Raw genomic sequence first — 205,000 nt, 5'->3', positions numbered from 1 at the left:
AGTTTTCTTGGAAGTACCTCAGAAATCACTACGTGTTGTGTTTTTTTTTTTTGTTTTTTTTTTTTTGTTTTGTTTTGTTTCCTCATGTTTACAGGATTGTTTGTCAGTTGGAGCACTGTCAATGGTCACTATTCTACATTCAATCATAAAATCATAGAATCATACGTTCTATCCCTAAATAAGAACAACCTATTCCTTTACCCCACCTCCTCCTTAAAAGAAAAGAGCACAGAGCAGATATTTGAAGTCGTGATCGGGGTTGATCTATTGTCCCATGATGAGATGCATTGTCTTTGTATATGGAAAGACTTCAGAACTAGCATATCGGGTTCAATTATTCCAATAACTAAGGCTTTGAAAGCATGTTCTCGGTTCATCAGTGGAACACTTTCTCCCAAGTATGTTGCTTTGCTGCTGTTTTTCAATGTTTTATTTTAAATTTGACAAAAGGTTCTACCCATATGCCTTACCACCACTAGAGTTGCAGTGATACAAAATATCATGACATAAATTTATATAGCGATAATTTGGAAAGAATTTGCATCAGTGGACTTTGATACTACATATATTTTTTGGAAATAAGGACATTGGATATATAGTGTTGCTTTCAATGTTATAAATAAAACTACCATTTGTGGTCTACTTTATATAAACGTGTCGGTTAGCGTGGCTGTAAAACACTAATGTTAAAGAGAAACCACGAGTGAATGTGTTTCGCTGGCATTTTAAACTTTTTAAAAAGGAGCTTCAGAAGAGGCCCATGTGAAACTAGCTTGGAAGCCTGCATGGCAACAATATATCAGAAAGACCATTATTCTGATAGTGTTGACCATGGACAATTCATATTATTGTATCACTGTACTATCGTACTTGCAGTATACAGCTGCAGCCCAAACCACCACAACACTGTAGAAGCATCCTTCCTTCCTGTAGAGTGGTGGCAGGGTGCATGGGGTCAACTCAGTACGAAGAAGTCTGGAAAACAAAAAGATCAATAACAAAACAAAACAGACGCTTGTGGGAATGTAGTTTTACTTGGAGGTGAGGAAATGTTTTTAAAGTCAGGGTTTTGCTCTTTTAAAAGGAATTGTAAAGCATTCAAGCTGCTACAATGCACCACAAGCTAACTGGCTCGCAAATATGCAAATAAAAAGGGGGCTACATTGCAATGTAAAGAGATCCCACCCATCCAGTGTGTGCTGCTGTAATTGTGCTTTGGTGTCTGAGCACTAAGAATGTATTCTGATGTTAGTCTCAAAGATAAAAACTCATCATCTTACTAGCCAGTCTCAGGGGTGCACAAGTCTGCTGTGAGTTTGGTGGGCATAAGGAAGGCATGATTCTACCTTGCAGATGGTGATAGTCCCCCCACCTTATGAATGTTTGTATAAGCGAAAGCTAACAGTGACCAGAACCTTCATTGAAAAGGAATTTGATCAGTTTCTGTGATGTGGAAATGTTCAGATTGTTTTATTACTCTGTGCTATTGGAGCAAAGATCAAACTTTAAAGAGAAGGTGGTTATCACTAGACCAATGGTTGTTCATCCCTGCTCCCCATGACCTCTTATTAATAGCATCTCATTTGTATCACCTACTTCAGCTCTGACTAAAGTGCTGTTCCCCATTATCATATTCCAGTCCAGGTCCAGCCATGCCGCTGAGATGCCTTGGTTTTTATTTTAATGGACTAAACTTTGTTGACCCCCTTTACATTTCTAAATACAATATATCGGCACTGGAGCTGGTTTAAAGTCAGTGGGATTTGAATACACCACTGTTTAGAGCTAATAACATTTAATAAAAAATGTTACCTTCACATCGGACATAAAAGCACATAATGTACTTGAAGACGCCTGAATAACCATGCCATTAGACACTTCCCTTCATAATGGAGTGCATGGGCAATTATTCTTTACCCAGTGTAGCAGTTTAAAGTCGTTTGTGTTGAGATCATTAGCATAGACCTCATGAACTTGTAGCACAGTGACATCCAGGTGTCATTGAGCTCTAATCAGTACCATTCTCAGGGGTAATCAGTAAGTGTGGTTTTTTTCCTTTTTGTAGTAATACCCAATCAGTTGTTATCGAGTAGCCAAAGTCTATATCCACACTGGAATTTAGTAGCTAGAGTTGCCCCATGATGTGCTCCACATTGTCACAGCTCCCACTGTGATCCATAGGGGGTGCTGTTTCATCTTATACTGTGGAATGTTTCCATTTGCTTTGATCCATTCTTGGCTGCTGATCGGAGCATCACCACTGCAAGGCCTGGTGGAATTCTTGATTCCTGTTGATAAGCTCTTAAAGCTGCAGCAGCATTGCTCTTGTTGGTATAATAAAGGGTGCGAGGCTTATTCACTGTTCCAAGGTCAAAGTATTTTCTGTGTTGGATACTAACCTACAGCACATGTGCTAGTTAATGCAACTAAATTGGGGACATAGAGACAGCACCCCTAAGGGACACAGTGGAAACTGACAGTGTGACCAGATTTTAGTGCTATACCAGTTGACTTTATCACAACCTGGTATTTAATCTGCAATGCCCCCATAGATGCACATACTTTTGATTTGTTTCCAGAATAATAAAGGCCATCTATCTACTCCAAGGCACATTTCTTCAGTCCTAGAATTACTTTAATGTATTGTGCACTACTGTGTTTGAGACCATTTTAAGAATCTATAAATACTTTATTTTAAAATGCCCCCAGGGGTAAAATCAACAACATACCATAATCCAACCCTTCTTACCTATTCAAATAATTATAATCATTGGTTTAACGTGACTGAAATGCCAGCCAAAATATTTAGTTTAATATTTACTGTTGCACACGATACACACTTTTGAAACCCTTTGCACTAATTAGCATGTTTTCTATAGATTGTAATCCACCCCGTTTAGAAAAATCAGTATCTGCTTGCATGCACGCAAAGCCATCTGTCAAAGCTGTAGTTTGGGGTTGCTACCTGGTGATGTTAAATATAAAAAGCCAGGGATATCATCAATCACTCCTGGAATTCAACCAGTTTGGCAGGAAAATGATCTCTGGTTGTAGGATTAATACATTCAGGAGTTCGGTGAGCTTGAACCCCCTCACAGGTGAACAGTAGTCTAGCTGGAGTGCATTCTCACTACCCAGTCAAAGTCCAGTGTGAAAACGCAATTGGACTACCGCTCTGACATTTAAAACAAGGAATTCCTTAACTCAGGAAGCCAGTTAATGTAGTCTCTTTGTGCTTTTTCTTAGTTATCTGGAGCCCGCTGCTTCAGCATCTCAATCTATTGACAACATTGTGTTGAATCTATCGAGAACAGTTCAGTATGGCCACATTTCTGTTTGCTAGGTCAAGCTTACCTGTGTATCATTTCAAAGTTCTAGAGGTACATTGAACCAATAATGTTACAATTGGAGTGATCAGTGGAACAGAGTGCCAGCACTTCTATCACAGGAGTCCAATCAACAGGATTCAAACCCAGTGAGCTACTCCCTGAATTAGACTCATTATCATGGAGAATTGTCTCGGAATCGGAAAACTAAAGCAGCACTTTTTGTTCTACAGATTCATATCAATTGTGCACACATTTCATGAGCTCTGGAATGTTATGTTTATTTTTTATTTTTAATATGAAAATCACATTATCATGTGTGACCATTGTTTTTATTTTATTTGTTTTCTTGTATGTTGTTTTTAGTCATTACTGGAGAAACACTAAGTCAACATTTTTATACCAAAGGCCACTTTTTTTTCTTCAGTTCTACTTGTGCAATGAAACTAAACACTTCTTAATTGTAAATATGTGAATTTTAACAGGGGTTTAAATGATGCCAGATGCTAACAAAATGAAATCCATTATTAACACTCAGTATTTTCTTTTTTTTTTGTATTGTAAATCTATTTTTTTCGTGTTTCTAATTTAAATCTCACATTGACTATAGTGTGACTGTGAAGTTCTCTATCAGTGTTAAACTTGATGTAAATAGAAAATGACCAGGGTCCTGTCTGGTTCTGGACAGATTTGCCAATTTCTTTTTTTTTTCTTTGTTTTTTTTTTTTTTTTTTAAATAAAAAAAAACAAAAGAGATGATTCATTTTATTTGTAAAAATACATACATTTGCACACACTTTTTTTTAAAAAAAATTTTAAATTTAAAAAAAAATGGAGGTTTACAAATCTGTACAGCAAGTTGTTTTTTATTGCTGATTTTTACCCAAAACTTGTCCCACTCAAGCATATGAAAAATCCTGATTTTCTTCCAAGAACATCCTTGACACTATCCAGTCCAATTCACTAGCCTCTTAGCTGTTCCCCTGTGAGGGCCTGGGTTTCAATCCCAAGTGAAATCAGTTTGCTGCTCTTAGAGCTTAGCTGTCACACACTAGATTGAAGAAATGTTCTTGCTGATTGCTTGAACCGAAGCATGTGTGATAATTGGGAATATTCTAACAGCAAGTGCTTCTTGGTATATAAAGGCACGCTGTCCTCAAGTGTGTGGTGACTGACAACATTGGTTTGGTTTACAAAGAAATTAGAGGTAGCACACTAATAGCACTGCTATTAAAAAAGAAAAAAGAGGCTTGACTGTCTTCTCTTTCACAACAACATGGGTTTACAACAAACTTAGACAATAAAGAATGCTAATATTTAGTGTCTGACACCATAACGATTGTCCAATAAATTAAATGTGCAGTGCTTTAAAAAGAGATTCCAATGTACCTGCCTATGAGTGGCCACTGATTTAACTGAAGTGTCACCCTTGCATTTTCACTCTTTTTTTAACTCATTGTATAAACTTGGGTGGTAACAGAATAAATGATGTAGCGAAGGTTAAGGTGAAAACGAGTTTTAATGCTTGAGTGATCTCCCAATAAAAGTCACTGTCCCTTTGTTGAGATTTGGTGTAAAGTCCAGTATTGTGCCCATGGAATAGAATCCCAGTCCCCTGATCTCTTGCAAAATCCAAATAAGCATCTATGGTGTTCAGTGCAGACGCCTACAGATAAACCCTGACCTGCAGAACTCTGTTCCCCTGACTGTCCTTGATCTGCTCAGACACATGCCCCAAGTGACAGAAAGCCATGCTGTTGGACTGTAGTACTATGTTTGGCATGCGACTAGACTGGGAGGAGGCTGGCATCCTTCCTAAACAAGCAGCAACGTACTTGACATCACCTGAGGCTTTGAAACCATGAAACAGTCCAGCACAAGAATTTTTTGACCTTTCCTCCAGTTGCCCAAGTGTTTTCTGAGGCGCCTTTTTTGTTTTTTATGTATTTTGAAATATATTTATTAAACGAGCATGCACAATGTGAGTGGATGAACTCTGACATATGCACCTGCACTGGTCTAGTGCTGTTCAGTTCCACCCCTCCCCCATTTGCTCATCTGTCCCAGTACTTGTTGGATGATGTGATATATAATGGCAAATTTAGGATCAATGATCAAATACAGCAACTAAAAGTCAAAGAGCAGGCTGCTAGTTTCATTGTGTTAGACAAAAGCACATTTTACCATCTCTCTCAATGTGCAACTGATGAGATTTCAAAAAGGATCGGTGCAATGTGTAACATAAGAAAGTGGTTACTGTTTAGTCAAGCGCAGCATGGCAGCTTGTCCCATGTATATAAAACATGTTTAAAATGTAGCTGTGGCTAACTGAAATACAATAATTTCTTTAAGAGCCCTTTAGTCAAATTTGTTTGTGCTCAAATTTGAAAGGTCGTTGCACCTCGGATGTGTTTCTTTATCCAAATCTAAAATTGTCTAACAATCATGTACTTATTGTGCCTTGAAACAGATGTACATCTCATCTTATGCTGAGCCCTTTGAACCAGCAGCCATGTCTACATGCTGCCCTTTCCCCCACTTTCCAGTAAACAGTGGCTAATGTAAGTCAAGGTCATAAAAAAAACACATTTTATGTACATTAAGCTGTATAGAGTTGAAAGTACCAGTTTGGACTTGGACTGCCCTCCAGTTAAGATTGCAGCTTGCTGGCAGAGCCCAGTCTCTGACTCTAATGAGGTGTTAACCTTCAAGCAGACTGGAAGAAGGAATGTCCATGAATATAGACAAGATTGGATTGGTGACAGCAGCTGGTGCTGGACGAGGCCGCTGCTGTTTGATACTGGATTGATGATCAGTCTACGTTAATGTTCCAGGAGCATCAGGCTCCAGTGTGGTCCTGCTTCAGCAGACTCTTCCAGTCCACGTTAATGTTCCAGGAGCATCAGGCTCCAGTGTGGTCCTGCTTCAGCAGACTCTTCCAGTCCACGTTAATGTTCCAGGAGCATCAGGCTCCAGTGTGGTCCTGCTTCAGCAGACTCTTCCAGTCCACGTTAATGTTCCAGGAGCATCAGGCTCCAGTGTGGTCCTGCTTCAGCAGACTCTTCCAGTCCACGTTAATGTTCCAGGAGCATCAGGCTCCAGTGTGGTCCTGCTTCAGCTCACTCTTCCAGTCCACGTTAATGTTCCAGGAGGATTGACACACGCTTCTGTGCAGAAAATGAGCACTCGCTCCTCAGAATGTTTCAGAAATAAATTCTCTTAAATATTTCCTGAAACCTCACCTTATGAACTAAAACTATCTATCAACTTCTAAACCTAATACAATATAATAATTCAATTTATTCAGCCCTGACCTAACCAATGTAACCCTAGCCAAACTAAAAACTCTGTTTTGCTTGGAATTCAAATTAAATTGATTTTATTTGATTTTCATTCCATGAGAGTAGTTGAAATTCACTTCATGCTAATATTGGAATATAAAATGAGATGGTAATGGTGGGAACCAACCAAGAAATTGCTTTGCTGTAATATATTATCCTTCAGCGCTCTTTCTCCCAGTTCTCACTGCGGGTGCTACCTCCTGACAGATTCCACGCAATTCCATCAGTGTAATTTCCAGCTGAACCAGCGCACTTGAATTTCTCAGTTAGAGCTGAGTCTGGCAGCTGCAGTTTCCCTTTAGCGTAGTACTACCCTGCTGAGGCATCGTGGAACTCCCAGCCATTTCCTAATGCATGAACTAATCAAGGCTTCCAGTCTCTACTGATGACAGGGAAACTTCATACACAGTAAGCGGCCACAGCAGCCTTGGAAGAAGACCAAACTGAAAGCATCAGACTTTAAGCTTGCCCGGCAGTGCACTACTGCCGATCCTGCCCTTGCACTGCCTGCTGTCTCACCTGTCCCACTCACACTGTCCTGTAAATCCCCATTGTACCACCTCCCAAGACTCTTTACAGGCTTTTCTGACACTGTTGGAATGCCCTCACCATCAATATAGAGCACCTTATCCACGACTCTGCCTTTTGATGATAGAGATTCTTACGACTTGGCGGGCTTGAATTGCATATGTGCCCATCTGATGTTATCTGCTAGTTTGCCAAGTAACCGATAAAGTAAGAAATAACCAAAGCATACTCCCAACCATTGTTCAACCATGCTACTGTCAGGGGTGAGAATAAGTTTACCATAGTATTTTTGCAGGTCATTACCCATGGTTTATCCTAGGATTACTATGCTTTACCATACCTCTGAGCTTTATAATGTTTCCCTTATTACACTTTGCTATGACTTTACTACGGTAAACTTTTATAAGGGCAGTGCCCTTAAACTCCACATTGAAAAAGACTTTGTCAAAATGTTTGTCATTTAATTTAGGTTTCTTTTAGTATGTCTAACTCAAACCTATTACCTTTTATGGTGCTAAAATTAACTCTGGCTATGCAAATATTTCAAATGTTTTCAAATACTGTGCTGGAGGTCATATAGTCAGATTGCAGCTAGACCATTGCAGTGAGTTTGAACTACAACACAACAGGCAGTGATCAGGTAACAGGAAGTGGTGAGATACCTGCAGAATCCAAACTGAAGCAGAACATACAAGCAAAGAACCAAAAGATTGCCAGCAGAAGGAAGGACAGCAGTTTGAACATTGCTACTGCCACACATTTAAAACCTTGGCTAGCATTCCTTTTAATGGTGAAGGTTTTTTTTACCTTATTTGTTGGTTTTAAGGGGGTTATTAAGGGAGGAAACTCAGGGATTTGGTTCCATCCTATTATGTGAGGTAAGACTGTTATCAGTGATAATATAAAGACTTGCTTAGGACTGCTTTAACCAGACTGCTGGGTGTGAACTCCATGCCCCAGCCTGCCGTGTGCGAGACACTGCCTACGCTCTCCCTACACTCTCACCTTTACTCTATTGCAGTGAAACGGGAGGCCGTTGAGATTTGCTGTCGACGGGTCATGTGACCGTCCTTTTGTATTTGCTAAAATGTTAAGAAATAATTTGTAAATGATTGTCCCTCAAATGAGTGATACGCAGGTTATGTAGAACCTTGAATGTGTTCTTTAATATAAAAAAGCTGCATCTCCCTGTTGAAAAGCAGATTCAGTCACAATGGGTAATACAGCACATCTCATTCTGATAGGACTTTGAGTCGGTGCTTGGTTGGCCGGTGCTTCTGTTTCCCCCACAAAATGTTTCACGAGGAAGCCCCTAAAAAAAGAAATGTCAAAGGAGCGAGCCTAGTTATAATATAGTGCTTCACACAGAGCTGAGGACGCAAACAGTCTTTGAAGGGCATCTTGTAACAATTTTCAGTAGAGAACACATTGCTATTTCTATTGTATTACCTGAACCTTGCACATCAGGGAAATTGCTTCAAAATGTCTCTTATGAATAGTTGATTTAAAAGTTGCTTCAAAGTTGGCTGGCGTTTCACTGGCTTTGTAGTGTTCACTCTGCCAGCTGTAAACTGAACACTGGCAATGCCTGCTGTGTGCTGGGCAGACTCACTGTAAGGTACACAGGGCTATAAAACCTGATAGAACTACTGCAACCCAATGTAACCCTTTTTTTTAAGGCTTGTTCCTTTTCAATGTTTGGAGTACGTATTTGCCTGGGATTCTTCTTTGGAACACCATGAAACCTGTTAATTACACTTCCAGTCTGAGTGTTATTGAGTGGGATGGAGCTACTGACACACATTTCATTTCATTTCCCTTCGCTTGCGTATCTTCTCCCTCATTTACTCAGCAGCTAGTCAAAAGCAAACCATAAACAGAAATGCTCACATTAAAACATTTTACGATGTTTCAATTAAGATCCAAAATCAGCACAAAAATAAATGCATTACTCTAAAAGCTGAGGGAGTTAAAGTATTTTGTGAGCCCCTGAAAAAATGTCAAAAAGAAGCCACCCTAGTTTTAACATACTGTGGTGTTTTACACAAACATTGCCTGACGTGTACTCAGCACTATAAAACCTGCTGTAATATACTGTGGTGTTTTACACAAACATTGCCTGATGTGTGCTCAGCACTATAAAACCTGCTAGGTCTGCAGTAACCTTTGAAATGAAATCATATTTAGAAAGAGGTCAATAGAAGCAGGGTTGTTTGGGCCAGCAGGGTGCAGTGGAGTGGGTCCTGAGGGATGCCAGGGGGGTGGCAGTGGATATTGTGAAAGCTGCGTGCTGGCAGAGCGCTCACACTAATCAGTCCAGGTTACTGATGGCACTGTGTACTCTAATACAAACTCACAGCTAAAGAACACCCAAACCGAGTTTCAACACAATGGATACGTAGAGCACTCAATAAATGTAAAGCTCTTCAGCAGACATGAAGGAAAGCCTCCATTAAAGTGTCCTGTTTATTTTATTATAGCTACAGGTAGTGGACAAATAAATGGAAACACCTGGGTAAATGAGGGACACCAAGTATATTGAAAGCAAGGGCTTCCACACAGGTGTGGCTCATGTGTTAATTAAGCAAATCACATCCCAGCATGCTTAGGGTCATGTATAAAAAGCTGGACAGGCCTGGTTGCCTATAATTATGGCTAGCATGGCTGCAAGAGGAGACCTCAGTGACTTTGAAAGAGGTGATTGTTAGGGTGCGTTTGGCAGGAGCTTCAGTGACCAAGACAGCTCAACTTGCTGATGTTTCACGAGCAACGGTGTCTAAGGTGATGTCGGCATGGAACTCCGAGGGAAAGACATCATCAGCAAAGGGCAACAGTGGGCGGACACGCATACTCTAGGATCGTGATATCCGTGCATTAATTCAAAGTGCAAGGCAAAACAGGCGAGCAACTGCAGCTCAATTGACTGCAAATTTCAACCTGGGACACGAGCAGCCAGTTTCATCAAAAACGGTCCACCGAGAACTCCACAGAGCAGGATACCATAGTAGCCCAACGGCCTATTAAGTGACTTTACATTGGTGTTTCCATTTTTTTGTCCACTACCTGTACGTTACTAAAGGGATCTGTCAAGTTAACAGCTTCATTATTTGCAGCACGGTCAAGTGAAACTGGATTTAACAATTTTTCCATTCAAAAGCAGGATCATATTTCCTTCATGTCAAAGAAGGACATAAGACAATGCAATAAAAAGGGATCTGTCAAGTTAACAGCTTCATTATTTGCAGTACAGTCAAGTGAAACTGGATTTAACAATTTTTCCATTCAAAAGCAGGATCATATTTCCTTCATGTCAAAGAAAGACATAAGACAATGCAATACTTGAAACCAGTCAGATCTGTTTATTTAACATTGAAAACACAAATGTAAAAATAATGTCATAATATAAAAACAATGTGTACTGAAATAAATACAGTTCCGGGTTAGTCAGCTTACAAAGTAAAATCACTTGATTTGTAGAGGGTAAAATCCTTGGGCTTCATAGCAATGCTAAAGAAAAGCCTGTGGGTCTTTAAGAAATGCTAAACCAGTCCAGCCTTTTCAATGGTGCAGATGGTCTGCACATGGACATCCCTCCAGCATGTCTGGGGTACAAAGAACAAGCATCTCCTCCCTTCAATCTGCATAGATAGTACATGGGTATTAATTCAGGTGCAACTACATTGTATTGGAACGGCTTGCACACAAAAAACGTTCGTATTTATTTGAAGAAAAGGTGATTACTTTTCAGTCATACAAATATTTTAGTGAGCTTGTGTAACAGGGCTAGTGTAACCCCCTCTGCATCTGCACTTGTTCTCAATGTGTTTTGAAGAAAGAAAAAGCACATTCTTTTCTACCCTGCAAGCCTATATCCTTGGCATCTTCACATGCTTACACTGAGTATGAGGGTAATTTCACTGTGTTGTTTCAGACAGATATCAGGATCAGAAACAGTGGTGGAATGATCCCTCGGGGATTAAAATAAAGATATACAGAAGGTCTGAGGATTTGGGTATGTTACTTCCTTTCTAGGGCCAGATCTGCACTACAGTGTGGCAGCCAGGAAATAATAGTTGAAACAATATTTGATTAAATCAAACTGACAACTATAGGTTTGTTATGAGGAACAAGGTGAAACATTTGTGGATGCCTTTATATGCATTTCACTTCCACCTTCATAGGAAGTTCAAAGACCCTTCTATAAACATTCAATACCTTCCTCAGAGAACTGCATTGTGCATTTCAAGGATCTAACCAAGGCGTTGGTAACATTATCACTGGGTGTGCTTCAAAATTGCACATTTTGTTTTAAGAACAGGAGGTGATAACCACATGGTTAAACTTTCCTACATATAGTGCTGTGCTTTGAAATGCTGCAAAGCCCAATTAAAGAAGAAAACAAGACAATCTTCAGCACAACAATATGAGGAGCAGAGATAATAATAGGTAAGAAATAGATTCTTCCGCCTTCTGTCTGTCACTCATTTGTTTACTGTATTGCATTGATTCAACAGCAGAGTCGTACCCTTATTGTAACAGCAAGAGTATCAAAGCATTCTTCGCTGGATTATGCCAAGCAGTCACCACATACTGGCAATGCGTCCTATTTGAAATGTATTCAAAGCAGATCATTGTACTTTTAATAAATATTTGCAAAATAGTGGTTGTCCCTAGATCTTTTTAGCTTCAATTGTTTTAAAAATAAAAACAAGCGAGGGGCACCCTTCTGTACTGAAGCTCAGTAATCCTGTTTAACCACACCATTGTACTGTACCCAAGCTCAGTAATGCTGTTGTTGAAGCACACCACGACACTCTGCAAAGACTTCTTCAAATATCATGGTCTGTTTTAAATGCGATTTACAAATACGGGAATCATCATCAGGCTCTTTGAACACACACACACCAGTCTGACCTCGTCATGTTTAGCTGCACAGTATTACTCAACTAAAAAATCAACCATCAAACAAATGACCATCTAAAAAACATTTGCCAAAGTAAACATAAGCTTGAAGTCAGCAGCAGTAACACAGGTAACAAGTAAGAACCTTTGAACTGCTTCCCATTTTTGATCAGATTTCGTTTTCTGTAATAACTAGACTAATTTAAAAAAGACATGCGATTAAAAAGTACAGAAACTGCAACAGAAGAGATCAAACTGGAGCAGGCTAACAATTCTGTATGTCAATGCTAATATTGGAGATTCATTTTTCCAATAATGGGACTGTATAACACAGCGATGAATTAAGACTGCTCTGTTAATAAGTCGTGACAAATACAATGCTGCTTCTGCACTGAAGCTAATTTTATTAAAAACAAAAAGAAAAACATCCAGGCCCCTTCCTCAGGTTAGGTATTATCATAGTAATATTTCTATTACTGCTGCATTTAAGCAAAATATCAAGCTGCTTGTTTTATACATGCATACAATGCACCACTTCTCGAACAACTGAACGGAAGAACATTTTAAAATATGAATAATCTATGATCTATAAATAAATAAAACATTTTTAAAACAGGCCATTTTCCAGGACTTACATTTAGGCCCGCACACACACACACACACACACACTTCTCAAGCACTTTTGTCCCTCATTACTTTACTTACAAGGCCCAATACGCTCCCACACAGGCCTTGGTGCATTTAGCCAATACTTTAAACCCTTTAAAATCCTTGACGGACAAACAGTAAAAATGTTGCATTGTGTATACAGTGCATTATGCAATCAGCAGCCACGAGTTAAAATGTCATGTGAATAATTTTAAAAAAAAAAAAAGAGGGTTTAAAATATGTAGAGCAGTTCTGTGTAACGCAGTTCTAAGAGAATGAGGCTGGGGAATTGAAGTCTCCTTATGAGTTTTCAGCTCTGAGGAGCCAGAGTGCTGACTGGCCAGGGCCTGCACCACTGTGGCTGCTGAGAGGGGAACGCCCAGCCAGCCCCTCTCTCTTGGAGCCCCTACAGAGAGAGGAACGCCCAGCCAGCCCCTCTCTCTTGGAGCCCCTACAGAGAGAGGAACGCCCAGCCAGCCCCTCTCTCTTGGAGCCCCTACAGAGAGAGGAACGCAGCCAGCCCCTCTCTCTTGGAGCCCTACACAGAGAGAGGAATGCCCCAGCGAGCCCAGCTCTCTCCAGGCCGCGGCGTGCTGCTGCATCTGTCCCGCTCCAACTCTCAGGGCAGGAAGAAGTTGATTCTCTGGGGGACAGACTTGCAGCCCTGTGCTGAGAACAGCTTCTCCTCCTTGGGGACATACAGCATGCCACGGGCCACCTCGTCCAGGATCTCCTCAGAGTAAGAGACACCCCTGGAGCGGAAGGCATCGCGAGCGCACAGTTTCACATGGCGGTACTCCAGGGGCAGGAAGGGCACAAAGAAATCAATCAGGTTCCCTGTCAAGAGCTGGCTTTGAGAGAATCCTCCTGGGGAGAAGAAAAACAGACCATTCACACACCATACACCTGCACTGCTGAAGTGCAACTATACACAGAGATCATGATGTACAAATTACAGCAATACTTTTATATAGCACTCTTCATGCCAAGGCGCTTCACAAATTTAAAAGATCACCAATGAGATTCAGCTGTCCTGGCTTTACAATCAGCAGGTCTGAAAAACATAATGTACGAACGGAAGGAGGCCATCTGGCTCATCTAAACTCATCCAGTTCCATGCAGCTGATTGATCTAAAAACTTTGTGATTCAGCATCAACATGACTGGGTAACCCATTCCGTTACTCTGTGTAAGGAAGTGACTCCTATACTCTGTCCTAAGTCCACTTAATTTCCAACTGTGTTCTGTGTTTTGGGCAGCAGTGTGGAGTAGTGGTTAGGGCTCTGGACTCTTGACCGGAGGGTTGTGGGTTCAATCCCAGGTGGGGGACACTGCTGCTGTACCCTTGAGCAAGGTACTTTACCTAGATTGCTCCAGTAAAAACACAACTGTATACATGGATAATTGTATGTAAAAATAATGTAAAAAATAATGTAATTGTATGTAAAAATAATGTGATATCTTGTAACAATTGTAAGTCGCCTTGGATAAGGGCGTCTTAAGAAATAAAATAATAATAATAATACTGTACTTAAAGTATTAGTTAGTATTAACTTGGTCATTAAGATACTTCATTCAAGTCCCCCCAAATGCTTCTTTGTTCTCAGCTAAATAAATTCAGTTCTCTGCCCTGGGATTTGGTTGCTCTTTCTCCAGGATCAAAATGTTCTTTTAGTAATGTAGTAACAGCACTGTATCTATAATTCTTGAAGAAGGTCCATAAAGGTATGCATCAAAATACATGTGACAGGTCTGATTGGCTACTTTGTAGGAGGTATTAGAAGATAAACCTTTTTAATGCTAGACTGCTTTGTTAAAAGGCAAAGCTTATAGGACAATGCATTCATACTAGACAGAGCCCATCGTTCCAGTGCTATGATCCAGGTAGTGGAGTGCAGTAGCTAGTGTATGCAGTGTACCTTGTGATTGAAGAGCTTCAGTGCGCAGCCTCGGTTCCAGATCCTCCATGTCCACGTCCTCTCGGTTCTGCCCGGAGTGCCAGAAGTCCAGGGTCACCTCATTGATGGCAGCCCCTCCAATATTACTGCAAGAAACAAAAACACCATGTCAGTGACATCCATGCCCCGCCATGCAACAAATACAAAACTAACAGCAACATGCCCTACATCTGACACAGAAACACAGCTTCTTCCAAACAGTACATTCCCACATTCTGATACTCGCAATACCTTCTGGTAAAGAATATCCTAATTATGTTGTATCACAATTAGATAAGCGATTCTCTAGGTAGAAGTAACAATGCAAGTGTGTCATACATACGTACATAGGGGAAGACAGATTCTGAAACACTCAGTAGCCTTTACTAAAGAATGTCCTTATCAATTTTCATCACAATTGGATAAGCAGTTCCCTGGAATGAAGCCGTGAATCTGATTTTCACATGGCAACACTATAAAACCTGACAGAACTACAGCAACCAGATGTCTGCACATATCTCACAACTTCTTAAGGCTTGTATCCCCACCTTGGTGTAACAGCTATTGATGTATCTGGGTTTCATCTCCTTACCTTAGGAATATGAAGATGGCTCTCCTGTAGCTGACACCATCCAGGTCTTGGTAGTGGTCCATGTAGGGTTTGATGGTGTCGATGAGTCCTGGGTGCAGCTTCTCAGCCTCGTCGAAGATGAACAGGGCCTGGGGGCAGTGCTGCACCGTCCCACTGATCCAGTCCTTGAGCTGGCCCTGTGCAGAGGAGACCAGCCCCAACATCAGTCCCACAGAGCGCCAACCACAGCTTCCATAGCCATTGCCTTACCTCCTGTAACATTACCACTTGCCACCCTTTAAACAAACGCTAGCTAGGCTTAAATATCTCTTTTCTTACAAGCACTAGCAGCATTATCACTACTCACTCCTTTAAAAGGAGGGATAGTCTTGGTTGTTGCCCCTTTAAATGGTTTCTACAGTAGGTAATGAAATATTTCCATATAAACCTTAACATGTTGAGCTGTGTCAACCTCATCTGAGCAGTTTTGAAAGACAAAAAAGTATTTCCGTTTGAAAAATATCTGTTGTCTTACTAAGTTAAAGACATTTGTTAGTCCTGTTCTTTCACTTCCTAGGTCAGTGGTTATTTAAAGATGTGCCTATGGGCAAATTTGTGCCCACCAGCACAGAGATGGGCAACTGACATAATCTGCTCTTGTGCTATGTGATAAACCTGTATTTGATTTTACATTTTGGAATACGAAGTTTGTTATAATGCCAAGAGACAAACGTGAGCATGTAGAGATACCCGCAGGCACACAAAAAGCGTCCCAGGTCCTTTCACCCAAGCTGTGTATTTAAGGTAAAGCATGGCAACCATTAAGGGAAGCAGCAGATTGCTTAAAGCCTGTGAGGAATGCGTTGCAGGTCCAGTGGTGCTGAGTGTGTGCGAGTGTGAGGAGCAGCAGCTCACCTGGTACACGTCCACCAGCTTGGCGTGAGGGAAGTGGAAGGGGGAGATGAAGAGACGCACACAATGGCTCTTCATGCCGTCTCGGTACAGATTGTCCGAGATCATCCGAGACACAAAGTTCTTCCCAGTTCCGGACCAGCCATGGAAGGAGAGTGTCAGGGCCTTCTCAGGGGAGGGGTTTTTGAGAAAACCTCGGATTGCCCTCACTACCACAGCCTGGGCTAGGTGCTGACCGTGAAGCTTCTGCTCCAAGTCCTTCTCCAGCCCTATACAACCAAATACACACACATTTCCACCCGATCTTTGAGTTTACATAGAATCCACAATGAGTAAATAGCTTCAAATGAGATCAGTCTAAACCCTGTGGAGTCAACGTAAAGACAGCAGCACTACAGATGGGAGGATTCATTTCTTGGTATGAACAGCAGAAAGATGCCCATTCTGTAAAATTAGTTCTCCTGAGGCAGTTACTTTGTGAAGCCCAACAAACATATTTGCCTCACTGAAATAAAAGACTATGATGGACTTTCTCAAGATTCAAAAGAACGACTTGCAGCAGTGAATTTATGTTCTGTTGGTATGTATTCAGTTCAAATGTAAGAAAAGTTAAAATTACGCAGCAGGCTTGTTTATTTAGTAAAACAATAAATAAATAAATAAATAAATAAATAAATAAATAAATAGAATTGTTTGAAATTCCAAAAAAACTAGCTAACATAAATATTTAATATTAATGCGTGGAATATATTAGCAATGACACCTTGTGATATTTCTAGCTGCTAGACACACGACTTAGTTTATAGGAAAATTGTGAGCTCTGATGAGCTTATTCCCATCATAAAATGTCTTATGAACTTGTAGCTTTGTAGTATTTTTATTTTTATACATTTTTATTATTATTATTATTATTATTATTATTATTATTATTATTTTTTTGATAACAGAAAAAGCTAGGGAAACAGGGTTGGAGATGTATCGCATTGAGATTTTGCTAGAGTTAACACTGTCAAAGTAAACTTTTAAAACATTCTTCTGTCTTTGTAATATATTGTATTGCATACATCTCCAGTAAACGCTAATTTGTACTTAATTGTGTTAAGGTGTCTATGAGTTCCCAGCACCATAGTGCACAGCAGTGTCTTGCCAGAAAAACAAAAGGATCCATGATCCAAAGTGGCAGATCACCAGATAGCCAGCTCTTACTTCTATAAAGACACCCTGGCTGATCAAGCCTGTGTAACATATTTCTCTGGCAAATAACCAGAACCGAAGATCCGCTCCTGCACTAGAGTGACAGCACCTTTACACAGACAAAACACACACATTGGACAATACCAATAATCAAAGTGTTCAAGAGAACCATAGAAAACAGCTGTACCAAATGTGAAGACACTATATAAAAGCATGTGATCACCACCATGCAGAAATCAGACAGGCTCCCCCGGATTGTGGAAAACAATATTGTGACCAAGTATAATTGCAATTGGACTAATTCATTAAGACTATTTTTTATTATTATTTACAAGGCATTCAAAATAGCATTTGCAAAATAAAAAATATACCAAAATAAGCATATGTTTATATGCTTAGTAGTACCGGTACCTCATTGTTGTACAATTAACACACCTCACAAAATGCCTGCATATGAGCAATATAAAGATAAAGAGAGCAAATTCTGACAGTATAAAATCACCCATCACAACCAAATACATGGCTATATGTTGGACAAGGAGGCTAAATCTGAAGAATTAGCCAATTGTGATGGTTCCCCAGCTAAGTGGATTGATTATAAGGGGTGAGCTCAGCTGCAGTACCTGTAATGTTATTGATTATCCTGCAGTCCCCGGTCTCGCAGCATTGGCCCAGGCTACAGTACCAGTCTGAAAGAAGCTGCATGTAGTCCTCTGAAAACATGGACCAGGCATCTTCTGTGGGAACTGGGACAGAGAAGTCACGGCGTTACCAGCGCACTTGCTTCAGAATAGGTCCCAGTCTTATTGACAGAATATACCAGATGTATGCATTATCTAATACTTGTAGTTTGCTGCGATTGTTATTTTTCAATTGAAAGAAGAAAAATTATGATAAAAGTATAGCTCATTATAGTCTATTTTGTATATTATTATTATTATTACACTACAACTACTGATAATAATAATACTCGCAATGATCAAGTAGTGTTTGTGGATTTTTACGACACTAACACAATTCACACACCATGACAATGTATACTACTGTACATACAAATAAGACAGAGACAGTACAAAAAACACCCAACTTGAAACGCTGCGTTCCAGGATGTAAAATTGTTTAACCCCTTACCCTGCACGCTGGAGTCATCCTGGTGCGGTTGGCACTCTCCTTCCCAGATATTACAGTAGACATAATTCCAGTAATATCTGGACACATTTGAAATGCTGCCCAACTGGAAAAATGCTCCAAATTCCCCGTTTACAGAGAGCGCCCAGGCGAGGGGCAGGAATAACGGTAAGATCATCTAGGCTTCCGTTTCAGCCCCAGTACAGGTACCCACACAGTGCAGTACACTGCGGCGATACGCTCAAACACACCTTTATATCGGACTGGAAATACGACCGGCCTTTTCAACACCTTCTATATGTCTAGGCTTCCTTCCTGGTTCAAACGTCATATCCTAGTGACGCTGTATGTTTGGCGTGTGCTGGCGATTTAATCATTGAGATGAATTAAATGGACAGTAAAACTGTGCATTTAGTCCTGATTTAAGAATTTTAAAAAAAAATAATAATAAATCCGCCTTTAATAATCTGCCAGGTTGTTAGTCCTACACTTGCTCAGTATGCATGGAGCAAGAGTTTCTCCAATACGACCTGTAATTTATGTACGTGCTTTGTCAAAAAGTCATCGTTTATTTGAAGAGTTCATACTGTTATACAAACATTAGCTTTCAAGACCTCAATTGCAGAGACCATGAGAATGTACTCTACCACTGTGATAAACTGAGTACTGCATCAGTAGTCTTGTACTTACTGGACCAACTTATTTACCTGATCTATTAATATTACTAAGTCTAATCACAATTTCCTTTAACATCAATGACTGCATTTCTTTTTTGCAATGTTGACTTCCCTGTGTTTTTGGGAGTACTATTCTACCTATATATATGCAGCAGCGGCATCTACTTAAACTAAATTTTGCCTTAAAACTGACTAGCGAGTATGCCATTTTTAAATGCGATACAACAGATACATCTCACCACTACCCTGTGATTTTAGAAACATATCTAAAACAACATTAAAATCGCTGCTGCTCTCTGCTGACACAACCATTAGGCTTTTAAACAAGGTCGGGTTCGGCATAGAATTCTATTGTGCTCGCCGCGGACTGACACGGAAGTCGTTTAGTCCACATATCATCTAATGCTGGTTTACAATCTAGGGAAATTATACCGGTTACCGGCATCGGTGTGAAAACAGCCTCAGAAATTATTGGTTTGCTTCAATTGAAGGCCGCAAAGCCTGAGTAGGATCATTTCCTACAAAAAAAATAAAAATAAAAAATACTCGGAAGCCCCTCCCTCGAGTGCCAGTGCTGCGCTCCCAGTCACAGGTGGGAAATCAGTCTGCTTTGAATTCACAAATGTCATTTCATATCGAAAATTTTACTATAAATGGCAATGTAATGTTTATGGCAAATAATATATATATATATATATATATATATATATATATATATATATATATATATATATATATATATATATATATAAGCTTGTTTGTGTGATTATTATAAATAAATAAATAAATATACCCATTTTATAAGCGAAATAACCCACTCCAGGGTGTGCGATAAGAATTGTCTTACCGCACACCCTGTCGTGGGTTATTTCTTACACACACACACACACACATAGGGCAGCTGGCTCTTCGAGCTAATATATATATATATATATATATATATATATATATATATATATATATATATATATATATATATATATATATATATATAGTTTGAGAAAAAGGAAAACTGCTGTGTACCAAAATGATCAATAAGAAAAAAGAAAAAAGAAAAGGATATTTCAGGTACTTAAAAAGGTAGAATAATTGATTACAAATCAATTATCAGGACGTTTCGGACTACAAGTCCTTCATCGGCTGAATACAAAAACACAGTGCTTTAAGTTGATAAAAAACAAACAAGTAGTCTTTTAAACAGAATTCCAGAATGTTGATGATGATGATGATGATGATGATGATGATGATGACCTCAGAATAGAATGTTCATTCCAAATGGCTCCAAAGTGTCTAGTTTTAAAATAAGTTCACATTCCTTTTGTTTCCTGACAGCATTAGTTCCATAGCTTTGAACCTTCCCACAAATGGTGATGTCTTCTATAGTGTGGTCATTTCTGTTAAAATGTCTGGCGACAGGAAAGGTAGAGGTGTTAATTCGTATACTTCTCAGATGTTCCACGAAGCGATCAGCCAAGCCAAGACTGTCCAGATTGGGTCGATTGTTACTGTGGACCAGATGCTCTCTTAGATTTTTGTCTCTTCTGTATGACATTAGAGGAGGGTTATTGAAAATAGGAGCTGTAGAAGGATCATCTTGAAGAATGCTAAAACTTCTTTGTATGATGTGTTGTACTTTTTTGGTCATAGGATGATATGTAAGAACAAGGGGAATATGATTGTTGGTATTCTGTGTTTTGGTTTTGTACCAGGCATCCTTTCTGTTTATTGTCGATACTCCTAACTGAGCTTCTCTAAGTATAGTGTCTGGAAAACCACAGTTTCTGAAAAATGCACGCATGTCATTTGTTTCATTCAAAAAATCACTATCATCACTGCAAATGCGTCTCAGTCTTAGTAATTGGGAGTATGGAATGGAGTTGCGACAAGCTTTGGGATGTGAGGAGTCGTATCTTAGATATGAATGAGAGTCTGTTTCTTTGTAGAAGATTGTAGTATTGATGGTACAATTAGAAACCATGATGGTAATGTCTAAGAAAGAAATTTGTTTAGAAATGTTCCATGTATACTTTAGAGCTGGATGAGACTGGTCAATAAAATGTATGAAATCCATTAAATCTTCATTAGTGTTATCTGAGATGCCAAATATGTCGTCAATGTATCTAAGATATAACATTGGTGTATGTCCCTTGTACTGTTGAAAAACTTTATTTTCGATCCATCCCATAGGGCCCTATTTTTGTTCCCATACTACCACCTCTAACTTGTTTATAAAAGTCTCCATTAAAGGAGAAACAATTCAAAGAAAGGACGAGTTGGGCTAGTTGCAAAAGAATATCGGTTGCAGGTTCCTTTACTGTCTGTTTATCAAGGAAGTATTTTAGTGCTTGTAAACCGTCACTGTTGGGGATAACTGTGTAGAGGCTTTTGACATCCATTGAGAAGAAAGTTATATTTTCACTGTTACCATTTAAAGAAAAATGATCTATTATTTGCAAAAAATGGTTAGAGTCTTTAACATATCAAGGTAGAGATTCCACAATGGGTCTGAAGAAATCATCAAGGAACTTGGAAATTATTTCAGTGGGGCAGGAACATGCTGATACAATAGGACGGCCTGGATTGGTAGGCTTATGAATTTTAGGAAGTAAATAAAAACGGCTACAGCGAGGGTTTTCAACAATAAGATTAGACGCAGATTTTGGTAATAAGTTATTCTGGATGGCAGAATGGATAGTAGATGTGACTGTAGTTTGTAACAGTTGGGTAAGATCATTTGGGGCTTTCGTGTAGAAGTTAGTGTCAGAAAGTTGTTTAGATGCTTCTTCTATATAAAGATCCTTTTTGCAAACTACTACAGCTCCTCCTTTGTCAGCAGGTTTTATTATGGTGTCATTACGTTTCTGTATATTCTGTAAGACGTGATATTCATCTGTTGTCAAGTTTAAACGATTAGTGTGTTGTTGAAAATTAATTTGGCTTATTTCTCGTTCACATTTATCAATAAAAAAATCTAAGACTTGAAAAGCTCCGGAGGCTGGTGTCCAAGTAAAGTGCTTTTGTTTGTACTGATGGAAAATATCTAAGGAATCTGAAGCTGTGTTGGAGGATTGTAAAGCACCTAATTCATTTGTATCTGTGTCTGCATGAAAATGGGCATGTATACGCATGCGGCGAAAGAAATGCTGTGTGTCATTGATGACTGCAAATGTGTCAGTGGATTTCTTTATAGGTTCAAATGTGAAACCTTTGGATAAAACAGAGTGTTCAGCAGTAGTAAGTGCCACATTTTCTGGGATTGTAAGAACAGTTTTATGTGGTCTTTGCTGTATTCTATTTTGATAATTAATGGTAGCCTTTAATGTCTTTTAGTCTTCCTTGAACTTAATCCATTTTATTGCTTTATTTATTGTCATGAAATCATAGATATCTGCATTTAAAGTATATATACACACACAGAGTATTTAAAAAACGGGTTGGGAGATATCTGCATCCTGATTGATTGATAGGCATTCCAAGCCATTGAATTATTACAGTACAACCAACGGGTAAAAAGAAGTCCCAGCAACTAAGACTTTTTACAAACAAATATTATTGCGCCTGCGTTTAAGAACGTTTAAAAAAAATAATTTTGAATTGGCCGCCATTTTTCCCTCAATAAAAACTAAATAATAATAATATATTGTCAGACATCCTCCATGTAAATTTTAACCAGCACAAACCAAAAATAATATGGACTGGAAAACTACACCTATGACAAATAAACACAGTTTTAAGAATTTTCTTTACTGAAGTGGCAACATTACAGGCACACCGTATTCAGTTAGCAGCTACACAAGCTTGCGAGTTGGCCTGAATGCTTTTTTTTTTTTTTTTTTTTTAATTGTCCCACAGTGGGACGATCTATAAACATAATTTCATATACCCATTTTAAAACAGCAAACAGCGTCTTCATTTCTGTCCTGAAAACTTACACGCGACAAGAAAAAGACAAGTCACAACATCACCCTGCTGTATCCCAAACCAACTTAAATGACTGGTACTCAGGACTCAGATATCTCCCAAACCATTTTATAAGGTAGTTTAACAAGCTATTGGGCACCACCAGCTGAGAAAGACAGGAAATCCTGGAGTTACATCCTTTCTGCAGTACCGTCGTCAACTTGTAAACAAAAAGGCAGAAACAAACTCCCCAACTCACCAAACAGTGCCACCTACTGCACAATCTGTGTAACCTGCCATTTCATTCAGAAAATAACATTCTCTGGTAGTTAACTTCATGACACAAATTCTGAAAATATTATGATCATTTATAAAATTTATTAAATGTACTTTAAAAAGAATTTGTTTATCTATTAAATTTATTGGAACTATTACATTTATTTGAACTATTTTTCCTATCGTAGTAATATATTTAGGAAAAAATTAACCTATATTCATTTTTAAATAAAAATGTGTCTATATCTTTATTTCTAAAAACTATGGGTTGCCATGTGTAAAAACAAAAAGTGTTAATATTTTGACATGTCTTTTTTTTTTTTTTTTTTTTTTTTTTTTTACAGATTTAACATAAATCTTGTATTTTTTCCCAGATTTAACTTACATCTTGTATTTTTCCCCCAGATTTATAAATGTGAAAATAAATAATAATTTTTTTTAAAAGTGTATATTCAGATATAATATATAAATCTAGTTACAAGATTTAACATTTAGCTAAATATTTAACTAAATATTACATTTCTTAACAAGATTTAACATTTAGCTAAATATTTAAATAAATCTTAAATCTCTTGACAACATTTAACATTTAGCAAAATATTTAAATAAATCTTAAATCTCTTGACAACATTTAACATTTAGTTAAATATGTAGCTGACCAGCTAAATCTGGAGTTTGTATGCAAATAAGCTCCGCCCGCTTTGTGCTTTCACGCGATTTGATTGGCTCTTGTAACGCTGAAATTTGCATATAGTTCCACTTACTCGTCTTTTATACAGACAGAGAGCAGGGGTCTGACAGATCACATTGTGGTTGATTTGAATGAGATAAGGAAGTGCTTTCAGTGCTGGCACTTCAGATAAGCTCAAAACCAGGTAAAGGGAGATATAGAGAGAAATGATCACTAAATTGGAGCAACAGAATCCAGGTGCACTCAGAATGATTGAAGCAACAAACCAGCAAATGGCAAGTCATTAAAATGACATTTAAAGCTACTCTTTAGATTCATTTGCAGGTTTATAAGTAAAATGGAGATACTAATACTGTAATTGCTGAAAGCAGCAATATAGCATGCTATTTTCCCGATTAGCATTACAAGAGCCAATTAAATCGCGTGAAAGCACAAAGTGGGCGGAGCTCATTTCCAAACAAACTCCAGATTTAACTGACCAGTTAAATATTTAGCTAAATATTAACGCTTTTTTTTTTTACACATGGCACCCCATAAAAAACTAGTAACCCATTTTATAAGACACGACAGGGTTTTGATTGTGCTAGAATAACCGCACTTCCAGGGGCTAAACTTACTACACCCCAGGGCGTGCGGTTATATATATTTATATATGTTATGGACCGATGCCGAAATCGGGCAGTTCGCAAAGTGCCCAGCTGCGGTGGGCAGATGCCGAATTAGCATCACATTTTATGTTATTTTGGCATCTGCCCCGGTAGTTCATCAACTGCCCACAGCCAGCCAGGCTGAGAGAGAAGAAATATTTTTAACAGATACAGTATACAACTAATAGAGAGTGGATTACCTCTGGCAAAAGTGCACCGCTTAAATACTTTCTGACAACGCTGTTTAGGGCAAAGGAACTCAACAAAATGCCAATCCAGGTTATATCTAATTCGCCATCTGCCGACCGCAGCTGGGCACTTCATATCATATATATAATGTAGCGATCTCGGTTAATGCAGGCAGGTGCATCACACAGGGTGAGGCAATCCACACACAGGCTGAGGGGCGGGCGCGAACCTGGGATCTTTCGCACTAATGCACAGCACGGATACCGCTGTACAAAAGAGCCGACTCTTTTGCAAGGAGCGTATATCGGGCTTATGTCTTCATGTGTGATTACGTCACCTACCAGCCCTGCTGCTGCCTTCCCCTGTGCACGCTTCACTAGATATCTATATCTATATCTATATCTATATCTATATCGATAGATAGATAGATAGAGATAGATAGATAGACGGCTGAATGAAAATAATATTAATAATGCATCCCCACTTAAATATTTTTATTTCCATGTTCCACATATATATACAGTATATACAGTGCCGTGAAAAAGTATTTGTTCCCTGTCTGATTTTCTGCATTTTTGCATATTTGACACTGAATGTTATCAGATCTTCAACCAAAACCTAATATTAGATAAAAGGGACCCTGAGTGAACAAATAACACAAAAATTTGATACATATTTCATTTATTTATTAAAGAAAGTTATGCAACACCCAGTGCCCCCGTGTGAAAAAGTAATCGCCCCCTTAGACTCAATAACTGGTTACGCCACCTTTAGCAGCAATAACTGCAACCAAACGCTTCCTGTAGTTATTGATTAGTCTCTCACAGCTCTGTGGAGAACTGCTTCAACTCAGTGACATTTGTGGGTTTTCGAGCATGAACTGCTCGTTTTAGGTCCTGCCACAACATCTCAATGGGGTTTAGGTCTGGACTTTGACTAGGCCATTCCAAAACTTTCAATTTATTGTTCTTCATCCATTCTGATGTAGACTTGCTTGTGTGTTTCGGATCATTGTCTTGCTGCATGACCCAGCTGCGCTTCAGCTTCAGCTCACGGATGGATGGCCTGACATTCTCCTGTAGAATTCTCTGATACAGAGCAGAATTCATGGTTCCTTCAATGATGGCAAGGCGTGCAGGTCCTGATGCAGGAAAGCATCCCCAAACCATGACACTACCACCACCATGCTTGACCGTTGGTATGAGGTTCTTACTGTGGAATGCAGTGTTTGGTTTTCGCCAGACATAACAGGGCCCATGTCGGCCAAAAAGTTCCACGTTTGACTCATCTGTCCATAGAACATTGTTCCAGAACTCTTGAGGATCATCTAGGTGCTTTTTTGGCAAACCTGAGACAAGCATTCATGTTCTTCTTAGTGAGCAATGGTTTCCGCCTTGCTACTCTGCCAAGAATCCCATTTTTGCCCAGTGTCTTTCTGATGGTGGAGTCATGAACACTGACCGTAGCCGAGGCGAGAGAGGCCTGCAGGTCCCTGGATGTTGTTCTAGGGTTCTTTGTGACTTCCTGGACGATTTTACGCCTTGCTCTTGGAGAGATTTTGGCAGGACGGCCACTCCTGGGAAGATTCACTACTGTCCCAAACTTTCTCCATTTGGACAATATGGCACTGACTGTGGTTCGGTGGAGCCCCAGAGCCTTAGAAATGGCTTTGTAACCCTTTCCAGACAGATAGGCATCAACAACTTTTTTCCAGAGGTCTTCAGGAATTCCTTTTGTTTGTGGCATGATGTGCCTCTAGAACCTGTGTGCTGCCAACTTCACTCTGATGGTAAGGGCCAAAGTTACTCAGATTTATATTGGGCAGGGCTGGCCCAAATCAGGCCTGGTTGTTAACCAAAGTACTCAAACAGCTGACCCTAATTATCCTTTTAATTGGGTTGAGTTAACTAGGGGGGGCAATAACTTTTTCACACCTGAAGACTGCATGTTTGATTACTTTGCACACCAAACAAATGAAAGAAGCACCAAACTTTGGTGTAATTTTTTCTCTCAGACTCCCTCTATATATTACTACAACCCACAAAAAAATCTGACCAAATACAATGTGAAAAATGTGCAAAAATGCAGAAAATCAGTCAGGGGTGAAATACTTTTTCACAGCACTGTATATATTATTAATAGAGAGGACAAAGCGAGCACAAGGAAGTTTACAGTACACTACAGTTCTCCAGTGCCAGTCATTAAAAGATAAGAAAGTGATATACAGTATATAACATTCTATTTTTTTTTTAAATAGCTCACCCACGTTATTCTGCTTATTTATTTGTTTGTTTTGTTTTGCCATGAAAACGATCTGTTGACTGACAGGTTTGAAAGTTGTACTCACATGATCCCTTTGGCTGTGTGAAAGGGTTATAATAGTATTATACCGGCATGTATTGATCAATTTCGTGCTGTGTGAATGGGCATTTTAAAGTGTTTATGAAACATCTCTGAGACGGCTCAGTAGCTGCATTTGTGTGTCAAAGTGGATTCTCTGAATAGATCACCGTCTTCTCTTTAAATTCACGCAGATTTTATTTAGCAAGTCTTCCCATCTGAAACCTACGCAAAACACTAGTGGACATTTGCTTTTAGCACAAGAGTACATAAATGCTGACCGTCAAGACTGGAGCCAGGCTGAACGTCTCTCAGTCCCTAAATGTCAGAGGGTTTAAACCTGTCACGTGAAAATCCCTGAACTTGCAAACTCGCATGACAGACCTCTGATGCCAGCATAGTGTGCAACATCTGTTTGCTGGAGTTACAAATCCATTGACTCAGTAACGATGACTAATCTAACAGGCAAGACAGTGACAACAAGCCAGATGAGCACCATGCCCTGTATCAGCTGTACACACATGGAATAATGTTCAGTATACAGACATGAGCACCATGCCCTGTATCAGCTGAACACACATGGAATAATGTTCAGTATACAGACATGAGCACCATGCCCTGTATCAGCTGAACACACATGGAATAATGTTCAGTATACAGACATGAGCACCATGCCCTGTATCAGCTGTACACACATGGAATAATGTTCAGTATACAGACATGAGCACCATGCCCTGTATCAGCTGAACACACATGGAATAATGTTCAGTATACAGACATGAGCACCATGCCCTGTATCAGCTGAACACACATGGAATAATGTTCAGTATACAGACATGAGCACCATGCCCTGTATCAGCTGAACACACATGGAATAATGTTCAGTATACAGACATGGAGATGGTCTTCTTCTTCTTCATCATGCTGACGCTTTGATTTTGAATTTCCACCCATCTGACATGGTTGTTTGAATTAACTTCAGTATTTTCTTTAAGCAGATATAACAGATTCTTATTCCCATTCGTGCCCTGGGGAAGAGTGGGGGAACATGGAAATTGTTTGAGAGTTAGCTGTTGAATTTAGTTTGTCTAGACTGAATCGTGTTGCCCTGTATTGGGATGTAGCTATACCACTGCTTTTAACATTGTGGTCTTCTTCCAAAGAAGAGAATAGAGTTCGTAACGTCCACAGTGCAGACAGGACCTCAATCTCACAGCAACCCCTGTACAAGACTAGACTATTGGTGTGGCTGATAGTGAGGCAGCTCTCTGCCTAGCCTCCCATTTTGAAGCTCTCTAATAAGGGCTTCCTTTCATTATTATTATTATTATTATTATTATTATTATTATTATTATTATTATTATTATTATTATTATTAATTGTAGTAGTAGTAGTTTATTTAGAAGACGCCTTTATCCAAGGCAACTTCCAGAGACTAGGGTGTGTGAACTATGCATCAGCTGCAGAGTCACTTATAACTACGTCTCACCCGAAAGACGGAGCACAAGGAGGTTAAGTGACTTGCTCAGGGTCACACAATGAGTCAGTGGCTGAGGTGGGATTTGAACCGGGGAACTCTTGGTTATAAGCCCTTTTCTTTAACCACTGCACCACACAGCCTCCTTGTGTGGGGTTGTTAATATACACACTGTCACATACTGTACTCACACCACGCTACACTATGGCAATGTTGACAGACACGTGTAAAGTAAATATAGAGTCCAGATAACAGTTTAATTATGAGCCAATACATAGCAGCAATTTACCTGGGAATATGTCAACGCACTGCTGTTGATTTACATAAGGCTAATAAATTCCATTGAAATTGTTTTCCAACGCAGCCTTCTTTTGATACCAGAAACAATGGAAAAAAGTCCAGTTGAAAGGTAAGCCATAAATAAAAATCCACCATTGCAGCTTTAAAAGATCTCTTGTCAAATGTGGACATACAGACGTGCTCAAATTTGTTGGTACCCTTACAGCTAATTGAAATAATGCTTCTTTCCTCCTGAAAAGTGATGAAATTAAAAGCTATTTTATCATATATACTTGCATGCCTTTGGTATGTCATAGAATAAAGCAAATAAGCTGTGAAAAGAGATGAATTATTGCTTATTCTACAAAGATATTCTAAAATGGCCTGGACACATTTGTTGGTACCCCTTAGAAAAGATAATAAATAATTGGATTATAGTGATATTTCAAACTAATTAGTTTCTTTAATTAGTATCACACATGTCTCCAATCTTGTAATCAGTCATTCAGCCTATTTAAATGGAGAAAAGTAGTCACTGTGCTGTTTGGTATCATTGTGTGCACCACACTGAACATGGACCAGAGAAAGCAAAGGAGAGAGTTGTCTGAGGAGATCGGAAAGAAAATAACAGACAAGCATGGTAAAGGTAAAGGCTACAAGACCACCTCCAAGCAGCTTGATGTTCCTGTGACAACAGTTGCAAATATTATTAAGAAGTTTAAGGTCCATGGAACTGTAGCCAACCTCCCTGGGCGCGGCCGCAAGAGGAAAATCGACCCCAGAGTGAACAGAAGGATACTGCGAATGGTAGAAAAACTGCCAAAGATAACTGCCAAAGAGATACAAGTTGATCTCCAAGGTGAAGGTACGTCAGTTTCTGATCGCACCGTCCGTTGCTTTTTGAGCGAAAGTGGGCTCCATGGAAGAAGACCCAGGAGGACTCCAGTTTTGAAAGAAAAACATAAAAAAGCCAGACTGGAATTTGCTAAAATGCATATTGACAAGCCACAATCATTCTGGGAGAATGTCCTTTGGACAGATGAGTCAAAACTGGAGCTTTTTGGCAAGTCACATCAGCTCTATGTTCACAGACGAAAAAATGAAGCTTTCAAAGAAAAGAACACCATACGTACAGTGAAACATGGAGGAGGCTCGGTTATGTTTTGGGGCTGCTTTGCTGCGCCTGGCACAGGGTGCCTTGAATCTGTGCAGGGCACAATGAAATCTCAAGACTATCAAGGCATTCTGGAGCGAAACGTACTGCCCAGTGTCAGAAAGCTCTGTCTCAGTCGCAGGTCATGGGTCCTCCAACAGGATAATGACCCAAAACACACAGCTAAAAGCATCCAAGAATGGATAAGAACAAAACATTGGACTATTCTGAAGTGGCCTTCTATGAGTCCTGATCTGAATCCTATCGAACATCTATGGAAAGAGCTGAAACTTGCAGTCTGGAGAAGGCACCCATCAAACCTGAGACAGCTGGAGCAGTTTGCTCAGGAAGAGTGGGCCAAACTACCTGATTCTATTAAATATGGAATAAACAATGGTGGATGCCAATTACTTTTGTCAGTTTCAAGTTATTTCAGAGAAAATTGTGCATTCTTGCGGCGGGGGTACCAACAAATTTGAGCACGTCTGTATATGAAGAGAACCGCTTGACCACTTCTAACGAAAATTGAAACTCCAGGGGCATGTGAAGGCACACTTTCACATATTGTTTTTACATATCTTACTTAGAAGGATGTGTTTAACCGCAATGACATTCTTTAGCAACTTATCAGAATTTTGTGCTATATGGAGACTTTCCTTCAGTCTGTATGTCAGCCTTACATGTTTAATGTGGCTGTAGGTAACTGTACTCTTTCCTGCTACTGATACTTCCAATATTGCATTTACGGCTGGGGTGGGAGATTTATGTCCCTGACATACTCAATGTTCTGATGTGCATATTTGCAGCCAATACAGTATTCAAGCACTTGATATTGTAAACTCTAATAATGCCGTTGAAACAAATGTCTCACTCCACTTTCCAGTGAAACAGCACCCCCTAGAGGCATTACTATTATTATTATTATTATTATTATTATTATTATTATTATTATTTATTTCTTAGCAGACGCCCTTATCCAGGGCGACTTACAATCGCAAGCAAATACAAATACATTCAAGTGTTACAATATAAGTCATACAATAAGAACAAGAAATACAATAATTCTCAAGTGTGACAAACCACAATTCAATAATACAGCAGATAATAGTGAAAGTTACATCAGGATATGATTAAATAGTGATAGTTACATCAGGATATGATTAAGTACAAAATACTACAGATTAAACACTTGGCAGATTACAATATTCTGAGGTACAGGATTAAATGCAGTAAAATAGGGGGCAGATAAGAGCAAAATAAAGCATATTTAAATGAAGGGTGATAGTGTCCCAGGATACAACAGAGGAGTTCTACAGGTGCTGTTTGAAGAGGTGAGTCTTAAGGAGGCGCCGGAATGTGGTCAGGGACTGGGCAGTCCTGACATCTGTAGGAAGGTCGTTCCACCACTGCGGAGCAAGGGTGGAGAAGGAGCGGGCTCGGGAGACAGGGGAGCGTAGCGGAGGTAGAGCCAGTCTTCTAGTGCAGGCGGAGCGGAGAGGTCGAGTGGGGGTGTAGGGAGAGATGAGGGTCTGGAGGTAGCTGGGTGCAGTCTGATCAAGGCATCTGTAGGCTAGTACAAGAGTCTTGAACTGGATGCGAGCGGTGATCGGGAGCCAGTGGAGCGAGCGGAGTAGTGGAGTAGCGTGGGCGAAGCGAGGTAGAGAGAACACCAGGCGAGCAGCAGAGTTCTGGATGAGCTGGAGCGGACGGGTGGCGGACGCAGGGAGGCCAGCCAGGAGGGAGTTGCAGTAGTCTAGGCGGGAGAGTACCAGGGCCTGGACCAGGAGCTGGGTAGCATAGTTGGTGAGGAAGGGTCGGATTCTTCGGATGTTGCTCAGGAAGAATCTGCAAGTGCGTGCCAGAGTGGAGATGTGCTGGGAATAAGAGAGGCAGGGGTCCAGGGTGACTCCAAGGTTCTTATTCGTTAACAAATGAACAGTTGTGTTAAAACAAAAACACTTGCTTCAAATGACATTATAATGAACCCCCTTACTATTATATGGCGTTTGCAATCATTCTGAGTGGCTCTGGGGTCTGTTGCTCCAATACTGAGTTCCTAGCCCCACTTACTCCTCTTTTATATAGAGAGAGAGCAGAAGTCTGACAGATCACATTGTGATTGATTTGAATGAGATGAGGAAGTCCTTTCAGTGCTGGCACTTCAGACAAGCTCAAAGCCAAGTAAAGGGAGATATATAGAGAAATGATCACAGTATTGGAGCAACAGAATCCAGGTGCACTCAGAATGATTGAAGCAACAAACCAGCAAATGGCAAGTCATTAAAATGACATTTGAAGCTACTCTTTAGATTAATTTGCAAGTTTATGAGTAAAAGGGAGATACTCATACTGTAATTGCTGAAAGCAGCAATATAGCATGCTTTTCACTTTATTAAATTAAGCCAGTCATGCTTTATTTTTATAGCACAGTGGATTATAGGGTCTTAATTATCTTGGTACCCCTGAATAATTGTATGTATTCAAATTTATGATTTATAAGCAATCTGTCCGCATGGTGCAGTGGTAACCCAAGTACTGTCACGCAAAGCAGAGAAACTATTTTGCTCCAGAAAATGGATTTCTGCAATGATGACTGACAAGACCATTAACACATTTAGTGCTGTACCTATCTGCCAAGATTGTTCAACCATATAGGGTGTAGGCTGAACACCACTCCTCTAGGGGGTGCCCTTTTCTCTGGATAATGGCTGGATTGTATTGTACAGTGACGTTCTCTACCAAATTTAGACTTCAACACAGCTCACAATTGTTCTAGTAAGTTTATTATCCCAGCTGGAGATGCATTACACAGCTTAGTAAGGACATTCTTTAGAAGTTATTGTGAATGTTCTAGATATTCTAAAACATTCCATCCAAATGCTTATAGTTCACTTTATTGATTTACTACAAAGGTTAAAGCTGAACAAAGAGGGCTGAACTTTGTTAGTCAGTTTATTTGTAAATATAATTGGACTTTCCTGACTTCTAAAGCTTTCTGTTTATTAATCCTTATAAAAGCTTACCACAGTAAATTATAAATATAGTTTTGCAGTTTCCTCATGCTTGAACCAAATGGACAGCCAACAGTGTCCATAGAATGCGTTGGATAGTCACCCTGGAATCACATCTTAGCATAAAATTACAGTGGAGGAAACACAAAAAACATGTTTTCTGGTTTCATTTCATTTTAATAAACATTTGTGCCCCAAGGCAGGGTAGGACTTGTTTGGACTTGTTTTCACTGTTTCTGAATTAGAAACATGCTCTACATCCAAGTACATTCCAGCCTGCAGGCCTTCATATGACAAAGTGATGTGGAGTCTAAACTGAGAGAGAGAGAGAGAGAGAGAGAGAGAGAGAGAGAGAGAGAGAGAGAGAGAGAGAGAGATTGAGATTACTCAAAGTGGGATAAAACCCGATGGAAATCACACACCTTCTGTTCTGTAACGAGGTCCTGCACACACACAGAATCCCCTAACAACAGAATGGGGGAGTCCCTCTGCAAATGTCCAGGAGAGCCCTGGTACTTAGCCCACCAGCCATAGGCACTGAAAAAAACCAATAGGCTATGCCCTGGTAGAAAACTACATTAAATATCAAAACAAACTCCACCTCTACAGTTCTCGCAACAGAGAATACACCCCAGTAGAGTATCTAATTATCACCAAGAACCCCAAAAACAAACACCTATTAACTAAATACAGAGTTAGTGACCACACATTGGCTATTGAAACGGGCAGGCAGAGCACAGTGGAGACCCAGAGAGGAGCGACTCTGTACCCAGTGCCACAGTGGAGAGATTGAGTGAGACCCACTTCATCTTCCACTGTGAGAGGTACAGATAGCTGAGAGATATGTACTCCCTCAGGCTGGCAGACAGAATAGAGGGCTTTCTGCTCCAGAGCCAAGAGGAGATACTGCAGGTCTTCTGGGGGAGAGAAGAGAGGAATCAGGAATAGCAGCAGAGTTTGTAGTGTCCTGCCACAGGGCCAGAGACACACAGCAGACGAGCCCGACACAAATATAATTGTTTATTTCATGTCTGTTCTTTTGTGTTAATGCATTGTATCTTCCTACCTGCCAACAGTCCCTATATGGTCGCGACAGTCCCGATTTTCTAGCAAATGTCCCGCGTCCCGATATTTACACATAACAAAAAAAAAAAAAAAAAGATTTTTTCTGCACAGTAGAGTTAGTGGAAACCACACATTGTGCTCTTTGTGCAGCTGACATATGTGCTGCTACAAAGGGAAGAACGCTTCATTGTGTCTATTTTTAACTTGTCGTGATGGTCGTGTTGTATTGAGCTGGTTGGGATACGTTTATTATGACCGCATTAGGGCAGCAGTGTGGAGTAGTGGTTAGGGCTCTGGACTCTTGACCGGAGGATCGTGGGTTCAATCCCAGGTGGGGGACACTGCTGCTGTACTCTTGAGCAACGTACTTTACCTAGATTGCTCCAGTAAAAACCCAGCTGTATAAATGGGTAATCGTATGTAAAAATAATATAACTGTATGTAAAAATAATGTGAGATCTTGTAACAATTGTAAGCTGCCCTGGATAAGGGCGTCTGTTAAGAAATAAACAATTATAATAATGAGTGCTTTTTGCGTATGACTCCTCCACCCAGAGGACGAGCGTCCAGCTGAACAGTTTCCAAATGTTTGCAAATATGTACCTTTGACAATACTTGTTCAACTTGTTAGGCTAGTAAAGTATTTTCACTTGAACTTCAGAAAGTTAGAGAGAGATGATGTCACTATTCTCACTGTTTCTCTAATTTGCATAATGTTGCATTAAATTACTGTTTTTCAAATAAAAAAATGCTAAATTCTAACTCTCCAGCTCGTTTTACTTTTCATGTAACACATTTAAACAACATATTTGTCAGACGTCACAAAAAAGACAGTGGTCTAATATTAGATGGGAAGTTTGTGTCAGTACATAACGCCCACTGTCACTTAAAGAGATTACTGAAATTTAGTCCCCGTGAAAAATGGCGCTGATCCCTGTGCGACAGTCGTTGATATTTTCTGGGGGCGGAGACCACGTCTGACGCAGCCGGGGCTTATAAAGGAGCATCTCTGATGTAAGTGCTCAGGTAGTTCTGGCTGGAGCTGTATCCCTTTCGGTAATGGTTACATTCCCCAATTAAAAGGGAGCGTTAGGTTGTTGTTATTATTATAACCATGGTTCCCTGAAATAGGAATTTGGTGCTTTGCACGTATCATGGAACTGATCAAACTGGTGCTGTTGCGTCATATAAGCTTTAAAATGATTCCATGCTTGAGGTGGCACAAGTAGGCTTTCAATTTGGTTTAACATTATAATATTCAATAAGTAACAACTTCAGCCTCACATCGGGAATAAGTAACTAACTTCAGCCTCGAATCGGGAATAAGTAACTAACTTCAGCCCCGTAAAATCCACCGTGTCTGCTTCTTTACAATACATGAATAAAATCAAATAAAATAAAAACTTGTCAGTTTAAGCAGTATGTTGCATAAACTCTTTACACTAAAAAGTCACTGATTCGGTATGGTTGGTACATTTCTCAGGGGAGCGCGTTTGAAATTATAAATACCATAACCCACTGAGACATCCAGCATCCTAAATGGTTATAAAGTACAACAAATAATGTATAAACTAACTATAAAGGTTAAAAACAAATAAGACAATATGCCTATCAATAAAATCCAACAAAAGATTATATTACATCAAATTGTAACTCCTTCTTGAAAATGCATTTTTGATAAACCAAACAAACCAAAACAAAAAACAAGTTATTTAAAGTTTTGAAAAATAAATGAATACACACAACATGGTTGAGCCCTGACCAGCCGCCATGTTGATAAGGTCGACAAATGAATTATCGTGTGATTTCCGATCTGTTTAATGGACAGCAATCAAATCCCGCGGTGTTTCTGACTCCCGCGATCCCTCGCGCCCCTTTGCTTGACTGGTTTCCTGCTTCCACAGTTGTTTGTTTAATGGCGGAATAGCCGAAGTAACGGCCGGCTCTGTATTTGCTGTATACCGGGAAAAGCAAAACCGAGAGGCGGGTAGAGACTAACTGCCACATGCAACTTCTCGCCCTGGTTGGGGTGAGGCAGAAAGAGACGGTCATTGGAGCTGCGGGGACCGAGCGAGGTGTGGCAAGAAGAAGGAACCCACAGCCTGGAAGGAACGGCCTGTGAACTCCGCGGGTAGAAGAGAGTACGGTCGAGAAGCAGCGCATAGACACGGGGGAAATATACGTGTAACCCCCCTTGGAGCGACACATATAAACACCTGGGATTGACCCGTAGCGTTACAGCTGATATAACACAGAGTGCAAACGAGCCGGAGCGATTCTAAATACAAACAGACCGGGGCAGACCGTGAAAACGAAAGACTGGATCCGGCTCTTTGCTCTGCTCTACTCAACTCTCTGTAGACTGTGTCTCAAGTCGTCCGTCAGTACCTTGTTTGTCTTTTTCTTGTTTAACACGGTTCCTGGGCTGTTTCTTCTTAGTATTTTGTGAACGGGCAGATTGCTTTGGTTGATCTCTTGCTTTTAGTCCAGTGAACGAAGTAGACGTCACGGTTAGTACTACTGTACTGTACTGTTTCACGGAGGATAACCATTCTTGGGATTTTTTGTTTCGGTAATTACCGGAGACGAGTATAGCACTGCAGGCATATTGATCTTGGGACAAAACTGTAGTGAAGCTCCTGATCTACAAACTACTACAACAGTATCAAGTGGTTCAACTTGTCCGTCCCCCACACGGGAGACAGACTGAACAGAAAAGCGGTTTTTATTGTGGAATACAAACATACATCTAGAAGGAAGCCCATTTTGGCTGCCTGGTGGTGCCGTATCTGCTGCCCTAGAAAGCCGGACTGCGAGTGATGAGTCGGTGACTGTCTGAGGGGGGAAACAGGTATAGTTATTTTGACAGTACTACTACTGTTGCCTGGGTTAGTGGTTACACAGGCTAGGTAACTGAATTGCTGAAAAGAACGTTACCGGTTTTTTAAATTACTAATTTATTTCATTTGTTTGAAAGGTTTTGAACTGACTGAACTTTTTATTATTTTGTAATTGTTGAAATCCTGATGTACCGGTAGCTACCATGATAAAGTTTAGACAGTGGCGCTCGATTTTCCTTACAGTCCCGACTGAACATCGCTCTCGATACACACATATCGTTACGTCATAAGTGATCACGATAATTACTTTACACATTTTGTGTTCTGTGGTTTTCAAAATGAAGTTTACATTAGATTAACATCACAATCATTAAGTATTCCGTGTAAATGTCACCCTAGGATACAAAAATAAAGGAAATATCATTCTAAATGTAGTTCTCGTTAGTGTGATCACAAAACTTTAAGGGGGAAAGACCAGGCAGCAAAATCTACATTTGATAATGGGGGGGAAACTAGCCATAACAACAATGCAGTTTTGAGTCACTCACTACGCTTACATGGCATGAAGTTATCGTATTTCTCTGTAGTCGGATTCCACGGAATAGGATTTTGCAATCGGAATACAGTGTTTACCTGGCAGTTGGATAAGCCAGTGCGATAGTTATCTCAGTATACATGGCGTTGATGTAATCGGATTTCCCTGCTTATAAATTGCCGAATTTACAGATACGTCATCTTGTTGTTCTATTTGTCTATAATCATAAAATAAGTTCTCTCTCTCTCTCTCTCTCTCTCTCTCTCTCTCTCTCTCTCTCTCTCTCTCTCTCTCTCTCTCTCTCTAATATATATATATATATATATATATATATAATCATTTTTTTTCTTGATTCATTTTCTTACCTAATACGGGTTAAATGCTGCCGAGGCTACAGCTATTCTCCTCTCAGTTTTATTTGAGAACTTCATTCAAGTCATGATGCGGATCGATAACACATTTTTCCTAATGTACATTTCAGCATTTATGATGATGCAATTAAAAATGAATGCGAACCTTGGAATGTTCATGCTTTTCCGTTGTCAGCGTTTAGCTGTAGAGCAAGACAGACGGCCATACTGACGATTACACCCCAATTGTGCTACGTACAGCTGTTGCTTTCAGTAAGCCCAGTCGCACTGTATGGGTCAAATAGAGGTAGGGATTGGTGGTACATAACTGTACTTAAGAAATTTACAGATGCAGATTGGCGAGAGAATTTCAGTATGACATGAGTGTCATTTGTAAAGCTCTGCGAAATGGTAAAGCCATTTATGAGCCCAAATGATATACACCTGTGTGTCAGAGACCCATTTAATTCGTCGAGACATTTTATTAAAAAAAAAAAAAAAAAAAAATCTGATTGCAGTGTTTACGTGGCAGGATTTCCGAATTTGAAATTTCTGATTTGAAGTGCCCTGTAAACGAAGTGACCACTCTCACATTAACTGGATGTAAACATTATGTAGGTCCTTTGAGTGGTTCTATTTAGGAGCGACTGCATTTTATAAACCCTACATTCCAGATCTCGCCATATAAATGAGTGAAATTCTCAGCACTTAGTGTTTTTGTACCTCCAGCTTACCCTATTACCTGCTTTAGTAGTACACTTTTAGACAGCACTTCTGAAAGTAAATCTGTTAACTCACAGTAAAGGTTTTGTAACCTAGCATGTTTATTCTTTTTTTTTTCCTTAGTCCAATTTAGATGGTATGGCCCTTGTTTCCCATTAACAGATTTTTACCCCCCAAATTATGCAAAGTTCCATAAATTCATGGGATGGCAGGTGCCACAGAAACAATGGATTATAAATATATTTCAGTGTTCTGTCTGAATTAAAAACAATACCCAATACATATTTGTGCTCCCAACTTACTTCATAGTGACATGCTATCTGCTTTCTTCATAGTCATGATGGCTAGCAGGTTTTAAGGTTGTTTCAAGACATATTTAAATGACACTTGTCAACTGGTTCACTTATTAAGAGTTTGCCCATTTATCTGATCTCAGAGCTCAGTTGACAGTCATTAATTGTATCAATGTTGAACTTGTGCGGAGGTCTCTGTTGCACTGAAGAAAGACACAGGTGATTTCAAGAACAAGGCGGCCAATAACAAACCAGTGCTTTGAGGTGCTACGATTTACCAATAAAATAAAGGTGAATGGTGATTGGCTAGATTTTTTTTTTTTTTTAAATCGTAGTTCTTTAAAGGGGTGCCAGAAGCAATGTAAAGATTGTGAATTGTCTGGTTTTCTGCAGCACAGGCTAAACAAGATAAACATATTTAGATATACAGTATGATGAATCGGCATAAAAAAGAAGATAGTGGTAAAACAATAAGGGAATGTTTTATATGAAACGCTTGTGTGGTTTAATCATCTAGGATTTTGTTTTTGTATTTTCTGTTTAGCAGAGGCCCCTCTCACATTGTGTTGGTCCCAGACTGAAATGAATAACACAGTTTCACACTCTGTAGATAGTTTTATTTCATTGTTCTAGTTTGGGTCCTGGTCAGGTACAATTCTTTATTTGAAAAATGTCATTAAGGTGCCAGTCTCGCTGCACATTAACCAGAATCTTTGTGTTTCAGTTCTTTCCATTTTGCCATGAAGATTTACTTTAACCATTTGGAAATGTAAAACTGAAAGTAATACAATCTGAGAGTAAAAGCCCGGCAACCAAATGCAGTGCTTGATGTGCCAAAAAACAAACATTTGCCATACTCACATCAAACACACTCTTTTCCTGTGGGTTGTAGCATAACCTCCCTTTTAGAAATTAGACGTTCAAATAAAACTTGGCTTGCTTGGACAAGTAAGACAGCAGAAGTACTCTGACAATTCAGAAATTATGTAAAACGGTACCTAGATAAAACAATGCTATATGTTTAGTAAGCTCTCCAGCATGTACAAACTGCTCAGTTAATAAGAACGCTGCTACGGTACAAAGCTTTTCAATTCAATTAGTGGCGGTTATATCTGTGTGAAGTTGTATTAAATGTGTACACATGTAAGTTTAGTTTAAATGTGATGGCGTTTACAGTGCAGTGGTGCAGTGCTGTATACAGCTGCTGTGGTTAAGATGTGTGTCTGTGTGTCTCACAGCAGGTAAACGGGAGAGATGTGGAGCAGCAAGGCCAGCGAGGCACCCCTAACCACTCTCAGCAGAGACTCCAGGAGAGGTGAAACGCACAAACACTCACACCAGTCACTCGTTGCAACAGTTTCCTGTCTATTAAAAATAATCAGTCTGTTCAGCTGCTTTTTATTGTATTTAGAACATTGTTTTATACATGCAACTACACTTAAAATTTCCACTGTTATTTTGTTAAACACTTTGACAATGAAAGGAGACACGGTACTCCGGTTTCCTCCCACAGTCCAAAGACATTCTGTCAAGGTTGATTGGTCACTCTAAATTACCCTCTGTGTGAGTGTGTGTGTGTGTGTGTGTGGTGCCCTGCGATGGACTGGCGTCCTGTCCAGGGTGTAGTCTCACCTTGCGCCCTGTGTATGCCGGGTTAGGCTCCGGCTCACCGCGACCCTGTAAAGGAGTAAGTGGTTAATGATAATGGGTGGATGGATGGACTTTGACAATGCAAATCCATGATGAAGTGCCCTTGATTTTCAACAATCAACCCATGGGGTTTCAATGTCCTGAACTGAATGGTTCTTTTAAAGCGATCTATATGCAAGGTTTCCAAACCGAGACCATCTCAAGGTTAGAACTCCATTTTAGAACTTGTTTTCTTCTTCAAGCTTTTTCCAGTTTTTTTAAATAGTTAAAACATATAGGCTAAGGGGGCTCCCGAGTGGCGCATCCAGTAAAAGCACTTGCGTAGAGTGCAGGATGCGTCCTATAGTCTGGACGTCGCAAGTTCGAGTCCAGGCTATTCCTTTGCCGACCGAGGACAGGAGCTCCCGGGGGCGGCGCTCAATTGGCTGAGCGTCGCCCGGGGGGAGAGAGGGTTAGGTCGGCCGGGGTTTCCTCGACTCACCGCGCACCAGCGACCCCTGTAGTCTGGCCGGGCGCCTGCGGGCTTGCCTGTAAGCTGCCCGAGAGCTGTGTTGTCCTCCGACACTGTAGCTCTTGGGTGGCTGCATGGTGAGTCCGCAGTGAAAAAAAGCGGTCGGCTGACGGCACACACTTCGGAGGACAGTGTGTGTTCGTCTTCGCCCTCCCGAGTCAGCGCAGGGGTGGTAGTGGTGAGCTGAGCATAATAAAATAATTGGCAATTCCAAACTGGGAGAAAATAATAAAAATAATTGGCAATGACTAAATGTATAAAAAACAAACAAAAAAAAAAACAAAAAAAACATATAGGCTAACCACCAGTATCTTCAAAGAGTTTGTTTGTTATGCAAACATATGCCGCCTCCTGTGATCTAAATAAATGATATTGAAGAGAAAACAGCCAAATGTTATACATCATCGTGCCAAACAGTTTACCTGTTACACGTCATGGCTGGTATTTTCCACTATGGGCAACTCTCAGGCAAATTGCCCACTCCTTAGCAAAATGTATGAAGTGGGCAATTTGACCACAGTTCAATTCAGTCTTACTACTGTCACCTTTTAGATACCCACATTTGTTTGCCTGTAGCACGGCACTTTAACCAGCCTACAAATCTGATACCTTTGTGAAGTAAGTGCCTGCTGATGGAGCTATATGAGGCAAGATTCAAGGAAAAAAAAGTGTGAGCCTCTACTTAACATTCAAATAGTGTCTTCATAAAATGAAATCCAAGAAGTCTTTGTCGATGACTTTGTTCTATCAAAGACTAATGACCTTGTATATCAGAAAACAAAATGTGTTGCTGCACCGTGATCCTAATCCTATAGGGAGACCTTGCTTAACAGACTCTTTTTGCTAGCTAGTTCCTTGTGATGCACGCTGTTTCCATGGTTCAGCAGCTGTGCATTGCTAAGCAATCTGCAATAAACATGTACGGCTGGCACACCTGTCACTGTGTCAGACTTCCATAAGAGATGGATCAGATAACTGGGCCTTGTAGAAATTATTTATCCCCATGCAGGGACACATATTATAACTTCTTGTAAGTTCAAACATATCTGTTACTTACAAAAACAAGCTTTAAAAAAAAAAAAAAAATACTGAATAATCATTCCGGTTTGCATTCATTCACTGGTATATGGTTTGTATTCAATGCAGGAGGATGTTCCAGTAAATCACAAGCCCTGATAGGGGGGGAGTGGTTTATTTAAAGACTTCCTCCTAAGGGACCACGAACGATCCTTCAGTATACTGTTTATACCAAGTATATATTTAAAATAAACAGCAATACCATTTTTATATTCAATCAAATAAATGAGGGATTATTATCATGATTTACTGGGACATGCTCTTCTTTTAAATCGAATGCATTATTGAGGTCTCATTGTATTGGTGCTTGCACTATTGAGATCTCGGTAGTCTTAGGGTTCAGAAGGAAAGAGTAAACCATTTACTGGCCTCTAAAGCTGCAACTTTCAAATATTAAAATAATCTAATAATCTATCAATTTATTAATACTTGGATTATTTGATGTAAATGGAGGTGATGAGGAAGAAAGATTGCATGAAAGATTGCACAAAAGCACACACCGGCAGTGCATTCCAGGCTTCCCCTAAACACTTAAATGATTTGGTAGGTACTGTACATGACTCCTATAGTAAAGCTATGATTCCTATTAGTAATAATAATAGAACATTCCAAATGCAACACTTAATACAGTGCTGTGTAATTAATGCAGCCACTGTATATTAAAGTTGCGATTTCAGTGCAGTAATAAATATAAACAGTTTGCACATGTATATACTTGCTTTCAAGATGGATTTTTGTTCATCTGTTCAAAAACAAGAAGAAAAAAACTTAAATAGATAACCAGAACATAAGTTCTTAAGACTCCCTCTTTATCACCATTTGAAATAAAACGTTTTATGCTGTGTTTCATTACAAGAGTTGCAGCTAACAATAATGACGCATAACATACAGTAATTACATAACAGTAAAAGCTCACTCACAAAATTGAACAGCCAGTACAGTGTTTGCAAAACGGCAATAAACCTCATCACAAAATTTAACAGTAAATAAGTTAGTAAGTACAGTACTTGCATCATGGCCCAGTCTTTCTTTCCCATTGCTAACCAGAGCAACAGGAAAGAAGATCACTGATTGGCTAGAGAGGATGACAAGGCATACCAATCCTCCACTAGCAAAAGACAATGTGAGAGTGACGTTTCCTTTTCTGTTTCAGTTTATTTTTCAGCATTATTGTGCAACGAAATTACATATAAATAGTAAACATTGTAGTCGCATTAAAAGTTGCTGCAGCTATAAAACGTTGTGGTCTGTGTTAAAAGTTGCGGTTTCCGCAACAAATTCACGGCCCGCGATTTTCTTACAGCCTTAATAAATAATAATCATTGCTTTGAGCCTGGAAGGTTTCTGCTGTTATTTTTGATATGTGACACCCTTTTAAGAAACAGAATCGGCTCAAAATAAGTGTATTTAAACTCAGAAAATGTGTTCATTACAAAACAAGATAACTTGTTTTTACCTTCATATCCTGATTGGGCCTCTCATTCTGTTTCGCCTTATTGTTATTTCAAACACAGCTGACAAATTACTTTAATTGTTCATCCCCGATCCTACTTTCCAGTTCACATTTCTTTCATTGCTATTTGGGTTTTTATTTGTTTTTTGTTTTTATTAATTTTTTTTTTTTTTACTACAAATCAATATTTTAAGTGATGGATTTACTTTACACTCTGTACTGACTATTTAATGCTGAAAATAACATTTCTCCGGGCATCTGTTAAACTGGCGAGGAAAATAACAAAAGCACCACGAGAAGATTAATGTTTAGAGTGAGGTAGAGATGGAAAATAGAAACGGAAAAGTATGAAGCCATAAATATTACCAACTTTACTAGGAGTCATTTTGGGTTTTCAGAGATGGTGATAATTTGAGTTTCGCCAGATACAAACATTTATAAAAAACATTCTCGTTCAATCACTCACTATTCAAACTGAATTCCCAGTCCAGATGTATACCCTTCCGTATCCAATATAAAAGTTGCTGTGGTACACTTTGCAGTTTTACCATGCTTTCCCTTATCTTACACTATAGTTTATTACAATTATTTGCCATACTACTCTGTTCTTTTCCATGCTTGCCTGTGCATACCGTGTTTTCACTTTGCTTTACTGCACTTCACTAAACTTTTCCGTTTTAAACTAATAAGAGATGAAGCCTACCTTTTTAAATTGTTTTCAGCTCTTAAACAGTTGCAGAGTTCAAGTTATTTATAAAATGATATAGTTAACAAAATCTGCAACTGTTAAGAGCTGAAAACAATTAAAGGTATAATTAAGCAAATTATCAGTTTAGTTAAGGGTCTAGTTAAGTAATTGAGAGCTCAGCTGGAATGAAAACCAGCAGGACACGGGGTCCCCAGGAAAGTCAGCACAGCAAATATAATGACACAAAGTACATTTTAAAAAATATATTTTAAGATAATTAGTAGTCAGGCAAAAGAAAGGTTTCAAGCTTGTAGGATGCATTCTGTAAGGGTGCCAACAACAAACTTGTGCTGCTATGATAAAGTTCTTTCTTGCATAAGCGGGGAAAAAAACAACAAAAAACAAACCATGAACACAACCCTTCCAACAACAGCTAGCACCATCCAAACACTCACTGACACACACACACACACACACACACACACAGAGCAATCACTTCCCAACCACAACAAACGGGCATCACACAACAAGTTATTCATTACAAACAATAAATGAACACATCTTTATAAACTAGGACCAAAGGGTAACACTTTTAACGTAACACAAAACTGTACAACAATTAATTAACAAGACAACACTTTTCCACAAAACGCTTCCCAATCCCAGCATCCTCTACCTTATTTACATGCCAGCCCCCCCTTCCAGGAGAGGCTGACTCTGGCCATGGAACCCGAGCTGCCAACAGATGGTAACAGCGAGTCAGTCCGGCCATTCCCGCTACTATATCTGTCTATCTGTCTGTCTAGCTGTCTATCTGTCTATCTATATCATGAAAGCATTCATGCACATCAACGCTTTTTTTATATTGGTGCTGGCCAATATAAGGCATTTTGTACACTAAAGACTGTCTCCACAAAGTCATGAACCAGTTCTTAGTAATGGTGAATTAACCATCCCGGCATACCTTGTTTAATTGTTTCTATTTGTGCAGTCGGGACTGGTCGCACACTCAAAAAAAACTTCCATATTCTTGACATGACCACTGATGTTGTGCAGCAAAATCTTACTACATTTTATTTGCTTAAACATTTTATCAACCAGAACAAAGTAAAAACACAACGTGTTTCGTGAAGACACTTTTTAAATAAGTTACATGCTTATGCATTGTCATTTTACTACATTATCTTGCTTTCTTTTTTTTTTATAGGCAGAGGTGTAGAAAAAGGTAGCGTAGAGTTTAACCTGTTGTAGAAAGACAGGTCCCATTTGCTGACCTCAATATACAGAAAGAAATTAGTCATTTTTATTGAACGGATGGCCTATCTATCATTCGGAAGCCTTGTGAAGAAAAATATGTTGCTTTCTGTTTTATAGGGCACGGTATTCTGACATTTTATCTGATAAAATATAACAATATAACTCAGGGGGGTTCCAGTTCACACAAGATGTATCCTCCTCTCCAGCAAAGTATTTTATACCGTGCCTTATAAAAATTACAGTAATGCGACTGGTTCGTATTCCCATGTGTCTTTATAAGGTTGCATGGTTTATTTAGAGTGGTACGTCAACATAACTTGCCGTTATTCCTGAAACTAAGGCAGCTGCATGATTTTTTTCTGCGCAATGTAAATGTGCTGTAAAATAACAGATCACATATTAAATAAATAGTTGGGAAATAACCAATTTAGTTTTTTGTTTTCTCCCCAATTTAGTAGTGTCCAATTTTTTACATTTTTTTTTTCAAGCTCAGCTCACCGCTACCACCCCTGTCCTGACTTGGGAGGGGTGAAGACGAACACACGCTGTCCCGCTTTTTTACACACTGCAGACTCGCCATGCAGCCACCCAGAGCCACAGCGTCGAAGGACAACGCAGCCCTGGGCAGCTTACAGGCCCGCAGGCGCCCGGCCAGACCTCGCTCGGCCAATTGTGCGCCGCCCCCTGGGAGCTCCCATCCTTGGTCGGCAAAGGAATAGCCTGGACTCGAACCGGTGTTCTAGCATTTTGGCCCTTGGAAAAAGTTTATTTTAAAAATTCCACACCCCTGATTGCCAGTAACTGCACATTCATAAAAACAGTGTCTCATATCAGACCATTTTTTGGGTGCTTATTTTATTGTAATGCACTTAACCAATTGTGTCTGTCACACTTATATTACATTTTTACAAGGGATGTATGTTAGCGAGTGATGTGCCAGAAACACAGTACTGTCCTCCTTCACTTTGAATACATTGCTGGTTTGTCTTTAACAAAGTAAACTGCAGGAAGGGATCAACATCTCTTTTAATAAAGTGTGTTCCTCATCACGTGAACGTGTTCCTCTTTTCTCTCATCCTGTAGAGCTGTCAACAGCATGGGATAGCCTGAATCAGACCAAAGCTACTGTAAGTATTTCAATCTGCAGTCCAAACGTTATTGTATTGCATTACAAGATAATATTTAGATTCATACACTGTGGATGTAAGTTGTGGTGATATATTTTATCATAGTTATCCTTTTTAAGTATGTGACTACTCTCTAGGTCATCTAAACTCCATGCTAATTGTGCCCCGATTTTGATCGCATTTTATTTTATATAAGCACTTCATTATATGGGGATGCCGTTTTTTAGCACAAGGGTCTGGTGATGTATAGGCCTGTATATTTTGATTTAGTGCTCTTGTATGTGCAGCAGTGATGGGGGATAATGTATTAGGGGCGTCAAGTTTAAGCTTATATATGCTTAAGTTTATTGCAACTAAACTCAGATATTGGCCACCTTTATTCATTTGACACAATCAGAAAGTGATTTAATCAACCGACAAACGCCAGGATAAGCCACAACAGGATTATTATTTCAGAACAATATTTCAGGAATGCATCGGATTGTATGAAACAACTTATTTTTAGGGATAATCTTGGGATAACAACTATGGTTTGTGATTTACCAAGGACTGTAAAATGCTTAAATAAAAATCCAACTGTGTTTTATGCCAGCGGGCTCAAGATTGATCAACTCAACACCAAAGTGTAACAGTCCAGTACAGTTCCCTGCAGTTGGTGCAGTACAGGTTTGCACTGACATAGCCATGTGTTACTTTCAGTTGCGTCACATTGAGAATCGCCTGGAAGCCGCCCCCAGCACCACGGCTGTGTTGGATTCGGTGATGGACACCAAGAAGAGCAGTGGAGGGGCCACCAGGAAGATCAGCAGGAAAGGTGAGCTGAGAAATACCCAGGAGAGGAGCTGGAACCCACAGACACTGACCAAAGCCTGCCTCGGGACCAGAGATACTGCAGCTGTCAACGTAGCCTCTACATGCACCTGCAGTACTCGTATTGGTAGCAAGTAGTTCCACCGTCCTTATCAGTGCACTGGCTGCCTTTGACAGAAAAGGTCTTAATACTGAATCTTTAGCTGTTCTTATCGGTCGTGTCATAGTAAAAATGCTCAGTTTAGCATCAACATTGCTTGTTGTGATAAAGTACTGTATGCGTTCATAAAAAATCTGTTTTCTTTCTTCTTTTTAGCTTTTAGTTTTGTTTCTGCACCACAGTTTTGACCACCCAGGTTGACTGTTTTTGTGTGCTCATGTCAAACAGAAAGGGTTCTTTGTGTTGGCTGCTGTATTTCATATGGGGGATTAATGCTGCTTTTTTTTTCCTTCACTTTTGTTTGGGGACAGCCGATTGAAGATGAAAAATTAGACTCCAGGTTTTACTATGAGCTTAAAGCAGGCTATAGACATGCATTAAGATCACAGTCTGCTAGTTCCACAGTACTAATCTTGCCATGCCTTGTGTTGATTAAGGTACTCCATTATTAGGGCTAATCGGAGTCTGTGAAAGCAGCTTGGTAAAATGTGGCTCTACAATGGGAGTCTCATTTCCTTGCCTGACTTGTGCTGCAGTGAGTGAGTCTCTCTATTGTTCACCTGCTGCTTGCTTTCCTCTGGCAGATGGACGGTACCTGGAAGAGTCCTGCACCTCTGCCTCAGCCCCCAAGCCTTCGGGCCGCAGCCGAGCGCGCAGAGAGAAGCCGTCACGCAGCCCCCTGAGAGCCACCACGCTGGAGAGCAATGTGAAGAGGAGCAGTCGAGTGGAGTTTAGGGAGCCCCTGGCATCGTACAGGTCAGCAGCCAATTTCATACTGTTTTACACCTCTTCACAGAGCTTTCTTTAGGGAAGCTACATTTCTGGATATTTTCCTAGAAGTTGGAACTTTTAAAGTTTAAAGTTTTTACAACAATTCCCCAATATGTTTTCAATCAAAAAAGCCATCCTGTGAAGCCCTACATAATGGTGCTGTCACGTGTTTACTTTATGATAACATTAATGTGGATGATCCTACTGTACACAACATATATGTGAATATGGAAAAGACAAGTACAGTAGTCCATCATGTATCTGACTGTATCTGTGGGACCAGAGTAAGGGTGGATAAATGAATTCTGTTTTAAATATTATACACAGCTGTAACAATTACTATATTCTCACAATTATTGTTTTGAGATTCAGCTTTTATTAGGGAGCTCCTCGAAATCCCTTGTTAAGAAAGAGCTAGGGTATTAATGCTTGTGACAGGATAGCCATGTGCCGTACTGGTGCATGCATTCGCTGCTGAGTGAGAGGCAGGAGATCGAGATGGAGGTTGAAGTTGATAGCAACACACTGAACAGCTCACATGACACTACGAGCAACAGTAGCGCACGGATTACATACAACACAGTGTACGAAAACTTTGGTGGGATCTACAATCTCTGAACTATTCTTCTCTGTTCAATGAACTCCGGGTACTCGTCCGGCCTGTCGGCGGTTTCGACTTGCTTACTCAGTCTTCGGTATCTCTCTGTCTCTTCTTTAGCTCAGTTGACTTTGTTTTTGCAGCAGCCCTGAGGTGAATAAATGGAAACTTATTATACCTGACGCCCTGCTGGAACACACCTACTTGCTGATTAGATTCCATACCTGGTAATCACACACAACAGACAGGCTCTCCCAGAAGTGTCGGTTACTTCATTAATTAATTACAATATATACACACTATTTACAACATACATTTACACAAAAAAACGTCTTCATGTGCAGGGCTGCTGTCCTGCCAGAATGCTGTATACGCTTCTATTAGTGTTGGGTAATTTACACAGTAGCAAAATGCACAGGGTTTACAAGAAAAAAAACAAAACACGTGGGTGATGTTGCTGAAGAGCTTGATCATGGCGGATAAACGGTTAGATTTGGATATGTGATGGGCGGATACACAACAGATTACTGTAGTTGTATTTACATTGTTGCTAGTGCTAAGTGGAAGCAGATTGCAAAGACAGCTCTTCACTGCAATTCTTTAAGGAGAAGTACGGGCTTGTCTTCTCCAGAGGGTTCAGTGAAGTAAAGAGTAAACCAGCCGTGTGTTTTTGACTTGAAGTACTCAACCGAAGTAGTGTTGTGTAGTGCTGGGGGATACTGAATTTGAATCACGATACTGATACCAAAGTCTCCTAGAAAGGAAAGCCATGCACGTAGTAAGCAAAGGGAACAGCAAGAACTGCTCCTGTTTATTGTCCTGTAACACAAAGGTTGTAACGAAACAATTTTAATTAAAGAGAAAATATTCAGTGCAGTCTCCATCAGATTTTTATCGTTTAAGTTAAGTTGTGAACAAATCTCTGTTCATAAATGTACAGTATTTGGCACAAGGCACTTGATAATTGGCACATAAGGTTAACTGAGAAAGTAAACTGCACATTTTGCAGCTAGGTGAACTGCGTCTGACAATTTGTTTTGCTTACTTCCTCAGTACACTGTTGAATTTTATTTTATTTTGTATAACATTTTGAGAATGCCCGTGTTTCATAAAATAAACACAAAAAATGTCCAAAATCAGGTGGAACCCAATTTAATAATGTTTAGGGTTTCCAAGCCACTTATCACTATGCAGTACATACAAAAGTTCAAATGAATTAATTTACAGAAATAAATAACATTCTGATGAAATCAAAATAGTTCAAATGCATCTTATTAAACCCTTTACAGACCAGTGTTACACAAAATACACACTATGGTCTACTTCAGAGGTTTTGAACCTGGGGTACTTCTGAGGGTCATAGGTACGCAGGATGACTCAGAAATGCACAAAAGAAAATATTGATCTTGAATTATTTTTTTTAACATTATTGTATATTATCGTAAACCACTCAGCATAAATATTTCATTTTTGTTTAGAAGCTCAAGGGTTACGGTCTGACTACAGTTTCAAATGATCAACCACCTGTACGCATGTGTGATTTTGATTGAGAGGATTTCCACTCTGATATGAGGGTGTGTGAAGCAGGCATCTGGCGATTCTGCCTATGGAGTGCTCTGTGCTGCTCCTGAACTTATCGTATAATTGAATACTAATCAGTGAAACGCAATCTTTTTAGAAGTATAAATGCTCCAGTAAACACATCATAATAATCACACTACTCATGCTTTGACGGTTTTTGTTTTATTTGGGCGCTGCTGCATTTTAGTAACAGTAATAGCGACTGTACATCCAGATTATCCTGTGTGTCGTTTGGACAGATTCTTGCAAAAGAAAAACAAAAGAAAACACAAAACAGTCTACAGAAAGTGCCAAGTCACGGAAAGTTAGTCCCTTTGGATAATTGTTGGCTTTAAATAAAAAGTTTATCATTGTTAGTTATTATAGTTTTTTCTAGTGGTTAATGTTTTTGATGTTGTAAGCATTTTAAATGGTACACAATTATGCCAAGATGGGAAATAATTAGTATTATAATATATTATAATATATAATTATAATAACTTTGCCGAATAAGTTATTATAATTACAAGTAGACCACTGGTCTACTTGATTTAAATGTACATTACTACAGTACTAACGTAATACTGTAGTATTTCAACTGAAATAATTACAAGGGAGATAAACATACCTGTAAATTATACAGAAACCAATAATAAAGGTCAGCCTCCAAATATAATAAAGAACACATCTCTCTACATCCAGAAGTTTATTTTACAAAGATTTAACAACTGTTGGGCAAATGACTAATTTAACATATTTATTCATTTTAATACTGTTTCTCCAAGTAATGTAGCAGGCTACCACAATTTTTGCAAAATTTTGCTTGGGACAAGGCTTTCGTTGGAATGCATTTAAAGAGATGATATTCTCTACATGCGCATGAGCACAGATGCGCTCCCAATGTGTTTAAATGCCTGCGCTCCATTTATAAATCTTTAACACCCGGTGAATTTGGTAGGCAAGTAAAATAATTTGATAGGCAATGCCTACCGTTGCCTACTGCTATGAAGCTGCTTTGTGTTGTGCAACATCATATTGTAAAACAGGCATTACATTGTTTGGTTATTTACTAGATTTTGTACATGTTGAGTTTATGTACAAAATAATATTTATTTGTGTAATTTATATTTCTAACTTATACTTTTTAAAGCCCCTTACTGTTGATGGCATGGTTTTGGTAAAAAATAAATACAAATAAAAAAATGCTTAGCACTTCAAACCAACGTTTTCAATAAGTAATTGTTTAAATAGCCTAATATAAACCATTGTTGTCATTTTGTTGCTTTAAATAAGTCGTCACTGTGTTCATGGATGTGGAATGCATTTGTACCCCTTGAAGGGTTCATTTACCACAAAGCTGTCTTGCATTTCAAATACTGAGTTTCATATTGTGTTTGATCTGAAGTCCTCAATTTATGTAGTGTTTGCCTATAGATTGTTGATACGAGTCAGGGCACATTTTTGAATGAGCTCAAACTTATATACTACTATACTTCCAAAAAAGTATGTTTTCACAAGCAATACTTGGCTTGACTGTAAGCACCGACATTTTTAAAGCACATGTCAAATCCTGGTAGTACAGTCTCCATGATATTACCGGTATATTGCGGAACACTAGTGTGTGATGATGACAGTCAAGATGAATATGACAATCTTGTCCTGCTTTATAAAAAAACTAAACAAAAAAAAGAAACTAGGGAGGTCCTATTTTAATGATTTAGATCACGGTATTATTTGGATCCTCTCATATTCGGCCTCTTTGCAGGCTATGCAAATATAGTATATAATCTTGACAGTTGTCTTTTAGTTCCTGCGAGATCCAATGTGTTCCCCACCCCTTTGATGTCTGTAGGGACCCAACGCCTCCTTACTTGACCTGCTCCCAGCTGGACGCTGCATCGCTGACCTCTGACCTGCCCTCCAGCGAGCCGTTGAGGAGAGCCGATCGGCTGAGCCGCATGATCTACGAGCGAGACACGCGGGACTCTCAGAGCAGAGACATGGCCAGCACGCACTCCTCTGGCATAGAGGACACTGTGGTGCGGTACCTCAATGACAGACCAGCACTCGATGCTTTGCACACCTCGCAGGTATGTCACACGTGTCATTAAGATGACGATTCTGGTAATAAGAATGCTGCTGAAATATTTTTTTTCCTGTAATTAATAAAATGGCATGTTTTTTGTTTGACCACTTTGCATATGATTGAAACTCACCTTTAACTGGACAAAGGATCTAACCTGAGATGCTGTTTTGATCAGTTTTCTATATATCTTGACATCTCAGAAACAAAGCACTTATTGTTGTGTATTGCAGGACAATCTTCAGGGATCTCTCACTCTTATGTTGCTGCTGTTCTGTCAAGTTGTGCACTAGCTGAACATTACTGCAACTACTACTGAACTACTGCAACTCCAACTAAAAGCTTATAGAATAAGTGAGATGTGTCTCTCTCCTGCAGGTACCACGCTGTAATGGGTACGGAGAGCTGCAGGATCCCAGTCAACCACCAATGGAAACCCAGTCGCAGTCCTCCAGCCCGGGCTCCACGTCCCATAGGCTGGAGATCCTGCGGAGGAGGCAGCATGACGACAAGCTGGAAAAACTGAAGGAGCGCATCCGCAAGCAGAGGGAGCAGTCCGAGGAGTCCGCAGAGAGGGAGCGGCTTGCGGGATACCTGGAGCAGCCTGTGGGCATCGGCACTGAGACTGCGCCTCCCACTGCCAAAGTGCGCAAGGTGGCAGCAGCCCCTCCTGCACCCACATATAAAGGTATGTGCTGCACTGCTGGGGATCCAACTCCATTATAAATGACTTATTTTCAAATAATTTGTGTTTCATCTTTCCCTTTTTTAATCTCGCTTTTTCTCTCCAAGGTTTCAATCCCACAGAAACCAAGATGCGCACCCCCGATGGGAAGGTCTGGCGTGAGCAGGAGTTCCACAATCTCAGCAGGGAGATCTACAGGGATCTCTCTCTCCAGCTAGCAGGTGAGAATCAGATCCATTGCTCGCTCTGAAGAGTGGCTTTCACATGTTCCTTTATCATATCGGGGATACTTTTTTAAATAGAGAGAATATCTGAGGGCCACTTTCCAAGTTAAATGATATGGACTTGTGACAGAAGTGTTAAACACAAGAGAAATGATCTGCTGTGGGGTTGGAATTAGATTATCACTGGCCTTGGATTTTTAGTGCTATGCTGTTTTATCATTCTTAAAACTGTACAATACTATCTATACTTGATCTAGGCTGTACATTGTTATCTCTATTACATTTAAGAATAGTGTTTCTATATAAATATGAATATATTTTCGTACATAATAAAAGATCATCTTAAAACCCGCTTGTGAACATAGAAACGCAACATGACTTTAAGACCCAAGTTGTTACCCACTGGAAATTTAGTTTTTAAAAAAATCTAAAATTGATTAGCTTGGCTGCCTCTCTTGCATCCTGTGTCACTGTGTGTTTACAGGACTGGCTGGAATCCAGTACATAGTGTATGGCTCGAGGTATTTCACTTTAACTACAGCATCACTGGATTTAGTAGCTTGCAGAGGGCTGGGTGGAGGCTTATTGCACTGGACTGCAGGGAAAGGGAGGAATGATTGCAATTCCCACAACACTTTTGGGAATGTGACACCCACTTCTCCCTCTTGCAGTACTGTGATGCCAAGACTTTCCATAGCTAGCATTCCCATTCAGTTAGACTGACTGTTCTTAAACAGAAGCCTTGTTAATGCTCCTCTTTCAAGGTTGGTTTGTTTGTCATTTGTTTGTGTTTTGGATATCTTCTGTTCTGTTAAATGTTTTATCACTCCTTGACGATATACAATTATTATTCTTTTAAAGTAAGGTCAGTGTCATTAATTTTTTGACAGAGCAAGTGGTAAATGCAGTTGCTTCTGGTACCTTTCCTTCAGTGTTCAGTTAAAAAAAGAAACAAATGTGTTAAACTTGTACAACTTATGAAAAAACTACAGATCTCCCTGCATAAAACACACCACATGAAGACTTTCTTAAAGTAGCATATTTCAAAATGCAAAACAGAAATCGCCCAAAGTGTGAGTTTATGTACATTCCTTCTTAAGACCTCTTGAATTGCACTCAGTGTGAAGGTATAGCTGTTAGGCCTAGTACTTCATTTTATTTCTTCATTTAAGAGATCTCATAAGGTAGTAAGCTTTTTATTCACCCAAATAAATAATGTTTTAAACTATCCTCACCTTGACTGTCAGACTGTAGTTCATTGCTAATCGACATTGGAAGCATTTCCAGGAATTCAGTATACTGGATGTCAGAGCGTTATAGCCGGAAGGACTTTTAACGGAAAAATAAAATTGCCTTACCTTAAATATATAAGACGACAAATAATTTGAATAATAAGAAGAAATTGAATAATGAATAATAATCCACCCTGATCCTTTTCAATCTTTTTTGTGTTTCTGGCTGAGCTTGCTGGATCCAGTGCGCACTCCGTATTTCTTTTATTTTTCTCTCTCTCTAACTGCTTCCCTGGTAGTTTTAGCAGTATTTGTAGTTGACCATGTAATTTGCTCACAGTTTAAACCTGGTTTTCACATGAAAATTGAAATGCACATGCTAACACTGTTGATGGTTTGCTAAATTGCTACATTTGTATGTAAATGAGGACACTCCCCTAAAGTTCAGTCTATGTCCAGCACTAACGCTGACTTGCCGGTTGAGCACTAAAACACAGTTGCTAAATCACACTTGCGCCTGATTCTGGTGCATGAACTGTCCACAAAAGTGTTTTGCGATTGCCTTAGGGGTTTGTGAACATTGCTAAATAGGACCCGTTATGTATGCATGGGATTTAATATGGGGGTTACTGAGAGTGCCCTCCATAGACATTGTGCCACCTCGCTGCAGTATACTGTTTTATTCTTGGCCATTACTACTATAACCTTAAAGCCTTATAAATTGCTTGTCCAACTTATTCAATTTACATGTCTATTTGTCACAATTTATAGTTTCATAATCTGCATATATACGGAGGCTTTTGAGCTCTGTCTGCAAGTCACACATTTTTAAATGACATTGTCTGCTCTGATTTTGTATTTAGGGATGTATGCCACTGACTGACTTGGTTTTTTTAGCGCCATACGTCCTTTGTCACCAGTTAACTTTTAGTTCAAGCCATGTGTAAATTGTATTTAATGATTTGTTGATGTTTCTTTCTCAGAAAGCACGAAAGCCAAGGATAAACCAGCTGAAAAAGGCAAAGGCATGAAGGCTGCTAAACCTGTGAGGAAAGTGCACAAAGCAGCCCGCTCACCAAGTCCTGACACCAAACCAGGTTAGTTACTAAACTCATTCAGTACATAGCCATTCTGTTCACGGTCAGTGCGAGTACAGCCTTTTAAAACAAATTTGGAAATCTAACTGGAGTTTGGGATCCTGGTTGAGCCAGTTGCCTGATTCCAAGAAATCTGGTCTGAGGACCTGGTATCTCTTTCAGGTCCTTTTCGAATTTGATTTCTCATTAACATTATAAATGCCACAAGCAGAAAGGAATATTCAACCTCTCACTGCAACATCTGAACAGAAAAACACAGGGATCCCACACAGAAATACAAGCCTTTCTATAACCAGACGCAAGTTCTATATACACAATTTGACAGTGCTGTTTCCAACCCAGCCCAGTTTCTCATTGGAAATTTAGAATTCAACCTTGTAGTAGCACCATAGTGATGTTTTGTTTTTCACATCACAGATATGTCTGGGTTTTTCTATAGACGAGTATCTGAAATATTTAGTCTCCAGCACACAATCTCAAAGACTTTTAGAAGCTAAAGGCGTGCTGTGTACAGCTGTCCCACTGTGTGTCACATGGAGGCTGCCCTGTATTTATCTGCATGCCAGTCCTAGCAGTCATGAGCAGGACCATTCTTCCTTCTTGCTGACTGTCTTATACCCCTTCTCCACTGGCACACCCGACCCGTGAGGGTACGGTACGGGTACTGGTGCTGCTCCACTGGCTATTAGTCAAGCAAGAACCAAACCGTGAAACTCTGGTCTCACAAGACATCTGAATCTGGCTCCGAGCCAAGCCGGGCCAGTGCTAGGTTAAGGATTTTCGTTATTATGTTGCATCAATCAGTACATTCCAGAAAGAAACAACAAACCAGGCAGCGAGTGTGATGAGAGAAAAGTACAGCCTTGGGACGCTGAGGAAGTGAAGGCTGTAGTTTCTCTGTGGGCAGATAGAAGTGTTCAGGAAGATCTGGAGTAGTGCGTCAGAAATGAGAACGTTTATGGCCAAATTTCTGACGATTTGAAGCAAATAGACATAAATCACGGGTACGGTACACTAACTCACACACTCAAACAAAAAATTCTACCAAATTTCTCATTATTGACCTTTATTATATTAATATATATAAAAAAATGCAAAAAAATAAAACAATTCTAAACTTATTTACAAAAATATAGTAAATCAAAATACAGCTGTACCATACATACAACTACAGCTCTCGTTGCACTCACGCAGCTTTTTTTGTTAAGCACCTAAACAAAAAACAACTCTCCTTAAATGGGATATCTTTGGCAAATCATTTTCAAAAACTTTTTTCCCTGCAACAGAACTAATTTAACTTTATTGAGCCATTTTATAATCAATACAATTTCCTAAATATAGTGATACAAGATACAGCTGTACCGTTGGTCTATTCATTTTTGAACACAATTTGTTTGCGCATCTTTCGGCAAACTGAGTTAATAACAACTGTCTTTGCGTGTGACAACCCAGGCTCTCCTTAACCGCACCGTGAGGGCTCGGTACGGCCCCGGCGCGGCTCGGGTGTACACTGGAAAAGAGGTATTACTGGCTACCGCAAGGGCTGCATATCCACAGACTTTGGAGTTCATCCCCTCCCCCTCTCCCTCTCTTTGCAGTCACTGTAGTAAGGGATTGCTCAGCACTGCCTGCTAAAAATAACCCTACACATTAAAAGAGGTCTAGTATCTGGTTCTGCTTAGTTGGCTCTTTCAGACTTATGCTGCTGACTTTCTATAGAATTAGGTTTACAGTGAGAACAGTTGGAGTGTATTTGAAGGTGTACCAGTGAAGGCTTTCAAATACTAACATGTACAGCCACGTGAAGCAAGGTTAAGTACATTGTAATGAGGCTCACTGTCTCTTACGAACGATGTAGGTCGTGGGGGTCATTCTCACACAGGTAAAATGGAGTGTGTACAAGGATTGTTGGAAACCTTTGGTCAAGGTCTCAGATTATTCGACCCATTTTCTGTTTTAAGTTTATTGCAGTATGCTCGATCATTTAATAATTGTGTTTACCATCTGCTGAACAAAGCACTTTTGTTAGAATGCTTCAAACTGCAACACCACATTGTTTTGAGCAAAGGATATATCTTAATAGAATAATATATACTGTGACAGTATAACATACATATTGTACAACTTTTGTAATTCTTTTAAAGGTTCTCTTGCTGTGCAAATTTTATACCGGCCCATCCCTATCCCTATTAACATTTTGTTAAGAAACACTGAGGGGAGCTTGTATGAATTTCCAAATCCACGGCCATCCCAACACATCTGATAAACCATGTCAGCTTGCAGCTTGCAGCTTCCTTTGGCAAAATCTACCTTTACTTTGACCTGTGACTTTGAAGAGACCTAACACTTTGAGATATTGGATTCCTACTCTGTACACTGCTATAGTCTGTGATTGTTTCGGTCAGGTTTGATCATGGGGTTTGTACAAGGAAATATAATATATTAAGATAATATATTAAGCTGCCTCCACCACACTGTGAAAGCCTCATATCTCAGAAACCTTTGGTACTTGTGACTTCATATTTACAGGGTTATACAGTATAAACTAGGGATGGGCTGGTATAAAATGTCCACAGTATGATAACCTATCAAAAAAATACCATGGTAACCTTAATATCACGGCATATAGTACATCATGCAAGCTGTAAAATGAAGGCTTTAGGGAAAATATGGAGATAAGTAAATGACTTCCACAAAAATAACACAATCACACTTCCTTTCACAGACTGCTTTACACTTTGGCGGTTTTATATTTTATTACAACACAAAGCTGAAAAAAGGCACAGCAATTTCAATGTTTTCTTTTAAAGACAATCGGAATTTTAAGACTTTAAAAGAACACCCTTGTTGTACAATGTGCACTTTGTTAAGGCTGCAAGTTTCATCGCTTGGTTTTAGAAACAAGTTTGCAGTAGAAAGATGCAAAGGGCAAAGGCAAAATGACGGTGATGATGGTGATTGACAGTAAGATTGAGGTGGAGGGAAAGTTGAAGTGTGAGGTGAGAAAGCTGAGTAGCACCGAGACAAGAAAAAACACGTCTCAGGTGGTCATATGAAAATGACCTTTACTTCACTTTGTTCATAGGAACACAAAAACAGCCTTATCCATTGTATACCGTAATGTAGCTGTTTGCGATGTAGCATAACAAGAAGGGTATCATAACCATAGTGAGCCTAAACCACGTTAAACTGCAAAACTGGCTTCCAGACTCCCCTCCAGTATAAACCCTGCATGCTAAATGTGTTTCTGACCTTGAAATTGACTGACAAAATATGAGTGCCATGTTGAGGTCATGTGACTTTAGAAGTTTCTGCAGTGAACAGAGTTATTGTGATTCAATCTGAGTTCTGCCCTTTGGATGCTTTTGTTTTTGTTCAGTTTTCTATGCCTCTCTTTCTTCAGGAGCCCATGTTATAAATGCAGCCTCTTGGCGTGAGGGACAGAAGCTGGTGAAGATGGTTTTAGGACCAGCTCCCAAGACTGTGCGAGAGAGGAGAGCAGCATCTACAGACAGAGCTGGGAGAGAAGGGGCCAGCAGAGCAGGTGTGTGTCTTGTGTCAAACCTGTCGGCACAGCCATATACAATTGGATCAAAACCAGTTTTATGTAGTGTGTTTCCTTTTTTATGTGAAGCCAAGCTGAGCAGGAATTTGTTTAGCTATTTATTTCTATCTGGCGGTTAAAAGTTAGGAGATACTTACACATCCGATACTGTATACTGCAATTAAGATTACATGATGTTTGTAAGTACATGGGGGAAAGAAAAAACAAAACAAAAAAAAAATACATGGCATCATTTCTAAAATCTCATCTCTGGCTATGGAGACAAACAGTGCTCCAGTTGTATAACAAGCAAAGGTCCATGTGCATTATGTTATCCTATTTAAATACAACTCTAAACTCATTTTCAATTATTTGCTGTGACCGTCTTACATCTCCATGGCAGAATGGAGGATGGTAAACATAAGGAAACTTTCTTTTTTTCTGTAGAGTAATGAGGAACAGTGTTTTGATTTTAAATGTGGTGTACATTCCCCTTCTAATACATAACTTGCCAATACCTTGTTGATTTACTACAATTCCAAAATGTAATTGCCTAGCACCCTTCACTTGCAAATACAAGGTGTGGGTTCAATCAAGACAGTAAATTGCAGGCAACTCCTTTGTTAATGAAAAATGCACATTTTTAGAATGTTTTGAAGACGGGACGGGACAGGGGTGGGAAACAGGGGCAGCTGATGCAGACATGAGAATGTTCCTAACGGCTCCAAAAAGATTATAGCTAGAAGAAAATCTTTGGGTCCTGTCCAAATCCTTCAGCGTGTGTGTGCGCAGCAATTCTGCAGTCCTGTAGATGTGCATGGAGTTATGGGTCATCATTGACATCACAAAGGAATTATTAGAATGCTAAACTACCTTTTCACTGCCACAGTAAATTAACAATCTATCCCCTGGTGTGCTACAATGTAAATGGCACTTGTAAATTGTAATATTCTTAAAAAATCATTCAGCTTCACTACTTTAAGCATAAAGTGTGGCTAGACACACAAGAAAGTGTAGCATGACATTTGAAAATCCAAGGCAATAGTTTAAGAGGGATGTAAACCAAAACAAATACAGCCAGTTCAAGTCTATCATGAGCCTTGAGTTCTTACTGCAGTATCACCCATCGGTTGTGCCAAGAAGCATAACTGCAATCAAAAGATCAAACAAATAGGGGTCCCTGAGTGGCTCACCTAGTAAAAGCACGGCCGCGTGGTGTGCAGGGTGAGCCATGCAATTGGAGAGCGTGGCTTTGCGTCCTGGCTGTGGAAGTCGCCTGTCTTCCCTGGGGATTCTGGAGGGAGCATCTGATTGGCTCTGGCGCTTCCACGGGTTAGGGAGGCAAACTCGGAAGGGACTGTTTCTCATTGCGCTGCAGCGGACCCTACCGACCAGGTGCCTGGTGAGCTCAGGCGAACACCTGCAGGGCTGGCCTTTGTCTTCCAGAGGCCGGTAACTCGCTGGCATCTGCTCTCGATTTCCTGGGTGTGAAAGAGGAAATTGGCTTGGTCATATTGGGTGGATGCCCACTGAACCTTCAGTTCTCCTGAGGTGTGTGGGAAATTGCTCCTGTGAGGGAACATAATTGGACATTGAAACCTGAGGGCACTCTCAATTTTAAAAAAATCAACAAAAAATACTCAAATGTCAGTTTGTAAGCTGGAATGAACTGTTTACTTTTTGCTATTTCAGGGCCCATGGTAAGATCAGGCTCGGACACGCGTCTCGAAGCAACACAGAAATTCAGAAAGCATAGCGCGGAACAGCCTAAGAGCAACAGAGCTCCCCAGCCTGAGGGAGAGAACTCTGTGAATAAAGACTTCCTGCCCGCTGACATCCGCGGGATCCTGGACGACCTGCAGCTGGACAGCCGAGCAGCAGCGTCCGAGAGCAGGCCAGCGGGCAGGAAGGTGGGGGCCTCCTCTCGTCTCTCCCGGAGCGCCAGCCCTGCCAAGCGCAAACAGGAGACGGGAGACGTGGGGCCAAAAAAACGGCACTACGACTCGGACAGCGTGCGGCAGTTTATCATGCGGCAGCAGGAGGAACGCAAGAAGAAGCAGACAGAGGAGAAGAGAGCGCAGAGGGAGGAGGCAGAGTGCAGGACCAAGCGGCTGCAGGAGCTCTACAAGAAGCAGAAGGAAGCTTTTGCCAAGTCCAAGCTCTCCGGTGGCCATGTGGAAGTGCCAGCTCAGAAACGCTTGCAGGAGACGTATTCGAAACTCCTGCTGGAGCAAGCGCAGCTAGAAGAGCTGCCTCAGGTACCGCCGGTGGTGGAGAGTCAGCAGGTAAAGGGATTCTTGTATGTTATGTACTATACTATAACAAAACTGGCAAACCTTGTGCTTGAAGACATGGATTCAAATTCTCCATGAAAGATTTGTCACAATATATTACCAAGTTGCTTGTTAGTAATACTACATATCTTATGATTTGTTTATTGCAATATTTTGATATTGATTCTAAATGTAATAAGTGGTTTGTTGTGTCGACCCGGTTTAGCCAAGGCCTGTGTATCAGCCGTCGGGGGAGTCTGATAAAGAAAACAAAGGACACAATCGTCCCCTGAGCGCTTCCTCCAGCAGTGACCTATCTCTGTCAGAGCCACAGCAGCAGCCTCCTCTCACCAGGTAACAACCCTGCTGATCTCTTTACTTTCACCTCATTACATTCAACAGCCCATGTTCTGTCAAGCAGTTGCACCCTCAGATCTCTTGATTTTAAATATTCCGTTTGAGTGATCCAAACACTGTTAAGTCACATTTTCTTTAGTTTTTAGTAACATAATTAATTTCTGCCTGCTTGTGGATAGATATGGTTACTCCCTGCAAAGTCAAGTGCGCAAATGTTCAGCTAGTGTCCTCAAGTAAGCTTACTTTCTTAAATTGCATTGCAAGAGCTGTTCATCAAAAGAATGTACTTGCGTTACGCACTAATAAAGGCACCAGGCAAAATGCCTCCTGCATTTTTTGGTTTAATTTCTGATTGAGTATTTTGAAGTTAAGGATTAATGATGTCCTGCATTGCATGATAGCAGTGTATCTACTAGTCTGTGTGTGTGTTGGCACATGGCTAATTTAAATACAATGCAAGCATTTATCAGTAAAGAAAAATCTATGTTGAGAGCACTCTACAGTGGGATCCTCATGTTCCTACCCCTGTGCCATGGATCAACCAATCTTTATTTATATAGCACACTTCAAATCATCAAGGTATCTGAGTGCTTTACATAAGCTTGCCGTCTGTTCTGACGGTGTTGGATGGCTGCAATTAAATTTTATGAAAAAACTTTAATTCAGCAGCACTTCACTATTTCTGCCACCAGGAGGCAGAAGAAAATGGAAAAAACTTTAAATAACAGAAGGGTCTGCTGTGGCCTTCCATTGCTTCCATGCTTTTAGGAAACAAAACCCAAAACAAGGGTGCAGCTACAAAACATAGACAAAGTCAGGATTGAAAGTTTCATTGAAAGTTGTTTATTGTTGGCTTATGTATGGTCACAACATAACCTGTCCATCACCATGTAGTAATCAATGCGAAGCAATTTGATTCATAAGATTTATATTTATGAACATGTATAATTTGTTTGCTGTCAGATTATACATTTATAAAGGCAGTTTATCCTTTTATTGTAATGTTAGCAAGGGTATCTGACTCTGAATACATTAATAATATTATACAATTCTATTAATTAAATAAATGGTCACAGATTGACTTTCAGTAATATGAGCAGGAACTGCAATCAGCTGGATCTATAGACTTGGCTGTCGCCGCCCGGCTGAAAAAACCTGATCCGTCAGTCTTGCAGATGCTACTGTGCCTTTGACAATAGGGATTGATTGCGCTTCTAGCAGACTAGATCACTTGCGCGTTGTGGGTAAAAGCACTCGTGTGGAGTGCAGGATGCGCCCTATAGTCTGGACGTCGTCGGTTCGAGTCCAGGCTATTCCTTTGCCGACCGAGGACGGGAGCCCCCAGGGGACGGCACACAATTGGCCGAGCGCCGCCCGGGGGGAGGGAGGGTTAGGTCGGCCAGGGTTTTCTCGGCTCACCACGCATCAGCGACCCCTGTAGTCTGGCCCGGCCCCGGGGGCTTTGTTACCACTACGGGGGCTCTGTTACCACTATGGGGCCCCATGGACTGTATTACCACTACAGGGCCCCAGGGACTCTATTACCACTACAGGGGCTCTATGGGAGCTGTATTAATGTACTATATGTTGAACCCCTCAACTTTCCTGATAAAAATGGGTTCAGATTTCCCTGCGTAACCCCAAGTGGCTTCTTCTAATAAAATAAATACATAAATAAGCAGTGCATGCATGTGACTGGTTTTTATTTTGCAGATAATAAACAGGTTCATACTGTAAATTGGCTCAATTAAAAAAATATATAATTTACTTTGAAAACTGCATTAAATGTTCGTTATACTAAAGTATTTTCTGTGCATAAGAATATTTTCGTGTCTTTTTGTGAGCATTTCAAATATTAAGTTGTTAACCATGTATTTTAGACTGGAGAAAGTTTTGAATGTAAAAGGCAAAAACATTTTGGAATTAAACAGCATTTTTTACTGCTGCAGTTCTGAATAACTATATTGCAAACCTTTGGCAGCGAAAGATCCCAATTACTGAGAAGAAATATTCTAATTAAGGGGGAGGGGTCAGAGAGAAGGGGTGGAACTGGTGTGTGGCGAAAAACAGCACTGCGCTCCAGGGATGATCTCAAGAGTATTTTGAGAGGCTAAAAACGTTAAATGACTCCTAAATTTTTTTTAAAAAATAACCAATTATTTTCAAAACAAAAATAGTGACAGTGAATGCAGGGTTTTCAAAATAAGCTGGCGATCAGCGCAATCCACCGCCTAATACTATATTTGCGCCGACTACTTTATTTTAAATAAGATTATTTTCGGGTATTATCATTCAGACATAAGAACATAAGAAAATTTACAAACGAGAGGAGGCCATTCAGCCCATCTTGCTCGTTTGGTTATTAGTAGCTTATTGATCGCAGAATCTCATCAAGCAGCTTCTTGAAGGATCCCACGGTGTCAGCTTCAACAACATTTCTGGGGAGTTGGTTCCAGACCCTCACAATTCTCTGTGTAAAAAAGTGCCTCCTATTTTCTGTTCTGAATGCCCCTTTTCTAATCTCCATTTGTGACCCCTGGTCCTTGTTTCTTTTTTCAACATTGTCTATACCTTTTAGGATTTTGAATGCTTGAATCAGATCACCTCGTAGTCTTCTTTGTTCAAGACTGAATAGATTCAAATCTTTTAGCCTGTCTGCATACGACATGCCTTTTAAACCCGGGATAATTCTGGTTGCTCTTCTTTGCACTCTTTCTAGAGCAGCAATATCCTTTTTGTAACGAGGTGACCAGAACTGAACACAATATTCTAATGCATTGTAAAGTTTTAACATTACTTCCCTTGATTTAAATTCAACACTTCTCACAATATATCCGAGCATCTTGTTGGCCTTTTTTATAGCTTCCCCACATTGTCTAGATGAAGACATTTCTGAGTCAACATAAACTCCTAGGTCTTTTTCATAGATTCCTTCTTCAATTTCAGTATCTCCCATGTGATATTTATAATGCACATTTTTATTGCCTACGTGCAGTACCTTACACTTTTCTCTATTAAATGTCATTTGCCACGTGTCTGCCCAGTCCATTTTTTGCGGTATTATTGTACTGTAAGGTGATATATAGTACATATGCAAACAAAAAAAGCGTATTCCTTTTGTTGTGATATCGTAAAAAATATGTACCCAGGTGCTTGTGAGAGCTATTGGGGGTTCATTAATAGAGGATGCAGATGGGGTATCATCTGGACACTCGTTAGCTGATATACAAATGCTTAAGTACAGAGGTGCTGGATTATTACATTCCGGTTTCATGCAACAGTTATGATGGTGACCAAATGTGTGTGAGTACTGCTGTGTAAAAAAAATAAAAAAAATAAAAAAGGGACATGCGTTAACAAAATGCCCTGAAAACTTAAAGAAAACAATTTAAATGAAGCAATAAGCTCAATATTTATGCTAAAAAGGAAGTGAAAAGGTTAGTTAGTTTTTAAAAATTTTTTACTATTTATTTCATTTACCATAATAAAAAACAGCAATGAAAAAGAAAATGTAGAACATAAAAAGAGCAACCAGATAAAGTCAACGAAAGACAACACATTATTCAAATTCTTTGCCGTATTATATATTTAAGGTAAGGCAAGTTTATTTTTCTGTTAAAAGTGCTCCCAGCTATAATGTTCTGCCGCCCGGCTGTACAGAATTCCTGGGGAGAACTCTGCTAATCAAGACAAGGACCTGGCAGGAGAAGGCGGCAAGAAATAACATTATAAAATCAATGACAAAAGTAAAACATGTAAAACAATCAAAGTAGTAATACAAAATAAAAGCATAACAAAAATGGAGCAATTCCAATGTACTTGATCGTGGCTCAGTCAGTATTTACAGGATTTGCAACCCTGATTTCAAATACATATTTGAGTGATTTTAAAAATGTATTGTGAAGAGGCTATTTTTACCTCGAAGTTTATCGTGAAGCAAAAACATAAAATAAAAAGGAGAATGTAATTTCTTCATATATGTTTTATATACAGATAAATTAGCATGGGAAATGCAGTTTATTTAAAAGCTGTGATAGCCACATTATGCCACCTCGACCAACTCGGCGATTGACACCCGTATTTCAGGTAATTCTTGAAATTGTAGGGTTTTTAGCCAACGGCGCCCTCTAGTGTGCAAAACTCATAATGTACAGTCAAGCCATTTTAAAAATAAGTTGTTTTTAACTAAAGATAAGGCTTGTAAATAGCACAGCCTTGTGGAATGTGTTTGTGTATGTAAACGAACATTAAGTTCTGTTTCCCCATGGATACTGTAAACAGTGAGTGAGTGGCAACCAGATTCCCTGATGGCTTTCTTTATACCATTCTCTCCAAAGAACTGTGTCAGGAGTGGCAAGCAAAATCTAAAAACAAGAAGCTCTAAACGGATCTGCTTTACCCTGTGGCGGGTCGCTGGAAGACACTCTTTAGGTGAAATGAGATTTTTATAGTCATGGTCAGTGCTTGCCAGCGAGAATCAGAAGGCTGCACTTCATGCTTGGTAGAAGTGTCAATGAAAATTCAATTGAAGATTTATGAAACTTTACATTAAGCTGCTTTTATTAATAGTTGACTGTCACAAGGCTGGCTGAGTGACACGTCAGACCCGGAAGAAACACACAGACAGACGGTGGTGATGAGTAATGCTGAGTGCAAATGGTAGCACTCAGCGTTTATTAACAAAATAAAAGGTTTAAACATAACACAAAACAGGACACGGCACTTACGCCAAAATAAATAGACGAACAAAACGCACTAACACACACAACAAGTGGACAAACGTTAAACAAGTACCGTGCTGGCACTTCCAGCACGCTGTAGCAAATGTTATTTTCCTTAACTGTATTTCTCCTTTCTCTCTCTCCCGTTCTCCACTCTCGAACACCCAACCCCGAGTGAGTGAAAACATGCTGCTTTTATGCAGTTGTACCGAGAGTCGATTGCTAGTTAATCATTCAATTGGAATCCCGGTACAACTGCACGTGAATTAATTAAGTGTACTCCCGTGACCACACATTACATTTTAACCAGCACGTGAAGTGATCTGTGCCATCCTCGTGCCTAAATACAAATCTACATTTTTAAATACACGTGAAACACAGACCCGTTTATATCCCGTGTACCAATCTCTATACACCAACATTAACACACGCAACATACAACACAGAAATGCACACAGGGGTGGATCACATTGCCACATTGACACATGTCAAGAATCATACATCTACAGTAGACAAAGCAGTTGTTTTTTATATAGATGTGAGCAGAAGGTTAGTTGATATGTGTTTTGCTTCTGAAGGGATTGCTTTGCATGCAGTTATAAAATCAAGGGCTTTCTTATACAGCAAACGTGAGTTAATATGATTGTCAGCAGTAAACGTGAGACACCGAAATGACTGAAAATTAGAAACTGCGCCGCGTCAAAGTAAAGCTCTGAAAAATGAATGATGCATTCCTACCAATTTATACAATGCATTTTTCTGTCATAAACACTGACCTAGTTATACTAATGCACTGCAGTCATAAAGCACGCATAATTGTAAAAACAGAAACTTCCCCTGTATGAATACATTATATTTAGGGCTTCTGTTTTTATTTTTTGCTATTTGAGTTTTATGTAAATCCGTTTTTTTTGGAGCTTTCGCTTTTTTACATGCTTTATGAAATTGTTGTTTTCGGTTAATGTCCAAAATGTGAGCGTTTTTTTGTCACAATATGTATTAACTCGACAGTAGTTGCACACTTCATGTACCTTCTTTCCTTTCCTGTCTTCCACAACAAAATCCTTATGGTCACAGGCATATTCTTCTGGGGGGGTGCATTTTTTTACATTTTGCAATTCTGTTTGAAGTTCCACAAGGGTGTAAATAGGTGTAATAGTAAGTAAATCTTACAATCCTCCAATAAAACTGTACGAATTTGCTGTCACCCAGTAGTTGGGGTGGGTTTACAGTATTCAGAACGAACCATTGCAAGATACAAGTCAGGTAGGGACTGCCATTGTTTTTTTGTTTTTTTTTGTTCTTCCAGTGTTTATTGGCTATGCATTGATTTCATTTTTTTTGTATTGGGTGTTTTTATCGGTTTTTATCATTTAAAAACCGAAAATCTGAAGCCCTAATTATATTTATACATAACATGGCCAGTGTGTCCATGCTAAAGAACAACATTAAAGGTGAAAAAAATCTTAATTTCAGACCTTGTCTGGGGCACTACTGACTATTGTCTTGCATTGACACTTGAAAGTCTCTACATGCCTCTTCTCTGGCACAGTGCAGGTACTCTGATAGTGTGTACTCTGTGTAAGAGTGCATGACTCAAGTTTCCCCCTGTTTGTGTGTCCTTCAGGACCGAGTTGACTGACCCGCCCCGGGTGCAGCCCGACCGCCTCTCCCCAGCACCTCCTGCAGGAAGCCTCTTCACACAGTTACTGAGCCTGGAGCAGCGCTCCCTTCTACAGAAAGAGTTTGAGTCTGTGCTGTCCAGTCACAGGAGAGAGGGGGCTGCCAACAGGAGCCAGTCTTCCTCGGAGGTGCAGCCGTATCCCTCCTCCTCCTCAAACCTTCTATCCAAGACGACTGCACAGTACAGGACCAAAATCAACCGCATTGAGGCGCTCAAAGCCACCGCCGCCTCCCTCTCCACCAGGATCGAGAGCGAGGCCAGGAAGCTGGCCGGTGCTGGTATCAACCACGGCTGTATCCGCGATTCAGAGAGAGACATCCTGCAAGACGACGGCCGCTGGGCTAGTCCTGTGAGCCCGCCGGTGCGTGAGAGCAGCGATCCAAGTGATCTTTCTACCAGAATCCAGCGCATGCTCGGTGCAGGCCACACCTCCTACGAAGGCGTACTCCCAGGCGTTGGAAACCTGTACGAGTTTAAAAGACCGCCCAGGCCTCAGGCTCCAAGAGCAGCTTCGCTGACTGACCAGGAGGGAGTGCAAGAGAGGCTGCTGAGGGATTCTCTGGATGTCTTGGAGCCCGCGGGGCTGTCCAGTGGGGGGTCGATCAGCGAGGGACCTCTCCTCAGTGAGGGCAGTCTGTCTGGGGGAGAGGGGGAGGAGGAGGAAGGAAGGTCAGCCCACCTGAAAGATCCTCTCAAACTGGCCAACCGACTGAAAGAGACGGAGTTCTGCGTGGCCGAGAGAAACTCATTCCGCCCCATCGCTGACTTTCAGAAGGAGGCGGCGAAGTACCCCCCCTTCACTGGCCAATCTGGGGACGGCAGAGGGCCATGGGAGGAGCTGGCCAAGGGCAGTCCACACAGCGTCATTAATATCTTCACCAAGAACTTCCAGAGCTATGGGAAAGGTGGGTTTTATTCATGGGAATCTGCTGGTGGTTAATGTGGAGTGTATGTCAGAGCTGCCAATGGGGAGCAATGCATTAAAGTAAAAAAATATATTAACCCCAACATCTCTTTATAGCTGTAAAAGAATAAGGTAAAGCTAATAGTTTGAAGCAATTTTATTCTACATTTTGATTGCAATGCATTTTAAAAAGAAAAACGAAACTGAATTAATTAAATGGTAACAGGTGGATTTGGTTAGTGTTTTAACATTATATAATGCAATAATAAAATACTTAATAAATCAAATATTATAAATGATCTGTTCAGTCTCAAACTAAAATGCCCTTGCTTCTCAAATGAGAAGTTCAGTTCATGCAAAGAAATAAATAGAGGAACACTATTCTTGCTTTGTATTGTTTTTCACATTTGCATCATGATTTTCTGTATGTTTTGAAACGAGAACACCAAGTGAAAGAAAAATAATTAAGCCAGTGGAATTAGATACTTATAGAACTTTCTAACTCCCAAAATTTGTATTTTAAGAGCGTGTGTTTATGGAGTTTACAATAAACATGGCTTAGCTTTGCAACCACTTCATTGCTAATTACAGTGCTGCTTGAATAGTATTACATGGCAGGATAGGAGCAGCACAATAAGACATCTCTGTGTGTTGGCTAGTATTCTGATTGTTTGTTGTTGCAGTGCTGGAGGAGAAGTCCGAGAGGGGCTCCCCTGCCCTGCGCCAGCTCCTGCCGGAGACTAGTCCTGTGGAGGCTGTGTCGTATGAGGACGACTTCATCTCCTCTCGCAGCAGTGGCAGCTTGACAGGCAGGATGGGGCCTCTGGGGCTCAGGTAACTGACATGGCTTCTCTCTCTCAGCGTGCAGGTCATTGTATGCCTTTCAGCCTATTTATATATCTCTATTGGGCATTGGCGTGGACTGTGCTATAATGTTGTTGTTGTTGTTGTGTGTTTTTTTTGCTTTATAAATGACAAATGTTTTAAGCCAATTATTTCCTTTTGACTGATTCATAGCCATAGCAACACACATTACTATACCGTTTTGTTTGTAAAATGTGTGGTGCAGTTTAAACGCTACAGGTTCCTGTCTGGAATTGCATTGATCTGTTTGCTGCCCACCCGACTGCCCCACATTCAAAACCCCTGAATCATCAGCCAGTTTATCAGAAAGTCTGCATGCATCACCCTTCTGAACAATACAATATGGAGCAACATGTTGAAGGGTTAGACCATTTCTTAACACAGCAATTGTATGCATGCATCTGATCATTGAATACAATTCAAATCAGATTCTTCAGGAATCTCCCTGCATTAAATTGACTTGCTGCTGCTGTGCCTTTGAGCACTTATAGCACTGTTCTGGATGATGTTAACCCTGAATAAGTAACTTGCAATGTATAAATGCAATTAACACTACTTAACTATCAATGTTTAATAAGGTTTTTGTGTGTGCTTGTTTTCATAGCAACGACAGCAGTGGCTCCAGTCCACAGGAGGAGCTGCCCAGCCTCAGGTCTCCCTATGAGGTTCAACTCACAGAACTGACACCCCACCACTCTTCAGGGTCCTCTCCCAGGTCCTCTGCCTCCTCTCGCAAAAGAGGTCAGTCAAAGGGGCTTGAATGCTACATTTCCTTCTGCACCAAGAAACCAATCTCAAACTCCATATCATCTCGTTCCAATATCAAACTGGGACTGCAGCTTGTTCACCTGCAGTCTTCCGTCTATCAGCTATCGGACATTACACAAGTCAAAGATCACCTGTATATCACTTTTTTGTACAAATGCTATTTACAAATAATGTCTCCACCCTCCAATGTTCTATAATATTCACAGCCTTCATGCACAACTGACATGTTGGTTTTTTGCAGTCCAGAGACTTATAACTTGCCTGTTACGTCCTTTGCATTGGACTCTCATTAAATAACTTCCCCCATCAGTGCAAGTGGGAGAGTTCTGCTGGCCTGCTATCCTAACTGTGGCTGTCTGACTAGAGTTCCATTTAAAATCAATTTGATCTCAGTCTGTTGCTGTATGATTTTCGAGTCAACCCTTGTGGCAGATGGAAACATATCTTAAACAGTAATTCATCCAAATACTGCTGTCAACTATTATTCCTGCCAGTGGTTTCACCCAGCCAGGCTGATTTGCTGACCCTTTAAGGGCCCTCTTACCAACAGTGGAAAGAGGTCTTTGTGATGGAGTAAGCTCTATTTTTTTTTTTTTTTTGTCTTTTAAAGGCAGTGAGGTTTCTGAAGAAAACAGAGCTGCATCCTCATTGGGCAAGAGGGGCTCACAAGGAAAGCCGTCCCCAAGAGGGGCTGACCCAGGTCAGGAAACTGACAGCACTTTGGAGGACATCTCAGCGCACTCCCTCGACAGGTAATGGTCGCAAATACTCTCCTCAGCAAAGCTTGTACTTCACTTGGCAGTAACAATACATAGTGATGCGGTCAGTTGTCAATAGCACAATTCTCAGATTTTTCGTGGCGTATGCTAGTAATAAACATATTTTAATATATATGCAGCTGGGAAATATGATACGTTTCACGTCTGTAATCATTTAAAATCTTTAACAACCATGTGCAAACTAATATTAGATTGTGAACTTGGTAAAGACATCCAAGTCCTCCATATATCCACTCCATGAAACATTAACATGGAACGGGCTGCTTTTAATAAAACTAGAAGTCCATTAAAAATGCTATAGCGTTTGTATAATGTAAATCACATGTTTTTCGTGGAATGGCCCTCTGAAATAAAATGCTGATTATTTTGTCCTGTTTGGTGTTTTTAGTGTCGTGTTGGAGTCTGTGAAGTCGGGGAGAAGTCTGCCATCCTCTGTTTCTCCAGCCAGCTCTGCTTCCCAGAAGGGTTTGCAGGGAGACGGCCCTGCGCCCGGAGCTGAGCAGTGCAGGACTGCGATGGGTCCGAACCCAGCGCTGCCCGCAGCCATGAGATTCAGACCCCCCATGTCCAGTGCCTTTACTGAGCTGAGGGAGGCCAGTGCAGCAGGTAGAGGCAACAGATCACCAGTCCTGTTCATCTAATCATGCCTGCAGGGCCCATCCCATACTAGAACGCTGAAATGTATTATACATGATTGTATGATGAGTTTGCTGGCTCAACAGAGCCTCACTGTACTGCACATAGAGCAATGCCTGTGTGACAATAGTATAACCCTTTAAATAACTGCCTTAAACTGACGTCATAATTTGCAACAGAAAGTATTAAATTTAGAACAGACAAGTCCCAAGTGGATACAATGAAAGGGTCAATTCAAGTTTTAAAAAAAAACAATATAAAAGAGAAATACATTTGGGTCGCTCCTGTGTAATATTTTAATTGCAATCCATATCCCTAAAATAAGAGGAGACTGCATTTCATACATCTCTAAATTAGCATAACTAATTTTTTCCAAATGTACTAATATTGGGGGTTCAGTGTCCTGCCAGGAAGTATTTTTTTTCACTATAAGACATAATGTGAGTAATAATTTGGACTGAGTTTTAGTAACTTTGAGTGCAGAAAGATATGCTATAGGTAAGGGCTAACAGGAATATGTATTTGTAAAATATTACACATGACTAAATATTGTGGTCCTGTAATCGTTGTAGCTTCTTACAAGTCCCACAACGTGTGAAAGATCCTCTTTATCAGAGTCACATCTCCAGCACCTGTCATCTGCTTTCAATCTACATTTCAGTAATCTGTCAGGGGTAGAATGAACTCCATTTACTATTTAACTAGGTAAGGACATTTTCATGTTTTTATTCCTCTGATTCCACTATGTTGCAGATATTGGACATTTTAAATTAATTGGCCCATTTGGACTTCAAACTAATATTACTTTGACAAGTTGTCTTTAAATAGTTTGAATAACTTGGATACAGAATATTGGGAATTCAAGGTATTAAGTTAGTTTTGGACAGTGAAGTTGAGGAATAAGGTTGGGTGAAGCGTTTTTGATATGTACGTAAATGTGTGTTTCTTCAGCTGGGATGTTGTATCTATCCTTTCTCAAAGAAGGGAATACTAAGTCACACACTTTATTGATTTGTACATTGACCCAAGCCAGGTGAAATAGTGTTTGAGTTATTCCAGAGTCCTGAGCTAAAGTAAACACTCCTAATATCCTACTACACATGGTCGGTTAAACAAATCCATAAAATTGTTTAATTTATTCCTGAATGGTGCTAACACAATGTAATAAATTACTCTGCTGTTACCTTGCTGAGCACACTGCTGCAGTTTTGTACTTCAAATTCTTTTTTTAATACAGCAGCAAAACTGGGGCAATTTAACAATTTTACTGTTTCTGACCGGGACAAAAAATGAAAGCTGAAAACTGGGACAATCCCAGTTTTTTTTGGGATGTCTGATACCTGTGCAGGTCACCTGAAAGGATCATTTGGAACAGTTGCCTATTTGAAAATTATTTTGATTGGCTGAATGTAATGACATCACAATAAGCGAACAGTCGGAACACCCCATCATGCACTGGTTCCATTAAAGTTAGCATTATGACATCACTAGGTGCTGTTTATTTGTGGATCGTGTTTACTTATATACCATTTATGTTCAGAGCAGAAGGGACTTCTTCATGAAATGTGTAAGATATAATATTGTAGCTTTAGATTAAAGAGGCTACATTTTTCTGTTAAACTGACAGGGTACTATGCGCCACTTGGTCGTAAAGCATTGTAGTAAATGTATACAACAGTTAAAAGGCCAGCATGAAGGATCCATATTTGTTTTCCCCAAATAACACATTTAAAGGAACCGCAAGAAATTTGAGAATTAAGTTCTAAGTGGAGGAATGTGTTCTTTAGCAGTGAAATGTGAATAGCAGGTATAAGTCTGTGTGTGTTTTCAGGTTCTCTGCAGTTCTCTCCAGGGGTACTGCAGCAACGCCTGACTGCTGAGCTGAGTTACCTGGATGCTATGGAGGAGTCGGTGAGGCAGCTGACTGATGTAGAGCGCACGCGGGGGGTCTCCCTGGCACAGCAGGAGAGCGTCTCCCTGGCACAGATACTCAAGGTATTCGCAGCAGAGCTTGGGAGGGGCAAATGTGGAGAAACGTTTCCGCAATATTGCTCTCAGGCAAATCATGAAACAAATATGCTACCAAGAACTTAATGAAAACTATAACTTGAAAGAATGTATACAAAATGTCAGGCTGCTGGTGCAGTCCAGAAAAAATAACTCCTTTCAACACAGCAGGTCAGTTGACTGGTCATGGTTTTGGTTAGGCCCCCCAGATGGGTTTTATGGGACTTTTTTCCATACAAGATTATTAGTAATAGTTGCTTATTTCATGTCTTCTAAAGTTCTGTAGAATGTTAGCAAGGTATTCTACAGAATTTTAGCAAGGTATTTTATAGAATTTTAGCAAAGTATTGTTAGGAAAATGATGATCAGTCAAATGTACTTTGGTAAGTGATGCCCAGAAACTATTGTAAACCCCTTTTGTTAAAGTGTAAAAAACCTGCCTCCACTCCCCTCTCCTCCCTTCCCAGGCCCAGCAGCAGCGTCACGAGCGGGACCTCTCTATGCTGAAGCTGAAAGCAGAGCAGGAGGCCCTGGAGACCCAGAGACAGCTGGATGAGAGCAGACAGAAGGCCGCTCAGGTGAGAGGAGGATTGGCATTCTTATTGATGCCATCTGTGGAAGTTTGGGCTATGAGTGTGATAGAGATTTATTTTTCAGTAAGAATTGTTAGACTTTGGAGGGTGTAGTAACCATATATGTCTTTGTAGCAGCTTGTTTTTTTTTTTTATTTCTGTTGACGTGTTTTCAGTTTAAGTCAGTTTGTATTATTCATGTGTTATCACAAGTAATGACTTTCCTGCCTGTGCAGGTCTGTTGTGTGACAATCACATATCCTGATTTTCTGACTATAGGAATAACAGTCCTGGGACAGACATGGTATTTTCATGTTTGGATATCCAGTTCAAAGTTCAGACAAGTATTTGAATATTTGTTCATATGTGCAACACTGTATTAAATGGAAAACTATCCCAGAAGTAAAAAGCAGTTGTGAAGGACATACTTTACCCTGGTGAATTAACTAAAAAAAAAAAAGAATGCCGTACAGTAGTTACGGTTAAAATAAATACACTAAAAAAATTAAAATATGAATACAGGGCAGCAGTGTGGAGTAGTGGTTAGGGCTCTGGACTCTTTACCGGAGAGTCGTGAGTTCAATCCCTGGTAGGGGACACTGCTGCTGTACCCTTGAGCAAGGTACTTTACCTAAATTGCTCCAGTAAAAACCCAACTGTATAAATGGGTAATTGTATGTAAAAAATAATGTGATATCTGTATAATGTGAAATAATGTATAATGTGATATCTTGTAACAATTGTAAGTCACCCTGGATAAGGGCGTCTGCTAAGAAATAAATTACATACATACATACATACATACATACATACATACATACATACAATTATATAATTGTGTATTTTAGGTAAAAACTACATAGTAGACAACACATTTATTATCCCTTAAGGTAATCTTGCATTTTACTCACCCAAAATACACTTTACTCACATAGTGTCTAAATTGGAGAGTAAATTACTCAATCTATGTGTGTGTGTCTTTTATTTATGAATCAGTCCTTAGAAATTCTGGCATATGATTGGTTAAAATCTCATCACATAACCAAAAATAGTTCAAACTATTGCCCCGTGATGCTGTTTTCGCTCTTTTTTTTTTTTTTTTTTTTTCTATCTCCCTCAAATTACGTCATCCTCCTCTCCATGCACAACAAAGCAAAATGCCGGATAAACCCACATCTGGACGTTGATTTTGTGACATAACAGAAAATGAATGAGAATACAATGCAAAACAAATATGCTGCAAACACTAAAAACATTTTAAACTTAGCTTTCAGTGTTTTCTGACTTGCTGAAATCAAATCCAACTCGACAATGTAAAGAAATACTACAGTAACTCTAGTTCTTCCCGAGGGTCCTTTAGTTTCCTACTATGTGACGAGGTCTGCAGTCCATATTTGTTTTATGAATCAGTCAAGGATGTAATGTTTTCTCACTGCGGCATGGAATTCTTGGAGGAGTATGTTGAGTTTGTGAACTTTACATTGTCAAGTTGGATGTGTTTGAATTTTAGGAAGTCGGAAATCACTGAAAGCGAAGTGTTTGACTATTTTAGTGTTTGCAGAATCTTTGTTTTGTAGTATATTTTGTAATTCATTTTCTGTTGTCTGACATTGCTTTGTGTGTAGAGAGGAAGGACGTTCAGCGTGATGTAATTTGAGGGAGTTTGTAATATTGACTGTTAGCAGTGTCACAAGGGCTATAATTATATCTATTTTTGGTCATGTGATGAGGTTTTAATCAATCACATGCCAGAATTTCTAAGGACGGATTCATATAATGTATATAAAGCCCTTAAGCTGTGTAGAAAGAAAAGTAAACAGTGCAACAAAGTTGTTATTTTGATAAATAGGGCTTTTGTTTGAAACACCCTTAAATAAATTATTTTTTAATCATTTAAACCTATTGTGTACATTAAAAATACTTTCATGTTTGTACACTGCAAAAATATTCAAATATACATACATACATACATACATACATACATGCATGCATGCATACATACATACATACACACTCAGTCGCAGACAAAAGTATTGGCACCCTACGCTTATTGTACCATAATAGGTAACAGGTTAAGGACAAACATTTAATAAACTTTATCCAATTTAATATAACGAGATAAAATACACAATGTCTGGTAATTTAACAAATAATCTATCAAAAGACAAACTAATTTAATTTCTAGTATTCGCTCATGACAAAAGTATTGGCCCCCCTGCTTTAGTATTTAGTGGGTACTCCTTTTGCTTTTCATTATGGCTTTCAGACATTTATTATAATTCTTAACCAGAATGTATCATCTTGTTGGTGAAATCTGGGCCCATTATGTCTTGCATATTTCCTTCAGCTCAGACAGGTTGGATAGATAATGCTTGGCTACATATTTAAGAGAGATACTTGTGGAATAAACATAATTGTATTGCATAGAAGTTATTGTACCACATTAGGTGATGTGAAATCCATGGTGTAACTTTTCTGCAATGGTTTTGTCGTCATAATAAAACCAAGTTGTTGGATCTCTAAATACCCCATTTCTGGACTTTATGTGCTTTTGCAGGCGCATGCAGAGTCCCAGCAGAACATGGCGCAGTCCCGTCAAGAAGCAGCAGAGGCACTGCAGCACTGCACCAACAAGATGATCTCCCAGCAAGCGGAGGCTGTGCGCTACACTGCTGACGCAGCACGACACATCAAAGAGGTACACCTCTCCTAGCCTAGAACTCGGCACCACTCTTGCACTGGTGCTGTGAAACAGAGTGCCCAGTACAGATTCAACTGAAGATTTTGAACTCCTAGAGGAGGATGTACGCTGTTGAAAGTTCAAAATGAAAATCAAGCAGTGTGACTGTTCCTTTTTGAAGTGATCCATACCAGACAGCCAACAATGACAGTTTCTTGTATTTACCTGTTCACATTGATTTCTTAAGATTACGAATACGAGAAACCCCCTCTGAAGTGATGCATTTCTCTGTACGCAGATGACAGAGATGGCCCGGTCTCAGATTGCAGGAGCGGTCAATGTCCCTGCTGCTCCAATCACAGCGCTATATGACCAGCAACGCCAGCAGCACTCCAGCTTCATGAAGCAGGTGCGAGCCAGGACTGAAGAGGACAGGTAAGAGAGAGCGAGATCAAGACAGGCAAGGAGAACAATGAATGGTGTTAGTTGCAGAGTGAGAGGACATGTCACAGGTTCTTCTGTGGCCCATGGATCTAGTCCTATATGTAGAACATGTCTAGTTGCCAAACATGTTTTCAATTGATATATACTATATGCTGAGAAAATTAGATTGGTGGTTGCAGTTTAACCCCCGCTGGAGGCTAGCTCACGCCATACTACTGAACCTGAGGGGCCCAGGACTGAGGGGAGGGGGAAGACACTGCCTGACTAGCCAGTGGTATTGGTTTTTATCTGTATTTCACAGGAAATCCCAGCAGAGAGAACTTTAATGGTGGCACTTTGAGTTTGGTGGATCTGTAAAGAGAGGGCATATTCCACCTTTATAATTGTTCTCTGAAATGCAGTGTTAAGTTGGATGATGTCTATATTTATGGCCTTGAGTGTGTTGTATCAAAATGGTGTGAGCTTTGTATAAATGAGTAATGTGTATTTAGCTGTGCAGTGTGTGAAAGCACTTTGTGTCAAAGGGGATGCTTTCTTTTTGTTCACAAAATACATTTCTAGTCTCTACACAACAAATGCAGAAACTGAAATCTAAGCCAGCACTACCAGTTCTCTGACAAATACAAAATGTATATTGCACTGCAGTGATGGAGCTATGGAATTGTGAAGTATGTTGATTTCATTAAAAAAAAAAAAAAATACACCCAAAAAAATCAGTTGAGTATTTTTTGCTACATTTCAAGGGTGCTGGGTGTAGTACAGATATCCTTGTGCGGCTGGAAACAAGTACATTTATGCCTGTGTTCAGTCCTGGAGTTTTGTCCCTTGTTTTTCAGCAGGAAGAGTGAGTTGTCTCCTCCCCCAGTGTCCGAGTCAAAGAGGCAGTACTCTGCATCGTTCGACAGCTTCTCTGAGTCCTCCAGATCAAAGAATCACAATGTCAGGTATGAAGTGTGATCAGGCTTCTTTACAGGGCGCTCTTATAGTGGAGGTGTCCACACGTCTGCTTGCAATATTTACTCTCTTAAATGTATGGCATGTATTTATAAAAAACACTTGTCAGGCAAGTTCTCTAGGGTGTCCGATTTAACCTGATTTTCTCACCCCCCCCCCCCCCCACGAATGCATTCGGGTTAAACCTGAAAACTCCCCGAATAGGCACATACTGTATATGAATAAACGCATGCGCAGTTCTCTGTGATTCAAATTCAACAGAGCAGAACTGGCGCCGATGATGGTAAGCTGATTTACCTATTAGAAAAATGTGGCGGCTTAGTGTAATATACATACATACATTTTTTTCAAAATTATAGTAATATAGCTTTAAGGTTTTTGGTTTTTTTTGCATACTTTTCTTCCCAGTTATTTGTTTTATGAGTGTGTGTTTAAGCCAAGAGCATTTAGATGTAACAGTGGATTGTTTCTCTTTGTAAAACAGCATGTAGTAAAGTTGTTCAGTTTTCCCATATGTTCTGTGTGCAATTATACTTACAACTCCACTACAAAATAAAACTTGATTGGAACGGAGAAATGCCTCCATATACAGTGTGTGTGTGTGAGAGAGGGGAGAGATAGATGTCATCAAAAGTTTGCATACCCCAATGTGTGGAAATATACATACGTTGGGGACAACTTTGTTGTCAACACTTTGTGCTTAAGAATTTGTTTATTTATCTAATTAAAATCTGATTTCTACCCAAATATTTTGTTTCTTGATTTATATATATTAAAAAAATCCACCCAATTTTTTTCATTAAATAATTCTACCCGATTTTTTTTAAAAAAGCATTCACCCAAATTTGGAAAAAAAATTCACTCGAAAATCAGACGCCGTAGTTATCTCTGATATCCATATTTATACAACAGATGTTGAGAGATCTATCATTATAAAACTTTGAGTAATATATCATTTTTATTTATTGTGGAGTTTGATCAAAGGAAACAAATTATAATAATAATAATACTAAAATTATATTTTATATAACACAATATTTGGCTCGTGAGGATAGCATTAAACAATCCACTTTGGAGGCTCGTTGGTTATACCGCTATTCTCATTCGTGTAATAAGTTTATTTATTTGTTTATTTAGCAGACGCCTTTATCCAAGGCGACTTACAGAGACTAGGGTGTGTGAACTATACATCAGCTGCAGAGTCACTTACAACTACGTCTCACCCGAAAGACGGAGCACAAGGAGGTTAAGTGACTTGCTCAGGGTCACGCAATGAGTCAGTGGCTGAGGTGGGATTTGAACCGGGGACCTCCTGGTTACAAGCGCCTTTTCTTTAACCACTGGACCACACAGCCTAAGTGTACTACAAGTGTATCTTCTATATATACCCCATGTGTAAGGATGTATTTTTTCACCATTTAACATGGATTTCAGTGAAATATTACACAGAAATGGGTACATGTAGTTTCCAGTGACAATCCTTATTCTGAAAAAATAGTGTAAATGTACATAATTTATCACTTAAGAATAAATACAGCAAATGTTTACCTTATTGGCACACTACCTGTTAACCTGCGTTTAGAACGGGGCAGACGGTTTAGTTTGCTTCAACCTGGCATATGATTGAACACGATGCATAGAGCTGCACGATTTCTTTAAAATCTCTTCAGTGAAAAAGACACCAGCTGCATCAAAGATGGGAAATATTTCTGCTAAAGATCACACTGTCCAGGACAAGGGACATTTAATGTTTCATTTTTATTTTGTTTGATAATTCACCAATGGTGAAAATAAAAGGTGAACATAAACAAAATATTCTACAATTTTACTGTTTTTCAGGTAAGCATTTCAATGTTTTTAAAATGCTAGAGAATTATCAGTTTTGAATGTGACAACGCAATTTTTTCTGTTTCAATAAATGTTATCTTTAATTGTGAAATATCTATTTTTAGACCGTGAAATGCTGCGAAATAAGCAATTTTTACCAAAAAAAAAAAAATACAGCCCTACCTATATCTAGTATGAGGTATGATCACCATGCACATCTCTGAATATCCTTTTAATTATTTAGAGCAGTGTGGATAGTAGGATGAGATGGCTTGTTCATAACAATCATTGGCATATATTTGAAGAGCAAATGGTGTACCTATTCAGCGATACCAAGACATAGCTAGCAGTCCCACACCCATGTCAAACCAGCACAGGCATATGTCGCACTAGGGGATGATGGTCTACTGATTGCAGTGTGTGTCTGGAAGGAGGTGCTGAGAGTGTTTTTGCTAATGTCTCCTCACAGCAGCAGCAGCAGCAGCAGCAGGCAGGATAGCCCATCCCTGTTCTCCTCAGAGAGGAAGGAGAAGAAGCCCCCACTGAAAGAGACGAGGGAGAGCTCCGTGGAGGAGGACGTGTGCACTGCAGCTGATGACTCCCTGCACAGTGACAGCATGCCCTCACTTCAGGATGAGAAGGGTAGGTGACTGTACTCCATGCACAGAGACTGGAGACATTGATAGTGAAGGATTAGCCCTCATATGAATCACCTGACTCAGAATGTTTCCAAAGCCAGGTGGCAGTACACTGTTTTCTCAAAGTTCCCAGTGCCCCTGTGTTTAAGTCAGCCATGCGATGGATGTGAATTTTACTTCTAAAGGACTGTGTCTTTACACTTGTTTTATTGCGGTCAAACAGTAAAAATATAACAATAACAGAGGTTAAAGTGACATTAAAAGTAGTCATCAAAGCTTACACATAAATTATTTATACTGATGCTGATGACTTCATCAGTTTTGTTAGTTCAGCCTGATCTCTGTCAGTATTTTAATTGTAAACCTTGGCAGATTGATTTTTTTTTTTTTAACCCTTTGCATACCAGCTATTAACGTGCCCCAATAAGAATTCTAATAGCCAATCACAAAGCCACCTGGGGGGTGTGGGTTTAGCACTTGGTTTTGAGAAAGCAGTTTGTGGTTACAGGACTTTTGTATGCATGGCTCTGAGCCTGTGTCATTGCCCCTGCAGATAGCACCTCCATTGCCACGGAGTACTCCCTGAAGTTCGACGAGTCGATGACAGAGGATGAGATCGAGGAAAAATCGTTCCGCTCGCTGCTGCCCTCGGAGTCTCACCGCCGCTTCACTCTGGAGAAGAAGAGAGGCCCCCACGAGGACTCGGACGAGGAGCCAGCGCCGGACAAGCCCGTCCTCTACTCTGTCAAGGTGAGTCGGGGAAATCATTAAAGCACAATAAAATGTATACACTTCTGTTATAAAAAAATAAAAATAAATTGGCAATATGCTACACATTCAAAAGAGGAAAGCTTTCTTTGAATTCGGGTCACTGGACTCAATGTAACAGCAGATAAAACAGACAGACCATACAAAGTCTATTAAGACACAACAATTTCCACAGTTAAGTTAAATAAAAGAAATGTACTTGTGAATGTAACGTACCGCCGAATTCAGGTCTCATCAATCAAGAGCTTTTGGGTCTCATTTCATCTGGTAACTGGTGAAAAAGGACACACCAGATCCAGATTGGAGTAATTCTAAAACAATACAAAATAAACTTCATGTCATTACAACACAGTGATTTAACACTCATAAGAGGCAGGTGATGTTTTGAAGCATTTATCCCATTATCTTAAATTGCAGCTTGAGCTCTCATTCTGTTCAAGTGCTTTATTTATGCGCCTTTGTTTCAATTAAGCTCCCCTTTAACTCTGGCTTTGAGGAGGTATAATGAATTAATATGGATAAAAAATAAATAAATAAAAAAACTCAAAACTCTAAGAAAAAAACTTGTTAACCAGGCCTGATCTTGCATATATATGACTTCTGACTTTTGTATATACAAATCACTGAAAGTTTTTTTTTTTTTTTTTTGTGCAAATATAAATAAATCTGAAAGCTATAGCCTAAACACAGCACTCTTCTTCTCTCCTTTCTGTGTACTTCACCCCCTGTGGTTGCAGAGTTCAGATGTCTGGTAAACTTATTTGCGTGAACAATAAAAACGTCTGTGTTCAAGGCAGAAAGGGTTTTAACATTTTACAATATTTTTTAAATTCAGCCATACTTACCAAAACATACAAAATAAAGATTTTACATGACAAATTACAAATATTCACAATGAGTAAGACCACTTTGTACGTACAGAATTACATAAGGTTTTTAATCTTTCATCAAAGGCTTCTATATTTAGTTATTTTCTTCCCTGTCAGATCTTAGGAGGCATTCCACATTCAATGGACATGGAATACCCTTCTGGTACTTTAAAATAAGCTGCTTGAGCAACGCAAAGCATACAAAGAACCCTAGATTGTTTTTTAATGACAAAAAAGAAACATAAAAGAGTCAAGGTATAAAATGAGTGTCAGAGTTGAAAGAGCTTCCCAGACTATGTGACTGACTCCTGGGGTGAGCTGCACGTTTCTAGACTCTCAAGACACGGAGTAATGTCTGAGCGGCCCTATGAAATGTCTCCAATTCAAGTGTTGGCTGTAGGGGAGCCAAGTTCTGGTAATCCAATTCCAAGGTCCTACCAGAACAATGGCACCGCTTTAATGCTCAAAGGCAGAGGTTACAGTCGTTCTAACGGGTAGCTTACAAGAACAAAGTCAGCAGGGAATTGTAGTTTACCACTGCGGGTACTGGAAAATGTTACACAGTTTATCCTTTCCCGCAAGACACATTTATCTCCTACAGGGTATGTAAAACATATTGGTGCTGGGACAAAAATCAGAGCCACCAGAGCCACCGGAGCAGCCCAGGCCGACTGCGATGGTCTGATAAGGTTATTAGGTAGCATTTCTTCTATTTGATCCTTTATGAACTTTTGCTTCTGGGGTGAGGCCCTGTACACTCTCAAATGGATTGTACACCATTCTTTCCTTATCTTGCATACCGTATATCAGATTTTCACATCAATAACAATACCAGTCCTCGCTAAAAAGTCAATTCTTAACACTAATGGAAAAGCAAGCTGTGCCTTAGTCATTACAAAGGTCTTCAATGTCCACATCTTGTCCGCAAGAGTAAACACAAGCTGCACCCAACCCATGGCATGTTTTATCCGGCCATCAGCAAGAACAAATGTGTGATCTGCACAGGGTTTAAGAGTCTCATTTGGTTTACAAATGCATCTCCACAGATGATCCTGCATTAAATTAAAGGAACATCCTGTGTCTAACAACGTCTGACACTTAACTGACCGTACTACCGGCACAACAAGCTGCATCATCAGGAATGCCTCATTCTGCACCACACTAAGATGAGCTTTCCTGTTGGAACTAACTGGATTATTTTCTGCTGCGATACTAGAATGCTTCAACCCATTAGTCTCTTTATTACTGAACTTGGCCCAATAGTGTTTTTGTGCTACCCAGTCATGTTCAATCTGAGCTCCAATTCAACTGGCTCATCTATAGTGCTTACAGAGCCTCTTGAATTATTGGCCAGTCTGGGATTACAGTTCCACAAAATTAATTGAACTGCTTCAGCTTGAGTTAAATTGGGATTCCAATGTAAACAAAGTGCTCTATAATGGTATACAAAATCTCTAATAGGTTCTGCTGGCCCTTGTATTCTATCCTTAATGCGTTTTTCCCCTTCAATCTCAATCTTCCGACAAAAATGATTTTACAAATACAGCTTTAAATTGAACCCATGACGTAATAGATGTCCGCACAGCCTTCCACAAATCTTTAGCAGTCCCTTTTAAGAGCAGTATTTAATGTAGCCGGTAACTCGGCATATATTTTATATATAAAATAAATAAATAAATAAATAATAGTATGTGTGTTGATGTGGTTATATAAATAAATAGCATTACATTCACCATTTCAATGAAAGTCCATATGCTGTGGAGCTTTTTAACAAAAACATCTTTCTGCAGTTGCAATTGTAACAGGTAGCATGGCCACCAATAGGTCGAATACATCACGATACAGAAGTTCCAGGTCGTGTTCTTTACAGACCTTCATGAGTTCTGGCAAAGACATTGCATTGTCTGATTCCTGAGCGTTAAAATAGGCTCAGTGTGGTGTACAAATAAATCATACTGCATTTCAGGAACTCTGCATTGAAATTCTTGATTCAGCTTCACAAGTTCTTTCCCTTTAGTGTATTAACAGTTTTCAGGTTTTCAGTTTAGCATAAAATAGCATCATTTTTTTAATATGTGCGTTTTTCCACTAATTGTGCTGCTGCAGCTGGACTCAAACATTAAACACACGCGCCAGTCCTTAACTGCACGTTATGAGGAAATACGTTCAGTTTGTGAGTGTCAGTGACAGAAAGGGCAAACGCAATACGCTGATAAGCAGAAATCAATATTCTGGAGATGATTATTGGAGGGGCCATTGTCCCTGCTTTCCCCCCATCTTGTGCACACCCTTGGGTGTATGATTTGTTAATTACCAAAGTCTCGGTCAACAACTGAAGACATAAGAAATTTTCATACCACTTAATTTGCACCGATGAAACTTAACCTGGTTAACTGTACTGATGGCATATCAAATGCTTAGATGACAGATATGGTTGCATTCTTGTAGAACTTAAGGATAAAACTAAATACATTTAGACAAGGAATTGCATTAGTTCCATTACTTAGTTGAGCACAAGGTGGTTTCAATAAGTACTTTCTGATTTAAATAAAGGCCTACTATGTGATAGTTTGGGATATTCAGTCTATTTAAAACAGTAGGTAGGTGTTTATTTTTTTTAAAATTATTTTTATATAGCGATTTTCTGTTACATGGAGTTTAGTAAACAAGAACCAAAACGTTGTTGTTTTCCCCCTTCACAAGTTTGTTTTAAGTATTAAAGTTAAATTTCAGTTTTTGTTTGCTTGTTCAGCTACAAAAAGGCACAACTAAATCTCATGTTATTACTTTACAAAAACGTGTTGATGGCCACTGTTTACTGTGAAGAAACAGCAATGTCAAGGAATAAAATAAAAAATAAAATGCCCCGTGACGCCCCCTGACCCTGCTGCTATGCTGTCTTTGCCTGCGTTCAGAGCATTACAATCAGCACTCGGATATCCGTTACCCAGATGCCGGCCTTATATTAGAATAAAGTCAATCCCCATTATTTATATATATATATATATATATATATATACATACACACTACCGGTCAAAAGTTTTAGAACACCCCCATTTTTCCAGTTTTTATTGAAATTTAAGCAGTTCAAGTCCAGTGAATGACCTGAAATGGTACAAAGGTAAGCAGTAAACTGCCAGAGGTTAAAAAAAAAAGTTTAGGTTACCAAAAACTGAAAAATAATGTACATTTCAGAGTTATACAAAAAGGCCTTTTTCAGGGAACAAGTAATGGGTTAACAACTTACAGCTGTTCTGCAGCAATGGAAGTAAATTAAGCCTTGAAAGTTGATGCTAACAATTCCTACAGGTGTCCCAACTTTTGTTGATTACTTACAAACCCTCTGTCTGTATAAAAGCAGTGTTGGAACAGACTGTGTTACTACACCCTCTTAAGCAGTATTTGGACAGTATTGTACTGCAGGAAGTAGTATATTGCTCTCATAATGGCGAGAAAAAGGCAATTAACAAAGGAAGACAGACAGACCATTATAACCCTTAAAAGTGTAGGTCTTTCCTTTAGAGAAATTGCAAAGAAAGCCAAGGTGTCAGTGAGTACAGTTTCCTACACCATCAAAAGGCACTTGGAAACTGGAGGAAACTCTGACAGGAAGAGGTCTGGCAGACCCAAAGCCACAACAGAATCCGAAGACAAGTTGCTGAGAGTCAACAGCTTGCGTGATAGGCGGCTCACAGGACAACAGCTTAACACTGGTCGAAGTAAGCAAGTCTCAGTTTCAACTGTGAAGAGAAGACTTCAAGCTGCAGGTTTGACAGGTCGAGTGGCAGTAAGAAAGCCATTGCTAAGATGGCAAAAAAGAAAAAGAGGCTTGCCTGGGCCATGAAGCACCGCCAGTGGACTACTGAAGACTGGAAGAAGGTCTTATGGACCGATGAATCCAAATTTGAAATCTTCGGTTCATCACGCAGGGTTTTTGTACGCCGTTGAGTAGACGAAAGGATGGTTCCTCGGTGTGTGACACCAACTGTCAAACATGGAGGAGGAAGCGTGATGGTCTGGGGCTCTTTTGCTGGATCCAGAGTCGGCGACTTGCACAGAGTGAGTGGCACCCTGAACCAAAACTGCTACCACAGCATTTTGCAGCGCCATGCAATACCCTCTGGTATACGCCTAGTTGGTCAGGGGTTCATCCTACAGCAAGATAATGACCCAAAAAATCCCTCCAGGCTATGTCAGAACTACCTTAGAAGAAAAGAACAAGACGGTAGGCTTCAAATCATGGAATGGCCAGCACAGTCTCCAGACTTAAACCCAATCGAGCTGGTTTGGGATGAACTGGACAGAAGGGTGAAAGCAAAGCAACCTACAAGTGCAACACATTTGTGGGAACTTCTGCAACAGTGTTGGGAAGAACTTTCCGAACAATATTTGATTTCCATTGTAGAAAGAATGCCACGAGTGTGTTCGGCTGTTATATCTGCAAAAGGTGGCTACTTTGAGTCTAAAATTTAGATTAAATTTTGTTAAACAAAACGATTCCATGATTTCTTTTTTATCTCCAATTGTTTATTTGTTCTATGCTTTAATTTCAGAGTACATTGAGACATTAAACTGCGTAAATTTCAATAAAAAATGGAAAAATTGAGGTGTTCTAAAACTTTTGACCGGTAGTGTGTGTGTGTGTGTGTGTGTATGTGTGTGTATGTATGTATATATATATATATATATATATATATATAATTTATGTATTTATTTTACAAAGCCTATCTCTTCAGTGTTACAATTTACCTGCATATCCGTCACAGCCCGCATTTTTTTATGTTTTTTATTTATTTATTTTTATTTATTTATTATTCTCATGCTAAATCAGTCTGTATTATATTGTGCAGTTACACAGTGCTTCCTCCAGTTTCACCTGACAAATGCAGCCAAAACAAAGCGAACGAGACAAGCTAGGGTAATGTAACAGTTAATCATTAAACAGTTTTAGATACTGTGATTGGAATTTTCTTTATCTGTGGTCTTTTGTTACTTTTGTGCATTTTCATTTGCAAGTGAACTGTGACATTAGGCCCTTATCAAGCACTATATTCTGCAATTTTGAATACTGTTAATTCTGGAAACCTTTTTTTTTCTCTCTTGTTTTTAATCTTTTGGCTTTGCTAAGTCAGTGCTGAGGGAGTGCTGACTGTATAATGGTTTTTATTACTTTTTGAAAAACAAACCAATATTTAAATTGAGCGAATATCTGAACATTAAAACCCTGTGTTCGTCCCAGCACTAAAATATATATGTACCTACATACAGAGATTAACAGTCATCTCCTGATCCTGCATTGATCTACATAGACAAATTAACAGACATCCCATGATACCTCTGCTTTGATCTACATACAAACAGATTAGCAGACCTCTCCTGATCCCTCTGCATTGATACTCACTATCTCGTGGTAAATAATTCCCTTATAAAGTTTAATCAACACTGAATAAGTGGTTCCCAAGGCATATAAAAGCTCAGTTTATACAGTATGATGTACATAAAGTATGGCCGTCACTAGTAATAATTAAACAGTGATGTGAGGAATGGCCGTTTACACAAGTGTCTCAAATAACACCAGGCAACTTATGAAGCAACTTCCTGTAGGTGACATTTTTGAAAAGTTCTAGCCAGAATTTCTTCATTATCTTGATTTGAACTTTTTTTTTTTTTTTTTTTTTAAATTGACCAAGTTTAACTTGACTGCTCAGGTGCTGTGTTGTGGCAGCTGTGGTCTTATCCCTGCTTTATCCTGACTGGTGTCCTCCCTCTGTGTTGTCCCCAGCAGGATGGCAGCATGCCTTTCTCCAGTGGGCAAGACAGCTTTTCCAAGTTCACAATGGAGATGGTGAGGCAGTACATGAAGGAAGAGGAGGTGCGCGCTCACCACCAGTCCTCACTGCTCAGGCTCCGGGAGAAGGCTCTCAAGGAGAAAACCAAGGCTGAGCTGGCCTGGCTGGAGCACCAGAAGCAGTAAGAGGCCACTTCAGTCATGTTGAAGATACAGTAAAACATCCTTACCCAGAACGATTGAACACCCCATATTAGTTTCAGCACAATTCTGGTATTGTGCAGTAAATGCAGCACCAAGGTTCTTGGTCCATAACCCAGACTGTATCTCCAATTCTGAGTAGAAGTTATCAATCCGATTGAGTAGAGAGGCTCTGAAATCGATCTGTTGAAAAGAGTGGTGAACGATATTCCCCAGACTTGTGCAAAAATACCAAATTTTAATGAAGATCAAACTAAATGGGTGTCTGTACTTACGATCAGTGCCCTGATTGTAAAATCTGTATTCTCATTGAAAGTAAGTGGTGTTTAAATAACCAGTAACAGTTAGTACAGACCGCTAAATTATTTTCTGAAATCACAGGGCGTCTCTACATGTGCATCACTGTATATAGTTTGCAGATTTATGCATCTCTTCAGCATGTGATGGATATTAGCAGAGAGGGAGCCAGCTAGGGCCCCTTAAGAAGAGAGAGAATTTCCTTGTTTAGTTTACTTTATTGTCCAGTAGCAGTTTTTCGCTGCCTGTCACTGCAACGCCTGTTTAACAGTTTACACATTGTGTTCACCTCCCAGGCGATTGAGACACAAAGGAGAGGATGACAAGATGCCCCCGATTCGCAAGAGGCAGCGCGGCCTGTTGCTCCGGCTACAGCAAGAGCAGGTAATTGGGCTCCTAGTTCTAGCAACCTTACCCCTCCCGCTTTCCCTCCTCCCTCTGGTGCTCTGAAATGAGACTGTAGAAAATAAGAGGCCCAAGTAAATATCAGCACCTGGTCTGAAGGTTAATATGCCTGGTTCCTCAGAATTATAAGTGGCATCATGAGAGCATTGCCAGCTGTATACTTTATAACAAAGCTCTGCCACTATAAAACCTGATGGAACGAGCTACACACTTTTAATAAAGATGTAGAAATAAAACTATTGTTCCATTGCAGAAATGTAGCATGTAAGTCAGCTGTTGCCTGTTCATGAATTTGCTGTAGGTGCCCATTTCTTAGTTATGTTGACTGCATTATGACATTGAATTTAAACTGATGACTTTGTATGATGTATATTTAGTCCTTTTGAATAAAATGTAGAGCGGCCATTGAAGCCATAATTGCAGTACAGTAGTTCACGTTGCGTTTCAATGTCACATTTTTAGTTTTTTCGTTATGTGGAAAACTACAAAGCTGTATGTAATTCAATATGTTAACGTAACATTTATTAGCAGGTTTCATTCCACTTTATGAAGCAAAATTAGTTCATTCTATAGGATGATGCAAAACATTTGGCCATAGCTGTACAGTGGCTGTTTTAGCACTTTGTCTCCCTTGAACTTGAGTAGATTTCGGGAGATTGTCACATTGAAATATGTATATGTGGTGCAGCTCCTGGTGTCCTTGTCTCAGTAAAGGCCCCTTCACTGATCACTCCCTCTCCTGTGTGCAGGCGGAGATCAAGCGGCTCCAGGAGGCTAACAAGGCTGCTAGGAAGGAGCGGCAGCTGATCATGAAACAGCAGCAGGAGATCCAGAGGATGCGCCAGACCACGCTCAAACTGCACGAGAGGCTCAAGTTAGCGGGGGGCGCTGAGTTGGTCAGTTGTGTTTCCATCACCGCATTTACTGGGGTGCAAGCAGATATTCACAGTTTCCCAAAGCTTTAAAGTTAAACTCCCTTTCCTGATTTCTTGACTTTTTGTTCCAGTTGCTTAATTTTTCTTGTGTTCATTCAAATGCATTGTAAGCAGAAAGCAAAGGGGTGATGGCAGTATTTAATTATTCGTTTGCTCAGAGCCCATGCATTGTACTAGAATTGGTTTTTCTTTATATCCCTGCCAAACAAGCTTTCTAAGGTAGATGCTTATAAATTCTGTGAAACACAATGCAACAAATTTCTAACTGTAGAAGCAATTCTCTGATTTTCTTTTTCTGGAATCATCACCAAGTTGACTGATCAAGACCTTTTTACATGGAGAAAATTGCTAGGGAATGGTCCCTAAAATTAGTCTCCAGTAAAAGTGTTGGTTCTATTTGTGGCACTTTCTAATCCTGTGCCTGTGTCTGTGTTTCAGGAGCTGCCCAGCTCAGACACCGTGGAAGAGGATGTGAAGCCCAGCCCAGTGCAGACTGAGCTGGAGAATCGCAGTCCCTCGCCCCTGTCTGTGTCCGGCAGCGAGACCAGCAGCATCATGCAGAAACTTAAGAAGATGCGCTCGCACATGGACGAGAAGTAACTACATGCTTTCCTTCTCTTAAGCTGTGAAAGCACTGAAACCCATTAGGAGCTAATAAGAATCTACTAACCTTGGTTTGAAGTGTCAGTCTGTTTGATCATTGCAATATATATTCAGTGTGATTCACAGTTTTCAGATCTTGTTCTGTTTCAATAAGGCCTAGAAAATATTGTGTCTATAATACTTGATGAACGGTAGTGTGTGTGTGCAATACGATCATTTTTTTAAAAATCAACACTGAATGATCGTTTACATCAAAGTAATATATTATCATATCAACCCTACCTGACAGCCACTGCCAATTAAAATTAAATCTCTTCTTTTCATATTTGAAACCACTTGAGCCCCTCCCTCAGTCCTGTAGTTATTAAATGAAGTGCTGTGTAATGGATGAGCGGTTTAGGATTCCCAGTAGATGGGATTCAGATTACAATAAGCCTTGGACATTAACCTTTCTGAAAATATTTAAAGTTAATTTAGATCAAAGATACCTTCAAAAGGTTTAGTTTTAAAAGCTGGATTTTCCACTGTGTTCTACCTATATATCGGGGCTTAAACAGCACCTGTTACTAATGGCTGCTTAAAGGGCTTCCTGCGCTGCTCTGCTTATCCTGTCGTAACATCTTCCCGCATATCATAAGCACTGCTCAATGAAATCCACGGGATCTCCTGTATAAGATGCTGGATTTATTTTTTCTCCTTCTGGATATCCTCCATGCTTCCTTACAATTGCTAAATCATATAAGCAGTTTCTTGTATATTTTATGTTTGGGTATTGATGGGGTGAAATGTACTTTTTTCAAATTTAAAGTAAAATACACAATAAGTCACATATTTCCTTTTTATTTCTCTCACCACAATATATGATCATTTTGATATATGACCAATATCAAAATGATTCCCTGCTAAATCCAGGACACTGACCAGATTTTAATCTAAACTATTAAAGTAAAAATAATTGTATTAAAGAAAAAATATATAGCCATTTTCAGCCAGTGGAGTCGCTGTGCAGCTGCTCAGAAATTGCTTCAGGGTGGTGAATTAAAAAAAGATCCGATTTAATACAAATCTAAATAAATAATAATTTTGGAGGCTTTCTGTTTAATTGTTCCCAGTGCATTCTTTCTGTTTAATTGTTCCCAGTGCATTAAAGGGTCAAGCACACAGATCAAGCTCAGTTGCCAGGTTGGCTTTGTCTAGCTGCCAGGAGTGGGCCGGTGTTTAAATATTATCAGGACTTGGCATTCTTATGTTTCCAACATGGCAGGGATACATAACATAGTTTCATAGTTTAGGGAGGACTTAAACTAACTATCCACAGCAGAAACTCCCTTCCAACAATTATCATGAAGTACAGAATTACTGGGGCATTTATTGCCTGCTTGTATTCCTCTCTATTGAAAGGTGTACCCGTCTTGGCAGTTGTTTACCATTACAGTTTTGGGTGTAAAATGAACAAATGACCCATCCCCAGTTGTTCATCATTCCTAGAAAATGAGGATGCATTTTGGGTTATCACTTGAGCTTGCATGTTAAAATATTACATGTATTTGAAGATGGGGGGTGGGGGGGGGGGGGGGTGGGGGGTGTCAGACCAGGTGCTGATATTTACTTGGGCCTCTTATTTTCTACAGTCTCATCTCAGAGCACTAGAGGGAAATTGTCAAACAAAGCTGTGTGCCTTCCCTAAAGCAAGCCATTTAATGCGTGGATTTCCCTTTGTGTGTGGTGTGCATGTGAATATGAGCATGCTCTATGCTAGACAATGGTACAGTGTGCTGTTTTGTTGATGTTTAGAAAGATTTGGGACAGGATGCAGCCCTGAAAACCCCTTTTTGTTCCTGTTTTCTTGCTTTTACTGACACTGGCTATCCCCTAGGATAACAGAGAATGTAGTGTGTCCCCTGATTCTTTTTATTTGCCTCTCTTCCTTCGTCAAGGTGATGGAGAAATGCCTGCTTTTGCTGCAGCATTGGCAGTTCCAATATAGGTCATAGTTAATCGGTTTTAAGTGATCAGTCAATACATTAACACAATTATTACCAAATGACTATTTGCTATTGAATTTTAATTCCATAATCCCCCCCCCGACAATTTTAATTTAGTGAAAACAAAGTCCTGCTTACCTTTGCGGATTACTGCTTGTTGCACACAACTAAAAATGTACTTAAAAAAAAAAAAAAAAAAAAAAAACACATCTGGAAGAGTAGATCAGCCCCTTCTATCATACAGATATCTAATCCAAAAAGCCTCACCCTTTAACTCTTCATAGTTACGTTATGGGCTATTTAGCATGCTTGTGACAGTGCTCCATTCAATTTTAAACATTTAAAATAAGACACAAGAATCGCTAAGTGGGCCATTTTCATCTTAGTGCTACGATGGTTGTGTATGGGGAAATTTCTTCAAAATCCATGTTTTAAAAAAATAAAAGGGCAGTTAAACTGTTGCTTTTTCACTTTCTCTCTTTTTTTTCTCTTTCTCTCGTGGAATTGATTCTCATCTGTAAAATCTCCCTCCTTATTTTGTAGACACTGCTCTCCTGTCCACTACTTCTTCTCTGTCTTTACATCTGATCACTGGGCCTCTCTCAGTGTCTGTTTCCCCAACCTTCATCCCAAATTCCAGCTGTTTATCTACAACCAGTTGGTCAGGTACAGTACAGAGCTCAGCCTTTCTCTCTGCTTCCATTGCTACCATAGAGCATGCTCGGTTCAATAACACCCTCTGAGTGGGCAGACAGGGAATGTATATTGAAAGGGGTTTACAGCGTTTAGGCCGTTCCCCTGCTGGTGCTAGATTTATACAGTTTTATTTTTGATATAGGTTAAGTTATATTCGATAGTATACTACAGCTAGAAATCTAGAGGTAGTAACAGCTAAGCGAAGAAGGGATTCAGCTTGTGAGAGGAAGCTTTTGACTGTCTCAGTACATTTTAATACCACTGTATACAAAAAGTCCTAACAGTCTGAATATATTCTGGTTAGAATTAATAAAACACAGTGGAAAAGGAAAAATCTGCATTTGGGTCTGTCCTCTAGAAACTGTACAATCAGCATCACTGAATAGCTTTGGGTTATAACAGTTATTTTATAGTGCACTTATCTTGTGTACTGCCCTGTCAAAAAACACTATAGTTTACCGTAGACAATACTGTATATAAATGGTGTATACTGTGCACCTTGTATTTGCAAAAGGGTGTGTTCAGTTCTGATTAATGTGTGGAATCAAGCTTCAGCATGAATGTCTGTGTGTTTCTATAGGTTAACATGGATATTTCTTCACCAGGAAATATGTAGGATATTGGGTTTTTTAAATGAAAAATAGAAATACATCACATTTTCTTGTAATATATTTAATGGAGAAAAAAGGAAGTGAAGAGGATTGTTAGTATATCATGAACTTCCTGTGGAAGCCTTGGTTTGATGCATGTTGTCAGCCTCTGATACTTGGAATCAACTGCTACCTGGACTGGAGTGTGGGGTATTTTGTGTGACATACACACGGATTGACACCCAGTCCATGGTACAAGTTGCAGAATAAGATCTACTAGTACAGATACAGGGCTCTGCTTGTAATTGTTCCAGGACCCCCTGCCAATGAGATGTGATCTCTTGGGGTTGATTGAAAGTGTGTTGGTGTGCTGCCCTCTCCCTGCTTCTCACCCTCCCTGTGTGTGTGTGTGTGTGTGTCCCGCTCAGGTTCCTGACGAAGCGAGAGCAGAAGCTGATGCAGCGACGGCGCCATGCCGAGGAGCTGCTGCAGTGGAAGAGGCGGCTGGACGCGGAGGAGGCTGAGATCCGGCGCATGGAGAAGCTGGCCCTGGCAGCCTGGGACCAAGAGCTGCAGAGACAGGGCAGCCCCCGAGGGGACTCCGAGGGACACAGCAGCCCTCAGCACAAAGGTGAGCTTGCTGTTCCCCCAAATTTAGGTCAATTCATATGCAAGTTAAATGCAGCCAATACAATTTTTGTTTGTGAAAAGTAATCCGTTCAACACCAATAGATTGTGAGTTTACGGGCTGGAGGGGGGAATAAGTGAGGCAACAAACAGTGTAGTGATTTTTAGATTTAATTTAATTATCTGCAGCTGAGAATATATAGACTCCCATACTTGCACACATCCATATGTCATGCTTTTAGACTGCAATTATGTGATGAAACTTGGGAACAAGCTTCTGTAGCACAAGTGAGCTGGACAGAACTGTTTCTCTTCCCTCAGAGCTGGCAAGTGAAGAGGAGTCTGCCCCTGAGCAGGTGCCGTCTCACTCCAGCACTCACAGTGACAGCTCAGTCCCTGAGGAAGTGGGCAGCCCCCCTGCACAGACCCCCTCCTCTGAACTACCATCCAGTGCCAAGGACTCTAGCCCCCACGAGGACTCCACCTACTCCCAGGACTTTGACTCCCCTGCCTCTGCCAGCAAACAGGTAAACCTCCAGCATCTCTGCAGGGTGTGCACATCAGGGGACTCTAGCACCACACACGTAACTTGTATAAAGGAAACAGTCACTTCACCTTGGTATACCCTGCACTACTGCCATAGCTTCAAGTGTGAACCCCTTAACCCAGCCATATGATCTTGTCATTGTGTGCTGCTCAGTGATTAGGGTTTATTCAGCTATAGGAACAGATTACTAGAGCTCTATACTGCCCAGTAAGAGCTCAACTATATTTAATATAACTGGGGATATGATTAATCGATTCCTGAAGAGCATAACCTATATACAAACCACCATCAGAAACTTTAGATCTGCTTTTTTCAGTGTTTCGAAATCAAAGGATTGACAAAAATACATATAAAGATGACAATTTGTTCAATTAGATTGTCTTAATCTTGGAACTGATTTAATACCCTGTCTGGTTACCCGGTGCTGTTTCTTTGTTCCCCAGTCTCCCCCATCGAAAGCCAGCCTTAGCATATCTGAGCAAGAGGGCAGTGGCAGCAACATGCAGCTCAAACCCACACTGAAGTCCCGCAAAGTGTCTGGTACCTGGTCTGACAAATCCCCTTCCATCACCCACTCTGGTGAGGTTCTGCATGTTTTTAAATATTTCAATGGATTTTTCTCTCTGCACAGAATACTGTCATTTTCACTAAAAAAGGAAATTTGTGAAATTGCCAAAAGAGGGTTGGCTAACAAATGTAATTTGTTACCGGTCTCTCTTTTGCTTACTAGATATCTTGGTGTCCCGGAAAAGATAACTGTCACACTTTTAAAAATGACACAGAGGAACCGATTGGGATATTTGCCACCAAAATAATGTGTTTTTAGTTGATATGGCCAAGTCTGTTGCAACATTCAGTGGGACATCACTGCACTTGTGGTATTTATTTAATAAAATATTTTGACTGAAAGACAGTAGGGCTGTATTCTCAAAGCTGTCATTAGCTTGATATTTTGGGGCAGAAGTGTGGAGTAGTGGTTAGGGCTCAGGACTCTTGACCAGAGTGTCGTGGGTTCAATCCCAGGTGGGGGACACTGCTGCTGAACCCTTGAGCAAGGTGCTTTACCTAGATTGCGCCAGTAAAAACCCAACTGTATAAATGGGTAATTGTATGTAAAAAAAATAATGTGATATTTTGTAACAATTGTAAGTCGCCCTGGATAAGGGCGTCTGCTAAGAAATAAAAAAAAAAAATAATAATAATAATAATAATAATAATAATAATAATAAATCATTTTCAGGTAGTACAAATACAACCAATAAAGTTTCCAAATCAGAAATACAACTCTGACATTTATTTTAGGGGCTTGCGAGGTAGTCCAAAGTTGTTTTCTTATTTGTTTTAGAACTGTAAATGGATTTTTTTTTTCTGTCTACGGTAAATAGCCTTGAATTTAGCCCCCTAATATTTTAATGTATCTTCTGCAGTGTCCATATTTTTTGTAACAAGGGCATTAGTATTACAATTTGCAGGCAAAAAAAGTAGAACATGAACAAACATCTCAACCATGTGGGAACACATGATTATGTATTAAACTAATAAGGTGAACATCCCATTTTTTTTGCAGTTTTTTTTAAGTGAAAGTTGCACGTCACTTATATCGAGGACTGTGTAAACCAGTACTTGATAAAATAGGTTTGTTATAATTTCGGATAATTTAAAAACTGAAGGTAATTAAGGTAAAACAGAGAAGGAAAAGCATGCATGGCAAGCAAAAATGGCTGTCCGAACATAGAACCTTGGATCACTACAATAAGGGAATTATTGCCTAATATCATTAGCTTCTATTACCAAAGGGCATATTGTTTCCATTTACTGTTTCATTGAACTCATGAAGATAGGAAAAAGATATCCGTTTGTCATCACCTGTAGCTTATTCCCCGCTACTGTATTTTAACATATCTTCTAATGTCAATTTTGCAGTTTTACATATGGAAATTTCATTAATCTTGATAAGCCGGCCTTCATTTTTTTTATGTGTTTACATGTGAATTGAAGGTGCAGTTTGTCATGTGCACAGAAAATGTTTACTTAACAGTTTATTCTAACCAGTAGAAGTTCTTGTTAAATCACATGGCATCAATGTACAGAAAACTGATCTAGAAATCAACGTTCAACTTTACAGGACAATGGCCATATTCACAAACTATCCTTTGGGTGTTAGTGCTCACTTAAGTGTGCAAGTTTAATGTTTTTTCATATTGAGAAAGCATTCAAGTGAGCACCAACACTCAAGCTTTTCTGAATATGGCTTTTATTTCTTAAATGGAGCAATCGAATCTCATCTATTAAATGTATGCTGCATTATGTAAACAGAAAAGCAACGTTTTGGGAATGTTTGCATGGCGACAAAACTGTTTTGTATAAACTTGTGGCATTTCCTTGTGACCTGCATATTGTGATGTGTTCTATACGATCCGATTACAGAGGTCACGTTTTTTTTAAATCTTCACCATTTCCTGCAGATGCGATGTCGGAGCAGAGCGACATCGAGAGCCGTATCCGCGCGCTCAAGGGGGAGCTGCGGCAGCGCAAGAACATCGTGCAGCAGCTGAAGAGGGAGCAGAAGAACAGGCAGAAGGAGAGGCTGAAGGCTCAGGAGGCCAGCCTCCTCAAGCAGCTTGAGGTCAGTCCTGAGAACAGCCAGCAGGGGGGGGATTAAACACAGGGAGGTTATAATCTGGGGCAAAAACCTCATTGGGGAAAGAACATCCAGTAATCATACAGGTAGAGAGTGTACAAAGACATTTTTTGGCCCATAGCACTTTAGTGTAACATTGTATTTGAAACTACTATCAGGTATTAAAATTGGTTCTTTGGGAAAATCAGCTTATTCTTTTGATGTTTGTTAGTGTCTGTTAGAATAGAAGGCTGCCACATGATGTGCTCCAATTTGTTGCAACTCCCACTGTGGCCATAGGGGGTGCTGTTTTCCATCATTCAGAGGTTTCACTCCCCATGCTGTTCAGTGGTGTTTCCATTTGCTTCAATGATCCGTTCCTGGCAGGATGTTGTAAACAGCTGATCAGAGCATCATCACTGCACGGACCTGGTGGAATTCTTGATTCCCGTTGATAAGCTCTTAAAGCTGCAGCAGCATTGCACTTGTTGGTATAATAAAGGGTACTAGGTCAGCATGTTGTATGTATGGACACAAATAGAGCAGTAAGACCTGCCTTTACATACTTCTGATTGGGACAGTAATATAGCACTTGTTGAATTTCTCCCCATCTTCCCCAGTCGTATGATGATTTCATTGAGAAGACTAAAGCAGAGCTCAATAAGGAACTGAGCACCTCACAAACAACCAAACCCCAGATCAAAACACCTTCCTCTGTCCCCGAGAAACCCAGGGTCAAACCACCACCACTTCACAGGTATGTGAAAGAAATCTGGGTTCTAAAAATTAGGTAGCCAACAAAGCAAAAATATTAAGCATCTTGTTTTTCATTAAACTGTATTTCTAACCTGGTTGGAAATAAGTACTGTAACTTGACTGAAAGAATGCTGTCCCACTACTGCACATATACATAACACAATTTGTATCATAATATAAATATTGCCACACATTGTGGTACACTGAACATCGTGCAATATTGTGTTGTTGTTTCTTCTGAAAAACTAATTTCATTTACTTTGTGTAAGGTTCAGAAAGATGAATAGTAAACAGTTGTAACAAAAGAACAGGTTTGCCTTTGTTGTAAGTTTTTGGTTCAAGAGTTGATCTAAACTCGAGTAATGGACAGCGTTGCAGTAAAAAGATACAGGTACATGCAACTTACGTCATGTGTTTTGTGCAGTACTGTAAATGTATTTGCAAATCGCACACACACTTTCATTTGAACATATTCACAGTAGTATCCCTCCTCAAAGGTGTCACATTTCTATTTTAAATTGCAAATTACAGGGGTGCCAAAATTGAATATCTATTTATCTAGTATCCAAACATCTGACCATTTTGAAGATAAATATTAATAAATAAATACAATTTACATATGGCTTTGCAAAATCAAAAATTATTTAATCTAATTATTCTGATAGTTTTCGACAGTTGAAGGATACGGCCAATTCTCATTAATAAGAATTTTAGTGGACCAGCAAAAAAGTGCATACTGTCAGTTTTTATTGAAGTTACAATAACACTTTAACAAATTACACCGTGTAACAATTTATTTATTTTTTGGTTCCTGGGTAGTAAGTGTTATTTCCTAATTGCTTATGCCTCAAAATTATAGAAAATGGCTATTCCCCACAAACTTTGCTTTTGTGACCAGGACAGTGATATTTTGAAATTTACCTATTTCCAATGAGAAAACGGGCGAATTTGTGTCTTTTCGTTCAAATAGTCAGAAAAAAACAACATATGAATCCAAATTAACATGTATTTATACTAAAGAAATACAAAAATGACTACAAAAGATTTAGAAGTGAGTAGTTTTTCGAGATTTACGATTATACTGTAAATCACTTTCACGAATCAGCCCCCAAATGTAGTCTCCCATCATGTTCTCGTTATACTGTCCTTGGTAGCGGCGTTCAAAGTCCAGTATATCCTGGTGGAAGCGCTCGCCTTGCTCCTTCGAGTACGCTCCCATGTTCTCCTTGAATTTATCAAGATGAGCATCCTACAGCCCATTGTGCCGTAGTTCTTCACTAGAGTCTCAACCAGCTCCACATAGTTTTCGGCCTTGTGATTGCCCAGGAAGCCCCGAACCACTGCGACAAAGCTGTTCCAAGCCGCTTTCTCCTTACTAGTGAGCTTCTTGGGGAATTCATTGCACTCCAGGATCTTCTTTATCTGTGGTCCGACGAAGACTCAGACAGCTTAGGGAAGAAGTCTTGAAGGTACTTGAAGGCTGCCGACTCCTTATCTAGAGCTCTGACAAATTGTTTCATAAGGCCCAATTTGATGTGTAGTGGTGGCATCAGCACCTTCTGCGGGGTCCCAGCCGTACTCATCATACTTCAAGGCGTCCAGCAAGGTCTTGATGCTGTTGTAATCCTCTTTGAGGTGCACAGAGTGAGCCAGGGGAGGAGACGGGTACTTGTTACCATTATGGAGCAGCACGGCTTTGAGGCTCCTGGATGAGCTGTCAATGAAGGACAGTATAACATGAACATGATGGGAGACTACATTTGGGGGCTGATTTGTGAAAGTGATTTACAGTATAATCGTAAATCTCGAAAAACTACTCACTTCTAAATCTTTTGTAGTCATTTTTGTATTACTTTAGTATAAATACATGTTAATTTGGATTCATATGTTGTTTTTTTCTGACTTTATGTGAACGAAAAGACACACATTCGCCCGTTTTCTCATTGGAAATAGGTAAATTTCAAAATATCACTGTCCTGGTCACAAAAGCAAAGTTTGTGGGGAATAATAGCCATTTTCCATACTTTTGAGGCTTAAGCAATTAGGAAATAACACTTACTACCCAGGAACAAAAATTGTGTTACATAGTCTTATAAATCTAAAAGTACTGTGCATTTTATTGAAAATAGTTGTAAGTTCACTTTTAAAAAGTATACATTGCAAATGAACTGCACTTGAAACCTGCATGTCCCATTCGGATCACAGACATTTTTAAACCACAAAAGCAGCTCGTCTTCAACATCAGGTATTGAGCAAATTGGAAACACTGACAACTTGCATCCACAGTTTGCTGTTCATAGCCTGTATTATTGTACAGCAGATTTTCAGAATGGTTGACAAACTGTTCGCTGGAATGCTAAAATCTGCAGCAACATTTTAATTTTCTTGTACTTTGGTGCATTATCTACTGCTTTCAACACCTCCACTTTTGCCTGCAAAGATAGTGCAAGTTTTTGCGTCGATTCATGGAAATGGCATTGATGTGTAAGTACAATGACAACTTGAAATTAATCATAGAATCTATAGTTCTAAACAGCACTAAAATACAGAACAGGGGAGCTAACCTGAATGCAAGTTAATACATTTTGTAATATCCTTTGCACTCAGCTGTTCGAACTAGGGTGATTCATTTTATTCAAAATGTTCTTCCCTGGGGGAGCTCAAACTAATTCACACCAACAGAACATTTGTGTTAAGTGAATTTCTATTATTTACAATAAGCGACTGCTAAAATTGGCCGGGACCATGTAGATAATTTGTTGTATCAGGAAATTAGTCATACCAGAGTTCATTTTAATGGGAATTGACTATTTACAATGGGTGTACTTGGAAGGAGCTACATATTGAACCTAAATAGTATACTTTGTAATACTTAGGATATCAGAACTTAGGGTAGCAGTGTGAATAATTCGTTTCTGTCCTATCACCGTTGAATCATTCTCTTCTGGTCTTACTGTAGGTTCAGGGTCTCGGGATGTGAATTCAGTTATGCATGTAGAAATAGCTGCTGTTATCATTCTGTTTCCTATTTCAGCCCTGAAACAAGAAAGAACTGGAAGGTTGTGACTGAGTCGGTGAAGCCGAGATCATCTCTAGAGTCCAGTGCAGAGCAAGGTACGTATCAATAAACCAAACATTTAAAAAAAAAAAAAAAATGGCATCCTTAAATGTTTACATATAATGTTAACTGCTATATAATTGTGATGAAACCTGGTTAACTACAATTACATTTTTACATTAAATTTGAATAATTATAAGTATCTGACTATTTCACATTTAATGTGGATGTAGGTACTGGTGATCTACTCATGTCTCTGGTGATATACTCACAGACTTGTTTTACATTTCTTTTAGAAAATGTTGCATTGTCAAGCACCACAAGCGACAGGAAGTGTGCTGAAGGGGATATTCGATCCAAAGAGCCATCTGCTTGCCCTTCTCCAGCCCTCAAATTCCCAGACAACTGCAAACAAGAGTCTGCTGATACCCTGGAAAGTCTGTCTCCGGTTCACAGGGATGTGCCTGATAGCAACAGGATTCCTGAGCTATCAGCTAGCAGGCAGGAGGAGGTCTCCGAAGATGACAGTGTGGTCTCCAGTCAAAGATCTGATATCCTGGAGGAACTAGAGCACCTCAAAGCTGAGGAATCGGAGACTGAGGATGGCCAGCAGCCTTTCCAACTCAACCTTGGGAGGCTAACCCCTCATGAAGACAAATCTTCCCTGAAGCAGGTTGCATCTTCTAGCACCTATGGACAGACGGACCTGGCTAAGGAGGCAGTGGGTCTGCAAGATGTGAGGAAAGACTCGAAAGAAGAGGTAGATGAAGAGATGGAGGAAGTTGGAAGCGAGCACTCCATTGATTCAGTTAAAAGTGTAAAATTGGATATTGTTGGCCATCATGAGCAATCCCCGAAGAGAGAGCAGTCTTACTCTACTGACTTTGATGTGTCTTCACAAGAAAAGGAACCGTCAGTCCCTGAGCAGAATGAAACACCCCGTGTCATGAGCTACAGGGATGATTTTGAGTCCTCCTCTGGCTATTCTCCCAGGAAAGCATCCTACAGTGAGAACTATAAAAACTCCCACACCAGCTCCACTGCCAAACCAGAGTCCAAGCAGGAAGAACCCTCACTGAAGTTGGAGAGGAGCCAGGTCAGGTCCTCTGCAGAAGGCAGTGAAGAAGAGATCAGCGAACAACTGAGTGAGAAGTCATTTTCCTCTTGTGGCAGCTTCCACTCCTCCGAGAGACTGTTGGACGTTGAATCCCCGACAGAAGATTACAAAGATAAGGGGCGGAGTGATGGAGAGCAAGAAGCAGCTACTCCAGTGCCATCCCCCAACGCTTCCCCATCTCACACTCCACCTTCTGGGTCCCGCGATTCAGACTTGCTTCCTGACTTCACCGTGGGGGATAGGGTTCTGGTGAGCAATGTGCAGCCAGGCACTCTCCGCTTCAAAGGGAAAACCAAATTTGCCAATGGGTATTGGGCTGGAGTCGAATTGGACAAGTCTGAAGGGAGCAACAATGGGACTTATGATGGCGTGGTTTACTTTGAGTGCCAGGAACAGCACGGCATCTTCGCTCCTCCTCACAAGATCTCCCGGCTGCCTGAGAAATTTGAGATCTACATGGACACGACCGAAGATGAAGACTCTTTCTTCGACGACCGGTCCGAGGGGCATCGCAAAAGCGAGGCAGAAGAGAAGGAGGAAGAGGAACCCAAGTCGGTTGAAGAAGAACCAAAGGAACACCAAGCAGAGAAGCAACCTCAGGATCAAGCACCACAAGAGAAAATCAGAAGTGAAGATACCGTTCACCAGACTGAGATTGAAATTACAAACTTGCAAGAAATCATCAGCAAATCTCCAGAATGTGTGAAATCCTTTGCTAACGAGTTAGATTCAAACAAGAAGTCAAGTGTTAAGGACAGCAATCTGATTCTGAATGAAGCCAACAAACAGATGTCTAACTTTGTCCCAGAGGACACTATGACACCAGAGGTCAAGAGTAAGCCAGAGAGTGCAGAGGAGGCAGAGAAGCCTTGGTCTACCCCACTGCTGGATCTTCTGACAAGAGAGAAGGACCACCTGGTGCCCCAGTTCAAACCTCCAGTGGCCCGCGAGGAAGAGCCTGCAAACGAAACGAAACAGACCCAGGAGAAAGCCAGTGCTTTTGCTGACAGACTCCTTGGGAGCTTTGTGAACGATGCTGTCAGGCAGTTGCAGCAAATCAAAGCGCTTCGCAATGAGAAAATTGCGGCAGCGAATGTAGCGGAGAGCGGTGAGCTGGCAGACGAATCGACTCCTAGGGTTCCCCTGCGACCACGCTTGGCACACGATGGATTGACAGGCAGCGCGCTGGATCTGCTGGGGGGAGAGGAGGAGGAGGAGAAGGAAGAGCCTTCGTCTCCAGAACTCTGCCCCAGACCAGTGAGTTGACTAATACACAAAGGGGTTTAAATGAAGTTTAATTTTCAAACTGTATAGTAAGATTGTATGCAAGTTGAGTTTCTTACATCATGTCTGTAATTTCTTTTAGATTACATCAATATTTTAATGTTCTCTGAAGAGGGTTGTTTGAACAACACGAGTTTGGATACTTTAAACAAATAAAAGTGAAGTCACCTCATTCTGTTTGTTATTAAATGGGTAGCTCTGTTTCAGAAATAAACACTTTAATCACACAATGTTTATTTAACTTTCATTGCTGGAACCTATATCATGACTTTGTCGCCGTCAGTACTTCTTTAAAAAATGTTCCAGCAGATTGTCAGTATATATCCATATGGTCCCTTGTGCTTCTGTACCCCAGGAGAGCCCTGTGTTTGGTGCCAGCGGTCAGGAGGAGCTGGCCAAGCGGCTAGCGGAGCTGGAGCTGAGCCGGGAGCTGTTAGATGTGTTGGGGGACGAGCAGGACTGGTTCGACGAGGACTTTGGCCTCAGCTCCCGCAAGGAGCAGCAGAAACAGAAACAGCAGGAGGGACCAGGGCAGGTTGTGGGGGACCAGCCCAAGCCCTCGGGACGGCCCGCGCTCCCGCCGCTGAAACCCAGGGAGGAGCCCCTGCTGGTCGTCCCGCACAGCGTTCCCGAGGTGGAGAGGCTGGTCCACGAGGCTGCGGAGGAGCTCTGGAAGTGGCAGGACCTCGGACACAGTGTGCAGGATGCCAGTGCCCCGGCACACTACCTGGGCAATGATAGCAAGGGCCAGGACATAGACAGCATCAGCAAGCACAGCTACAAAAGGGTAAGTGTTAAACAAGGACTTTCTTACTCATCCCCAGTAAGAGATCGTGGAAGCTTATATAATTTTTGATAATACTTTTATGTTGGATGTTGGTCTACTTTTTTTATGATATTGATGATCTCATTTTTAATGTACAGATTGGGGAGGGGAGGTATGCATGTATGAACGTGTGGGTTGCAGTGCGTAGTGAAAGGGTGATGCAGGTGCTCCAGACAAGGACAAACACAAAGTTCACGGTTCAAGTTCCTTTTATTTCTTGACCAACGTTTTAAATAATAAAGCTGGCTCTACCCAGCAATGGGTATTGCCAGCACAAAACCGGGCTCAAATAATACAACTGGCTCTACCCAGAAATGGGTATTGCCAGCGCCAAAACAAGGGGTTGCAGTCCCGAAATAATAATTACAAAAACCAAAGACACAACACAAACACAGACATGTCTCCGGACAGTGCTTGCTGTTAGTGCAGGTTCAGTGCTGGAAACAGTGATGCTGGTTAAGTGCAGGTGCGGTGAAGTCCGGGTGAATCGCTGGCCCCAGGCTGCAGCTCCCAGATCCGTGCTTAATTATTCTGGCAATAACAAAACACACACTGTTGCAAAACAAACAAAAACACTTAACTCTCGCTCCAAACAGTCCTCGTTTCCTCCCATCAACCACAACAAAGGAACTGATTACGGCGTCACGTCCCCCTAAAGTACCCTCAGCCCCGCCCCCTCCGATAGCTAGTTCAGTCACATCTCCTCCAATTCATGAATGAAACTTCGCTTACCGTACTAGGGCGGTGACTCCTGGTACCGTGACGCCGTCCCTTTCCTGAATGGCCGGCTTCCGACTGCCCCCGGAATGAATTGCCGAAACATTCAGTACGGGGCACGCAATTTCTGCTGTACAGTGCTCTCACAGGTCGAGTGGGAAATTGTTGATTCAGATTCATTCGCTCTTTGTCACAGCATGTTACTGACTTACTTGCACTTAAGCTATAACAACAAAGCTTGAATATATTGTTACTTCCTACTTTTACAAGTAGTGACCAGGACATGCCTGTTGGTCTGTGACGGGCTGGCAGGGGTGGGTTGAGTTGTTTGTGTCTACAGTCAGTAATGTTAATGAACTGTACAGCTTTCTGAGTGCACAGATGACTGAACTACTGAAGAATATTGTTAACACACAAAGAGCATGATTGTGGCACATAAAGTAACCTGTCTTCTGAACCCTTGTCTCTTCTGAAGGCTGTGTTTGACCTGACCCGCCAGATCTTCCAGGAGATCTTTGCTGAGGATCCCAACACTAACCAGCCACAGTGGATGAAACCCAGCCGCATGAACTCCTCCTATTACAGGAGAGTGAAGAACCCAAACGACATCAAAGAAATCAAGGTAAAGCAGACAGGCTCCAGCCTCCTGAACCGGCAGTACGATCCAATCCATACTGCAATAGGCAGGGCACAATACAGTACAATACATGTGATGGAGCTGATGTAAATAGATGCTGAGGACAAGGATCAATTTTAACACCATCATACAGGTAGTATGGATTATAAGTTTAAATGATGTGATGGTCCTGATTGGCTACTTTTGTACAACGTATAATCAGATAAAATGATAATTAATGATGGGCTATTTTTTAACTGATATAGGGGATTGTGTTCATATGTACTAATAATCACATTTATACAGCAACGTTTAGATATGTAGCATCGAATCACTTTCTCAGTCTGTGGTGAATATTGTTCTTAGTGGACCTTATACTTTCTTTCTAGACGTACTTGTTATATAAAGAATACTCCATGAATGTTCATAGTCTGTGATTATGTCACTCGGAGGCTCATCCAGGTTATTCAGCTACCTTCATTCATGGAATAAATATGGTACTCTGAATGTTCATGGTGTGTTCTCTGTTTATTCTCCCCTGCTTGATGCATATCCCACAGAAGGGACATAGTGGAGGTGGTTGCATGTATGTTACACATTCACAATTTACTTCAATAAAGAACCACTTCCCAATTGAAAAGATCGATAACAAAGACAGTCTTTAGCACAAGTTATTGAGAGGGGTCTGTTCATCTGTCTGTATATCTAGAAGGGAGAATTCAATTGTGATTTCATGCTTTAGTATATGGAGGCATTTTTTTTTATTGTATACAGGGTTAGAAACTAACAATATTGTGCTATTAGTTCAAAGGACTAGTACCTTTTGAAACTTGCTAGTCCTGATGTGAAGTGTCTAAGTTGGAATCAACAACAACAGTTGGGGTCCCTAAAGATAGGCTTAGATTATATTTTGCTAAAAAAAACAAAGCACCTTGGTAAACTCTCCTACAGATCGATCAATCACCTGTTTGCACCACGTTACTGAGCGACTAACTGTACTGTGTGCTGAGAAACTGGCACTGACAGCACCAGACAGGATGACAGAGGAAAGAATTCTCTCAGCTTTGTCACCTTGCCGACCATGAAGCTCCGCCTGAAATTGAAAATGTACATTTCATGTGTTGCTATTTACAAAAATGCTGTCTGGCTATGAATTACTATCTACAATAATTAATGTACTCACGTACACATGTGGTCTTTACTAAAGTCCCAATTTAAAAAGCCCTCAGGATGAAATTGTTAGCTAGGTGGGTTTTTTTTTTTTAATTAGCAGTGGAAGAAAACTGCTTCAATAAGTACAGTAGAATCTGCCAGAACTGATGGATGCTGTATCTACTGTGGATACTAATGAGAGCATAACAAATACAAAAGATAAATGAGGGAAACAGATCTTTTCAAGAAAGCTGGGAGACATTGATTTTATTTTTTTTTTAAACACTGCAATAACAGTTCTGCTTATGAAGCATTCACACTTTAATTTGACAGAACAGGTGATTTATTTGCACTGTGCAGGACTATTTTCCCCCATTGGTGCTTGAGCCCCAGAGCGCTCACAGAATCAGTCAGGGTCGTAATCCGATATAAATCTCCACATTTTTGTAAAATGACTTTACACTTACTTCAAAAGATGCAACGTGTTTCAGTAAATTGAAACGATAAACTTTGCATCCCGCGCAGAGGGAGAACACAAATGTAAAACGTCATTAAGTGGGGTTGGCATTGTAGGGGAGATGAAGGGAGGTTTCAGTTCAGAGTGACTGTTTTCTAAGCATTATTTGTGAATGCTTATTCACCACTGCTACATCCCGTTAGAAAATTGACTTCCCTGACTGAACGTGAGAGTATGTGTACATTTGTTTTAAGTACTCGTCCAGAAGACTTCTGAGACACAGACATCAACTAGTCCTCATCAGATTTAATTCGCCTCGGGTGAGCGTGAGTTTCTAACCCTGGTATATATTTATCTGTATGTAAGGCAGGACAGTAGCTGGCTGACACTGATACAGTGTGTGCTTGAGTAGAAACAAAACCGCCAACAAATGACTAAATACTTCTTAATGCCAATGTGTTCTGGTCACAGAATTCACACGTATTTACAGAAATACAAGGTTAAAATGACCCGCAAATGTATAAACGTGGGAGAAAAAAACAATAGTAAACCTCGTTTAACTGCATGTCGCTAAAGCTGAACAACGTATTTACCTGAAATCCTGTTATATGCAATACGATTTTATTTGGATTGTTTAGCTGAAGGTCGTCCCACAATTATGCAGCTATTCAAGGCATATTATAAAAGTCCTGTTTTTTTAGAGAGTGGAACTTTCCACTACAAGCAAAAGCTGCATTTAATTGTGAACTGATATTATGACATTTAGTGCAGAAGACTGCACATACAGCTCTGTAATGATATGCTTTTGCTTTAAGAGAAATGGTTTAACAGCATGTTTTTCAGTTGGTGGTTTCCATTCAAAATAGATTTTGAAAAGGCATACCATAACAAAGTTTAATAAACGTGCGTTCTTTAAAAACAGCAACAAAAAAAACCATTGATTTAACCATGAGACATGCACTTTGTCAGCGGAATAAAACATTCTGGCAAAAACATTGTACTGTAAAAGCTGTAAGACAGCCAATTAACATGCCAGTTCAAAAGTGAACTCTACATATACATTAGCTGCAAGATCTTTGCTTTTTTTTTTAGCTTTGACAACAAACTAAATTGAAAGGCAGCTGCATATTAACCCTACCCAGCTATACCAGAGGTTTCCAACCGAAACACTCTTGTACTGAAGCCCTGTATTGCACTAGAACACTTATTTTTAAAGGCATTGAAAACTGAACCAACGCCTAGATGGCAGGGGTAGCTCACTTACTAAGTCAGAATTTGTTTTCTTAATTTAAATGTATTACTTCTATTAGTGCAGCACTGTCACTTTATAATATATATACAACACTCATTACACTAATAAGAAAGATGTATTAAAAACCTATGTAATAAAGTAAGTGTAAAAAAGTAATGCAAGTGCAGAAATGTACAGTACAGGTAGGCTACATGACTGCAAACTGTTTCCAGCGAAGAACTCTGTGATACACATCTGGACGGTCTTTTTTTTGCAAGTATGGACGGCAAACCTTGTCAGCGTTTTCTAAAGTATCCCAATTGGCTCTGTATCCGGATGCTGCTCCATATTACAAGTGTTACAAGCGCAGCACGCACGCTTACATCATCTGTGTCGCATTTCAGAGCGTCCTGGTCGCTAAGGTGACAAAGCTGAGAATTCTTCCTCTGACATCCCTCTTGTGTTGTCAAGAGTTTTGGTTGTATTTTCGTCAGCACTCTTCTCCTCAACTAGAAAACCCAGCTTTTTTGAAGCAACGTTGCATTCTTTGCTGACTGACAGAGTTCCAAGCAGCGCATAGCATCTAACAGACATTTTATTTACACTGAATTCTCGTGCTGATGCTCATTGCTTTTCTCTTTTCAAGCCATGCTGTTGCAGTCTATGCTGTAAACCCGACACTGCGTACAGGGATTAAATAGCCAAGATACAGATTTTATTATAACGGCACGATAGTAAGTGACAGACAGTTTCTTGTTTAAACCCGATTTTGAGGGGTATGTTTTCTCAGCCGTTTCAAAACCGATCGGGACGCCATTTGGCACGCTTGGTGTCTGTGTCAAATGTGAAAATCCGTTTGGTAGTTTTAAAGTTACAGAATAGCGTAAAAATGAGTTTACAAATTATTCAGACAATTTTTGCACTCAACTAAAAAACGTCTGCGAGTTTAAACACCTCCTTTGGTAGGCTGGTAGAACTCGTTAACGAGGAGTGCCTTTTTGTGGAACCAACAAAATCGACCAAGTAATTACCGAGATATTTGGGCTTTTCTTCGCTCATGCATGGTTAGTTTTTTCATAACTATGAAAATAGGCCTGCGCACTTCCGTCAGATGTTAGAACATTCGGTCTCCCTTTGATTCTCTTGTTAACGTATGTCTGAGCTGAGCTGAGGAGTGATCCAGAGTGTAGAACTGCAGGCCGGAGACCAGCTACGCAGTACCTGTCTCTTTACAAAGCAAGGGCTGCATTAAAAAAAACTAAATAATAACAAACTACAAACCTGTAATAAAAAATAATATACTTAACAATTGTTTATCCTAGTGTAAGCAGAAATATAAAGCTGAACAACATATAGCAGCAAAGCGTGTTTATGGTAATACATGAACCGCATTTATTATGTTTTATTGTATAATTTAAGAGAATCAGTAACTTATTTTTGTAATATTGGATAAGCCTTGTTGCTTTTGCTAGGGGGACAGTCTAAAAAGTAAAGTTGTTTACTTACTGTATTATTTGACAGGACGTTACTTCCTGCTTTGCTGTTGTGATCTACACTGGAGACAGACACACAAGATGGCAATGTAAACAAGGTTGAACTGTTGTTGCAGGGGACAGTATGCAAACACACTGAAATATACTATACAGACCCTCGACCAAACCTGTATTCAAACAGCATGTTCCAATAAGTCTGAGCTGTAGTGTATATTGCCAAACAAATATATTCTGGAGATACTGTTTATATTGGTGCAAATTAAACTGAAACGAAACTTAAATAAACATTACAACAGGTTAGCCCACTATGTGATAGGTGTTGATTTTGAGACACATTACTGGGTTATCATGCACGGTTTAAACTGGCCTATTGTGCACATAGGGTGTCATGTAGGTTTCCTGAAGATGATGTTAAACTGGTAATATGTCTTACTGTACTGCTCCTTACTTGATATATGCCCAGGTGAATGCAAACCTAGGCCACAGACGCAGGGGTTCTCTAACTCTTCACTAGAATTTGCTTACATAGATTCATATGCTTGGAAGAACTTCAGAACTAGATCTCTTTTTAAAGGTTTAGTTTCTAAGTCCGAACTTCTTTGGTCATGCATATTTGATTGTTGTTGGGATGAGGTGCTAATCCTGATAAATAACTTGAATAACAAGACCTTGTGAATCCTAACGGTGACCTGATCTGAACTTTATCCAGGCCACCTGACAGTTTCAGACCCTGCGCTGTCTTCATTTCAATAACCTCCAGCAAAGCCTGTTCAATCAAATGGATGAGCTCTGAATGAAGCAGAGGTCATTCTGTTCATTCAGTCTGTCCTGTCACACCTCATTGGTTTTCCTTAGGTAGGCTACTTGGCATTGTGCACACACCCCGCTCACAGTTCACTTCTTGTGTTCTCTAGTTGTAAAGCTTTCAAGGTTTGACATGTTGAAAATGGATGTTGGTTTATAGCTGTGCTGTCAGTGCCTTTATTGTGATGTTGGGTGTAATGAAGCATACTGATTCTGTACTGAGTAGGTTTATCAGAGAGTACTCCTATGGGCAATGAGATACACTGTTATACTAAAGCGATAACTGCAGGGTGGCATAGAGTTTATGAGGAGACAAGTATTTCAATTAATAAAATCCAAGACGGAGGATTTTATACAAGCATGGGCGCCTGTTGTCTCTTAAGTACACGTGATGTGTCCTTCAGTTATAGTTAAGTGCTTTGGTTTCTCCTTGTCCTGTTTTAATATGTAGAACTGAATGTGTCTTTTGGTTCAGGCTGCTTTTGCTGTGCTGTCATTGGGACCATTTGTGCCGGTTGTTTGTGAGACTGGATTGTGTTTTAAAATACTCTCTACTGCACTGTGCCTAGTATTTATCACCTGCTCTCCAAAAATGCATGGTTGACTTTTCTGCTTTTCTGATGACACAGCCTCGGTTGTTTTCTCATAGTTCTGGTGCTGTGCAGATAAGTGCCTTCCTGCATAGTTTGCATTTTACTATAAATCATTATTTTCCACCTGTCCTAATTGTATGATGTGCTGTTGAATAGTCCAGTTAAAGGAGTAATATGATAATAAATGGAATTAATACAGAAATATTATTAGGAATATGTAAAACTGGTGTAATAACAAAGTGTGATAACTGCGTCATTGACCTTGCACAGTATTATAGATTCCGGGGAGGTTTAAAGTCTATTGAAGCAGTAATAAAGCCTTTGTTTACTTAAGTACATTAGCATCTTAATATTAAAATATTTAAGACATCTGTATTTTCACTTCGATACAATTGCTTCCTATGCAGCAGGCATTAGGACCCCACACAGTCCTTTGGTACTAATACCAGCTTCCAGAAAGAATGAGAACTTGGTGTGGGGGCTTTGAATTTGATAGGTATCTGTGAGCAGCTACAGGGTCTGAAGAAATCCAGAGGAGTTCTAGTTAACACCTGCTTGGGATTTCTCAGCTCTTACTAGACATTGCCTTGTGTTGACTTCTCAGACCTTCATCAGCGCAGAGGTACTTAAACTGTATGGCTTGAGGAAGGACCAGCACCAAAAAACAGACTGGCAGAAGATGCTGAAGTTTGGGAGGAAGAAGCGGGACCGCGTGGATCACATCCTGGTAGGTGAAGAGGGCACTGCTGCAGTGCTGTCTTTTTAATATAGAATTTTTAATAGTAGTTTTAACCAGAAAGACCACTCCTGATGACTTATTAGTTGAGTTCCAATGCAGGGGATATAGTGGAGTAGAAGCACCTCTATCCAAAATGCTCCTGCAGGGACACAAAGCAAGTTTATAATAATGAGTGTTCTGATACAGTACGGGGGAGCTAGCTGTATGCCACACTGTTCATTTAGAGAACTGCTTATCTAATTGGATTGAAACTTGGTAACTAGCAGCAGAATCAATCTAGGTTTGGTGACAATCCCTTCTCACTCTTTCTTTGAACTATCCCCCAGAATAACTGTTTTAGTAAATCTGTCTTCATTCCAGGAAGTTGTGCTGTGCAATTGGCAGTCAAAACGAGTTTAAACAGCTTGTGAAATAGTCAGTGTTTGTCATTTTACACTGGCAGTTCAATGCACCCAGAGCAAATAGGACTAGCGGGAAATGTGCTGGAGATTATGTGTGTGTGTGTGTGTGTCTATATATATATATATATATATATATATATATATATATATATATATATATATATACATACAGCTCTGGAAAAAATTAAGAGACCACTGCAAAATTATCAGTTTCTCTGGTTTTACTATTTATAGGTATGTGTTTGGGTAAAATGAACATTTTTGTTTTATTCTATAAACTACTGACAACATTTCTCCCAAATTCCAAATAAATTTTTTTTCATTTAGAGCATTTATTTGCAGAAAATGACAACTGGTCAAAATAACAAAAAAGATGCAGTGTTGTCAGACCTCGAATAATGCAAAGAAAATAAGTTCATATTCATTTTTAAACAACACAATACTAATGTTTTAACTTAGGAAGAGTTCAGAAATCAATATTTGGTGGAATAACCCTGATTTTCAAGCACAGCTTTCATGCGTCTTGGCATGCTCTCCACCAGTCTTTCACATTGATGTTGGGTGACTTTATGCCACTCCTGGCGCAAAAATTCAAGCAGCTCGGCTTTGTTTGATGGCTTGTGACCATCCATCTTCCTCTTGATCACATTCCAGAGGTTTTCAATGGGGTTCAGGTCTGGAGATTGGGCTGGCCATGACAGGGTCTTGATCTGGTGGTCCTCCATCCACACCTTGATTGACCTGGCAGTTTTCTTCCAGGACAACCTTGTACTTGTTCCAGCTTTGCTGAAGCACCCCCAGATCATCCCCGATCCTCCACCACATTTCACAGTGGGTGCGAGACACTGTGGCTTCTAGGCCTCTCCAGGTCTCCGTCTAACCATTAGACGACCAGGTGTTGGGCAAAGCTGAAAATTGGACTCATCCTGGGGGTGCTTCAGCAAGGCTGGAATCGGGCAGATTTGTCTTTGTGAAGGACGCATGAATCAAGCCAAGTACAAGGTTGTCCTGGAAGAAAACTTGCTTCCTTCTGCTCTGACAATGTTCCCCAACTCTGAGGATTAGTTTTTCCAGCAGGACAATGCTCCATGCCACACAGCCAGGTCAATCAAGGTGTGGATGGAGGACCACCAGATCAAGACCCTGTCATGGCCAGCCCAATCTCCAGACCTGAACCCCATTGAAAACCTCTGGAATGTGATCAAGATTTTTCTTAATAGTTTCCAGAGCTGTATATATAGATACACACACACACACACATATTTCGGCTATTTAAAATGTACCCTTTTGTAGGTTGGAGGAAACATTAAAAGAACAGTTGTCCTTTATATTCCAAGACTTCTAGTTCGTGTTTTAAGTGTAGAGTGAGTGTGGTGTGTATAGCAGAAGCACTTGTACGCACTACAAATCTTGGTATGATTGAGCTGAGTTTGCATTTGGACTAATATTTGTAACATTACATTACTGAAAATACTCATGTAGATTAAAGCACAACAGAAAGCTTTTGGGGTCACTCATTTGTAAAATGCCACTGGAGAAAACTACTAACAACTACTTCAAATGCAAGCTGGAAGTGATTATCCCCGCTACACCCATACATATGTAACACTTTTTTCCATATACCTAGCAAACCTGTAATCCAGTTGTCATGTAACTTGGCATTAACATTTTTTAGCATACGTTAGAGTATCAGATTCTGGGGACACAGGGAGTGTCTGTCGGTACCATCTTATCAAGTTTTGATTAAACAGGGCCCCGTGTTTAGAGTAGATTTGGTTCATGTCTAATTGTAGTGTGGTGTGCGTGTGTCTCTGCAGGTCCAGGAGCTGCATGAGGAGGAGTCTCAGTGGGTGAACTACGATGAAGACGAGCTCTTTGTGAAGATGCAGCTGGCAGACGGAATATTCGATGCCTTACTCAAAGACACAGCCGAGGTCCTGAACCAAATCCAGGACAAGAAGGCTAAACTGGTACCATCGTGACCCTCTCTACCCCATCCTTGCTGTACCACACACCTGAGGTGCCAATAAACCTAATGCCTTGAGCCACCTAGTACTTCCCCTTGTCTCTTCACCTGTCCTGGGAATACCTCTAGTAGAAGATATCTTTCTTTACCGACTGTGAAAAATCCAAAGGGCTAGCTAAATGCTAAGCATCAACTCCCTTCTACATGTGTAACGATCGTTCTTGCATCCTTGGTACGTCCACCAGTGAAAATCCTACAAGACTTGTATACCTTATCCAACTGACTTGAATTCTCTACAACACTGGTTACTACTGATGGTACAAAGATGCATGGCTGGCCATAGTTAGAAGCCATCATCAGGGTAAAGCAACAATGAACAAACAAATGAAGTGTCTTGTGGCTGGCCAGATGTTTTCTAGTTGCCACTCCTTGCACAAATCCCTAAGGCACTTGCATGTGAAAGTCAGTTGTGCCAAGGTGCCCAGTCTTCGGGCGGGGGGGGGGAATTGGGATTGGCGCAATGTCCTGTATGGGGAGCCATGTTGTGGACTGGGTCTCTGACTGAACAATAAAGATCAGATCCCTAGAAATGGGTCGCTTAAAAGTTTTGCACGAAACGTTTAGGACAAAATTATTTTATTCTGCACAGAAGACTTGAGAAAAAGAATAGAAAAAAAATTGATAGGAAATAGTGAGTTTGAAATGCTGTATCCTTATATAATTGTTAATTTATTTAAGAGAAAAAAAAAATCAAATTTTTGTAATTGTTTATTTTTTGTATTACCCTAGTTTTGGTGGTAATGTCCAGTGTCTTTAGTTAAAATATTGTACCTGAAACAGTTTTGCAAACCTAAATCTGCATACAAGGTGAAGCAGGAGATATGAACCTCTGTATTTTAAGTCTGGCATGCTTTCAGTATAAATGCAGGTATTTCAATTATAAAATGTCTATACTTTCATTTCCCTGATTAACATTGCATATATGAAGATTACCATTATTTGAAATATCCAGCTCGTCTCTTTTTAGGCACAAAAGATTACATTAATAGTTGTGTATATGTAGTTATGATTTCCATGATAGAGCTGGTTTGTAGAAGTGATCAAGTCTTTAAAATCCAATTCCGACTTCTTAGCATAAGCCATATTTCATTGGTCCCGTTTTCATTGTTTCCAAAAGCCTTTGGTTCTTTGCCTATATTCTTGTTTTAAATCGGGATATACAGATTTTGCAGTGCTATGAAATTTGCTGTAGGTACAAGAAATTGGAAGCAACTTTTACAGTTGTATTTGAAATAGAACGGCCTAAGTATGGATTTTAAAACCATTGCACTCCTTTTAACCATGGTTCAAAGAGAATCCACTGCAAAAGAATTTGAAAATCAAAAACCCTGGCAGAGTCTGAGCTCGGTTTTCATGATGTACATAATGTAAACCCTTCCCTTTGTTATTGGCCTCATGGACAACAATGGTGAGCTCAAACCCTTAAGAAATGATCTAATCCTTTAAATCTTGCCATTCCTTTACCAAAATGTAAGCCAAGCTTTTGTACTGAAAAGAATAGGATGTGCAATCGGGACTCCAATGCAGCCTTTAGAAGTGTTTTAAAATAACTTCTGGAACCTGTTGCACTATTTTAGGATGATATTATTATTATTATTATTATTATTATTATTATTATTATTATTATTATTATTGTGGATCTGTTATGTGCCTGTGATTTTTATCTGCATTTGTTAATCTAGGTCACATAGTTCACACGCAAGCTTGTTTTTTTAAATTTACTATATATGATTAAATTAAGATTATAGTACTGTCGGCAGCGCATCCATTTGCCTTTCCAAGTCGAGTTTCAGCCTCATGAGGTCACTTCAGTAGACACTACACATGGGGTCGCCGCCTGGCTCCATAATCTCAGGACACTAACAGGTCAGGTTTTTACCTCGCCTCTAAACCACAAGTGAACCGATTTTAATCAACAAGTGAGTGAATTGCATGAGTGGCTTAAGCAAATTTATTTAATTGTTTCGTTGTGCTGGCGATTCTGTCCCGAGAGCATCATCAGGGTAAAGCAACAATGAACAAACAAATGAAGTGTCTTGTGGCTGGCCAGATGTTTTCTAGTTGCCACTCCTTGCACAAATCCCTAAGGCACTTGCATGTGAAAGTCAGTCGTGCCAAGGTGCCCAGTCTTCGGGCGGGGGGGGGAATTGGGATTGGCGCAATGTCCTGTATGGGGAGCCATGTTGTGGACTGGGTCTCTGACTGAACAATAAAGATCAGATTCCTTAACACACCACAGTTGTAAAAACTTGCTGTAGACATTTAGCAACAGTTCCCACAATTCACACTCACTTTACAAGCTGAATAAAATCAATTAATTTGCGGTTTAGAGGCGAACTGGCCTGTCTTGGTGTCCCAAGATTATTGTGCCAAGTGGCAACCCTAACTATACCCTTGAGACTTGTGGCATTCCCTCGAACAGTATAGCATTAGTAATTAACATAAACTCAGAAAACGCCATTATAACACTGTACAAAAGTTCCTCAGATTTTAAAGCCCTACGTTTACAGTCAATTTAATAGGCATCAAAACAAACAAATCTTAGTGCTGTACGCAAGGCGTACAAGGTTTTTTGTTATTAGTTCAATCCATATCCAGTCATTGTTGACACAAGACTTTCAGTCAATGGCTATAGCAAGTAAGGAGTTTGTTCTTAATACTACATACCGTTAAGGTAATGTTTAATGAAAACAAGCACTAAGAATGGCTGGCCTGGTGATAATTCAAGGAGTGCTGACCACATCTTATTTGGACTAGCAACATTATCACTTTTAAAGTTGCTATTACTTCCTGTTACTGAATTCCTGTGGCATTGGTCCAAATTATTGATGGCACAGACTCTCCAGCAATCAAAGAATCATCATAACAGAAGGATAGACCGATATTTTCGTTCTTGATCGGCATTCCTTTGGGTTTCGCTGCTGGTGATGTTAGTACTTTGATAACGGGGCTGGCAAGCAGGTCTATTGTCCCATTGCTGGATTTTTGGTATTCAATTTTCTGTTAGCATACATAACTTTGTCAAAGAAAAGGTTTAAATGTAATTTTTTGTAGTGGTCAAAATTCAAGGAGAGAAATTGTGAGAAAGATCAGTGTCACACTAATGAAAGTGTGTTTAAAAGTCTTGGTTACCCTTTACCATCCTAAAATGATATAAACCAAATTAAGTAGTCATCACTTTGAGCATTTCATTCACAGCTAGGTAAATACCACCACCCAATATAGGTTATACATGGAAAGACTTGTCACTGTAATTCTGGTATTGTTTCAGTAGGGGGCAGGCTGTGGGGCAAAGCCAATATAGCGCCACCTAGTGAAGCAAAATGGCATTAAAAATAAATAAATGTCAGGCCAGCCACAAATGGTTAGATACATTTTTTAAAATTCCTAGTTTAGGTTAACTGCCATTCAAAGCGTTCTGGTATTGTAATGACAATAATGTACTGTGAGCGACGCAGATATACTTGAAGACTTGTGTACTGTGTATAGAGTGTAAATATACTGGCTCTGGTCTCCTAATTCATACGTCCCAGTTAGTAATTAACCTGTAATACTGTGTTAAAATAACTCGGTTCCTTTCTCTCTGTGTGTGTGTGTGTGTGTATATATATATATATATATATATATATATATATATATATATATATATATATATATATATATATATATATATATATATATATATATATATATAAACTAAGATGAACTTTAGAATGTAAATAAACGTTTAATGATTTCTAAATGAAGAAAATGTGTAGACTTCATTTTTATAATGGCTTATTTTTCAATGTTATGTTTTTCTTTTGTTATTCATTCATAACTGTTGGGCACTTGGGAAAGTTGTGACCAATTAGTTTGAAAGGCCATGTGGGGGTGACAGAAAATCTATGTGGAATTCCACTGCAGTTGCTAAAGTAATATGTGGGATTGTCATCTCTGAAATTGAAAACTGTTTTCTGGTTAATGGCATTTAACTTCTACAACATGCAGGTCTACAGAGTAAAATTTCACTCATTAAATACAATCATTCACTATTACATTTTGTTTAGTGATGGAACAAGTTTTTTTTCATGTTCGATTTATTCTTTCAAAATCTAAATACATTTTTCATTTTGAATTGCCTGTAAAACAGAAACCTAATTCATACCATGTTAATAAACCCAGCACCCCATCATATTACCTATTGAAGAAATGAGAGAAACACTCTTCTGTACAGTGGAATGCGTTCTTTAGTTCAGTCATTTTTGCATTGGTTTCCTTTGCAAGATCTGGTTTTGATTTATAAATTCTGTTTTGTAAATGGGTATGAACATGTTCATTGTTGCTATTGAAAATGTTTCAAGTAGTGTTTGTTCAAATATTCAAACAAATGTCCCACAACCTTTACCTTACCTAGAAGTTTGATTATACTCTTTACACCAGTGCCTTACTGTGATTTTTGAAATCTAGTTTTTTACTAGTTTTATAGGGAGAGGCACACATTTTACACTGAACACATAATTAGGCTTGCTACTAATCAATTTTTATTTTTTGCCAAATCGGTGACTAATATTGACGTTTATTTTTTAAAGAATTTACCTTTTTTTCCCCCCCAATTCAAGCAGAGAATGGGTGAAATCAACCTTTATACTTAAAAAAAAAAAAAAAAAAAAAAAAAAAAACACCACGGCGGACTGTTTATGCCACTGCGAAGCCCCTTTATTATTCAGAATGCAACAAAACTATGGTCACCAATATTCTAATAGAACAACATTCAAACTGAAATGACGTTTGGTCAATATGCCTTGTATAGATAAAGATCCTACACAATTAAAAAAAAATTCTCAAACCGCAGAAAATGCAGCAAACGTTTATTACACAGACTTTTATAGCATACATTTACTAGTAAAAAATATACACAGAACAAACAGATAGTTGAACAGGACTAACTTGCACTTGTTATTCGGAGTTTGATCTTCCTCCCTCTCACAGCTGGACTCAGATACCATGTTTCCACGACACCTCTCTCAACTAGTAGCATTGAGCAGAATCTCTTCAAAACAGACCAATCAATCTTTATTTTATATAGCACCTTTCATTATTATCATTATTTATTTCTTAGCAGACGCCCTTATCCAGGGCGACTTACAATTGCTACAAGATATCACATTATACATTATTTCACATTATACAGATATCACATTATTTTACATACAATTACCCGTTTATACAGTTGGGTTTTTACTGGAGCAATCTAGGTAAAGTACCTTGCTCAAGGGTACAACAGCAGTGTCCCCCACTGGGGATTGAACCCACAACCCTCCGGTCAAGAGTCCAGAGCCCTAACCACTACTCCACACTGCTGCCTTTCATAGTGGACAACCATCACAAAGAGCTTTGCAAAATGCAGTAACAAGAAAATCCATAATACTTTAAATACAGAGAAATGCATAATACATGCTATACAGTAAAAAATGCATAATACATTAAATACAATGGATATATGATAGTAGCATAATACATGAAATAGTAGCAGCAGCTAATAGCAGATTTCAGGCTTAAAGAGCATGGAAAGCAAGAGAGAACACCAAGGCTTTGTACGCATTAAATCATGATGGAAACCAGCACCGGATTCTTGTTTTTTTTTCATGCATTTTCACCAAGCAAGCTTCCATTGTACTTTTTAAAGACAGTTTCTGAGTGCTAGCCCTCATATTGTTATGACCTTGTTGTGATTGCATGTGTTCAACCATTCTGTTTGCCTTCGTGGTGACTTTTTTGCTTTGCAGTTACAGATCAGTTTACACACCAGGATATTTTCTTCATCTCCTGTCCCATGTTTCTTTACAGTTTTCACTTCAAAGTCGGTATTCTGCACCATACTCATTTAGTGTTTTCCTCTTGCACCACATTTTTAAATCTAGCAAGTAACTGTCACAGTATATATAGAAAAAGCTTACCTACACCTTACCTGCTAATTTCAAAGTCTGCGCATTGAATGACAGACTGGCAAATGTAGGTGCTGGTCTGATGATTGACAGGCATTTAAACGAATGAGCGCATTCTAGCGCTACTTCAGGCAATGAGATCTGTCAGAACAGGGTGAAATGACAGTACTAACAGACCACTGAGTTGACTGACAGTGACGCCTAGCCATTCAGAGTGGAAAGGAGACGGGACCAACAGCAAGTACAAAAACTGCACAAACTAGAGATGATTTCTAAATGATTATTTTTGGTAAGAAAATAAAAAAATAGTGAGTGGATATACAGTGCCTTGCAAAAGTATTCAGACCCCTGACCAATTCTCTCATATTACTGAATTACAAATGGTACATTGAAATTTCGTTCTGTTTGGTATTTTATTTTAAAACACAAACTCAAAATCAATTATTGTAAGGTGACATTGGTTTTATGTTGGGAAATATTTTTAAGAAAAATAAAAAACTGAAATATCTTGCTTGCATAAGTATTCAACCCCCACACATTAATATTTGGTAGAGCCACCTTTCGCTGCAATAACAGCTTTAAGTCTTTTGGGGTAAGTATGTACCAGCTTTGCACACAGTGTCAGAGTGATTTTGGCCCATTCTCTTGGCAGATTTGCTCCAGGTTGGTTGGACAACGCTTGTGGACCGCAATTTTCAAATAGTGCCACAGATTCTCAATGGGATTGAGATCAGGACTTTGACTGGGCCACTGTAGGACATTCACCTTTTTGTTCTTGAGCCACTCCAATGTTGCTTTGGCCTTGTGCTTGGGATCATTGTCCTGCTGAAAGGTGATTTTCCTCCCAAGCTTCAGTTTTTTAGCAGACTTTTAGCTGAGGTTCTCTTGCAGTACTTCCCTGTATTTTGCTCCATCAATTCTTCCTTCAATTTTAACAAGATGCCCAGTCCCTGCTGATGAGAAGCATCCCCACAGCATGATGCTGCCACCACCATACTTCACTGTAGGGATGGTGTGTCTTGAGGCATGGGCAGTGTTAGGTTTGCGCCACACATAGCGCTTTGAGTTTTGGCCAAAAAGCTCTATCTTGGTCTCATCTGACCACAAAACCTTTTCCCAGATCACAGCAGTATCAACTTAAACTTTATAAAACATTAACAACTATTTCCATTTACAACATTGGGTGCTTTCAGATGGTACTTTTTGAGTAACGGCTTCTTTCTTGCCACCCTCCCATACAGGCCAGTGTTATGCAGAGCTCTTGATATGGTTGACTGGTGCACCATTACTCCACTCCCAGCCACTGAACTCTGTAGCTCCTTCAAAGTGATTGTTGGCCTCTCTGTGGCTTCTCTCACAAGTCTCCTTCTTGTTTGAGCCCTGAGTTTTGAGGGACGGCCTTTTCTTGGCAGTGCCTGGGTGGTGTGATGCAGCTTCCACTTCCTGATTATTGATCCAACTGTGCTCACTGGGATATCCAAACACTTGGATATTATTTTGTACCCTTTCCCTAATCTATGCATTTGTATTACTTTAACTTCTGTAGAATGCTCTTTGGTCTTCATTTTCCTTCAGATTCACAGCCTGACCAATGATCCTTCAACAGTGGGGTTTTTATCCAGAAAATGTGACTGCAACTTTAATGGTTCACAGGTGGAGGCCAATGGTAAGGTAATTGTGTCCTCGTTAGGGCAATTTCTTTCATCGGTGTAAACTGGGAGCTTCCACAGCACAGGGGTTGAATACTTATGCAAGCAAGATATTTCAGTTTTTTATTTTTCTTAAAAATATTTCCCAACATAAAACCAATGTCACCTTACAATAATTGATTTTGAGTTTCAGTGTTTTAAAATAAAATATCAAACAGAACAAAATTTCAATGTACCATTTATAATTCAGTAATATGAGAGAATTGGTCAGGGGTCTGAATACTTTTGCAATGCACTGTACCTTGCCACGATTATGCTGCTACAGTACTGAAGAAGATAGTGTGGTGTGGTAAGATGAGGCTAAGTGCTCTACAGCAAACAAGCCTGGCTCTCTTGGGCAATGCTTAAGATGCTCGTTTGGGTAATGTCTCAAAGTTACACACTTCATATTTACAGCGGCATACAAACTCAGTGCCTACCACATGTGAGAGAAAGGTCGGTGTGACAGTGTGTTTTTCACAATAATACTAATATCTAGTTAATACTGTAGTTGAAAAAAGCACAAGCCCACCTTTAGGCAATTCTGCTGATGTACTGTCGATGTGTCAGATTCATTTCCCAGTAAACCAGTCAGCGTTTTCAGCTCCTGCTATGAATCAGTGATGTTGTTGGCAGCAGCAGTGGCCGCGTGATGTCAGCGTTTCACCTTGATGAGGTGGCAGGAGGGAGAGAGGAGCTAGTGTGTCACTCTGCTGTCAGAGTCTGCACTCTGATAGAAATACAGCTGTCACCACTTAGGAGTTATAACTGCATTGAGTACTGGAGTGGCTAGTGAAACAGGAGAGACCACACATATTCAAATGGGATTTCTATTGCATAAATCATATAGAGAAAATAAATGACTTATTTAATAAAAATCCTGTTAAAATTTCACATAGTTTGGAAAAGGCCTGTATATTTACCGAAATGTACTTGCCTACTTGACACAATTATTTTTTTCCATTTGTATAGAATCCTACAGTATGTAGGCCCACTTGTCATTTTTATTGCTTTGCATCATTTTTTTATGCAAGCTCCATCTTTAAACAACTTCAGTCTGATGGTTAGCATCATGAGATGTGGTAAATATTAAAATATTTTATTATTTAAAGATGGCACTCGCATTAGAGAGAGCAAAACAAGATGAGAGAGAGAGTTTGGACTGAGTCAGGTAGAGGAACCAGGGAGAGCAGAACAAGATGAGAGAGAGCTTGGACTGAGTCAGGGAGAGAAACCAGAGCGCCGAACAAGATGAGAGAGAGCTTGGACTGAGTCAGGGAGAGAAACCAGGGAGAGCAGAACAAGATGAGAGAGAGAGCTTGGACTGAGTCAGGGAGAGAAACCAGAGCGCCGAACAAGATGAGAGAGAGCTTGGACTGAGTCAGGGAGAGAAACCAGAGCGCCGAACAAGATGAGAGAGAGCTTGGACTGAGTCAGGGAGAGAAACCAGGGAGAGCAGAACAAGATGAGAGAAACCAGGGAGAGCAGAACAAGATGAGAGAGAGCTTGGACTGAGTCAGGGAGAGAAACCAGGGAGAGCAGAACAAGATGAGAGAGAGCTTGGACTGAGTCAGGGAGAGAAACCAGGGAGAGCAGAACAAGATGAGAGAGAGCTTGGACTGAGTCAGGGAGAGAAACCAGGGAGAGCAGAACAAGATGAGAGAAACCAGGGAGAGCAGAACAAGATGAGAGAGAGAGCTTGGACTGAGTCCACAGAAAACTGTTGATTCGTCAACGAAACCACTCCAGGGTTTGTGTGCTGTGGTGCTGTGCTGTGCAGATGTATTGGTGCTCCAGGTTTTGTGTGCTGTGATGCTGTGCTGTGCAGGTGTATTGGTGCTCCAGGGTTTGTGTGCTGTGGTGCTGTGCTGTGCAGATGCTCCAGGGTTTGTGTGCTGTGATGCTGTGCTGTGCAGATGTATTGGTGCTCCAGGGTTTGTGTGCTGTGGTGCTGTGCTGTGCAGATGTATTGCAGATGTTTTCAGATGGAAATTGTTTGATAGAACATGCTATTTTTTTAAGTGCACATTTGAGACCTATGGTTTGTTAGTTTGAATGCATCAGCAGTGCAATCCTGTCAGTGCTGTGCTCTACAGTATGGGAACAGGCTGGCGGTTCAGTGACTTCCTTGTTCCAAGGAATGATCTCAGACAAAGCTCCCTGCTGCCCTCGCCTTGACAGGCACTGCTGAGCAGGGAGACAAATCTATTCTCTTACCTCTTTTTAGCACTTATTAGCACTAGCCCTTATAAAAGAACCGCACCCACTCGGGTTCGTTGCACCTTTAAAAACCGACCCAAGACACAGAAATTGATTTTTTTCCGCGCTAACGCGCTATTTTTAATAAACACAATTAAATAAACAAAATAAACACCTAGCTCCTTCGGAGCGCTAACTAAACTTCCGGGAACACCCTGACTACAAGTGGGATAGCTAAGCCGTTTCCCCACCAAACAAAACACACACAGGTTTTCACTTCAAAAGGTTTCACACTACCTTTTTCCTTTTTTTTCGCCTGCACGCACTTGCAAGCGGGTTCTCCACACAGCAGCGAATACACTGGCTGCTTTATTTTTATACCTGGCAGCAGGCCTTAATTTGCAATAACAAGGCCAACTGCCAGAACAATTAACAAATGATAATTAACCAAATTAATAAAATAATTAAACGAAACAAAATGTGCCTACGCACATGTTTTTCTGCAGGGAGGATTTAACCCCCTCCCTGCTGTCTTACACCCTCTTTTAAAGAATGTGTCATTTTAACTACACCCAGTATATACATAATTACAGTATATATAAACTGGGTGTAGCTCAAATGACACATCCTATCCCAAGCATGTGATGCCTAATCGTATTTCAGTAGAAATCTTTACAAACTACATAACCTCAAAAAGAAAACAAGGATATGCTGTAACAGTAGCCGGACGCAGCAAGCTGGAATCAGCACAATACTGAGAAACTCTGCATGTGCAGAGTCTTCACCCAGTCCCATTTACAAAATCAAAAGCAGCACTTCTACAAGGGTGTGAATGAGTTCTGTAGGAATCGAGGCTCTCCTTGTATTTGACACTCTTCCCGGAGCTCCTATACAGCAGAGCTTGCAGACAGCAGACCTGTGACCTCCTGCTGCTGCATGTAGTATCCAGGAGCATGCATGTAACCGTTAGGATTCACAAGGTCTTGTTATTCAAGTTATTTATCAGGATTAGCACCTCATCCCAACAACAATCAAATATGCATGACCAAAGAAGTTCGGATTCAGAAACTAAACCTTTAAAACGATATAGATCTAGAGATCTAGTTCTGCAGTTCTTCCAAGCATATGAATCTGTGTAAGCTAATTCTAGTGAAGAGTCAGAGAACCCCTGCGTCTGTGGCCTAGGTTTGCATTCACCTGGGCATATATCAAGTAAGAAGCAGTACAGTAAGACATATTACCAGTTTAACATCATCTTCAGAAAACCTACATGACACCCTATGTGCACAATAGGCCAGTTTAAACCGTGCATGATAACCCAATAATGTGTCTCAAAATCAACACCTATCACATAGTGGGCTAACCTGTTGTAATGTTTATTTAAGTTTCGTTTCAGTTTAATTTGCACCAATATAAACAGGATCTCCAGAATATATTTGTTTGGCAATATACACTACAGCTCAGACTTATTGGAACATGCTGTTTGAATACAGGTTTGGTCGAGGGCCTGTACAGTATATTTCAGTGTGTTTGCATAGAAAGAGAAATCTGTTTACCATTCAGCAATCCACACACCACCTCATTTACTGGCCCACGTGAAAAGCACTGTTACTGGGAAAGTAAATATCTCAGTTTAACAGTCAAACTAATAAATGGGACTCTTAGGCGCCGATGAGGACCCAAGAGGATAATATAACTCGATAACCAAAAATCGTGCCAATAACATTGATTTATAGTAGCGCAAAACAAAAGCAATCACACCTCATTCTGGATAGGAATTAATAAAACAGACTCATAGGTTTTCCACCCCACAAGAAGATAATACTGTATGACTATATTGACTATTCATTTAGTAATTTCAAAATTATTATTTAAAAGGCAATGAAAAACATCAGTTTATGAGTAAAGGCAACTGTAAAGGAAACTGATCATTGTAAATGCAGTAATGTGAGTAATAAACTGACTCCATTGTGATTTAGCAGTTGGTTCAAACAATTTAACAACAATGCTGGATTGTAAATAAATATGGAAAACAGAAATAGGAAAACAGGTTTTTTATGCTGGGTTGTTTTTTGGATGATGATGGTAATAATAATAATAATAATAATAATAATAATAGCATCAGTATCAAAATATAATATAATATAATATAATATAATATAATATAATATTATTATTATTATTATTATTATTATTATTATTATTATTTATTTCTTAGCTGACGCCCTTATCCAGGGCGACTTACAATTGTTACAAGATATCACATTATTTTTACATACAATTACCCATTTATACAGTTGGGTTATTACTGGAGCAATCTAGGTAAAGTACCTTGCTCAAGGGTACAATAATAAACAATAATATAATACCCTCCTGCATTACACTTCATACAATACCCTCCTGCATTACACAGGCACCAGAACTGGAGGCCAAACCAAACTCATTCAAAGAGTGGTAAACATGGAATCATGTTTACCCCCCCCACCCACAGTAACAAGGAGAAGTGAAGAGCTGGCTACTCAAGTCAAGGTGCTTGGATATTGAGCACCTTGGAGCTACCGTGAAATCATGTATCATACGACAAGGTTTAAGCCTTTGTACCTCAACATACGAAAGCACCCTGTTTTTACTGTAGTACCCAACTGGCCTGTCCTGTATACCTGCAAAGCACCATACTCACAACTCAAATAACTATACATTTAGGAAATACAATCTTTCCTTGTGTCTAAAACGCGGTTACTTCCAGATGCCATCTTTGTGAAAGTCACATGGTCTATAAACTCACACATTCTATTACACCTGGAGTGGATTCAAACAACAATACACTGGTGTTGTCCAATAACAGATTCATTCCTCCCATCATTATATATATGCGTTGGAGGGGTCAAACTTGGGCTACTTTGTGTATGATATATCATAAGGTAGTCCTTTTTGGGTTAAAGCTGTGGACTATGTCACACAGTCATGTTCAACTTGATACTGCAATGTAATTCTAGGGGCTACATTCTTCTTTGGCTTTCCAGTTTGTTTCTATTCTCTACAGGTAGTTTCAGCAGAGGTATCCGAGTTCCCTCCCTCTCCGAATCCTTCTTCATCGTGTCTCTTACAGGCATGCTCCTGGATACTACATGCAGCAGCAGGAGGTCACAGGTCTGCTGTCTGCAAGCTCTGCTGTATAGGAGCTCCGGGAAGAGTGTCAAATACAAGGAGAGCCTCGATCCCTACAGAACTCATTCACACCCTTGTAGAAGTGCTGCTTTTGATTTTGTAAATGGGACTGGGTGAAGACTCTGCACATGCAGAGTTTCTCAGTATTGTGCTGATTCCAGCTTGCTGCGTCCGGCTACTGTTACAGCATATCCTTGTTTTCTTGTTGAGGTTATGTAGTTTGTAAAGATTTCTATTGAAATACGATTAGGCATCACATGCTTGGCATAGGATGTGTCATTTTAGCTACACCAAGTTCATATATATACTGTAATTATGTATATACTGGGTGTAGTTAAAATGACACATTCTTTAAAAGAGGGCTAGTGCTAATAAGTGCTAAAAAGAGGTAAAATAATAGATTTGTCTCCCTGCACAGCAGTGCCTGTCAAGAGGAGGGCAGCAGGGAGCTTTGTCTGAGATCATTCCTTGAAACAAGGAAGACACTGAACTGCCAGCCTGTTCCCATACTGTAGAGCACAGCACTGACAGGATTGCACTGCTGATGCATTCAAACTAACTAACCCAGCCTCCCACCCTGACAGAAACAAAGGTAGTCATTTCTGACAGAGAAGCAACTTAGATTTTGTCTGAGTTATATTGTGACACTACAGTAATCTGAGCAAAACACAAAATATGACATAATGATTCTTATTTAAAAAGCGGTCATACAAATGTACTCTTTATTTTGAATATTAAATATACAGTAATACAGTGAGTAGATGTCAAAATGAATTATTGATCCCCGTGGCTCAATTAAGCATTCATTGATTAATCAGCGAGTATGTCAATTCAATTTTTAATAAGTTTGTTTACAGCGATTACACAATGTCTGTATCGTTTTATAATGGACTGGGTAGACCTGATCAATCCTGGTCTTTCCAGTTTGCAAGCAACATAAACACGACTAAATTCACATTATAATACATCTAAAGTTGTACAAAATGTTGGCTGTATCATTTTTACAAGTTCATATTGTTCTGAAAGCCCTTCAATGTCTGTGACAGCTTTCCTGTGATTAAACAAAACAATCAGGCTCAACCGACCAATTGCTACGAACTTGAGAAGGTAACCTTTAGTTCTGCACTAAGCTGACCACGACAGTAGCTAGTTCTGCTGATCATTTTAGTACCAACTGCAATGAAAACATAGTGATCCCCCAGCTTTAGTACAGGGTCAGGGTAAACGCGGTTGAGGATCTCCTTCAGGCTTCACATTCTTACACAGAGCCCGTCTATCTGGCCGTGGAGGAGATATTGCTTTGATTATGGGCAGAGAGTATAGCATTAAAAAAGAAAACAGCAATACTTATTCCTCCTTTGAACATTTGTCTTTTTCTATTAATATTAAACCATGTTTGTAATTGCAATTATTTATCATCTTCCAAAACCAAAGTCTCTTTTTCTGACTGAAATTGTTGATTTTCTATCAACTATGGCTATTTCACATGATAGGGTCATTGTGCTGCTAGATGACTTTTAATATCCATGTCAACACTAACTCAGATCCATTGTCCCGTGAATTTAAGCAGCTATTAGACTCTCTTGGTTTTAATCAGCTTATAACCGGCCCAACTTGCATTCACTGACATACGTTGTTATTTCTCATGGCATGAATAGTCAGAACTTGTCTATTTTAGACCCAACTTTTTCAGTCATTCTATCATTCTTTTCAATATAGCTTTAACTAGTACTATTAAAAAAAACTCACTTTCCATTGTCCAGACTAGGCTAATAAATTAGTCATCTATTATTAAGATCTCTGAAGCTCTTTATGCTTCACCACTAAATCAGTCTGGAACCGTAGGTGACTTCTCTAATTCATACAATACAACATTGTCAAATATCATAGATTCCATTGCCCCTCTTAAAACCTGGGAAGTCGTCCTCAGAAGGTCTTCAGTCTTTCTCCTTGTTGAATCAGCTAGACTGACCAATTTAATTATGAAAATGAAATCCACTACTTGCACTCTAGACCCCAATCCAACTCAATTGCTAAAAGAAGTACTAACTGAAATCAACGGTTTTATGTTAACTGTTATAAATGGTTCCCCTCTTCTGGTACTGTTCCAAAATCTTTTAAGTTAGCTGTGGGGAATGCATTACTTAAAAAATCGACTTTAGACCTCCAAGTGCTCACTAACTATAGGCCAATTTCTCATTTGCCCTTTTTATCTAAGATCCTAGAACGGGGAGTACCAAACCAATTAAAATAATTTCTTGCCTTAAATAATATATGTGAGAAATGTCAGTCTGGTTTTCGCTCTGCCCATAGCATTGAGACAGCCCTTGTTAGGGCTGTGAATGATATTTTGTCTTTCTGTGATTCAGGCTCTTCCTGCATTCTTTTTCTTTTAGACTTATGTGCTGCTTTCGACATAACTGATCATACAATACTACTTGGACGTCTTGAAAGTGTAGTGGGATTGTCAGGGACAGCTTTATCATGGTTCCCATCTTTCTGACAGGTTACAGTTTGTTCAAAGTGGGAATGGAAAATCCACACAGTCTTAAGTTCTTTATGGGGTGCCACATGGCTCAGTCCTAGGACCAGTCCTTTTCTCACTGTATATGTTGCCTTTAGGTGATACTATGCGTGAACACATTTTCACTGTTATGCTGATGATATTCAGCTTTATTTATCTTTAAAACCAGAAACTTCATCAACGGTGGCAAAGCTAACTGTCTGTTTCAATACTAGTAAATGCTGGCTGTCTACAAATGATCTGTTAAATTCTGATAAAACAGAGGTGATGATATTGGGCTCTCCGCATCAACGCAATTTTATGAATCTCTCTGATTTTGATCTTGGGGACACTTCATCAGATCTGAAAGATGAAATGAGAAATCTGGGAGTTATTTTCGATCCTGCCCTTTCTTTTGAGCTCCATATTAGGAAAATTAATTTTCACTTAAAAAACAAAGCCAAACTTAGGCCTATTCTTTCACAGCCTGATGCTGAGAGGCTGATACATTTATTTCATCAAGGGTTGACTACTGCAACTCTCCTTCCCAAATGTGTTGTGTCTCGTCTGCAACTGGTTCAGAATACTGCAGCTAGAACTCAAACTAGAACAAGGAAGAGCGAACACATCACCCCTGTACTAGCCTCCTTGCACTGTTAGGTTCAGATGATTTAAAGATGTTTTTATTGACCTACAAGGCATTAAAAGGCTTAGCGCCAAATTACCTGCAGGAATTACTGAATCCATTTGTTCCATGTGGATCCCTTGGATCCCTTAGATCCCAGGATCTAGGTTTGCTTTGTGTCCCTGGGGTACACAGAAACAGCTTGGGAGGCAAAGCTTTTAGTTACACAGCGCTTAGGCTATGGAATTAAATACCATTATATGTTAGGGTGTTATAGGCATAAAACATTCTAATAATAGACGTATCCCCTCAACTCAACCAGCATGACAGTAAACATAGACACAATGAAGCGTTCTTACCTTTGTATACTGGTAAGTTAGTGATCAGCAGATGTGTCAGCCGCACGCAGAGCACAGCTTGTGGTTTTCACTAACTCTACTGCGCAGAATAAATTATTTTTTTCTACGTGTAAATGACGGGACTTCCTTCCTATGCATCGGGACGCTGGACATTTGCTATGAAATCGGGACTGTCCGGACCATATAGGGACTGTTGGCATGTATGGGCTCTGTCACTTGCCAGCTGACGAAACTTTATAGTTAAAGATTAATCAGTTCCTCTTTCGGCATCAGCACAGTAGCACCGAAACTAAACATGAACCGTTGGCGCTGTAAAAAGTAAAAGCACTCTCCTCTCCTCGGTAGGTCTGCGTGCTAAGTGTCCGCTGCCGCTGTGTTTACACAGCACCTTGCACAGTGTGTACACTATGTAGCCCGTTGGTGGGCCCCTCCTTTGTGGTGAGCTGACTGATAAATAAAAGTTCGAGAGCGCTCGCTGCAATCTCTTGTTCGCAGTGAACACACGAAGATGGCGCAGTGTAATTGCTCTACCACGTCTCTCGGTCTCAGCAACAAAAAATGCTGTGCTCTTCTCACAGCACCGGGACTGTGCTTCCTGACTATAACCACTTTCTTGCTGGTCTCCCCCCCGGTCGCCGAAGCTTGTCTGTACTCGCAGACCGACCAGGTCGTGGTCTTGAACTATGACAGTATCAACTCCCAGCTCATTAACTCTTCCAACGCTTGGCTGGTGGAGTTCTACGCGTCCTGGTGCGGGTACTGCAAACAGTTCGCCCCTGTGTGGAAAGATTTGGCTAGCAATATAACAGGTTTGTTGTTGTTATTATTATTATTATTATTATTATTATTATTATTATTATATTCCAATTTTTTAACATATTTTTTATTGAAACTGCTTGTGTTAAAAAAAGAATCATAAACTTGTACGTCGCTTTATATTAGTATAAAACCAATAATAGTGGCGTTATGAATGACTCCTGTCGTTTCAATTCTAAGGTGTTCTTGCAGTAATGATTGCATCACAGTTATTCTGCACAGTACCGTAGCGTTGCTGCTACTGCATGTATCGACCTGTTCCTATCCAGTTTTAAATAACTTTAGCATAACAGAAGTGTTAAAGGGACTAGGAGCTCTTAAAATAAACAGATCCCCTGGGCTGGATGAGATCCTCCCAATAGTACTCAAAGAAATGAAAGAAGTTATTTACAAACGGCTAACCAAGATCATGCAACAGTCTCTTGACACAGGGGTTGTACCGACAGACTGGAAAATTGCAAAACGTAATACCGATCCATAAAAAGGGAGACAAAACCGAACCAGGTAACTACAGTCCAATAAGCCTGACTTATATTATATGGAAACTTATGGAAACTATAATAAGATCCAAAATGGAAAATTACCTGTATGGTAACAATATCCTGGGAGACAGTCAGCATGGTTTTAGGAAAGGGAGATCATGTCTAACTAACCTGCTTGATTTTTCTGAGGATGCAACATCAACATGGTTTATTTAGATTTCCAGAAAGCTTTTGAAAAAGTCCTGCATGAAAGATTAATTCTCAAACTGAAGGCAGTAGGGATTCAAGGAAATGCATGCACATGGATTAGGGAGTGGTTAACATGTAGAAAACAGAAAGTACTGATTAGAGGAGAAACCTCAAAATGGAGCGAGGTAACCAGTGGAGTACCACAGGGATCAGTATTAGGTCCTCTGCTATTCCTAATCTACATTAATGATTTAGATTCTGGTATAGTAAGCAAACTTGTTAAATTTGCAGACGACACAAAAATAGGAGGAGTGGCAAACACTGTTGCAGCAGCAAAGGTCATTAAAAATGATCTAGACAGCATTCAGAACTGGGCAGACACATGGCAAATTAAATTTAATAGAGAAAATTGTAAAGTACTGCACGCAGGCAATAAAAATGTGCATTATAAATATCATATGGGAGATACTGAAATTGAAGAAGGAATCTATGAAAAAGACCTAGGAGTTTATGTTGACTCAGAAATGTATTCATCTAGACAATGTGGGGAAGCTATAAAAAAAAGGCCAACAAGATGCTCGGCTATATTGTGAGAAGTGTTGAATTTAAATCAAGGGAAGTAATGTTAAAACTTTACAATGCATTAGTAAGACCTCACCTAGTATATTGTGTTCAGTTCTGGTCACCTCGTTACAAAAAGGATATTGCTGCTCTAGAAAGAGTGCAAAGAAGAGCAACCAGAATTATCCTGGGTTTAAAAGGCATGTAGTATGCAGACAGGCTAAATAATTGAATCTATTCAGTCTTGAACAAAGAAGACTACGAGGTGATCTGATTCAAGCATTCAGAATCCTAAAAGGTAAAGACAATGTCGACCCAGGGGACTTTTTTGACCTGAAAAAAGAAACAAGGACCAGGGATCACAAGTGGAAATTAGATAAAGGGGCATTCAGAACAGAAAATAGGAGGCACTTTTTTACAGAGAGAATTGTGAGGGTCTGGAACCAACTCCCCAGTAATGTTGTTGAAGCTGACACCCTGGGATCCTTCAAGAAGCTGCTTGATGAGATTCTGGGATCAATAAGCTACTAACAACAAAACGAGCAAGATGGGCTGAATGGCCTCCACTCGTTTGTAAACTTTCTTATGTTCTTATGTTCTTATGTACTATGCTGCAGCCTCACAGTTCAGGGAATGTAGCCCTTTCAGCAGTGTGGTAGAGTCGGGGGTTTAAAACGCTGATAATCATTTCAATGCAGCATTTTCTGATCATCAGCCCAGAAATCCATTGTAACAAAAGTTCAGCCGAGTTCAGCGTGGGCAGCTCTTTCACCAGGATGCTCCAGTCCTGTATGCCAGTGCTATTGCTACGTGCTGCGTGTCCACAGCTAATTCGTCAGGAGCTAGTTCAGCTTGAGTTTATGTGCTGACAGAATGATCACGCCCTTCCTGCTACAGTAAATTATTCAGTATTCCATGTATGTGATATTAACTCAGGTTTGTGTTAGTGCCCCAAACTAGTTACAAGAATTACCATGGCTCTTTTGCAAAGGAAATCACAATCTCACAGTTCTAAAAATGAATTGGGTACCTGGTCAATATTAACAACATAAACCCTTCTAAATGCATTTTATAATACATCTGAAGTTTAACAAAATGTTGGGCATGTTTTTTTCACAAGTTCATATTTTCCAATATCTGAACAAAGCTCAATTACAACCTGGCAGCCCACTACATTGTCACTGAGTTGGGTAAGGGTTAAAAATGATTATAGTTTCAGGATCGTTCAGCCAATCAGAGCGCACGTTTCACGTTCTGTATTCCAGGACACATCAGCGAAGTCAGCCGTGCCACTCAGTTTGTACCATTCAAAACGGTGACATCACAATCGTTCGAGGAAGGTTCATAATGAGTAGAAAACAAATATAACTGGATTTTTAACATGTATATTAATAATAAAGCAGTATATAATATATGTATAGGACTGCGAGCGCCTGTGTATGGTCTATATTGATATTCCGCTATGCACAGATTCGCAGTCCTATACCCCTATAATAAATAACAGGTGCCAGATACTAGCACAGGGATTGTCAAGTAGAGGCTGGTACTAAAATGATCTAACACGTACTGCAGGTGGTGCTGCTGAGGAAGGTGTTCTGGAATTCAGTAGGGGCTTTGAATAAATAGGGTGTACAAAATGACATCCTTCTTTCACCCACATCCAAATTGGGTTCCAATTCCTTTTGTTTCTGTTACTCATCACATGCTTGATTTTAATTATTTTAAGAAGTTTGAGAAACAGCATCAAATTAGACAGATATTTGCATGCTAAGTCTGCTAGAACCGTTTGTCCAGAAGACGGAGAAATGCTGTGTTTACCCTGACCTCTGTACTAAAGCTGGGGGATCACAATTTTTCATTGCAGTTGGTACTAAAATGATCAGCAGAACTAGCTACTGTCGTGGTCAGCTTAGTGCAGAACTAAAGGTTACCTTCTCAAGTTCGTAGCAATTGGCCGGTTTTGTTTAATCACAGGAAAGCTGGCACAGACGTTGAAGGGCTTTCAGAACAATATGAACTTGTAAAAATAACACAGCCAACATTTTGTTCAACTTTAGATGTATCATAAAATGAATTTAGTCATGTTTGTGTTGCTTGAAAACTGGAAAGACCAGGATTGATCAGGTCTTCCCAGTCCATTATAAAACAATACAGACATTATGTAATCGCTTTAAAAAAACCTTATTAAAAATTGAATTGACATACTCGCTGATTAATCAGTGAATGCTTTATTGAGCCACGCTGATCAATAATTCATTTACTTCTACTCACTGTATTACTGTGTATTTAATATTCAAAATAAAGAGTACATTTGTATGACTGCTTTTTAAGTAAGAATCATTATGTAATATCTTGTGTTTTGCTCAGATTACTGTAGTGTCACAATATAACTCAGACAAAATCTAACTTGCTTCTCTGTCAGAAATGACTACCTTTGTTTCTCTCATGCTGGGAGGCTGGTAGCAGATTCTGATAGGTGTTTTACACAGTCAGAAGTGCCAGTGACAGTAAATAGTGAGAGTCATGAACACATTTAAGACTAGTTGGTTGTTCTAGTTTTTTTTTTTTTTTTACGGCACATTGAACATTTGTATTGAGGCACTCTTCAGTACCAGTGCATATATTTAGCCCTTTTTATTTTACACATGCAGTCATGGGCAGAGGTTGGTGACATATGAGCTGTGAAACGAGGTGTGAATGCGCTGTATGAAACACGGCACACATTCCAGCACCCCGTCTGTTTTTCTACCTAGAGAAGAGCTTTTCCAGCTCTGATGGAACTTGGTTAGGACATTCCTTTATTATGGATAGTATCAGAATCCAGGGGAGGTACCTGTCTGTGTGTCAACATAAACCTTTTTAATGTACATTCTGTGAATATAGGTAATGGTGATCCACTTTTTCACAATACTGATTGATGCAAGTAAATACTATTTTACAAATGATAAAGCACAGACATGCATGATATAATTAAGGGATAATGGCATTGTTGTGGTATAACAAAGGAGTTTTATTTTGACAGAGGAACACGCCACAGCGATGTCATTGTCACTATTATACTGCACCTCTTTACAGGGATTTGCTGTTTGAAGTAATCATTGCAGTCCAATCTCTAAATCAGAGTGAAAGTTGCTTGGGGTATCAGGGGAGGGTGTGAAGGCACATAAAATACAAATAATTAAAACAATTTAAAAAAAAGAGTAATTGCAAGAAGAATGATTAGTGTAAATAAGTGTATTTTTAATGTAAGTTTGGCAGGAATGGGATTAATTCCATCTCTACCAGGAACCCACAGGTGTAATGGGGCGATCCCCTAATACTCTGGGGTTTGTGTGCTGTGATGCTGTGCTGTGCAGTCGTACTGTTGCTCCAGGGTTTGTGTGCTGTGGTGCTGTGCTGTGCAGATGTATTGGTGCTCCAGGTTTTGTGTGCTGTGATGCTGTGCTGTGCAGATGCTCCAGGTTTTGTGTGCTGTGATGCTGTGCTGTGCAGATGTATTGGTGCTCCAGGGTTTGTGTGCTGTGGTGCTGTGCTGTGCAGATGCTCCAGGGTTTGTGTGCTGTGATGCTGTGCTGTGCAGATGTATTGGTGCTCCAGGGTTTGTGTGCTGTGGTGCTGTGCTGTGCAGATGCTCCAGGGTTTGTGTGCTGTGATGCTGTGCTGTGCAGATGTATTGGTGCTCCAGGGTTTGTGTGCTGTGGTGCTGTGCTGTGCAGATGCTCCAGGGTTTGTGTGCTGTGGTGCTGTGCTGTGCAGATGCTCCAGGGTTTGTGTGCTGTGGTGCTGTGCTGTGCAGATGTATTGGTGCTCCAGGGTTTGTGTGCTGTGCAGATGCTCCAGGGTTTGTGTGCTGTGGTGCTGTGCTGTGCAGATGTATTGGTGCTCCAGGTTTTGTGTGCTGTGATGCTGTGCTGTGCAGGTGTATTGGTGCTCCAGGGTTTGTGTGCTGTGGTGCTGTGCTGTGCAGATGCTCCAGGGTTTGTGTGCTGTGATGCTGTGCTGTGCAGATGTATTGGTGCTCCAGGGTTTGTGTGCTGTGGTGCTGTGCTGTGCAGATGTATTGCAGATGTTTTCAGATGGAAATTGTTTGATAGAACATGCTATTTTTTTAAGTGCACATTTGAGACCTATGGTTTGTTAGTTTGAATGCATCAGCAGTGCAATCCTGTCAGTGCTGTGCTCTACAGTATGGGAACAGGCTGGCGGTTCAGTGACTTCCTTGTTCCAAGGAATGATCTCAGACAAAGCTCCCTGCTGCCCTCGCCTTGACAGGCACTGCTGAGCAGGGAGACAAATCTATTCTCTTACCTCTTTTTAGCACTTATTAGCACTAGCCCTTATAAAAGAACCGCACCCACTCGGGTTCGTTGCACCTTTAAAAACCGACCCAAGACACAGAAATTGATTTTTTTCCGCGCTAACGCGCTATTTTTAATAAACACAATTAAATAAACAAAATAAACACCTAGCTCCTTCGGAGCGCTAACTAAACTTCCGGGAACACCCTGACTACAAGTGGGATAGCTAAGCCGTTTCCCCACCAAACAAAACACACACAGGTTTTCACTTCAAAAGGTTTCACACTACCTTTTTCCTTTTTTTTCGCCTGCACGCACTTGCAAGCGGGTTCTCCACACAGCAGCAAATACACTGGCTGCTTTATTTTTATACCTGGCAGCAGGCCTTAATTTGCAATAACAAGGCCAACTGCCAGAACAATTAACAAATGATAATTAACCAAATTAATAAAATAATTAAACGAAACAAAATGTGCCTACGCACATGTTTTTCTGCAGGGAGGATTTAACCCCCTCCCTGCTGTCTTACACCCTCTTTTAAAGAATGTGTCATTTTAACTACACCCAGTATATACATAATTACAGTATATATAAACTGGGTGTAGCTCAAATGACACATCCTATCCCAAGCATGTGATGCCTAATCGTATTTCAGTAGAAATCTTTACAAACTACATAACCTCAAAAAGAAAACAAGGATATGCTGTAACAGTAGCCGGACGCAGCAAGCTGGAATCAGCACAATACTGAGAAACTCTGCATGTGCAGAGTCTTCACCCAGTCCCATTTACAAAATCAAAAGCAGCACTTCTACAAGGGTGTGAATGAGTTCTGTAGGAATCGAGGCTCTCCTTGTATTTGACACTCTTCCCGGAGCTCCTATACAGCAGAGCTTGCAGACAGCAGACCTGTGACCTCCTGCTGCTGCATGTAGTATCCAGGAGCATGCATGTAAGAGACACGATGAAGAAGGATTCGGAGAGGGAGGGAACTCGGATACCTCTGCTGAAACTACCTGTAGAGAATAGAAACAAACTGGAAAGCCAAAGAAGAATGTAGCCCCTAGAATTACATTGCAGTATCAAGTTGAACATGACTGTGTGACATAGTCCACAGCTTTAACCCAAAAAGGACTACCTTATGATATATCATACACAAAATAGCCCAAGTTTGACCCCTCCCACGCATATATATAATGATGGGAGGAATGAATCTGTTATTGGACAACACCAGTGTATTGTTGTTTGAATCCATTCCAGGTGCAATAGAATGTGTAAGTTTATAGACCATGTGATGGCATCTGGAATTAACCACGTTTTAGACACAAGGAAAGATTGTATTTCCTAAAGGTTACCGAAATTCGCCTGGAAACTTCATCTTTGGATTTGAATGAATGCAAGATTCTGCAGTGAGATCTGGGAAATGAATTGTGCAAGTGAATATGCACTGTGAAACATAAATACACATTATAATGCTGAAGACCTTTAATAAAGAAAGACTACTTACAATGGAAACATTGCACTTGATTCCCTGATGCTGGATACACTTGTTTTTGTATTCTTTAAATGCTGAGGTGCAGATATCTCAAACACAGCAATGAAGATGAGAGGGTTCTGCTGCATTCTGGATTGAATCAGTTCTGTTGTTGCTGTTAGTATATTAGAGGTTTTGCAGTTCTGAGTGGAGCTGCTTATACTATTGGAACGGTCTTCAGTTTAGTTGTATTTCTGGTACAGATGTCTGCAGTCTTGACAGTTAAATCCTCGGGTAGCATTTCTTTAATCACTGTCATGTGAGTGACAGCCCTTTAACACAAATGTGTGTGCTACATCTGGCAGGTGTTTCCAATTTGTCATCCAACCAACAGACTTGCTACTGGGGCCTCAATCACAGAAACAGTCCTGGACTGACACACCTGTTTCCTATCACTCCCAATGTGTCTGCGCTACAGTGACCTCTGCTGGATTTAAAAGGAATGACATGCTTGTGCAACAGATTAACCTCTGGGCCCTATTCACAAAGCTTTAATTGTGTGTTTGTTCGCACCATGCTAGTTTAAATGCTAATGAGAGGACAGCACAGTGCTTGGTGGTCAATAGTAACTCGCATTCTTCTCATGTTTGCTTTCAGAATGGAAGCCAGCCATCAACCTAGCAGCCATTGACTGCGCATATGGCAGGAACCGGATATCCTGTGCCCACTTTGAAGTCAGCAAATATCCCACTATGAAGGTACAGTGTTGGCGTTTCTGTCAATCTGGGTTTTAATGCTGTTAACTATTGCAAAATAGACCTATGGAAAGGCAAACGTCATGGTCTCTACTGCCCTTTAAGGTGTAATTATAGAGAGTCTTCTTAAAGTGATTGCAGCCAACAAACTAGCACTTCCATTAGCTATATAGAGCTCAATGTGCAGTTTTGAATGAAGCACGTGTTATAGCAAACAGGTATTTTCATTTGATCTGGTACTACTATGCATTATTTTCAGGATATCTGTTACACCTGCACTTTCTGGGCCATTTCACCTCAGAAGTTAATGGGTTGAACCATGTTACTGGCTGAATGCATGTCAGTCAATAGAGGAGTCAGCTGGTTGGATAATGAAGAATGTGAAGGGGTGGGGACAATTTTACCCTTCAGGTTTTCGCCCTTTTCATGCCCAAAAGTTTTGCATCACCTTAGGATCTAAACATAATAATAATAAAAAAAACTATCTGAACATAATTTAGATATTTTATTTAACATTGTGTAATCAAAGAAACTGCAAAATGATATCACAAAAGTCTACCAGAAGCCATAATAGTAGTACAGTATTTCATGTTAAATTTTGAAATGCCACTTTTCTATATGGAAAACTACAAAGCGGTATGTAATTCAATATGTTAACCTAACATTATTCAGCAGATTTCATTTGACTTTTTGAAGCAAAATGAGTCAAATCTATAGGGTGATGCAAAATGTTTGTCCTTAGCTGTAGTGTTGGTTTACAGTCTAGATTGTTGGATTACAGTCTAGATTGTCTAAAGTGCACATGAGAGTGGAAAGCTTGTAACCTTTTGTACTAATAGATCATATTAGCAGGATGTGTGAGTTGAATGCAGGAGTTGTGAGTGTGTTTGGTTTAGAAACTTCTGCCTCTTTTCCAGTGTACACCCGAGCCGCGCCGGGGCCATACCGAGCCCTCACGGTGCGGTTAAGGAGAGCCTGGGTTGTTTTTCCACTGCAGAGCCGAGACGTGCTACTGACGTCACACGCAACGAAAGAAAGTTGTTATTAATCATTGTTTTTAATTAACTCAGTTTGCCAAAAGATGCGCAAACAAATTGTGTTCAAAAATGAATAGACCAACGGTACAGCTGTATCTTGTATCGCTATATTTAGGAATTTCTTTATAATCCACAAATTGTATTGATTATACATCAGCTCAATAAAGTTAAATTAGTTCTGTTGAAGGGAAAAAACGTTTTAAAAATATGATTTGCCAAAGATATCCCGTTTAAGGAGAGTTGTTTTTTGTTTAGGTGCTTAACAAAAAAAGCTGCGTGAGTGCAACGAGAGCTGTAGTTGTATGTATGGTACAGCTGTATTTTGATTTACTATATTTTTGTAAATAAGTTTAGAATTGTTTTATTTTTTTGCATTTATGTTTATATTAATATAATAAAGGTCAAGGATGAGAAATTTGGTAGAATTTTGTGTTTTTGAGTGTATGAGTTAAGTATACCGTATTATGTCCATTTGCTACAAATCATCAGAAATTTGGGCATAAACTTTGTCATTTCTGATGCACGACTCCAGATCTTTATGAACACTTCTATCTGCCCACAGAGAAACTAGAGCCTGCACTTCCTCAGTGTCCCAAGGCTGTACTTTTCTCTCATCACACTCGCTGCCCGCCATGTTTGTTGTTTTTCTTTCTGGAGTGTACTGACTGTTGCAACGTAATGATGAAAATCCTTAACCCTGCCCCTGGCTCGGCTAGGCTCGGAGCCAGATTCAGATGTCTTGTGAAGCTGGAGTTTCACGATTAGGTTCTCACTTGGCTCGACAAATAGACAGTGGAGCAGCACCCGTACCCGTACCATACCGAGCCCTCACGGGTCGGGTGTGCCAGTGGAGAAGGGTTATTAGAAGTGATCAGAGGAGCGAGAATATGGAAAGGTGCAGGTCAGATTGTACCAGCAGAGCAGTGATAATGAAGACTGATGTAACCAGAGCAGTGATCATGAGGAGAGGATTGTGATGTAACCAGAGCAGTGATCACGAGGAGAGGATTGTGATGTAACCAGAGCAGTGATCACGAGGAGAGGATTGTGATGTAACCAGAGCAGTGATCACGAGGAGAGGATTGTTGACTAAGGTAACTGAGTTAGGTGTAAAACAGGCTTATTTAGAGCTCCTTGTAGACCAGAGGAAGAAGAGAAGACTGCAACACTGTCTCCGGAATTGGTAAACATGCCTTTTCTGTATTTGCATGCTGCTAATACAGTCTTGTTTGACTGCATTGTTGTAGTGCGCAGATTCATTGGGTTCATTCCACACAGACAATTCTGAGGTGGCGTTCAAATCCTAAAAGGATGCATTAACTTCCAGGTTCAGTCAATGGGGTAATAAAGTCTCAAATCTGTGAATCCAGAAGTTTGCCCTTTTATCTCACATGTTGGGATTGTACATTCTTCCTATTTGAAGAATCTTCATATTAACAAGGCTGGGGTTTTGAGAGCTGAAGTGCTTTGCAGCACGTTGATCCAGCTGTTATATTTGAATAAGGGCACAAGCAACTGCTTTTCAAACTTTGAACGAGCTCCTTGTTTAATGCAGCCTTCTTACAAACATCTCAAGAGCATGGCGTCTGCTGCAAAAACTCTCCAACAACCCCACTTGCAGCGCCTTGTATCCTAGCAACAGTAAGCAGGACAGTCACTCCACATTATCTGATAACCCGTAACTTAGCAACCACAGGAAAATTGATCGCTCTTAAAGGTACAGACGTTTTAAGAACTAAATGCACAATGATATACAACATAATACCAACTTTTTTGATAATTATGGCCAACTTCTGGTTTTAGAAATGAGTATGTAGGCGATTCAGTGGTTTTACCGACTTACTGTTTCTTGCAGTCACTGTATAACACAAATGATAATGTAGATCTACACAAACAGTTTCTTTCAATATGATCACAGGTAGAGCATGTGTTCGGTACAACGGTGTGAGATCCAGGATTTATGGCAGGTTGTTTTAATTCAGCGAAAAGATCATAGAAGATTGGGCCACCCAAACTGATTAATAAACAGAGATTCAAAACAACATGTTACTCTTCAGTTGATTGTGTACAGCTATACAGATAAGAAACCATTAACAACAGACACAGATTCTTTTTTAAATTATCCATTTTTTAAGCCATTTTCTTGAGGTGCCATTACCACCACAATTGTAAAAGTCTATTTGAAATAATTAATACAAATGTGTATTTTCTAAAACTTTGCACAAAAATAAAACACTGTTGCAGGTGATTTGGCACTGCATGTGGTAAAACAGAATAACCTCATGCGATATGCTTGCAAACAATTTGCAGAAGATCCGGATATAAAGAAAAATAAAAGGAAAAAAGAGATGCGGGTGCAAGGCTTAGATGCCAGTTTTGCATGCAATTCTAATAGATTACATGCAAGGACAACTGCGTACATATAAAGAAAAAACACATATGCAGTTCAACGGTGAAAAAGATAATTGGAGAGCGTTCAATATTACTATCGAACACAAACTGCAGGAAACTAAACCGAAGTGGAAGGAAACACAAGAACAGATGAAATAATGAGTTCAAAGAGCAATGGGTTACAAGAAGAGGTACGGAGCTCCACGGTGCACAAACAAAGGGATCCCACACTCTCCGTCGTAGAGGTGTAACATTTTAAAAGAACAAGTCAGTGCTGTAAAAGGAGCGATTGCGATGCCCATGTCGCTACTACTGGTCCATTCTCTTATCAGATTCACTGATTCGCTATACAGGAGCACATCCCATACAGTTCTGACAAAGCTGGTTCCCTATGGCCAGCCGTTTTAACATTCAATCATCAATTTCTGATGTCAAAAATGATGTTGTGGATATCAAGAATTCTATTTGTGTGCAGCTCAAGATCTGCAGTGAGAGCTCTGGGATAAGGTGTGTCACTTCAGGGTTGTACCTGTGGCTGGACCAAGGGGACACCGGTCAGGGGTCTGAAGAATCATCGAGGGAGAGAGAGGCTTCTATTTGAAATCACGCTGTCAGATTGTTAGTGATTGGTACTTAATAATTGTGTAGACGAGGGCAACCGAGAGAACGTCTGTTTTGTGTTAGATTTACACATTTGTATTCCATTTAACAGTTACCTAACAACTTTATGTTAAAAGGACTCAGATCTCCACAGCCGTAGTAAACATTCAGCCTGGAATGGGATGGCAGTGCCGAGTTGAAGAGGATTGTGAGACGCTATCTCTTGTGCTGTGTGGAGGGATCCTAAGCCGCAGGGACTGTGCGCTCCAGTAATCACCTTGGTGCATTGTCCAGTGTCCAGGGGCTGCATGTTTAATTGCAGATCAGTTGGATTCCAGAGCCAAGGTATTTGTGAAGCAGCTTAAAGATGGTATTAGGTGTAATCAGGGAGAGCTGTATCCTCCACAGCATCCTGCTCAGGCTTGCAAAGCATTTTCACCACCACAAGCGGCTCAATAAACATGTTGTAGTTTTATATCCACGATATTTGCACTTCCAAATGCTGCATCTTTTTATTTTATTGCACCTGTTACTTATAGTGGCTTTTTTATTTTCCCTATACATTTATTTGTTACAGTTTCACTGTTGATACAATGTAATGATTCTCCAACACTCGGACTGTATTTGTCGGTCATGTATGTTGAGTGGCGTATCATCCATAAATTTTAAGCATCCAATTGTGCTGAATTTAGAAATACTAAATGAAACTTAAATGACATATTTTGTCTTTTTGAATGTCTTCAAAAAATACTATTGTGTCATTACATAGCAGGTAAAAACCACAGCTAATGCAGCTTCCCCCAGTTGTATTAATTTATAATAATGTGTTTAATAAAATAGCAAAGTTTATTATATGAAAAGAAATGTTTTTGAAAAGAGAGCTGCTTTTCAGTGCCAGTAACAACTTCAAATAACCAAACCCCCAAATGTTTAGCTTGAGAGGCCTGATTTAGGTTCTCTAGCTTAGTGTGTTGCATACAGTAGCATCGTCATTCTCAACACATTACTCCAGTGCGCAGGTCCTTACATTGGTTACCAGTGAGCTACCGAATTGATTTTAAAGTTGCTGTAATAACTTATAAGGTCCTTCATAGATTAGGGCCATCCTATCTCCAAGAACTACTAACTCTATATTCCTAGTCGTTCTTTGAGATCAGAAAATGCAGAACTATTAATTGTTCCAAAAAGTGGTCTTAAAACAGCTGGGGCCAGAGCTTTTTGCTGTTGTGCTCCTCGGTTGTGGAACTTTATTCCGATTACCATTAGGCAGGATGAAACACTGGATTATTTTAAATCTAAATTGAAAGCATACTGTGCTTTTAAATAATTAGTTGTAACTGGAGTGTACACATGAGCTATTTAGTTTTGTTTGTAACTTTGTACAGCGCTCTGGGATGCCACGGAGTGAAGGTTGCTATATAAAAATACATTTCTATTGTATTGTATTGTATTGTATTGTATAGCATGCAAAAAGAACAGAATAGTAACTCCTAAACTTAGTCAAAGTGCCTTAACACAGAGCTATCACAATTATACAACAACTGCTGTCCCATGGTTTCCTATGGAGGTCCCCTAATCTGTTATTACTCAGTAACGGAACAGCAAATAAAGCACAACTGAGAAGAGGAGCCTAATTAATGACACTAGTTCTGATGAAATGCTTCACAGGGACTGCAATGATTATTTCAGACAAACAAAGGCAAATAAAGAGTTGTAGTATAACAGTGATAATCCTGCTGTCTCAGGGAGCTCCGTTAGTATCTTGTAATGTGCCAAAGCAATGCAGTTATCTCTTAAATAAAAAGCACAGTATTTGAGGCATTTTAGAAAGTACTTTACCACTCAGAATGAGCATCAGAGACTGCTGAGGATGAACTAAGAAGATGCCGTTTGAATGTGTTTGTTTTTTTTCTCTTCCAGTTCTTCCAGGCTTACTCAGAGAATGGGTCTAAAGGAGAGGTGCTTAATGGTAAACCCCCCATTCAGAAATGCAATCTCTTCAGACTAGAGAGTTTATAAAATACTGAATGCAAAAGACACAGGTGCTACAGTAACACATTATCCGTTTACTGCCAATGCACACAGAGTATTTGTTGCCCATTTTAGCCCACGACTCAGACCCCTTACTTCCTTGTTCACTAAATGTTGTTATAGTAAACAATTTTAAGTTTAAAAGGCAGATTTATAAATTGCATGCATTTATAAAATGCAGATTTTCTAAGTGTAGTGCAACTTCTGACTTAGGTTTTACAGGCAGGAATCCTGTGAAACCAGTTTAATGGAACTGAAATAGCTTCTTTGTAAATCACATGTCCTAAATAACTATTGTTCATCCCAGTAGACCATGTAGTGTAATGTACTGGTGTGATGGAGCATTGTGATGGTTACTAGGCAGTGTGAGTGTTCTAACCCCTCCCCACCTCCCCACAGCAAACTCGTCCAGCAGTGTTACAAATCTGCGTCAACTGATCATCGACCAGCTGGAGAGCCATGTGGAGGCGTGGCCCCCAGCGTGCCCACCCCTCAAGCCGGCCAGGTGAGACACACTGTCTAGACTAGAGAGAGAGAGTTGAGGGGTTTAGTTACACAACATACCCTAAGTCACTCCCCTTTTAGAGGAATAGATTGGTTTTGAGCCGACTCTGGCAATGCTGAACCCTGTTAAATGTACAGCAAGGTGCAGAGGCTTTGCCACTTAGTGTGATTCCTGTCCAGGTTCACTTTTAAAAACTTGTGGCTCTAACAGATTTCATGATGTTTCAATGAACAACTAAAATATATGCAAGTTCAATCTCTAAGTTTGTAATAGTGTCATGAGACAAGCATGTTAATATTGAGACTAATGACCACATTCATATTTGAGAAATGTAATGTATACCATTAAAAATCAAATCCCTGAAAATACGTAAGGAAGAATTGTCTGCCAAACTAGGACTAGTATCTTTGTTACCTGCGCAGTATTGATGCAACCAGGGTAAAATGAACAACAATTGTTAAGTATTAAGAAGGTCATTTTTACTGTTTCAGAAGAGCAACTCTTTTGAAATCCCCTTCTTCACATTTGGCTGTATATCAATTTTTAAAGTTATTATATACAGTAGCTTGTCAAAAGATGCCCTAGTTCTAACTTCCTAGGAGCAGTCTAGATGACACTGGACACATACACTATGGAAAACTGTGAAAGAGGTTTTTATCTCGGTGGTTTAAAATTCACCCTTTTGTTGCTAGCGTATTTTACCAGTAAATTCAGACTGGAATATAGTTGAAGCGTGTGTCAGTCTGTGTGAACACCAAAAAAGTGAACCTGAAATGGTCCTTTAAGTAGTTTTGAGATAATCTCCCAAATCATGCTGATGAGCAGAGCTGTGCAATGCATCTTTAAAGAACCGCATGCCTGCCAGCTCATTAATCATATTCCCGGCAATACAGAGCTCTGCTTAAAAAGATGCTTGATGCAAAAGGTTCAACTGGGATGATTTGTCATGTTTTTCAATGGATTGCGGGAGGTTAAAATAGCCCCATTCATCACATATAGTTAGACGGGAGCTGGGAGGAGGCGGGGGTGAGAGTAGGGGTTGAGGAGATAGTCTTCAGTATTTTAAGTAAAAGGGGTGATCATCACCTATGTGTTCAAGCTTCTCCTAAAACTTCAACGGTATGCTTTAGTTCTATCAGACTAGTGTTATCAAACTGCACTGTGTGCCATGTAGAATTGTAAATGTAAGTTTTACTAAATTATGTGCAGTTGAATTACTTTACTCTAGTTTAGAAATGTTGTTGATCTGAAATGTTCTCAAATTAAGAAATCAATGCTGATATCTGTTTTGAAATGTAACATTGTGTGTAAGATTATGTTTTATTGTTATAAAAGTCTTACAACATACTGGATCAAAGCATTTCTCCAAATTGCAGTTAGTACCCTATACTTCCAAGACCCAACATTATTGCCATGTAACATATTAGATCTGCCAAAAACAGTTTTAGATCCATCATTTTTTACTGTTTCCATCATTCTTTCAGCCAAGTGCCGCTACTGCTGTTGCACAGTGAAAATTAACTTGTTTCAAAAGAAAGCGTGTTCTTTCAGTTTTTAGTTTTTATTTTAAGCACCACTCTTTCTTTTTTAGAGGGATAGAGGGGGGGGGGGTAGATTTAAACCCTGTCTCTCTCGCCGTACAGTGTGTAATACATTAATGAATAAACACAGTACAGTGTGTAATACATTAATGAATAAACACAGTACAGTGTGTAATACATTAATGAATAAACACAGTACAGTGTGTAATACATTAATAAATGTGTGTCTTTGTTTTTTTGTGTTTCCTCTGCAGTGCAGCGGAGTTGAGTTACTTTTTCAAGACGAGCAGCAAGCAGTACCTGGTACTGGTGTTTGAGGAAGCTTCCTCTTATGTCGGCCGAGAGGTCAGTTTGGATTTATTGCTACTGTAGATACAGAGGATCAAAGGTTCCTAACCTGTGGCTTGTGAGTACAACTCTAACAAGCTGCTGACAACATCTTAGTGGACAGCACTGTGTAGCTCTGGGCGCATTGTTCAAACATGTGTGTCTTGTTCAGCACTCTTGTCCGTTGTTTGTCACATTTTGTCATAACCCGCTTGTCACCAGAGTTGTGCTTTTATGCAAACTACCATTCCAGGATCTGGAGTGAGCCAGTGCGATCCGGAGTGAGCCAGTGCGATCCGGAGTGAGCCAGTGCGATCCGGAGTGAGCCAGTGCGATCAGGAGTGAGCCAGTGTGATCCGGAATGAGCCACTGAGATCAGGACTGCTGTCCCATCGTAGTTGCTCATAAGTAGCACACAAATAGTTACACAACTCTCACGGAGCATATATTAATTAAATGACAACTGTCACAGATCTTTAGAGGTCAGGTGGATCACTTGCCACATCAGGTGCAAATATAAATCAGAGCTGCCCTGGCTGCTTACCTTTTTGACATAATTTTTTTCTATCCCTTTTAGAAAGTAAGAAAGATAGAAAGTAACATATTGTAGAGAGATAGATACAGGGTTCATTTGTGCCAGATCACACTGGATCCCAGATCCGGTACCTTTTTGTCTGAAAGTTAAGAATTATACAGTTTGCTAATATAAAAAAATCCCAATAAAATGTGTTTTTTTGTTGCAAAAAAGAATATTATTTTTATTATTATTTATTTCTTAGCAGACACCCTTACCCAGGGCGACTTACAGTTGTATACAAAAAATACATATCAAGAATTACAGTATAATTAAGAGCAAGATACAAAATACAATGACTTCAGTCCTAATAAGAGCAAATACAAAACACAGTACGATTTGATATCGGGGCAGTTCAAGAGCAGATAACAGTGTTGATAGTTACATCAGGGTTAGATACGAGTGCAAGTGAAATACAAGATACTACAGATTGGGTTAAATGCAGGATTAAATACAGTAAAACAGGGAGCAGATAAGTGCAAGTTAAAGTGCATTAGAGGCAGAGTGCTATATTGTCCAGAAGGGAAGAGTTGAGTTTTACAGGTGTTGTCTGAAGAGGTGTGTCTTGGGGGGGCGCAGGAAGGTGGTCAGGGACTGGGCAGTCCTGACAGAGGATATTAATGCTGTGTTTGTAGCAGTGATCACCACTGCAGAGGGTATTAATACTGTGTGTGTGTAAGAGATTCTCACCACTGCAGAGGGTATTAATGCTGTGTGTGTGTAAGAGATTCTCACCACTGCAGAGGATATTAATGCTGTGTGTGTAAGAGATTCTCACCACTGCAGAGGATATTAATGCTGTGTGTGTAAGAGGTTCTCACCACTGCAGAGGATATTAATGCTGTGTGTGTAAGAGATTCTCACTGCTGCAGAGGATATTAATGCTGTGTGGGTGTGATTGTGTTTTTAGGTTGTATTTTGACCTGGATTGCTTATAATGGCATCCAACATAGGTTTGAGTGCTGTACTCGTGGAGTTCATATATAGAAAACTGCGTACCCCACTTCTTCACAGTCTTTTTCAATGCAGAACGCATTGGTATTGAAGTGTCATTTCATTTGGAAGAGGCTATACCATTGTCTTTGATGGTTTTAAATACTAATTTGTAATGAAGATATCAATATTTGGAACAAAGAACTCTGTCACTACCATTTACAAGAAATCCAATAAAGTTGTGGGTTCCTGTGTTTTAGCTCCAGTTAATGTGTGGTATTCCTGTCTGTCTCCAGGTGACCATGGACCTGCTGCAGTATGAGAATATCGTGGTGCGCAGGGTCCTGAACTCTGAAAAGACGCTGGGAGTCACACACTTTCCATCCTGCTACCTTCACTTCCCCAACGGGACCTTCTGCCGGCTCAGCGTGTAAGTGACGTAGCGGGGTCAGGACGCAAGGTAGAAACACAGTTCCAAAGCACTGCTCCCTAGCAACACCACACTGGCACGAGACATTCATCTTTCTGTTTTCCATACTTCCATATGTGTTGCAGGAGAGCAGGGCTTTTCTTGCCTATTTAGCCCCAATCACTTCTCACTTTATATTGAAATGTACAGCTATCCCTTTATAGAAAATGGTTCCCTCTTCAAAGTATCGACCACTATAGAAAGACAGGTGGAATATTTGTACAGCATTTTACCTCCAAAAATAAGGCTCTCTAACACTGACTGTCAAGACTAATCTGACATTCAGTGTGATGCCAAGATATTAAAGTAAATGTAGCTAATAAAATTGCTGCATACATTTTCTCCACAATGCACACCCATTCATTATATAGATCTCAAATGTGCAGTTTCAAAAAAAAATATATAATACCTGGTATTACACTAGGTTAACGAAATCTCTGTTTGCAAGCCATGCTTTTAGACTGTCATGCACTTCCTGGATTATTTCACCTAGAAGTTGAAATTGCCCCCACCCCTTCTCTAGCTTCTTTCCTGTCAATAACCAATCAACTGCTCCCTCTCTTGACTGACAGTATATTGCTTCGACCCAGAAGACACTGCTGGGGTGGAATGACCCAGAAAGTGAAGCAGTAACAACTTCCTGGAAGGCGAAGCAAGCAAACGAGGAACTTTTAAATAAAAATACATGTTTGCTGTAATACGTGTTTCACATTTGAGGCCCATGTAGCTAATGGAAGTGCAAATGGGTTTGATTAATGGAATTATTTTGCTAGCAACAATTAGTAAAACAGGCAGCAAATGTCCCACCCCAGAGTACCACAACCCAGGTTTGTCATTTTTTGTTGGTCAGAGTATATATCTAGGTTTTTTTTTCTTCAGATGTTGGCAGCTATCGTTATGAGTAAAACAATGAATCCCATTTGACCATTTCCCTTCCAGTGATTTTCCCACTTGCTGCAATGTCTGCCAGCTGAGAGTGTATATATTCCCTTCTCAGTGAAACAATGCACTTGTCAAACTAATATTCGTTTACCGCCTTCGAGCAGATGGCAGGATCAGATATCATTACTGATAATTTTCCCCTTCGCCAACCCTGCAATAAAAACACAAGACCTATTTTCCTGTTGCCACCTCTGCTCTTCAATTATCAAATGTTTCCCAGGAGAGTGCCCGGGGCCTACGTAAAACACTGCAGCCTGGGACTCAATTACACTTGACTGGGACCCAGCTGTCCCTAGAGCACAGCAACCCGTTTCCACAGGTCTGTGGAAGCAGGGAGACGCTGTGTGCTTGGGAAACAGTCTGTGACAGATTCAGAACCAGCAATATCAATCATCCATTCAGTGAAGTGTGCTGCAATATCAATCATCCATTCAGTGAAGTGTGTTGCCATCTGCTTTGGAGTTTTTCGTGGGCCATTTGGCAGATGAGCTGCGGCATAAAAAACAGCATTGTTTTCATGCAACAGATTAAAATCCCCCCCTCCCCCCCTATGTACCAGGGAGAAATATATATATCTATAATAAATCATTTTTGTGCATTTGTGAAGCAATGGGTTTTCTCTGCCAAGTTATCAAACAAAAAACAAATAAAATCAGAGTTTTTCATAAGCTTTTGTTGTGTAAATTTGGGAAATCCTTGGCGATTAATATATTGCCTAAATTATACATTTATTTTACACACAGCTTCCATAAACTGATTTTTCATCCTGTCAAGGATCTTAGCTGTTTTTTGCATAACACTTAGTCTCAAAGTATCTTGTTTATTTTATTTTTTGCACAGTATTTTAAAATTCAAGGCATTTGTTGTTCATATTGCTTGCTTAGTTTATTATTGGTTTATTATTATTATTATTATTATTATTATTATTATTATTATTATTATTATTATTATTATTATTTATTTCTTAGCAGACACCCTTATCCAGGGCGACTTACAATTGTTACACAATATCACATTATTTTTACATACAATTACATTTTTTTTTACACATTATTATTACATACAATTACCCATTTATACAGTTGGGCTTTTACTGGAGCAATCTAGGTAAAGTAGCAGTGTCCCCCATCTGGGATTGAACCTACAACCTTCCGGTCAAGAGTCCAGAGCCCTAACCATCTTGCGATGGTTTCTTGAGATATGCTAATTATTTTAATTAAGATGGATATTAAAGGCGCTAACGCATTGGTTTATTTTATTCAAGAGTAAGTAAGTAGTGAAGCCTTATTTTTATATTATTTACTGATCCCTTTATTAGGATGTTTACAGTCATTCTGAGGAGTTCTTATTGCAATATAAAGTATCCTTTTAACCATGATAAAAAAGCAAGTGATACTGTTCTAGTAAATCTTTGTTTAAATATAAAAAAAAACAGTGAAATGTTGATATAAGATTAAGCACAGGGAAATGTTTTCTGTATTTCAGGAAGCTGTAGCAGTTTGGGCTGTTTCTTTGTTGTATCTTTAATTTCATAAACAGCGCTGTCAAATCCTGATTGCTTCATAGGAGAAGATAACAGATGACATTATACAAATTATATTGTAAATTGTATTGTGAGATAGGGTAGTTATAAGGATTAAACTCATCAATGCCTTCTGAAGCAGACCGTTAAATAAACATCCTTAGGTACAGCACTGCAATTCCTGTCTGTGTCTGCATTTTAAACTAGATTTGCTATGACATTGCACGAGATTTCTCCAAACAAGATCAAACCAGGGCTCCACATTATCACAAAGATGTGTTTTTATTCTCATTATGTATTAATAGAAGTGTTTTCCTTTCCCAGACATGTGGAGGCACGCTCTTTTTACGTAGACGCTCTGCGGATGCTGCCGGGATTGGAGCGGAGAGCATACGAGCCCAGCGTGTCTCCGGCGCCTGAGAAGAACACCACGGCTGAGGAGTGGAGAGAGTTTAACAGGTACGCCAGGCTCCAGAGTCATCATCTAAACCATTCATCCTGCTGGAGTTTTACCTCTTATTATCACCCAGGTAGAGATACAACAATTAATCCATTATTGATCGGCTTTTGTTTTGCAAGCCTCTATTAAACATTCAAAGATCGATTAATCGTTCTGGTGCACAATTACAATATTAATTGTGTATTTACATGATATATCACATATTAATACATGTATATATTGTTTGTATAGCGATACAAGACCACAACATAGCTCATTGTAGTTCACCAAGTGGTCCTTGAATGAAGAATAAGTGTGCTTTATAGTTGGTATGAATACATACTCTCCCTTGCACATTTAACCCCCTTCTCCATCCCCTCTTCAAAAGCAGGATCAATACTGAATGATCTGAATGACTTTCCTATTCAGGGGGTTGAGTGGGGCAAACAAATCTTCCAGCACAGGTATTGAGTGCTCTGATAGGGCAGAGTATATTTGACAGTGAGAAATATGGAAATTGGCTTCAGCAATTCACTAATGCAGCCTGCTTGTAACAGCATCAGTGCCCCTTGCTTGTACACCTGTTGTCCAGTCTATTGGAATCTGATTCCATAGGGCAGAATCAGATTGGTTTTGTTTCAAGATCCATGAGTTCCTGTTTGATGCTGCAGGTCGCGGGTGTATATGGCAGATCTGGAGTCCTCTTTGTATTACTCCCTGCGTGTGGAGGTGGGGACTCACATCACCATCTCAGGGGAGCCGCTCAGTGAACTCAAAGCTTACATCACTGTGCTGGTCAAGGTGAGTCAATACTGGATCAACCACACTCATCCCAGGGATTGCGCCAGTGAGCCATGATAGGCTGAGGCTAACTGGAACAAAGAAGAATTAGGGGGACATGATTGAAGTCTTTAAAATCTGAAAATCTGAAACCAGGACCGGAGGTTGGAAATGAAGTCGAGATAGACTTAGGTCAGAGGGGAGGAGACACTTGTTTACACAGAGAGTGGTGAGGAGATGGAATGGGTTACCATGCTATTGATGCTGAATTACTGGGATACTTTAATTCTTGACTTGATTAAGTTTTGAGAAAGCTACTAAGAACTGGACAAGCTCTGATAGGCTGAATGGTCTTCTTGTTTGTACAATTGTTACACAGACCTCCCTCCTGTATTAATAGATCTTACTACTCTAACCTCTAACATGCGTCGTTTTCCATCTGGCAGTACGACTGAGTTAGAAGTGGTGTGAAATCAGTCTAGCTTGTTTCCATTAGTAGCATCAAGCCGGTTTAAATTGGAACTGCTTCAGCCCCAGTTAGGATTTCAGCTCGGTGGCTGAAATTGGTCTCTGAACTGGTACAAAGGCAGGTGAGCAAGAATAAAAGGAACAGTTGCGTACAGAGCTTGTATGGGAGCACTGGCTGAGCAATGCATTTCTACTGTGTGCAGTGTGCAATTGGAGGAAAATGGTGTACTTTTTGAGAGTGACCAGCAGAGGGAGACAAGAGCTTGATTGAGGAAATAAAGGATTTTAACAGATGTGACAGGGAAGAGGAGAGGACTCTTGAGACAGCCAGGCTCGCTAGAAACCACAGCCTCTCTCATTCCTGTATGTACTGGAAACTGGAGTGTGGAAGGTGTATGTAAACCATACAGGGGTCACATTTGAATGTATAGCTCTATTAAACCATAATGAATATTTTATTTCTGCATGTGTTTGAAACTTTCCTAGTCCCTTTTAGCCCTGGGTTTGTGTAAACAATCTACAAATCTAGTTATCAGCTGAACAGCATTTTTTTTAAATATTCAATTATTTAATTATTATGAGTGTTGTCATGTTTTTTAATCAATGAAGTGGATCTTAGCTCAACTGCACAACTCTTTATCTAATCGTGGGGAAACTGCTATGAGCAGGAGTCTAGGCCAGGGTGACCTTGGGGTAGAATTTTAAAAAAGCACAAGATTAGTACATTTGTGTAAAGTATACGTTATTTTACTTATTCCAATGTATATTTAAAAGGATTGTTAAAGTACACTGATGTTATTGTAATCAACTCAACATCAAAGACTATATTACAAGTTCCACAGCAAAAAAGCAAAGCGGATTTGTTCTGTCAGCTCCACTTCTAGTTACGTTTTCTTATTTCATGAACTCTGACTCTGCCTATTTCAATTAATTTCAGTCCATTTGAATTGATAATAAAACAATAAAACAACTAATAAAATTCCCAATATAGAATTCTGACAGTAAAACAGGGAAAACACTGCAATTCTATGATGAAAATGATGCCTAATCCACTGCAATACATTCAACAGTAGTATGTACTTTGAGTGCCAGATATTTCAAGTCCTTTGACTCAATGTATTAGTCCAGCAGTTTTTAAACAAAATTAAGCCCCCCTTTTCATTAGGAGGAATTGCCTGCCACTCCCAGCTCCTCAGACAGAGCCCAGTGGGAGAGCGGGATATTTCCAAACACAAGCCATTAGGAAGTTTGTGTTCAGCCACAGCTGTCACTCTGCAACATACTGGTAGCTAGTCCATAAACCAGCTTGCTATTTGTATTTTGTTAATTAGGCTGAGAATGTTGACCTCAGCAGGCTTTCCCTATTGGCTGTTGGTGAAAGCAGCTCCTCCTCATCCCATTAATTCTCCCCAGGGAGGTGTTGGCAAGCCTGTGCATAACCTGCAGCCTGCCCTGTGATAGCCGTACGCTCCCTGCAGAGCTGTGCATTACCTGCAGCCTGCCCTGTGATACCAGCACACTCCCTTCAGAACTGTGCATTACCTGCAGCCTGCCCTGTGATACCAGCACACTCCCTTCAGAACTGTGCATTACCTGCAGCCTGCCCTGTGATACCAGCACACTCCCTGCAGAACTGTGCATTACCTGCAGCCTGCCCTGTGATAGCCGTACGCTTCCTGCTGAGCTGTGCATTACCTGCAGCCTGCCCTGTGATACCAGCCACACTCCCTTCAGAACTGTGCATTACCTGCAGCCTGCCCTGTGATACCAGCACACTCCCTGCAGAACTGTGCATTACCTGCAGCCTGCCCTGTGATAGCCGTACGCTTCCTGCTGAGCTGTGCATTACCTGCAGCCTGCCCTGTGATAGCCGAACGCTTCCTGCTGAGCTGTGCATTACCTGCAGCCTGCCCTGTGATACCAGCACACTCCCTTCAGAACTGTGCGTTACCTGCAGCCTGCCCTGTGATACCAGCACACTCCCTTCAGAACTGTGCATTACCTGCAGCCTGCCCTGTGATACCAGCACACTCCCTTCAGAACTGTGCATTACCTGCAGCCTGCCCTGTGATACCAGCACACTCCCTTCAGAACTGTGCATTACCTGCAGCCTGCCCTGTGATAGCCGTACGCTTCCTGCTGAGCTGTGCGTTACCTGCAGCCTGCCCTGTGATACCAGCACACTCCCTTCAGAACTGTGCATTACCTGCAGCCTGCCCTGTGATACCAGCACACTCCCTTCAGAACTGTGCATTACCTGCAGCCTGCCCTGTGATACCAGCACACTCCCTTCAGAACTGTGCATTACCTGCAGCCTGCCCTGTGATAGCCGTACGCTTCCTGCTGAGCTGTGCGTTACCTGCAGCCTGCCCTGTGATACCAGCACACTCCCTTCAGAACTGTGCATTACCTGCAGCCTGCCCTGTGATAGCCGTACGCTTCCTGCTGAGCTGTGCATTACCTGCAGCCTGCCCTGTGATAGCCGTACGCTTCCTGCTGAGCTGTGTATTACCTGCAGCCTGCCCTGTGATACCAGCACACTCCCTTCAGAACTGTGCATTACCTGCAGCCTGCCCTGTGATACCAGCATACTCCCTTCAGAACTGTGCATTACCTGCAGCCTGCCCTGTGATACCAGCACACTCCCTTCAGAACTGTGCATTACCTGCAGCCTGCCCTGTGATACCAGCACACTCCCTTCAGAACTGTGCATTACCTGCAGCCTGCCCTGTGATAGCCGTACGCTTCCTGCTGAGCTGTGCGTTACCTGCAGCCTGCCCTGTGATACCAGCACACTCCCTTCAGAACTGTGCATTACCTGCAGCCTGCCCTGTGATACCAGCACACTCCCTTCAGAACTGTGCATTACCTGCAGCCTGCCCTGTGATACCAGCCACACTCCCTTCAGAACTGTGCATTACCTGCAGCCTGCCCTGTGATACCAGCACACTCCCTGCAGAACTGTGCATTACCTGCAGCCTGCCCTGTGATACCAGCACACTCCCTTCAGAACTGTGCATTACCTGCAGCCTGCCCTGTGATACCAGCCACACTCCCTTCAGAACTGTGCATTACCTGCAGCCTGCCCTGTGATACCAGCATACTCCCTGCAGAACTGTGCATTACCTGCAGCCTGCCCTGTGATACCAGCACACTCCCTTCAGAACTGTGCATTACCTGCAGCCTGCCCTGTGATACCAGCACACTCCCTGCAGAACTGTGCATTACCTGCAGCCTGCCCTGTGATAACAGCACACTCCCTTCAGAACTGTGCATTACCTGCAGCCTGCCCTGTGATACCAGCACACTCCCTGCAGAACTGTGCATTACCTGCAGCCTGCCCTGTGATAGCCGTACACTTCCTGCTGAGCTGTACATTACCTGCAGCCTGCCCTGTGATACCAGCACACTCCCTGCAGAACTGTGCATTACCTGCAGCCTGCCCTGTGATACCAGCACACTCCCTTCAGAACTGTGCATTACCTGCAGCCTGCCCTGTGATAGCTGTACGCTTCCTGCTGAGCTGTGCATTACCTGCAGCCTGCCCTGTGATACCAGCACACTCCCTTCAGAACTGTGCATTACCTGCAGCCTGCCCTGTGATACCAGCACACTCCCTTCAGAACTGTGCATTACCTGCAGCCTGCCCTGTGATACCAGCACACTCCCTTCAGAACTGTGCATTACCTGCAGCCTGCCCTGTGATAGCCGTACGCTTCCTGCTGAGCTGTGCATTACCTGCAGCCTGCCCTGTGATAGCCGTACGCTTCCTGCTGAGCTGTGCATTACCTGCAGCCTGCCCTGTGATAGCCGAACGCTTCCTGCTGAGCTGTGCATTACCTGCAGCCTGCCCTGTGATACCAGCACACTCCCTTCAGAACTGTGCGTTACCTGCAGCCTGCCCTGTGATACCAGCACACTCCCTTCAGAACTGTGCATTACCTGCAGCCTGCCCTGTGATACCAGCACACTCCCTTCAGAACTGTGCATTACCTGCAGCCTGCCCTGTGATACCAGCACACTCCCTTCAGAACTGTGCATTACCTGCAGCCTGCCCTGTGATAGCCGTACGCTTCCTGCTGAGCTGTGCGTTACCTGCAGCCTGCCCTGTGATACCAGCACACTCCCTTCAGAACTGTGCATTACCTGCAGCCTGCCCTGTGATACCAGCACACTCCCTTCAGAACTGTGCATTACCTGCAGCCTGCCCTGTGATACCAGCACACTCCCTTCAGAACTGTGCATTACCTGCAGCCTGCCCTGTGATACCAGCACACTCCCTTCAGAACTGTGCATTACCTGCAGCCTGCCCTGTGATAGCCGTACGCTTCCTGCTGAGCTGTGCATTACCTGCAGCCTGCCCTGTGATACCAGCACACTCCCTTCAGAACTGTGCATTACCTGCAGCCTGCCCTGTGATACCAGCACACTCCCTTCAGAACTGTGCATTACCTGCAGCCTGCCCTGTGATACCAGCACACTCCCTTCAGAACTGTGCATTACCTGCAGCCTGCCCTGTGATACCAGCACACTCCCTTCAGAACTGTGCATTACCTGCAGCCTGCCCTGTGATAGCCGTACACTTCCTGCTGAGCTGTGCATTACCTGCAGCCTGCCTTGTGAACGTATTTCCAGTATTAATCAATTATACAGTATTGTGAAATGTTTAATTGCAGAACTGATAACAACAAAAGTACTAAGATTCTAATATTGACATCACAAACAGTTTTATATTACAAAATGAATGACTGATTACAGAAATGTTCACTCTTGATATATCTGTGTAATTGTGTTCTTTCAATCAGCAATTGGAATTATAGGTAAAATAACTTCGATAATGTATCAAACTCCACTGAAAAATGATCACTATCAAAAGTAGGGGCCTCTATATGTCCGTGGAATATGTTACTCCTGGAAATCTGTGGTAAGGAATGTCCTTAGCAAGCATCAGAACAATTGGATAAGTAATTCTCTGGACATGTAATTAACTATTTTATGATGTTCCTGGCTGTCCACATTGCTGCAGAAACAATTTTTTTTAGGTGAAATTAATAGTAAAATATTCAACCTGGATGAAGTGTGGGGTACCACTGCGCTTAAAGGAATCTTTTAAAGAGGGGACAATTTCCTATTCAGGGATACCAGGTTCTCATAGGTAGACAGGTGGTGTGAGTCAGGCAACAACAGTTCCACCTCACGGCACCACAAACCAGCACAGATTTGTAATGCTTACAGTCATTTCAAGTCTAATTTAAAGTCTTAGTTCAGAAATGATAGCTGGTGATTTAAATCAGACATGAACGGTAAATGCTGTAGGAGAGATAAACCTGTCAGCATGTTCTAGACAGCAGCGTGTTTAAGCTGTCTGTTAAATTTCATAAGCTGTACAGGAAGGCTTGTGCTTCATGGTCAGAATTGAAACTTGTTTTTCATCTTGATGTATCTCTATATAAATAACTTATTTTCAAGTGAAACACATAGGGGCTGATTTGATCCACTTATACCCTGCTGATACAAGCCCCCCATTTTGGATTGTATCACTGAGAAGCATACTGGATTGCATCAAGCATCCTGGGACAGCCCTGGAAACGAGAGCTGGATGCAGTCCTGGGTCATTCCCTAGCGCAGGTACATCTTCACAACTGTGGAAATATCATATTCCCTACTACTCTAAATATCATGGTATCCCTGAATACCAAATTGTACCCTCTTCAAAAATTTGACAAAAGACATGGCGTCCCACAAGTGCAGTGGCACCCCAGGTGGTATCCACTTATTACCAGTGCAGACCGACTGGGTCTGTGTTTGTTCTTCTTGTTGGTTCCTTTAACAGTGAGCTTAGACTGGGATCTCATTGAATGCTGGATATACCAAGATATTTAGTTAGCAAAGAGTCTGGGAGTGGTAACACATGCACCAAATGCCACAAAGCAGTGTTTGAATCCCTTATGGAGTTGCAGTGCAGGCTTGGCCAGCTCTCTGCTCAGTGTTGAATCACTTATGGATTGGCTGTGCTGGCTTGGCCAGCTTTCTGCTCTGTTTGAATCCTTTATGGAGGGACTGTGCAGGCTTGATCAGCTCTCTGCTCTGTTTGAATCCCTTATGGAGGAACTGTGCAGGCTTGGCCAGCTCTCTGCTCTGTTTGAATCCCTTATGGAGGGACTGTGCAGGCTTGGCCAGCTCTCTGCTCAGTGTTGAATCCATTATGGAGGGACTGTGCAAGCTTGATCAGCTCTCTGCTCAGTGTTGAATCCCTTATGGAGGGACTGTGCAGGCTTGGCCAGCTCTCTGCTCAGTGTTGAATCCATTATGGAGAAACTGTGCAAGCTTGATCAGCTCTCTGATCAGTGTTGAATCCCTTATGGAGGGACTGTGCAGGCTTGGCCAGCTCTCTGCTCAGTGTTGAATCCCTTATGGAGGGACTGTGCAGGCTTGGCCAGCTCTCTGCTCTGTTTGAATCCCTTATGGAGGGACTGTGCAGGCTTGGCCAGCTCTCTGCTCAGTGTTGAATCCATTATGGAGGGACTGTGCAAGCTTGATCAGCTCTCTGCTCAGTGTTGAATCCCTTATGGAGGGACTGTGCAGGCTTGGCCAGCTCTCTGCTCAGTGTTGAATCCATTATGGAGGGACTGTGCAAGCTTGATCAGCTCTCTGCTCAGTGTTGAATCCCTTATGGAGGGACTGTGCAGGCTTGGCCAGCTCTCTGCTCAGTGTTGAATCCATTATGGAGAAACTGTGCAAGCTTGATCAGCTCTCTGCTCAGTGTTGAATCCCTTATGGAGGGACTGTGCAGGCTTGGCCAGCTCTCTGCTCAGTGTTGAATCCCTTATGGAGGGACTGTGCAGGCTTGGCCAGCTCTCTGCTCTGTTTGAATCCCTTATGGAGGGACTGTGCAGGCTTGGCCAGCTCTCTGCTCAGTGTTGAATCCATTATGGAGGGACTGTGCAAGCTTGATCAGCTCTCTGCTCAGTGTTGAATCCCTTATGGAGGGACTGTGCAGGCTTGGCCAGCTCTCTGCTCAGTGTTGAATCCATTATGGAGAAACTGTGCAAGCTTGATCAGCTCTCTGCTCAGTGTTGAATCCCTTATGGAGGGACTGTGCAGGCTTGGCCAGCTCTCTGCTCAGTGTTGAATCCCTTATGGAGGGACTGTGCAGGCTTGGCCAGCTCTCTGCTCTGTTTGAATCCCTTATGGAGGGACTGTGCAGGCTTGGACAGCGCTCTGCTCAGTGGCAGGTATATTATCCCCAGGGCGGACCGAGGCAGGATTAAAAAGGGCTTTCTTTACCGAGCAGGGGGACTGATGCATTTTCTTTTGAAAAGATCTCTGAGGGAGCTGTTTTTTCTCAAGAAATGATCCTAATCGAGTTTGAAATGACATATTGCCGAGGTTGAGTGGATTGTCATGGTGCTGGCAGATTGGGAGAGGCTGTACCTGCCTGGCTGTGTGTGGTGAGAGACAGGCTGGGCACACAGCGCCCTGGAGAAGTGCTGCATGAACCCAGAATCAAAGTACTCTTTTTGTTTTTCAAATTTCGCAATTAAATTTGAAAAACATTTTTTGAATTAAGCTCCCTCACTAAAGCAGTACCCACAACAACTCAGGAGATCTGAAGATCAGTTGCCGTCCTCTGACCCCCAATCGCCTCTGCCCAGGAGCTCGAGACAGATGTGAGCCACTGGCCTTGGATGCAAGCCATTGGGTGCCCGGCATGCAGAGGCCGCTGTAGCTAATCAGGGACCCCCTAATTCCAGATATTCAACTTCTTAGTAACACAGCAACCTTATGGCATATCTGTAGATTGTTTACAGCTATGGCCAAAAGTTTTGCATATCACCCTATAGAAGTAACCAATTTTGCTTCATAAAATCAAATGAAATCTGCTGAATAATATTACGTTAACATATTCAATTACATATCGGTTTGTAGTTTTCCATATACTTAAAGAAAAACTGACAAAAAGTGAAAGAATTGATTTTACTATTTTTTTTCCTCCCAATTTGAAATGTTTAATTGTATTTTTAGGCTCAGCTCACTGCTACCATCCCTGCACTAACTCAGGAGCAGTGAAGACGAACACACGCTGTCCTCCGAAGTGTGTGCCGTCAGCCGACCGCTTCTTTTCACTCTGCAGGCTACAGCGTCAGAGGACAACGCAGCTCTGGGCACCTTACAGGCAAACCCGCAGGAGCCCGGCCAGTCTACAGGGGTTGCTAGTGCGTAGTGAGCCGAGGACACCCTGGCCGACCTAAGGCCCCCCCCCCCGGGTGGTGCTTACCCAATTGTGCGCCACCCCTGGGAGCTCCTGTCCACGGTTGGCAGTGGAATAGCCTGGACTCGAACCGGTGACCTCCAGGCTATAGGGCGCAATATTGATTGATATCAGTGTTTCATATTTAATATCAGTGTATTAAATATGAAACACTCTTCCGACTCAGAATGCATTCACAGACAGGGCTGTACAAACACTACAAGGCTTTGGAGAAAGGGAATTGCTTTGGAGCAGTGTTTATGCATCAGACAATGACATTTGACATTAGTAAATCAAAGGGCACTTTTGTTTTGAATGCGTTTAATGGGTTCCTCTGTGCAAGCGTGATAGATTGGCCCAGGTTCCAGCGCTCTGAAAGGGAACAGATGGCGCGTGTAAATGGAAGTAACTCTGCAGTGGCACAAATTAAAAAGTTGTACCTCAGGGATTGCCCACCAACCTGTTTTTATGAGAGTTATAAATGATTTGGCAGGGGCCATGGCATCATTGTGAAGCATGCTTCTACATTATCTTTATTTATTTATTTATTGCTTCTACTGCGCTGCAAAATCTTTTAAATATTGCAGGTATGAAATAGACAGAGGGGAAATATTGCTTCATCTGAGAGAGGGCAGTGGGGACTAACCATGATGTAGCTCTGACTCCGATGTAGATCTGACCGTGATGTAGATCTGACCGTGATGTAGCTCTGACTCCTATGTAGATCTGACCATGATGTAGATCTGACCGTGATGTAGATCTGACCATGATGTAGCTCTGACCGTGATGTAGATCTGACCGTGATGTAGATCTGACTCCGATGTAGATCTGACCATGATGTAGATCTGACCGTGATGTAGATCTGACCATGATGTAGCTCTGACCGTGATGTAGATCTGACCGTGATGTAGATCTGACTCCGATGTAGATCTGACCATGATGTAGATCTGACCGTGATGTAGATCTGACCATGATGTAGCTCTGACCGTGATGTAGATCTGACCGTGATGTAGAGCTGACCATGATGTAGCTCTGACCATGATGTAGCTCTGACCATGATGTAGATCTGACCGTGATGTAGCTCTGACCATGATGTAGATCTGACCGTGATGTAGATCTGACTCCGATGTAGAGCTGACCATGATGTAGAGCTGACCATGATGTAGCTCTGACCGTGATGTAGCTCTGACCGTGATGTAGATCTGACTCCGATGTAGAGCTGACCATGATGTAGCTCTGACCATGATGTAGATCTGACCATGATGTAGCTCTGACCATGATGTAGATCTGACCGTGATGTAGCTCTGACCGTGATGTAGATCTGACCGTGATGTAGATCTGACCGTGATGTAGCTCTGACCGTGATGTAGCTCTGACCATGATGTAGATCTGACCGTGATGTAGCTCTGACCGTGATGTAGCTCTGACCGTGATGTAGATCTGACCGTGATGTAGATCTGACCGTGATGTAGCTCTGACCATGATGTAGATCTGACCGTGATGTAGATCTGACCGTGATGTAGCTCTGACAATGATGTAGATCTGACCGTGATGTAGATCTGACCGTGATGTAGATCTGACCGTGATGTAGCTCTGACCGTGATGTAGATCTGATGACACAAAACACTGTTGCAGCAGCAAAGGTCATTCAAAATGATCTAGACAGCATTCAGAACTGGGCAGACACATGGCAAATGACATTTAATAGAGAAAAGTGTAAAGTATTGCATGCAGGCAATAAAAATGTGCATTATAAATATCATATGGGAGATACTGAAATTGAAGAAGGGAACTATGAAAAAGACCTAGGAGTTTATGTTGACTCAGAAATGTCTTCATCTAGACAATGTGGGGAAGCTATAAAAAAAGGCCAACAAGATGCTCGGCTATATTGTGAGAAGTGTTGAATTTAAATCAAGGGAAGTAAAGTTAAAACTTTACAATGCATTAGTAAGACCTCACCTAGAATATTGTGTTCAGTTCTGGTCACCTGGTTACAAAAAGGATATTGCTGCTCTAGAAAGAGTGCAAAGAAGAGCGACCAGAATTATCCCGGGTTTAAAAGGCATGTCGTATGCAGACAGGCTAAAAGAACTGAATCTCTTCAGTCTTGAACAAAGAAGACTACGCGGCGATCTGATTCAAACATTCAAAATCCTGAAAGGTATAGACAATGTCGACCCAGGGGACTTTTTTAACATGAGAAAAGAAACAAAGACCAGGGGTCACAAATGGAGATTAGATAAAGGGGCATTCAGAACAGGAAATAGGAGGCACTTTTTTACAGAGAGAATTGTGAGGGTCTGGAACCAACTCCCCAGTAATGTTGTTGAAGCTGACACCCTGGGATCTTTCAAGAAGCTGCTTGATGAGATTCTGGGATCAATAAGCTACGAACAACCAAACGAGCAAGATGGGCTGAATGGCCTCCTCTCGTTTGTAAACTTTCTTATATTCTTATGTTCTTATGATGTAGCTCTGACCATGATGTAGATTTGACCATGATGTAGATTTGACCATGATGTAGCTCTGACCATGATGTAGATTTGACCATGATGTAGCTCTGACCGTGATGTAGCTCTGACCATGATGTAGATTTGACCATGATGTAGCTCTGACCATGATGTAGCTCTGACCATGATGTAGCTCTGACCATGATGTAGATTTGACCATGATGTAGCTCTGACCATGATGTAGATTTGACCATGATGTAGCTCTGACCATGATGTAGCTCTGACCATGATGTAGATTTGACCATGATGTAGATTTGACCATGATGTAGCTCTGACTCCGATGTAGATCTGACCATGATGTAGCTCTGACCATGATGTAGATTTGACCATGATGTAGCTCTGACTCCGATGTAGATCTGACCGCGATTTAGATGACGGGGGTCGAGGGTATTACAAATACCTAACAAACAATTGTTTGGCTTTTGTAAACACTTTCTTTTTTCACAAAACCTGTATCTGTTTGTATTGCTGGCAATGTAGAGTAGATATGACTAGATGGTGCTGGTGATTACTGCTAGAAAGACACTTTGGCTGCCGCTACATTACAGATGTCTAGAGCAGGCAACTCAAACTGAAGATCAGCTTCTGAACAGACTTATCAAAAAATAAACACATATCTTATATACTGTAGGTCTAGTGGACCACATGACATGCCACAGGATCACTAAAAAGGTGAATTCTGTTTTTCAGATATTTTGCATGGCACCATTTCTATCTTTTTAAAAACAGTAAACAAGTACTGTACAGCAGTGTTAGATTGCAAGCGACAACACTCCACTATTCCATAGTCTACTTCAATTCAATCATGTAACCATATCTTCAGTACCTTTAGAATTGAAGTTTGAGATTGCATTACAGACTGATGTGTTTATATATCTTATGCGGAAATGAGGAAGCACAAAGTGAATGCACTGTTGTGACACAGGGTTTAGTATGACATTTAAGTTTGGCCATCACCGCGGTTAATTTAATGTGTCATACTTTTCAGTATGATAAAAGACTAGGAACAAATTAGGAAATAATAAAGATAATCCCTGAATATTTAATGGTAATGCGTGACAACAGGCTTTTAAACCTCTTCCCAAACTGTAATCCTTGGTATAATGTTTGGGGTTTTGACTTGAAACACAGCGATGGTGTTGCCATGGTAACGCTCGTTGTTAGGCCTTGGCCTAACCATTACATTAACAATCAGAGATTCCAGGGATTACATTTTACTTGTATCCAGGGCTCCTGCTCTTTGATGTGCAGTTTTCAGGTTTAAGGTTTAATACATTACAATGGTTCTATCAGGATTAGGCATTCGCACATTGGTTTTGAAAAGGGAAAGATGAATGACTTCATTTCTTGGTGTTACAACACGAAAACATGGGCTGCTTAGAAGACAGTAAACATACCCATTGCAGTGTTCTGTATGCTGTGCTGTGCTACTTTCAAAGACCATTTTGAAGTATAGGTAGCTTTGACTTATTCAAATAGTTAAAAATAGTCGAGGGCACCTGAGAACCTGCAGTCGACTAATCGCATGTCGCGATTGTGAAGTGATTGTGAAGTGCGAGGTTTCAGATGAACGGAATTGCAGTTGCGGTTGCAATCCATCAACATGTAAATAACATTTTAGAACATTAAGAAATAGCTTTAAAAAATCGAAGCAGTTTTAAAATATAGTTCACAAAAAGAAAAGTGTTAAGAAACAGTACATGCACAAACATCCAAGACATGATTTATTAATTTTACTAATGCCAGTTGCGAGTAGGTGTCCTGTATGACTGTTTTTGCTTCAACTAACGGAATTTGTCAAATGGTAGTCGTTCTACTGCTACGACCAATCACATGGTAGACGACTGAGCATCTTTCCGATAGAACGTCTAGCTCGACCAATCACATGGTACGCGACTGAGCATCTTTCTAATAGAATGTCTAGCTCGACCAATCACATGGTACGCGACTGAGCATCTTTCTGATAGAAAGTCTAGCTCGACCAATCACATGGTACGCGACTGAGCATCTTTCTGATAGAACGTCTAGCTCGACCAATCACATGGTATGCGACTGAGCATCTTTCTGATAGAAAGTCTCGCTCGACCAATCACATGGTACGCGACTGAGCATCTTTCTGATAGAATGTCTAGCTCGACCAATCACATGGTATGCGACTGAGCATCTTTCTGATTGGTCGAGCTAGTCGTTCTATCACATGGTATGCGACTGAGCATCTTTCTGATAGAACGTCTAGCTCGACCAATCACATGGTATGCGACTGAGCATCTTTCCGATAGAACGTCTAGCTCGACCAATCACATGGTACACGACTGAGCATCTTTCCGATAGAACGTCTAGCTCGACCAATCACATGGTATGCGACTGAGCATCTTTCTGATTGGTCGAGCTAGTCGTTCTATCACATGGTATGCGACTGAGCATCTTTCTGATAGAACGTCTAGCTCGACCAATCACATGGTACGTGACTGAGCATCTTTCTAATAGAACTTCTAGCTTCAAAAAAGAGAGAAGGAAGGGAAGCAAAACATTGAAAAGGTAAATAAACCTGCAAATTTAAAACCAATACAGGCTGTTTACAAATCTCAATACAACCCTGATTATCAGGCATTCCCTTAGAAAAGTGACCCATAGACAGGTATGGTAAAGCACTGTAATAAACATGAGTAAGCTATGGTAAATTCATAGTGTAACCCTAGGAAAAGCATGGTAAACTGCAAAAATACTGATGGTAAATTTTTGTAAGGGTTACCTTGGCAGTTGACCGTGTCTGTATTGTAGTAATGCCCTCTAATCAGTGTTCTGTAGCGTAGGGAGGTCAGTGCTGATGCCATGACCTGTCTCTCCTGGTCTCCCCCTCTCCCTGCAGTACTTCCCCGGCCGGCCGGTGGTGATGAAGCTCCTGCAGTCCCTGGAGTCTAAGCTGAAGAGCCATGATGACCCTGAGCTCCAGTACACTGCTCTGGAGACAGTGCTGGACAATGAAGTGCAGGTCAGCCCCGCCGCTTGCTTTACAGGAACGCCATGTGCATCTTCACAATATTTCATTTCTTACCTCTTCAGTATCCTGTGTGTTCACTTCACAATATTTCATTTCTTACCTGTTTAGTATCCTTTGTGTTCACTTCACAATATTTCATTTCACCTGTTCAGTATCCTGTGTGTTCACTTCACAATATTTCATTTCTTACCTGTTTAGTATCCTTTGTGTTCACTTCACAATATTTCATTTCACCTGTTCAGTATCCTGTGTGTTCACTTCACAATATTTCATTTCTTACCTGTTCAGTATCCTGTGTGTGTTCACTTCACAATATTTCATTTCTTACCTGTTCAGTATCCTGTGTGTGTTCACTTCACAATATTTCATTTCACCTGTTCAGTAACCTGTGTGTGTGTGTTCACTTCACAATATTTCATTTTACCTGTTCAGTAACCTGTGTGTGTGTGTTCACTTCACAATATTTCATTTCACCTGTTCAGTATTCTGTGTGTGTGTTCACTTCACAATATTTCATTTCACCTGTTCAGTATCCTGTGTGTCTGTTCACTTCACAATATTTCATTTCACCTGTTCAGTAACCTGTGTGTGTGTGTTCACTTCACAATATTTCATTTCACCTGTTCAGTATCCTGTGTGTGTGTTCACTTCACAATATTTCATTTCACCTGTTCAGTATCCTGTGTGTGTGTTCACTTCACAATATTTCATTTCACCTGTTCAGTATCCTGTGTGTCTGTTCACTTCACAATATTTCATTTCACCTTTTCAGTATCCTGGTGTAAAAAATACAATTTGACTTTAAATTAATTACTTATAATCATAGTCATCCCAACAAAACATATTAAACTCTTGCGCTGTTAGAGCCAATGGGAGTGAATTACCTAGCAACAAATGTTACGTAGAATGCAGGTTTCACAAATCGATGGATGTCCAATAAATAACAAATTTATATATATATATATATATATATATATATATATATATATATATATATATATATATATATAACGTTTAAATATATAAAAAATATGAACCCAGAGGAACTGCTGAATTTATCCTGAAATCATGTGAATCACTACAATTTAACACAGATGGAGGCCACTTAACTTGGTGTGATTTTGAAGGAGATTGGTTACACCTGAACTAATTTAGGATTGCTATTAAGGGGGGTGGACACTTATCCAACCAAGCTATTTCAGTTTTTATTTTTAATTAATTTTCTTCAAATTTCTAGAATATTTTTTTCACTTGGAAGTTGTGGGGTAGGATGTGTAGATAAATGAAAAAAAAAAAACTGTTTTTTTCCATTTTAATTCCAGGCTATAAGGCAACAAAAGGTGAACATTTTGAAAGGGGGGGTAGACTTTCTATAGGCACTGTATCTAGAGAACCACTGATATCCCACAGCATTGCATCAAAGAACCAGTGTCATCTATCTAGAGAACCACTGGTATCCCACAGCATTGCATCAGAGAACCAGTGTCATCTATCTAGAGAACCACTGGTATCCCACAGCATTGCATCAGAGAACCAGTGTCATCTATCTAGAGAACCACTGGTATCCCACAGCATTGCATCAGAGAACCAGTGTCATCTATCTAGAGAACCACTGGTATCCTGTGGAACATTGCATCAGGAAACCAGTGCTATCTATTTAGAGAACCACTGGTATCCTGTGGAGCATTGCATCAGGAAACCAGTGTTATCTATCTAGAGAACCACTTCTCCACATGTGGTGACATTCTGAGTGTAAAAACCTGCGGGTATATGGGGGTGCCCTCTGTCTGTCTTTGTGTTGAGCGTATCCGAATCTGTGGGTGTATATAAACTGTGTGTAATGCGTGTGCGGCTCTCCCTCCTCTCCTCAGACCCCGGACGCTGCTCTCCCCGATGTTGAGAGGTGGGTGTCCTGCCAGGGGAGCAAGCCTTGCTTCCGAGGGTACCCCTGCTCGGTCTGGACCCTCTTCCACCTGCTCACAGTGCAGGCAGCCCACAGCACATACACCCCGGCCCCAGGTAGGAGAGATGAATATCATCACACACACACTGACTGTCTGCCTGTTCCCATCTTTATTTTTGAGTCTCGTCGTTGGGTCTACAGAATGACCAGGGCTCTCCTCTGTGACAGGGAACAGGTTAAACAATAAGGTTACGTCCAGCTGCTCTGTGTTTGAGGGAAATCCTGTTTTTTGAGTTACTGGAAAAGTAATTTGTTTAGGGCAGGCAAAAGGGATTTGTTGAGATTAGTGGAATTTGAGCAGTTAATGAAGGGTGCAGCTCAGCTCCACACGGGGTTAATCTGAGGTTCAGCTGGACCTCACGTGACCTGCAGATGGGCCCTACAAAGGGTGTCCATCTGTCCACTAGGGGCCGGCAGCCAGATTACTCTGGTCAGGGTTATCCTCTGGAAAACAACAATGACAACATAACCACAACATCTGGGTGTGCGGATTGATTTGGATAATACTACATTAGAGACTCTTTCTCCAGGCGTGTGTGTATGACTACCAGAAGAATACCAATATACTGTACTGCAAAGTACTGGTACTTTAGATACAGTTAAGACAACTACGATCAATACTGTCAGGATGGAACCTGCATTGAGCAGAGCTGCTGATTGCATGCCTGTGGTTCTGAACTCCCCTCTCACCCTCTACCCTCTGCCTCTCCTCTTTCCCCTCCCCCCTCCACCCTCTCTCCTCTCTCTCTCCTCTCCCCACCCCCCTCTGCCCTCCCCCTCTACCCCCCACTCCCCTCTCCTCTCTCTGCTCTCCCCACCCCCCTCTGCCCTCCCCTCTCCACCCCCCTCTCCCCACCCCCCTCTGCCCTCCCCTCTCCACCCCCCTCTCCCCTCTCCTCTCTCTGCTCTCCCAACTCCCCTCTGCCCTGTCTCCTCTCCCCTCTCCTCTCTTCACAGATCCCCTAGAGGTGCTGCAGGCCATGCGTGGGTATATAAAGCACTTCTTCAGCTGCAGGAATTGTGCCAAGCACTTTGAGGGCATGGCGGCCGAGTCAATGAGCCAAGTGGACAGCCTGCCCAATTCAGTGCTGTGGCTCTGGTCAAAGCACAACATCGTCAACGAACGGCTTGCAGTTAAACCCACCGACTGCACAGTGATTGCAGCTGACAAAATAATCCCAGGAATCTTACCTGTTTTGTACTTCCATTTGTTACATAGATGTCCAGTTTTGAAAGAAACACTTTTATAGTAGCATGGATTTGTATTTTAAAACATAATATCTGGTACAGTCGCCACCGCTTAGAACGGGCGCGTTTGTGTTAACGTGATTCTCTCGGGGTAAGCGATGGACGGTATAAACTCCCACACAATAACCTGGAAATTCAAAATGTCCCTCAATCACCAGGGCAGTAATCAAAACAAACAAGCGTTGTGATGGTCGGGCAGGTCCTACAGAACAGTTTCCTAATCCCAGACACTGGAAAATAGCCATGCCAACCCCGTGCACACATACACAGACAAAAACAAACAAAACAAAATAGATATATCCCAGCTTATCGAAAGCGGGTGGTGATCAGAACCCCAAATGATAACTAATTTTGCTAATAGTTAGTTATTAGTTAGTTAAACATGTCATTATAGCACCTAATTTCTATTAATTTTAATTTACTTCAAATAAAAATAATATCAAAACCGATATAATTCTTAAAATCACCAAACACAAACAAGTTGGCTCCACAGAGTTCCTAACTAAACAAAACAAAATATCAAGTTGCAGAATCAGCCAGATGAAACAAAACAATTTACAGTGTCACTTATCTGCAAAGGTTGTCTTGTTTGCTCCTTTTAAAGGCGTAGGCAGCCCTTAGGTCTGCCAAAGGGTGTATGCAGTTAAAAATACAGTCATTACACTAATAAATGTTTTTATTTAAACCTATGAATGTAATACAAAGTAAGTGTAAAAAAGTAATGCAAGTGCAGAAATGTACAGTACAGGTAGACTACATGACTGCAAATTGTTTCCAGCGAAGAACTCTGTGATAAGCATCTGGACGATCTTTTTTTGCATGTATGGATGACAAACCTTTTCAGCGCTTTCTAAAAAATCCCAATTCGGCTCTATATTCTGATGCTGCTCCAAAGCACACCACAGTGTTAAAAGCGCAGCACACACATACATAGCCATTCAGAAAAATGGCGGTTCTGTTTGCTGGTAAACCATAGGCAGGTGGGGAACTCCTCTAAAACAACGCAGGGTTTTCCACTTGTCTATCACATTTTTCACTGCCATCTGTATTACAGCAAAGCAGGACAGAAATTATTTCCTTTTCTCTTTCTGGCCATGCTTGCTTGCTGTTGCAGTCAGTGCTGTTTTTTCAAACTGTAAACCCGACACTGCATATATAGATTAAATAGCCAAGGTACAGTATTATTATTATTATTAGTTTATTTAGCAGACGCCTTTATCCAAGGCGATTTACAGAGATTAGGGTGTGTGAACTATGCATCAGCTGCAGAGTCACTTACAACTACGTCTCACCCGAAAGACGGAGCACAAGGAGGTTAATGACTTGCTCAGGGTCACACAATGAGTCAGTGGCTGAGGTGGGATTTGAACCGGGGACCTCTTGGTTACAAGCCCTTTTCTTTAACCACTGGACCACACAGCCTCCTAGTAGGGGTAATCGCTCAGTAATGAGGTGCAAACAGCTGATTGGTGGATTAGTAAGAGCGATTACTACAGTATAAGCAGCGCGTTTGTTATTTAAATCTATGTCAATGGCACATAATGAGATCCAAACACCTGAGTTTGCCCGAAATATACGGTGTGCTTAACACAGTATAAATGATGCCTTTATTATTGAAATCAATGGGAATGGCAAATGGCAAATGCTATTTGTCCGATATAAATGGCCGCCCGAAATAACTCAGTACGGTGTAAGTGGTGACGCCTGTACTACTCTTGGTTAAAAAATCTCTGTTGGCAAACCATGTTTTCAGTTAGTGTTGCACTTGCTTGGTCATTTCACCTGCCCCCGCTTTTTTCCTGTCATTAACCAACCCGCTGCTTCCACTGTTGACGGACATAACATGACCCAGAAGAGACTGCTGGAGAGAAATGGCACAGGAAGTGCAAGTGTAATAGATTTCCTGAGAACAAGGGATAGAAACCTTTTTTAAAATAGTACCAGATATCATGTTTCAAAATTAAAACACATATTTGAGGCCAGATATTTTGTTTGCTACAATTACTTTAATGCTTAAAAAAGAGAGTGAATTGAAGTAGTGAATTGTCAATTCCAGTGTACTTGGTGTTCAGTATAATTGTGTCTTGTTATACATGTACAGTACACCCTCACTATAACGCCCTTCATTATAATGAACCTTTGGGCTATAACGAACCTGGCCCCTGGCCCCCAAATAAAAAAAAGATAATATAAACACACACTGTCAACATCCCTGTGTGTACGCACGGGATGCCACCTCCGCAGTGAAGTCATCTCTTTCGTCTTAATAAAAAGCATGCGCTGTATAACTATGCCTCCAAAACAAAAATCATTTTATGTTGCACAAAGCTGGAAACTATATTAATTGTTTGAAAAAAGGAGTAATGCAGACATGTCGCTGTTGTAAATATAGGTTGTCAACCATGTGGCAAAGCAACATTGATTTAAAAAAAAAAAACAAAAAAAAAAACACTTGAGGATCTGATGAACTTATAATGTCGGGATGATTTGGAATAAATTCTTGCGTGTTGGATTAAGATTTGGTGCACTTTGAAACGATTCCTATCAGATTGATTCTGAATAAATGTTCAGCTTCAATTTGCGATTTGTGCTTTCTGTACTGCGTTTTAATTATTTAACGAATGATAAAGCAAAGTCAGAATACTGCATACATGAGATGCACAGGTACATGTAATTCTACTTTTATTCACAATCTCATCTCATTAACTTACTCAACAGTTTGTCGTTCATTTTTACTGTCCTTTCGCTATAACAAACCCCTCGATATAACGAAACAAAAGGCTTGGACTCCAACAGGTTCGTTATAGCGAGGGTGTGCTGTATTAGCATGGGCGTAGTTTGACTTTTACATTGGGGGAGGGGGGGGGGGGGGCTGAAGTATAAGGCACTATAGTATATGGTGGGGGCCCAGAGGTATGGGAACCCTGGTGGTGGTGTGAGGGTTAAAGCTACAGAGATTGTAAGTGTGCAACAGAGCAAATTTGATTTATTATGAGCCTTCCTAAGAACTTCATTCACATAGTTATAGGCATTGCAGAGTCTTGGATTCAAATCGTATACATAGAACTAATCCATTTACAATTTACTAAAATTACTAACCAGACACTAACTCAAAAAGTCATGTTTCTTTTATATTTTAATTGATTATTTATTAAGTCAAATAAAACAAAGATAACAAAAACACAGAGTAACAGTGGCTATTAAAAGTATTCAGGAATATTCGCAGGTGAAAGTGGAGACAGGGTACCAAAACAGAAACTCAATTCATTATACACAGGCAATTTTACTATAAAATCTACCAGATTTTATAGTAATTCCCCAGAGTGTGTGAGTTTCAAAGAAACATTGTGAAAAAAAGACAACCTTGCATGTAAACAGTAGCCTATAATGGGAGGCTATGGTCAAAAATACAGAATTTCGAAACAAGTTTAAAAGAGAAGGAGATGTGATACATTTTATTGGACTAACTAAACAAAAAATGTAATCACATTGTGATTATTTTATTTTTTAAAATAATGTTGCTCAAATCAAGAACAAAGCTGCCCAAAATAAGTAAATAAGTACAGTAATTAATAAAACTTTGATCACAGCCAATGTGTACCAGTATGCAATATATTAAAACATATTCAGTTACACTAATTACAGTAAACTTCATATTTGATGCATAAATTACACTACAGTTCAAACGAGGATGTATGATTTTATCAAGAATGAAATGTAAAATTCAGATAGAAAAATACTGAGGCACCTGTTTCTACTTCCCGCTTCTGGCTTATCGTGTGTCTCGCACACGTGCTCCTTTGATTCACAGTTCACTCGGGTTCACTCCCAGCGCATTCACCAACACGGCCAAGTCAGGATTCATGGTGCTTTTCCCATTGTAATTATTATTCGTATTGGGGATTGCCTGCGTGTCCAAGACAAGGCTTAGCCCCCCAAGCCCCAGGCCCATGTAGATTAGAGACCTGCCTATCAACTCTTTATTGAGAGTCACACTCTGAGGGTAGAAGGTCTGTCTGTTTGTCTGTCTATAGAAAGATATTTTTACATGTGTCTAGAATTGCTTGTCCTGTTTAAGAAACTTGGTTGGATATTCTGTAAGTGAGGCTCACTTTTGTACATATACACAGTGTGAATGTCATTCATCTTCTGATAGCTCTAATTTTGTCATTTCAGCCATGGTGGGGGAGGTTACTGATGCACTTATTAACTTAATTGACTACAGTAAAGATTCAACTGAAAGAGGTCAATAAAGATGTAATCAGATCCCTCACTGTTTATATTATTTAAATACACCTAATGGCTGTGAAATCCAACTGTCTTGCTTTCTACAATGGACACAATTTTCCCAAATTACTTAATGCCCCCCTCCCCGGAGAAAGATGACATTGTCAGGTGTGATCCACCTGAAAGTTTTCCATTTCTAATTTAAAGAATGGCTTGTTCTCGCTCAGCCCTAATCCCTTTAATTCCACTATCCTCTCGTCAGACAACAGCTGCTGCTAGCAGACTGAGCCCCCTGTCTCTGTCAGGCTGAGGATTATATGGATCTTTAGAGGCCTGTGGCTCTGTAGCCACAGTGGTGCTGGACTCATGGGGGAGTATGTGTTCTGCACAACCGTTTCTCAGGAGTGTGTGTTCTGAAGAACCATTTCTCAGGAATGTGTTCTGAAGAACTGTTTCTCAGGGCAGTGTTTGTTCTGAAAAAACATTTCTCAGGGCAGACTGTGTTCTGAAGAACTGCTTCTCGGGAGTGTGTATTCTGAAGAACCGTTTCTCAGGGCAGAGTGTGTTCTGAAGAACCGTTTCTCAGGAGTGTGTGTTCTGAAGAACCATTTCTCAGGAGTGTGTGTTCTGAAGAACTGTTTCTCAGGGCAGTGTTTGTTCTGAAAAACCATTTTTCAGGGCAGAGTGTGTTCTGAAGAACTGCTTCTCGGGAGTGTGTGTTCTGAAGAACCATTTCTCAGGAGTGTGTGTTTTGCAGAATCGTTTCTCAGGGCAGTGTTTGTTCTGAAAAACCATTTCTCTGGGCAGAGTGTTTTCTGAAGAACCGTTTCTCAGGAGTGTGTTCTGAAGAACTGTTTCTCAGGGCAGTGTTTGTTCTGAAAAAACATTTCTCAGGGCAGACTGTGTTCTGAAGAACTGCTTCTCGGGAGTGTGTATTCTGAAGAACCGTTTCTCAGGGTAGAGTGTGTTCTGAAGAACCGTTTCTCAGGAGTGTGTGTTCTGAAGAACCGTTTCTCAGGAGTGTGTGTTCTGTAGATACTTTTCTTAGAGCAATGTGTGTTCTGAAGAATCATTTCTTAGAGCAATGTGTGTTCTGAAGAACCATTTCTCAGGAGTGTGTGTTGAAGAACTGTTTCTCAGGGCAGTGTGTGTTTTGAAGAACCGTTTCTCAGAGCAGTGTGTGTTTTGAAGAACCGTTTCTCAGGGTAGAGTGTGTTCTGAAGAACCGTTTCTCAGGAGTGTGTGTTCTGAAGAACCGTTTCTCAGGAGTGTGTGTTCTGCAGATACTTTTCTTAGAGCAATGTGTGTTCTGAAGAATCATTTCTTAGAGCAATGTGTGTTCTGAAGAACCATTTCTCAGGAGTGTGTGTTGAAGAACTGTTTCTCAGGGCAGTGTGTGTTTTGAAGAACCGTTTCTCAGAGCAGTGTGTGTTTTGAAGAACCGTTTCTCAGGGTAGAGTGTGTTCTGAAGAACTGTTTCTCAGGGCAGTGTGTGTTCTGAAGAATCATTTCTTAGAGCAATGTGTGTTCTGAAGAACCGTTTCTCAGGAGTGTGTGTTGAAGAACTGTTTCTCAGGGCAGTGTGTGTTCTGAAGAACCATTTCTCAGAGCAGAGTGTGTTCTGAAAAACCGTTTCTCTGGAGTGTGTTCTGAAGAACCGTTTCTCAGGAGCGTGTGTTCTGAAGAACCGTTTCTCAGGAGTGTGTGTTCTGAAGAACCGTTTCTCAGGAGTGTGTGTTCTGAAGAACCGTTTCTCTGGAGTGTGTTCTGAAGAACTGTTTCTCAGGGCAGTGTGTGTTCTGAAGAACCATTTCTTAGAGCAATGTGTGTTCTGAAGAACCATTTCTCTGGAGTGTGTGTTCTGAAGAACCATTTCTCAGGACAGTGTGTGTTCTGAAGAACCGTTTCTCAGGAGTGTGTGTTCTGAAGAACCATTTCTCAGGACAGTGTGTGTTCTGAAGAATCATTTCTCAGGACAGTGTGTGTTCTGAAGAACCATTTCTCAGGACAGTATGTGTTCTGAAGAACCGTTTCTCAGGAGTGTGTGTTCTGAAGAACCATTTCTTAGAGCAATGTATGTTCTGAAGAACCATTTCTCAGGACAGTGTGTGTTCTGAAGAACCATTTCACTGGAGTGTGTTCTGAAGAACTGTTTCTCTGGAGTGTGTGTTCTGAAGAACCGTTTCTCTGGAGTGTGAATAGATAACCATCTCCTCTTACAATATGTGCAGCAGATTTTATTAAGCAAGATGTCCCACAAGTGTGGCGGTATCCTAAATGTTCCCATGGTTTTACTATGCATTACCATGGTTTGTGATGTTTTTATTTTTAATATGCTTTACTGTAACTCTCTGGGCTTGACCATGCTTACCTACGGTCACAGACATCAGTATTGGCACCATTCACTTAATATAAGCTAATAATTAAAAAAAAAAAAAAACATGTTAAATACAAGCTTTTTTGGCAACATTAGCCACTAATTTATATGACAAAAAAACAAAATACTAGTTTTCTGGTAGTTTAACAAAAGCAATTTAGCAATTTCAAATATTTGTTCATGAAATGGTCCATTTATTAAAAACCATTACACAGTAATTAAGCTGCATTACAAAGTCCATAGCCAGAAAAAGAGGTCATTATTTCCAACATCTGTTGAAGAAGAACATTTTGGCAACACAGCAGATGATGGTCAATACAAAGGAGTTGGATTCACGATTGAGAAAAGCACTCATAGCAAAACTGCAACAAAGGAACTAACTATAGAACAGTATCAAAGAAATATGGAATACCAAAATCCACAATCAGAGCAATAATCAAAACGTACCACAGCACAAATTCACCAAAACGCTTGAAAGAAGTGGACATCCAAAGACAATTACAAGTACAGCAGGTAGGAGAATTGTCCAACCAGCTAAAAAAAATATCCAAGATTAACAGCCAAGGAATTAAGGAAAGATTTAGAATCATCAGGCATAATAGTGCACGAAAGAACTGTACACAGAACACGGAAGAGTTGTATGCAGTTAGATCTTGCTGCAAACCACTTTAAAAGAAAATTATCAAACAAACCGTCTCAAATTTGTCAAGACATATGAACAGGAATTATCTGGTCCAATGAGACTAAAATATAACTTTTCCCCCAGAATGGACCACAGCATCTTGAAAAAAAAAGGGAAAGCCTTCAAAGAAGAAAACCTTGTACCTACAGTTAAGCATGGAGGTGGCTTGATCATGATATGGGGGTGTTTTAGCAGTTCAGGGACTGGAGACATTCATGTGATTGAAGATTGAATGAATGCAGCCATGTATCAAACCATTCTACAAAGTACAATGATATAATCTGCTCGTAGGCTGATTGGCTGATCTTTCAACATGACAACCACCCAAAGCATACGGCTAAGTCAACTCTGGAATTCTTGAAGAAAACTAAGATAAAAGTTCTGGCATGGCCTTTGCAATTACCAGATCTCAATCCAATAGAAATGCTTTGGACTGATCTGAAAAACGCTGTAGCCAAGCATTGTGAATGAAATATGCAAGACAGAATGGGCCCAGATTTCACCAACAAGATGTAGCATACTGGTTAAGAATAATCATAAAAGAAATTGGAATATTTCTGTAATATCATTCTAAAATCTTACAAGGTCATTGTAATGCAATACGTTTAATTATACGGTTCATGTTTGAGTGACATCTAATAGCCACTCCTTAATTACTATAAGAGGACACCCACTGCAGGAGGTACTTAGGAGTGTGTTGTAAACCCTTGTCAAAATAAAAAAGGACAATATGGAGGGATTTTCTTTTCAGGAATAATAGCGCAACAGCGTGCTACCTCCTATTTGTGTTGTAAATGTAGCCAATAAGGAATCTCAACAAAATAAAAAGCTGTTTATTCTTATTGAAAGTAAGTGACTATTAAGTGAATTCATCCTTAAAACCACAGAAATGGCTCACAAAAATAAAAGGACTCAATAAAGCATGGAGCCCCAGTTCAAGGAGTGTCTCTCGGGGCTCTTCAGGGAATCGGAGTGTGTGGGCCTGCTGCTCCCAGTCCTGTGCTCCATCACTGAGACGCTGGAGCTGCAGACAGCCATTGTTCAAGCTGACAATAGATCACTAACACGCACTTTCCTAAAATACCAGCCAGGGACCTTTTGGAAATTCCCAGAGAGGCAATGACAGCAGGTGGCACAAGCCTTCCAAACTCACTGTAATCTCCTCCAGATTAGTGTTCTCGTTGGGAGCAAGAACAGCACGTGGTCATGAGCAACAGCAACGCTTCATCCCCCTTCTCTACGCCTCTCCCCCAGGGAGCTGTGCTCAAAGTCTCAAAGTGGGCCCTGTTAACAAATCCCCTTTCCGGGGCAATGAAGCATGAAAAAGGGCCTTTTTGTCAAGCAGAGAGACTATTAATCCCATTGGCCATGCAAGCTGTAGGCTGGCTGGTGGTCTTGGAGGGCCTTTGATACAATGTTTAGCACAAGGAAGACAAGGGTCGATTACAGGCCTGACCTTGTAAACAGGAGTACAAACAAAAGAGAAAGACAGCTTGATCTGGATGTGAAGATAAATATGCCTCCTTTAAAAGGAGGGGGCTTACCTAATAAGAAGATTTAATCATTCACTTTCTAATTTGCTCATCAGAGGCACATACTGCTATTTTGAAGCAAAGACAGAACAGTACAACAGACCCAGTGTATTCAATGAGCTCTTCCTTCCTGCCACTAAGCTGTTTCCTGTCAGTTTTATATGGTTTTATTAATTCATCTCAGGAAATGTGTCTTTGCAGTTGCTTCAAAATTTTGAGTACACAAATGATCTTTATTTGCAATGCAGCGTTGGCACTACGATGACAGTGGTTCTGTTCCTGAGGGGTAATGATAGCACAACCTGGGCAACTGCAATGGGTTGAAGCTGGTAGCTTTTCTTTATTCGACTGATCCAAACCAACAGTTCATCAGATATAATTGAGTCCTGTATGATATGGACCTGTAGTAATGATTTATTACCCCGGATGATTTATTAAAATAAGAACAGTACGATGAAAGCCTGAAACACCAAGACAGCACTGTCAGTAAATGCATTGCTAATTGTGAAACTGTACAGATGAAGGTGTTTATTGATTAACAATGTTATTAGATTAAATCTTGTGAGAGTAATCCCTCACTATCATCCAATACACACATCTTGACATCCATTGCACAGTACGTGTTATCCCATAGTAAGAGCAGCGGTACCATTCATATTATCGGTTTACTAACAAAGAAGAACCACTGGGTGGGACATTTGGACATTTGGTGAGAAATCTTGACCTGAACATCCCCTGCTTGCCTGCCATTCAGTCCTGGGCCTCTCTCAAGGACTGTGCCGAACTGTGTTTCTATTGTCAAGTGGATTAATGTCCACTGGTACTGCATAAGATAAAACATTGCACAGTAATGTTGCTCTTGGTAAAACTAAGTGACTGCCTTGGGTTTTATTATTTTATTACTCCTCTCCTAAGTAAAAGGCTCTGAATATGCATGGAGACAGGTTAAGAAGTTAACAAACCTTAAGATAATCCTAACAATACAGAAGTACAATACATTGCTCATCTCATCTTCCTCCTGACTGTGTTATAATACCCCAGGGTGTTCTGAGAGGGGAGCATCTGCCACTGGCAGGCCTGATGGAGGGTGTTGTTCCCTGGGCAAGGGAGCAGGAGAGGGTGTGGCTTGACTGGGTTGCTAGGCCGGGATGATAAATCTCTTCACTGCGTTGCCCCGGGGTCAGGGAGATAATAAATATGGTTCAGAGGAAATTCATGAGGAAAAAACCCCTTCCTCACACCCCTTTTGAAGGGAGCACTCTCCAGATTGAATAGAAACCAGACACCTCCAGAGGCCCCTTGTTTTAATTGAATTTCCATCTTGTTTGTTCCCAAAAGGGCAACCTGCTAATAAATTGCTTGTTGCTGCGTAGCAAACAAAACCTGTAGAATTCCATCATTTATTTTAATACTGTGGAGATTGTTGTCATTTCAGGGTTTATTAAAAAAAAAAAACCTTTTTTTTATAGTTTTGTTTTGTTCAAATTTGGGTTTTAGTGGGTCATACACAAATTAAACTTCAAAAACTGCACTCTAGCAGTTTAAACATTCCGTTGTGCTGCCTTCCAAGGAAGCACGGTCCATTTATTGATAGAAACCCCAAATACAGTATAATTTAAATGAATGATGTTCTCATACCTCACAGAATCTGTCTCGGGCAACAATGAACCAGGGTAAAGATTACAATTGTTTAAAGGTGGTGCTCACAATGATGTTTGGAAGATAGGAAGATAGGAAAATGGACCTTAAAATGTGCCTACATAGGATTTGATTTAAAACCAATACAAATGAGGCAATAGACAAGGTAATCTATATGGTAGTTCCATTAAATTATTTTCCTCAGTAAATATTTCATTTTTGTCCGTCATCTGTAGGCAAAATTTCCATCTTATCTAGACCACAGAGTCAGTTTAATTGAGGTTTACTGACTTGAAGAAATTCTGACTGGCTAATCTGACTAGCAGATAAAATACAACTTCAGCTGACTTTTTCAACTTAGATGTGACAATGCAACAAAGATAAACAGCACATATATGAATGTATTATGAATTATTTTAATAGTTTTTAATTGTGTCCACATACTTACTAGCCAGGGGCAAATCACTGATCTAAGATTTTGGCTACCCTGGTCTCGCACTGTGACATCTGTTGAATTGCATACAAATGATTGTACTGCACCTGAACTGGATGCAGTTACAGTATAAAACAAATCACCCATGAGGTCTTTCTTCTAAATATATCAACCGGTATTGTTTATTATCTAGACATCTTCTGCTCTAAACCCATGAAGTCCCAAAAAGCATGTGAAACAATATCATATGTATCATATGCACATCCCTTCACTAAACGTGACACTATATTGACACAATATTTTATAGATCATAGAACGAAAAAAAAGTTACAACTTTGCAGAATCTTTTCATTTCAAACTGCATCCATACCAAACACAGCATGTGACTGGAACCACTTCTCTGCTCATTTCTGTATAAAAACAATTTTCTTTGGTGCCACAAAAAGCCTTGCTATTTGTCTTGCTAGCAGCGGCTCCGGGGTCTATTCTTTGAATACAAATACATTTTTTTATATTTTTATTGAAATACAAGGCTTGTTTTTTAGCCATGCACAGGTTCCTCAGGCTAATCCTTTCAATAGTTGGCCAATCTCTCCCTTAATCATTAACATTTTCATTTAGATTTTTTGTGTTCTTCTTTTCTTGTAATTTTTACTGTACCCCACAGTGCAAGAATGAATCCATAGCAAACAATGTAATGTACACAACCGTCAGTCAATGTGCTTTGCAGAAGGCTTTGTAGTAGAAAATCAACCAGCTTGTGTTATGGGAACAGTAACTGCATTTTCAGTAGCTAAAAAGGCCTGGTTTGCCAATGGTTCAGTTAGTAACAAATGTTAATGACCACCTTTAATACCCGCACTCTTTTTTTTTTAGGTGATCGAAGTGAAGACCCCAAATTCCCTAAAGTTCTGTGGCCTCCCCCTGATCTGTGCCCCCAGTGTCACGATGAGTTGAAAGGGAAGCACGACTGGAAGATGGATCACATTCTGAAATTCCTCAAAGTTTATTTCTCCCCGGATTGCATCCTACAAGACTACCTGGAGGGGGAAGAGGAGCTGCTCACCAGGCAGAGAGAGAAGCTAGCCACCAGGAAGGAAGAGGCAGCCAGGGTGGCGGAGCGGAAGAGGAGAGGGACAGAAGAGGCAGCTAGAAGAGAGGTGGCAGATGTGGGGAGAGGGGAACCAGAGGGAGAAGAGGAGGGAGGAGAGATGGGGAACAAGGAAGAGGGGGGAGTGCAAGAAGAGACAGCTAACCATGCACCATGGGAGAACTCTGAGCTCCCGAGGAATCACAAGCCCAGCATCATCAACATGAAGCAGAGAATGATGGAGGAAGACATTGTGGATTTGGACTCTTTCATTAACCAGCATTATAAAAACAGAGCCCTCAGCACTCACAGGAGATCCATCCAAAATAGAGAAGACAAACGCAGGCCTCTGCAGATCCAACCAGAGGATTCGGAGGCAGGGGATTATTATGTGGTGGTTCAAAGCCACCTGAGGAAGCGCAGTCTGGGGTACGTGATGGCCAGGGAGCAGCCCCTCCAGAAGAAGCACTGGCTCTCCATTCTCAATGTGGGCTTCTCTAGGTTGGACATCAGCTTGTGTGTCCTGCTCTACTTCCTGTCATCCATGTGCCTTCTGGGAATGTACCTCTTCTTGAAAATGAGGCTGTGCATGCCCAGAGGGAAGCTCGCCCTACCATGAAAGCCACCCCTTTGATTGTCATTAATGGATTGTTCCAAGTGCCTTGGGGAGTGGGGAGGGTCAAATCAACTGGAAATGAGAAAGGGGTCCAATGGGCACAGCTGACACCAAAATGTTTTGTTGATATCCATTCTAAATAATACCTGATTAATATTAAAATTATAATTAGGGCTTCTATTTTGTGGGTTTTATTAATTGTATTTTTCTGTGCTTATTTTTAGCTATTTTCAAGTTTTATGTAAATTTCAGAGGTTTTGTTTTTGATATACTGTATGAAATTAGTGTTTTCGGTTACTTTCCAAAATGCTTGAGCATTTTATTTTTTGTCAAAATATGTATAGTAGTAACCCGACAGTACTTGCACACTTAAGGTGTACCTTCTTTCCTTTGCTGTCTTCCACAATGAAATCACTATGGTCACGGGCACATTCTTCTGGGGTTTTTGTGTGTAGACATTTTTGTACATTTTGCCACAATTCTGTTTTAAATCCTCTGTATTTTACCTGTAATACAGCTTTAAATCCCGCTAAACAAGCCTCCATCCTGATTTGTAATCTTGTTTTAAATCTTGCAAGCGGAGTCTCCAATAGAAATGTAGGAATGTGCTGTCACTTAGTAGTTGGGGCGGGTTTAAAGTATTCAGAACGAATCAATGATAGATTCAAGTCAGGAAGGCGGGACATTGCCCAGCAGCACTGGGAAATGTGTTCATTATTATTTTTGTAGTAGTTATTTTTTAATGGGAAAAGTGTAAAGTCAACATGAATTGATTAACCATTTCCACAGTTTTTCTGGTGTTTTACAGTGTTTATTGGCTATCCACCCATTTTATTATTTTTTTTTGTATCGGGGGTGTTTTATCGGGTTTTATCGGTTAAAAACGGAAATCAGAAGCCCTTATTATAATTACCAAAATTAAGACTTCAATTAATTAATTAAAAAATAGACGTCTTGATATAAAGATTGAGTAATTCAGTAATTTGACTTTCAATGTAAAATACCAGTTATGAAGGAATACATTTTTTAATGTCTTGGTATCAATAATTAAATTACCCAACTCGGAAATGTGATTTGTTGTTATGAAAACTAGAATTCTTGACATCACTCTTAGGATTCAAAGTTTGCCCCCCCAAGACAGTGCATTCCTGCAGGTGGCTGCTAAAACCATTTTCTTTCTCTACGTTTTAAGCAATACGAGGCAACTTGTTCAACCAAATTGACATAGAAGCCTCTCCGTTTTTTCAGACTTGTTTATTTAGCACATTATGTGGTCACCCTCGGCAGCGAAGCAGAGATCTGAATTCCCTCTTTTCATTTTAGAGCCCCAAGGTTAGAATCCCATCACACCATGAACAACTGGAAATTTCCCGGCACCCCCTTTGTACAGCAATGTGGAAACTGTGCATTAAAGTGCACTACGACTTATACCTTTTCTCCAGTATCAAGTACAGACACAAGCCTGGATCAAGGTGCTATGAACAGCTAGGATTAAAGGAGACTTCCCTTTCGATTATCTAAGAAAGTGGTGGCCAATACTCCAAACACTGCAATCCATTTTGGTGGATTCAACAGCTCCGCAATCCACCAGTAAGCTATGACCAACAATTATTAGCAGGATTTAATATAATAGTGTCCAATATGTAAGATAGCACTAATAAAAGAAAACAACCACAAAAACGTAATCAAAGCATTTTTAATATTAAGCATAGGGAGTTATAAAATTTAGGTTATGAAACTTAACAGCATGTTTCTTGAAATCTGTAGGCAGGGCTGTACACTAACTTTTTTCAAAGTTAAAAAATGGTGGCACACACTGAAATTTAGGGGCAAACAAAAAAATAATATTTTGCTCAAATGTATTGTTGAATATCTACAAATCTGGTTTTCCTTCCTTTCTTACATAACACACTTGCATCAACAAAATTATGGACAACTTTTTTTCCCAACTTAAATGATTTTTAAATGATCTTCCTCAGAGTGTGTTACTTGCCTGTTTATGGTATAGTGGGATGGCTGATGTTTCTGGATGTATGTCTCTCCATACATTGCATGCTGTTTTGAAGCACTGTGTTTAATTTCACATTTGAGCTTTTGGCTCCCTGTTAAAAATGCAGTCTTGCCTGCCATCAGTTCCCCTGCACCCTGACAAAACATGCAAAACTTTTTTTTTTTAACATTGTCAAACTTAAGCCAGGGAAAATCTTTTAGCCACTGTTGGTTGAAATTGTATGTTATTTTGCTGCTTGCAACTGATGAAGACTCTGTAACTAACATAGCCCTTCTCGAAGTTCCCTGTTCGCTTTCATCTTCTGACACACCTTCATTGCTCATTTCTTCTAAAGACGCTGACATATCTGAATTTTGTTCATCGTGGTTTTCTTTTGAAACCTCTCCAATCACATGAAAATGAATTTATTTTCCTCATCTTGGTTTGACAAGTTTTCAAACTGCCTGGAAACTAGTAGGCATCGCACTGATAAATCAGTGAAATTGGCGGTGTGTAGGTTTTGTAGTTTTTAACAGTGGGCAGTGGCTACCAAGAAACTACATTCCCAGAGTACATTACGATTGACCTATGAGAGTTTAGATCTGACTGTGAGGTTTTTTTTTGTTTTATACTTTCAGCTGAAAAAAAAATCTTGTTTATATTTTATAGTCAACTTTTAGGAATTTCTAATTGCACACGTGCGCCTAAATTAAAATGTACGTTCGCACAAGCATTCATCTGTGCTACTGGGTGACACAGAAGGCTCTCCCCATCAGCCGTAACAAAAACTGTGGTCTGCTTATATGTTAGTGCTTGTTATGATTTGTCCTGAGATCCACCAAAAATCTTTTGCGATCCACGTATTGGCCACCACTGATCTAAGAGGACCTCCAGGATAAAGTCGAACAGTTGCCCGTATTGCTTTAACATACTTGATATTAATATTACATTTGTATTGCCATTTTGCACCCTTGTGCCATCGTCCTCTTCAAACTCTGCTCAACAGATTAATAACTCACTAAAATGAAAATCAGTTCAGCTGATTTGTTATAGTTTCAATACAACAACTATCCCCTGAGATCTTTTGACAGCCAATAAATGACTGAGACAGACAGCTCTGTGGCCGGCTGGCGGTCATTTTGCTTGGATTCCTGTTAACACAATTACTTCAAACCTGCTCAATGGATGTCCTTGTAGTTTTAGTGAGGGATTGCCCTTCATATGAAGGTGTGTTGATTCAAGTTTGAAGAGGATCTAACTAATGAATAACTATGAATAACCGTCTGTCAATCCAAACCTATCAGCAAGTGATCTTGTAGTACAGTCTGCATGCATATTGACTAACTGAGATAGATACTCAGACTCTGCTGTCCTACAGCTAAGCTTGAAGATCTTTAGTTCATGGGATCTAGTTGAGCTGCCCGTTCATATGTCACAATTTTACTGCTTCTCCAATTGTGATGCAGCTTGCTAAAGACATTGATAGCACAAGTTAATGATAATATCATACAAATGAGCTTGTCTGTTCACTTATCACCCATGTTCTTTCTTTACTGATACAGACGGCTCTAGTTCTGTTGTTAGGATATCTTGAGCTTGTAGATTTGTAATACTGGTGTTCTGCCGCAGCCTTCACTTTGGCGGGTTCCGTTTTCCTCTGAAACCATTTCTCTCCTTCTCTTGAAAGATGTTTTTACTTGAATCCTGTAATGTCTCTTGTAGTGGAATGCTTTGCGGTTCAGTCTACCAGGTTCTGATTGCTGCTGGCTCATTGGATGGTCTTCAGCACAAACGCGTCTGCATCAGGCCCCTAAACGTTTGTCATGTTTCCATCTGCATCTTGAACCTTGTGTTCGCATCTCCACCACTGTCCTTTTTTTCGGGGGGGTTGTTTTGTTTTGTTTCTCGTGGTAACGAAATCTCAAAACCTACGGAGATGCATTTTTACCTGTATCTTGAAAAGCGTTCGTCCAATTGTAATAAAATGAGGTATTGAAGCATTAAATCACTGGTGTTTCTGTATCCGTCAGTCAACACCATCACAAAATGAGTTTATCCAGGGGGCTTCCGAGTGGCGCATCCAGCAAAGGCACTCCACGTGGAGTGCAGGATGCACCCTATAGTCTGGAGGTCGCTGGTTCGAGTCCAGGCTATTCCACTGCCGACCATGGACAAGAGCTCCCAAGGGGCGGCGCACAATTGGCCGAGAGTTGCCCGGGTGGGGAGGGTTTAGGTTTGCCAGGGTGTCCTCGGCTCACCGCGCACCAGCAACCCCTGTAGACTGGCCTGGTGCCTGCAGGCTTGTCTGTAAGCTGCCTAGAGCTGTGTTGTCCTCCAACGCTATAGATCTGGGTTGGCTGCATGGTGGGCCTGCAGAGTTAAAAGAAGTGGTCGGTTGACGGCACACGTTTCGGAGGACAGCGTGTGTTCGTCTTTGCCGCTCATGAGTCAGCCTAAAATAATAGAACTGGCTATTTCAAATTGGGAGAAAAATGGGGTAAAAAAAGAAGAAAACTGGGATGCCACTCTATTAGTGATAGCTTTTATTCTGTTGTAGCTGCCATTGCCTCTTAGTGCCAAACTCTTGCCATTGTAGTTCATCTGTCTGTCTGCATTGCCATTGAAAATCATCATAGGACTAGGAGCCTGCATTGATTTAAAAAAATAATTGAAATATTGGTTGACTGTTAACAACCATTCAATAAATTATTGTTGCTAAAAACCTGTTTCTGCCTCAGAGTCTGTGCCCCTGACAAGACATCTCAACATACTGAAAAATAAAGGTTACACTACACAGTGTAATCAGCAAAGAGTATGGACCACATTGGAGGGATTCATCACTAAATGATTAGCAGCCTCTAATTCCTTCAGGAACTTGTATTGGCGGGTGGATATCTGCAGTGTCTGTTCTACTGAATCTGACTTCTGAAGATTGTTTGGAGGGCCATGCATGGCTCTGTAGAATATGTTGGCTCCCACTGAACAAACTTCATTATTCACACAGTAAAATGACACGAGAGAAGTAAAAAGGTGTCACTGAGAGGTCGACCACATTTAAACAAAATGTTTAACAACAACGAGAAGTTGCATTAGAAACAATATGAACTTTTAACAATATGATTTAAGTGGCGAAAACTGTCTACAGACACTTATACATACATACTGGCCACTGCTGAATTGTGCCTCTGCAAATGAGTATTTTGTGGTCTTGTGGTGAAGCGTGGCGTGGCAGGGGTGGACACTGCCCCCTTACACCCACCTGACCAAATTATTGTTAGCTCACCATATGAGTGAAATATAGACAATAGCATTAATTAAGTTCTTTGCATAGTGGGTAAGTAATGCATTTCTATTGAATTCATATCAACATGAACCCCAAACCCAACATTATTTGATCATGTACACGTGTTTGAAGAACAGACATGGGCTGTCTAATTGTTAATTGCTCATTAATGAATTGCTGTTGATTCCTGTTAGTTTACCACCTGGTTATACAATATTCAAAATGAAACCTTTCTTAAGAAACTTTTAAGCGCTACTCTTCCACAGTGACATGCTGTTAGATATTGCAATGAAGAGACAGGAAGGCAGTTTATAGGACACAGAAAGGAACATTTCAGAAATGTTGATAGGACCAGGAGAGGGTTTTATTTAGAGGGGTGGGGGCAGACTGTCGAGGCCATCTGTTCTCCCAGCTTAATCCTAACAATTTTATTGGGATTATAGCAAGTGCGTAATCCATCTTGCCTTTGGGCTGCAGGGGATTAGCTGGGGGATTAGCCCCGACACGATAATAAACTTTATTAGATCGCAATCCGCTTTGTGGGCCTTTTCCCTTACTAACTTCAGACCAGTGGCTGGGAGAATTGAAGGCAGTGCTTGGCAGGCTCCTTTGAAGTCTGACAGCTTCATTTGAGGGAGTGCAGCCTGACCATGATGTCCTTCTCAACACACAGGTAGCACCTTGGTACTCAGACAAAAACTACTCAACAAGTATCCTGTGGCTTTTCAATGTGTCAGACGAGAGTGCTGCTCATTTTGTAGGGCACCAGTGTACCAATGAAGGGAGACCGCCACATGCCTTATATTTATACAAATAAATGCTAGGACTCTAAGCTGTCCTCATAAATTCTAAACTAAGTAGACAGTTGTTTTAATTGGTTAAAGACTGGCTGAGAGGTGCAGTAGATACCTTTTGGATAACACCTTCATCAATGTTATGAAGACAGTAGGTAAAATATGGTCTACCAAAAAGTGGAGATCTGTCTTGTTTGGAAATCTGTTTCCACTGTTTGTTATTGCTAAATTTATTTTTAGTACGACAGGAAACTGGGGTGCCATTCTACCAGTGGTAGCTTTCATTCTATTGTCATTTCATGAACTCTTTGTCATTGTAGTTCATCTGTCTGTCTGCATTGCTATTGAAAATCATTTGGAAAGGGTACAGTTAGCATACTACAGTCGCATTCTACCAATGACAGTCTCATCCCATTGTAGCTGCCCTTGTTCTACATTGTGCCCTTGTTGTGCCAACTACTGAATGAAGCTATCTGTACCATGCTATAAGCCAAACATCCACTCAGTGTCCTGTTTACTTTTAACTGGAATCCCTTCTGTTTGCACACTGCAGATATTAAGACTGCACTAATCTTCTAGTTGGCCGAGGTACAAGGTCAGCTATAGGCCACTGTGAGCTAGCAAAGAAGTCTAAAGTCCACCTGGTAGCATCTTGGCTGCTTTCCGTGTGACAGAGACTCTTGGCTATGCTGTAAGTTCAGTTTATGCTCCCGCTCAATTTACTTTGACCATGGCTAGAGAGAAAGCGTGTTCAGCAAAATCAGGTGACTGATCTGGCATTCTGAAGTGGGAGTAATGCCCTGATAAACCAGCTTAGGACCCACTGCTTAATCACACAAACCAAGTACTCCCCTATAAATGTTTCCCATAGTAAAAGCATAGCAAAGTGTAATAAAGCATGGTGAAAGCATGGTAAAGCATACACAAGTATTGTAAAGCCTAGAGAGGTATAGCAAACTATAGAAATATAGCAAACCATCATAAATGTATAGTATAACCATGATAAAACCATGTAAAAACTTCAAAAATACAGTGCAAATGTACCATGGTAAACTTTACTAAGGGATGGTTAACAGCAGTGCAATTCCATCAATGGAGGCAAGTTCATATCTTCATCCTTAACTTCAAAAATGCTTAATCATACAGGGAGCTTCAGAAGTCAAGCATCAGAGGCATAATTGTTCCTCTATTTGTATCAGGTGTGAAATATCTTTAATCAAACAGGAACGACTTAAAATCCTTTAGATGTGTGAAGCAGAATGCAGATAGTCAACGGTGTGTGCTGCCCAAGTTAACAGAAAATCCTAATTGGCATAACATCTGTTATTGCCTGTGAGGTCTGAGTTATGGGACACCATGTCCATTGATAACATTTAGCTAGTGCTGCCTTTCACACTGATATCTACTTCACTTCGTTTCGTACAAGTTTTCCCAAGTTCATATCCTGTCGAAAATTTCACAAATTGAAATAGTCTTCTACAATGCCAAAGCACCAAACTATTTTATTATTAGTGCCATTATTTATTGTTTTATTTTAAATATTATATGTAATAGTGTTGCTGTCAGTGTTAGGGGGTTACATATTGGAGGCAAATCAGAACCAAATCCCCCAGTCAGTCATCAGTCATACCTAGAACATGGATCCATTTTAGCACTGTTCTTCTAAGATGTCTTTCTCATTAAAATGAATTGGAAGTATTTGAACAGCAGGCAATTGTCTATTCAAGCTACCATTCAGTAAGCAAGACATCCGAGTGGGGTAAAACAGGGGCAATGCCCCACTTCCAAATTCACTTTGTCTGAATAATGTTTGGTGCCTTAATTTAAGGCCACGTCTATTCCTTTTTACTATACATTTAAAATGTCCAATTATGTTTCCTCACGGTATCAGTCCCCACCACAACAGCTCAAGAGAACCAAAAGTCTGTTGCGTCCTCTGATCACACTGCCAAGCCCGTTACTGCTTTACACCCAGGAGCTCCGCAGCAGATGTGGGAAAACTGGTGCAGGTGTCTGATTTGAGCTCAGTGGGCGAATGGCCAGTAAGGGTTGCTGTAGTGTGTGGGGTGACACTCTGGTGATTGTGTCTCCTTAATGCTCAAGAGCATCAGAGTCAATGCGATCCTCCCTCTAGAATCTCCAGCGAAGATCAGCAAGGCCTGGGTGACTGTATGACTCACCCTGAACACTCCGCTGTTGAGCCTTTACCAGTGAAACTATCAAAGACTTGGACCCATGTATTCATGTGTACTTTTATTGTATAACTGAAAATATGAATAAACTTGGCAGTTGTACTCCAAATATAGATAACCCCTCTGGGTTTTAAACCCCATAAATCAAAGAATGTTACCTTTTATTGTTAGTCTATCCTTTCTGACAGCATCCACCTTCCCCAGTTTTATGAGCAGTCCTGAATTAAAATGCCAGACATTTTTAATATCTTCGCTGTGTCTTCACTGACTTTAATAATACTATAAAGCTTCTGCTTGTTCCACAGAAACGGAGCGGTGAATTCATTAAAAAGACAGAGAAAGCGTGAATATATGATACATTGAACACTCTTGATCTCAACAGCGACCCTGTTTTTACATTTACCCCTAAAGTTGGAGTCAAGCAGGATCAAATTAATCTCATTTTATTGCTTCCCCGCCTTCTTATCCCCTATTGTAATTCAGCTCAGTTAAATTGCTACCCTTTATCATGCATCTCATTTCATCTCACAGTCCCTTCTGCTTCCAAAGTGCTGCATTCTGATAATAAATGTATTTTTGTTGCATTTATTATAATCAAGTGAAATACATCACATGCCTTTGTTGTAGTATTTTTCATAACCATTATTTCATGCAATCTTTCTACATTGAGCATGCACATTCTGACTTACCTTTTTATGCATTACATACATATGTTGAATATAAGAAATTTGCTCTTTGTGGTATTTTTTACTCCAAGAGCACAATTTGCTTTTTTTTTAAAAAAAACCCATATGGACAGAGGTTTGCAGAGGAACAATGTAATGAGTGTGTAGACATGATTCTGAGAGCCCTACTGAAACGTCTGTGTTTTAAAGTCACCAGGATGGGACAACTGAAGCAAGCAGTGATACAAAGTGAATCTAAACAAGAAGAAGAACTCATCAAGCAAGATGACTCTTATTTTCACACCTGTACCATATCACAAAATCCATATTTCCGCTTGGGATGCATGTAGTCAAGAACTGCATATCCAGTTATGTTGAAATGTGAAAAGTACATTATTTAGCACAACTGATTAAATCATAGGGGTTCTCCAGTAAGGAAAGGACAAGAACCCCCAATTTTGTATGAAAAGCAAAAATGCAAAGTAACGGAGTGACCATGTCAGAGACATGATCTATTTAAGAGATGATGGCTCTACTGTGTGATAGTTGACCACGATGGGAGTTACGTGTCCCAAGCCAAAGGCAAGGGCACTAACGAAAGTCAAGGTCAACTATCACACAGTACAGCCATCATCGAGAGGGCACTATCGCTATTTGAAAATGATTTTTACTGTTGTTTTTTTTAAAAAAAACACCTTAAATCCTAGATTTACCTTGAACTTGTACTGATTAGTCAGGTACCTTTCAGCTAAGTAGACATTCTAAGAAAATAGTCATGAACATTTTTTAAATAAAGGATGACATACATATAAAGAGAAAAGTTTTTATTTAGTAAATCAATTTTTAAATCCATTTTTCTTTTTTATTAAGTTGTTTGGGTTTTAAAGGCAGTGTGGTCCAGTGGTTAAAGTCCAGGTTGTAACCAGAAGGTCACTGATTCAAATCCCACCTCTGCCACTGACTGACTCACTGTGTGACCCTGAGCAAGTCACTTAAACTCCTTGTGCTCCATCCTGCGGATGAGATGTTAAATCAGTGTGCTATTGTAAGTGACTCTGAATATAAAACACAGTTCACAGCCTACCTCTGTAAAGCGCTTTGTGATGGTGGTCCACTATGAAAGGCACTAACATATTATTATTATATTAAACCCCTATTTATAATCAGGACATTGCCTTAGCAATGAACGGATCAATTACTGGACAGTCTGTGTACAATGGAGTCTGAACTACCAATACAATCTCTCATTAAATACCACTCTAAAATGCCTCCTAACTCACCATGTTTCTACCTTCAGCCAAAACCTTTCTCTCCTGAATCTATACATGAATGGAGCAATATTACTGAACTGTCTGCGTCTCACTTTGTAATTGTTGAAAGATGCCGTGTCTGTGCTCCAGTCAAGCTGACAGTCTGTGATTGGTTCTTAGCAGTTGCAGGTACAGAATTGGTTGCTTTCATCGATGCAAAGTATTGATTGGCTGGTTTTGGTGGATAATAAAATTAACTTGGACCAATCGTGTATTTGTTTAGTATTTACTGTCCAATAGATGTGAGCTATGCTTAAAAATATAGCAAATGAAAAAGAGAAAGCCAGCACATGCGCGGATTGATGGTACTGAATCGTTTTCTAATCCACATTTTGATTCTATTATACAGTCTTTAAAAGAAAACTTAATAAAAGCACTGAAAACCGTTTCAACCTTTTTCAATGTGTTCAAAATGACACAGTCACTAAATTAATGACCTTTTAGGTAAAAATATCCAATGTTTTGAAAGTGACACAATCAATTCAACCAAGACCGTGTCACCAATGCTCCTGCATGAGAAGCCATCTCTCAGATCATCAGCATCTGGATGGTCTTACCTCTTCAGAGTTGATCACCATGAAACACACTTTACTAAACAAAAGCTTTGCTTCAAAACTAATCCCGTTTTCACACTGCCATTTCAGAGCGGTGCTGAGTGCGCACTGATTGCGCCTTCGAGTGTGACTTCTGGACTAACTAATCCACCTCCTCGAATCCCCAATACATACTACCAGAGTAGTTTTATCCTGCACTAGCATGTGTAAACAAACTAAGTCACATTAGAAAAAAATGAAACATACATTTTTTGATTACTCATGAGTCATGCAGGATGTGATTTACACACATGCGGATCAAAGAACTGCACTGCAGAGTCAACTCCAGCTTAGTGTCGACACTGAAGAAAAACGAACTGCATCAAATCGGGGGACAGTTTCACCCTAACCCTAGTGTGAACAGAACAGGGATAAAAGCTGCATTAACTACTCCCAGATTTGACTACCAGATTCAAAAAAGTGAAAAAAGTATTTATCAGCCTCAATCCAACAGTAACAAAAAAAGACAAAAAATGGGGATGTAATTGATTAACTGGCTCCAAATGGACAATTAGTATAGAAACAATTAAACATGTTCATCAATGGAAATAATGATTACTTTGGCTTTTAAAGAAATTAAGGAAATATGCTTTAAATAAGGTGCACTATCTGGCAAGGTAATAAATTAACAAAAACAGCTGTAATCATTCAATTAAACAGTTTACACAAAATAATGGGTTTATCTCATAAGAATTCTGGAACCTTCTAATATAAAAAAATAAAACTTTATATTTCTAGAAATTGTCAGTGTCTACCGATAAATGAAAATAATATCCAATTCCTTACAATGGCAATTCGCAACTTGCTGTGGGTTTGAGCAGAATATAGACAGAACAGGAGAGGAGGAAGATTTAGGGGTGACTTCTACAACACCACCAGCCTTCAAATAAAAGATCAATACTGATTTGTTATCCCTTGTGGTGATTCACAGTCTGGGGATGTAAACCCTTTTTTTACTACAGAAATGAACAACCTTTTAAAGCACTCGCTAGAGTGCAGGATGCGCTCTATAGCCTGGACGTCGCCGGTTCGAGTCCAGGCTATTCCACAGCCGACCGTGGACGGGAGCTCCCAGGGGGCGGCGCTCAATTGGCCGAGCGTCGCCCTGGGGGAGGGAGGGTTAGGTCGGCCAGGGTGTCCTCGGCTCACCGCGCAGCAGCGACCCCTGTAGTCTGGCCGGGCGCCTGCAGGCTTGCCTGTAAGCTGCCCAGAGCTGCGCTGTCCTCCGATGCTGTAGCTCTGAGGCGGCTGCACGGTGAGTTCGCAAGTGTGTAAAGAAGCGGGCGGCTGACGGCACACACTTCGGAGGACAGGGTGTGTTCATCTTCGCCCCTCCCGTCAGCGCAGGGGTGGTAGCGGTGAGCTGAGCCTAAAAAATAATTGGGCATTTCAAATTGGGGAGAAAAAATAATAAAAAAAACTAATTGGCAACGACTAAATTATTAAAAAAAAAAAAAAAAAAAAAGAAACGCACAACCTTTTAAAAGTTTACCACAGTAATTTCCCCATTCTTTTCCCATGGTTATACTATGCATTTACCATAGTGTACCATGATTTGCCATGTTTTGTAATATGCTTTATCATACAGTAATGCCCTTTACAATGCATGCTTATGCTTTATCATGCTTTATTACACTTTGCTATGCTTTTATTCAGTGATCAGAATGTGGGGACACATGGAGGACCCTGTCGGTCTGCAGTCTGTCACACCTACTTGTACAGAGGGTGGATGTGGAGCATGTCAGGACACTGGCAGCTTGGCCTGTGCTGTCTTAGGGCTGCCACGGTTGATCCATGCAGTGAAACAGAGATCTAAACACTATGACACCTAACTCAGGTTGGATCTAATGGGAAGTTAAAGGCTGGAACATATTTCATGGATACAAATTCATCATAATCTCCTTGATTGAGCCATTATGGAGTGGTGGACAGAGCTGGGAGGTGTTTTATGAAAGGAGCAGCTCTCTGGGCCATTTCTAAATGACTCGCCTTCACTGTGGAGAGGCTAATGTCTCCCATGTTTTAGAGAGAAATCAATATTGGGAAAGAATAAAACCACAAGGAAACCCTAGTGTGACATCACCACACATCAAGGGAATCACATCGCAGGACAGTAGACTGACAAAGAAGACATGAAAAAGATACAGCACACACATAACAAAGCCTTTAAAATCCACTTCCTTACACCCTATTACCATCGCCTTACATCCTATTACCTCTGCAGCCAGTGACATGCTTTGACCTGGAGATACTGCCCAGGTGAAATTGCCTAGGAAGTGAAACACCTGAAAGACTACCTGAAAGTAAGGCATGGTAGCCTTCTCCAAGTATAGTACTAGGCATCATCTTAATGTGCTATATGTGTTACAAAACTGCACATACTGTATGAGACATACATAGCAAAATGCACAACACATTTCTGGAATTGTTTCATTGGCCATATCATACAGTGATTTGCATTGTACTCCCTATGGATCAGTCCCCAAGTGACTTATAACCACACTGAATTAGTCCCACTGCCAAGCTTGTTAGACATTCTGAGCCATGAATATATTACCATTGATCCTTGCTGGAGAGTGGTTACTTAGTCCCAACAGAGAGTAAGTATATCTGACAAGGCTGTTTTTTTTACGAGGAGGGAAGAGAAGGGGGTGGGGGGGAGGGGGGGGAATCTTGCTAATAGCAGCTTAAAGAGTTAACCAGCCCTCAGTGCAAATGAGCCGTCTGCTGCTGAGGCAGCTCAGACTGAGTTGAGCACAGGGACATGGCTTCAGGGCTGTACCCCCCACACAGGAGCTTCCCAGAGCAGGACATGGCACCTGATGAGCTCCTGCTGGCCTTCCTGGAGCAACACAGCCAGCTCCACCGGGGTAAGACTCACGCCTGCTATCACTGGGCTCTGCTAGAGGGAGCTACATGCCTAGGGTATGTTAAAGGTAGATATTGTACCTAATGCTTAGGCAAAGACCAGGGATAACTGTTTCTTATTTCAATCAAATGTCTTAGAATGCTCTAAACAGCTACAAAAGGGTGCATCTTGATCCAAGTGGATAGCATCCAAGATTGATATTTGTATGCAGCGAGGGAGACAGTTGCATTCAAGTCCTCTATAGTGATTACGTGACAAGTGCTCTGGATGTCAGTTTTCAAGTTTCTGGATTGTAATAGACAGTCAGTTATGTGCCGCTCTGACTTCTTGACTTCAACGGAATCAGCCTTTCAGCAGCAGGCTGTGCTGTGCTGTGAATGGGGGCCTTTGTGATGTTTGTTTTTCTAAACTGTCTGTCCTGTGTCCTGGGTTTGCAAAGGTAATGAAAGGGAATGGAGGAGAGATACCCATAAAGCAGAGTCACTGTAATGCATTTGAAATTGAATTTTCAGTTTCAGACTGTACAATGTGACATAGATGGTTTCTGTTCAAGTCGATTCATTTATCTTCAAAGCTATCAAATTAACAAGTAAATTGAAGTGGTTTTATATAGAACACATATATTTATAAATGAATCATTCATTCAGTTTCAGAGAAAATTCTACCAATACAGTTCAGTGCCATCACTACTTAAATCTGAATGTTTTTCTTTTTTTTTCTTTTTTTAAATATATGAAATTTGAAATTTTCCTCGAGATATAATGAAGACAAAATGTTCTTCTTCCTTTTTTTTAGCAATGTGTTTAAGTTTGTTTAAAATATGAAAATAGTGGGATATCTGTGAAATAAAGAAATGATCAGATTTTTATTTTGAAAATGAGAAGTACAATACAGTAAACATTCTTATCCCCCCCCCCCCCCCCCCCCCCTTTTTAAGACTTTGGGTCAATTTAGCCCCATTTCTATTTTAAAATTGTTTACCTCTCCCTTGTACTTTTATGATGTGTGGCATCATTCAGAATGGTTCTGAGTTCTGTATCATTGTCTCTATTGTTAAGCCTATAGGCTGACAGCTGCAGTGTCATAGATAAAGCTTAGCTGGATTTATTCAGGTTCTTATTTAATAATAAGTCTGCTGGTCAACAGCACTGTTAATGTGTTACAAATACAAGAGAAATAATGAATAAAAAAGCAGTCCCTAATTAAAACTGTAAGATATATAATAGGGGTATCGTCGTATAGTCGACTAGTCAAATAGTAACGTGAGAATCGACCGCAGAGATTAACGAATTGCACGTCACGTGGTTGTGAAGTGATTGGAAGTGCGCAGCTTCAGGTGGATGGAAGTGCTGTTGCAGCTGCACCAATTAACATATAAATTACATTTTGGGACGTTAATAAAACAAATTACAAGCAGTTTTAAAATATATTCCACAAACAGTAATGTGTTACAACACAATATGTTCACAAACAGAGCCCCAAACATCAAATAAAAAAACATTTTCACGTGGTGACTAGTCGACCTATGGACTACGTTATCTCAGCTATTCAAATCAGGTCTTCTTCTACCCGTACTCTAATGAACATTTGCATAATGTATATTGCACAGCACACAATTCAAATCAACAGATACACAAACTCGTCTTGAACTATCGTTTGCAGCATTAAGTCAATTAATACTTTTGTACACTATTTCGTTTTTGCTTCCTGGTAAAGTATACTGGAGTGAACAAAGTTGAAAGGTCACAATATCACATGATTTCTCAAGGAACCAGGGAGCATAAAGAATATGAAAACCACACAGGCCTGCAAGCTAACACAGCTTAGAATCACCCAGAATGATTCCAGAATCAGTAACTACTTTATCTTTATATAGTACTTGATGTGAAGAGTTGATATCCATGTATTAGATTAGCTGTTAAACACAAACACTAGCTGTCAAGGCATCAATGGTCTCTTCTTCAGGTGTAATAAACAATATTGACTCTGAACTATTATTTATACTATCTACATTTTCTTAATATGTATCTTACTGCTAAATGTAATATTTACTAACTCACAGATGCCAAGCTGATTTCAGAAATGTGGCTTTCAAGAGTCTTTCAGAAGCAGCCCAGTGGTTGAAAAAGGACATTAAGCCGATAAATACTGATCTGATTAAAACAGCAATAGAGAGTGACTGAGAACACACATGACATGGTAATAAACAAGTAAGCAATGAAATAGGAGAAATGCAATAGTAAGACAATGTAGCTGATAAAGGGTCTCAGCAATCCTAAAATAATCAGGTACGAAATGAAATAATAATAATAATAATAATAATAATAATAATAATAATAATAATAATAATAATAATAATAATAATAATAATAATAATAATAATAATAATAATAATCTTTATTTTTAATATAGTGCCCTTCACAATAAGCATTGCTGCAAAGCGTGTCACATGAAAAAAAAACACTGATAAATTTTAATAAGAGAATGCAAGAAAAATCTAAAGAAACACACATAACAGTAAAATAAGGCAGAGAATAAAAGGAACATCATTTTAGCAAAAAAACGTTGCATCATAAAAGTGTGTTTTTCATCTTGTTTTAAAAGTAGTGACTGGGGCTTCCCTTACAAAGCTAGGCAGATCATTCCAGAATTTTGGGGCCCTATAGCTGAATGCTCTACCACCTGTGTTTTTTTTAAATGTGTGGGACAGTAAGCAACCTGGCATTCTGTGATCTGAGTGGGCATCTAGGAGTATATGGTATTAAAAGATAATGTAGCTGTATAAAATGTCTCTGCAATCCTATCATCTCAAGCTGCCAGTGTATAGCCATGTGATGTTGCAGCTGGAGTCTTTCCCAGGATTGTCAATCAAACCCTTTTAATGAACTAGTGGTCAGAAGCACAGTGGTGTAAACGAGGAATCCACCTCTTTAACACAATGCTTGTCTTTATGAAAGGGGTTTAAAATTATGCATATGGTTCACAGTGCAACAGTGAAGCTGTGCTAATAAAGACTATTTTATTTCTTATTAGCAATAGACATGTTATCACTGGTCCCGTTTAAAGGTGTGCTAAACAAGACTTTAAAATTAATTTCTAATCTCTTAATAGCACTAGCAACATTATTACTGTCCTTCATTTAAAGAAGTGTCTAGCAAGGATTTTAAAAAATACATTATCTTTATTATTATTAGTGAAGCAAGAGGTAGTCAATTCAAAAATCCACAGGAATCATCACACACCTTTGATTTGAATTATAAATGGCCTGGTTAACTTGTTAGTTCAGTTGCTGTTTGTTTTCATTGACTCGTTGTTCAGACGTCACCCATTGCTACCAAATGAGTGATCCCAATTCAGCAAATGTACAGACGTGCTCAAATTTGTTGGTACCCTTACAGCTCATTGAAATAATGCTTCATTCCTCCTGAAAAGTGATGAAATTAAAAGCTATTTTATCATGTATACTTGCATGCCTTGGGTATGTCATAGAATAAAGCAAAGAAGCTGTGAAAAGAGATGAATTATTGCTTATTCTACAAAGATATTCTAAAATGGCCTGGACACATTTGTTGGTAGCCCTTAGAAAAGATAATAAATAACTGGATTATAGTGATATTTCAAACTAATTAGTTTATTTAATTAGTATCACACATGTCTCCAATCTTGTAATCAGTCATTCAGCCTATTTAAATGGAGAAAAGTAGTCACTGTGCTGTTTGGTATCATTGTGTGCACCACACTGAACATGGACCAGAGAAAGCAAAGGAGAGAGTTGTCTGAGGAGATCAGAAAGAAAATAATAGACAAGCATGGTAATGGTAAAGGCTACAAGACCATCTCCAAGCAGCTTGATGTTCCTGTGACAACAGTTGCAAATATTATTAAGAAGTTTAAGGTCCATGGAACTGTAGCCAACCTCCCTGGGTGCGGCCGCAAGAGGAAAATCGACCCCAGATTGAACAGAAGGATAGTGCAAATGGTAAAAAAAGAACCAAGGATAACTGCCAAAGAGATACAAGCTGAACTCCAAGGTGAAGGTACGTCAGTTTCTGATCGCACCATCCGTCGCTTTTTGAGCGAAAGTGGGCTCCATGGAAGAAGACCCAGGAGGACTCCACTTTTGAAAGAAAAACATAAAAAAGCCAGACTGGAATTTGCTAAAATGCATATTGACAAGCCACAATCCTTCTGGGAGAATGTCCTTTGGACAGATGAGTCAAAACTGGAACTTTTTGGCAAGTCACATGAGCTCTATGTTCACAGACGAAAAAATGAAGCTTTCAAAGAAAAGAACACCATACCTACAGTGAAACATGGAGGAGGCTCGGTTATGTTTTGGGGCTGCTTTGCTGCGCCTGGCACAGGGTGCCTTGAATCTGTGCAGGGCACAATGAAATCTCAAGACTATCAAGGCATTCTGGATTGAAATGTTCTGCCCAGTGTCAGAAAGCTCTGTCTCAGTCGCAGGTCATGGGTCCTCCAACAGGATAATGACCCAAAACACACAGCTAAAAGCACCCAAGAATGGATAAGAACAAAACATTGGACTATTCTGAAGTGGCATTCTATGAGTCCTGATCTGAATCCTATCAAACATCTATGGAAAGAGCTGAAACTTGCAGTCTGGAGAAGGCACCCATCAAACCTGAGACAGCTGGAGCAGTTTGCTCAGGAAGAGTGGGCCAAACTACCTGTTAACAGGTGCAGAAGTCTCATTGAGAGCTACAGAAAACGTTTGATTGCCGTGATTGCCTCTAAAGGTTGTGCAACAAAATATTAGGTTAGCGGTCCCATCATTTTTGTCCATGCCATTTTCATTTGTTTTCTTATTTACAATATTATGTTGAATAAAAAATCAAAAGCAAAGTCTGATTTCTATTAAATATGGAATAAACAATGGTGGATGCCAATTACTTTTGTCAGTTTCATGTTATTTCAGAGAAAATTGTGCATTCTTCGTTTTTTGTGGAGGGGTACCAACAAATTTGAGCACGTCTGTATGTGACTTTAACTGAGGAGCAACAAACTGGGTTATCTAGAATTGTAAACACTTACGATTTTGTGGGCAAACTACAGTTTGTCTTGTTTGTAGTGATGTGTGCAGTATTCAATCACAGCATTGACAGGGTACCATTCTCTTAAACAGGTACGAGTACCACATTCTGAGGATGTAGCAGTTTCTGGCCCAAACCGGTACTAATAAATAAATAGGCTACAGTAAATAAATAAAACAAAATGATCTCCGAGGCTCCAAAATGTAGTTTATCTAATTTGATTTGGATCTTTCATTTGACGAATTCCAAAACTTTACCAATTGCTTGGACATTTAAACTACAAAGCCGCTAGGCCATCATTGGAAAATGTGTTGCACATATTAATAAATAAATATTAATCTTTAAACTGTACTAAAAGCCCCTAACCTCCCGATACTAAATCGGCACGGAATATAAAAAATACCTTTAACATTCCATTTCATAATTGTGAATTCATTTCCAATGCAGCCTAATACTTTTATTGTGTGTGCTTCCCCGTCCTCCGATACTATTTACTAAAGTGTACTGTACATTTCTACAGTTCATATTGCCTGAGACCACTGGTATTTTTAAAATCCTGTCTTAAAAAACACTTTTAATGTAGCCTTTTCATAGCTAGCAATGCTTATTATTGAGCACCGAGATACACAGAGGCCGCTATATAATTGAAATATTTATGGAATGGTATTTTTCATTAATATTCTGTATACAAACAAAATATAATTTACCATGTAATTGTCGTTGCTATTTATTCTACTAATCCTGCATTGAATCCGGTGTTCGGTAATATACCAATGCAGTCATTCAAATAAAGCTTATGCCAATTTATGTATTCAGAAAATGTTCAAAACGCCTAAAGTAGCATCTTTTCTTTTCTTTTCTTCGTCTTCTTTTTTTTTTTTAAACAATTCACAGTTGTGTGCTTTAACTAATTACCTAAATGGACAGAGCCTGTCAAGAGACTATAACTATTCCCTAATAGAATTTTGCCTCAAGTGCAATTTAATTTTCTCCAAGCCCCTCTCTTTCGGCTCCCTCTCCCTCTCCCTCTCTCTCTACAGAGAATTGAAAAAAGGCAGCCTGACATTGATGCTGCCCCGGCCTTTCGAGTCTTTTTGTTGTGTTTTGTTTGTTGTTTTCTTCCCATGGTCTGAAGTGTTCGTGGCGGGAATAGACTTTTTTTTTTGCAAGGGTCGCTATTCTTTTTGTGAGCTGTCCAGCGAGAACGGTGCTGAACTTCACAAGCAGCGAACACGGGTAGGTAGTTCTGCATATACTGTGAAGAAAACACCGTGTTTCTCGCAAATGGCTGTGTGTGTGTGTGTGTGT

General features: G+C 40.3%; 5 protein-coding genes and 1 long non-coding RNA gene across 13 annotated transcripts in view; 4 read left to right on the top strand and 2 right to left on the bottom strand.

Moving 5' to 3' along the window:
* abl2 (c-abl oncogene 2, non-receptor tyrosine kinase) overlaps positions 1-4,057 on the top strand; it is a 66,315-nt gene extending 62,258 nt beyond the window's left edge. For both annotated transcript variants that reach the window (XM_034015804.3, XM_034015813.3), the window contains exon 11: positions 1-4,057. This exon is cut by the window's left edge and continues 1,772 nt beyond it. The gene's annotated coding sequence lies outside the window, so the exon portion shown is untranslated.
* Positions 4,058-10,531: 6,474 nt separating this feature from the next.
* On the bottom strand, positions 10,532-19,620 carry tor3a (torsin family 3, member A). The gene is made up of 6 exons (XM_034003729.3): positions 18,490-19,620; positions 17,982-18,104; positions 16,168-16,433; positions 15,274-15,449; positions 14,664-14,788; positions 10,532-13,612 (listed from the first exon to the last, which is right to left on the bottom strand). Exons 1-6 carry the CDS (start codon positions 18,662-18,664, stop codon positions 13,365-13,367), a joined length of 1,113 nt encoding a protein of 370 aa, XP_033859620.1. The 5' UTR covers positions 18,665-19,620; the 3' UTR covers positions 10,532-13,364.
* Positions 19,621-36,022: 16,402 nt separating this feature from the next.
* On the top strand, positions 36,023-116,654 carry cep350 (centrosomal protein 350). Of its 5 annotated transcripts, none has more exons than XM_059031939.1 (40): positions 36,023-37,042; positions 40,171-40,247; positions 46,652-46,695; positions 47,395-47,509; positions 48,250-48,421; positions 52,447-52,684; positions 53,056-53,365; positions 53,470-53,583; positions 55,802-55,915; positions 59,319-59,459; positions 61,152-61,744; positions 61,959-62,086; positions 68,438-69,399; positions 70,082-70,232; positions 70,867-71,003; positions 71,641-71,782; positions 72,198-72,415; positions 74,277-74,440; positions 74,920-75,030; positions 77,582-77,722; positions 78,003-78,139; positions 78,985-79,092; positions 81,402-81,571; positions 82,121-82,317; positions 88,988-89,175; positions 89,788-89,875; positions 90,646-90,792; positions 91,270-91,427; positions 93,963-94,085; positions 95,134-95,336; positions 95,654-95,859; positions 96,323-96,458; positions 98,345-98,505; positions 99,120-99,256; positions 102,290-102,369; positions 102,610-104,687; positions 105,070-105,501; positions 106,733-106,879; positions 113,208-113,330; positions 115,561-116,654. In XM_059031939.1, exons 2-40 carry the CDS (start codon positions 40,187-40,189, stop codon positions 115,723-115,725), a joined length of 9,240 nt encoding a protein of 3,079 aa, XP_058887922.1. In that variant the 5' UTR covers positions 36,023-37,042; positions 40,171-40,186; the 3' UTR covers positions 115,726-116,654. The 5 variants fall into 5 exon arrangements, with proteins under 5 accessions (XP_058887922.1, XP_033864564.2, XP_033864554.2 ...); XM_034008673.3 differs by having other exon boundaries at positions 81,399-81,571; positions 88,991-89,175; XM_034008663.3 differs by having other exon boundaries at positions 81,399-81,571.
* Positions 116,655-129,459: 12,805 nt separating this feature from the next.
* On the bottom strand, positions 129,460-132,378 carry LOC131738149 (uncharacterized). The gene is made up of 3 exons (XR_009329677.1): positions 132,239-132,378; positions 131,980-132,061; positions 129,460-131,617 (listed from the first exon to the last, which is right to left on the bottom strand). It is a non-coding gene; the product is annotated as an uncharacterized LOC131738149 (long non-coding RNA).
* A 64-nt stretch (positions 132,379-132,442) lies between these two features.
* qsox1 (quiescin Q6 sulfhydryl oxidase 1) lies at positions 132,443-190,311 on the top strand. Its single transcript, XM_059031937.1, has 11 exons — positions 132,443-133,047; positions 140,715-140,815; positions 146,761-146,809; positions 147,271-147,376; positions 149,172-149,262; positions 151,048-151,181; positions 154,009-154,143; positions 154,795-154,924; positions 169,005-169,127; positions 171,008-171,155; positions 184,113-190,311. Exons 1-11 carry the CDS (start codon positions 132,747-132,749, stop codon positions 184,943-184,945), a joined length of 2,151 nt encoding a protein of 716 aa, XP_058887920.1. The 5' UTR covers positions 132,443-132,746; the 3' UTR covers positions 184,946-190,311.
* Positions 190,312-198,497: 8,186 nt separating this feature from the next.
* The window catches only part of lhx4 (LIM homeobox 4), a 45,955-nt gene continuing 39,452 nt past the window's right edge, over positions 198,498-205,000 (top strand). For 2 of the 3 annotated variants that reach the window (XM_059031934.1, XM_059031933.1), the window contains exon 1: positions 198,498-198,639. In XM_059031934.1, the coding sequence (XP_058887917.1) occupies positions 198,534-198,639 (106 nt within the window). In that variant the 5' untranslated portion in view covers positions 198,498-198,533. Of the gene's footprint in view, positions 198,640-204,817; positions 204,929-205,000 lie in introns of those variants that run through there. The other variant, XM_059031936.1, reaches the window with a different exon arrangement.

Source organism: Acipenser ruthenus, chromosome 10 (assembly GCF_902713425.1).
Source record: "Acipenser ruthenus chromosome 10, fAciRut3.2 maternal haplotype, whole genome shotgun sequence".
NCBI lineage: Eukaryota > Metazoa > Chordata > Actinopteri > Acipenseriformes > Acipenseridae > Acipenser > Acipenser ruthenus.
Note: the sequence above shows the minus strand (reverse complement) of the source record. Positions and strands in the feature narration are given on the sequence as shown.

Coding starts and splice junctions, on each gene's coding strand:
- tor3a (XM_034003729.3), bottom strand. CDS start 18,664: ATGATCTTACCGTTATTCCTGCCCCTCGCCTGGGCGCTCTCTGTAAAC. Junction 18,105..18,489: donor GGATGACTCCAGCGTGCAGG/GTAAGGGGTTAA, acceptor TCTCTGTCCCAG/TTCCCACAGAAGATGCCTGG. Junction 14,789..15,273: donor GCCATCTTCATATTCCTAAG/GTAAGGAGATGA, acceptor TGTTTCTTGCAG/TAATATTGGAGGGGCTGCCA.
- cep350 (XM_034008663.3), top strand. CDS start 40,187: ATGTGGAGCAGCAAGGCCAGCGAGGCACCCCTAACCACTCTCAGCAGA. Junction 47,510..48,249: donor CAGGAAGATCAGCAGGAAAG/GTGAGCTGAGAA, acceptor TTCCTCTGGCAG/ATGGACGGTACCTGGAAGAG. Junction 72,416..74,276: donor GAGGGAGGCCAGTGCAGCAG/GTAGAGGCAACA, acceptor GTGTGTTTTCAG/GTTCTCTGCAGTTCTCTCCA.
- qsox1 (XM_059031937.1), top strand. CDS start 132,747: ATGGCGCAGTGTAATTGCTCTACCACGTCTCTCGGTCTCAGCAACAAA. Junction 154,144..154,794: donor GAGTGGAGAGAGTTTAACAG/GTACGCCAGGCT, acceptor TTGATGCTGCAG/GTCGCGGGTGTATATGGCAG. Junction 154,925..169,004: donor ACATCACTGTGCTGGTCAAG/GTGAGTCAATAC, acceptor CTCTCCCTGCAG/TACTTCCCCGGCCGGCCGGT.